Below are 249,739 nucleotides of genomic sequence, written 5' to 3'. Positions count from 1 at the left end.
TGGTTCCTCAGATGCCATTCCTGCTATGAAGAGCGATCTATGCAGAGTCAGAAAGTGGAGACTCCTGCAGGTGCTTCAAACAGGATTTGGTGTGGGGGATGAGAGGAGCAAAAGCAAGAAGGTAAGATGGCCCGAACACAATGCACGAGGCTGCTGTCACACTGGGCTGCGGGAACTGAGTGTTACCCAAAGCCGTGGTCGCTGGGCTGCTGTTGGGACCTCGCCTGGGTGGTGGGTGGGGCCAGGTGATGCACAGCCTTGCGGTGTGATGGAGGCTGCTGCAGCTCAGCCGTTCCGTTGGAGGACACAGCTGCACCTGCCAGCCTCTCTCGTAGCAGGTGAGCCCGAGCCTGAGTTCTAGCTGATGGAATGTGCATGGAAATGAGGGAGAGTCCTCCCAGGCTCTGTCCAGCTCCACTGCTGGGTGCTGTTGATGCCTAGGCTTCAGGGACGGTAAGTCCACCGGCTCTAAAGAACACAGGCCCCTGAGTTGCTGCATGGAGAAGAACCTGTCAGTCACAAACTCGTTTTGGCTTCTTAGTGAGCAAGAAATACATAGTTACAGCATTTATTCTGCATTTTGGAGCCTGTTATACCATATACTGTGCTGAAACTTTTAGGATGGTGCCTCCATAATTTAAAATCGGAAATATGTAGGACTGGCTTAGTGGTCAGGCAGACAGGATGTGGACATAGATGTCATAGAATGGACAGTTGCAGACTCATTATGCAGAGGCAAGATATTTGTTAAAATCATAACTTGAGGAGATTCCGAGATGGCGACGGATTAAGTGGAAGCTACACTGACACTCTCCCAGGACCAAACTGGAATTACAACTAAAATACAGAAAAACCATCCTGAATTATCAACTGAAGACGAGCTGGACAGCACCCTCATAACCAAGAAGAAAAAGTGGGGACCACATAGAGACTGGTAGGAAGTGCAGAGGCGCAAGACGGCTGGCTGGGCTCCCACAGGCAGCAGTTGAAGGTTCAGAGGGAGATATCAACTGTGGGGGGTTCCCACTGAGGACTCTGGGGCCTAAACCCCAGGCCGGGCTCCCCAGCCCAGAGCACCAGAACTGAGAAAGGTGCCCACATAACATCTGGCTGTGAAAAGCAGCAGGGTTTCTGTCTGCCAGGGAGAGACAGATGGAAGTGCAGGCACCCTCTTACAGAACCAATGCACAAAGTTTCATGTGCAGCCACTCACCTTGGGCTCCAGCAGAGGGAGAGCAGAGTGGACTGGAGCTGTGTGAGGAGAATTCAAGGGGACTGGGTGGGAGAATAGGTCTCAGAGGGTACTCATCTTGACCCTGGTGCTGAGTCATTCCCCCATACAGCAGAGGACATCTTTCTCAGGCAGAAATTTATAATCCAGGCAGCCTTTGCCTGGGGGGAAGCAATTGGCCCACCCACTGAAAACCTCTCTCTCCACTCGAGTTTATACCTTGCTATGGTCTACAGCCTGTGGCTCCTTAAGATACTATGAATAACTATCAGCCTCTGGGTGCTTTGAGTCTTTGCCTGATCTGCTTATGGACCCCGGGCTTGGAAAAGCAGACCTTGGTGCAAATCTTGGTCCTGTCCAAACATACCCAGAGGGAGCCACAAACTGTGGAGTGTAGAAAGCTTCATACAGGGTACTCAAGGCCAGTCACAAATAGCATCTGACATTGGCCTGCACCAGAGACCATCCAAAGACTAGGAGTCCTAGATCTACCTAATACATAGAAAGAAATCCAAACAGGCAGCCAAAATGGGGAGACAATAAAACAAGCCGCAAATAAAAGAACAAGAGAATTCTCTAGAAGAAGAACTAAATGAAATGGTGATAAAAAATCTATCAGATATAGAGTTCAGAATACTGATCACAAGGATGCTCAACAACATGAGAAAAGATATGGAACCTATGAAGGAAATTAAGAATGACATAGTAGAAATAAAAAAAACACATTGGAAGGAACAAACAGAAGATTAGGGGAAGCTGAGGATCAGATCAGTGAATTTGAAGACAGGGTAGCAAAAGATCAATCAGAGCACCAAAAAGAAAAAAAACAAAACAAAAAACAGGAGGACAGTCTAAGGGAGCTGTGGGAGAACATGAAACATAACAATATTCACATCATAGGAGTGCCAGAGGAGGTAGAAAGTAAGCAAGGGTTAGAGAACCTATTTGAAGAAATATGGCAGAAAATTTCCCTAACCTGGTGAAGGAAAAGTCACATAAGTTCAGGAGGCATAGAGAGTCCCAAGCAAGAAGAACCCAAAGAAGCCCACACCCAGACACATAATTAAAATGCCAAAAATTCAAGACAAAGAGAGGATCTTAAAAGCAGCAAGAGAAAAGCAATCTGTTACCTACAAAGGAGCTCCCATAAGGCTCATTTCTCATCAGAAACTCTACAGGCCAGAAGGGAATGGCATGAAGTATTCAAGGTAATGCAAAACAAGGATCTGAAACCAAGACTACTCTATTCAGCCTTGCTGGATATGATTCAAAATAGATGGCGAAATAAAGGGCTTCCCAGGCAAAAAAGAAAAGGCTGAAGGAGTTTATCACCACCAAACCAGCACTGCAGGGAATGTTAAAGGGACTGCTGTAATTAGAAGTAGAAATAGAGAGAAACATAGGCATAAAGAATTAAAATGGCAATAAATTAGTACCTATCGATAATAACCTTAATCCCGGCCGGGCGTGGCTCAGCGGTTGAGCAGCGACCTAGGATCCAGGCAGTCAGGGTTCGATTCCCGGTCAGGGCACATGCCCGGGTTGCGGGCTCCATCCCCGGTCAGGGGCGTGCAGGAGGCAGCCGATCAATGACTCTCTCATCATTGATGTTTCTATCTCTCTCTCTCCCTTCCTCTCTCTGAAATCAATAAAGATATATTTAAAATAATAATAATAATAATAACCTTAAATGTAAATGGATTAAATGCTCCAAAGGGCATAGGGTAGCTGGATGGAAAAGAAAACAAGACCCAAATATATGTCGTCTACAAAAGACTCACCTCAGAACAAAAGACTCAAACAGGCAGGGGGAAAAAAAAATTCTGGAGGACTTTAAAGGAGAGATAGCAATACAGTCACAATAGGGGACTTTAACACCCCACTGACTTTACTGGACAGATCTTCCAGACAAAAAATCAACATAGAAACAGTGACTAAATGACACACTAGATCAGAAGGATTTAACTGACATTTACAGAACATTCCACCTCAAAGCTGCAGAATATACATTCTCCTCAGGTGACATGGGACATTCTCAAAGACAGACCACATGTTAGGACAGAAAACAAGTCTCTACAAGGTCAAGAAGATTGAAATCACATCAAGCATCTTCTCGGACATTTAGGCCATGGAATACTATGCAGCTGTAAAATGAAGGACCCCTTACCCTTTGAGACAGCATGGAGGGACCTGGAGAGTATTATGCTAAGAGAAATAAGCCAGTCAGAGAAAGACGAGTACCATATGATCTCATCACATGTGGAATCTAATGAACAAGATAAACTGATGAACAAAATAGATCCTGAGACATAGAAGCATGGAACAGACTGAGGGATCTCAGAGGAAAGGTGGGGTGGGTGGGTAGATGGGGAAATGTTAACCTAAGGACTTACATGTATATGTGCATAACCCATGGACACAGACGACAGGGTGGTGCAGGCCTGGGGGAGGGGTACAGGGGGGAGGGGATCAATGGGGGGAAAAGGGGACACCTGTAATACTTTCAACAATAAAGATAAATTTTTAAAAATTGAGGTGGAGTCCAGCTGGGCGTGGCTCAGCGGTTGAGCATCTACCTAGGATCCAGGCTATTGCGGTTGGATTCCCAGTCAGGGCACATGCCCAGCTTGTGGGCTCGATCCCCAGTCAGGGGCATGCAGGAGGCAGCCAACAATGAAGACTCTCTCATCATTGATGTTTCTATCTCTCTCTCTCCCTCTCCCTTCCTCTCTCTGAAATCAATAAAGATATATTAAAAAAAAAAAAAAAAATTGAGGTGGAATTCACATAACGTAGAACATACCATTTTAAAGAATAGTCAGTGGTCTTTGGTGCCTCCACAGTGCAACCATCACTTTCTCTGGTTCCTAAACGTTTTCTTCATGCCCAAAGAAACCTGGCTCCCTCAGCAGCCAGTCCCCATACCCCTCCCAGCCCCAGACAGCGCTCGCCTACTTTTATTTCTATGGACGTACCTATTGCGGTCATGTCCTACACACAGCGTCACACAGTTTCCTATTGGGACAGGCTTCCTGCCTCAGCGTAGTGCTTCCCAGGTTTATTCACGTGTCAGTACTTCACAGTTTTTCCCATTCTTTTTACCCAGAATGTCCATGGGCATTTGGATGGTTCCACCCCTAGGCCACTGTGACTAGTGCCGCTGAGAAAAGGGGGCACACGTCTCTCTGGACATGGTGTCTGACACTCCGCCATACCTCTTGCAGGGGCCCCACCGAAAGGCACTTCTGCTGCCGCTTCCTGTGGCAACCAGCCTTTCAGTTCTTCTTCCAAGCCCTAGGACTCCGGTGGCCCATCTTCCTAGTGGGGTGGCCATCTCCCTTTATTCTTCAGGGGCCCCCCACGCAGGAATAGTGTCAGATCCTCATGCCCATCTCCTTCTGCCCAGCTGGGAAATGAAGTAGGCTCCAGCCCAGACCCCTCCCTCTCTGTGTGTCCGGCTCCCCTTTCAATGCCTCTGCATGTGGCCACCCACAGCTCACTGTGCCCCAATCCAGGACACCCAGCACAAGTGTCCTTGCCCATGTGCCCTTGTCTCAAATCAATCTTCCCTGTGATCCTCAACTTCTTTTAGGCTGGAGGTTGGGGATGGTCACTGCATGGGTGATGCAGGGCCTTGCTTCATTTCCTGGCCTCAGTCCAAACTGGAAGAGTGTGTTCTGGGCTGAATTGTATCCCCCCAAAATTCATATGTTGAAGCCCTAACCCCCATACCTCATAATGAGACTATATTTGGAGACAGTATCTTTAAAGAGGTAAGGTGAAATGAGGTCACATTGGTGGACCTAATCCAATCTGACTGGTGTCCTCATAAGAGGAAATTTGGACACACAAGAATACACTCCAGGGGTGCGCATGCACAGAGGGATGACCACGGGAGGACACAGCAAGAAGGCAGTTGTCTGCAAGCCAAGGAGAGAGGCCTCGGGAGAAACCAGCCCTGCCAGCACCCTGGTCTTAGACTTCTAGCCTCCAGAATCCCAAGAAAATAAATTTCTGTTGTTTAACCCCTTGAGTCTTGTTATGGAAGCCCTAGCAAAGGAATAGGAATATGTTTTAATGTCCTGAGAATATCTTAAATTTCTCCATTTCCCTGGGCATCTACCAGCCCCAGTCTGTTTGTGAAATCAAAATACTAATAAATGTCTCACCCACCTCAGTGGCTTGCTGTGAGGGTGCCACATGTTAGAAAGTAGGCACTATTCTGAAGGCACTATTATTATCACTCCACCCTGGCATGACCAACGGGGCCCCGTGTGCCCAGGACCTTCCCCATTTTAAACCTGATATTCCCATGTCACCCTCTGTGCCTGTGCTCTGTGCTCGCCCACAGCACTGACTTAGGGGCCCCCCAAGTGGGCTGATGGAAGGCAGGGGTCTTGTCCATTTATTCCTCTGTCACGAGGGCAGGTGCCCACAACGGTTTGGTGACATACAAGAGTAACACCTCCCCTATGAATCTCCATGACGGCTGAGAGGGATCACTGTTCTTGCTGACTGCTCTTGGCCGCCAGTGAGGACATGAGCATAAATCAGAAGCAATCGATGTGTTTTGCAGAGTCATGCTGTAAAACTGTAGCAACTGCTTCACCATCCGGGTAACAGGTACACACCTGAGGGACTCCCAGGAGTGCTATCTGTGCACTCACCAGTGGCCCTCCCCAGGTCTGAGGTGGGATGCTGAAGGGTGGGATGACTGAGGCTCCCAGGAATATCCCGGAGAGACCCTGGCTGGTTGCAGCTGGGCTAACAACGGGGCTTTTGCACCACTGAGCGCCAGGCCACGGAGAAGCAAGTGGAGAGCGTCTGCCGACGGGATTCTGGGGTATTTCAGCTGTTTATTGCTGTGTAATGAGCCATCTCAAAATACAGTGTCATGAAACAACAGCCATTTTATTCTGCTCATGGAGTCAGGGGGTCAGTGTCCAGACTGGGCGCAGCGGGGAGGGCTTGCCTCTACCCCGCCCCCAGTGTCCGGATGTTGCGAAGATTGTGTCTGTGAAGCTGTGGGAAAACAGCACTGTCATAGGTTGCCAGTGGGGGTGCAGGTGGCTCAGCAATATTTATCTAAGTGACAAGTGCCCATGCCCTTTGACTCAGCAACTTCTCTTCAGGGAATTCTCTCACAGTAATACGAGCACACGGCACAAGGAAGCTGTGCGGGCAGGCTTACTGAGGCACCCTTTGAAACGGTAAAAGACTAATTGGGAGACTGCTAATAAAATTAGGGCACATCTAGTCATGGAATGCCATGTACTGTTAAAGCAAATCTGAGCTGTGCTGACTGCGTCTCCAGGATACAATTAAGTGGAAAAAACAGGTCACAGAGCAGTGTGTATAGAATGTACCTTTTGGGTAAAAGAAAACAATGTAGGGTTTTTTTGTTTTGTTTTTAATATATGTATACACTTGCCTATGTGTGAATTATGTGTAGAGGAAACGTAAGATAAGGATCACTGCTAGTCTAGAAGGTGTTGAGGGCTAGGTCATGGGAAGACAGGGCAAGAGAAACTTATTTTCATTGCATATTATTTTGTAATTTGAATTTTATATCATGTGAACATATTACTCATTCAAAATTAAAATTGTTTTTAAAATGCTCAGTTTTGATGTTTTTAATCATAAGTGCAAAGCTTTATGTAGAAATATTACACCAAAGATATGGTTTTGGCAGATCTGCCTTTCCTGAGTGCCTACTGTGTGCTATGAAGCATAGGAATGACCATACTGTGTAGAGTACATAGTCATTTCTACTCCTCAAAAGAGCCTTGCAAGGTAGCTGGTGTGTGAATAGTGTCTGCTGCCTTCATCCCACACTTACCTTGCTAGGCTCTTCTCTGTGGTGCGGGCTGGAGGTCTGCAAGTTTCCCAGACCCCCGATCAGCTGACTGCCAGTGGGAGACACTGGCCGGGCTCAGAGGATGGGAAGGAGGGAGGAGCCCTCCAGTCCTGAGCTCCTGGTGGCATCTCAGGCCATTGTGGTGGCAGCAGCTGCTCAGGCAGCAGGAATCAGTTTTTGGAAAATACTATTTTTGCATTTGCTCCTCTAGTCTCAGGGACCAGAGGAGGTCCCTCCAATTATTGATCTGTGGGTGTCCTTACTGCCCTCTGGCTTCTCCTGCCCACCCAACACCTCTGTAGACAAAGGTCTGTATTAAATTCCTTCTGTTGAAATACCTAGGGTGGCTTTTATTTCCCCCCCCAAATAGACACTAATATAGGTAACATAACCCTCATTTTACAGTTGAGAAAATTGAACAGAGAGGAAATGACTTAAACAAAGGGCAAACCCAGTACCTCTCCTCCCCACTGTGCTCCAGCCACCCTGGTCCCATTCCCGGAAAACAGAAAGCTCATTGCCCTCCAGAGCCTCACACCTGTTCTCTCTGGGCAGAACACTATCTCCAGCTCTTCACGTCCACATTCTTTCTTTCATTCAGGTTCCATGCAAATGTTACCTCTTGAAAGAGACCTTCCGTAGCCATCCAAAATCTCCGAGTCACTAGTGCTGCTTGATTTCTTCTTAGTACTTACCATTCTCTGAAAATGTTTATTCACTCAGTTGTTTACCCCACTGCACTGGCGAGTCCACGAGACCAGGAGCACTGTTTGTCTTACTAACTGCTGTGTCTCTTGTGCCTAAGAGACTGCTGTGCACTCAACAGGTATTTGCTAGAAGAATGAATGAATGAAAAGGATAGTAAGAGAAGCAACAGACTGTTTCTGAGGACCAGCCAGGACAAGCCTTCCCAATGGCTGCCTCTGCCGGCAGTTCGGGGGTCTTGCCAGGAGTCTCCACTGCATGGGAGTTCAGCTTCCACCATTCAGATCGTGCCTTCTGCGGGTGCTGTCACTACATGCTGAGCGAACCTGCCCGTGAACCTTCCAGAAGAGGTGTGAGCACTAACAGTGACCAAGAGGCAACATTCTGGGGGGGAGGGGAGGTCTCAGCTCAAGTCAGGAGACTGGAAGCAGACAGCATGTTAGAGGTTAAGCACAAGAGCCCAGCAGGTGGCAGATCACCCTAGGTCCACAGTTGTTTGAGCACTTGCATCTCCTCTGTGTGCTAGACACTGGCCTGGGACCTGTCCTCATTAACAATGACAGTGGCATTTCCGGAGCTCTTCCTGAGAGGCATCATAGCATACTGTAATCTCTAGACCCAGACAGGTTGGGTTCAAATCCTGACTGGCTTCATGACCTTGGCAAGTCACTCAGGTCCTCTGGAACTTGGTTTCATTTGCAAAATGAGAATGTTGGCAATAACAGTATCACTTTCATAAGGTTGTTGTGAAGATCAAGTTAAATCACTTAGAATATTTAGAACAGGGCCTGGCACTGACAAGTTCCTATTGTTACCTTGTGTGCTGTTCTAAGTTCCTGGCATGTATCATCTTACGTAATACTCAGCAGTCCCCTGAAGAGAGGAGCTAGTATCAGCCTCATGTAACCAGGAGGCTGAGAAACAGGTTCTATACGAGCAGCCCCAGATCAGAGTGTGCGGCCGGGCTTCCCACCCAGCTGTTCCAGAATCCTTAGAACCCCCGGAATCACCACTGGTCCAGGAAAAAACAGACCTTCCCTGGCCAGTTTGGCTCTGTAGTTAGAGCGTGGGGCCCACGGACTAAAGGGTCCCGAGTTCAATCCCGGCCAAGGACATGTACCTCAGTTGCAGGGTCGATCCCCAGCCCCGCTCAGGGCACGTGAGGGAGGCAACCGATTGACGTGTCTCTCTCACAACGATGTCCCTCTCTCTCCCCCCCTGAAAAGCAATGGAAAAAATATCCTCGGGTGAGGATTTTTAAAATTATTATTATTTTTATATATCTTTATTGGTTTCAGAGAGAGGAAAGGAGAGGGAGAGAGACAGAAACATCAATGATGAGAGTCATTGATCGATCTGCTGCCTCCTGCACACCTCCGACTGGGGATCGAGCCCGCAACCCGGGCATGTGCCCTGACCGGAAATCGAACCCCGATCACCTGGATCCTAGGTTGATGCTCACCTGCTGAGCCACGACTGGCTGGGCTGGGTGAGGATGTAAAAAAATTTAAAGCAACAATACACCAGACCTATCTGTAGGTAGTGACATGGCTACATGGTAATTGTTCAGGTCTCTAGCACACCCTACAGGAAGACCAGGTATGTGCTTCTGAGACAGGCCCAAGGTCTAGAACAGTGAGAGTCAATCTTTTTCATCTTGTGGCACATAAAGTAACATTCTGCAGCACACCAAAAAATGTATTTTTTGCCAATCTGACAAAAAAATAGGTGTACTTTTTATTGACTCACAATAATAGTAATTACCTACCCTTTTTGCTCCAAAGTGATTTTTTTAAAAAAAATCAGGTGTCTATACTTGTATATAAGGATTTTGGTACCAAGAATTAACTAATCAGATGTAACCTTATTATGTGACATGATCAGTAAGATGCAGCTCTATTCTATGGCCTATACATTTATGGTTCAGGACAGGGTGTTCATACAGAGGGCTATTGTGTTGGCTGTTGTCATTTTTTTATTTGACAATCTAAGGGAAAAGAGGTCAATACCTAAGTAACCATGTATTGTATGCTTTATTTTTTAAATATGCCTTATTGATTTCAGAGAGAGGGAGAGGGAGAGAAATAGAATCATCAGTAATGAGAGAGAGCCACTGATCAGCTGCCTCCTGCATGCTCCCTGCTGGGGATTGCGCTTGAAACCCCGGCATGTGCCCTGACCAAGAATCACACCATAACCTCCTGGTTCATAGATCGATGCTCAACCGCTGAGCCATGCTGGCGGGGCTGCTTGTTTTAAAAATGCTTGTGGCACACCAGTGTGCTGCACACACGGATTGAAACTCACTAGTCTAGAAGCATAGTTGACTGGGAGAGAAAGGCATTTAGGCAAAGTACAGAACATCTGGAGACCTACAAACCCTCTGCATTTGCTAGCCTGGCAAGTTTCAGAAAGGTAAGAGGGGCAGTTGAAGCTGGAGAGGTAGGTAACCTCCAAACTATGGAGGTTCTAGGTTGTGCTAAGGAGCTTAAATTTTGTCTTGTAGGGACTGAGAAGATGTCAAGCATTTTAAACTACTGTAGACTCTGAGCCAGAAGGAGACCAGGGGTCCTCCGTGTGAGTTGCATCTACACCTGCGGCCCTCCTGCCCCGCTTGCCGAGTCCCCCAGACCTGGGTGCTTCTTCCAGTATCAGAATCTGGAGATTTAGACGTGAGTTGCTCAAATATTTGAAGCCAATTACTGTCTAGCAATAGTGACTGTGGAAAGCAGGAGAGGGACTAGAAGTTCAAAACCTGACAGGGATTCCCCCCAGAATTAGCCCACAGGTCTCTGGGAATCTAGGGGTCACCGAGGTCACTTCGTCCTCCCTGACTCCCCGCGCGGGCTCCCGCAGGGCAGGGCAGGGCAGGGCAGGAGGGGCTGCCCTCTGAAGAGGGGTTCTTGGGGTGCCGCTGGAATAAGCATTTCCAGGGGACCCGCGGGAGGATGGGACCCGGTGGGAAGCTGTCTCGATGGCGTTACCCCCCGCGGTTCCGAGTCCCATTTCCCTCGGTCCCGTCACAGGAGACGTGCGGGTGCGGCGCCAGCAGAGCCGCACAGCCAGCGCGGCTTCCCTCCCGCCTCCGCGGGGCGCGGGCCGCCCGGGGAGCTGCGCCGGAGACCCGGGGGAGCGGCCCGGGCGAGGGGAGGCCGCAGCGGGGGCCCGGGGCCCGGCCCGTCCGCCGGCCGTGCGCTCCAGGGGGCCTGAGCGCGAGCCCCTTCGGCCGGCGCCCGCAGCCCCGCCGTCCCCTCCGGGGGCGTGGAGCCCGGCACAGGCCCACCGGCCGCCTTCCCTTCGCTCCGCTCCGGCGAGTCAACGCCGACGACGACGTGGCGCCGCCCCGGCCCTGCCAGTCCGCCCGGCCCAGCGCCGTCCGCGCCGCGGGGCCCTCTCCTTCCCAGCACCGCCCCGCGTCGTTGTCCGGCCTTTGCTTCCAACAACCCGCGAGCCGGGACGCCCGCGCGGCAGGGGCCCCGCCGGTCCTGCGCCCGGATAACTGGGGGCCGGAGAGGGCGCAGCAGCGACCGCCTCCGAGAGGGCCGGGCGCCTCCCGCCGCGGCGACCTTAACGGTCAGAGGCGGCTGTGAAGGGCAGGCCGGCCGCCTCCGGAGGCGAGGCCGAGCCCGAGCCCGGGCGGGAGGCGGCGGCCGGGGCGGGAGCGCGGCGCCCGCGGCCGCCCGGACCTCGCGCGGCGCCCTGGGAGTTGTAGGCGCCTCTCGCCGCCCTCCCTCCGCTCCCAGCCGGAAGGCCCGAGCGTGCCCGCGGACGGGCGCCCGCCTCCCAGGCGGGGAACTTCGGGGAACTCTGGCTTCTGCAACGGCGCCGGGAACCCGGCTCTTCCCAGGACGGCCCCCAGTACACCGCCTCGGGGAGGGCCCCGTTTTCCAGGCGACCTCGGAGAGGCGGGCTGCCGGCCCGGTGCATTGTGGGCGTTGTAGTCCGGGGCCGGCTCGGCCCCGCCTCCCGCGCGGTCCCGGGCCGCGGGCCGGACTACACTTCCCGTCCGCCCGCTCGCCGCCCCGAGGCCGCCGGGCGCGAGGCGTCTGCGAGCGGACTGTCTGCAAGATGGCCGCGTGGGGAAGGAGGCGCCTGGGCCCGGGCAGCAGCGGCGGCGGCAGCGCCCGAGAGAGGTGAGACCCGGCGGCGTGCGCCCCCCCGGGCGTGGGGTTCGGAGCCGAGACTCAGTGAGGCCTCCCCTGGTTACAGCGCTCTCCCTGCCCCGGGTCCCGGGCGCCGCCTTCGCGCCCACCCTCCCTCCCGTCCCACCGCCGGGCACGCGGAGCTCCTGTCCGGGCCGACCCGGAGCCCGAGGGAGAGCCGGGCCGGAGCGGCCTCCGCGAAGGCTTCGGGTCTGGGCCGAGGCAGGGGCCGGGCCGCGCAGGCCCAAGGGAGCCGCCTGCTGCCGCGGGCCGAGCGGCGTGCGAGGCTCCGGTGGCGCCCGGCCGCGGCCCCTGACGTGGCGGGGAAGGGCCCCGGGAGGAGGGCGCCTCGGCGGGCGAGCGGCCGCGGGGGCCGCGCCGCGGGCGGGCGCCGGCCCCTCCCGTCGTGGCCGCGCCGCGTCCGCCGCTTCCGCGAGAGGGGACCCTGCCCCGCGCGGGCTCCGCGGCGCCTGCCGGGGACGTGCAAGTCCTTTCCAGTGACCTTTCCCGACGGGTGGTGTGTGGTAGGGAGCCAGGAGCTTGTTTCTTCCCAGGTGGGTCTCGGTCTGGAGAACTGGTTTCTAGAAGATGAGCCTGGAGTAGTGTCCGTGCTGAATCCACAGCTTCTGCTCCTGCGAAGCAGTTTCAGCCCGTAGAAGCCCCTAGGAGCTGTTCATCCGTAGGAAGACGTTTGGGAAAGGATGTGCATAGGCGGAGTCGCCGGATCCCTGTCCTGTCGGTGCCCTTACGGCGTGACTGGTGTAGTGGAGGTCAGCGCGAGAGGAACGTTTTTTGTTTGCTAGTTTTGTCTTTCTGGTGAAGATTGGTAAGAAGAAAAGTTCTCTCTGCTCCTCCCCCCTTTCTCTCAACTACTCTGTTCTGCGTTATTCTTTTTCTTTGACTGATTCCATCAGGTATTCATTTATTCATTGCTGTTGCCTGCAGATGGTTTTCCCAGCCTGAATTATTCCTGTCTCGTTGTTATAGACGGACCCCTTTAGCTTGCATTTTATTCTAGAGCTCAGCATTGTCCATTCTGCATTTCCTGGTTCTTGGAAAATAGTGAGTGGCAACCAGATACTTTTGTTTTCCCAACTCCCACCTGGCATTTCTTGGATCAGACCATAGAAAAAAATTAAAGAAGTGACTTCGATGATTTTCCAAGGGTCTTAAAAGCTAGGAAACATTTTCAAGATCTTTAATGCAAACATTAATTCTTTATTAATAGGAAATAACCTGTTCAGAAAACTTAAGAGTTATCAGAGAGAAAGGCAGTCCTCCTTACTGGATAAAAACAACTGTGAAAGGGCCATATCGGGATGCCCCAGACATTATACAGGGGCTGTTAAGCTTTTACTGATCTAAGAAATTAGATATTGGGGACTTTTTCTCCTTGGCTCAAACAATCATAAATTCAAAACTCAGTTTCTAAACTAGCAGCCCATAGACAGAATCCAGTCCTTGATTATAGACCCCCAGTTTTTAAGATAATTTAAATTAGTTGCCAGCACTTTCAAACTGAAAGATTTCACACACACAACACTACTTGAAAAGCTGAGTAGCGGCCGACTTTTTTGATCAGGTCAAGTGCTTTCTAGTTTATCGTTCCTCACCTGACAGCTTGACTCATTGCTGTTACCTGCCTAGTCTCCTTAGGTGTCAGGTTGCAACCTTTGGCCTGGAACTGAAAGCTCTGCTCACACACGCAGATGCTGTGTGTTAGCCAGTATGGGCATCTGGTTTTGTGGTTGGGGTGACACCATCTCTCCGGCAATATGGCACTGTTGAGGGGGTATCCTTCTGTTTGCACCATCTCTCTTCCTTCTTAGTGATGTGGTATGGTGGGGGTGGGAGTAGGGGGACACACAGGGACTCTAATTGCCTTTGCTGTGAGGCCCTAGCTGGGGGAGCTTGGTTTCTCTAAGAGCACCCCATGCTGAGCAGGGGATGGAAACATTATCCTCCCACACACCCCTTCCCCTGCCAGCTAGCTAACTTCTGGGCACACCTCCATTCCTGCTCTGTGGGTGGGAAGACTGGGTGGGGCAGGCTGGATTAATTGATTGGTAAGCACCAAAGAGTATGAGGTCGGAGTGTATTATTGGCTCTTATGACTGAAATATGGCTGTTTATGGCTGTCTTAACATGACTTTGTTCCGTGTCACATTTGTGTTGACGCAAATCTCAGGTCCACCTTGTAAGACCACTTCCCTGAGTTGCTGCACAAACCTGGTTGGAATCTGCTTTATGCTGAAACTGAAGGAAACATTTTCTGGTTTGGTGCATGGGCTGGAGCAGAGCAATGCTTTGGGCAAACTCTCCAGATTTTTCCAGTGGTTGAAAACTCCAAAGCATGCCTTGTATTTAAAGGCTCTGGTCCCAGATGGTCCACAGGAATTACTGTCGTCAGCTGGGTGTTAATGATGGTCGAGCTTAGAATACACAATGTGTGGATTTTTGCTTTACCTGTTTCTTGAGTCTAGAGTTGTGCTACTTCAGTAGCCATTAGTCACGTGGCAATTAAATTTAAATTAATTAAAATTAAGTAAAATGAAAAATTCAGCTCCTCAGTCACACTAGCCACATTTCAAGTGCTCAGTAGCCACATGTAGCTGTGACTACCATTGTGGATGGCAGAGACACATTCATCAGTGCAGGAAGTCCTATCAACAGGACAGTGCTGGTCTAGACTTAAGTACGAGAGGGGTGGAAATAGTAAATGAAAGCTGCTTGCATGCTGATTTTTCTCTCCACTCCATTAAATCTAGGAAATCAACAGTGTTTGTAATGAAGAGCATCAGACTCTGAGCTGTAACCTGAATTCTTGTCCAAAATTCAGCACACTGGCAGCAAGCACACGAAACAGATTGCCACTTGGCCTGTCGACGTCTTTGAGACACACTTGCCCATCTAGGAAGGCACAGTGCAGGTATCTGTGTGTTCTGCCACTTGGGTGCCAACCCGGATCAGCTCACAGACGGTCCCATCTGTCCCCTTGGGCTCCTTGTCGTCTTCATTCTCTCAGGGCCCCTGAGCATCCCTGAGTTCTTCATGATTGTTGGAATGTGAGTATAGCCATATGCTCTCAATTCCTATTTTTATCATCATGTGAAGGTCTGATCTGATTCTGATCATGATTTTGAGGTAGCAGCACTATTTAAAGGCCTGAGGTGTTTAGAGGGCCTGGTGTGCTGGACTCAATGCTCAGGTTTTAGGGTGAGGTTACTTTTTGTGGCCTGACTCCCCTGGCTTATGCAGCATCTTTAGGCAGCCAGTTCGGGGATCACTTGCACATCTTTCATGCTTTATTCCTTGGTACTTGATCTTTTGAAAGCTTTGCTTTAACCTGTGAATCCAACGGATGTGGTTCTAGACTGCCCTGCCGGTGGAGGGTTTAGTTCCCAGTCCAGTTGAATAGAAGGTCCATGAGCCATGTGGGCAGGTGGCACACATTCCCCTCATTCTGATCTGATCCTTTGCTTTTAGAGCTTAAGAACCTTAGAGGTTTGTGGTATTTTATTTCTCTTGAAAGACTCCCATTATGGCTCTAGTGTGTGGTGGGAAAGTTTATTTCCTCCTGGTCCAGATGAGCCATGCACACAGCATCTGCACCCCAGTGCAGATGCAACATGTGCAACCCTGAGGGCGGTGGGTCCTGCCTAGCTGACTACCAGAGGTTGAGTTGTGCACGGCTTGGCCACATGTTCTGATGCTAGAAGTTGGCATTTTAGGTTAGGATCTGCTGGGGTGCGTCCTCTTAGGCATAAATTTGTTTTCCTTGATTCAATCGAGCAATCTGGATTTTCAACTGCAGTGACTTGTGCCTCCGTGGTTTAGTCCTTTAGGCCGCATTCCATGTAGTTCAGGCCCAACTTTCTGAAGAAGAGGAATGATCTTTTGTCCAGGGAGGTGAGAAGAGGGCTGAGTTCAGCTTCTCTGCCTGGAGCGTGCATACATGTTTGTCTGTGTGTCTGTGGGTCTGTGTGTGTGTGTACATGCCCCTCAGTGAGTGAGGACAGTGGGAGGGGGTGGAAAATACTCCACAGAGTGAGCACACACAGGAACCTCCTAGCTGCCACTGTTCTGTCCCTGGCGCAGCAGCAACTTTATGGCCCACAGAGTTCTTGGGAAAGCAATGATCCCTTTGTCGTCCTAGCAGCCTTGACTCAGGGCTGTTCGTTAGGGCAGCCATTAGCCACCTGTGACTTTCAAGCATTCGAAATGTGGCTCATGTGTCTGAGGACCTGAGTGTTTTATTTTTACTTAATTTAAACAGCTGGGTGGTGCTTTGCAGCTGTCACTTTGGTTTGGACACCCAGCCCCCATCCCATCTTTGCTGAAGCCCTCTGGGAGAGCTAGGCCTTTGCCCCATTTGACACCAGTGAAGCTGGCTCAGAGTAACAAGGGGGTTTGCCCTTGGACACAGAGCCAGGGAGTGACTAAGAGGGAACTTGAATCCAGGCCTCTTGATTCCTGCACTTGACGTACCATGTTCTTGTTCCAAAGCCGAGAGCTGCTCAGTTGCCGGGGCACAGGAGGAGAGGGTCCTCTTGACATGGCAAATGAAAATGTCAGGCTCCCTGTGGAAGGAATTTCCTTGACCTATTTGGAACTGTCCTCAATATTTGGAGCTGCATGCCTGTCCCTTTTTGTCCTGTCTAGCCTTTAAGTCCGCAGCATAGAATTTTACTGCTTTCTTTGACTCTGGAGGAAGCAGTTTTTGGTTTAGCCAGAAGTGGGTTTTCCTAGACTTAGGGGGTAGAGGTAGAATCTAGCACCTCACATGCCATAGGTGATCGAGTGATCACATGCTTATTAGGTGGAAAGCAACATGACATATGGACCTAGTTTAATTTTTCAGCCACACATTCTCAATTACTGTAATTGTTTTTCTCCTGTCACTCATTTCAAACGTACTTCTGCTAATGCCTGTCAGGGTCAGGCAGTTCAGGGCTTCTGGGATGAACATGCACACTCTGCTTTCAGGGAGCTTGGAATCAAAGCCTTCAGTGTTTCAGATGGGAGCTCACACCTCAGTCCTCCCTGTGAGCCCAGGGCCCACTCCAGGAAATAGGCCTAAACCAGGTGCTTCCACTATAGTTCTGTTTGGTTCTGGTTCTAGCATGACCAGGAAAGGATGGTGGCTTGCAGGGCAGCTTGGCCAGTGCATGCTTGAGTGAAACAGGGAAGTGGAACTCTCCTCCTCACTGCAGGACCACAGGAGTGAGGACAGCCCGACACCTCAGCCAGTAGAAGCTGCCGCACTCAGACTTGCTGAGATGGGGCTCGCTTCCTGCAAGCGCAGGCTTCTCTGTGGGCACCCAGAAGCTGCAGGGGTTGAAGTGGGCTGCCTTCTGCTCCCCTTGGTTTTGGAGGGCCCCTTGGCTTTCTGATCCCTTCACCCCGAGGATGCAGGATGTTGAACAACATTTTTTCCCAGAAAAGGTTTATAATTAATGTTCCCATTATAAAAGAAACATATTTATATTTTTATATTTTTTAATACAGAATTCTAATTATGAAGAAAAATAAAATTTAAAAGTCACCTGCTAGGTCACTATTCAAACAAAACCATTGTTGACCATTTTTGTGTATAGCACCTTTGATACCCTTCCTCTATAGTTTGTCTTGGATTTTTTAAAATTGTGTTAAACACATCAGAAGTATATTTCTGACAAGTCATAAGCTTGCTACCATATGTATGACCCTTGAAAACATTGTGCTAAATGAAAGAAACTGGTTACAGAAGCAGTGCACAGTATGACTCCATGTATATGAAAGGTCAGAATAGGCAAACCCACAGTCAGGAAGTGGGTGGATGGTGCCAGGGGCTGGTGAGGGTTGGGGGAAATGAGGACTGATAGTGTTTCTTTTCAGGGTCATGAAATGTTCTAAAATGGATTGTGGTGTTCATTGCACAACTGGGTGAAAGTGCTGAAGCCATTGAATTGTACACTTTAAGTGGGCGAATTATATGGTGTGTGAATTCTATCTCAATAAAGCTTTTACTTTATTTTTAAAATATGTCTGTTGATTTCAGAGAGAGGAAGGGAGAGGGAGAGAAAGATAGAAACATCAATGATACTGATCGGCTGCCTCCTGCACGCCCCTGACTGGGAATCGAACCGTTATCTCCTGGATCCCAGGCAGATGCTCAACTGCTGAGCCACGCCCTGCCGGGCTAAAGCTGTTACTTTAAAAAGTACAAATCAAATCCACAATGAGATATCACCGCACACCCATCAGGATGGCTGCTATTAAAAACAGGACAGTGTGGGCAAGGGTGTACAGAACTGGAGCCCTCCTGCACTGTGGTGAGAGTGTGAAATGTGCGGCCCCTGTGGGAAACAGTGTGGCGGCTCCTTAAAAAAGGGAAAGTAGAATTACCATATGATCTAATAATTCCATTTCTAGGTATATGAAAGCAGAGACTCAAACGGGTATGTTTACAGCCATGTTCATAGCATCATTCCCAATAGCTGGAAGGTGGAAATAACCCAGAAGTGTCCATCGATGGATGAATGGATAAACAAAATGTGGTTTATACATACATTGGAATATTATTCACTCTTAAAAAGGAAGGAAAATCTGACACATGCCGTATAACAGATGAGCCTTGAAAACATTGTGCCAAGTGAAATACACTAGTCACGTAAGGACAAACACTGTATGATTCCACTTATATCGGGGACCTCGAGTTGTCATTCCATAAAGACGAAAAGTAGAATGGTTGGGTCCGTGGTGGTATGGGAGTTATTTGATGGGTACAGAGTTTCAGTTTTGCAAGATGAAAATGTTCTGGAGACTGGTTGCATGACAATATGAATGTACTTAACAATACTGAACTGTGCATTTAAAAATGGTTAAGATAGCCATTTGGCTCAGTGGCTGGCTCAGTGGTTAGAGCATTGGCCTGCAGGCTGAAGGGTGTCAGATTCGATCCCCAGTCAAGGGCACATACCTGGGTTGGCAGGTTCAATCTCCGGCCCCAGTTGGGGCTTGTGCAGGAGGCAACGTCTCTCTTCCCCCCACACTCCCCTCCCCACTCTAAAAAAATCAATGGAAAAAATATCTTCAGGTGAGGATTTTAAAAAAATGGTTAAGATAGTAATTTTGTTGTATGTATTTTACCATAGTTAAAAATTAATAAACCTGTGTACTCACCACTCAGCTTAAGATACAGAAAACTAGCATTATCCTGGCCCACGTGTCTCCCCCGGGCAGAGGCCACCTCGCTCCTGAATTGTCTGTCCTCTCCTTGCCTTCACAGTTTCCATGCATGAAAACATTCCTAAGTCCTAGCATATCCTTTAGTTCTCTGTGCTTTTGAATTGTGTGTGTGAAACATGTTCTGCATGTGCTCTGCACCTGCTTCCCCTCCCCCCTTACGTGAGGGACTCAGCTGTGAAGTGTGCAGCTGGCACCCATCATTTTCCCTGTCATGGAGGGTGTCACATGGATGTGTGCCAGTCATTTTTTTCCTTTTGCCAAACAGTGCTGCTCTGAACATTCCTGTGCAGCTCTGACTTTGGGGGAGGTGTCTCCAGGTTTTGGGATTCCGTGTTTGTGACTACTTCTGTAATCCCAGATTCCTTTGAGATCAGCTGTGCAATGGTTTGGGGGACCAAGAGGTGCCCAGATCCTAGGGGAAACAGGGTTTGTCCTGTGATCCTCCTAGTGGCCACCTTTTCATGGGGAAGCCAGTGTTTTTAGGGGAGTATTTCCTGAGTACTGCAAGAGTGGATTCAGAGGAGGGTCTCGGGTCTCAGGCTCCTGGTTGAAGGTAGAAGAGGAGAGGTTCAAGAGCCCCAGTCACAGTGCAATGTGTGCAGCAGCCACTAGCTTAGGTGGGGTGACGCTGCTGCACAGGCTGGTCAGAGCTCAGCGTGCAAAGTGATGTCGCACTGGCAGAGGGTGTCTGGGAGAAGAACTCTGTTCTGTAAGTACTAACAGTTCAAAAGTCATTTGGTAAAAAGGGACCCCTTTTTTCTCTGGAGCCACTTCATTCCCCTCCCAACGACATAATCCTCAGGTATTTGTACATCTGTCCAGAAGTGTTCTAGGTATGAAAGCACATGTGTACCTTTTTAAAAATACCCTAAAGGTAGCATACTATAAACACTGCTGTGTACTTGCCACATAACTTTATTTCTTAGAGACTTTTACATTACCAGTGCTTTCGCTCTCTCTTTTAAAAACACTCTTTTATTATGCTCTCTTCTGGTCATTTCACAACTGCAATAAAAAGCTAAAACAGTCTCTTAGGAAGCTCCTGGTTCAAAGGATTCCAATTAACTTTTTAAAAAGTCTGCTCTCGTGTACTAGGGTTCACGTTGGGGGTTGGTAGGTGATGCTCTGAAATAGTTCAAGGCAACCTTCTAATTGGGTTCTTTCCTTAGTTGTGTTACATTTGACCCAAAAACAAGCAAGTTGTGTTGGGAGGGGCACTGGGGTAGCTAGGCTGTTGTAGACATGGCTCTCTCCAGGGTGTCCTCTACCACCAGGTTTCTGAAGTACCAGTTAATGTCAGCCATGCAGAACTGAATTTGGTAGTCTGGGGAAGTTTTTAAAACCGTCATTTGCAGAGTTAGATGGTGTCCCAACTGCCCCAGCCCAGGTGAAAGGGGTAGGTGCTAACTGCTGGGTAGGTGGCCTCTGACAAGGGGGCATCCTACTTGTCCATCCAGGTTTGTTTCGAGCCTTGCTGTTTCCTTCCTTGTACATCATATGGAATCCTAGAAATCTCTTGGCTTCAGATTTCATTCCTTCCCAGTGGAAACAGAATCCCTTTCTGAACTGGGTGTAACAGCGTTGCTTTCCATGAGGAATTAGTGTCTTGGGCAGGTAGAAGGCACTGCCAGCTGGGCTGGCTGCCGAGACTGCCTTGTTTGAAGGTATGATTATGCTTCTGTCTTCACACTATAGAGAGCTGGTTTACGGTGATGGATAGGGGGTGGTGACCAGTCCACAGTAAGGCATGGGGGCTCCAGGAAGCTTGGGCAGGGTATGTGTACTAGGTGAGTGCACCTGTGTGTACACGTGCCCCTCCGAGCTATGGTGGTCATGACTGCCCATAGCTAAGATGCAGGGTGACCAGCTGCCTGTGTCTGCTTGCTGTCGCTCCTGTGCTGTTGGGGCTGACAGTGGGCACACCTGATGACAGCAGTGAGAGGGTGCTGGCCTCTCACACACTTCCAGGCTGGATGGGACCCGTGGACACACACATTAATCTGTGTTAACAAATGACTGGAGATGGCCTTGCCTACCACGCCTACCTGAGGAACCAGAGGGAGCCCACCCCAGGATGGGCTGGGAAAAGAGGGCCTGGGTGGATATGGATGCCAGCTGGGCTTACAGAGGCAAGGGCAGCAGGGGACTGGGGTTAGCATGCGGTGGGGTGAGGTGGGATCTGCCCACTGATGTGTTTCCAAGATGGAGCAGTCTGTTCAGGTGCTGTGGTTCCAACTGGCATTTTCTTGTTAGGTCTAACAGTATTTTTTCATAACAGGATTACAATCTGCTGGGCAGAGAAGGGCACTACATGAGTAAGGTAGATTTGGGGTTTGAAGGAACATCTGTAATCCCAACCTTGATCCCTCCGTTTGCTTTGAGTGTCCCAGGGGACTTTGTGGCCAGAAAGCTCGCCTCGGATGCCAGCAGCCAGGCATTGTCCCTGGCCTCACTGATAGCAGGACACACAGCTGATTGGGAGTGCTGCCTCTTCAGTTCACAGATCATGAATGAGTTGACCCCTCCTCTTCCCTTGTTCTTGTCTCTCCCTTCTGCCTCTTTTGGCTGATGAACTTGAGAACACAAAGGAAATCTCTGGGCCAGGGCTGCTCCGCCTGGGAGGCAGTCTCTTTTGGCCCCTGCACACATGGGGGCAGGCAGCCTATCGCCAGTGACCTTCATCTCATGTGATTTCCTCTTAGGTTTTCTTCTTTGCCACCTTTACATTTCTAAAGGGCTGTAGCCTGCCTGGGAGTAATAATTGAAAGCACCTCCCATTTACCTCTCTGAATTAAAATCAAATGGAAAAACTCCATAAAGACCTTCCAAGGGAAAACCCGACTTTTCCTTTTTCTGAAACTTCCATGGGTTCTTACAGACACGGCTCATTAACTCAACCTGGAAAGGCAGCCCTGACCCCCTGGCACACGCAGCAAGGTGCTTTGGCAAGGTCCCATGTTGAGGCGGCTTGTCTGACCCCCGGGGAACTCCCCCCCCCCCCCCCCCCCCCCCCCCGTGCACACAGTTTAATTAGGGCTTGTGATTTGATTTGGTGGCTTCCCTGAGCCTAGCTGAATTACACTTACCTTTTCAGGATAAAAAAGTTACCTCTGCCTGAGTCCCAGCCAGTGCTTTTTGTTAAAGTGGCTTCACCTGTGAGCGGAGGCCCCTCTCAGAGGATGCTCCTCCCACTGCACTTGTGGCACTACCAGCCCATCACCAATGACTTCTCATTTCTGATGTGACCACAGGAGAGCATTAGTCATTGATCCAACCAGAATGAAACCCTGCTGCTTAGAATTGCTTGTTTGCTAAAAGTAGCTTTTACAGTGCTGCATCCTGCCTGGGTGTATAACAACTGGTGGTATGTCTTTAGAGTGTCGCTCTTTGATCCCATGTCCTTTTTCCTTAACGTTTGCCCAACAGTCCAGTTTCCACCACACCTAACATGTAATAGCTTTCATCTTTGATGGAGGCTGAGACTACGTTATGCTGAACTCAGAGGTTCTGGGGGGTGATTTTTTATTATTTTGTTGTTGTTGTTAATCCTCACTGGATATTTTTTCCATTGAATTTTTTTTCTTTTTTGTTTTTAGAGAGAGAGTGGAATGGTAGAAGCATTGATGTGAGAGAGACACATCAATTGGTTGCCTCCCACACATGCCCCAACTGGGGCTGGGGATTAAACCTGCAACCCAGGCATATGCCCTGGACCAGGAATCAAACCCATGACCCTTTGGTGCTCTAACTGCTGAGCCACACTGGCCAAGGCATGGGGTGGGGGGTCTTTTAAAAGACCTCATTGGTCCCTTATGTCCATACTCACTGACCAACCTCCGGAGCCTAACTCCTCTGTAGCTTTACTCTGAATGGCCATGTGGTTTGTACACGCTGGACCCTCTGAACTGCTGGGCCTGTGAGCAATTAGGGCTGTTTCTTACTGAACAGTCGGAGCTTAGGTGGGTGGCCCATGTTCTCCCTAGTGTGGCCCAGCACATGGATCCAGAGCTCCAGTTGGAGGGGTATGGACTTGGGTGGGGGGGATCAGTGATCACCAAGAGCCAGATGGGGATCCCTGGGCCTCATCTACTTTGTGACAGTCTGACCAGCCTGGGGACCAGAGGTTGCTGAAGGAAAGGGGCTGCTTTTATTTTTTTAAGATTTTTAATTTTATTTTTGAGAGAGAGGAAGGGAGAGAGAGAAACATTGACCAGCTGCCTCCTGCACACCCTCCACTGGGGACTGAGCCCACAACCCACGCATGTGCCCTGACTAGGAACTGAACCAGCAACCTTTTTGGTGCACAGGACAACACCCAACCATCTGAGCCACACTGGCCAGGGCAGGGGGCTGCTTTTCACTGAGGCATGTGACAGGATGGCTCTGTACAGCGTGGTGGTAATGTGGATTAAGCAACTTGATCTGGCCTCAAGATCTGTCTAGCAGTGTCCCTGTCAGAGGTTGGGCTAAAGAAGGCTTCTAATCAGAACAAACAACACAAAACTAGGAGAAACAGTGTCTGTCTGTGCTGGACAGCACTATGGCGATTCAGAAAGATCTGGACAGGCTGACACATGAAATGACAAGGTGTGTACAGGTTTGTAATAAGGTTTGCCTGTCAGGGATGTGGGAAGATTCTGCTCTAGACGGGAAGTTTCCATTAGAGGCCTCAGACTGAGAATCTTGACACTGCCTGAAATCCCCCCTTGGCCTGTGGTCACTGCTGCTGTTTGGCTTCCATAAGGCTCTGCTTTGAGGATCCTCTCACCCATTCCTAGTCCCAGGGAAAAAGATCAACTCAGCCACTTGAAGTGGGTCTTTGTGAGTGAGAGAAGCATTTGCTGACAATAAACACAGTCCTGGGCTTACAGGGTCAGAATGGGCAGGCACTTCCACGCCCTCATGGGATCCCCATGTCCACTAAATGTCAGGGTCGTTACTGTTGCTGAGATGGTGTCTTTTCTTAATTAAATCAAAGGGCTCCTTTCTCTAAGCAGTGTGCTGGGGTGCTTGGGGTTGCTGGTCCGGGGAGGGCCTTGGGGGCTTTGTGCAGCTTGTCCTTCCCCAAGGCTAGAGGAGTTTGGTTCTCAGTCATCCAGGGCAAAAGCGACCCTCTTTCCCTTGTTTGAGCTGTGCACAGGGTAGGGTGTTTGTATTTGCCTCAGGGGTCTGTTGGTTCCATCAAAGAGTCCTCTTCCTGCGCTTGCCCTGATTAACCAAGAGCAGATCCCATCCTGCTGGCCTTGAGCTTCCTTGTGGGCGTGTTCATGTGATTTGGGGCTGGCAGCATTCTTGTTTCCTTGAACTGCTTGGCTAACTCACAGACCTGCCAGTCCAGTGCATTAGACTAACTGCCAGGCACAGTGCACGTTGTAGGGTGTCATCTGAGATCAGGGCATTCCTTTTCCTGCGTTCTTTTATAGTCCATTATTTTATTCCTTCAGAAAAACAGTTCTTTACTGAGGACCTTGAATATTGGGCTCTAAGAGAGAGAGAAACATAAGTGAGATGAGGTCCCCTCAAGAGCCCATCCTCTCTGCCCAGACTCCACCTCCGTGGCCTTCCCCTCAGTGTCTCAGCAAAGAAATATAGTCAGTGCTTCCAGCCTAACTCTTGTCTCTCTCACCCCCATTCTAAGGGTGAGCTTGTCGGCCACAGACTGTTACATCGTGCATGAGATCTACAACGGGGAGAACGCACAAGATCAGTTTGAGTATGAGCTGGAGCAGGCTCTGGAAGCCCAGTACAAGTACATCGTGATCGAGCCCACCCGCATTGGTGATGAGACCGCTCGCTGGATCACCGTGGGCAACTGTCTGCACAAGACCACCGTGCTGGCGGGCACTGCCTGCCTCTTCACCCCACTGGCACTGCCCTTAGATTACTCCCATTACATCTCCCTGCCCGCTGGCGTGTTGAGCCTGGCCTGCTGCACCCTCTATGGAATCTCCTGGCAGTTTGACCCTTGCTGCAAGTACCAAGTGGAGTACGATGCCTATAAACTGTCCCGCCTGCCCCTGCACACACTCACTTCCTCCACCCCCGTGGTGCTGGTCCGGAAGGACGACTTGCACAGAAAGAGACTGCACAACACGATAGCGCTTGCCGCCCTGGTGTACTGTGTAAAGAAGGTTTACGAGCTCTACGCCGTATGATCTCCGTCGAGTAGGGAGAGGAGCAGACAGCCCAGCCCATGGGAGACAACAGTGTTCATATCACACAGGAACATTTTTTTGCTCCATGAGTCAACGGAGCCCGGGAAGGTGTTTGGTTTAATAGTTGTTATTTTTAAAAAATAGCACAGATCACAAATGAACCAAGGGTTTTTTCAACTCGTCACACTAAGATGTGGGTTTCCGTAACCCACAGGGAGTCAAGCTGTGGAAGCTGACTGGGCAGTGGGATGGTGGTGGAAGCTGGGGGGTGACTGTGCTTGGGGTGGGTCCTGAAGTTATTGTTAACTGTACCTTCCAGAGCCAACCAGAAGCGATTGACCATTAAAATCATGAGAATTTCAGCTCCAGGTGTCTTTTCTTTCCATGACTGTGCTGCAGTTTGCCCCTGGACAGCACCAGAGGCTGCCCAGCACCTGGCTGCACCCGTGTCCCATGTGCAGCAGGAACAGGTAGGTCTTGAACGGGGCAGGCTCAGACCCCATCCAGAGCATCTCATGTCTCACCTTGGTCCTGTTTCCAAGGCCAGCACTGCTAACTGATGTTCAGGGACGTGGTAGGATAGGGTGATAAGGCCTAGAGGTTACTGGGTCTCTAGGTTCATATGGAGAACAGGGGCCTGTGACCTCTTGTCCAGAACCTGATTTAGGAGTGACACAGAAACTAGTGTCTGCACGTGTTTAAATCACTGAGGCTGCCCCTGTTGGTGTTCCCTGAGTCCAACCCATGGCCTAGGCGGAGGGAGAGGCCCTCCCGCCTCTGTAGCATCCTCCGCTGCCCGCCTGGTGCCCCTATAACACAGGCGCCGGGCGCTGTGCTCCTCCCTCACACCAAAAGGCCTATGATGCTTCATCTTCCATATTCCCTCTAAGGCTTTGCATAAATGGAAAATTATTTCCTCCACAAAGGAGCTGAGCCCGTCTGAACGGCAACTTTCCCGAGATCTGCTTAGCCATCCTTGAGGGGCTACACAGCACTTCCTTCTGAAGGCCCATCCTTCAGAGGCAACCTCTCTGGTTTTTACCTACTTTTAAAGGGTCCATCTGGAAGGTCATACCAGAGAGTAATGACAGGATGCATAAGAAGGCATTGAGGAGCTGACAGCCCTTTTTTTGTAGGGGGAAATCCAGAGCTTAAAAGATTTCACAAGGAACCCATGGTGGGCGAAGCAGTTGAGCTCTTGCTCCTGAGTATTGTCTGATTCAGATAAACTCATAAAAATTTTAAAAAAGGGACCCATGGCCCACCAAGCTTGAGAAACTCATTTAATCCTAAGGGCCCTAGAGATACTAATTACTCAGTTGAGTGCTAGGAGCCAAAATGGTGTTGGGTAAACACTACAGTTTGCGTGGTGGTCTGGCCATCTAAACAGTGGTGAGTTGGTAGTGATCCCAGACAGACAGGCCTTGTCTGGACTGTGCAATGCCCAGAACTCGGCTGACTGCTGGCTCTGGGGCCTGCAAGGTTGGAGTGATAGGTCCTCCTGTAACAGCCCAGATTTGGACAGGGAACCCCATCCCCTGCCTGCAAATCAGGTTTCATGGGGGAGGCTGCTAAAAGCAGACAAGCAGTGGCCATCTCAGGTCAGCTGAGCAGAAGCCCTCACCAGAAATAGAATCCAGGTGCACTGAACAGTGATTCTTGTTGGGTGGACTAGCCCTGATTCTGAAATGCCACTTAATCTGCCACTCAATCACATGTCCCATGCCAGAGGTGAGGACGTGGTGTGGGCTGTGGGCAGGGGCTGTGTCCAGAACTCTAGTTGAGTGGTGTCCCAATTGGCAAGGAGTCACAGAGCCACACCTCTGGTGTCTGGGTGCCCTACCTTTCTGTCACCTTCATAGACGTCGCTGGTGGGTGTAGTGCCACATGTGTAACATGCCACAATGCCCTTGAAGGGACATTAAACATCTGCCAACTGGGAAAGCAAGGCCAGGTTAGCTGGGACCCTCCTCTGCCAAGTCCATGTACGTGAGTTCTGTGTGTAGTTCCAGTGAATGAATCACGTAGTTGACCTAGTACCTGAGTCATGTTTTAACTGCCTGCCTCGCTCCAATTTCAGGGAAGAGCAAAGCCTTCATAAAGGCCAACTCATCAAGAAGTGTGGAGGAGCAGAGCTGGCAAACTTACTGTGTGTCTCCTTGTTACAGTCGACCAGCTCCCTGAAGAGTAGTGCTCACATCTGGTTCAGCAGCTCTCAGTCCCCGAGAAGGGAAGCTCTTCCCTCACTGCCTGCTGGGAAGCAGGTGGTGTGCCCAGGTGGCTGTGTGCTCAGTACACCTCACCACACGCATGAGCTGTGGTCGCTCAGTGGTGCACCAACGGGCAGTGCTGCTGTCTGGGAAACGGTGTTTCTCAGACTCTTGACTTTGGCCCAAAGCACAGGACGCTTGCTTCTGCCCTTGGACCAGTGAAACACCAGGAAAGTAGAGTGGAAAGTGCCTTTGAACTTTATCTGAAGGCAGAACTAAGTCAGAATTGTGCTTTTCAAACCTACCCAGCAGAACTCAAGGGTAAAAGGTGGGAGAGCAGCCTTCCAGGACAGAAGAGAAACTGAAAACTACTGCCCTGGTGGCAGATGCTCATATTCAGAAGCAGGTTTGAGACTAAGAGCCAGAGGCAGTCCTGGCCCAGTTCCCATCTTAGGGGGGCTTTTGTGGGGGTGACTTGCCCTCAGGACTCCAGCAGGCTCAACAAGCCCCACCTTTACCCAAACAGTGCTCTCCAGGGAGGCGCATGTAACTCCAGGGGCACCCAGGATGGCTTTAGGGGCAGCAGAGCATCGAGAACCCCGAGTCTCTGGCCCTCTCTAGTCTCTTCCCAGCCTCAAGCCACCGATAGCATCTGTGGTGCGAGCACATCTGTAACACCTGTGGTATTGCAGCCTCCTCAAGAGCAGGGCCTCGGACGGAGCCTTTGGCAGGCAGTGGATCTAGCTAGATTTTATTGGTTCTGTTTGTGTTCTACTACCTATTTATACGGTAGAACACCAAGTTTCTAAAGTATACCTTAGAAAGTGAGTTTTTAAAAAATGTTAAGTAAACATTCAGTGGTATTTCAATATGACTCAACTGTCATATCTAGGTTGAGACCCTTTCTGTCCCAAGCTCTGTTCCCAGCCCACACCTGAGTCAGGCCACTGCTCCAAAACCAACAGCCTCTGCGACACGTCGCTACAGGCCTGCAGACAAGCATGCACTTGCTACTCTTGCACCCCCTAGAGGCAGTGCCCCGTATCAGCCTCCACCGCTGGTCTTTTCTTTAATGGCGAGAAAAGGACAGCACCTGGGCCCTTTTGAAAGTACTAGCAAACAAGTGTCCAGGGAGAGAGGATCTCTCATTCCCACTTACAGAGACAGCTTGCTCATCACTGCCTTGCTGAGGAGCTGCTGTGCCACGGCCATTTTATTTTACCTCAGACTCCGGCCAGGCTTTAGCGTGGCTGCCACTGCTGTTTCAGGCCAGCTCTTCCCTGACATGAACACTAAGGAAGGAGCCCTCTCCTCCATGTTTGGAGGGAGGCAGATGGTCTCTGAGGTGTGAGAACCACGCATGACGCCTATATCCACATCTCAACCAGCCTCCTGGAATGTTGGGGCTGTGCTGGGAGCTGGGATAGGTCGGCAGGTCTAATCCACTCCTCACCCTCCTACTTTCAGGAAACTTGAGAGCCTTGAACGCCCAAACCACAGGCTGGCTTTGGCCATTTTCATGTGGGGAGTAGCTGTTTAAAATATAAGCTCCATAGGTCCACAATCAGGACGTAGTGTAAGATAACAGTATAATATGCTAGGAGATTTTTATTCCAAGTTGGGGAAGCCTATACAATGGACCCACAACTTCCACTGTCAGCTTCAATAATGGGAAAAGTTTCCTTCTAAACTTGAGGTATGAAGCTGACTTACTTAATGGGCCTCAACCATGTATTTTTAATAAGTCAGAAAAGTAGGCACAGGCATCCTTTCTGGCTAGTCTCCAACTGTCACAGCTAACAGATGGGCTGCTCCCACCAAGACTCCTCCCCACCTGACCGGTTTGTCTTACACCAGAGGATACATGGGACCATGTGGGATTTTCCTTTCCCCGCTGGCTGCTGTCTCCTTAGTAAACTCATTTCCTGCTTGGAGTTGTGCCTGGTCCTCCAGGGCTTTGGAGGGAGTCAGCAGGGAAACTGGGGAATTCCTTTTTGGTACTAAAGCCAGTGTCACTTGGGATGTCAGTGGTGGATCATGTGAGCTCATTTGCTGTGCTGAATGAGACAGTGTAGGGCCCTGGGAGTGCACGTGAATACCGACATCTTAAACTGCAGGCTCCTCCCTCTACTACTGGAAGTGGACTCTGCCAAAACAGTTAGGCACGTGGCTTTGGGTAAGTCAAATGCGAAAACAAGATCAAGGTGATGCCAGGATGTCTTCTGACTTCGAGATGGAAGCCCTTTCTGGGAGCTGGCGGAGGCCGGAATTCAGAGGAGGCAGGTTATTCTAGTCCTTGAGGACTATGGCTCCTACTGTCCATTCATTTATTTCATATTCTTAGCACTAAACCCAGCTCCACATTTACTCCCATGGGTCGCCCCTCGCAGCTGGGAAGACGCCTGTGTCCCTTTGCATTTCCCATTGTCTCCCAGCAGGGGCCCACCAGGGAGAAGTGCATCTCCACCTTTCCACCTGTGAGACAAATATCAGTAATACCCAGTTCTGCGGTGGCACTAGGAGTTCTTGGATTTCTGCTCTTTTCTGGCTCGGGAGGCCATGAGTCTGAAGAAGAGCCCAGGAGCCAGAGTTCGCAGATAAATGGCCAAGGAAGGCAACAGGTCGGCCAGGATCACCTCTTTCTTTTTCTTCCCCACAGCAGCCAGAACGTCTTGGGCCACTTCCACTGGCATTCGGCCCTGGGCTGTGGTCTTGTCCATAACTAAAATAAACAAAAGCAGCACATGAACTTGGGAGCAGAAGTTCCTCTCTCAAGTTGAGCTGACGTGGACTGTGGTCCAGTCAGCTTGCCAGATTTCCCATCATGCAGCTCCACCCAGCCTGCCAGGAGGCAGGTGGCACACCACCATCCCTAACTCTCCCATGCTTCAGTAAATGAGGACCCGCCTATGGCTCAGTTTGTGAGCTGGGGTAAAAAATGTGTGGGTGGGACATGGGAACAGGTAGGTGGGGCCCAGTAGGTGCTCAGGGCTGGTCTACAAGAACGGACAAAGGCCAACCACAGCTGAGAAGGAGCTCCCTCTCCTTAAGAATTTTTGCCTTTTGAAACAACCAGTGACTAAGAAGTTGAGCCATCACATTCAACTCAGGGGGCCTAGGGTGAGGCCTGCCGGACAGGGTGGAAGACTGTGACGCCATATGCACTACAAGCTCACTAAAGTGAAAGCCAAGAAGGGAGTCAGGAGAGACGTCACAGTCTGTGCCATGTGTTAACTGGATACGCAGCAGGAAGAAATCCTTGGTTTGTTTTGGGTGTTAGAGACAGCCGTGGGAGGGCAGGAGGTGCTAGGCTGGTTAACAGGAGCTGGTGTTCCTCCTTCCCCAGTAATCTGACAATTTTGCCAACAAAGCAGGGCTAGTTGGCAGGCACAGAGAAGGCACAGAGAGGCTACTACCTCAGACCACTAGAAACCAAGCTGTCTGAACTTCCCACGAGCATTTGTTCTCATTGTGTTTTTGTTAATACACAAGAATAGGAGGTTTCTGATTGTTATTTTTATTTTCAATAAAATAATAAAAAATCAATTTTCCATTGATTTTAGATGGAGTGGGAGGGAGAGAGGGAGGGTGGAGAGAGAGAGAGAGAGAATCATCAATGTGCGAGAGACACCATCAACTGGTTGCCTCCTGCATGTACCCCAACTGGAGTTGGGGATCAAGCCTGCAACCCAGGTACATGTCTTTGACCAGGAATTGAACCTATGACCCTTCAATGCACAAGCCAACGCTCTAACCATTGAGCACACTGGCCAGGGCTGATTGTTGCTTATTTTTAAATACCCAGAGGGAGTTTTTTAAAAAGATTATTCTAAATATAAATAATATAAATACGGATCTCTCCAGTCTGTGCCTCTGTCTGTTTTCTATTAACATGCCTCATGGGTGAAGGGACAGAGCAGCTGCCACCCTGGGCATGGGCAGTCTGGCTCAGTCTGGCTGGGGTAAGGTGCACGACCAGGAGGCCCCTGGTGAATTCCAGGGCATAGGCCCAAGATATCACATCCAAGGAGGCTGCACATGGACAGTACTCAAGTGGTAAGCAGGCCCTATTCAAGCTTGGAGAAGCAAAGTTGGTTTCCACAGCAATAGCCTCCATGGGTCAACCTACCTGAGGCAAAAACCAACCGGTCTCTGCTTGGCCTGAACCTGCATCCTGGGGCCAGGCAGCTGGGCCCACTAGCAGTGACTGCAGCTCAGCTCAGCTCTCTGGCTGAAGCCATAGGGCAACTCTGAGGGTGGCGCCCCCAGCCTCACCCTGGAGACTGGGCTCGTTGCTCTGAATGCACTGAAATCGGTTGCTTCTCAAGCACAGTGAGTAATAACCTCCGGGGTCAAGCAACCCATAGTTTGCTCGAGGTTTATCCCCTTTAGCTTCTCTTTAATTCACTGAGAATGGGTTCACTGGGAGTCTGGTGGCATTTCAGCCTGGAGACTTCCTTTCCAGCCCTCAAAGGCCTGTTCCGATAGCCGCAATGGGGTGGTTCATGGTAAGTGAAGATTATTCGGTAGCATATACAACAAACACCCATATATAAGTGTTTTCTTTCTTTTTTTTTCTTTTAAATCCTCACATGAGGATATTTTTTCCATTGCCCTTCAGAAAGGGTGGAAGGGAGTAAGAAAGAGAGAGAGAGATGTGGGAAACACCAATGTGAGAGAGACACATTGGTAGCCTCCCGCACGCACCCCGACCAGGGCCGGGAATAGAGCCTGCAATCGAAGTATGGCCCCTGGCCGAAATTGAACCCAGGACACTTTAGTCTGAGGGCCGATGATCTAACCACTGAGCAACCAGCCAGGGCAGTATTTTCATTTTAAAAATTATATTCAAATGAATGAGCAAACAATCATCAGATAAGAGCAGAGTATCTCACTGTGGCCAACCAATAGCTTTTTATAAAAGAGAAGATAAACCAGGCCTCACCTCCATATCTGGAGCCGTCAGCAGTCATGGCATTTAGGGAGAGGCTGGTATGGATGTAGCCAGGGCTGATTACGGTCACCTCGATCTCATACTGTTCCATCTCAGCACGCAGACAGTCAAAGAATGCCTGGGTTGCGTGTTTGGAGGCTGCGTCTGCAAAGGTTGGTGAGTGAGCTGGGGTGGGACGTGGCTGGTAAGACCACATCCAGAGGCAGCAAGTGAGCTGGGGTGGGACGTGGCTGGGGTAAGACCACATACTCATTCCACTCATCCTCTCTCTTTTAACTAGAAAACTAGTTTTATAATTAAAGATGATAAAATTACAGTATTAGAGCAATGTTCATCTCTATTTAGAGAAGTACATTGTAACCTTGTTTTTAGAGTTTGTATCCTGAGGTATTTCGGAAGAAAGGAGCAACATGTCTCCAACTTTCTTCAAATGGTTCAGGAAAGAAAAATTGTAAATTTCATATACATGTACATGTGCATATGCAGACACACCAATAGAACACGATAAAGCAAATGTTGTAAAATGTGAGCAGCTGGGGAATCTGCATGCAGGGACAATGGGAGCTCTTTACACTTGTCCCTGCAACTTTTCTTTAAATCAGAAATTATTCCACTTTAAAAGAAAAAAACTACAAAACAAACAAAACAACAACATCAGCATCTTAATACCTAACGGGTAAAATATTCAACTAGTATGGAAGCTATAGAGTAAAAAGTACACGACCTTCTGCCTCCCAGTTCCACTCTCCAGAGGGAACCGACACTAATGGTCTCTCAGGACCTATTTGTATATATCCTACATGCACATTTGTGACTTTACATATAAGTATTTTTTTTTTACAGAAATGAGCTCATACTGTTCATATTATTCCTGCAAGTACCTTTCTTCACCTGGTGACAACAGACTGGAAAGCCTCCGTGCCAGCCACGCAGCCCTCAGTGAGTCACCCGATGCGGGACTGGACCATCAGTGGGCCTTCAGAGGCAGTTTCGGGCTTTGTGACTGAAGCTGTGCCACTAGTGAGCATCTCTGCATGCATGGGTGTGTGCATGAAATCTGAGGCTGGCTCTCTTAAGTATTTTATTTGACAAACTTCCATGCAGTGGCTTTTCATCAGGAAGAGCTATGGAGCTGGCTCCACCTCCAAGAAACGAAGCCGCCTCTGCTCTTCAGGGATGACTCCACCCAGCAGGCAAGGTACCCGGAAGGCACAGCGACCCTACCATGACGCTCTTGGGAAACACACAGCACCTCCGCTGAAAATCAGTTTCCTCCCACTTAGACTTCTGTTTTAGCCTTAGGAAGGGGGACCATCAGCCAATGAAGCAGGAAGGGGAACCCAGGACGTGCCCCAGCAAGTGCCATGAGAAACAGGTGCCTGAACTGGCTGCAGGGCCTTCTGGGCAGCTTCTTGGTTTAGGCCAAGCTGCTGGGCTGGGTGAGCAGTCTGGGGGGGTGAGGGGTGGACAGAACCACTCCTGTCAGCCCTGATTCTGGGAGAGCTGCCCAGGCCCAAGGACTGAGCAGAGTGAATCATCCTGGGGGTCCCCAGAATAGAAGGCTGCACCCTGACAATGAGCCTCCCAGAGCTCTCGGGCTATAGGTCTTCAGCCAGGCTGTGCTGACCAGTCATCCTCATGGGTGTTGCAGTCTCAGCCCCTGCTGCCCACAAGGCACAGTGCTCAGCACACCGCCTGCATCATCTCACCCGGTCCTCACGCCAGCTGTGAGGGAGACAAAGCTGTTCTCCCATTTCCTAGATGAGGAGACGCTGCTCGTCAGGGTTCACTGACCTGCCCAGGAGGACACCACATCAGTCTGGTCATCATAAAGTGCCCAGACCAACCATGTGGGACCTGCTTTAGTCACAGGCCAAGTGGAGAACAAAACTCAGATAAAATCAAAGTTTGGAAATAATTTGGTGCCAAGAACATGGCATATCCTTTATTCTGACGTAGCTATTATTAATAGTTTACCTCACTGGCTTTATCATTTGTGACTTTACATATATATTTATTCCTGAACCATTTCAGCAGCCTTAGATGGCTGTCTTAGGCTATTGGGAGTTAAAAGAAAGTAACAACCACAGAGACAAATATGGATATAGTGCTTCACAACTTACAAAGCACTTTTCATCCCCACTTCCTCGCCCCTTATACACAGCTTTGTGAGGCAGGTAAGATGACTGTAAGTCTCATTTTATACGGAAGCAAATGAGGGGTCAAACAAGTTAAACAACTTGCCTGAGGACATACAACTAGAACCAAAAGGCAGAGCTGGGTGCGGAAGGACAGGGTAAGTTTCTGTTCTGTTTCCAGTTCAGACAGGTGGCTCCCCCGGCAGCAGCCGGACGTCTGCTCCTGCCCTGCAGGTGCTGAGGCAGCTCTGCTCTCCCCACTTCTCGCCAGCCAGCTGGGTGGGGCTCAGTCTGGCACTTGGAGGTGGTGAGAGCAGGCGAGTCGGTTATAAGTATTTACTTACAGAGGGTGGAGCAAAGAAAGCAGTTTGTGAAATTATCTTCGAAATCTTTTAACTCAAGCAAACTAGATTCTGTTTGCTTGCTGGTGCTACAGGATGGCAGATGAATGAATGAAATGATATCTCAAAATTTTGGCACAGCCAGTCGCATACATGGAGGTGAGAATATGAACTGGAAGTCCATTTCGCAGTTTTAATTATTTGGCCCTACCTATTTCCACTTCTGGGAATTCATCTTACTGAAACCCTCCCAGTGAGTGTCTAGAGATATAAATATTTTAAGGGTGTTCTAGGTAGTGGATCACTGTTAATGGTTAAAGACTGAAGGGAAAAATATCAAGTGTGCAGGAAAATGGCTGAATAAATTACGCCATATATCCATTCAATGAATTACTATATATCCACTTAACAGGATTAGGTAAATCCATATACACTAAACGGAGAAAGATGCGCTGTCAAGTGAAATACGCCACAAAACAGCATCACCACGAGGCTCCGTTTCGTATGTCTGACCCCATGCACGATGAGTCCGAGGCACATGCCGAAAGGGACAGAAGCGGCAGCGCCCGCGGGACACCGGGCTGGGCGACTGCAACGAGCCCAAGCTTGGGCTCACAGGCACACTCGGCGTGCCGTGCAGCGGTGCACAGACGAGCCCGCCTTCCTCGTGGCCATCCCGGGGGGGCACGTCTCCGCCGTGCAGATGACAGGGCAGGTGCGGGGACCACGCACAAGGTCAGAGGGGCGAGGAGCACAGATGGGATTTGAGCCCAGACAGTCCGCTCCGGAGAACCCCTCTGATGACGCTCCTTCACATTCTGTATTGAGTGTTTCTCTAATGTCTGAATTCTGGATAGAAAATTAAGTATTTCTATAATCAGGAAAGAAAACAAAAAGAAAACCACCTGGAGGAGGGAGAGGGAAGTACTCACATGCTGATCGGAAAGGAATGCTGATCTTGCCCTGGATGCTGCTGATGGCGACAATGTGTCCCTGTCGCCTTTGGATCATGGAGGGCAGGAGCGCTAAGGAGAGAGGTCAGAGACTTTAGAAGGGGACTTTCCTTCTGGTCACCGAACCTAATGCCAATGAAGTCACTTATTAGACTTCATTGGAACAAGGGAGGTGAACGGTGAAAGCCCCTCAGTGGGGAGGACCATGTTTTGTTGGGACTTTTAGGCCTCCTGCACCTAGCGGTCTTCCAGCGGCCAGCGGGGTGGGGGGTGGGGGGGGCGAGCATGGCAGACAGAGCCTGATAACCAACAGCCAGCTCAGTTCCTCTTCCCAGGGAGTGAAATCCGAGCCTGGATATATCTCCGCTAAGAGGAAATGGAGGCAATGCTGTACAAATGCACCTGTCACTGAGAACATCTTGATTTAAGGGGCTAAAAGCAGATAAAGAAAATGCAGATAAGAGTCCAGCAAAAGCAAGCACCCAAGCTGCAAACGACAGCATGTTTTCCAGGGCAGGTAGAGGAAGAGCACAGGCAACGTTTAACTAACAAGAAACCAAGTGGAGTGAAAAACCAACCAACATATCAGTGTTCTTTTTTCTTTAATCTAAAACGTTACCTTTTGTTAGAGCTACTGGACCGAAGTAGTTGGTCTCCATGACTCTCTTGTCCACATCTGGGGTGGTGTCCAGGATGGCGCCACGATAGCTGATCCCAGCATTGTTGATAAGCACGTCGACGTAGCCAAAGCACTGCAGGATCTCTGCTGCGGCTGCAACAATGGCCCCAGGGTCTGCGAGGTCGAAGGTCACCATGCAAGGCTTGTGTGTCTGCACCTGGTCAGATACGACAGAAACCACATGCACCTCAGAATGACAGGCCATGCGAGCCACGTGTCCCTGCTAACCAGAGCACTGGAGCAGCCCCTGGGCACGGCGTGGCACAGGCTACAGCACCTATCTTCGGAAGAGATGTGGCCCGGGGCATCCTGCCTATAGTGCTCACACCTGACCTGGGCAAATGTTCTCCTGAACGGAAAATTACTATTGGAGCCAGACAGCAAATTCCACAGGACAAGGATCACATGTGATAGAGGCTGTGGTGAGGTTACCACAGGAGCTGTACATTATAACTAATTAAACAGTGCCCTGCTGAGAGGTGCTATCCTTCTCAGGTTAAGTCACTTTATTTGTTCATGAAACATTTTCAATACGTCCCCTATGTGCCAGACACTGAGGACAGAGCAGAAAGCAAGACAGAAGTGGTTCCTGTCTTCCTAAAGCAGTCTAGGGGGGACGGCAGACGCACTGGAGAGGTACACATAGAAGTGTAAGAGGCCTTAGAGCTTCCCAAGTGAGTTTCACAAGACGTCAAGAATACGTGAAATCAAAGGAGATGGCAGAGTATAGGAAGTGCCAGGAACCCGACTCTACCTGGACAACTGGACTGACAGACTCTCTGAAGAGACTATGTAGGAACTCTGGAATCTACAGGAGAGTGCTGGTCATTTTCAGCCAGAATTGGGGCTGTTCATCCCCAACCCACCCAGCCCTGGGGCAGGCAGCTGGGAAAGGCTACCAACATTTCTGGTGCAGCTTGAGGGAGCCAACGTAGGCAATAAGACCTTGTCTTCCAAATACCTGGGTACTGTTCCGATGCTGGATTCCTGCTCTGATTGCCAAGGCACAGCATGGAGACAGGCGGCATTTTTTAACCACTATTGACTGAAGTGGCTTCCACTAGATTTAAAGAAGTCACCTTTCTTTCATATTAAAAAACATAAGTAGCCTGGCTGGTTAGAGTGTTGGCCTTCAGACTGAAGGGTCCCAGATTCAATTCCGGCCAAGGGCATGTACCTCAGTTGCAGTCTCAGTCCCAGCCCTGGTTGGAGCACGTGCAGGAGGCAACCAATCAATGCATCTCTGTCACATCAGTGTTTCTCTTTCTCTCTCTCTCTCCTCTCCCTTCCACTCTCTCTGAAAAACAATGGAAAAAATATCCTCAGGTGAGGATTAAAAAAAATATATATATATATAAATCCCCAGAAAATATACCTGAAGAAGCCCAGATGGCTACTTACTAGACAGAAAATTTACGATGACTGTGTTAAAAACCCTCAAAGCACTAAAGGAAAATATGGACAAAGGTAGGAAATTGATGTATAAACAAGATGAAAATATCAATAAACAGAAATTATTTTTAAAATCCTGGAACTCAAAAGTACAGTAACTGACTTGAGCTAGTAGAAGAGAGAATCAGTGAATTTCTAAACAGGAAAACTGAAATTATCAAGTCTGAGAACAAAAAGAATATAAGAATAAAAAAATCTGAACATAGCATAAGGGATATGTAGGACACCACCAAGTGGACCAACATATATGTTGTGGGAATCTGAGAAGGAAAAGAGAGAAAAGGGGGTAGCAAGAATTTTTTAAAAAGAAATTGCCGAAAAAAATTTAATGAAGGACATGAATCTGCACAGCCAAAAAGTTCAATAACAAGTAAGATAAACTCAGAGACTCACACTAAGACACATTACAATAAAACAAAGACAAAGAATTCTGAAAACAGCAAGACAGAAGCTACTCCTTACATAGAAAAGATCTTCTTAGCCCTGGCTGGTGTGGCTCAATTGGTTGGGCATCATCTCATGCACCCAAAGGTTCAGTTCCCAGTCAGGGCACATGCCCAGGTTGCAAGCTCGATCTCCAGTAGGGGGCGAGCAGGAAGTAGCAGATCAATGTTTCGCTCTCACATTGATGTTTCTCTCTCTTTCTTCCCCTTCTTCTCCCTCTAAAAATCAATGAAAAAGAAAACCAGGAAAAAAAAAAGATCTTCAAAAAGATTCTCCCCGACTTATTACAACCCTTGGAGGTCAGAAGACAGAGTATCAAAGTATTAAGAGAAAAAATATGTCAACCAAGATTCTATATTTGATACAACTATCTTTTAAAAATGAGAGAGGAATTAAGATCCATAGATTAAACAAATGCTGAAGGAGTCTGTTACCACTGGACCTGCCCTATAAGAAATACTAAAAGGAGCCCTCAGATTTGAAATGAAGGAAGCAAGAGAGTATCATTTAAAGCCATATGAAGAACGAAAGATCTCCAGTAAAGTAAATACCTGGACAATTTTAAAACCTATTATTATTTTAAAAAAAATATAAATAGAGAATCCAAGATGGTGGCAGATTGACACTTTCCCAGGACCAAACTGGAATTACAACTAAAATATAGAAAAAACATCCTGAATAATCATCTGAAGACTAGCTGGAGAGAATCCTCATAACCAAGGATATAAAGTGGGGACCGCAAAGAGCAGGGGTGGAGAACATCTGGCCCACGGGCTGTATATGGCCTGTGCAAAATCATTTGGTCTGGCCCTGCCAAGGCAACCACAGGAGTCAAAATTCAATAAATCTAGAAGCTTTTTTAATAGTTAATTTTTAAGCTGATAATTTTGTATGGCCTGTGAATGATGTTATAAATATCAAAATGGCCCTTGGCAGAAAAAAGGTTCCCCACCCCTGACATAGAGACTGGTAGGAAGTGTGGATGCAAGATGGCTGGCTGGGCTCCCACAGGCAACAGCTGAAGGTCCAGAGGGATGTATCAGCTGTGGGGGGTTCCCAGGCTGGGATCCCCAGCCCAGAGCACCAGAACTGAGAAAGGTGCCCACATAACATCTGGCTGTGAAAAGCAGCAGAGTTTCTGTCTGCCAGGGAGAGACAGCTGGAAATGCAGGCACCCTCCTAAAGGGCCAATGCACAAAGTTTTGTGTGCAGCCTCTCACCTTGTGCTCTGGTGGAGGGAGTGCAGAGTAGACTAGAGCTGTATGAGGAGAATCTACGGGGGCTGGCTCTGGGGATAGAGCTCGGAGGGTACCGTTCTGGGCTCTTGTGCTGAGTCATTCCCCCATACTGCAGAGGACATCTTTCTCAGGCAGATCTTTACAATCCAGGCAGCTTTTGCCTGGGGGTTGGGGGAGCATTTGCCTCACCAGCTGAAAACCTCTTGTCCCACCCTATGGAGTTTATACCTTGCTATGGTCTATAGCCTGAGGCTCCTTAAGAGACAGAGAATAACAATCAGCATGAAGGCAGAGGTGGTTCCTTGGGTGCTTTGAGTTTTTGCCTGATCTGCTTCTGGACCCTGGGCTTGGGAAAGCAAACCTTGGTGCACATCTTGGCCCTTTCCAAATGCACCCAGCTCCAGCATAGGGAGCCACTCATATGTGAAATCTAATGAACAAAATAAACCAATGAACAAAATAGATCCAGAGACATAGAAGCATGGACAGAATGACAAATCTCAGAGGGAAGGTGGGGGTGGGCGGGGAGAGATTAATCAAAGAACTTATATGCATATATGTATAACCCATGGGCACAGACAATAGTGTGGTGAAGGCCTGGAGGGAGGGTGGGTATAGGGTAGAGGGGATCAATGGGGAAAAAGAGGGAACATCTGTAATCCTTTCAACAATAAAGATAAATTAGGTAAATATACATATACTTTATATACAATACTTTATATTTTTATTATGTATATAATCTTTATATATAAAAGTGAGTATTATTGTAATTTTGGTTTGTAACTCTACCTTTTATTTTCTACAGAATTTAAAAAACAAATACATCTAAAAACGATTTTTAATCTATGTTATTGGATAAGCAATTAAATGTATCACATACATAGGAGAAGGGGGAGGACAGAACTGTATAGGAGTAGAGTTTTTATAGACTATTCAAGTTAAGCTGGCCATGGATCCAAGATGGTGGCAGAGTAGGTGAAAGCTACACTTACCTCCTCCGAGGGCCAAACTAGAATTACAAGTAAATTATAGAAAATCATCCTGAATAACCAACCAAAGACTACCTGAAGAGAAGTTTATAACCAAGGATTTGCAGAAGAAGCCACATCAAGACTGGTAGGAAGGGTGGAGACACAGAAAGGGCTGGCCAGGCTCCCATGGGCAGTGGCTGAGGTTCTGGAGGGATATCTCAGCTGGGGGATTCCCCCTGAGAAGTGTGGGCTCTCAACCCCAAGCTGGGCTCCCCAGCCCAGAGCACCAGAGCCAGGAAGAGGGACCCACATAACACCTGACTGTGAAAAGCAGCAGAGATTCTGTCCATCAGGGAGAAACAGAAGACTGCTAGAGACACAGGCACCCTCTAAAAGGGCCAATGTACAAAATTTTGTTTGTAGCCAGTCACCTTGAACTCTGGCAGAGGGAGGGAGGATTGGACTAAAGTCACATGAAGAGATCTGGGGTCTGTGGCCCTGGGGAGAGACCTGTGCTGAGTCCCTCTCCCATATCACAGTCACCATCTTCCTTGGGTGGAGCACTTTCCTCTGTGTGGCATCAGCCAGGGGGGAAGTAATAGCACCACACTGTGGACTCTCTCTTGCCCCATCATGTGGAGCTTATGCCCTACTGAGGAGTCAGCTGCCTTGCCGGGGGTGTAGAGGTCTAGGCAGATTCAGGGGTTATCAGTGATTAAGTTGTGTGGCTTTAGGGTGGGTGCCATTTCCTCAGTTTCCCAAGAAACTGACTGGCACTCCTCCTCATGGGAGATCCACTAGCCCCACCCTTGGGGCTCCCAGCAGCCCCACCCACCTGAGTCCCAGTGGCTCCACCCTGCTGAGGGCAGGGCAAAACCCAGGATGGACTGAGCTGTGTGGTTCTTGGATAAGAGCCACACTCTTCACCTTCCACAAAGCCTGACCTGCACCTCCACCTCACAGGAGACCCACTAGCCCTACCCTCCCGACTCCTGGAGGCTGGCTCTGTTGAGCTCAGGTCCATCCCAGCAGAACCTAGGAGAGACTGAATTGTGTGGTTCTAGTACAGGGGCCATTTTTCCCTCACATGCCCGAGTACTGCTCCCTTCACACGGACAAATCTTGGGCCCAATGAACTCTGCTGGCCTCACCCCAATGACTCTCTGAGATCCTACGCCACCACAAAGGTATGCAAGTACTCACCAGGAGGCAGCTAGAATTGGTATATCCAGGGACTTTTGATGAGTGGCCTCAGACCCAGCTCTGGCACCAAGATTGAACCTGTATCAGTTGGGTGAATACCACTTGCCCCTACCTGGAGACTCACTGAGATCCTACCTCATGCAACACAAGTACCACCAGAGGATCTTTCAGTAAACGAGCCTAACAAGCAGCCAGCAGGTAAAGACAGGCTGACACGGATCTCAGGATGCCTTGGGACTTTTGCTGACTTGCCCCCAGCCTGGTGCTGGTAATAGCTGGCCCAGGTGTGCACTTCCCCCGCACACCCAGGCCCAGCAGAGGAAGCCATGAACCGTGGATGGTTTTGTAGCTCCAAATAGGTTGCCCAGGGACAGTCACAGGCAGCGTCTGACATTGGCCTGCACCACAGTCCCTCCCAAGGTCCAGAAGCAACAAACCCAGTGGCCAGCTTCAGACAATATCAGAACAGGATCCAATAAGCTTCACAAGCAGCATATCCAAAGGGAGATCTGGGCAGGCACCAGACCCTGATGAGGCGAATTCTGTGTCATGTGTTCAGCACCTATACAGCAGTTTACATGCTGTGGTCGGGGTTGAGCCTCACAGTAGGCCAGCCTGAGGGTCGATCCCACACACAAATGAGCCAATAGCAATCAAGTCTCAATTACAACAGAAGGTTCCACATAACCCACACAAGAGACACTTCTGGAGCACCCAGATCAGGTGATCAAGGAGACTGTGCCACTGTATCCCACAGGATACCTACTATATAAGACCACCCTACCAAGACTGGGTGTCATAGCAGATCTACCTAATACATAGAAAGAAACACAAGGAAGCAGCCAAAATGGGGAGACAAAGAAGCAGGCTGCAAATGAAAGGAGAAATCTCCAGAAAAAGAGCTAAATGAAACAGAGGCAAGCAACTTATCAGATATAGAGTTCAGAAAAATGGTTATAAGAATGCTCAAGGAACTTAGTGAGAACAACAACAGCATGAAAAAGGACACAGAAACCATTAAAAAAAAAAGTCAGACATGAAGAATAAAATACCTGGAATGAAGAATACACTAGAAGGAATAAACAGTAGGTAGGATAAAGCAGAGGGTCAAATCAGCAATTTGGATACAAGGTAGAAAAAAGCAGAGCAGCAAAAAGAAAAAAGAATGAAAAAGAATGAGGACAGTTTAAGGAACCTTGGAACAACATGAAGCATAACTATGTCCACATCATAGGGGTACCAGAAGGAGGAGAGAGACCAAGGGCTCGAGAACCTATTTGAAGAAATAATGACTAAAACTTCCCTGACCTGGAGAAGGAACAAGATACACAAGTCCAATAAGCACAGAGAGTCCCAAACAAGATGAACTCAAAGAGGCCCACAACAAGACACATCATAATTAAAATTGCAATGATTAAAGACAAAGAGAGAATTGTAAAAGTAGCAAGAGAAAGCCAGTTCTCTACAAGATAGCTCAGATAAAACTGTCAGCTGACTTGCTAACAAAAAACATTTCAGGCCAGAAAAGATTGGCATGATATATTCAAGTGATGAAAAGCAAGGACCTACAACCAAAACTACCCAGCAAGGTTATCATTTAAAATTGAAGGAGAAATAAAGAGCTAAAGGAGTTTGTTACCACCAAACCAGTATTACAAGAAACGTTAACAGGCCTTCTTTTCAAAGAAAAACAACAACAAAAACAGAGGAACATAGTTAAAAAAAATAAAATGGCAATAAGTATGTACCAATCAATAATCACTTTAAATATAAATGGCTTAAATGCTCCAATCAAAAGATGCAGGGTAGATGAATGGATAAGAAAACAAGACCCATATATATGCTGTTTACAAGAGACCATCTCAGAATGAAAGACACACACAGACCAAAAGGGATGGAAAAAGATACTCCATGCAAATGGAAAGGAATAAAGAGCTGGGGCACAATACTTACATCTGACAAAACAGACTTTAAAACAAAGGACACTATATGATAATAAAGGGAGCAATCCAACAGAAGATATAACCCTTGTAAACATATATGCACTCAACATAGGAGCACCCAAATATGTAAAGCAAACCTTGATGGACATAAAAGGAGAGATCAACAGTAATACATAGTAGGGGATTTAAACACCCCATTGGCATGAAAGGCTAGATCTTCCAGACAGAAAATCAACAAGGAAATGGTGGCCGTAAATGACACACTAGATCAGATGGATTTAATTGATATCTTCAGAGCATTTTTCACTCCAAAGAAGCAGCATATACATTCTTTTCAAGTGCACATGGAACATTCTCTAGGACAGACCACCTGTTAGGGCATAAAATAAGTCTTGATAAATTTAAGAAGATTAAAATCATATCAAGCATCTTCTCTGACCTGAGTATATTTTTCCACTGCTTTTCAGAGAGAGTGGAAGGGAGAGAGAGAAAGAGAGAGAGAAACACATTGTTGTGAGAGACACTGATTGGTCGACTCCCACACATGCCCTGACCAGGCCAGGATGAGGCCTGCAACTGAGGTACACGCCCTTGGCTGGAATAGAACCCGGGACCCTTGCCAACCCAGGAGTGGCTCAGCGGTTGAGCGTCGGCCTACAATCCAGGAGATCATGGTTCGATTCCCGGTCAGGACACATACATGCCGGGTTGCGGGCTCGATCCCCAGTCAGGGGCGTGCAGGAGGCAGCCAACTGATGACTTTCATCACTGATGTTTCTATCTCTCTCTCTCCCTCTTCCTTCCTCTCTCTCAAATCAATAAAGATATATTTTTAAAAAAAGAAAAAAAGGAACCCAGGACCCTTCAGTACATGGGCTGATGCTCTAACCACTGAGCCAAACCAGCTAGGGCTGTAGCTCTATTCTTAATTTTTTGAGAAATCGCCAGACTGCTTTCCACAATGGCTGTACTAGTCTACATTTCCACCAGCAATGAGTGAGGGTTCCCTTCTCTCCACAACATCTCCAACACTTGTTATTACTTGTCTTGTTGATAATAGTCATTCTAACAGGTGTGAGGTGGTCTCTCATTGTAGTTTTGACTTGCATTTCCCTAACTGCTAGTGAGGTTGAACATCTTTTCATGTATCTATTGGCTGTTCATATGCCTTCTTGGGAGAGTTGTCTGTTCAGGTCCTCTGCCCATTTTTAATTGGGTTGTTTGTTTGGTGTTGAGTTTTATGAGTTCTTTATATATTTTGGAAATTAAGCCTTTGTTGGAGCTACTGTTTGCAAATACCACCTCCCATTCAGTGGCTGCCTCTTTGGTTTGTTGTCAGTTCCTTTTGCTGTGCAGAAGCTTTTTAGTTTGATTCAGTCCCATTCATTTATTTTTGCCTTTACTTCTCTTGCCTTTGGGGTCAAGTTCATAAAATGTTCTTTATGACCAAGGTCCATAAGTTTAGTACATATGTTTTCTTCTATGTAATTCATTGTTTCAGATCTTGTATTTAGGTGTTTGACCCATTTTGAATTAATTTTTGCACAGGAAAAACTGTAATCTAGTTTCATTCTTTTGCATGTGGTTTTCCAGCACCATTTACTGAAGAGGCTTTTTTTACTCCATTGGGTGTTTCTGGCTCCTTTGTCAAAAATTATCTGCCCAGCAATCCCTCTCCTGGGTATATACCCAAAAAACTCGAAAACATTTATTTGCAAAGATTTACGCACCCCTATGTTCATTGCAGCATTATTCACAGTGGCCAAGATACGGAGACAACCAAAGTGTCCTGTGATTGAAGACTGGATAAAGAAGCTGTGGGACAATCAACAAATCAACAAACGACATGTCTGGCGAGGGTGTGGAGAAAGGGGAACCCTGGTACACTGCTGGTGCGAATGCAGACTGGTGCAGCCACTGTGGAAAACAGTATGGAGGTTCCTCAAAAAATTAATGGAGCTGCCTTTTGACCCAGTGATTCCACTCCTAGGAATGTATCCTAAGGATCTTGAAACATTAATCAGAAAGAATATATGCACCCCTATGTTCATAGCAGCGCAGTTTACAATAGCTAAGATCTGGAAACAGCCCAAGTGCCCATCAGTAGACGAGTGGATAAAAAAGCTGTGGGACATTTACACCATGGAATACTATGCAGCTGTAAAGAAGGATCTCGTACCCTTTGGGACAGTATGCATGGACCTGGAGAGTATTATGCTGAGTGAAATAAGCCAGTCATAGAAAGACAAACATCACATGATCTCACTTATACGTGGAATCTAAAGAACTTAATAAACTGATGAACAGAATAGATTCAATAACATGGAGGCATGGATGAGACTGACGAATCTCAGAGGGATGGAGGAGGGCAGGTGGGTGGAGGGGGAGAGAGTAACCAAAGAACTTACATGCATATATGCACAACCAAAGGACACGGACAATGGTGTAGAGAGGGACTGGGGAGGGGGATGGAAGGGGGTGGAATGGGTCATTGGGGAGAAAAAGGGACATCTGTAATATTTTAAACAAAAAAGAAGCTGTGGGACATGTACACAGTGGATACTACTCAGCCATGAGGAAGGGTGAAGTACTGCCATTTGCAACCACATGGATGGATGTTGGGAACATTATGCTGAGTGAAATAAGCCAGTCAGAAAAAGCTAAGACCCATATGATTTCACTCATATGTGGGACATAAAACTGAAACTTGTGGACATAGACAGCAGTGTGGGGGCTGCCAGAGGGAAGTGGGTGGGGGTGAAGGGGCCTAATATACGGTGATGGCTAAAGATTTGACTTTGGGTGGTGGGCACACAGTGCAATATACAGATCTGTATCATAGAAATCTTGTATCACTTGAAACCTGTATGATCCTACCCAATGTCACCCCAATAAATTTAATAAAAAGAAATTGAAAATTAACATTTAAGTCTTTAATCCATTTTTATTCTGTGTATGGTGTAAGGTGGTCATTTCATTTTTTTGCATGTATCTGTCCAATTTTTCAAACATCAATTACTGAATGGACTATCTTTACCCCAGTATATGTTCTTGCCTGCTTTGTCAAATATTAATTTACCATACAGGCATGGGTTATTTCTGGGCTCTCTATTCTGTTCCATTGATCTATGTGTGTTTTTTTATGCCAGTACCATCTGGTTTTGAGTTCTATGACCTTATTATAGTATAGTTTGATATCAGGTAGTGCTATGTCTTTTCCAGTCTCTTTCAATAATGCTTCGTGATTTTCAGTATATAGGTTTTTCATGTTCTTTGTTAAGTTCATTCCTAGGTATTTTATTCGTTTGGTTGCAATTGCAAAAGGAATTGTTTTTTTCATTTCTTCTTCTGAAGTTTTGTTGTTAGTATACAGGAAGGCAGTGGATTTTTGTACATTGATTTTGTATCCTGCAACTTTACTGTATTTGTTTATTGTTTCTAATAGTTTTTTGGTGGCATCTTTAGGGTTTTCTATATACAGCATCATGTCATCTGCAAAGAGTGACACTTTTATTTACTTCACTTACTTTATTTCTTTCTCTTGCCCGACTGCTCTGGCTAGGCTTCCAGGACTATGTTGAATAAATGGTGAGAGTGGGCATCCTTGTCTTGTTCCTGATCTTAGAGGAAAAGCTTTCAGTTTTCATTATTAAGTATGATACTGGCTGAGGGTCTGTCAGATATGGCCTTTATTATGTTGAGGTACTGTCCTTCTATTCCTATTTTATTGTTTTATTCATAAATGAATGTCGTATCTTATCAAATGCTTTTTCTGCATCTATTGATATGATCATGATTTTTGTTCTTTCTTTTGTTAGTGTGGTGTAGCACATTGATCGATTTGCATATGTTAAACCACCCTTGTGCCCCTGGAATGAACCCCATATGATCGTGATGTGTTATTTTTCTAATGTACTGTTGTATTTGATTTGCTAATACTTTGTTTAGGGTTTTGGCATCTGGATTCATCAGAGATATAGGTCTCTTTTTTTGGTTTATATGTTAGACATGAAACTATAAAAATCCTAGAAGAAAACATAGGCAGTAAAATCTCAAGACACTTCTTGTAACAATATTTTTTCTGATATGTCTCCTCCAGCAAAGGAAACAAAAAAAATAAACAAATGGGACAACATCAAGCTCAAAACTTTTTGCACAGCAAAGGAAACCATCAACAAAATGAAAAGACAACCCAGTGAATTGGAGAACATATTTGCAAATGATACATCTGATAAGGGGTTAATATGCAAAATTTATAAAGAATTTATAAAATGCAACACCATAAGAACAATTAATAAATGAGCAAAGCACCTGAATAGATGCTTCTCCAAAGAGGACATACAAATGGCCAAGAGACATATGAAAAGATGCTCAATGTTACTAATCATCAGAAAAATGCAAATTGAAACCACAATGATATCACCTCACACCTGCCATGATGGCTGCCATCAATAAATCAACAAACAAGTGCTGGCAAGGTTGTGGAGAAAGGGGAGCCCTGGTACACTGCTGGTGGGAATGCAGACTGGTGCAGCCACTATGGAAAACGGTATGGAGTTTCCTCAAAAAATTAAAACTGGAACTACCTTATGACCCAGTGATTTCACTTCTAGGGGTATATCTGAAAAAGCCTAAAACACTAATCAGAAAAAATTTATGCACCCCTATGTTCACTGCAGCATTATTTACAATAACCAAAATTTGGAAGCAGTGCAACTGCCCATCAGTACATGAATGGGTAAAAAAGCTGTGGGTACAGAAAACTTCCCCTACCTGGGGAAAGAAATAGACTTACAAGTCCAGGAAGCACAGAAAGTCCCAAACAAGAGGAAACCAAAGAGGCCCACAGCAAGACACATCATAATTAAAATGCCAAAGGTTAAAGACAAAGAGAGAATCTTAAAAGCAGCAAGAGAAAAGCAGTTAGTTACCTACAAGGGAGCTCCCATAAGACTGTCAGCTGATTTCTCAACAGAAACTTTGCAGGCCAGAAGGGAGTGGCAAGAAATACTCAAAGTGATGAAAAACATGGAACTACAACCAAGATTACTCTACCCAGCAAAGCTATCATTTAGAATTAAAGGTCAGATAACAAGCTTCACACATAAGAAAAAGCTAAAGGAGTTCATCACCACCAGACCAGCACTACAGGAAAAGTTGAAGTGTCTTCTTTAAGAAGCTAATGAACAAAATAATCTGACAAACTAAACAGATTTATTGACACATGTAACAGACAATCATATTTCAGAGGAAAGGGAAGGAGGGTGGAGGGTGGGAAGAAATTAACCAAAGAAATTATATGCATATAAGCATAACCCATGGACACAGTCAATAACGGGGTGAAGGCCTGGGGAGGGGGTGGGAGCGAAGTGGACGGGGTCAGTTGTGGGGAAAAAATGGGACACCTGTAATACTCTCAACAATAAAGATAAATTTAAAAAAAAAAAGCTGTGGGACATTAACACACTGGAATATTACTTGGCTGTATAAAGGAAGGAAATCTTACCCGTTGTGACAGCATGGATGGATCTGGAGAGTATTATGCTAAGTGAAATAAGCCAGTCAGAGAAAGACACATACCATATGATCTCACTCATATGTGGAATCTAATCAATAAAATAAACTAACAAACAAAATAGAAACAGACTCATAGATAGAGGACAGACTGACAGCTGTCAGGGGGTAGGGAGGTTGGAGGCTGGGTGAAAAAGGTGAAGGCATTAAGCAAAAGCAAAAATAAAACAAAAACAAAAAAACTCATAGACACAGACAATGGCCTGGTGATTACCAGAGGGGAATGGGGCTGGGGGAGGGAGAAGAGGGGATACATGGTGATGGAAGGAAACTTGACTTGGGGTGGTGAACACACAATACAATATATAGATGATGATTACAGAATTTATGCTTGACCCCTAAATTTTATTAATCAATGTCACCCTAATAAATTCAATTTTTAAAAATCTGGAAAACTGAACAAAAAATTTAAAACAAAATAAAATAAAAATTATGAATATATTAAAAAAAGAGTATGCCCACCCTGTGTTATTTACAACCGCCAAAACAGGGAAATAACCCAAGTGCCCATCAATAGATGAGTGAATAAAAAAGCTGTGGCCCAGCCCTGGCTGGTGTGGCTCAGTTGGCTAGAGCACTGGCCCATACACTGCAAGGTCGCTGGTTCAATTCCTGGTCAGGGCACATACCTAGGTTGTGGGTTCCATCCCTGGTTGGGGCATGTATGGGAGGCAACAGATCGAGGTTTCTCTCTCACATCTGTGTTTCTTTCTCTCCCTTTTCTTCTCTCTAAAAATCAATGAAAATGTCCTCGGGTGAGGTTAGAAAAACAGAAACAGAAAAAAACAAAACTGTGGTACACGTTCACAACGAAATATTACTCGACCATAGAAAAAAAACAAAATCTTACCATTTGCAACACCATGGATGGACCTAGAGGGTATTATGCCAAGTGAAATGTCAGAGAAAAACATACCATATGATTTCACTTAGATATGGAATCTAAAGAACAAAACAAACAAAACTGAAACAGACTGAGACAGGCTGCCAGAGGAGAGTGGGGCTGGGGACTGGGAAAAAAAGGTGACGTGATTAAGAAGTACAGATTGGTAGTCCCATGACTATAGTCACATGTTGTAAAGTACAGCACAGGGAATACAGTCAATAATACTGTAATAACTATGTATGGCACCAGGTGGATACTGGAAATATCGGGCGAACATTTTGTAAAGTATACAATTATCTAACCACTATGCTGTACTCCCAAAACTAATACAAAATAATACTGAATATAAACTGTAATTGAAAAATAAAATTTAAGAGTCTGCAAAAAAAAAAAACTAAGTTGGCCATACCTCCTAGGATGGGTATAATTAAAAACAAACAAACAGAAAATAACAAGTATTGGCAGGATGTGGAGACATTTGGAACCCTGTGCATTGCTGGTAGGAATATAAAGTGGTACAGCTGCTGTGGAAAACAGTTTGGCAGCTACTCAAAAGGTTGAACATGAAACTACCATATGATCAAGAGATTCCACTCCTAGATGTACATCCAAAAAACTGAAGGCAGGGACTCAAACAGATACATGTGCACCAATGTTCACAGCAGTAGCATTCATAATAGCCAAAACATGGAAACAACCACAGTGTCCATCAACAAATGAATGAAATTTAAAAAAAAATTTTATTGATTGATTTTTCAGAGAGAGGAAGGGAGAGGGAGAGACAGAAACATCAATGATGAGAGAGAGTCACAGATCCTACTGGAGATCAAGCCTACAACCCAGGCATGTGCCCTAACAGGGAATCTCACTAGCAACCTTTAGGTGCACAGCAATGCCCAACAAACCGAGCCACACTGGCCAGGGCACAAGGAATGACATTTTGATACATGCTATTATAATACGGATGAACTTTGAAAACATTATGCTTCGTGAAGTAGCCAGGCACAAAAGGACAAATCTTGTATTATTCCATTCATATGAGGTATCTAGAATAGACAGATTCATAGAGACAGAAAGTAGAATAGAGGTTTCCAGGGGGTAAGAATGAATTACTGTTCAATGGGTCCCAATTTTGTAAGGGATGATAAAAGGATTAGGTATAGACAGTGGTGATAATTACATACATTGTGAGTGTATTTAATGCCACTGAGTTGTACACTTATAAATCAGTAAAATGATAAACACTGTGTTATGTCTATTTTTCCATAATTAAAATTATAAAAGTCATTACCAACCTGCCCTCCCCCCACCCAACAGAAAGGAGATGGGCAGGTATCAGCCAGGTAAAGGGACAGAGGGGAGCAGTGCTAGTAGGTGGTGGAGCTGGATTTGGACCCCAGGATAGCCCTTCCTCAGGCTATGAAGCCTCGCTTGTTGTGGAGACATGCTGCCTTCCTGGCAATGTGACCACGTGGATGTCCTGCATGTCCAGTAGCCCAGGAGAGGGACGCTACACAGGCAGAGGATGGACTGCACCCCTTCCCCACAGAAAACACACCCATGGGCTCACCTTGGTGGTCTGAGGAGCAGTGAGTTCTCTGGTGAGCTCCTCTAGCGCCTCCCTGTTCCGGCCACACAGCACCAGCTTAGCACCTGCCGCGCAGAAGACTTTGGCGCATTCTAAAGGTAGAAGAGAGAATCTTGGCTGAGAAAATTCAGTGCCTTTCTTCCCCAGTGCAGTTCAAACTTACCCAATGTTTCATAATATGTACTCTTCCTACCTGCAGTGAACACATATGTATGAGCCCCAGTTATGGGCCAGGCACAGAGCTAGGAATTCAGGTCCAATGATAAAGGAACTCGGTTGCTGCCTCAGAGAGCTCATGTGTTGACCCGGACTGGTTGACAGATTTGTTAGGTACCATGCTCAAACTTTCCACAATCATCTTTAGTTCTGAATAACCCTGTGAGTTACATCCCCATTCTCACAACTGACGAAGCTCAGCAGGACCGAGTGATCAGGCACGTCCCGAGGCCTATGCTCCAGAACAGCCCAGGCTGTTTCCCAGGTCACTTGAATGCAATAGGTACCTATCTCCTGGGGGTGCTTAAATGGTTCTATAGAAACACAGGGGACACCGGGCTCTATTGAGAAGGGCTGGGAGGCCTGAGGGGATCTTTTCTTGATGAGGCAGAGTGCAAAAGGCACCTGAGGGGTCGGACAGATGCAGCTGGAGAGTTCATCAGCCTCGCTAGGCTGGGAAATAATACAACTGGTGGGGAAAGAGTTGAAGCATGCTGAGTGCCTACAACAGCGAGAGGATATGAAGAGAGGCTGCATTTTATTTATTTATTTCATTTTTAATTTAATTTTTGTTTAAAATATTACAGATGAGCCCGGCCAGGCGTGGCTCAGCAGTTGAGCGTCAATCTGGGATCCAGGAGATTGGGGTTTGATTCCCGGTCAGGGCACATGCCCGGGTTGCGGGCTCGATCAATGACTCTCTCATCATTGATGTTTCTCTCTCTCTCTCTCTCTCCCCCTCTCCTTTCCTTTCTCTGAAATCAATAAAGATATATTTTAAAAAATGTTTAAAAAAATAAAAATAAAAATAAAAATATTACAGATGACCCTTTTTCTCCTCAATGCCCCGTTCCACCCTGTCCCACCCCCCTCCCCAGTCCCCCTTCCCACCATTGTCCGTGTCCTTGGGTTGTGCATATACACATATAAATTCTTTGGTTACTCTCTCCCCCTCCACCCACCCGCCCTCCTCCATCCCTCTCACATTCGTCAGTCTCATCTATGCTTAAAGGGCTCCCTCCGTGGGTGGGAAGGAAGGAGACTGGAAAAGACCAGGCCCCATTGAGCCCACTCCTACACTCCAGGGGACAGTGACAAGGACATCATTGAGGAGACTATGGCGAGAAGCAGTCCCGAATTATTTGGGCACCTCTACTAGTCAATATTCTTTTGGTGGCAAGGACCCCGGCTCATACTGTGGCAAAGCAAAGAGGGTTTATCCAGAGGTTTCTGGGACAGCTCCCATGCTAAGAGAAAAAGCTGAATGGCCGAGATTGGGAAGGACAGAAGTGGCAGCTGCCCAGGGCCTCCAGCAGCAGGAAGCAGGCTCCCTAGTGCCCGCACACCTTTCCTGCACCTCCACAGCCTGGCTTCTCCACAAGGCAGCTTTGTGCTCACATCGAAACACTCCCCTTCCAGACAGGGGGAGCCTTCGGCTTGTCTCCTCCAAGCCCCGGTGTCAAGGTTTCAGCGAGGGGCTGTGGTCGGCCATGGTGGGGGTAGCCCAATAGGACTAGCCTAGCAAGGGCCCCACAAAAACAGGGGCAGGGAGGGGAGCTAACCTATAGGGAAAGAGGAAGAGGAGGGTGGGGTCCTTGTTTCTTGCTTGCCCTGCCCCCAAACATGTCCTAACTAAATGTCCAGTGCCCTGAAAACTGACAGCTAATGGAAACCAGTGCTGCCCAGGGGTCGAGAGAACGGGCCAGACTTCCTGTGCTCAGCTCTGACTTCTGACCCTCACTGGTTCCGTGATCTTGGTTAAGTTATAACCTCTGTGTTTCTCCCCTTCCTCTTATGTAAGACACAGATAAAAACAGCCCTGGAAGTGAGTTAAAGCAGATACAGCAGTAGATACAAACACTCTTTAAAAGCACTACAGAGTATTGCTTTTGTATTTCTCAGTGGCCTTTTAAAAGCGCTAACAGCTGACGGTGAAAACTGAAATGCAAGGGTCTGAAGCACTGCCGCCTGTCCTCACCAGGCTCGGCTCCCTCAAAAGCCCGCAAGCAAGTCTGCCAGACCCCTCAGCCCCTAGCTGACCAGGGTCTGGGGCAGGGTCATCGAGGCCCAGGCGGTCGAGCGGAGTCTCAGTGCCTGCCCCCTGACTCCCGGGGGGACCGGCCTGCCTGGGAGGGGTTCAGGGAGGGGAGGGGTCAAGGCTGTCACTGCTCTATGAGGGAAGGTGGCGGCAGGCTCCAGGCAGGGTCACTGCTCTGACAGCCCTTCCAGAAAAGGGTCAAAATTCCGTAAAGCTAAAAGTCTTCAAAATCAGGGAGAAGGAATCCCAGGACCCTCCAGGAAGAGGAAGTGTTGGCACCTGGCTCGCCTGCGGGCACGGCCCATTCTTTCCCCTCGGCAGCGCCTCCCTGCACGATCCAGGCAGAGTTCTCTGGAACGTGCGGAGGTACTAAATCAATACATTTTCAAGTGTGCTGTTTTATCTTCTTTGAAGCTCTGGTTGGTCTGTTCACTGCCTCATCCCGACAAAGGGCACAAATCCAGACAGCGCTGCAGCGCCTGCTCTGCCTGTCCCTGGGGGTCTGCTCAGGGCCACAGCCCTGTCCTGCCTGCCCTGCTGTTCTCAACAGAGCAGCAGAGGCCTGGGGGGTGGGGGCACTCAAAGCCAGACGCCAGCATTCCTGAGGCTAGAACTGCTCATCTGGTCTAAATCATTCCCTGAGATTAGGAACTTCCAGTTCTTTGTTTTTTAAACATATTTTTATTGACTTCAGAGAGAGGAAGAGGGAGAGAGAAACATCAATGATGAGAGAGTCATTGATCGGCTGCCTCCTGCACACTCCCTGCTGGGGATCGACTCCGGGCATGTGCCCTGATCAGGAACTGAACCTCAATCTCCTGGATCATAGGTTGATGCTCAACCACTGAGCCATGCTGGCCAGGTAGGAACTTCCAGTTCTGTGGGCTTCCTCACCCCATCTTGTCCTGTCCTGACCCACACAATGGATATTTTACGAGGTGCCACTAAAGGGAACAGACATGCAGAACCAAAGGTGGGGAAGGCACACTGGTGTATAAAGTTTCTGGAAATGGTCACCTACGTTCTGCTTAAGCTTTGCTTCCTAGCAGAGCCAAAAAGGGAAGAAATTAAAGTTTGTGTTGGGAGAGACAGAAATGAAAATAACGGATTGGAAGGATTTCACCGTCATTTTTTGAAAAAGCTGATACAGGGAGGCAGGAGGGTCAAGGGAAAAAGGAAGAGTCTCAAGTACTATTTATCTAGGGCTGCCAGACGCCTGTCCTGGCTTCTGTAAATCAAAAAAACTGTTTGTGACTGTTCAGGGCTTAGGCTGGCTAAAGTGGGCATCCAGAACATTCCGTCCCTTTAGACAATGGTCCTGCTGTTTTACAAGGACAAGCTCATGCAACTTCAATACACAGAACAGGAGAATCACAGAAAGTTGTCCGAAGACTCATCTCGCAACTCAGACCCCGAGAGGCTAAGACAGTGGGCCAAGCCACCGAGGGCAACGCAGGGTCTCCCTCCTCCCAGGAGCTGAGGAGCACTCACCCTCGGAAGCCACCGAGAGGGGCTGTTGCACATGAGTTGGCTGGTTAACAATCTGTTCCTTTGTTGTTGTTGTTAATCCTCACCAAGGATATTTTTCCCACTGATTTTTAGAGAGAGTGGAAGCGAGGGAGGGGGAGAGGGAGAGAGAGACGGAGAGGGAGAGAGAGGGAGGGGGGCGGAAGCGGGGGAGGGAGGGGGACATCATGAGAGAGACGCATCATGAGAGAGACGCATCAATGAGAAAGACGCATCATGAGACGTATCATGAGAGAGACGCATCAATGAGAGAGACGCATCAATGAGAGAGACGCATCATGAGAGAGACGCATCAGGAGAGAGACGCATCATGAGAGAGACGCATCAATGAGAGAGATGCATCATGAGAGACGCATCATGAGAGACGCATCAATGAGACGCATCATGAGAGAGACGCATCAATGAGAGACGCATCATGAGAGACGCATCAATGAGAGAGACGCATCATGAGAGAGACACATCAATGAGACGCATCATGAGAGAGACGCATCATGAGAGAGACGCATCATGAGAGACGCACATGAGAGAGACGCATCAATGAGAGAGAGACGCATCAATGAGAGAGAGACGCATCATGAGAGAGACGCATCATGAGAGACGCATCATGAGAGAGACGCATCATGAGAGAGACGCATCATGAGATGCACATGAGAGAGACGCATCAATGAGAGAGAGACGCATCAATGAGAGAGAGACGCATCATGAGAGAGACGCATCATGAGAGACGCATCAATGAGAGAGACGCATCATGAGAGAGACGCATCATGAGAGACACATCAATGAGACGCATCGAGAGAGACGCATCATGAGAGAGACGCATCAGTGAGACGCATCATGAGAGAGATGCATCATGAGAGAGACGCATCATGAGAGAGACGCATCATGAGAGAGACGCATCAGTGAGACGCATCATGAGAGAGACGCATCATGAGACGCATCATGAGAGAGACGCATCATGAGAGACGCATCATGAGACGCATCAATGAGAGAGATGCATCAATGAGAGACGCACCACGAGAGAGACGCACCACAAGAGACGCATCACGAGAGAGACGCATCATGAGAGAGACGCATCACGAGAGACGCATCACGAGAGACGCATCACGAGAGACGCATCAATGAGAGACGCATCATGAGAGAGACGCATGAGAGACGCATCAATGAGAGACGCATCATGAGACGCATCATGAGAGACGCATCATGTGAGAGACGCATCATGAGAGACGCATCAATGAGAGAGACGCATCATGAGAGAGACTCATCATGAGAGAGACGCATCATGAGAGAGACGCATCATGAGAGACGCATCATGAAAGAGACGCATCAATGAGAGAGACGCATCATGGGAGACGCATCATGAGAGAGACGCATCATGAGAGACGCATCAATGAGAGAGACGCATCATGAGAGAGGCGCATCATGAGAGAGGCGCATCATGAGAGGCGCATCAATGAGAGAGACCATCATGAGAGACACATCATGAGAGAGACGCATCAATGAGAGAGACGCATCGAGAGACGCATCACGAGAGACGCATCATGAGAGAGACGCATCAATGAGAGAGACGCATCATGAGAGAGACGCATCATGAGACGCATCAATGAGAGAGACGCATCATGAGAGAGACGCATCATGAGAGACGCATCATGAGACGCATCATGAGAGAGACGCATCATGAGAGAGACGCATCATGAGAGACACATCAATGAGACGCATCGAGAGAGACGCATCACGAGAGAGACGCATCACGAGAGAGACGCACCACGAGAGAGACGCACCACGAGAGAGACGCATCACGAGAGAGACGCATCACGAGAGAGATGCATCAATGAGAGACGCATCACGAGAGAGACGCATCACGAGAGACGCATCACGAGAGAGACGCACCATGAGAGACGCACCACGAGACGCATCACGAGAGAGACGCATCACGAGAGAGATGCATCAATGAGAGACGCATCACGAGACGCATCATGAGAGAGACGCATCAATGAGAGAGACGCATCACGAGAGAGACGCATCACGAGAGAGACGCATCATGGGAGACGCATCATGAGAGAGACGCATCATGGGAGACGCATCATGAGAGAGACGCATCATGACAGAGACGCATCAATGAGAGACACACCACGAGAGAGACGCACCACGAGAGAGATGCACCACGAGAGAGATGCATCACGAGAGACGCATCACGAGAGACGCATCACGAGAGACACATCATGAGAGAGACGCATCATGAGAGAGACGCATCATGAGAGAGACGCATCATGAGAGAGACGCATCATGAGACACATCATGAGAGAGACATGAGAGACACATCAATGAGAGAGACGCAGCATGAGAGAGACGCATCATGAGAGACGCATCATGAGAGACACATCATGAGAGAGACACATCATGAGAGACACATCATGAGAGAGACACATTGACTGGCTGCCTCCCGCACATACCCTGACCAGGGTGGGGATCGCACCTGCAACCCAGGCACATGCCCTTGACTGGGAATTGAACCCGCAACCCTTTGGTGCGCAAGCCGATGCTCTAACCACTTTGTCACCAGCCAGGCTAATCTGTTCCTATTTTATTTGGCTGGAGGGGAAAGAGATATATGCAGTCCTGTCCCTAACATGTTAAATGGGGAAGAATATAAGCAGAGTGAGTTGGAATTCAGGAAGTGGATGACATTATATCTATCTATCTCTACATATAAATATTCACAGGGTGGGTTTTTTTAATTATATTTTCTACTCCCTTCACAATCCTGGTGTCCGGAAAAGGAAGCAGGGAGCGACGATGACGAGAACAGTGTCCGTCTCAACGTCCACCTCCAGTGTCTGCCTGTTGGAGCACCCACTGCCCCATACCTTTCCATCTCACCCACCCTCAAACACTCCTTAGGGATTCTCAGAAAAATGCTTCTCTCTGACATTAAGAGAAGCAGCTGCTGACTAACCTATATATAGTATCAAGTGAGGTCAGGGTCAGGGGACAACTGTGGCAAAGGGCCTGGAGGCAGCTGTCCCCGTGCAGGTCTGTGTACCTAATGACAGGTCAGGGTTCACCCAGAGGCTCCCCCGAACACCATAGTGAGCACAAAGGAATCCATCCACCAAAGCTCCCAGGCTCCCCCTAGCTGCCTGCACCACTCACCGTGCAGACAGACCCTGTCTGCTCCTTTGTGTTCCCACGACACCCCAAGTGCTCCCAGCCCCTGCACAGCACGTTGCTCCCAGCCTTGGCCTGCTGCAAGGCCCTTCCTGCTGGCCCCCCTTCTTGTTCCTTGGTCAAATCCCCCTCAGGTAAGACAAGACTGAGTTCTGAAGTCAGAGGTGTGGGTTTAAATCTTGGCTTCACACTTTCGGGCTAGAAGTCCTAGGGTAAGTCGTGCCTTCTCTGACTCTCAGCTGCCATAAGCATCCAATGCACAGCCAGTGCATATAAATAAACGTATCTTCCCTCTACCAGGCTGGCTGGGAGGCCCCGTTACTGACATAGCAATACTGAGGTAAGTCCCTGCCTCTCCATTAGACCGTGCGCCCCGTGAGGGATGGGCTGGGCCTTGTCTTCCATCTGTGTCCCAGCACCTGGCCTAGCGCCTGGCCCGTGGGAGATGCCCCATCCATGCTGGCTGCACTATCACCAACCAAAGATGCAGCAATGGTGGGTCCACCACAATTTGGGCGCCTTTCGGCCTTCATGGAACAGAGCTCAAGTGTGGATGACGTGCTGGTGTAGGAGGCTGCGCGTGTATGCAGGTGCTGAGGACAAAGCCAGAGGGTCCACGCCCCATGCCCAAGTTTGTCCTCTGTGCGCCTGCTGTAGGAAGGGCAACTCCCCTTCTTCCCTCTAACTGCCAGGGCTGTTCTAACAATTAGGTCAACGTAAGACAGGTTAATGGGGGAAACATTTTCACTTAGTGTGTAGAAGAGCCCCCCCATTCAACATGAAGCTCTAGGAAGTGACCAAAGCAGGCAGTGTTTGTATCTTTTAGACAAAAAGTGAACAGACAATACATTTGTGAAGAACTGACAAGACAAAGGGGTTCAAGCTTTGGGCAGTAAACTCGTGGAGAATTACCCACGTTTGTTGTATGGCCTTCTCAGCCTGGAACTCACCACCTCTGGTGAGAAGAATGCCTCCTACCTCCTGGTGCAGGGAGGGGACCTTTCTTAAAAAACCTTTCCAATTACAGCTGACATTTAACATTGCTGTGTACTGGTTTCAGGTGTACAGTGTAGTGATCAGACATCACACACTTTACAAAGTGGCCCCTGACAGGTCTGGCACCCACCGGGCACCACAGTTATTACCAGCCACTGATTGTCAGTGAAGTGCCTTCCACATGGGAGGTTTATCTGTGCTTTCGAGGGATCAAAGGAAGGCAGTAACTTTAATTCAAAATAATCAACATGCCAAAGTGGCATATTTGGGGGTGACATAACGCTCCCCTTCACTGCCAAAGTCAATATATATGTTTGTAAGGGAAATGAGGACAGCTCTACAAACTCATTTGTGGTGGGAGGTAGGGACCGTGACTCACTGGGACCTAGAAGCTCAAGGTGTTCACCGAATCAGACTGGAACTAACCTGGAGAAACTGGTTAGCTGAGGCATCACTTTCTCTGTTTCCAACCCTGCCAAAGCTATGTCCAGAGTACTGCTGGAGGCATGGCCCAGTCAAGAGAATGTGTGGAACCCTGGCAGGTATGGCTCCGTGGTTGGAGCGTTGGCCCGAGCACCAAAGGGTTGCGGGTTCAATTTCCAGTCAAGGGCACGTACCAGGGTTGCAGGTTCCATCCCTGGCCCGGGATGGGGCATGTGTAGAAGGCAACCAATTGGGGTCTCTCTCACAGTGATGTTTCTACCCCCCCCCCCCAAAAATCAATGGAAAAATATCCTTGGGTGAGAGTTAACAACAAAAAAGAGAAGACGTGGAAAAGATGACACCAAGGCCATAAACCATGGTGCTGGCTGGGCCCAGGAAAAGGCATGCTTTGGCCCTCACAGAGGTAGGTCGTTGTCCATATTTAAAAATTGGGAGCCTTCACATAAAAAGCCCTATATCAACATCCAGCGGGTGTGGAGTAAGGCCGCCCCCTTGGATGGACCTGCAGTCTCCACTTTGCTCGGTCTTCCTCACGAGCCTTTGCCTCCCAAAACTGATGCTGAAAGTCTCACTGCACTTAAGCTCTTGCTTTTACCAACTGGACTGAGGACAGCGACATACTCCGGTTCCCGTCACCAACCCGCTTCGCTTATTTGCACCTGTGCTGGTGGTCCCTGGGCAGCCGAGCTGCTCCTCAAGCTCAGGCCAACTTTCCTTCCCGAGAGCCCTGCATCCAGGACCCACCTCGCCCCAGCCCCGAGGTCGCGCCTGTAATGACCACCACAGCATTCTGGAGGCAGGCCTTCATCCGCATGTACTGCAGCAGCTTGAAGAGGCTGAAGATGCCCACGCAGCCAAACAGCAGGGGCGCGGCGGCCGTCGAGGTGACAAAGTCCATGACCCTCACTGTCAGCAGACTCTTCCTGGAAGAACCAAAACCAAATAAACTAGTTACAAAAATGGGAAAACTCAAGAAACATGCCAACGTTCTTCTCCTAGTCAGATACAGAGCCCAAGTGTCTCCTGCGAGGACCTCAGTTCTGAGTCCAGCCAGTCTTCCTATCCTGTGCATCATGGAACTTGCTTCTCTCTCTCTGCACTGACAGGAGCAGAGAGCAAAGCCACAGACCTCATGCTGTGCCTCAGAGGTGCACAGTGACCCAGGGCAGGCTGAGACAGTCACTTAGCTTGGGGCCCAGTTACCTGGTGAGTGTCACAGGAGCACTAGTGTATGAGTACTCACCTGATTCTCCTTCAGACACCTATTTTAGGAAACTTAAGTAACACCATTATCATTTTAAATTCCTGGGTATTTGTGAAACTAGAAAAAATTTTTTTTCAAAGGACAAAAAAAAAAAAATCAAACCAATCTTTATACTCCTCCCTGAGCAGATGATGCTCCTGAGTGGGGCATCCCTGGGTGGCACCTGCAACGGCCCCCAAGTGTGCTCTTGCCACAGGCCTCCTGGACACCCAAATGGAATTCAGCACAGGGAGCTGGCCTTGCCCAGAAGGGCCCTGGCTCAGGCTATGGAGCAGGTAGCCCTGCAGTGCACCAAGGCAGTTCTCCCTCAGCATCACCGACGAGCCAGTCGGACAGGTGACACCAGGAGGCCACATGAGCATTTGTGCAACAGTGTGCAGTCAATTCTTAGGAAACACACAGGTTTTTTCCACAACTGCCCCTAATTTCCTTCCTCCTGCCAGCCTCCCATCACTCACCTATGCCCCTGTGTCTAAAGCAACAGCCAAGAGGGGAGATGTGGGTGAAGGAGGAGCAATACCGCGTCAGTCACTCTGAAAGAAACGCCGTGAGGCTACTTGTCAGGTGGCCAGCGTCTCCCACAGCCCCGGCAGGACTGCGGTGTTATGAGCACAGTGACCCTCTTCAGCGAAGGAGAGGCTGAAAACCATGGGCAGAGTTCCTGTGAAGCAGCCAAAGCTCCCACGCACTCATCACATTAGGAGCGATTGTGAAACCTCGCCACCTACTACATGTCCTACCTCCTCAACTCCTCATCTCTAAAATACTCTGCTTCCTGTCCCAGGACAACACCAACTCTGCGCATGCCCTGGAGCCAGAGCCCACTCAGCGCCAGCACCCACTTCCTACCTCCCAAGTGGCTCTGATCCTTTAGGTTCAGGGTGGGCTATCCTGATCAAAACCAAGCTGTTCCAAGGCAACTGGATTCTGCTCCAATGTGAACTGTGAGGTCAGCTAGTCTAGTACTTAGATGAACTCTTCACCTGCCTTTCCAAACACACCTAAATTCTCACTCACCATAAAAAACTAATTGCAGTCTTGGATAAACACCTGTAAAACGACTCCCAATCAACCTCCACTTAATCTACTTCTGAAAGACCCCAGCCACTGTCTAAGTGAATACATTTCGCTCTCACCCTATTGTGCCAGGCCTACAGCTGGATGGTAGGGTAATTAAAGTAACCAATTTAAAGCATCCACCTGGGTACTGATGGCACCGCCCTGCCCAACAGGAAGCTCAGGCCTGTTCTGGCCATAATGCCGGCTGAATCCCAGGGTATATGCTAGGACCCAAGGATCCTTTGTCTGGCACCTGGAAGTACTTAAAACGTTGCTGCAAGTGTTTCCTGGGAGCAGGAGGAGTGACTGCTGGGGGCAGAAATGATTGCCAGTTTCATGGTGTAGCTTCACCAAAAAATTACAGCAATTGACATAAAACACAAGTAGGCCTCAAGGTAATTATAGCTCAGAGGTTTTAGGTAATAAACTTGGGAGGCAGGGCTTTCAACCCAGCAGGATAGTTGTTTGGGAAGAGCTTTTTCCCACTGCAATCCCAGGTCCTTATACCAGGCAGGTCAGAAAAGGAACCACCCTGCCTGGCCCAGAATCATGTGGGGACCAGTTGCTGCCTAGGATGACCAGGGGGATGGGGACACTGCTCACAAAAGGGCAGTGGGGCTCAGCCTCTGGGCTGGGAATCAGAGCTCCCCCTGGTCAGCAGGGTGGAAACAACCCTGCACACTGCTCCAAACACAGGCTAAGGACTCTGCCTGAGTGACACCTATAGCTGGGCTGAGCCTGAGCTGCACTGAAGGTTCTGTGTGTGTGTGTGTGTTGTGTGGGCAGCTCCAAGCACCAGTACTCAGCCTGTTGCCTCTCGAAATTCAGAGGTTTCAGAGACCGCCTAGAAAACACACACAGTACAGGGGTTACAAGGAGGAACCCTCGAGACAGCCTGCCTGGGTTCACATCCTGGTTCAGCCACTTGCCAGCCTGGGTGAGGGACTTCACAGCTCTGAGCTTCAGTATTCTCATCTGTAAATTAGGGTATGTGAGTACCCACCTCGCAGGTTTGTTGAATCGGATGAATTAGTCCATGGAAATGTGCGCATGGTCCCTGGTGCCAGTAAGTGCTCGGTAAATGTAGCTGCCATCAGCACCATCACAACCCAACTGACTAAAAGCTCCTGGCCCAGGAATGAGTTTCAGAGCAGTCAGATTTCCAAGGCTGTCTGAAAGAGTCCCTAGTTTATGAAAACTGGTTTCTTCTAAATAAAGGAAACTCATTAAACATATACTTTCCTGTGGTTTTAATTAAATTTTTATAACTTCATATCTATAGTTTAATTAAATTAACTGATAGAAAATAAAACCCAACTTTGTCAAGTCAGGATCCCATATCTCAAGGTTTGTTTCAGAAAATGTGGCTGCCATTGGTCACTGAGGCCACACCTCAGGAAGAGGGCAGGCGAGCTGATATCCCTCCACCGTCTTCCAGACCCCGGAAGGAGCAGGATGTGAACAAAGCCACCAGGCAGGGCTCCTACTGGAGGACAAGTAGAGCTTCTAACACACTGCACTTTCATGTTCCTGTCTAACACCCAAGCCGACAGCTCTGACATAAAAAAAAGAGAGAACTGCACAGCCTTGTACCCTTCCGGGATTCCCTGAGCACCTGACCAGACACTGCCTGCCAGCCATGATCTCCTGGCAAATATGGCACCATGTGAGTGGGACCCATCTCACCCACAGGCCAGCTTCTGTGAGGACAGCACACATCTGCACTCAGCCTGACAGTTGTCACAGCATCAGGATGCAAGCAAGTCAGAAATCAGCACTGGCTTTCCAGCTAACTCAAGACAATGCTGGTGGGAAAAGACACTCCAGAGCAAACCATTTACCTGAGAGAATCAGGTTCGATTTCAGGGTAACCTTCCTGACTGGGTTAAGCTGGTCACATCAGCAAATGCCAACTCTTCATGGGGGTTTTTCAAATTCTTACAAACCTCCCAACTTTTATTCCACTCTTCAGTGCATGCGGTCACACCGATGTGCCCCAGGGCCGCTGTGCCTCCCTGGGCTCTCAGAGACAGCTGTGCCAACTCTTTCCGTCTCACTCTTGGCAGTCAAGGCAGCCAAGAGAGCTAGACACAGAGATAGCTCGGCCCCATAGCCTTGCTGTGGTAACTGGGGCCTTCTCTAAGCAAAAGGGACAGCTCAAGAGTAGAAGAAAGGAATGTGTCTTGGCTGGCCACAACTCCAGACTAGGAAATCCATCTCTTATGTAAAGCAAGTTCAAAGAGGGCCTGTTTTCTCTGAAAATGGCATACAAGAAGGACTGAAATATGTTTATAAATTTTGCATTTTATACCAAAAGGCTTTTAACTGATAGTTTCAGATATAACTGGAAAGGTAAGATGGATGGCATTAAAAGGGAGTTAGGGGAAAAATCTTGCTCACAATTTCTAGCATTTAGAGATCAGCTTGTAGAAAGAATGGACAGAGTGGCCCAGTACCACTATGAGCCACATAGGAAGGCAGGACAGGAATATGGAAGGGGGGGTTATAAAAGAGAGAAGGTGGGGTCACCCCCCTCAAACAGAAATGACAAACAGGTCACACCTGGTCTGGGAGTACAAGGTGCACCTCAATAGTCAGCACTCGCGGGCACCCTCTGCACTGACGGGGAAGTCACCTGGAGCGGCCTGTCAGCTGGCACGAGGGAGCCAGAGAGTGCAGGCGTTCACACGCTGAGCCCATCTGCTGGGACTGCCACACGTCAAGGCTATGGAGCTATAGACTTAAGCTGAAAGAGTGTAAAGGCAGACAGTTCCTTCTCAGGAGAGTGTTACTTGGGGCTGGGCAGCCAGGAAGTTCGTGGCTTCAGAATTCAGCTGCTCTCTTACTTCCCACTGAGAGGTTCTTTAAAGGACTTTTAGAACCTCACACTAGAAATAAGACGATCATCAAGAAAGCAACTGATTAGAAATGTCACCTTTTATAACATTTGTTCCATTTCTCATACTTTAATGAAAATTCTACACTTCACAGATGGAATCTGTTCCTAATATTCCTTCTTCTCTCAAGCAATCATGAAAATCTTTAAAATTGTACTATTAATAAAAACAGACTGTTGGAATCTACTTAGAAACCACACAGAAATCAAACCACCAACAGACACATCTGAAATCAAAGAAGGGAATGTGAAAACTCTCCGAGGTTAAAAGCTAATAATAATTTCAGGTTTGTGAAAAGGCCTTGTCTTGAAGTAATTTTCCACATTACGCGCAAGAAAACCAGGCTAAAGGGCAGGGTGCTGAAATCCTGCGGCAAGAAGCAGCTTAGAATCACCAAGAGCAGTTAGGATCTGGTTGCCACATACCTACCCGTTCTTATATCCCATAACTGACACACAGCTCCAAACAGCTGATCTATTAAAGGTGACATAAGCTATGGGTCATGCTTATGACCCATATCTGAAAATGCATCTGAAAACAGGTGTCTATTTTCAGAAAGTAAAAGCAGAGTAAAGCTGCTCTTTTTTGGTATGAAGCAAGTGAGCAGTAGCTGCTCAGGCTGTCTTCGACTGAAAAGAAAGACAAATATCCTACCTCAGGTGGCAGCTACTGTGAAAGAAGTGGGTCTTGGCACCAGAGTCTTCTCTGATCTTTTGACCTGGGGCAGAGTGACTTAGACTAGAGGCCAGAGGACACCTTCAGGTCAGCTAGCCCTCCCTAGAGTGTTGGAACAAGCCACAGATGTGGTTGTATTTTGGGATGCCAGCCTCAGAGCCCCCAGTTTAAAGGATTCCAGGCTGGCATTAGTAAAAATAATACCAAAAGGAAGGCTGGAGAATATTTCAGACCAGGCTCTGAACGTCCAGTCCTAGGAAGAGAAACCCGCTGAAGCAAGCCCTGCTCCCCAGTCAGGGCTGAGCACTCATGGCACAGCAGTCCCAGCCAAGGAGAACAGAGGCACCAAGCCCAGCTCCAGACCCTGCAGTGCAGGCTGCCTGCAAGGGAACAAGGCGCCAGCGCTAACTGTTCACTACGAGCCAAACTCTTAGTTCAGTTTTTAAAAACAGCATTTATAATGAAACTGTCTCTTCAAAAAAAAACACAGCACTTCTGCTGGCTACCTAGACATCTTGACTCAAAAAACAATGTTGATTTCTAATGTGCTTCACAAAATGAATTTAGTATTACTGGAAGATGCCGGAGTGATCTCACCCCTTTTCCTAGAAAACACACAAACCAGACAAGGCATCACCATGGGGGAGAAGAAGCACCGCAGGGGCCCTGGGTGCTGGGGTCAGGTCCTGTCATGCACTTGCTGTTTGATACAGGCAAATTTACTCTCTCTGCACCTAAGTGCCCTAATTTCAAAAGGAAGAGCACTACTTCAGTGAGAAGACGTAGGAAAGCACTGCGAAAATGCTAATATCCCGAACAAACATGCGCTCACTCCCAGATGACTGAGGACAGGCAATTCCCACAGAGGGTTTCAGGGCTGAGCTGAGCAATGGCAGCCACGCTGGCAGCTTTAAGGACTATCCATGTTTAAATATGTTTGATAAAAAGACAAAACAGATTACTTTATATCCACACCTCACACGCTGTGGACCATTCCAGGTCTGGATGCCACCTGCTCATCCACGCAACTACCCACCCGGTGCTGTCTAGTCCCAGACGCGCTGGGACTGGGCATGAGGCAATGAGCCAAGCAGACATGGCTTCTGATCTCATAGAACTCACAGCCTAGATGGGAAAACTGATAGCAAAGAAACAAAATTTAAGTGATTATCACTGTGACAATGAAAGAAATAATCACTGTAAAACCACAAAGAGGTGGCCTATCTAAAGGACAGGCCTGGCTTAAAGCTTTAATTCAAAGTCAAAACAATTCAAACCACTGTGCTAGCCTCACAAGACACAACCAGGGACAGCTGCTAGTTTGTGACTCTTAAACTTTAGATTATTACCTTAAAAAATTATGTATAGCCCGGCCGGGTGTGGCTCAGCGGTTGAGCGTCGGCCTAGGATCCAGGCGATCGGGGTTTGATTCCCGGTTGGGGCACATGCCCGGGTTGCGGGCTCGCTCCCCAGTTGGGGGAGTGCAGAAGGTAGCCAATCAATGACTCTCATTATTGATGTTTCTATCTCTCTCTCCCTCTCCTTTCCTCTCTCTGAAATCAATAAAGATGTATTTAAAAAAAAAAAAAATTATGCATAACAGCAGCAAGACAGAAAAGGCACCAATGTAAATATGAAATCAGGAATCCAGTATTTAAAGAAGTGCTAGAGCTCACACCAGAGTATCTAAAAGGAGCTGTACCAGCACCAGTTTCAGAAACTTAAGAATAAAACACAGAGCCCAGCTGGGCGTGGCTCAGTGGTTGAGTGTTGACCTAGGATCCAGGCAATCGGGGTTTGATTCCCGGTCAGGGCACATGCCCTGGTTGTGGGCTCGATCAATGACTCTCTCATCATTGATGTTTCTTTCTTTCTCCCTCTCCTTTCCTCTCTCTGAAATCAATAAAGATATATTAAAAAAAAAAAAAAGAATAAAACACAGAAACTCACAATACTTATATTCTAGATTGGGCACAATTACCCACTATATCTGCTGCGGGTGGAAATCGTGTTCTTCCACGGGATCAAGAGGAAAGCATTCCACGGACCCACATATGAGAGACGGTGACATGGTAAGATTTATTCAGGTAGAAGGCTGCCCCTGAGTTTCCAGCGTCCCATCTCCATCTGTCCCGCCATGGAAAAAAATCCAGTCTTGTCTTCATCAAGGCCAGTGTCCAGAGTCTCTGTCATATTAAAGCTTAGTCCTTTGGAGCCCGTGTGGTCTGCCATGGGCCCCAGGTGACTGCTAGACCCACATGGTTGGTACAGAAAGGGAGAGAACACACCAACCAATGGGGCGAGCACGTGCTACGGAGCATGAGAGAGACAGGCTTTGTTTGCTGGGATTACATTATGTCAGGCTTGGGAAGGGCAAGGCGCTTTTTCAAAATAACTGATCAACTTTCCAAGCTTTCGCAGGCTTGCACTGGTCTGCCTTCTAACCAATCTATTCGTTCCCCAGGTTTAACAGACAGGCCTCTGGGGCTGCCATCTTGGCTCCTGCTGCACATGTGCTACCTTCTTTATTGTCCCGTCCCTTGCCCCAGCGATCGGCAGGGAACAGACTGGTGGTTACCTGGGGAGTGTGTGAAGGCATAGCTCCCGGGTTCAGCAGGCTTATGCTCCCCAGGTGATTATGCTTAATAATGTCTGATTCCCTTTGCTCCTCTCCTCCATTAATATCTAGCTACCTATGCTAACACATCTGCTATAGTATAGGTTCATCTGACAAATATTTACTAAGCACCTACTTTATGTCAATTGTCCCAGGCTCTGAGGTGCAGTGAATAAGAAACAGGCCACTTTCCTCATGGAGATGACATACCAATGGGAGAAACAAACAATAAAAGTGATAAACAAATACACTGTACATTAGAAGGATTCTAGAAAGATGGTGGAGTAGGAAGCACTAGAAATCCGTTTCCACCTAGAAAACAGCGGCACGGACAGAATCTGTGTGGTATAATATTTTGAAACTCTGAGACTAGTGAAGGCTTGAAAATTTCAGGAGGAGGCTTGCAGGGTAAATGCGGGGTATTTCAATCCATTTCAGCTCTGCGAACAGTAGCAGCTTCACATGGCCCACCCAGTGACAGGCAGCTGAATAGCAGGCCCGGGAGCAGCTTGTACACAGCTGACGGGAATGCATGTGGGCAAAAAGGACTCCGTCCTCCAAATAGTGGGGATCTGTGCTCCAATTGCTGATCCCTACTTCTTATCACAGAGCTGCAGACAAAGAAGCTGCCAGCCACTGTTATGCCTTCCCAATTGTTGCAAGTCCCTCCTCGTCGTCCTGAATTGGCTTCCCAGGTATTTAAGTAGGAGGACATTCAAAAGCAACTAAATGTTTGGAGAAAACTGAAAGTGACCATGCATGCCTGGCCGGGCGTGGCTCAGCGGTTAAGTGTCGACCTAGGATCCAGGCGATCAGGGTCCGATTCCCGGTCAGGGCACATGCCCGGGTTGCGGGCTGCAGCCGATCAATGACTCTCTCATCATTGATGTTTCTAGCTCTCTCTCTCCCTCTCCTTTCCTCTCTCTGAAATCAATAAAGATATATTTAAAAAAAAAAAAAAGTGACCATGCATACCCATGGAAGGGCACAGGCTGAGAAAAGACCTGAGAAGATCAAGCTGATCCTTGGCACAGAGACAGCCTACAAAAACAAACAAACAAAAACAACAAAAAAACATAAATAAAAACAAAACAAAAACCCAGTAAATAGTAGGGAAGGGAAAAATATGATTTTCAGTTACCACATTGTTAGATTCCAATGTATGGTTTTCAACAAAATAATAAAAAGGTATACAAAGAAACAGGAAAGTATGAAGTATGGCCCAAAGAAAAAAATCAACCAACAGGAATTATCCTTGAAAAAGATCTGGAAGTAGATCTACACCCAAAAAAAGATAAAAACTGTCTTAAGATGCTCAAAATACTAAAGGAAGGTGTATAGAAAGTAAAGAAACTAATGTATGAAAAAATGGAAATACAAATAATGAGACAGAAAACCTAAAACGGAAATACTGGAGCTGAAAAGTAAAATAACTGCACTAAAAAATACATTAGAGGGATTCAAGGCAGGACAAAAAATCAGCGAACTGAAATACAAGATAATGGAAATTACTGACTCAAAGGAACAGAACTACAAAGACTGAAGAAAAGCGAACAGAGTATAAGGGACCTGTGGGGCACACAAGGCAAACCAACATAGGCCTTGCAGGAGTATCCAAAGGAAAAGGGGCAGAGGGATATTTGAAGAAATGATGACTGAAAACTTCCCAACTGTGGTGAGTCATAAAATAAACAGCCAAGAAACTCAACAACTCCAGATATAATGAATTCAAAGAGACCCACACCAAGACATTTATAATCAAACTTTCGAAAGGCAAAGACAAAGAAAGAATCTTGAAAGTTAGGAGAGAAAAGTGAGTGGTCACAAACAAGAGATCCTCATTAAGACTATTGTTGACCCTGAGAACCAGGGCTCCTGACTGGGCTCAAATTTAAAAACACAGCCTAGCGCCCACTGCTCAACAGAGGCCTCTCACATAAGCCATGCTTCACGGAGAAGCCCGCACTGAGCTGCCTGCCTGAAGTGTTCTGCCACCTGATCCAGCCCCTATAAAGGAGCTCCTGGAATGGTATTTCAACCAATGGGACTAAGGCTTTCCCTGTCTAGCCGGAGCTGAGCTGCTATATTTAAATTAGCATCTTTGAAAACTTTTACTTTATTTTTACAATTACATTAACGTTCAATATTATTTTATATTACTTTCAGGTGTACAGGATAGTAGTTAGACACTGATTTAATTTATGAACTGATCCCCCTGATAAATCTAGTACCAACCTGGCATCACAGTTATTACAATATTATTTACTATATATACCCTATGCTGTACTTGACATCCCTGTGACTATTTTGTAAATATCAACTGTACTTTGTATCTCTTCACCCTTTTTACCCAGCCCCCAACATTCCCTCCCATCTGGCAACCATGAGTTTGTTTTCTGTATCTATGAGTCTGTTTCTGTTTTGCTTGTTTTACAGTATTCATGTGTTTTTAAAGATTTTTTTTATTGAGTCTTGCAGAGAGAGGGAGAGAGGGAGAGAGAAACATTGGTGTGAGAGGGAAACATCCATCAGCTGCCTCCTGCATGCCCCCTACCGAGGATCAAGCCCACAACCCAGGCATGTGCCCTGACCAGGAACTGAACTGGTGATTTTTAGGTGCATGGGACAACACCCAACCAACTGAGCCACACTGGCCAGGGCTTGTTTATAATATATATATATTAATTATATCTTTATTGATTTCAGGGAGAGGAAAGGTGAGGGAGAGTGAGAAACATCAATGATGTAAGTCATTGATTGGCTGCCTCTTGCAAGCCCCCCACTGGGGATCGAGCCTGCAATCTGGGCATGTGCCCTGAACAGGAATCAAACCACGATCTCCTGGATCATAGGTTGATGCTCAACTGCTGAACCACGCCAGCCGGGCTCAAGTAGTCTTTAGATTTCACATATAAGTGAAATCATGTCATTTGTCTTTCCCTATCTGGCTTACTTTAGTTAACATAATACCTTCTAAGTCCATCCATGTTGTTGCAAATGAAAAAAGATTTTTTTTGTTTTTATGGCCAAGTAATATTCCATTGAACATATGTACCACATCTTCTATATCCAGTCATCCATTGATGGGCACTTAGGTTCTTCCATATCTTGGCTATTGTAACTAATGCTGCAATGAACAGGGATGCATGTATCTTTTCAAATTAGTGTTCTGGGTTTCTTTGGATAAATACTCAGAGTGGAACTGCTGAGTCATAAGGTAGTTCTATTTTTATTTTTTTAAGGAGACTTCATACTGTTTCCCATAGTGGCTGCACCAATTTATAAACCCACCAACAATGCACATCCTCATCAACAGTTGCTGTTTGTCGATTTATTGATGATAGCCATTCTGACAGGTGAGATGGTATTTCATTGTGGTTTCAATTTTTATCTCTATGACACTGAGCACATTTTCATATGTCTATTGGCCACCTGTATGTTTTATTTGGAGAAATGTCTATATAGGTTCTCTGCCATTTAACTGGATGCTTTGCTTTTTTGGTGTTGTGTTGTATGACTTCTTTATAAATTCTGTATATTAACCCCTTATTGGATATATCATTAGGAAATATATTCTCCCAATCAGTAGGTTATCTTTTCATTTTGTTGATGGTTTCCTTCACTGTGCAAAACCTTTTCAGTTTGATGTAGTCCCATTTGTTTATGGTTTTCTTTTCTATCTCTTGCCTGAGGAGACATATCAACATAAATATTACTAAGAGTAATGTCAGAGAGTTTACTGTCTATGTTTTCTTCTTGAAGTTTTATGGTTTTGGGTCTTACATATAAGTTTTAAACCGATTTTGAGTTTATTTTGTGTATGGTGTAAGAAGGGGGTCTAGTTCCTTTTTCTTTTTTTGCATGTATATGCTCAGTTTTCCCAGCATCATTTATTGAAGACTGTTTTTACCCCTATCAACCAATGGTCTTTGGCACCAATTCAATGCCAATAGGAATTGCCAATTTGGTCAGTTGTGAAGAAGGAAACTTTACTCAGTGCAAACAGCTCCCTTGTGATGCAGCACAGCTGTGAGAACAGCATAGCTATGAAACTGCTCAATGGTGTTACAGTTCAATTATGAAGCAGCAGGGCTGTGAAACAGCAGGGCTGAGGTGGTTTGGGACCAGATGGGCCTGGGGCCAGGCCCTTCTGCAGCTGCACAGCTCTGCTCTGCCCTGGTCTGGCCTCTGATTGGTTCATTCTCATGCAAAAGACTGCGAATCTTCACAGCTTGGTCCAAAAGGCACTGTCCTGATTGGTCAGAATGGAGCTGTTCTAATTGGTCGGTGAAGATGCTGATAAGGACCCAGCTGCACAGCTGATTATACAGGAAAAGCCTCAGTCCTATTGGTTGAAATACAATTCCAGGAACTCCTTTATAAGGGCTGAATCAGATGGCAGGAACACAGTGTAGGCAGGCAGTTCAGTGCAGGCTTCTCCTTCATTCAAGTGCAGTTTGCATGAGTCACTTGTATAGAAATGGTTGCTAGGCTGCTGTTTTGAGTCCAGTTGTCCACTAGGAGCCCCTCTTAGTAAGAATCTTGTTTCTCAGGGTCCACACCTCATTGTACATTCCTGCAACCTTTATTATAGATTAATTGACCATGTGGCCATGGATTTATTGCTGGATCCTCTATTCTGTTCCTGTGACCTATGGGTGTTTTTATGCCAGTATGATGCTGGGTTGATTAATACAGACTTATAGTATAGTTTAGGTGTAACGTTAGATTGAGATTTCTCGTTTCTTGAGGTCAGCCTGTAATGCTATGAATTTCCCTCTTAAAACTGCTTTTACTCTGATAGATTTTTGGGTGGTTGTGTTTTCATTTTCATTTGTCTCAAAGTATTTTTGATTGCTTCTGTAATCTTGTTGTTAACCCATTTATTGTTTAGTGGCATGTAATTTAGCCTCCACATATTTGTGTGATTTTCACTTTTCTTCTTGTAATTGATTTCTAGTTTCATGCCATTGTGGTAGAAGAAAATGCTTAATATGGTTTAAATCTTAAGTTTATTGAGACTTTTTGTGTGGTCTAACATGTGGTCTATCCTGGAAAATATTCCATTTGAACTTGAAAGGAATGTATAATCTGCTGCTTTGAGGTAAATGTTCCAAAAATATCAATTAACTCCATCTGGTCTATTATGTCATTTAAGGCCCTTGTTTCCTTGTTGATTTTCTGTCTGGATGATCTATTCATTGATGTGAATAGGGTGTTAAAGCCCCCTACAATTCATATATTACTGTCCATCAATATTTGCTTTATGAATTTAGGTGCTCTGACACTGGGTACATAAATTTTACAAGGGTCATATCCTCTTGTTGAAGCGATCCCTTTATCATAATGCACTGTCCTTTGTCTCATTATAGCCTTGTTTTAAAGTCTATTTTGTCTGATATAAATATTGCTACCTCAGCATTTTTGTTTCCATTTGTATGAAATATGTTTTTCCACCCCTTTATTTTCAGTCTGTATGTGTCCTTTGATTTGAAGTGGGTCTCTTGTAGATACCATATATATGGGCCTTGTTTTCTTATCTATTAGCCACTCTATGTCTTTTGATTGAAGCATTTAAGGCATATACATTTAAAGTGATTATTATTTTTCTTAATTTATCTTTATTGTTGAAAGTATTACAGATGTTCCCTTTTTCCCCCACTGACCCCCTCCACCTTGCACCCCCAACTCCCATGCCTTCACCATAAAGTGATTATTGATAGATAGGTAATTATTGTAATTTTGTTATTCTGGTTTCTTTTTCCCCCTCTTTTCTTCTTAAATGTCTCTTTAACATTCCTTGTAATACTGGTGATGAATTCCTGTAGCTTTTTATCTGGGAAGCTCCTTATATCTCTTTTTATTTTAAATGATAACCTTGCTGAGTAATCTTGGTTGTAGGTCACTTGAGTATTACCTGCCAATCTCTCTGGACTGGAAAGTTTCTGTTGAGAAATCAGCTGAGAGTCTTGCGGGAGCTCCCTTGTAGATAACTGTTTTTCTCTTGCTGCTTTTAAGATTCTCTCTGTCTTTAACTGTTGCCATTTTAAGTATATTATAAGTCTTGGTGTGAGTCTCTTTGGGTTCATCTTATTTGAGACTCTTTGCACTTCCTGGACTTGTATGTCTATTTCCCTCTCCAGGTTAGGAAAGTTTTCAGTCATTATTTCATCAAATATGTTTTCAATTACTTGCTGTCTCTATTCTTCTTCTGTTATTCCTATGATACAAAGGTACACTTGATGTCCCACAGGTCCCTTAAACTGTCCTCGTTTTGGGGGGGGGGGAATTCTTTTTTTCTTTTTGCTGTTCTGATTGGGTGTTTTCTGCTACCTTGTCTTCCAAATCACTGATTTGATCCTCTGCTTCATCTAATTTGTTGATTTCTTCTAGTGTATCCTTCATTTTTGTTATTGTATTCTAAATTTCTGACGGTTCTTTTGTACAGTTCCTATATATTTGTTTACTAGCTCTATGTTGATGTTCTCCCTGAGTTGATGTATTCTTCCTCTAAGTTCGTTGAGCATCCTTATAACCATTGTTGTGAACTCTGTATCTGGTAGATTGCTTGCCTCCATTTCATTTAGTTCATTTAGTTCTTTTTGTCAACTTTTCTCCTGTTCTTTCATTTGGGACATGTTTCTTTGTCTCCTCATTTTGGATGACTTTCTGTGTTTGTTTCTGTGAGGTAGATCTACTATGTCTGTGACCTTATGTAGTATATGTCCTGTGCAGCTCAGTGGCTCAGACTCCCTGGTCACCTGAGACAGGTGCTGCAGGAGTGTCCCTTGTGTGGACTGTGTGTGCCTCTGTAGTAGGTGAGGTTTGATTGCTGTTTGCTCATCAATGGGTTGGGCTGAACCTCAGGCTGACTGGCTTTGAGGACTGGACACAACCACAATGTGGGCTAACCCCACAGAGCAAAATTCGCCCCAGCAGGACTCTGATGCCTGCTGAGAGCACCCTTTGGGTACGCCATTTGTGGAGTTCATTGGGTGGTGCTCTGTTGTGGTCTTAGGCCAGCCACCGGGTCTGTTGGCTCTGGGGCCTCTTGGTTGGGGCTCTGGTGCAGGCTGAGGTCTGCCGCTGCATGTGCCTGGCCCAGGCCACCTGGTAGAAAATATAAAACAATCAGTGGCTGGAAGCTGTCTGTGCTGTCTGGAGGTGCATGGGAGAGGCCAGACTGAGACCCCAGGCTGGTTGCCACCCACGCAGGACCTGGGGCCACTCAGCAAATGGCACAGGGCACACTGAAGACAACTGCTGTCTCCTTGGGGCCTGCAGACCTTGGGGAGTTTTTAAGAAATCTTGTAGTGCAGGCCAAAGGTGCTCGTGAGGTAAAGCTGCTGAAACAGCCAAGGGAAGTACGCAAGTTGGGTGGAGTGGGGTATCAGGGAGTCGAGTCACCAGAGTGACCACCTAGTTAATGCAGATTCAGAATTGGGGCCAGCTTGCTCCTCCAAATTGTGTTAGGGGAGGGCTTAACACAGGGACAATGGCAGCCCTCACCCTGAAGACACATAATTCAGTTTCTCTTCATATGAGTCTGGTGCATTTTGAGCAGCTGTCCCTTAGCTGGAGCTCAGGATGAGGGCCTGTGAGCAAGAGTCTGTTCATGGGCCTTTTAAGAAAACTCCTGAGAGCGCTGACTGGTGTAGCTCAGTGGTTAGTGTTGGCCCGCACAAAAAAAGGGTCACAGGTTCAATTCCCAGTCAAGGACATGTACCTGGGTTTCAGGTTCGATCCCCAGCACCAAAAGGGCGCATGTCGGAGGCAACCAATCAATGTGTCCCTCTCACATCGATGTTTCTCTCCCCCCCTTCCACTCTCTCTAAAAAAAAAAAAAAAAAAAATCAATGGAAAAAATATCCTCCAATAAGGATTAACAAACAAACAAAAACCCCTCAAAAACAAAAACAAAAAAGGATGAAGATGGATCTTCACTTATCACCATATATCAAAATTAACTCAAACTTGATCAAGGACCTAAATGTAAGATCTAAAACTACAAACACTCTCAGAATAAAACACAGGGCAAAAGCTCACACTGGATTTGGCCATGATTTCTTAGCTATGATTCCAAAGGCACAGGAAACAAAAGAAAAAATAGATGAAATGGACTTCATGAAAATTTAAAAATTAAGTGCATTAAAAGATACTGTCCACAGGGTAAAAAGGCAACACACATAATGGGAGAAAATATTTGCAGACCATATATCTGATAAGCGATTAATATCCAGAACATATAAAGAACTACTAAAACTCAACAACAAAAAAGCAACCTGGTTTCAAAATGGGCAAAAACTTGAATAGGCATTTCTCAAAAGATGACATACAAATGGCAGTAAGTATATGAAAAGATGATCAACATCATTTAGTCACCAGTGAAATGCAAATGAAAACTACGATATACTGCTTCACACCCATTAAGATGTCTATTATCAAAAAGCAGCAATTAATAAGTATTAGGGAGGATGTGGAATAATTGGAACTCTTGTGCGTTGTTGGTGGGAATGTAAAATGGTACAGCTACTGTGGGAAACAGTACATGGGCTCATCCAAAATTTTAAAATAGATTTACCATATAATCCATCCAGCAATTCCACTGCTAGGTATATACTCAAAATCATTGAAAGCAGGGTCTCAAAGAGATCTCTGTACATCCATGTTCATACCAGTGTTATTCACATTAGCTAAAATTTGGAAGTAACCCAAATGTCCATCAACCAAAGAATGGATAAACAAAATCCGACATGTACATACAATGAAATATTATTTGGCCTTAGTAAGGAAGGAAGTTCTGCAATATACTAAAAAATGGATGAACACTGAAGACATGCTAAGAGAAATAAGCAAGTCACAAAAGGACAAATACTGTAGGAAACCACTTCTATGAGGTCTGAAGAGACAGAAAGTAGAATAGGGTTGTCAGGGACTGGGGGGTAAGGAGAACGAGGAGTGATTTTTAATGAGTATAGAATTTAAGTTTTAAAAGATGAAAAGTTCTGGAGACAGGCAGTGATGATGGTGGCACATTAGGAATGTATTTAATACCACTAAACTGTACACTTAAAAATGGTTAAAATAGTAAATTTTATGTTATGCACATTTTATCAGAATGAAAAATAGGAAAAAATTAAGTATGTCATTCACGGACGATTAAATATTAAATGCTCTCTAATATCAAGTAGGCTTATGGTTGAAAACAGATAATTTGGAATTCTAAAAAATTGTTTGGTGTCCTCATGAATTTGTATTATTAACCGACTTCTATTTACTGTCTCTCTTTTAGACAATCTGCCTTAATTTGTTTGGGATGATGGGTAACCCTGAATTCCAAGCTACATTTTAGACCTGAAAAACATTATTTTGAAATTTAACTAGAAATGGCCTTTACTCTGAAACAGTTTTCATAATGCTCCTACTTAAACCATGTAGTGCACTGACTTTAGTGCCAGAAAATATGCAGGAAGGAATTTCACATACTGGAAGGACTAAAGGAAAAAGGTAGTATAATAATCTGAGAGGGTTTTTCCATTACCAATCTCTAAGCTGTCATTTAAAAATAGCCTAGTTAGCGCCCTATCACTTTATTTTCCCAGCATCCTAGCAAATACCTCCCCGAGGACACGGCTACACCTTGTCAGGACAGGCCCACAGTAAGTACTTGATCGATCTGTTTCACCCAATGTTAGCAGATTTCCAACTTTCCCCCATGCATAATTTTCCACCTACTTCTCCCTCAAAGCTTTTTCAATTAAAAAAGATTTGCCAAATTTCAGTCTATATTAAAACACAGAATTCCTTAAATTTAAAATGTCTTTTATACATTCACAGTATTTATTGTGAGTGTAACAGCATAAGGGCTATATTTTAAACTGCATTTATACTAGAAAGCCAATATGCACTGTTATACAACACAGCTTTTTCTCCCAATCATATAAGCATTAAATAAGCTTCGCCACAGAATGAGGTGAAAGCAAACAATTTTAAAATCAAATTTATAAGTCAGGAAATGAAAGACTTAAGTTTCCTTCTAGTATGGCAAAAAGCTAATAGTTGTTGACATTGGGTAATGAGTAAATAAGGGCTCGCTGTATTATTTTACTTTTGTGCATTTTTGAGCATTTCTATAATTTCTCTTTCATGCTCTACTTTGCCAAAATAAAATTGGAAAAGTGAACAATGAGCTATACTAGAAGTACCAACCTTGTAAAATAAAATTAGCTGATAAATACTCAAAGCAGAACACCAAGAGAAACAAACTTACCAATGTCAAGTTATGGTGGCATCTACATGGAGCAACATGTTCGGTGGGTCTTGATCTGGACCCTTCATGAGACCTAAGACCAGGTGACTGACTGCAGAGCAAGTGACCAGATTTTCTTAGGCCTCGAATCCTGATATATCTCATGAACGTGCTGATTCAGAGCCACATTACTCTTATAGTCCAATCACTACTTGCACTAGAAGCACCTGTTAAAATGTAAACCAAGGGCCTTACCCAGCACAGACCTTTGAAACTGATAATATCACAAAGGGCGAGACCTGGAAATCTGGACTCTTACTACACTACACTCCTTCTTTGATAACTTTAACGGGTACTAAAGATCAAAACCCCTGAAGATCTCTACAGTAATCTACCAAGAGAGATGAGCCACCCTGGGGAGGACAAAACTATCTGCAAACCTCTTTCCACAGATTAAGTAAGCACATCCATCAAGAGTTCAGTGGAAGCTCCTAGCAAGGCCTTCCATCCCCACGACTATTCCAGTGTCCAACCTACCACCCCCATCTGCTGGAAATGACTGGGACCAATCTCATCATGCCCTTTATCCCTCTCAGTCATCACAGGAAGTCCAGATTTCCTGAGCTATGCCCTGGATCCCAAATCATTCAGTGCACTCCATTTTCTGACTCCATCTCCCACCCCTCCCCATATTCTGAAACCCTCTGGTCCTCAGTCTGTCATCAGCAAAATCCCCTGCATCTTTAATCTCTACTTTGAATGGCTCCTTCACCTTCTTCCAACAATGTCTGGTTCCTGAGGAAATGGATTTTGCTGTGGACCATTGCCAGTGGTAGCCGTTTGCTCTCCCACAACTCTCATATACTGGCTCGAAGGTGCAGTGGGGTCACCTTTTCTCCTTACTATTCTCCCCTCCCTCCTCTCATCCATCTCTTAAACCACCCAGCTGTGACTCCTGTCAGACTGTCACCTATGGCACCTCCATATAATAATACGCTTTCCTCTTTGTCCTTACTGATTTTCTGCCTGCTAGATCTCCATTTCTGATAGAGGTGTTGAAGTCTCCAGTCATGCCAGTATATAAATCATCTATTTCTCCTTGTATTTCTATCAGTTTTTGCTTCATGCACCTTGGCACTCTGTTGTTAGGTGCACACAGATTAAGAAATGCTGTGCTGGAGATTCTAAGACGGCAGCACATTGAGTGGAAGCTACACTAACACTCTCCAAGGACCAAATTGGAATTACAATTAAAATACAGAAAAATCATCCTTATTAATCAACTGAAAACTAGCTGAAGAGCACCCTCATAACCAAAGACCTAACGTGGAGACCGCACAGAGACTGGTAGGAACTGCGGAGGTGAGAGAAGGCTGGCTGGACTCCCACAGGCAGCAGCTAAAGGTCCAGAGGGATATATCAGCTGTGGGGGGTTCCCACTGAGAACTCTGGGGTCTAAACCCCAAGCTGGGCTCCCCAGCCCAGAGCACCAGAACTGAGAAAGGTGCCCACATAACATTTGGCTGTAAAAACAGACACCCTCTTAAAGGGGCAATGAACAAAGTTTTCTGTGCAGCCACTCACCTTGGGCTCCAGTGGAGGGAGGGCAGAGTGGACTGGTGCTGTGTGAGGAGAATCTAGGGCTGTGGGCTCTGGGATAACAGTTCAGAGGGTGGCCATCTAGATTCCTGTGCTGAGTCATTCCCCCATGTGGCAGAGGACATCTTTCCCAGGTAGACCTTTACCATCCAAGCAGCCTTTGCTTGGGTGAAGCAACTGCCCCACCCTGTTGAAAAACATCTCGAGCCACTCTGCCTACAGCCTGATGCTCTAAAGGTGGATCTCTGGGTGCTTTGAACCTTTGCCTAAATTGCTTGGGGTAGCAGGTTTAGAAAAGGAGGCTTTGGTGTGCATCTTTGCCCTTTCCAAATGCACCCAGCCCCAGCAGAGGGAGCCACAAGCTGTTGATACCTCCAAGCAGGGTACTAAGGCAAGTCGCAAACAGCATCTGACATTGGCCTGCACCAGAGACCATCCAAAGACTAGGAGTCCTAGCAGAACTACCCAATACACAGTAGCAAACCCAAAAAGACAGCCAAAATGGGAAGAAGAAAAAACAAGCCCCAAATGAAAGAACAAGAGAAGTCTCCAGAAAAAGAGATAAATGAAATAGAGATAAGCAATCTATCAGATATAGAGTTCAGAATACTAATTGTAAGGATGCTCAACAGTATGAGAAAAGTAATAGAAATTAGAAATAAAGAATACACTGGGCCTGGCCAACATAGCTCAGTAAGTGAGCATCAACCCATGATCCAGGAGTTCACAGTTTCATTTCCAGTCAGGGCACATGCCCAGGTTGTGTGATCAATCCCCATGCAGGAGGCAGCTGATCAATGACTCTCTCATCATTGATGTTTCTATCTCTCTCCCTCTCCTTCTCTCTGAAATAGACATTTAAAAAAAAAAGAAAAGAATACATTGGAAAGGATAAACATCAAATTAGAGGAAGCTGAGGACTGGATCAGCAAATTAGAAGACACAGTAGAAAAAAATCACTCAATGAGAGATCCAAAAAGAAAAAATATTTAAAAAAGGACAGTCTAAGGCAGCTGTGGGAACATTCTCAATCATTATCACTCCAAATATTGCTTCTGTGTGTTTTTCCTTCTGCTAGTCTCATTACACATATGTTACATACATTGTAGTAGTTCCACAGTTCTTGGATATTCTGTTCTGTCTTTCTGCGTTTTGGTTTTGGAAGTTTCTATTGTCATATGCTCAAGCTCAGAGATTCCTTCCTCAGCCATACCCAGCTGACTAATGAGCCCATCAAAGGCATTTTTTTTCTTTTCTCATACAGTGCTTTTAAAAAAATCTCTATAATTTCTTTTTTATTCTTTCCTAGAGTTTCCATCTCTGCTTATATTACCCATCTGTTCCTGCATGTTACCTACTTTTTCCTTCAAGTCTTTAGCATATTAATCATATTTTTGAAAAATTCCTGGTCTGATAATCCCAACCTCCCTGTCATATGTGACTCTGGTTTTGACGCTTGTTCAGTCTTTCCAAACTGATGCCTTTCAGTATGCCTTGTAATGTTTCGTTGAAAGGCAGACATGATGTACTAGTTTAAAAGAACTGCAGTCAGTAGCCCTTTAGTTATGCAGGGGCAAGGGAAGCATTGTATGGCTCTAGGATTAGGTCTTAGTCTTTTGGTGAGACTATGCCCTGGACTGTGAACTTTAGTGCTTCTCAGTGTGTGTGTGTTTTGTTTGTTCCTCCTCCCCTTAAGTGAGACAGGATGGCTGAAAGGAGGTGGAGTTAGGTATGTCCCTGTCCCTACGTAGGTCAGGCTCTGGTAAAATAGTTTCTCCTGAGGGGAGGCCTTGTTGAGAACGGCATGCTCTGACATATTTCAAAACCATCACTTCCCCACTCCCCCTACTGGAAGCACAAGGGGATTTTTCTCGAACATTCACTATGAGGGCCTCCTAGGGCTCCTGGAGGTAAAACTCACAACAGTGTGGGGCCCCCTTTTGATTGGGTTCCTCTGAAGTTTTTAACTCTCAGACTGGCCACATTCAGCCTCCAGCAGTTTGTCACTTAGCAGTTGGTCAATTGCAGTTGAGGTTTTCCTACCCCAGACTTCTGCTCCAGTAAGTTGTGATTCTATGTATCTGCCTGTCTCTCCAATTTGGGGGGCAGCAGTTTTCCTTTTGACCTCAACTGATGGATCTACAAAGAGTTGGTTGATTTTCCAGTTTGTTCAGCTTTTCACTTTTTGTTAGGATGAAAGGGAAACTTTTAAATTCCTTACATACTGAATAGGAAACTGGAAGTTTCCTTACTTATACGGTAAAAGGGACTTTGCAGATGTGATTAAATTAAGGATCCTGAGATGGGGCACGTATACTCCCTTACCCAGGTGTGCCCAATATAATCACAAGAGTTCTCATAATAAAGAGACAGGAGATTGAGTCATAGAGTAGATGTGACAACAGCAGTAGAGGCTGGACTATGAGGAGGAGTCCCTGAGCCAATGAATGCTGGTGGCCTGCAGAAGCTGGAAAAGGCAACAGTTTCTCCTCTAGAGCCTCCAGAAGGAATACAGCCCTCCTAACACCTTGATTTCAGGACGTCTGACATCCAGAACCGTAAGATAATAAATTTGTGGGGTTTTAAACTATTATGTTTGTGGTAACTTATTACAGCAGCAATAGGAAACTAATACAATGTTTTTCATCATATTTAGAGATTTCAAGACATTATTTCAAATATTTTTTTTCTGCCTCATTCTCTCTCTACTCTTCTGAGATTCCCAAATGTTAGTATACTTGATGTTGTCCCAGAGATTTCTGAGGCTGTTAATTTGTCTCCAACCTTTGTCCTGTTCTACAGATTAAATAATTTCTAGTGATATTTTTCATGTTTAGTGATCCTTTCTTCTGCCATCTCAAACCTGCTAATGAGTTCCTCTAAGAATTTAAATCCCACTGCCATTTTGTTTGACTACCTCCACCTCTGGTATTTACTCTGGGATGCTCCCCAGATTCCCAAGCCTGGTTTGGACCCTGAAGACTCTGTGCTCTGCTAATTCCCTTAGTGTCTTCTAACAAAGCAATCTCTCCCTTGGGTTTACTTGTCAGTCTCCCTCTCACTGCTTTCTATGTGATATATTGTCAAGAAACATTTGTAGAATAAATGAATGATTCTAGTTACAGAGCATACAGGGAAAGGTGGCTGGTTTTGATTAGAGAGACTGGGGAAAACCTCACAAAGGGTGTAGCAATTAAGCTGGAACAGCACTGCTTGGAATCTGTAAAGCTGCTTAATGCTGCCAGGATGAGGCCCACACTGAACTTCAAGATTGGGTCTCAGGTTCTCTCCTACTCTCTGCTGGAGTCATTGGCTAACTCACCAGCCCTCTGAGATTCTTACCATTATCTCTTTATCTCACTTCCTGTTGTTTGCAAATATTCTCTCTGCAGGCAAACTCACCCACCCATCCTTCCCCCAAAGCCTCAGACACTGGGAACACCTTGACCACTCTACATCTGCACTTTTGACTTGTGGCCAGTATGACACACAGGACCTGAAGCTAAAGGTCAAACAAAGATCCCTACGGAGCTCTTCTTTTGTGCTTGGCTTTTCAGTTCTCAAACTCCCTGCCTTCTCCTGAACCAACACTAGGAGATAAGGCAACAGGGATTGATGCCCACTTCCCAGCCACATAACTGAAAGATGCACCTCTGGCTTTGGGGTTTTGTTTCATTTTCATTTTGTCAGTGACTTTACTCTTGTTGGAACACAAAATACTTCAATTTGTCCAGTTTATTCTTTCTCCTTCGAAGTCATTCCAACTCCATACCACTGCATCTCAGCACTCAAATTGCAATATTTGTCATTTTCAAAACAGTTCATGTTCCTTTACTGCATAACCCCATGCTTCTTATTACCAGAAAATTCAGCATATGATTTTCCACTTGCAGGTTATAATGGGGTTTAACATGTTAACTCTTTTGAGTTCAAAACTAAGTATGAACAGGGTAAATAAACCACGGACTCAGACTGGTGGAGATATGAATGCCAATCACATCCACAGCCCCATCGTTTGTCCACAGCACTTGTGTGGACAGACCCTGACTCTGCAGCACAGCTTGGTTAGAATTGAGAAAAACTCACTAGGTCAAAAGCTCATTTCTAGTAACAATTACAAGTGTGGTATCAGAAATCTGAATTCAGATCCCAGCTTGCCTCTCAATAGCTTTGTTGAATTTGAGAAATTAATCTAGCCCTGGCAGGGTAGCTCAGTTGATTAGAGTGCCATCCCGATCGATACACCAAGGTTGTAGGTTTGTTTCCAGTCAGGGCACCTACTAGAATCAACCAATGAATGCATAAATAAGTGGAACAACAAATCAATGTTTCTCTCTCAAATCAACTTTAAAAAAAGAAGTTAATCTGACCTCTCTATGCTATAGTTTCCTGATCTGTAAAATACAGGTAAGTTCATGTTTATAAAGCATTTAGCATAATTTTGGCAATAGTAAATGCTCATTCAGTTTTGTATTAATCCTTTGTAAGTACCTCAAAGTAGAAATTTTCTCTTTTCCCAATACATATAGTTCCCAGCCCCTATTAGACATTTCAATGAAAGTATTTTGAATGAGTGGATGGGTAAACTGGATTTACAAAGGGAGAGAATGGAAGAAAATTCTAGAAATACTGATGATAACCAAAGGAGTTGCCCAGGGAAATGGCAGAGGAGATAATAAAAAAAGACAGGGGAAATGAAGGCATAAAAAAATTTTAATTTCAGTAATTGTACTTTCAACTCGTCTCTACTTGGTTCTCTTTTATACGCTCTTTATTACCTATGTCTAGACTCAATGTCGTATTTTCCTTTAATTATTTAAATGCGGTTTCCTTTAGTTCCCTGAACATACTTGTAAGAGCTGTTTTGAAGTCTTTACCTGCGAAGTCCACCATCTGGCCAACCTGAAGACCCCTTCTACTGACTGCTTTCCCCAATCATCCGGATGAATCACTTTCCTGTTTCTTCATGTTTTATAAAATTTTTTGCTGAAAACTGGCCATTTTAGATATACTAGAGCAACTCCAGATTCTGATTTTTCCTTCTGTAGACTGGTATAGTAGCTGGGTGTGTTTTTTTTAAACTTCTTTAATATACTTTATCAAAAACTGTGTAAAAATTCCTTACAAAAATAACCAGAAATACAACTGTGAGGACATTTGTTAGAAATAACTATGTCTACTAAACTTGAAGTCCAAAAAATAAAATAAAATAATAAAAAAATAAACTTGAAGTCCAGAGTTTTGATAACTAGCATTTTTTTTATTGTTGACTCTATTACAGATGTCCCCCACTTCCCCCTCCCTTTACTCCCTTCAACCCAACCCCCCTCACCTTCACATTATTGTCTGTGTCCATGGGCTATGCATATATGCACGTATGTTCTTTGGCTAATCTCTTCCAGTCCCCTCACCCCCTCCCTTCTGAGATCTGTTAGTCTGTTGCATGTATCCATGCCTCTGATCCTATTTTGTTAATTACATTACACATATAAGTGAGATCATATGGTATCTGTCTTTCTCTAACTGGCTTATTTCACTTAGCATAATAATCTGGGTTTTTTAATTTATTTAATAACTTGCCTGTAGTAAATCTATGGATTTTTTTTCTCATCCACAATGTGTGTCCATTGATGTCTCAGCTCAGTTCCTTTTTTCCCTTATTTTAATTTTTATGTTTGAATTTCAACTTGGGGTAGACTCTGTATCTTCGTATCTTAGAGGTCAACCAACTATGTTTCCCAGAGTTTGTGCCCAAACACCTCAAAAAAGTATAGCTTCATCCAGCCGGAGTGGCTCAGTGGTTGAGCATTGACCTAGGAACCCAGAGGTCATGGTTCGATTCCCGGTCAGGGCACATGCATGGGTTGCAGGCTGGATCCCCAGTGGGGGGCATGCAGGAGGCAGCTGATCGATGATGTTTCTTTCATCAACGTTCCTATCTCTCTATCCCTCTTCCTCTCTCGAAAAAAAATCAATAAAAAGTATAGTTTCCACCTTTTGCAGATGGATCTGTGGGTGGCATGAAAAGCACAAAGTTCAGGCAATTTTCAAGTCTTCCTCAGTTTTTACTTCCCATCAGGCCCTCTCACATCTCTTCTATATGCGCACCCAGTCATCTAGGGATTTGTGGATAGCTTGGCCCTCTCTGGTCAAGTATGCTCATGTATGTAGTCTTCCAGTCATCCTAGATGTGTGGAAGTTTATGAAGCCTGTCTACGGCTGTCTCACAGAACCTCTGGGAAATTTCTAGCTAGTCCACTGGTCCACTGCTTGTCCAGTTAGGGCCACAAACTCAAACTAGCAAAGCTGCTAGCCTTTACCACTCACTAGCCACCAGTATTGCTACCCTTACTGACAAAGCTAACTGGGCATGGTGCTGTTTTCTCTCTGTTCCAAATAGTTGGCTCCCTCTTCATGGCCTACCCTGTGTTGGTATAACTAGTGCATTTACTGTTCAGTGTGGCTCAGTTAGTTGAGCACCAACCTATGCACCAGGAGGCACAGGTTCGTTTCCTTGTCAGGGCACATGCCAGGGTTGTGTGTTTGATCCTCAGCAGGGGTTGTGCAGGAGGCAGCTAATCAATGACTCTCATGCTTGAAACTTCTATCTTTCTCTCCCTCTCTCTGAAATCAATAAAAAACATGTTTTTAAAATCTACATTTAAAAAAAATTTAAAGCTACTGCATTGACTGATGAGCTGGGGTTATGGGATTGAAGCTGCCCCAGACAAGAATGCTACAGATTCTTGCTGGTCTTACCTAATGTTCAGTAGTTTTTCACGAATAAATGTTTCCCAATTTGTTGTACGTACCTGGTCAATTTCCAGACCTCTGATATGGTTGTTTTGACAATTTTGTCCTGTCTTATAGCTGTTTTTTGAGATTTTCCAGCATTCTCATTTTGCCATACCAGAAGTCTTCTCCCCTGTCTCAAGGACTTTTTAATAGAACTTTTTCTACTGCTGGAAACTGAAACTCTGAGAATAACACACACTTAATCAAAGAGAAATGTGACTCTCAAACATGCCTATCTGAATGTCTTACTTATCAAATACTGCATATCATTTAGGGTCTTTCAAGAGATGCCCTGTAAGATCTTATCTGTGCCAAGTTAAATTTAAAAATGCTGAGAGGAAAAAAGCCATTATCCTTCATTTAAAGTTGGGGGAGGAGATAGTTATTGCAAAAGTTTCTTCTTGTATAAATTCACATTTCCTCACTGGATCCAGCTCCCTTAGCCTGGTGTCAGTTGCTACAGTTGTCCAACCACACCTTCCTTCGGATAATTGTTTCTTAATAATTCAGTGGTTTTTTTTCCCCACTAACTCTCTTTAAATTTAAGTCTGTCTTGTTTTTTCACTAAGATCAAGTTGCCAGCTACCACTTTTCTATTAAAATATAAATGAGAGGTAAGAATAATAATTTCAACTGTTTATTGATACAGTAAACTGTCTTTGGAAACCGGCAGACCTTGGTTTGAATACCAATAATCAGACTGAGTGTCTTTGGTTAAGTTACTTGATATTTCAACCAGTTTCCTCACCTGCAAAATATATCTAATATCTGCCTTACACAGTTGCAATAAGAATTAGATAAGTATATGTATGTTAAGACACCCTCTATATGACCCAGATAAATGACAGCACTTATCACAATTGCTGGGTTATCTGTCTAGAAAGATGGCAGGCAATGTCAGAAAGAATAAAGAGAAAGAACAAAGAAAAGGAATACATCTTCTTCCTTGCTGTGCCTACCACTAATGGATGGCCAAATTAATTCATTTAAATTTCCTTATCTCTCCTTATCCATCAATGAACAATGGAGTCACCTTCTGTTTTTTATTCCCCTTTTCATTAACTGAGATGCTTCTACACAGTGCAATATTCTACAACAAGATGGAGGGGGAAGCCCAGAATTGTTTGGTACCTCCTGCCAGAAGTTCTAGAAAACTTTGTTGCACTTGATCCATCAACATGTGGTTTCTCTCTGGTGGCCTACAAAAAGGTGCTTGATTCACCTCTATGTTTCCTGTGCTGGGCACAATAAATGCTGTTGAACAAATGATGAACAAATGAATAGCATATAAGAAATAAGCAAACTAAACACCTTTGACACCTTGGCTCCCTCATAGTAGGCCTATTTCCTAGCTTTTAGGAACTGGGACTTCAGGGCCCCATTGCTACTCCAAAGAGTCAGCGGCCAGCAAAGACTACAACTCTTTTGTGCAAGCTGCTGGATTGGACCCTTGGAAGGTACACCACAGGTATGTAAGAACCACTATTTTACTGTAATAATTTTTAAATCTCCAGGTTAAGATAAGAGAAAAAGCCCACCCCCTGTAAAGACCTGGCAAATGACAGGAAAAGAGAGAATGTGCTACTTCCAGGTGCATTTTATACATTACAGAATGCCACGAGATCTAACGTCACAGCAGAAAGAACTTTATATACAAACTGCAAACCAGAAGTACATTTTTATTTCTAATACAATTAACCTTCTGTCTGTTTTATAAGTCTTTCTAACATACATGACAATGAACTAAAACAGTATTATTAGATTCCAAAACAAACTAAAAAAGATAATTTTTAGCCTGTTACCATATATGGCTATTGTGGAAAGAAAAATATTAATAACAATATCTTTTTTAGTGTTTGCAATGTGCCACAACACTGGGCTATAAACTTCATGCCCATGATCTTGTTTCATCCTCATAGCAATCCTATGAGGTAGGTATGGTAGTTATTTCCATTTGCTAAATGAGAAAAGCACCTGACGTCACATAGCTAGCAAATGGCAAAACAGAGATTTGAACCAGATATTCAGACTCTAAAGCCTGCATTCTTAACTCTTAAGTGCATCAAATAGGGGGTCATGTAAAAAAAATTAATCCTTAGTTGAAGCCTTGGAGGAAGGATTCTAATACTGTCTAGGAGTTGAATAGATCCCTAACCTCAGTTCTGATCATCCAAACAGAATAAAGGCTTTTATGAGATAACTGAATATAAATAAGCTAATTGCTTAACAGGAACTTAGTACAATTTCCCTGAGTTAGTTTACCTATGTTAAGCCAACCTGGATTATAATACCACATTCATAGAGAATTTTGAAGTAATAGTTTACTAATTTCCAATTTAACAACTGCTAAGTCCTATTCACATAAACCTGGAAAAATTTACACTTCCCTTCAAAACCTAGTGTTCCTAATACAAACATGTCCTTACCTAATAAAATAAGAGCTAACTATAGCAAGTAAGCTCAAACTATTGTAAGCAGTGTTCAATTAATTCAGCTGCCATCAGCATACCTCTCCCTTCACAAGCATTTTAGTGGTCGAGCCTCAGGCCATCTTGAAGTTAGGAAGATGCAGAAGGGAGAATCGAAAGGAATTTAATTTGTTGAACTTCTTACATTGGTGGGTGGCGAGAAGCTTCCAAGCTAAATTTACATGCCAGTCAATCTCAATTTTCACCCCCATGCTACAGATTAATGGAGAGTTCATTTTCCCATTAAAATCATAACATTACCAACCAAAGAAAGGTCTTGTATGTGTATAACTGGGTGAGTGTGAGAAATGACATCATTAACATGAAAGAGGTCAAGTCCTCAAAGGGTTAACAACCACAGACAGGAATTTGGCTGGAATCCAGCGGGATCTGGAACACAAGTAACCTTCTTTAAATCAACACATAAGAAATTATGGGCTGGATTTGACCACTGGAGGGCATCCTAACCATGCTCAACTAGGAGGAACTCAGTTAAAAATGATCTCCAGAATAATCCCCATGCTGTGCATTCTACAGTTCAACACTTTACTGCACTGAAAGTAAACTTTAAAAAGTGAATTTTCCCGTTTGCCAAAGGGAAAGAGATTTTTCTTTCCTCCCTCCCTTTTCTTAAAGCATTTCTTTGAAAAACCTATTATTTTTAATTCCTTCCTCGGTTACTTTGGTATGTATGCAAATCTTTTAAAAGGCTAAATAAACTAGCTCTAGTCACAGGTAATACCCAGAAACTTTTTTCTGAAGGGCCTAGAAGCCATCTCTTTTAAATGGAAACATAAAGGAAGACAGCACCCCAACTCCACCCTGGGAGATTACATAACTATCTGCTTAGAAATTAGAGATTTTCTATTTTTCCTTCAGATAAAGGTAACTCACTGGCACAGATGGCCACCGCAATTACTAGGTGAATTTAGGGTGAACTAACTATAAAAGCACATAGAGCAGATGGTGCCATCAGGTCTTCAGACAAGTGGACGATTACCGTTACTCGAGATTGTGTAATGTACTGTAAATGATGGGATTTTTGCCTTTGTAACTTTACTAGCATATTAGCTGTGATGCATCCCATTCTGGGTTAATGTTTATTCAATAACAGAACTATTTTCTTTCCTTCTACATTTGTATAAACATTTTCTAGGTTGGCAGGAGGTTTTAAACTTTCCCCACATAACCATGAAGAACAGGCTACACTTTCTGCTGCCACTTTTTTCCCCCTCTATAACAGGAAAAAATATTCCTCCCTGACAAAAGCTTTTTAGAGATTTAGCTCATTCTTGTTGTCTGAGTGTTAGATCCTTCTTTATCATTGCTTCTGTGACACTTTTACTTGGATTATATCAAAGACATTTTATTCAAAACTGAATTCATGCTCTTCCTCCAGAATTTCTCAGATGCACAAGCGAGAAAAGGAAGAATTAGCCCCGACACCTCGCTCTCCCTTCTCATCCCAGAGTGAACCTCTTACCAAGCTCCAGTGATCATACCTCCTAAATAGCCCTCACATTTATCAACTTCCGCCTCTACTAAGGAACCACAGTGATCTTTATTTAATACACACAGATCTGCTGGTGCTACTCCTATGACTGAAATTCAATGGTTTCTCACCATTCTTAAGATAAGCCCCAAATCGTTGGCATGCATGAGACCTGCATGGTCTGACTCTGGCTTACCTCTCCAACTTCATCTCCCAGACTTTCTCCCTCTGTCTTCTAGCCCCAACTGGGAGCTTAAGTTCCATAAGGATAGAGACCATGCCTATAATGCTGATGCTATATTCCTAGAACTGTGACTAGCACATAGTAGATGATAAATAAATGTTGAAGAGTAATGTTATAAAACAATTGTAGCATCTGACATGGAAGGCAAATGAAACACTAAATTAATTATGCATGGTGGAAGGAAAGAGTGTCTTTATACATGTTTGTATCCTAGGTGACTAACATAGGGCTCGGACCATAGTGGGGCTAAAAAATGTTTGTTAAATCATTTTGCAAACCAGAGACAAATATGATGAAATACAATATTGGCATTCTATGTCTATTAGCTTTGCAGTGCAAATTATCAATGCCAGTTAAGTCTCACATTTAGGTATTTATCCCTCCTCTAATTCCCAGTTCTTATCCTGTGGACAACCAGAGAGTCCAACCACATGTTTGAAGGAGGCTGAACTCCAAGACAGAGCTGGTAAATAGATGTGGTCTGTGGAGTTGATTATTTGCTCTGAGAAGCAAATAAACCAAGACTGGAGAGCAGCATTGTTCTCAGGACAAGATCTCTGCCTCTATTTTGTATCTGACTTTGTGACATTCTCCACCCTTTGGCCACACAGGTCTTTCAATAACACAAGTACAAGTCCCCCCTATTCCTAAGGCTTCACCCTTGTCCCTTCTTCTCCCTTGCAGCTCTCCACCCTTTTTTTTTTTTTTTAATTTTTTTTATATCTTTATTGATTTCAGAGAGAGGAAGGGAGAGGGAGAGAGAGAGACAGAAACATCAATGATGAGAGTGTCATTGATCGAGCCCACAACCCAGGCATGTGCCCTGACCGGGAATTGAACCCTGATTGCCTGGATCCTAGGTCGACGCTCAACCTCTGAGCCATGCCCAGCGGGGCTCCACCCTTTTCTTTGCCCAATTTAACTCCAACTCAGTCCCTGAGGTCTCAGTTAAATGTTTTTAACTCAGAAAAGCCTTTCCTGTATCTCCCCACTCCCTCCCCCTGCCAAACGACCCTATTATATATTCTCATAGCACCCTCTACCATCCTCCATAGCATGTGCCACAGTAATTAATATTTAGTTTGTGATTCTCTATTTACTGTCTATCTCCCTTGTTATAAGTATAAGCAACTTGAGGTCAGGGTCTGTGTCTGTTTGGCCATCACTGTATCCCCAACACACTGCTACAAAGTAGGTGTTCAATAAACATCTGTTAAGTGAACGAATGAATGAAATACATAGATAAGCACTAGCTTTTGGAGTGACATGGAATTGGCTCTGCCCTTACTAGCTCTGTGCTTTTAGATAAATTGCTTATTATTTCTGAGCCCCTTTCTTCCTCTATAAATAAAATAATTGTTTCTATTTTACCAGGTTACTGTGAGAACTGAATAATCCAATTAAATGGTTCATAGTGTCTGGCACATAAACACTCAATGAATAGAAACTATTATTCTGAAAGAATGGAGACAGAAAGGAGTGTATGGTAGGAAAGGTATATTTCATGCTTTTGACTAGTGCACTGAACAAATCTGAATAAAACAAATATTTTAAGTACGCAATAGGAATGCACTATCTAAAAGAACCCTGAAACAGATTTGTTTATAAAGCTAAGAATATTTTTAGGTGTTAAGTGACCATGCATTTATATGGCTTGCACAGTCTTGTGTACAGTGTCACGTTCTTTTAAAGCAAAGCACATCAGGAATCCATTAGTACTTCAGGGTTCCAAACCCGGCTTCAAAACCTACAGCTGTGCTGACCATAGCCCAGGACATGCCAATAAAACAACAGGCTTTTGCCTTTAAGACAATTGCCCTTTGCCAGGTGGGGCTCAGCCGCTGAGCACTGACCTAGGATCCAGGAGGTGGAGGCTCAACTCAACTCCCAGTCAGGGCACATGCCCAGGTTACTGGCTCAATCCCCAGTCCAGGGCGTGCAAGAGGCAGCCGATCAGTGACTCTCATCATTGATGTTTCTCTCTCTCTCCCTGAAATCAATAAAGACATATTAAAATAAAATAAAAAAGACAACTGCCCTTCTCTCCCAGTAGGAAACTCCAGGCCTTAATGAGAAAATCTCCCTTCACTCTGCTGTTCTCTAGCACCCCAGTCCCCTCCTGTCCTCTTCCTGGCGCATTCTACATACCCAGTCCCCCCCTTAACTTTGTTTTTGTCCTTACATTTTCCAACGTTGGACACACTGGTCAACTTCGCCACGCCTCAATTCTTCACCTGTAAAAATGGGACGAAAACAGTACTCCTTCTCTGCTAAATGACAGAGCATATGTCATATATCAGCGCACAGTAACTATCATTCTAGTGTTTCTACCAGATCCCTAATCAATCTACAACCCAGAAAAGGATTACAACAAAGGCCCTTCCAATAGCACAAATGTGTTTTTTCCAGAGTTTTTTCCAGAGTCTGTGTTTTCTACAATAAAAGAACCCCTGCCTCGGGCTGGTGTGGCTCAGTTGGTTGATTGTTGCCCAGTGCACCGAAGGGTTACTGGTACGATTCCCAGGGAGGGTACATGCCAGGTTGCAGGTTCAATCCTCAGCCGGGGTGCACACAGACTGCAAACAATCGATGTTTCCTTCTCTCCCTCTCCCTCCCTCTCTAAAAGTCAATAAAAACGTATTTTAAAAGACCCTCAACCTGCCCCATTAACCAAGGTACTGGATTAAAATATATGATCCCAAAGAAATTCCAAATGTTGCAAAGGAAAATAATTTAACAAGTTAGTTGTTCATCTGTTTCCTAAAAAAGATTAAGTCAGCAAAACACAATTTATGTATGTCCATTTTTAAAAAATCCTCACCTAAGCATAGCTTTTCATTGATTTTAGAAAGAGAGGGAGGAGAGGGGGGAAGAGGGGGGTAGAGGGAGGTGAGGAACACGGATCCTTGCTTCCCGCACACCCACGCCCCCACTGGGATGACCCCGCAGCCCCGGTGTGTCCTGATGGGAATCAGCCCCCGGACCTCCCGCGCTGGGGAGGGCGCTCCAGCCGCCGCGCCACGGGCCAGGGCGACGCCCGAGCGCGCGCAGGCTCCTTTAAAGCGAGCCGCGCCAAGACTACCTAAGTTACAGTTCAGTCCGCCGGTCGTCTGGAAGCCTGGCCGCGTTTCCAGGCGCCAGCGGAGTGCCTCCCACGCGCCACCTAATGAGTGCCGGACCACCTTACGAGCGGGCGTATTATTTCCAAAGTTACGGCTGAGGACACAGTCGCGCAGCCAGAAAGCGTGGGAGCGAGCACGGCTCTAGGAAGGCGCCAGGCGCCCACTCCCCGGGGCTGCGGTCGGCACGCACCCTGCCGCCAAGCCGGCTCTCCGGGGCTCGCCCCACGCCCCCGGCGCCGCGCCCACGCCGCCTGCCCACGCCGCGGGCGCCCCTCCCTCGGCAGGAAGAGCGCCCCGAGCCGGGAGCGCGCGCTCCTCGCGGCGAGGCGGGCCCGCCGGCCCAACGCCCGCCTTCCCGGCCGCACGGTCCCAGACGAAGGCGCGGCGAGGCCCAGGCTCCCGGGGAGGGTCCGCGGGGTCCGCGCCCCTCCTCCCCGTGACGGGGACGCGCGAGGCGGGGACGCCCAACCGCCCTCCGCTCTGGGGCCCCACGGCCCTGCCGCCAGTTCCTGCCTACGCAGCCCCTACCTGGCGGCCGCAGAGACCGTAGGTCAATCAACGCTTCCTCCGCCGCGGAAGTGTGTGAACGCCCTTCACCCAGCTCCATCCAATTACAGCCTTCGGGCTGCGCAAGCGCAATGGACCTCCTGCGTTCCAGGCGCAGGTGGGAGCCGCAGAACGCTAGCGTCCGGAAGGGCGTCCTCCAATCTAAGGGTCTTCTCTCTGTCTTCCGGAGGGAGCTGGGGAAGGTTTTCGTTTGGGTTCCGCGAATTTGGGGAGAGTAGGAGGCAAATTTGGAGGATGTATGCTACACTTATCAAGACTTATTAGAAAGCCATAGTAATTGAAACTTTATGATATTGGCGCAAAGATAAACCAAAAGATCGTTGGTGTTGCCCGGCGGGGCGTGGCTCAGCGGTTGAGCACTGGGGTTTGATTTCCGGTCAGGGCACATGCCTGGGTTGCAGGCTCCATCAATGACTCTCATCATTGATGTTTCTATCTCTTTCTCTCCCTCACCTTTCCTCTCTCTGAAATCAATAAAGATATATTTTTAAAAAATAATAATAATTATTAAAAAAAAAAGAGATCGTTGGTGTAAAAAATAATTCAAGGAGCAAATATGAAAATCTGATTGGTTTTATTTAGTGACTTATGAATGGGGCTGCATTGCAACAAGCAAATAGGAACTCCAAAACACTACAGAAAGGAAACGTATTTTGTTTTATTTTAAATTTTTTTTTTTAATTTTTCAATTACAGTTGATATAAATTATTATATTCATTTCAGCTGCACACCTCAGTGATTTAGACATTACATAACTCACTAAGTGATCATCCAATAAATCTCCCACCATCTGACACCATACATAGTTGCTAGAATATTACTGACCACATTCCCTATGCTATACAACACCATGACTATTTTGTAACTACCAATTTGTACTTCTTAACCCCTTCACCTTTTTCACCCATCCCCCCAACTTCATCTGGCAACTGTCAAAATGTTCTCTGTATCGATCAGTCTGTTTCTATTCTGCTCGTTCTTTTATTTTCTTTTTTAGATTCAATTGTTGGTAGATGTGTACTTATTGCCATTTTATTATTCAAATTTTTGGTGGTTAATCTTCACCTGAGAATATTTTTTCCATTGATTTTTTTGAAAAATATGTTTTTATTGATTTCAGAAAGAAAAAAGGAGAGGGAGATAGAGAGAGAGAGAAACATCAATGATGAGAGTCATTGATCGGCTGCATCCATCTGAAACCCACGCATGTGCCCTGACTGGGAATGGAACGGAGGTCTCCATGTTCATGGATTGACACTCAACCATTGAGCCACGCTGGCCAGGCTCCATTGATATTTTTTTTAATTATTATTTTTTTAATATATCTTTATTGTTTTCAGAGAGAGGAAAGGAGAGGGAGAGAGAGAGATAGAAACATCAATGATGAGAGAGTCATTGATCAGCTGCCTCCTGCACACCCCCGAGGGGGATCAAGCCCGCAATCCAGGCATGTGCCCTGACCAGGAATCAAACCCCGATTGCCTGGATCCCAGGTTGACGCTCATCCGCTGAGCCACGCCTGGCCGGGCTCCACTAATTTTTTAGAGAGAGTGGGAGGGAGATAGAGGGAAATTCATGTAAGAGATACATATCAATTGGCTGCCTCGCACACCTGCCTCAATCACGGCTGGGGATCGAACATGCAACCCAGGTACATGCCCTTGACCAGGAATCAAACCTACAACCCTTCGGTCTGCAGGTGGACTCTCTAACCATTGATCGACGCCAGCCAGGGCTATTATTCATATGTTTATCTTTTTTTTCATTTTCTTCTAAAAGAAGAGCCCTTAATTAGCATTTATTATAATGTTGGTTTGGTGATGATAAACTCCCTTATTTTTTTCTTGTCTGGAAAGCTTTTTAACTGTCCTATTCTAAACGATAGCTTTGTTGGGCAGAGCAATCTTGGCTGTAGGTCTTTGCTTTTCATCACTTTGAATATTTCTTGCCAATACCTTCTGGCCTGCAAAGTTTCAGTTAAGAAATCAGCTGACAGTCTTATGGGAACTCCCTTGCAGGTAACTAACGGCTTTTCTATTGCTGCTATTAAGGTTCTCTTATTTTGCCCTAACAGGTTTGGCTCAGTGGTTAGAGTAGAAGCCTGCGGAATAAAGGGTCCCTGGTTTGATTCCAGCCAAGGTCACATACCTCTGTTGCAGGCTTGATCCCCAGCTCAGGGCACGTGCTGGAGGCAACCAATCAATGTGTCTCTCTCACTCACATCAATGTCTCTCTCTCTCTCTCTCTCTCTCCCTTCTACTCTCTCTGAAAAGCAATGGAAAAAATATCCTTGGGTGAAGATTTAAAAAATCAATAAACCAAAAAAACCCAAAAGATTCTCTTCTTTTTTTAAAATGTTTTTATTGATTTTTAGAGAGAGGAAGGGAGAGGGAGAAAAAGGTAGAAACATCCATGAGAGACATCGACAGGCTGTCTCCTGCATGCCCCTTGCTGGGGATGAGCCTTCAACCCGGGCATGTGCCCTGACCAGGAATTGAACTGTGATCTTCTGGTTTGTGGGTCAATGCTCAGCGAACTGAGCCACACCGGCTGGGCAAGATTCTCTTCTTGTGTTTAACTTTTGCATTTTAATTATGATGTATCCTGCTGTGGGCCTCTTTGGGTTCATCTTGTTTGGGACTCTCTGTGCTTCCTGGACTTATATGTCTATTTCCTTCACCAAGTTAGGAAAATTTTCCGTCATTTTTTCAAGTAGGTTTTCAATTCCTTGCTCTCTCTCTTCTCCTTCTGGTTTCCCTGTGATGTGAATGTTGGTACGCTTGAAGTTGTCCCAGAGGCTCCTTATACTATCATTTTTAATTTTTTCTTACTGCTGTTCTGATTCGATATTTACTTTCTTATCATCCAAATCACTGATTTGATTCTTGGCTTCATCTACTCTACTGTTGAATCCCTGTAAATTATTCATTTTAGTTAGTGTATCCTTCATTTCTGACTGGTTCTTTTTTATGCTGTTGAAGTTCTCACTAAGTTCCTTGAGCATCCTTATAACCTGTGTTTTGAACTCTGCGTCTGGTAGGTTGTCTCCATTTTGTTTAGTTCTTTTTTTTGTTTTGTTCTGTTCTTTCATTTGGGACATGTTTCTTTGTCTTCTCATTTTGGCAGCCTCCCCATGTTTGTTTCTATGTATTAAGTAGAGCTACTATGTCTCCCAGCTTTGGTAGAGTGACCTAATATAGTAGGTGTTCTGTAGGGTCCAGTGGTACAGCCTCCCAAATCACCCAAACTGGGCTTACGAGGTGCGCAGTGCGCTCCCAGGGTGGGCTGTGTACACTCTCCTCTTGTAGCTGAGCCCTGATTGCTGTTGGCATGTCAATGGAAGAGATGTACCCCAAGGGTGACCAGCTGCAAAGACTGGCTGCAACCACTGACCATCATGGAGGATTAGTTGTGCAGGGCTCGCCCCCAGAGCAGGACTTACTTCAGCATGGCTCTGGTGCCTGCTGAGTCCACCCCTTGAGTGTGTCTGCTTGTGGAAGTGGTTGGGTGGTGGTGCTTCCACATAGTCCGAAGCTGTCCACTAGGTGCACTGGCTCTGGGGCCTCCCAGGAGGTGCAGTCCAAGGTCAGCCACTGCCTGTGTTCTTCCTAGGGCCCCCCCAGAATGAGCTACAAAGCTATCTGCTGATGGCTGCTACTTGTCCTGGGCTTGTAGGTGCCCAGGCAAGGCCAAGCTGTGAACCAAGGGGGGATGCTGCTAGTGCTGTGTCTGGGGCCACTTAGTGAGAGATATGGGGCATGCAGAGGCCAGATGCTGCCAACTCTGGGGCAGGGGGTGGGGAATCTCAGTAAAAGAACAAGGGCCTCTGCTAGCACTTCTATCTGACAGGAAACTGTCCCCCAAGCTCTCATCCTGATGCCAGACAATTCAGCTTATCAATGTAAGCAATGTTCAAACCTATAGAGAATTTTTATGAGTTTATTTGAGCCAAAGTGACAACAATTGCCAGGAAGCAAAACCTGAGTGGATTGAGGAAATGCTCTAGAAAATGGGAATTTTGCACCTTATTTTATACATTACAACCAAAAGAGGAGGTGTAAGAGGGTTACATGAAATCCAATGGTGATAGATTAGGGAGATGGGAGAAAGCAAAGTGGGGAAACCTCTGGGATTGGATGAAAAGTAAAGTGATGGACACACACTTTTTAAAAAAAATATGTTTTTACTGATTTCAGAGAGAGGAAGGGCAAGGGAGAGGGAGAGAGAAATATTAATGATGAGAGAGTCATTGATTGACTGCCTCCTGCACACCCCCTACTGGGGATCGAGCTTTCAACCCAGGCATGTGTCCTAACTGGAAATCAAACCGAGATCTGGATCTTAGGTCGGTGCTCAGCTGCTGAGCCACACCACTGGGCAACACATTCTTCTTTTACATAGGTGGGTGCAGGATAGTTAACAGTCAACAATTAACATGATAAAACTCATGAGAGGATTTGTGGCCCCCTCCCTGTGGTTGTGCCCAGAAGGGCCCAAGAAAGGGGACGTTACCTTGACTTTCCAAAGGTATGTTATCATAGGTGCAAGAAGACGATAGACAGGCTCAATTAAGGTAAAGGTTGACTTTTGTCAGGGAAGATCCTAGCCTAGGACAAGGCTACCCACCCTAAACTGCTTTTGGTTAGAAAGTTTTCATTTCAGACCATCCTATGTGGTTACTTTAGGCCTCTGAGTTTGTAAGCCCACAACTGAGGCTTCCCCAGAGCTTGTCAGGTTTAGTATGTGGCCCCTTTCATCCACAAGTTATTCCTGGTGTCTTCTGTGCCTTTTGAGCAGCTGCCTCAGGGCTGGAGCTCAGAGGGAGTAAGTCCAAGTGAGTCCGTGCACAGGCCCTTTAAGAGGAGCTGCTTGGGCCCAGCTGGCATGGCTCAGTGGTTGACTTACTATCCAGGAGATCTCCATTTGATTCCTGGTCAGGGCACATGCCTGGGTTGTGGGCTCAATCCCCAGTTGGGGGCCTGCAGGAGGCAGCCAGTCAGTGACTCTCATCACTGATGTTTCTCTCTCTCTCCCTGTCCCTCTCTCTTTGAAATCAATAAAAACATGTTAAAAAAAAAAAAGAGGAACTTCATCTCCCTCAGCCTCAATTCCTAATGATTTTTGTTTTTTGTTTTTTTATAATCTTCATCTGAGGATATATTTTTCCCCATTGATTTTTTTTAAAATATGTTTTTATTGACTTTTAGAGGGCGGAAGGGAAAGGGATGGTGAGATAGAAAAACATCAATGCGAGGGGATCATCACCATTTGGCTGCCTCCTGAACACCCTCCACTGGGGACCAAGCCCACAACCAGGCATGTGCCCTGACCGAGACTCAAACCATGTGACCTCTTGATTCCTGGGTGGATGCTCAACTGCTGAGCCACACCAGCTTGGCTCCCATTGATTTTTATTTTTTATTGTTTTTTTAATTTTTTAAAAAAATATATCTTTATTGATTTCAGAGAGAGGAAAGGAGAGGGAGAGAGAGAGAGATAGAAACATCAATGATGGGAGAGTCATTGATTGAGCCCACAACCTGGGCATGTGCCCTGACCGGGAATCAAACCCCGATAGCCTGGATCGTAGGTCGACACTCAACCACTGAGCCACGCCTGGCCGGGCTTCCATTGGTTTTTAGAGAGAGTGGTAGTAGTGAGGGAGTGGGGAAGAGAGAGAGAAACATCAATGTGAGAAAGACACGCCGATTGGTTGCCTCCCACATGAGCCCCAACTGGGGCCGGCAGTTGAACCTGCAACGCAGGTACATGCCCTTGACTGGAAATGGAACCTGCGACCCTTCTGCACACTGACAAAGGTTATTCCCATTGGTTTTTACAGCCAGAAGTTATGGGGACTTCTCTTCCTGGCACTGGAACTGTTGTAGGCAGCAGGGGAACAGCACCAGGTGTTAGACCAGTGGGGTCAGACCAGACTGGGTTCAACAACCTCGGTATTTGAGCTCTGACTAGGAAAGAATTCAGAGCCAAGACTCAAACTATAAGAAAACATTTATTTATAAAATCACAGAGGTAGAAACAGTAATTCCTGTAAGAAGTGGGCTGAGGAAACAAGTTATAGAGGCAAAGGAAGGGCCCTTGAAGCTTGGGAGTGAGGGAAGTAATGGTAACACACCTGGTGGGGAGAAAGGTGAGGGGAAAGGGAATGGAAAGGCGAGGGAGTGCTTCCAGGAAGGGGAGCACACAGAATCCTCAGTCCAAAGGGTTTTAAGGGTGGAGATTTTAGGGGAGGTCCCAGGGCAAGATCTCAATAGAATATGCATCAGCTTTCCAGGTGTGTCCTTTCAGGGTGTGGTCTCCACTGATTGATTGGTTGGTGCCAGGGCAGGAGGTCATGTTCAGTGCAGCTAGTCCTGAGTTCAGTTGCTTGACTGGTTTTCCTGCTTTTCTGGGCTTAGAGCTAAAATACAACTCAGGCCTAGATGTTATCTCTAGGGAGGAAAGTTCAGGGGGTCCAAACCCATGACCAGTGATAGGCTAGGGGAGGAAGGTTACCCTGGGGGCAAGGTCCCACCCTACAGTTGTCCTTTGCTAGGCACCTGGGGCTTTTCTTCCAGGTGACCTTCTGTACCTAGCCCATCATCTTTGCTCTGCTCCTGTCTAACTGCCTACAACAGAACCCTAGGCTGGGGGTCTGAGGGCCTGGTGTGGGGCTGGGACCCCTTGCTCTTCAGGGTGAAGCATGTAACCCTCATTTTTAATCTGTCAACCCTGTTCTATATCCCTGAACACACAGTTACAAGCTAGTGCCAGGAAATAGCCAACCATAACGGTTGAACAATGCTTGTTTCAGCTTCTGTATATTGCTTTGCTAGGTTCCCACCCATCTCCATGCCAAGCAGGCTGCAGTTTTGCCTTTATAGTCTCCCTGTGAAGGCTGTTTGGGCTGTGAGTCTGTTTAGGGCATGAGCCCCTCGTAGCAGCCAGCTAATAAATTCCAAATCGTCGATTTGGTGTCTGTGTGAATTAATCTCGTGAAAACTGGGTAGAACAAGGGGGGACCTCTGCAATCAAGTTATCCCTCCCAGTTTTTATTGCCACAGCTGGGTGTGAGACCAACCTGTTAGGAGTCGCTGCCCCTCCTCACTCAAGGAGGACACTTTTCCCATTGTTTTTCAGAGACAGCCAAAGGGGCGGGGGGAGCAGAAAGGCGAGAGAGGGAGAGACACATACATGGATGTGTGTGAGAGAGAGAGCGCGAGGAAGGGAGAAAGAGAGGGAAACATGGATGTGAGAGAGACACATCGATTAGCTGCCTCCCACACAAGCCCTGATGGACTGGGGACGGAATCTGCAAACCAGGTACATGCCCTTGGCAGAAACAGAACCTGGGCACTCTAACCACTGAACCAAACCAGCCAGGGCCTGGGAGGCTTTAAGCCCCAGTTGTAGGACATCCATTCAGCCCAACTTCAGGCAGTTCTGAATGGTGGTTGTTCTGTAGTTGTAATTTTGATGGGGTTGTGGGAGGAGGTGCTAACCGTGTTTACCTATGCCACCATCTTGACCAGAAGTCCAAAAGTGAAAGCTTTTAAAAGGCAAGAGGCCCAGCCTACATGGTCAGCGGTTGAGCGTCAACCTAGGATCCAGGAGATCGGGGTTCGATTCCCGGTCAGGGCACATGCCCGGGTTGCAGGATTGATCCCCAGTTGGGGGCCTGCAGGAGGCAGCCGATTGTTGTTACTCTCTCACTGATGTTTCTCTTTCTCCCTCTCCCTTCCCCTCTCTCTAAAAAATCAATAAAAACATATTTTTTAAAAAGGCAAGATAAGGTAGTAATAAACAAAGAAACAAATAGAGTCTTTCAGCTTTAGGTAACCTATCTATGGCTCAGGAAAGGGGCTTATGAGGCAGACAATCTCATATTTTTGGGGGGGATGGAAAGGATTACTTCATTGGTATTAACCAGAAAGTGCCACACTGGTTAGTTAAGACTACATTCTGGGGGACGGTTGCAAATGCAATCGGTTAGGTATTAAATGTTGGTTTGCTTAGTACAAGTGACTCCATTTTGGGTTTGTTATTTCCTTTTAACGATAGAAGAGAGAGTTCAAAAACAGACCCACAGGTGTGTGTTCACCGCCCCCTCGGAGCCACTGTAATGGAAAGTTCTCTTTTTCTTTCTTTTTTTCCCCTTTTTAAAAAACATATCTTTATTGATTTCAGAGAGAGGAAAAAAGGCGGGGGGAGAGAGAGATAGAAACATCAATGATGAGAGAGTCATTGATCGGCTGCCTAGCCCGCAACCCCGCATTTGCCCTGACCGGGAATCATACCCCGATCTCCTGGATCCTAGGTCAATGCTCAACCACTGAGCCACGGCCGGCCGGGCAGGACAGTTCTTTTTTATAAGTAGTGCCAGATGAACCCTGGGCGGCTGGTCAGTTGGTTGGAACATTGTCCAGGACACCAAAGGGTTGCAGGTTCAATTCTCAGTAGGGGCATGTGCAGGAGGTAGCTGACTGATGTTTCTCTCTCCCTCTCTTTCTGTCTTTCTCTCTGAGACAGGCTAGTAAGCCAGGACAAGCGGAATAGGGAAACTAAGACAGATAAACAGCAGTTTGTAGCCACCTAGTAAATCCTATCTTCCTAAAACAGGGACACTTAAGAGTAAATGGTTTACACTTCTCCTCCCAACCAGAGGGTAGATAGCTTAAATCGCCCTACCCAAGGAGACAGATAGGAGAAATCCAATGAGTGCCATTTCCCAACCCTACCCAAGGACAGACAAATTAAGAGAATAAATCTCATTTCGGTGCATCACCCTAAAGTTGAATATTTTTTTGAGATCCTCCCCCAAATGCCCAGCCCTTAAAAACCCTCAAAGCAAAGGACCCAGCATACACTCTCCCTCCCAGGAGCAACCCCCGGTTTTTTGCCTCCTCCCCATCTCCTCCTATCCCCACAGGCATGCATCTCCTAAACTCTAGGGGACCCCCACAAGGCCTGCAACCAGGGCGGCAGTAGCCAGGGGCAGTCTTCCCAGGCAAACTCCCTGAACCTGTCCCCAAGGTCCTCTTTTCTGACTTCTTAGTGAGCCAAAGCTGCCCAGCCTAGGCTCATTTCCTCCAGCCCTTCCTTGTTTCATTGTCCCAGCTTTAACCTTTAAAAGACGGTATTTAAATTCCCGTAGTGGGGTCTCCCAGCCGGAGCATTTTTGGGCATTTAAATTCAGCTCTGCAGGCATTTACTTTTTTGCCTCTATCTTATCTATTTTTTGAGGTTTTTTTAAAAATTATTATTTTTTATTTTTTTAAATTTATTTATCTTTATTGTTGAGAGTATTACAGGTATACCATTTCCCCCCACAATTGATCCCCTCCACTTCCCTCCCACCCCCTTCCCAGGCCTTCACCCTGTTATTAACTGTGTCCATGGGTTATGCTTATATGTATATAACTTCTTTGGTTAATCTCTTCCCACCCTCCACCCCCTTTCCCTCTTTCCCCTGAAATATGTTCGTCTGCTACCTGTGTCAGTGTCTCTGTATCTATTTAGTTCATCAGATTCTTTTGTTCATTAACTTCTTCTTAAAGAAGACCCTTCAACTTTTCCTGTAGTGCTGGTCTGGTGGTGATGAACTTCTTTAGCTTTTCCTTGTCTGAGAAGCTCTTTATTTGACCTTTAATTCTAAAGGATAGCTTTGCTGGGTAGAGCAATCTTGTTTGTAGTTCCATGTTCTTCATCACTTTGAATATTTCTTGCCACTCCCTTCTGGCCTGCAAAGTTTCTGTTGAGAAATCAGCTGACAGTCATATGGGTGCTCCCTTGTAGGTAACTAACTGCTTTTCTCTTGCTGCTTTTAAGATTCTCTCCTTGTCTTTAACCTTTGGCATTTTAATTATGATGTGTCTTGCTGTGGGCCTCTTTGGGTCCCTCTTCTTTGGGACTCTCTGTGCTTCCTGAACTTGTAAGTCAATTTCTTTCCCCAGGTAGGGGAAGTTTTCTGTAATTATTTTTTCAAATAGGTTTTCAATTCCTTGGTCTCTTTCTGCCTCTTCGGGCACCCCAATAATATGAATGTTGGGCCTCTTGAAGTTGTCCCAGAGGCTCCTTATACTATTTTCATATTTCTGGATTCTTTTTTCTTTCTGCTCTTCTGGTTGGGTGTTTTTTGTTTCCTCATGTTCCAAATTGCTGATTTGATTCTCAGCGTCCTCTACTCTGCTGTTGATTCCCTGTAAATTATTCTTCATTTCAGTTCCTGTAGCCTTCATTTCAAATTGGTACTTTATAATGTTATTGATTTTCTCAGTTATTTCCCTAACAGTCTGCTTAAACATCCTTATAACCAAAATTCTGAACTCTTTATCTGTTAGCTTGCTTGGATCTATTTCATTTAGTTCCTTTTCTGGAGATTTCTTCTGTTCTTTCCTTTGTGACATCTTTCTTTGCCTCCACATTTTGGCTACTTTCAGGTGTTTGTTTCTATGTAGTAGGTAGAGCTGCTATGTCTCCTGGAATTGGTACAGTGGCTTTGTGTAGTAGGTGTCCTCTAGGGACCAGTGGCTCAGCCTCCCCAGTCACCTGAGCTGGGCCTTCTAGGTGCTCCCCTGTGTGGGCTGTGTGCACTGTCCTGTTGTAGTTGAGCCTTGGTTGCTATTGGCGTCCCTGGGAGGAACTGACCCCCAGGCCAATCGGCTGTGAGGACCCGCTGCAACTACAGCCAGAGAGCTGCTGTGCTGGAGACACCCCTATGGAGCAGGATTTACTTCAGTGGAGCTTTGGTGTTCACCAAGTGCGCCCCTTGAGTGTCACTTGTGGATGTGGTAGGGTTGTAATCCAGCGTGGTGGAGTCTGACCACCAGGTGCACTGTCTCTGGGGCCTCCCTGGAGGTGCAAAGTCAGCCTCTGCCAGTACCTTGCCCAGGACCACCCAGCATGAGCTACACAGCAAATCGTAGCTGGCTGTTACTTGTGCTGGGCTTGGAGGTGTCCAGGAGAGGCCAAGCTATGAGCCAATGCAGCTGCCGCTAGTGCCAGGCCTGGGGCCACTTATCAAGCTGTATGGGGCCTGCTGCTGCTTGTTTGAGAGATTTTTAGGAAAGTCCTAAGCATGAGGCTCGAGAGGCCACTTGCACAGAAAAGCCCCTGGAAATGTCCCGGATGAGCTGCAGGTGGGGAGGGGCGGGGCCTCCGGGAATCACGGGGCGGGGCCAAAGGTGCGAGTCAGACGCTGGCAACTCAAACATGGCGCCTGCCTGCGGGCTGTGTGGGGAGGACTCGCCAAAGGAGCCACGGCCTCTGCCAGCCCTTCTGCCTGGGAGGAAGCCGCCCCCCACATCTCGCCCGGATCTCAGGCAGGTTAGTTCCTCCCCGAGTGCCCCAGGTCCTTTCAGGCTGCTGCCCGGCGCTGGGGTCAGAGGGAGCGTCCGAGTGAGTCCGTGCCTGGCCCTTTAGAGGAGCTGCTGGGGCTCCCGCAGCCTCCGCGACCCTCAGGGACAGTCCCCGCTGGGTTCACAGCCCGAGGTGTGGGGACGTCTCTTCCCGGCCTGGAGCCCTGGGCTGGGGGCCTGCTGTGGGGCTGGGACCCTCCCTCCTCCCTCCTCCCTCCTCCGGGAAACCTCCGCCGCAGAGATTCCCTTTGGGGTTTCAACCGCGGCACCGGGGGTGGGCCCGCGGCCGCGTCTCTGTGATTCAGCCCCGATCCGCCCCCGTCTGCGCCCCTCCTACCAGTCTCCGTGCTTCTTCAGCTCCCTGGTTGTGGGGCTTCTGTTCAACCAGATTTCAGGGGCTCTGAGGGATGGTGGTTCTGTATTTTAGTTGTAATTTTGATGTGGTTGCGGGAGGCGGCGGGTGCAGCTGTTACCTACTCCACCATCTTGTTGTTCCTCTATTTTTTGTTATTTATGAAAAGTAAAAACATTTATAAAGAAAATGTATTGTTTATTATTAAAGTTATCTTTTAACATGTTACTGATGTTAAAAAATATAAAAATTACATTTACAATTTAAATTACATTTTGCTGGGAACTAAAGTTCCCTTTCGTCCGATAAAGATTAATAAACATCCTGTGATGAAAAGGGGGTAAATGCCAACCTGACAAGTTCAGGGAAGGCCTGCATGGTAGCCGTGCAAACTCAGAGACCTACAAGAATCACAAAGGATGGTCTGAAATTAAAACTTTTAACTAAAAGCAGTTTATGGCAGGTAGTCATGTCCTAGGCTAGAATCTTCCCTGACAAAAGTCAATCTTTACTTCAATTGAGCCTGTCTACTGTCTTTTACATGTATCATAACATACTTTGGAATGTCCGGGTAACTTCCCTTTTTCTGGACCACTCAGGGAACAACCAATGTACCACAGCAGAAATTACAAACCCTCTCATTGTTATTTTTATTATGTTATTTGTTGGCTATGAACCTGCACCCACCTATGTAAAAGATGTGTGTGTCTATCATTATTTTTTTTATCCAATCCCAGAGGTTTCCCCCCTCTCCTGACTTTGCTTTCTCCCGCCTCACTAATCACCAATGGATTTCATGTGACCCTCTGGCACCTCCTCTTTTGATCGTAATGTATAAAATAAGGTGCAAAACTGCTATTCTCTGGAGCATTGTCTCAATCCATTGAGATTTTCCTTCCCAACAATGGTTGACAGTTTGGCTCAAATAAACTAAAAAATTCTTCACAGGTTTGAATGTTTCTTATATTTAGACGGTCCTCTAAAATTTACCTGGACTTGTGTTGTGAAATTTTTCCTGTACAATGTCAAGAATCCACACGCTGTCTGTTGGCCCTGGGCAGACCTGCTCAGGGCCAGATCCCCTTTTCTGGTAACATCTCTCTCCTTTCTTCTCTCTCTGAAAACATGTCCTTGGGTAAGGAGTTTAAAAACATTTTTAAAAAATAAGTAGTACTAGATCAATAGAATGTCAATAGAGAGAAGGGGGCATGAACCTTGACCCCTACCTTAAACAACAACAAAAAAATCAAATCAATTTAAGATGCATTGTAGACATAAATGTGAAAGGTACAGGTCTAGAAAATAACCACAGGATATTGTGACCTTGAGATAGGAATATTCTTATGAGGTCTCAAAAAGTACCAAAGGAGAAGGCTGATAAATTGATAAATTGGGTGTCATTACATTTAAGACATATAAAGACACCATTAGGAGAGTAACAGGCAAACGACAGTGTGGAGAATATACATATAAATGACTTTTACTTATAATATATAAGTAATTATTGGAAACAATTCTTTTTTCTTTAATATATCTTTATTGATTTCAGAGAGAGGAAGGAAGAGGGAGAGAAAGAAAAATCAATGATGAGAGAGTCATTGATGGACCGCCTCCTGCACGCCCCCTGCTCGGGATTGAGCCTGCAACCCAGGCATGTGCCCTGACCAGGAATCAAACCTTGATCTCCTGAATCCTAGGTCAATGCTCAACCGCTGAGCTGTGCAGGCTGGGCTGGAAACAATTCTTTTAAAAGCAACTTGCACTAGTAGAAGAAGTGTTATCTATAGAAAAGAGGTATCCTTTTCCCCACTGAGTACTTGGGGAGGGGTCCTTACAATATCTCAAGAAAAAAAAAATTCTGAGACTTGCACGGGAGGATGAGTGATTTTTATTTGCATGGAATTATGTCTCTGTGTTTCTAAAGTCCCATTTCCTTAATCCAGTCCTGAAAGATGTGCAGCTGGGGATTGAGTAGAGCTAGAATCAAAGCCAGCATCCAAAGTTTCTGTTCCGCGGTGGAGCTGGGTCCAGTTTAGCATTAGGCTTAATGCATTCCATTGGTTCATTCTGTCAGGTTCACATGGCGTGAGGGACTGCTAGGACAACAACAAGCATAACAACATCAGCATCATATGGGTACCAGAAGTAGAAGACATTTCAGGCCAGAATGGGTTGCCAACAAACTATTCAAAGTGATGACAAGCAAGGAACTGCAACCAAGATTACTCTATCCCAGCAAAGTTGGCATTTAAAATTGAAGGACAAATAGCTTCCCAGACAGGAAAGAGCTAATGAGTTCATTACAAGAAATGGTAAATGACCTTCTTTACGAAGAAGAAAGAAGAAAAAAGAGACATTATTATAAAAAAAATGGCAATAAGTATGAACTTGTCAATCACTAATCACATTTAAATGTAAATGCATTAAAAGCTCCAATCAAAAGACATAGGGTAGCCCAGCCGGTGTGGCTCAGTGGTTGACTATTGACCTAGGATCTAGGAGATCTCAATTCAATTCCCAGTCAGGGCACATGCCTGGGTTGCAGGCTTGGTCCACAGCAGGGGGTGTGCAGGAGGCAGCTGATCAATGATTCTCTTATCATTGATGTTTCCCTCTCTCTCTCTTCCTCCCTCTGAAATCAATAAAGACATATTTTTTAAAAAGACATACGGTAGCTGAATGGATTAGAAAACAAGACCCATATATATGCTGTCTACAAGACACCTACTTCAGAACAAAAGATACACACAGAATGAAAGTAAAGAGATGGGAAAAGATATTTGATGCAATGCAAGAAAATGAAAAACCCTGGGGTAGTAATGCTTCTATTAGACACCCTAGGCCGTATTTTTTTTTTAATGTTTTAATTTATCTTTATTGTTGAAAGTATTACAAATGTCTCCCTTTTTCCCCCATTGGTCCCCTCCACCCTGTACCCTCTCCCTCTGCTAGGACTCCCAGTCTTTTGGATGGTGTCTGGTGCAGGTCAATGTCAGATGCTATTTGTGACTGGCCTTGAGTACCCTGTTTGGCGCTCTCAGCAGCTTGTGGCTCCCTCTGCTGGGGTTGGGTGTCTCTGGAAAGAACCAAGAAGCACACCAAGGTCTGCTTTTCCAAGCTCGGGTCCAGAAGCAGATTAGGCAAAGACTCAAAGTACCCAGAGTCTGATTGTCATTCAGTCTGTTAACGAGCCTTAGGCTGTAGTAACTCCATAGGGTGGGTAGAGAGGTTTTCCAACAGGGTGAGGAAATTGCTTCCCCATCCCCGCCCCAGGCAAAAGCTGTTTAGAAGATAAATGTCTGCCTGTGAAAGATGTCCTCTGCAGTATGGTGGAATGACTGGGCACAGTAATCCAGATGGCTGCCCTCTGAGCCCTATCCCCAGAGCCAGGCCCCCTGGATTCTCCTCACACAGCTCCAGTCCACTCTGCCTTCCCTCTGCTGGAGCCCAAGGTGATTGGTTGCACGTGAAACTTTGTGCACTGGCTCTTTAAGAGGGGGCCTGAATTTCCATCTGTATCTCCTTGGCAGACAGAAACACTACACCAAATGAATTTAATTGATATATTCAGAGCACTTTACCCCTAAGCAGCAGGATATACCTTCTTTCAAGTGCACATGAAACATTTTCTAGGATAGACCACTAGTTAGGCCTCAAGACAATATCAATAAATTTAAGAAGACTGAAATCATATAAAGCACCTTCCCTGACCATAAAGCTATGAAACTAGAAAATAATCAACCAGGCTGGGCGTGGCTCAGCAGTTGAGCATCAACCTAGGATCCAGGAGATCACCGGTTCGATTCCCGGTCAGGGGACATGCATGGGTTGCAGGCTCGATCCCAGGTAGGGGGCATGCAGGAGGCAGCCGATCAATGACTCTCTCTCATCACTGTGTTTCTATCTCTCTCTCCCTCTCCCTTCCTCTCTCTGAAATCAATAAAGATATTTTTTTAAAAAAGAAAATAATCAAAAGAAAAAATTTAAAAACACAAAGACATGATGGCCAAATATCATATTATTAAACACTTAATGGGTTAAGAGTGAAATCAAGGAAGAAATCAACAGATACCTTGAAACAAATGAAAATGAAAATACAACAATCCAAATAGAAATCTTGGAACACAGCTAAAGCAGCCTTAAAACAGAAATTCATAGCATTTCCTGTAGGTCTACCTCAGGAAACAAGAAAAATCTCAAATAAAAATCTAACTTTACAATTAAAGGAACTTGAAAAATAACAGCAAACAAAGCCCAAAGTGAGTAGAATGAAGAAAATACTAGAGTGGAAATAAATGAAAACGAGCCTAAAACAACAAAATAAAAGATCAATGACACTTAAAAGCAACAAGATAAAAATTATAATTATATACAGGGACACAACCATCTGATTAATGGCTAACTTCTTATCATAAAGAATGGTGTGGGTCCTGGCCAGTTTGGCTCAGTGGATAGAGCCTCAGCCATGGACTGAAGGGTCCCAGGTTTGATTCCTGACAAGGGCACATACCTCAGTTGCAGGCTTGATCCCCAGCCCTGGTTGGGGTGCTTGCTGGAGGCAGCCAATTGATGTATCTCTCTAACATCGATGTTTCTCTCTCTCCCCCCACCCTTCCACTCTCTCTGAAAAGCAAAGGAAAAAATATTCTCTGGTGAGGATTAAAAAATAATAATATATAAAGAATGGTGTTGGGACTTCCAGTTTCCTATTCAGTATGTAAGGAACTTAGGAGTTTCCCTTTCATCCTAACAAAAAGTGAAAAGCTGAACAAACTGGAAAATCAACCAACTCTTTGTAGATCCATCAGTTGAGGTCAAAAGGAAAACTGCTGCCCCCCAAATTGGAGAGACAGGCAGATACATAGAATCACAACTTACTGGAGCAGAAGTCTGGGGTAGGAAAACCTCAACTGCAATTGACCAACTGCTAAGTGACAAACTGCTGGAGGCTGAATGTGGCCAGTCTGAGAGTTAAAAACTTCAGAGGAACCCAATCAAAAGGGGGCCCCACACTGTTGTGAGTTTTACCTCCAGGAGCCCTAGGAGGCCCTCATAGTGAATGTTCGAGAAAAATCCCCTTGTGCTTCCAGTAGGGGGAGTGGGGAAGTGATGGTTTTGAAATATGTCAGAGCATCCCGTTCTCAACAAGGCCTCCCCTCAGGAGAAACTATTTTACCAGAGCCTGACCTACGTAGGGACAGGGACATACCTAACTCCACCTCCTTTCAGCCATCCTGTCTCACTTAAGGGGAGGAGGAACAAACAAACACACACACACTGAGAAGCACTAAAGTTCACAGTCCAGGGCATAGTCTCACCAAAAGACTAAGACCTAATCCTAGAGCCATACAATGCTTCCCTTGCCCCTGCATAACTAAAGGGCTACTGACTGCAGTTCTTTTAAACTAGTACATCATGTCTGCCTTTCAACGAAACATTACAAGGCATACTGAAAGGCATCAGTTTGGAAAGACTGAACAAGCGTCAAAACCAGAGTCACATATGACAGGGAGGTTGGGATTATCAGACCAGGAATTTTTCAAAAATATGATTAATATGCTAAAGACTTGAAGGAAAAAGTAGGTAACATGCAGGAACAGATGGGTAATATAAGCAGAGATGGAAACTAGGAAAGAATAAAAAAGAAATTATAGAGATTTTTTTAAAAGCACTGTATGAGAAAAGAAAAAAAATGCCTTTGATGGGCTCATTAGTCAGCTGGGTATGGCTGAGGAAGGAATCTCTGAGCTTGAGCATATGACAATAGAAACTTCCAAAACCAAAACGCAGAAAGACAGAACAGAATATCCAAGAACTGTGGAACTACTACAATGTATGTAACGTATGTGTAATGAGACTAGCAGAAGGAAAAACACACAGAAGCAATATTTGGAGTGATAATGATTGAGAATGTTTCCAATTAATTTGACCAACAAAATCACAGACCCAGGAATCTCAGAGAACACCAAGTAAGGTAATGGAACAGGCCCCCCCCCCCAAAAAAAAAAATCCCACACATTATCCCTAGGAATACCATAGTTAAACTTCAGAAAATCAGAGAGAAAAAAAATCTTGATGCCAAAAGAAGAAAACACCTCACCTAAAGGTAAGAACTACATCTAACTTAACAGAAGGGTAAAATATTGAGTTTTGAAAGGGGAAAACAAGCCTTCCAACCTAGAATTCTGTACCCTGCAGAATTATCTTTCAAAAGTGAAGAAGCAATAATGACCTCTGAGACCAAAACTGAAGGAATTTGTTGCCAGTAGACCTGCCTTGAAAGAAATGTTAAAGTTCTTCAGAGAGAAAAATGATACAATTTAGAAACTCAAATCTATATAAAGAAAGGGAGCACATTGGTGAAGGAACAAGTGAAAGTAAAATAAAAACTTATGTTTTTCTTATTAATTGACCTAACACATAACAGTTTGATCAAGGGCCACCTGATCTGTTCTTCCAAGTTCCACTGGGCTCCTTTCCATGGGGAGAAGGGAGTGTAGCTAGAAGCCGGGAACTTCAGGTGTAGCTCTTTTGGCGTCTCTGACAGCATGGCAATAAAACTAGCAGGAGGCGTGCAGCTTGCTTCCTCTTGATGGCCAGTGCCACCCCCAATGAAAGACTTCCCTGATCTGTTTTTATAAGTCTTGCTGGCCCTGTTCTTCTGGGCTCAGTTCCATAGGGGGAGGTGGCTCTGCTCAGAACTAGGAAATTTGGAGTGCACCTTCCTTCCTTCCTTCCTTCCTTCCTTCCTTCCTTCCTTCCTTCCTTCCTTCCTTCCTTCCTTTCCTCCCTCCCTCCCTCCCTCCCTCCCTCCCTCCCTCCCTCCCTCCCTTCCTTCTTCCTTCCTTTCTTTTTAAAATATATATCTTTATTGATTTCAGAGAGAGGAATGGAGAGGGAGAGAGAGAAATAGAAACATCAATGATGAGAGAGTGGTCATTAATCGACTGCCTCCTGCACACCCGTGACTGGGGATTGAGCCCGCAACCCGGGCATGTGCCCTGACTGGCAATCGAACCTTGATCTCCCGGATCCTAGGTACTCAACTGGATCCTGATACTCAACTACTGAGCCACACCCAGCTGGGCCAAAAATAATCTTACAAGCAGCAATAGGAAAGCAATTAACTACCAACAAACTCCCATAAGGCTGTCAGCTGATTTCTCAATAGAAACAACTCAGGCCAGAAGAGACTGGCATGAAGTATTCAGAGTGATGAAACCAAAGGTCCTACAACCAAGACTACTCAATCCAGTAAAGCTATCATTTAGAATAGAAAACAAAATAAGGAGCTTCCCGGATAATAAGCAAAAAAACAAAAAACCAAAACCAAAAAACATAGAGGAGTTTCCTACCACCAAGCCAGTATTACAAAAAATGTTGAAAGACCTCCTTCAAGAAGAAGACGGTTACAATGTAGGACAAGATGAAGTAGAAGGAGGAGGAGAAGCAGAAGGAGGAGGAGGAGCAGGAGGAGGAGCAGGAAGAGGAGGTGGAGGAGCAGGAGGATGAGGAGGAGGAGGAGAAAAAGAAGAAAAAATACACACATGTAAATATATATATGTATACAGAAAGAGAGAAAGGAACATAGGTGTAAAGAATAAACTAGCAATAAATAAGTACCTATTAATAATAATCTTAAAATTAACAGGATAAATGCACTAATCAATACACATAAGGTACCTGAATGGACACGAAAACATGACCCATATATACACTGTCTACAAGAGACCCACATCAGAACAAAAGATACACACAGACTGAAAGTGAAGGGATGGAAAAAATATTCTATGCCAATGGAAACAAAAAAGCTGGGATAGCAATACTTATATCAGACAAAATAGACTTCAAAACAAAGGCCATAAAAGAGACAAAGAAGGTCACTATATAATGCTAAAGGGATCAATCCAACAAGCAGATATAACACTTGTAAACATAGATGCACCTATCATAGGAGCACCTAAATGTATAAAGAAATATTGGTGAACATTAAGGGAGAGATTGAAAGCAAACAATCATACTATGTGATTTTAACACTGCACTGACATCAATGGATAGATCTTCCACACAAAAAATCAACAAGGAAACAGCGACCTTAAACGACACACTGAATCAGATGAATTTAATTGAATTTACAAAACATTTCATCCCAAAGCAGCAGAATACACATTCTTCTTAAGTGCACATGGAACATTCTTAAAGATAAACATTTTAGGATACAAAATAAGTCTTAATAAATTCAAGAACACTGAAATCATATCAAGCATCTTCTCTGACCATAGTGCTGTGAAACTAGAAATCAACTACAGCCAAAAAGTAAAAAAAATTCAAACACACGGAGGCTAAATAGCATGTTATTAAGCAATAAATCGTTAACAATGAGATCAAAGAAGTAATCAAAAGTTACCTTGAAACAAATGAAAATGAACACACAACAACCCCAAATCTATGGGACACAAAGCAAATAAACAATCTAACCATACAAATAAAAGAATTAGATAAAGAACAAGAAAAGCCCAGAGATTAAGTAGAAGGAAGGATATAATAAATATCAGAGAGAACATAAACAACATAGAAACTAAAAACAAAAACAAAAAAACAAAAACCAAAAAAACAACAACAAAAAAAAAACAATACAAAAGAGCAATGAAACCAAGAACTGGTTGTTTGAAAAGATAAACAAGATTGATGAACCTTTAACCAGAAAAGTTAAAAGAAGAGGACCCAAATACAAAAACTCAGAAATGAAAGAGGAGAAATAACTGACACCACATAAATAAAAAGGATAGTAAGAAAATACTATGAACAACTATATGCCAACAAATTGGACAACCTGGCCGAAATGGATAAATTTCTAGAAACATACAATCTTCCAAAACTGAATCTTGAAGAATCACAAAACCTGAATAGGCCAATTACAATTAATGAAATAGAAGCAGTAATAAAAAAAACTCCCAGAAAACAAAAGTCTTCGGCCAGCTTCCAGGTAAATCCTTCTCAAACTATTCCAAAAAATTCAATAGAAGGGAAGACTTCCAAGCTCTTTTTACGAAGCCAGCATTATCCTATTTCCAAAATCAGATAAAAATGCTACAAAGAAAGAAAATTATAGGCCAAGATCCCTGATGAACATAGATGCTAAAATCCCCAACAAAATATTAGCAAATTGGATCCAGCTACATATTAAAAAGATCATGCACCATGATCAAGTGGGATTTATTCCAGGACGCAAGGTTGGTACAATATTCACAAATCAATAAATGTGCTACATCACTTAAACAAATTGAAAGATAAAAATCACATGATCTTATCAATAGACACAGAAAAAGCATTCAATAAAATCCAGCACCCGTTTCTGATAAAAACTCTCAGCAAAATGGAAATAGAGGGAACATACCTGAACATAATAAAGGCAATATAAGATAAACCTACAGCCAACATCATACACATGGGCAAAAACTAAAAGCACTTCCCCTATGAACAGGAACAAGACAGAGGTGTCCACTTTCACCAACCATATACACCACAGTACTGGAAGTCCTAGCCACAGCAGTCAGACAAGAAGAAGATATAATAGGCATCTAAATTGGAAAGGAGGAAGTAAAACTGTCATTTTTTGCAGTTGACATGATATTGTATATAGAAAACCCTAAAAAACTGTGAGATCTGATAAATGAATTTGGCAATGTAGCAGCATACAAAATTAATATTCAGAAATTGGTGCCATTCTTTTTTTTTTTTTCTTTAATATGTCTTTACTGATTTCAGAGAGAGGAAGGGAGAGGGAGAGAGAGATAGAAACATCAATGATGAGAGAGTCACTGATGGGCTGCCTCCTGCAAGCCCCCTGCTGGGGATGGAGCCCAAAACCCGGGCATGTGCCCTGACCAGGAATTGAACCGCTGTCTCCTAGATCATTGGTTGATGCTCAACCACTGAGCTGCACTGGCCAGGCATCATGCCATTCTTATACACCAATAATGAACTATCAGAAAGAGAAATTAAGAAAATCCCATTCATTATTGCAATAAAAAATGTAAGATTCCTAGGAATAAATTTAACCACAGAAGTAGAAGAGCTGTACTTGGAAAATTATAGGATATTGAAGAAAGAAATTGAGGAAGTATATACTATGTTCATGGACTGGAAGAATTAACATCATTAAAATGTCCATACTACCCAAAGCATTCTATAGATTCAATGCAATTCCTGTTAAAATATTAATGGCATATTTCACAGATCTAGAACAAATATTCCAAAAATTTATATGGAACCAAAAAAGACCCTGAATAGGCTCAACAATCTTCTGAAAGAAGAACAAAGTTGGAGGAATCACACTACCTGATACAAGGCCACTGTAATCAAAACAGCATGGTGCTGGCATTTGAACTGGCATATAGATCCATGGAACAGGACAGAAAGCCCATAAATAAACCCATGTCTTAGTGGTCAATTAATATTTGACAAAGGAGGCAAGAGCATACAATAAAGACAGTCTCTTCAATAAATGGTGCTGGGAAAATTGGACAGGTACACAGAATAAAAGGAAACTGGACCACCAACTTTCACTGTACACAAGAATAAACTAAAAATGGATAAAATACTTAAATGTAAGTCACAAAACCATAAAAATCCCAGAAGAAAACATAGGCTGTAAAATCTCAGATATCTCTTGTAGCAATATTTTTGCTGATATATCTTCTTGGGTAAGGGAAACAATGGAAAAAATAAACAAATGGGACTACATCAATCTAAAATATTTTTGCACAACAAAGGAAACCATCAACAAATGAAAAGTGAACCCACTGAGTGAGAGAATATATTTGACAATGATACATCTGATAAGGGGTTAATATTAAAAATATATAAAGAACTTAAACAACTCAACACCAGGAAGACAAACAACCCAATTAAAATATGGGCAAAGGTGACCTGGCCAGTGTTGTTCAGTTGGTAGGAGTGTCATCTGGTGCACCCAAAGGTGGCAGGTTCAATTTCTGGTCAGGGTACATACTAGGGTTGAGGGTTTAATCCCCAGTCTGGGCGCATATGAGAGGCAACCGATCCACGTTTCCCTCTTTCTCTATCTCTCTCTCTCTGCCCCCCTCCCTCCCACTCTCTCTGAAAATCAATGGAAAAAAATATCCTTGTGTGAGGATTAACCAAAAACAAACAAACAAACAAACAAACACAATGAAATATCACCTCACACCTGTAAGAATGGCTATCATCAATAAATCAACAAACGACAAGTGCAAGCAAGGATGTGGAGAAAGGGAACCCTAGTATACTGTTGGTGGGAATGCAGATTGTGCAGCCATTGCAGAAAACAGTATGGAGTGTCCTCAAGAAATTAAAAATGTTCCCTGACTGGCGTGGTTCAGTTAGTTGGGTGTGGTCCAGTGCACCAAAGGGTTGCCAGTTCGATTCCTGGTCAGGCCACCAATAGGAAAAAATAAAAAATTAAAAATGGAGCTGCTTTTTGACCCAGTGATTCCACTTCTGGGAATATATCCTAAGAAGCCTGAAACACTAATTCAAAAGAATATATTCACCCCTATGTTCATAGCAGTATTATTTACAATAGCCAAGATCTGGAAACAGCCCAAGTGCCTATCAGTAGATGAGTGGATTAAAAAATCTGTGGGACATTTACACCATGGAAAGCTACTTGGCTGTAAAAAAAAAGGAAATCTTACTTTTTGCAACAGTGTGGATGGACCTGTACATTATAATGATAAGTGAAATAAGCCAGTCAGAGAAAGGCAAATACCATATAATATCAGTTATATGTGGAATGTAATGAAGAGGAAAATAAATTGATGAACAAAACTGAAACAGATGCATGGATGCGTGGAACAGGCTGACAGCTGTCAGGGGGGAGGGGGCTGGGGTACTGGATGAAAGAAGTTGAAGGGATTAAGCAACCCCCTATATATATACACATACATACACATGTGTGTGTATACATATACACACACAGACACAGACAAGTGTGATGATGATAGCCAGAGGGAAAGGGGGTGGGGAGTAGGTGGGGGTGGGCAAATGGGGGAAAGTAGGGGCAGAAGGAGACTTTGTTCGGGGTGATGGTCGCAGGATGCACTGTGCAGATGATGTTTTATTGAGTTGTACACTTGAAACCTGCGTAGTTTTGTGACCCAGTGTCACCCCAATAATTTCAATAAAAACGTAAGAGATAAGTAAACAGGCTGAGAAAATTAAGGAATCTGCCCAAGGTTCCACAGATAGGAAGTGGTGAAGCCAGGACTCTAATTTAGCACTCTATCTTGTTTTCCGGATAGATGAATAAATAGAACTTTTGGGCTTCTGTTTTCTAGATGTTGTGGAACAGTGTGAATTTATGAACTTGAGCAAGTCCCCTTTCCATGGGCTTTAGTTTCTTTTTTTCTTTTTTTAAAAATATATCTTTATTGATTTCAGAGAGAGGAAAGGAGAGGGGGAGAGAGAGCTAGAAACATCAATGATGAGAGAGTCATTGAACAGCTGCAGCCCAAAACCCGGGCGTGTGCCCTGACTGGGAATCGAACCCCGATCGCCTGGATCCTAGGTCGACGCTCAACCGCTGAGCCACGCCCAGCCGGGGGGGCTTTAGTTTCTTTATGTTCCCTTGTATCGTGACATTTCATCATTTCTTTTTAAGTTTTGGTGATTTGCAAGTAAAAAATAATAGGATTTTCATCCTAAAAAATTCAAACATTGTACATTAACTTTATCCTTTAACAGAAGGTAACTATGATTGATGGGTTTGTTTCTTGAAGCCCTTAATATACATCTACATATAGTATTATTTTTCACAAATGTGAGCATATTGTATTTTTCTGCAATTTGTTTTATTAACTTATAGCCTTTCCATATTAGTACTTATAGATCTTTCATTTTTTTAAAACCACCGAATAGTATTTCTTAGAATGGCAATTCCATTGTTTATTCAATCATCCTTCTACTAATAGCCATTTAAGGTGTTTTCAACTCCCCTGGCAAAAAATGCTGTACTAGAAAGTTTTGTCCATGCCTCTTTTGGAAATTGCTTCTGAAGGATACATTCTGTTTTAATTTACCTATGTGTAAGGCTATTATGATTACAGAGCTTTCTAAATCATTACTTATAATTCAAGTAGAGTACATTGGAATTCTTCCATTGTTAAATGACATATTGATAAATATATTATGATATTAGGGGCCTGAATTCTAAGTACACATTCTTGAAACCAAATCATATGTGTAAGCCCAGTAATATTGGAATATTCCTTACATATAATATAGAGGTGAATCACATTAATTTGCAATTCCTAACTTATTAACTATTTGTGATTCACTTTTTAGTAAACTGATACTCTTTTTCGGTAACATATCCATAGGGTGCCTTACTTAATCAGTGTTTTATGCTGAGAATGATCTTAACAGTTTGTTTGGGTTAATTAATTCAACAGGTAATTTTGAGAACCTGCATGTGGTCAGTACCACCCTGGGCACTGGGGGATACGGAGGCAAATAAAACACAAAAATTATTACCCTCGGGGAGTTTTTATGCTACATTGGGAATAAATAATAAAAAGTAAACAATCAAATTTTGAGAAAAATGAAGCAGGTTAGCGGGGTGGAGAACTTGAGGGGCGGGCGTGGCTCTCCGCAGGGCGCGGGCTGCCCGGCCTCCGACGGCACGAGCGGCGGGAGGCGGGAGCGCGCCGCACGCAGGGCCCGAGGCCCGCGGGCCGGCGCGCTTCGCCCTCTGTTCTAACCACAAATGCTTCATTCCGGTCCTCAGTCCACCAAACCCTGCAGCTTGAACTGCAATGACATTATCATCTTTATTTTTTAAAACCTGTGATACCTTTGGACTGGCCTGAACGGACGGCCGTTCTCTCCGCCCAGCGGGCCCACCGCGCAGCGGGCGCGGGCTCCACCTCGCCTCCCAGCCTCCCCGCGCCTTCCGGGCCTTTACTCCCCAAGGCATTGTTCGCCTCGGTCTGTAAAGATCTTTCCACAGCCCGCCCGGGTTCAGTCAGGAACGTACTGAGGGGGCCGGGCCCGTCCCGTCCCGTCCCGTTGTGTCTCGTCCCGTCGTGTCCCGTCCCGTCCCGTCGTGTCCTGTCCCGTCCCGTCCCGTCGTGTCCTGTCCCGTCCCGTCCCGTCGTGTCCTGTCCTGTCCCGTCCCGTCCCGTCCCGTTGTGTCTCGTCCCGTCGTGTCCCGTCCCGTCCCGTCGTGTCCTGTCCCGTCCCGTCCCGTCGTGTCCTGTCCTGTCCCGTCCCGTCCCGTCCGGTTGTGTCTCGTCCCGTCGTGTCCCGTCCCGTCCCGTCGTGTCCTGTCCTGTCCCGTCCCGTCGTGTCCTGTCCTGTCCCGTCCCGTCGCACAGGCGGCCGCCTGCCCTGAAGCACAGCCGGTGTGCACTGGGTGGGCCGGAAGTAAGATTTTGAAGAATTCGTCTAAAAACTGTAAAACATTTTATTTAATAAACCTGCAATGTTGCTTACCCGCTGAAATGACATACTGGCTATAGTGGAATAAAGTTTATTATTGAGTTTCACTTGTTTTCATTTTTCAAAACGTGGCTACCAGAAAACGTAAAGCTAGACGCGCCGCCCGCGCCCTACTTGTCCGGGTGGCGCGGGGCCGCCCGGCGCGTTCCCCGCGGGGCGCAGCCGTCGTCCAGGCCGCGCCGGCGCCGGGCCGAGGCCGAGGGGAGCCTGCGGGCGCCGGGCCCAGGGCTTCCGGGGCCGCGGCGGGGCGGGGCCGCGGGGAACCGCCCGCCCGCCGCCCGCCGCCCGCAGCCCCGGGAGGCCCCGCACTTCCCACCGCCAGCGGCCAGGGGGCGGCCGCGGGCCGGACGGACGGCCAATGGCGGGAGCGGGGGCGGGGCCTGCGGGCGCCCCCCCGCGCCGCCCGCGGAGGAGCCGGCAGCCCGGAGGCGCGGGCCCGGGCGCGGGAGGAGGGGCCGCGGCGGGCGGGGCCTGGGCGGCTGGAGCCTGCGCGCTGGGGAGCCCGGCGCCTCCGCGAGCAGGGCGCCCGCCGCGCCGCCCCCGCGCAGCCCCGTCTTTGTCCGCCGACCCCGCGCCCGCCCCCCGCCGGCCGGGGCCGCGCCCAGCCGCCCCTGCGCCGCGCTGGCGTCGTCCTCGTCCCCTTCGCCGCCCCCCGCGCGCGGCCGGGCCTTGCCCCCCGCGGGGGCCCGGCCCGAGCCCGAGAGCGAGGCCATGGACGCGGAGCTGGTGGTCACGCCGCCGGGCTGCACGCACCTGGGCGGCTTCAAGGTGGACAACTGGAAGCAGAACCTGCGGGCCATTTACCAGTGCTTCGTGTGGAGCGGCACGGCCGAGGCCCGCCGGCGCAAGGTGAGGCCGCGGGGCCCAGCGGCGCGGGCGGGAGCGGGGCTGGCCGGCCGGCCTCCCGGGCTCTTCCCGGGCCGCGCCCCTCCTCGCTCGTCCCCCCCGCCCCGCCGCGGGTCTCCCTCGCGTGGAGCCCGGGCGCGGGGGGCGCGGCAGGGCCTCGGAGGGCGCCTGGGTGCGGGGCGGACGGGGCGGGCCCGGGAAGGGGCGTCTTCTCTCCCACGTCGGCCGCGGACGCCTGGCCCCAGGGAGGCGGGTCTCCGACGTTCCAGAGCGGGCCCCTGCGAGGAATCCTCCAGGCGTGGGAGGGTTCGGGCTCGGGCTCGGGCGCCCTGAGGGAAAACAAGACAAAAGACGACCGCGCGACGGAGAGCGCCGGGCCCGCGCGTCGGCCGCCGCCTGGGTGCGCGGCGCCCCCGAGGGTGGGGTCCTGCCGCGCGCGGCCCAGGCCGCGAGCCCGGGTCTGCGGCTACCGGCGGAGGAAGGGGCCTGTTTTTTAACTATTCCAGGTTTGGGAGCGATTGGAGGTGGGGGGCGGGGTGGGCGTTTAGAAACGCGGCGAGACCTGCGGCCTTCAGGCCGCGTCGCCGTCGGCGCGAGCACGGAGCTGGGAGGAGCGCTTGGGCGATGGAGGAGAGGGCTTCCCGGAAAAGGTCAGTCTGACGGGAAGGTGGAAACCGGACCTTCCACGAGGACGTAGCAAGAAACCGATCACCTCCACTAGACACTGAGGAAATAATAATTAGTGGTGTGTTATGTTCAGATACACGTCCCTTCTAAGTGATTAGGGTGTTAATCATTAGGAAATCAGAAAATAACGGTACTCTTTTATCCGAATAAGTTTTCGTTTTTACAATGAAATTGGTTGCCTCCTGCACGCACCCTGACTGGTGCTGGGATCAAACCTGTAACCCAGGTACGCACCCTTGACTGCGAATGAAAACCAAGACCCTTCGATTGCTGGGCCAGTGCTCTAACCGCTGAGACACATGGGCCGGGACATGTTTTTATTGGTTATTAGAGAGAGAGGACATGTGTGTGCGGAGAGAGAGAGAAACATCAATATCCTTCCTTCTGGATGGAATCCACAACCTAGTATGTGCCATGATCCGGAATTGAACCTGCAACCTTTGGGTGTGTATGGGAGGATGCCTCCAATCAGCTGAGCCACCTAACTAGGGCTGGAATTGTTTTTTTAAAAGTGTTAGTTGCTTAGTTTGAAGAAACAACTTGGTGGTGATAAATATTTCAAAAATTAAGATTTGTCAGTGCTGCAGTACTTTCTGGTAGTATACCAGCTGTGAACCATAGTGTCCATCAGTTTTCTGAATTTTAGGGGGATTTTTTCCTTGCATCTGTTTGGGTCCAGTGTGACCAGGTTTCTAGCACTCTAGTGGTCCAGTCAGAAAGAGTTGGTTTCAGAAACCCTGATGATTAACAGTGTTATAGTTTGACAGTTTGCATAAAATTCTCAGCAGATCTATAAGTTTAGTACATTTAAAATATATATATATCATTATTGATTTCAGAGAGAGGAAAGCAAAGGGAGAGAGAGAAATAGAAACATCAATGATGAATTGAGTCATTGATGAGAGAGTCATTGGTCGGCTGCCTCCTGCACTACCCCAACTCGAAACCCGGGCACATGCCCTGACCGGGAATCGAACCTGGATCACCTGGATCCTAGGTCAGTGCTCAACCACTGAGCCACGCCTGACCGGGCCATTTTTCTTTTAAATGATATGGTTTCCTATAAAAAAATGACAATTTATGTTATAATCTTTGTAAATAAATAAAGGTTCCTTGTGAATTTGACACTCGGCTACAATGTAACTACAGAAATGAACCCCTGGATGAACAGGAGTTAAAACGTGTCTAGGTAGAGGTGGATTATGGTTTTTGCGTGTGTGTGTGTGTGTGTGTGTGTGTGTGTGTTAAAAATATGTTTTTATTGATTTCATTTTATTTATTTTTAAAATATATCTTTAATGATTTCAGAGAGAGGAAAGGAGAGGGAGAGAGAGAGAGAGAGAAACATCAATGATGAGAGAGTCATTGATTGGCTGTCTCCTGCAGGCTCCCGACTGGGGATGGAGCCCGCAACCCCGGCATGTGCTCTCACCCGGAATCGAACCCGATAGCTAGGTTGATGCTCAACAGCTAAGCCACGCCCGGCTGGGCTCATTTTATTTTTTAAATTTATCTCTATTGAAAGTATTACAGATGTCCCCTTCTCCCCCCCATTGATCCCCTCCACCTGGCATCAACCCCACCACCAGGCCTTTCCCATAGCAATGTCTGTGCCGATAGGTTATGCATATAAGCATATAAGTTCTTTGATTAATCTCTTCCCACCCACTCCCCCACCCGTGCCTTCCCTCCATTGAGATCCCTCAGTCTGTACTGTGCTTCTATGTCTCTGGATCTATTTTGTGTTCATCAGTTTATTTTGCTCGTTATATTCCACATATGAATGAGATCATGTGGTACTTGTGTTTCTCTGACTGGCTTATTTAACTTAGCTTAATACTCTCCAGTTCCCTCCATGCTGTCCCAAAGGGTAGGAGATCCTTTTTTACAGCTGCATAATATTCCTTGGTGTAAATGTCCCACAGCTTTTTTATCCACTCATCTACTGATGGGCACTTGGGCTGTTTCCAGATCTTAGCTGTTCTAAATTGTGCTGCTATGAACAGGGGTGCTTAACTTCTTTCTGATTGGTGTTTAGGGTTCCTTAGGATATATTCCTAGAAGTGGAATCACTGGGTCAAATGGCAGTTCAGTTTTTAATTTTTTGAGGAAACTCCATACTGCTTTCCATAGTGGCTGCACCAGTCTGCATTCCCACCAACAGTGTACTAGGGTGCTCTTTTCTCCACACCCTCACTAGCACTTGTTGTTTGTTGATGGAGCCATTCTGACAGGTGTGAGGTGATACCTCATTGTAGTTTTAATTTGCATCGCTCTGATGATTAGTGAAGTTGAGCATGTTTTCTATGTCTCTTTCCCATCTGTGTGTCCTCCTTGGAGAAGTCTGTTTAGGTCCATTGCCCATTTTTTAATTGGATGGTTTGTCTTTTGTTAAGTTGTATAAGTTCCTTATATGTTTTGGATATTAACCCTTTATCAGATGTGTCATTGGTAAATATGTTCTCCCATACAGTGGGCTCCCTTTTTCGTATTGTTGATGGTTTATTTTGCTGAGCAGACGCTTTTTATTTTGATGCAGTCCCGTTTTGTTTATTTTCTCATTTGTTTCTCTTGCCCTTTGAGATATATTGGCAAACATATCGCTAAGAGAGATACCTGAGATTTTGCTGCTTATGTTTTCTTCTAGGATTTTTATGGTTTCACATCTTACATTTAAGTCTTTTATCCATTTTGAGTTTATTTTTGTGTATGGTGTAAGTTGGTGGTCTAGTTTCATTTTTTTGCATGTACCTGTCCAATTTTCCCAGCACCATTTATTGAAGAGACTGTCTTTACTCCATTGTATATTCTTGCCTCCTTTGTCAAATATTGAGAGTAATGGCTTGGGTCAATTTCTGGGTTCTCTGTCCTGTTCCACTGATCTATATGCCTATTCTTGTGCCAGTACCAGGTTGTTTTGATTACAGTGCATTTGTAGTATCACTTGATATCTGGTATTGTGATCCCTTCAACATTTTTCTTCCTTCTCAAGATTGCTGCAGCTATTTGGGGGCTTTTTTGATTCCATATAAATGTTTGAAGTATTTGTTCTAGATCTGTGAAATATGCTTTTGGTATTGTAATAGGGATTGCATTGAATCTATAGATTACTTTGGGTAGTATGGACATTTTAATGATGTTAATTCTTCCAATCCATGAATACGGTATATTCTTCCACTTGTTTATATCTTCCTCTTATCTCTTTTTGCAATGTTCTGTAGTTTTCCCAGTACAAGTATCTTAATTTTTTTGTTGCAGTGTAAATGGGGTGGTTTTTTTAACTTCACTTTCTGAGAACATTATTGGTGTATAAACACGCCATCGATTTCTGGGTGTTAATTTTGTATCCAGCTATCTTTCCGAATTCAGTTATTTAATCTAGTAGTTCTTTGGTGGAGTCTTTAGGATTTTCTATGTACAATATCATGTCATCTGCAAGGAATGAGTTTTACTTCCTCCTTTCCAATTTGTGTGCCTTTTATATTTTCTTCTTGTCTGATTGCTGTGGCTAGGACTTCCAGTACTGTGGTGTATATGATTGGTGGAAGTGGACACCCCTGCCTTGTTCCTGTTCATAGGGGAAGTGCTTTTAGTTTTTGCCCATTGAGTATGATGTTGGCTGTAGGTTTGTCCTATATGGCCTTTATTACGTTGAGGTATGATACCTCTATTCCCACTTTGTTGAGAGTTTTTATCAAAAATGGATGCTGGATTTTCTCAAATGCTTTTTCTGCATCTATTGATATGATCATGTGATTTTTGTCTTACAATTTGTTTATGTGGTGTATCACATGTATTAACTTGTGAATATTTTACCAGCCTTGCATTCCTGGAATAAGTCCCACTTGGTCATAGTGTATGGTCTTTTTTAATATATTGCTGGATCTGATTTGGTAATATTTTGTTGAGGATTTTAGCATCTTTGTTCATCTGCAGTATTGGCCTGTAATTCTCTTTTTTTGTAGTGTCTTTATCTGGTTTTGGAATTGGCTAATGCTGGCCTTGTAAAAAGAGCTTGGAAGTGTTCCTTTCTCTTGTTTTTTTCTGGGAATAGTTTGAATAGGATAGGTGTTAATTCTTCTTTGAATGTTTGGTAAAACTCCCCTGTGAAGCCATCTGGACCATGACTTTTCTGTGCTGGGAGGTTTTTTTATTACTGCATCAGCTTCATCAGTAGTTATTGGCCTATTCAGGTTTTCTGACTCTTCCTGATTGAGTTTGGAAGGTTGTATTTTTCTAGGAATTTGTCCATTTCATCCAGGTTGTCTAACTTGGTGGTATCTAGTTGTTTGTAGTATTTTCTTACAATCCTTTGTTTTTCTATTGGGTCACTTGTTACTTCAGCTCTTTTGCTTCTGATTCTGTTTATTTAGGTCCTCTCTCTCTGTTTCTTGATGAGTCTGGCTAAAGGTTCATCAATCTTGTTTATCTTTTCAAAGAACCAGCTCTTGGTTTCATTGATCTTTTGTATTTTTTTTTTTTAGTCTCTATGTCATTTACTTTTGCTCTGATCGTTATTATTTCCTTTCTTCTACTTAATCTGTGGTTTTCTTTTCTCTTTCTAAGTCTTTAAGTTGTAGGGTTAGAGAGTCTATTAGAAGTTTTTCTTTTTTTTGAGGTAGACCTGTAGTGCAGTGAACTTCCCTCTCACGACTTTCATTGTGCCCCATAGATTTGGGGTTGTGTGTTCATTTTCATTTGTTTCCAGGAAGTTTTTGATTACTTCCTTGATGGCATTGGTAACTCATTCATTGTTTAAAAACATGCTATTTAGTCTCCATGTCTTTGAATGGATTTTAGTGTTTTTACTGTAGTTGATTTCTAATTTCATGCCATTGTGGTCTAAGAAGATGCTTGGTATGATATCAGTCTTTTTGAACTTGTAAAGAGTTGTTTTGTGCCCTAACATGTGGTCTATCTTTGAGAATGTCCCATGTACAATTGAGAAGAATGTATATTTTGTAGCTTTGGGGTAGAATGTTCTGTAAATGTCAATTAAATGCATCTGATCTAGTGTGCCATTTAGGGTCACTGTGTTCTTGTTGATTTTTTGTCTGGAAGACCCAGCCAGTGAAGTCTTTGAGGTGTTCAAGTCCTCTACTATGACTGTGTTGCTGTCGATGTCTCAAAGTCTTCCAGAAGTTTTTTTGTAAATTTAGGTGTTCCTATATTGGGTTCATATATGTTTATCAGGGTTATATCCTTTTGTTGGATGATTCTGTTAGAATTACCTGGTGACCTTTCTTGTTTCTCATTATGGTCTTCATTTTGAAGTCTATTTTGTCAGATATGGGGATTGCTAACCCAGCTTTTTTTTTCATTTCTATTTGCATGGAACTTTTTTTCCCCATCACTTAACTCTCGTCCTGTGTATTTTGTTCTGATGTGGGTTTCCTGTAGACAGCATATATTTGGTTCATGTTTTCTTATCCACTTAGGCAACCTATGTCTTTCTATTGGAGCGGTTACTCCATTTTCATTTGAAGTTATTGATACATACTTATCTATTGCCATTTTAAATCTTTACTCCTATGTTTCTCTTTTTCTCCTTTTCTACTTCTAATTACAGCAGTCCCTTTAAGATTTCATGCAATGCTGGTTTGGTGGTGATAAACTCCTTTAGCCTTTTTTTGTTTGGGAAGCTCTTTATTTCACTATCTGTCTTGAATGATAGCCGTACTGGATAGAGTAGTCTTGTTTTCAAATCCTTGTTTTGCATTACCTTGAATACTTCATGCCATTCCCTTCTGGCCTGTAGAGTTTCTGATGAGAAGTCAGCTGACAGCCTTATGGGAGCTCCTTTGTAGGTGACAGATTGCTTTTTCTCTTGCTGCCTTTAAGATCCTCTCTTTGTCTTTAACCTCTGGCATTTTAATTATGATGTGTCTTGGTGAGGGCCTCTTTGGGTTCCTCTTGTTTGGGACCTTCTGTGCCTCCTGGACTTGTAAGTCTATTTCTTTCCCCAGGTAGGGGAAGTTTTCTGTCATTTTTTCAAATGGGTTTTCAATTTCTTGCTCTCTTTCTTCTCCTTCTGGCATCCCAATAATACGAACGTGGGCCTCTTGAAGTTGTCCCGGAGGCTCCTTATACTATCTTCATATTTCTGGATTCCTTTTTCTTTCTGCTCTTCTGGTTGGGTGTTTTTGTTTCCTCATGTTCCAAATTGCTGATTTGATTCTCAGCGTCCTCTACTCTACTGTTGATTCCCTGTAAATAATTCTTCATTTCAGCTCATGTAGCCTTCATTTCAAATTGGTACTTTATTATGTTATCGATTTTCTCAGTTTTCGTAATAATATGTTTGACCATCCTTATAAACAAAATTCTGAACTCTGTATCTGTTAGCTTGTTTGGATCTATTTTATTTAGTTCCTCCTCTAGAGATTTCTTCTGTTCTTTCCTTTGTGACATGTTTCTCTGCCTCCACATTTTGGCTGCTTCCAGGTGTTTGTTTCTATGTATTAGGTAGAGTTGCTATGTCTTCTGGGACTTGTAGAGTGGCTTTGTGTAGTAAGGTGTCCTGTAGGGTTCAATGGCTCAGCCTCCGCAGTCACCTGAGCTGGGCCTTCTAGGTGCTCCTCTGTGTGGGCTGTGTGCACTGTCCTGTTGTAGTTGGGCCTTGGTTGCTATTGGTGTGACTGGGAGGAATTGACCCCCAGGCCAATCGGCTGTGAGGACCAGCTGCAACTACAGCCAAAGAGCTGCTGTGCTGGAGACACCCCTATGGAGCAGGATTTACTTCAGTGGAGCTTTGATGTTCACCAGGTGCACCCCTTGAGTGTGGTAGGGTTATAATCCAGCGTGGTCGAGTCTGACCACCAGGTGCACTGTCTCTGGCGCCTCCCAGAAGGTGCAAAGTCAGCCTCTGCCAGTACCTTGCCCAGGGCCACCCAGCATGAGCTACACAGCAAACCGTAGTTGGCTGCTACTTGTGCTGGGGTTGGTGGTGCCCAGGAGAGGCCAAGCTCTGAACCAATGCAGGCTGCTGCTAGTGCCAGGCCCGGAGCTACTTATCAAGATGTATGGGGCATGCTGCTGCTTGTTTGGGAGATTTTAGTAAAGTTCTAAGCATGAGGCTTGAGAGGCCACTTGCATAGAAAAGCCACTGGAAATGGCTTGGATGAGCTTGCAGGTAGGGAGGCATGGGGCCTTTGGGAATCACCAGGGTGTGGGAAAGGTGTGAGTCAGATGCTGAAGATTCCAATATGGCACCTGCCTGTTTACTCGGTGGGGGGGGCGGGCGAGGGCTCACCAAAAGAGCAATGGTCTCTGACAGATCTTCTGTCTGGGAGAAAGCTGCCCCTCCACCTCGCACCCCAATTTCAGGCATGTTAGTTCCTCCCCAGATGTCCCAGGTTCCTTTTAAGCTGCTGTCTGGCACTGGAGCTCAGGGAGCGCGTCTGAGTGAGTCTATGCATGGGCCCTTTAAGCGGAGCTGCCTGGACTCCCGCAGCCTCTGTGACCCTCAGCAACACTCCCCACTGGTTTTTATAGCCCAGAGCTGTTGTGACCTTTCTTCCCGGTCCTGGAGTCCTGGGTTGGCAGGCCTGATATGGGGCTGGCACCCCTGACTCCTCCGGGAAGCCTCCATAGCCAAGATATCCCTCCTGGGTTTAAACTGTGGCACCGGGTGTCTGCCCACAACCTTGTCTTTGCAATTCAGCCCGGATCCGCCTGTCGTTGCTCCTTTAGTTCCCTCTTTGCAGGGCTTCTGTTCAGCTAGATTTCAGGAGGTTCTGAGTGATGGTTGTTTTGTATTTTAGTTGTAATTTTGATGTGGTTGTGGGAGGTGGCGGGTACAGCTATTATCCTACACCACCACCTGGTTTCCTCTGTGGATTCTTTTTGCTTGGGACTGTCTGTGCCTCCTGAACTTGTGTGACTTTTTCCTTTATTAGGTTGGGGAAGTTTTTTGCCATTATTTCTTCAAACAAATTCTCTAGCCCTTGCTTATTCTCTTCCCCTTCTGGCACTCCTATGATTTGAATATTGTTACGTTCCAGGTCTCACAGCTCCCTCAGTCTGTCCTGTTTTTTATTGGTTTTTCTTTTTTTTTTGATCACTGATTGATTTTTTTCTACCCTGTCTTCGAATTCCCTGATCTGAACCTCAGCTTCCTCTAATCTGCTGAAAATTCCTTCGAATGTATTACTTATTTCTGCTATGTTATTCTTCATTTTTGGCTGGTCATTTTTCATAGTTTCCATATCTTTTCTCATGCTGTTGAGCATCCTTACAATCAGTATTCTGAACTCTATATCTGATAGATTGTGTATCTCCATTTTATTTAGCTCTTTACCTGGAACATTCTCTTGTTCTTCATTTGGGGCTTGTTTTTTTGTCTCTCCATTTTGGCTTCCTGTTTGGGTTTGTTTTTACGTATTAGATAGATCTGCTAGGATTCTTAGTCTCTTTAGAGGGCCTGTGGTGCAGCCCAGTGTCAGATGCTGTTTGTGACTGGCCTTGAGTACAATGTTTGGAGCTATCAACAACTCACGCCCTGAAATCCCCTGTTTGGGCTAGTGCATTTGGACAAGACCAAGATGCACACTCAGGTTATGGTTTTGTATCCAGATTTTGATTCATCTTTTGGTAGGCAGAGAGTGAGAAGAATATAGTCAGATTTGATAACTTTCTGCCTTCTTTAGGCTTGAGTTGCACTATGGGATGTGAAAGTGTTTCCATGATTTAGGACTCAGTGCTATCACAGTGACCTGTCTGCATTTTTGGTGTGTGTTAAATATAACAAGTGTTTCGCCACTTAAGGTAAAGTTTGTGTGTGAAGATAGACACTAGGAGTAAATACGTAAGGGATTTTCAGTTCTGTTTGTTAGTATGACTTAACATGGTCTATATTATGTTTTGAACGTATAGGCATTTGGAATACAGGTAATGTGTTTTTTAAGTTGTCATTTTTTTGAACCATTCTGTGACTAAAATTTTACAGCAACTTGTCAAAACACAGCCTTTTTTCACCCTCACCCAAGGCTATTTTTCCATTGCTTTCCAGAGAGAGAGGGAAACATCAATACGAGGTAAAGACATCGACTGGTTGCCTCTCGCATGCTCCCTGACCAGGGCCAGGGATTGATCCTGCCACTGAGGTTTGTGTCCTTGGCTAGAATCAAAGCCAGGACCCTTCAGTCCACAGGCTCTTGCCCCTGGTTTTTGTCTTGAGGAATTGAAATCATAATTGTTAAAAGGCCATTTAAACAGTAGTTGTCACATAGATGTCCAATGAAAATCTCTACACATAGGATAATTTTAGCCTAAACACACATGATGGAATACATAGATAATTCTAGTTGCTCAGATGTTGGTAAGTTTTACTAAGGAAGCTTAAAATTGATGAATCCATGTTCTTTTAAAAAATAATTACAGAAATGATAATATTATTCTTGTCAGTGTGTAATAATAAAGTACCTTAAAGACTTATAGAAGGTGAGTCTTTCATGGCCCCAGAAAAACCACTATTAAGATCTGTTTGCTGCCTGGCTCTTATAGATTTTTTTAGAATTGCAAGTATGTGTGTACATAAAGAACAAAGTTACATGTTTTTGTTTTTATTGTTGTAAGTGTACGTGCTGTGTATATTGTTTCCTTTTCTCAGTGGTTGCCTGTGCTTATAGATCTCACTTATTATTTTCTTTTTGTTAACCCTCACCCGAGCATATGTTTTATGGATTTTTAGAGAGAATGGAATGGAGGGAGGGAGGGGGAGAGAGAGAGAGAAAAGCATTGATGTGAGAGAGACACATCGATTGGTTGCTTCCTGCACATGTCCCTGCCAGGGTCAGGATCGAACCCGAAAACCAGGTACATACCCTTGACTGGGAATCAGTCCTGTGACCCTTCAGTGCCCAGGCCGACACTCTAAGCACTGAGTGAATCTGACCAGGGCTCACTTACTCTTTTCAACTGTGCAGTTAACAGTCCATTGAATGGTAACAGCATTGTGTACTTTTCCTTCCATTCTGTTTTATGGATAGGTGTATATATGTTATATATACATGTATATGTATACACACACACACACAAAGATATATATGCTTTCAACGTGGAGAATTGAAGAATTTTAAGAATTTGTAAAACTTAATCGTAGAATCATATAGAGAAGGAATAGTCGTCTTAGGCAATTAACTGTGTGTGTTTTGGTTTGCCATGGGGTTGAAATGTGATTGTCTACTTGACATCAAACCTGAGATGCATTTAAGAAGTGCAGTTTTATGTATAGGAAAGAATGGTCAGCAGGGAAGGTAGCTAAAATGAGAGAAATAAAAAGTTCAATGTAAAAGATGAAAGTTTAAGGTAGTATAGTGTCATAGAGTATGTGTAATGCCGTAACTTCCATTTTGTACCTTTTCAAAGTGTCAGTATAGATTATCAGTTTATGGACACTTGCTTAAGAAGAGAGTAGCTTTTGTGGTCAGTGTTTAGAGGAGTGGTGTCAGGCCTTGGGCTGGGTTTTGGAAAGGGAGATTGTTTCAGTTGAAAAATGGTCTTGTATTATTTATCTTTAGTCAGTGGTACTTTGCCATGTGTTTTAGAAAATAATTTACTCTAGATTCCACTCCTAGGAATGTATCCTAAGAATCCTGAAACATTAATCAGAAAGAATATACGCACCCCTATGTTCACAGAAGCACAATTTACAATAGCTAAGATCTGGAAACAGCCCAAGTGCCCATCAGTAGATGAGTGGATAAAAAAGCTGTGGGACATTCACACCATGGAATACTATGCAGCTGTAAAGAAGAAGAATCTCATATGGATGGACCTGGGGAATATTATGCTGAGTGAAATAAGCCAGGCAGAGAAAGACAAACATCACATGATCTCCCTTATATGTGGAATCTAAAGAACTTAATAAACTGATGAACAGAATAATGTCAGTGACATGGAAGCATGGATGAGACTGACGAATGTCAGAGGGATGGAGGAGGGCGGGTGGGTGGAGGGGGAGAGAGTAACCAAAGAATTTATATGTGTATATGCACAACTCAAGGACACGGACAATGGTGGGAAGAGGGACTGGGGAGGGGAGTGGGACGGGGTGGAACGGGTCATTGGGGAGAAAAAGGGACATTTGTAATATTTTAAACAAAAATAAAATCTAAAAATAATAATAATAATTTACTCTAGGGTACTGTGCTGATCATTTCTTTGCCAATGCTGTTTCAGTTCTGGAGTCTTAGATTCATCTCTCGAAATATGAATGAATCTCTTATGCTTCATCTTTTGAGTAGAAATCATCCTAGGGCAATAACAGTACCTGGACTGACTTGCAGGACACAGGATCTGGCAAGTGCTAAGCCGAGAAGCATGAAATGTACACATTTCTTGGCTCCACAAGTGACCGAATGAGTCTTTATTGGCAACCAGTTGGGTACTTTGATGGTTGTGAGAGAGTGGCTGAGAGCTCTCTCTTGGCTCTCCTCCTCTTGCTGTTTTTTCAGTTTATTTTCTTGAATGTATCCCTTTTTTAAAGTAAACTTTTTTCGTTTTCAAACTTTTTTGCTTTGAGGCATGAGCTTTTCGCTTTATTTATTTATTTACTTACTGGATCTTTCAAATCATTACAACAAAATATTATATCATTCATACTAAGTGGGGTACAGGCCATTCCAAGTAAAAGATCTAAAATAGAAAAAGGCTTTTTCTTTTTTTTAAATTAAAGTTTTTATTTTGGGTTAATTGTAGATGAACATGCTGTTGTAAAAAACAATACACAGAGCCCTGTACCCGTTACCCAGTTTTCCCTGATGGCAACATTCTGTGAGTCTGGTATAATGTCACAACCAGGATCTCCACACTGATGGAGCCCATCTTAATACCGTCTGCCCTTACTCACATTTCCTGTTTTACTTGCATTTTTTGTGTGTGTGCATTTAGTTGTATGCAAATTAATAAGTCTTAGACTTACAGAAAAGTTACAAAAATAACAACGTTCCCATATGTCTCACACACACTTTCTGTGATTCACATCTTACTTGACTATGGTACATTCGTCACAACTAATGACTGAGCTTGATAACATCATTATTAACTAAACTTCACACTTTATTCAAATCTTACTAGTTTTCTCCTAATTGTTTTTCCCCAGACCCCATGCAGGACCCACATTACATTTAGTCATCATGTCTCAGGCTTCTCCAGAGGGGGGCAGTTTCTCAGACCTTTCTTATTTCTGATGACTTCAGCACTTTCGAGGAGTATTGCCCAGCTGTATTGTAGAATGTTCCTCGATTTGGCTTTGTTTGATGTTTTTCTTACGGTTATAGGTTTGGGAGGAAGACCACAGAGGTGAGGTGCCCTCTTGGGTCTGTGAAGGGTGGTATGGTTGACAGGACTTGCCGATGCTGATGGTAAGCTTGCCGCAGGCCGCCAGGCTGCTGCACTGAGGTACAGTGGCTCTTTGCTCCTTCCCATCCTGTCTGGAGGGAAGTGACTGCAGGGCACATAGAACATTAGTGGCTGTGCTCCCTCCCTGAGGGCAGAGTATGTCTACAGAAATTATTTGGAATGTTTCTATATGGAAGGTTTGTCCTTTCTCATCCATGCATGTATTCAGTCTTTTATATTGGTATGCCCTTGTGGGTATTTTATACTAAAGGTTATAATCTAATACTGTGTTACTTATTTTTTTGCTAAATTGTTCTGCCTTTAACTACTGGGAGCTCTTCCAGTTGGCTTCTGTGTCCCTTTGACATACCTTGTCGTTTGTTTTTTTGTTGTTGAGTACTTTCTTCCTTTCTGGTATTGCGAGGTGTTCAAGGCTTCTCTTGTATATTTTTCTGCTCAGACCTTAGAATCTGCTCCAAGGAGCTCTGGTTCTTTCTATTGAAGATGGAGTTAGAAAATGCTATCTGGGCACTGGCTGGTTAATACTGGAGTTTTTTGGCTTCTTGGCCTTCAGAGACAGCTGGGAAAGAGATATGTGTATACTAACTCATGTGTACACATGTCTGTACAGTACGTCTTCACTTAATGCCAATAGGTCCTCGGGAACTGCAACATGAAGTGAAACAGCATTTATTGAAACCAATTTTACCATAGGTGAATTATAAATAAAAGGTGAATTTTTATGGCATATGGTCACAAAAACATCACCAGACTTCTAAATAAAGACCCCAAAACAGTTCTACTATTAAACGTTGTAATAAATGTGAGCTATATATATATTTAGAAAGGTTAATAATAAGTAAGATAATTATTTTCCAACCATGGGTTCTGACGTGTAGCCAGAGCCTATGTCAGCAGTTTAGGATGCACGGGGAGACAGGAGGCCCTTCTGTTGCAGGGGTACTCACACCCACACCCACAGTCGCTCTTCCTGGGAAAACGGAGACACCCAGTTCACCCACAGGTACAGCTTTGGGATGTGGAAGGAAACCAGAATTTCCAGAGGAGGCCCGTGCAGACTCCACAGACAGCGTCAGAGTCAGTGGCTTCTAGGAGGTCCCCACTTAACATTCATTCTTAGGAAGCACCAAATACTTCAGGACTTGTGTATGGCTGGAGTGTGGCAGGTCATTGGTGTATATGGACAACAGATTTCTGACATACATCACTGGTATGCTTGAGTCCACATGTCAGGGGAGCCCCGGTCATGAAATCTGATTCACTGCCTTAATATGAGTGTTGAGCATATGCTTTACTTAATGAAAAAGATTGAGTTGTATGATGACTCTGTGGGTAGGTATTTATATGTAAGGCTTTCTTTCCCTGACCTGATAGTCAGGTCCTGCCTTTAAAATAGTGATGGAAATAAAAAAGAATAGGAAAAAGTTTTAACAATAAAGTGATGAAAAGAAAGGGCACCTCTTTTTTAAAATTTTTAAAAAAAATTTGTCTTTATTGATTTCAGAGAGGGGAGGGAGAGAGAAACATCAATGATGAGAGTTGATCAGCTGCCTCCTGCGCGCCCTCTGCTGGGGATCTAAGCTGCCACCCAGGTGTGTGCCCTGAGCGGGAGTCAGACCGTGACCTGGATTCCAGGTCGATGCTCAACTGCTGAGCCACACTGGTTGGGCTAAAGGGCACCTCTTAATTCTTTCCTCTCTCTACTAAAATCTATAGTTTTGTGAACAGTAAATATATTCTAACTAAAAATCTCCAGGATTTTGTTCCTAACATTTTTATAACTAAAGGAATGAAATTTTCCATGGTACTTATAAATGTCATTTGCTATACAACAAATAGAACAGTATCTGTAATTTTTAAATTCCCTGTGTTACTGAAAGCAATGATATCGGTCATTGGAAGAGTAAAGAGATAATACAGCCTGGCCGGGCGTGGCTCAGCGGTTGAGCATCGACCTAGGATCCAGGCGATTGGGGTTCAATTCCCGGTCAGGGCACATGCCCTGGTTGCGGGCTCGATCCCCAGTTGGGGGTGTGCAGGAGGCAGCTGATCAGTGACTCTCCCATCACTGATGTTTCTCTCTCTCCCTCTTCCTTTCTCTCTCTGAAATCAATAAAGACATATTTAAAAAAAAAAAATAATACAACTACTATTTCTACCACCATAGCATCTTAGAAGTTCTTCAAGCTTCAGCCTCTCTGGCCCTGCAGTGGCTCTCACCTGGGAGGAGGGTGCTCCGTGCTCTAGTGGGTGGAGACCATGGATGCTGCTAAATGGAAGTGCACAGCGACCCCCCCCCCCCATGCAGACAGAATTTTCAGGCCTACAGTGTCCATTGTGCTACTGTTGAGAAGTCCTGCAGAGGGCTAGACCCATGGTGTTTGCAGAGTAACCTCTTCAGATGATTCTAGAAAGACAGCGTCAGAATGACCTGTGGCATATTAAGCCCTCAGGCGCTGGGGAGGATGTGTGCCTCTCACCAGCTCCAGCTGGGAGTGCACTCTGAGAAGCTGACATGGAGCGGCTGTGACATGGTCCCTGGTGTGCACAGCTCTCGGTTTGTCTGGCTTGTCATGTGACCAGTGTCTTAGCTCAGGGCTGTCTCATCTTTGTGGAGTGGACCTCCACACACCCTCCCCACCCAGCTCCTTCCACTAATCCTACCGCTTCAGAGGCCACAGAGCAGCTTCTCGGGACAGTTTCTTACAGTTGAAGTTTTATGTGAGTAAAGGTTGCAGACGGTCCCCAGGTGCTGCCCTCCACGTAGGCAAGTGCTCAGCTGTCACCTCGGGGCTGGGCACTTGCCTTGGTCTCCTACGCGCAGAGCGAAGCTGAGAAGGGGCACCTTCTGGCTGCGTGGGAAGGTGGGCTCCTGGGGCCGGCAGGTCCTGGTCCGAGTTCTGCTGTGTCCTTCTTGCTGTATTGTCACAAGCATGTACACTAAGTTTCTTCACATGTTAGAGGGGCTTAAAACCTTTCTCATGTGTGTTGTGCAGATGGGATGGGGATTAGCTGTCTCTTGCCCAGCGAGCGCTCAGTAGGCAGCAGGTGATGTTTGCATTGCCAGCTGTTATTTTCAGAGGCCCTTTCAGTTTTAACCTTCCCTTCCCCATGCACCATTTTATGCCTGCCTTCATCGCTTCCTGACCCCCAGTTAAGACAGAAGTAAATTATATACTGTATGTTGTATCATCTCATCGGTTGGATATGTAGTCTGACCATCTCGGGTTATTTATAGTTAAAATAAATGTGGTTGTCATACTGTGATAGAAAATCGACCTTGGATGATGCGGGTGTGAGAATTGTTGAGCGCTGTGCTCATGGTTGCTGTGATTAAAGTTTTAGGTTTCTGTGGTCTAGTTCTTAGCAAAAAGTGGTTCCTTTTTCTTGTTGCCTTATACTGCTTTGATTCGTGTGCCTCTGTTTATTGCTTCTAAGTTTGCTGTGGTTGGGGAACCTGGATTATCAAGGTTAAAATGCTCCCTAGGTTCAGGGCAGATAGGCTGTGAGTTGCTAGCCTGGAACGGCTGGGAGCTGGGGCTGGGGCACCTGTTGGGGTGGTGAGGACAGAAGGCAGACTTTGCTTCTAAAATCACTTGTGGCAAACATCCAAGGAGCTCACCAGTTTTGGTGATTGAGATTGTGGGCCGTTTTCTTACATGGAGCTAGTGTTGAGCTAAATCAGGGGTGCAGAACTTCTGTCCCACGGACCTACACGACCAGCAGAATCATTTGGCCTGGCCCTGCCAAGGCAACCGCAGGCAGCACTCGAAATGCAGTAAATCTAGGAGCTTTTTTCATAGCTCATTTTTAAGTTGATAGTTTTGTAGGGCCCACGAATGAGGTTATAAATATCCAAAGGGCCCCTGGCAGAGAAAAGGTTCCCCACCCCTGAGCTAAATGCATGTATCTGGGGGCAGGTGAAAGGATTAACAGAATGATCTTTTAGTATAAATGAGACTTCGGGGAAACTCCCTGCTTCTCTTCAGCTATTCCCTGTGGGTGGTCCACTTTGCTCATGTTTTCCTGAGAAGAACTCCTGCCACGTGCTGGTTTTCATTCTCTTCTCTACCTTTCAGGCGAAGTCCTGCGTCTGTCACGTGTGTGGTGTCCACCTGAGCAGGCTGCACTCTTGCCTCCACTGTGTCTTCTTTGGCTGTTTCACAAAGAAGCATATTCACGAACATGCGAAGTCGAAACGGCATAACCTGGGTAAGGTGCCCTCTGACCTGTCGCACTGGCATTGGGACAGCCACTGCCCTGGCTCTCTGTGTTTTGCATTTAGGTTTGCCGTCCCACCCTCCTTAAGTCCTCTACTTCTGTCTAAAATAATTTGTGACCTCCGTGTGAAATTCCTCAGGAAGTGAGAGATAAACTGAACTCAAATGGATCATTGTACCCAGCTTGCCTGTGGCATTTAAGTTGGTGTTAAGATTTTATGTGATCTCAAGTGATAAATTATGGTGGCTAACTTCTTATATTTATCTAACCTCCTTTGAAAAGTGCTTTTTCTTTAATGGAGTATTAGAGCCTCATCTTTCTCTATGAAAAACATGGTTAGGAATTCGATTAGGCAAAAATTTACAAAGAAAGATCTTAAGTGCAGTATTAGGTTACTGATGTCAGCATGGAGTTGGGTGTACATAGGTGATAGTTTTGCTTTCAGGAATGAATTTCGTTGTTTTTAAAAAATATATCTTTATTGATTTCAGAGAGAGGAAGGGAGGGAGAGAGATAGAAACATCAATGATGAGAGTCATTGATCAGCTGCCTCCTGCACGCCCCCCACTGGGGATTGAGCCCGCAACCCGGGCATGTGCCCTGACCGGGAATCGAGCCACGATCACCTGGATCATAGGTCAACACTCAACTGCTGAGCCATGCTGGCCAGGCTAGATTTTGTTGTTTTGAGCCATACAAGGTCATGAACATACTAACAGCACTGGCATCAGGATGCGATTACTTTTCTTGGACTTAAAGATGGAAATGCGCACAGCAGGAAGGTCACATAAACTGCAAGGGTGGAGAACCTTTTCTCTGCCAGGGGCCATTTGGATATTTATAACATCATTTGTGGGCCATACAAAATTATCAACTTAAAAATGAGCTATGAAAAAAAGCTCCTAGATTGATTGAATTTTGGTCCCACTTGTGGTTGCCCTGGCAGGGCCAGACCAATGTCAGGACGTTCCCCACCTATGACATAAAGCAAGGTTCTGCTCATGGTTTTCTTTTCTTAGCATGGTCATTAAATGTTTGCCTCCTTCAGAATAGTGTTTTCTGTTAAATTTGTGTGATTGTCAGGGTATCCTTAATAAGAAAGACACTTTCAAAAGGTACAAGCCAGAGAACCTGTTCTAGAAATTGGTTGTGTATTCCTGGCTGGAAATGGTTCCTCGATCACAAAGCCGTGCACTGCTTGTGTCCACAGGGCTCCTGCAAGCAGTGCTCACAGCAGAGGCAGGGCTGAGACCAACACAGGCATATGCCTGGTTTTTCTTCTTTTTTTTTTTTTTTCCGAGAAGCAAGATAATGTAAGGCAAAAGAGATCTCTATCTTACGTGATGTGTTCATGAGTCAGCTGTTTCATTACAGACACAGGGAAGCTGTCACCTCAATATCACGCTATGTGCAGTAGCTACAATTATAATGGAAACAGTAGAGCACAGAGGAGTAAATCCATGTCTAAATGGTCAATTAAGCCCTGGCCAGGTGGCTCCGTTGGAGCATCCTTCCATACACCAAAAGGTTGTGGGTTTGATCCCTGGTCAAGGTGCATATGGGAGGCAACCAGTCGATGTTTCTCTTTCACATCGGTGTTTTTTTCTCTTTCTCTCCCTTCCTCTCTCTCAAATTAATAAAAACATTCTCTGGTGAGCGTTAAAAAATAAGTAAATAGTCAATCTATGACAAAGGAGGCAGGAACATACAGTGGGGTAAAGACAGTCTATTCAGTAAACAGTGTTGGGAAAATTGGACAGATATATGCAAAAAAATAAAATTAGATCACCAACTTACACCATATACGAGAATAAACTCAAAATCCATTAATGACTTAAACGTCAGACTTGAAATTATAAAACTCCTAGAAGAAAATATCAGCAGTAAAATCTCAGACATTTCTTTTAGCAGTATTTTTTCTGATCTATTTCCTGAGGAAGAAAAACTAAACAAATGGGACAATATCAAACTAAAAAGCTTCTGCACAGCAAAGGAAACCAACTAAATGAAAAGAGAGCCCACTGTGTGGGAGAACATACTCACCATTGATACATCTGGTACGGGGTTAATTTCCAAAATATACAAAGAACTCATACAACTCAACACCAGGAACAGTCCAGTTAAAAAGTGGGCGAAGGATCTGAATAGACACTTCTCCAAAGAGGACATACAGATGGCCAAGAGATGAAAAAATGCTCAAGGTCACCAGTCATCAGAGATGCAAATTAAAACCACAATGAGGTATCTCCTCACACCTACCAGAATGTCTACCATCTACAAGTCAACAAAGGACAAGTGCTGGCGAGGGTGTGGAGAAAGGGGAACCCTCATGCACTGCTGTGGAAAGCAGTGTGGAATTTCCTCAAAGCAAAAGAATATATGCACCCCTATGCTCATTGCAGGATTATTTACAACAGCCAGGATACGGAAGTAACCCAAGTGTCCATCAGATAAAAATGTTGTGGTACATATATAAGATGCAACATTACTTGGCCATAAAAAAGAATGAAATCTTACTATTTTTGACAACATGGATGGACCTAGAGGGTATTATGCTAAGCGAAATAATCAGACAGAAAAGACAAATACCATATGATTTCACGTATATGTGGAATCTAAGAACAAAATAAACAAAATAGAAAGGGACTCATAGATAATAACAGACTGTTGGTTGAAGAGGTGGAAGGAGTTGGGGGCTGGGTGAAAAGATGAAGGGTTAAGTACTAATTGGTAGTTATAAAATAGTCACAGGGATGTAATGTACAGGACAGGGATTATAGTCATTGGTATTTTAATAACTATGTATGGTGCCAGGTGGGTACTTGAAATGTCACGGAGAACACTTTGGCCCTTGTCGGTGTGGCTTAGTTGTACCAAAAAGTCACTGGTTTGGTTCCCGGTCATGGCCGCACATACCAAGATAGCTGGTTTGATCCCGGTGGGATGCGTACCAGAGGCAGCTGATGTTTGTCTCTCTCCCTCTCCCTTCTTCTCTAAAATCAGTAAAAACATTAAATAAAGAGGGGGACACTTTGAAAATATGTGATTGTTTAACCACTATGCTGTACACCTGAAGCTAAGATAAAATAATGTTGAATACAAACTGTAATTGAAAAATAAAATTTAAAAACCTCACTTTGGTGTTAATCCAGTCAACCTGATTGATAAACTCTGCCTGTACTTTTGCAAGAAAAAAGTTTGATAAAGTTTGCTTTAAGAAACAAATCATGAGAAAGATCTACTCTTTGCTGAGCCCATGATATTGAAGGGTTCATGTGTATGTGTTAACAAAGCTAGAAATTAGTTTTGTGTGTCCAGGTGGTGAAGAGGGAAGGGAGCTAGAGAAGGGATGTGGGGATGGCGGCCCTGCCCTATCTTTCGGTATGTCTTGGCCTTTCCTGACTTACTAAGAACAAACTTTGTCCTTCCCCCTGTCCCCACCCTTTACACTCAGAGCAACTTCTTAGGCTGTTACACTCTGGTTGTCATTTTTTGGAGGGTGTTTGCAGAATGCCCAAGGGTAATTTAATGGAGCAACTGAATGTCGGAGGAGCAAAGAACCCTGACTTCCTTGGGCGAAGTTCTGCCTCCAGGGTACACGCGGCAGTACAGTACAGTGCGACCTGAAGTGCATTACTAGAGAAATTTCTCGCTGGGCATCCAGTTTTTAATGGGAGTAGATGAGAGGCCTGAGGTGAGTCTTGCCTGAATATTGGGGGTGAAGCAGTTGAATCAAGTGTAAGTAGCAGCAGGGTTGTTGAAGGCCTGTGGAAGGACAGGCAAGTGTGGCCTGGGATGAAAAGTTCTACTTCCTTAGTGCATCTTGCCCTGTAAAACTGTCTTGATGTCATAAAATACACACATCAGGAAAAAGAACTTTATATCAGTCAAATTTTCTACAGGGCGGGACAAAGGTTGGTTTACAGCTATGAGAGCATGAAACACAAGAGTTTATTCTTGCATTACTTATTAATTACTGTATTATTTCCATAAGAAGAGCTGTAAACCTACCTTTGCCCACCCTGCACCCATCTGTACTGGTAGGTGTGCTAAACTGTGCTAGAGCCAGGTCACTGAGGCAAACTCAGAGCTGTTTGATTTCACATTTCTTAGTTTTAGGTTGAGTCACAGGGGTACTTGGATTTTGCCTGCGTGAGCCACAAATGGTGTAAGAGTGATGCCTTGAACCTGTCCTGTCCACCTTAGAAGAGTGATTTTAGTTGCCCAGAAGAGTATGAGTGAGTACCCACGTGTGAAGCGGGGTGCAGGGTGTCAGCTCACTTGAGTTGATGTTTTCCCTCCATTCTCAAGGTCATTCTGTGACCAGAGGGGAAAAGACCAGCCATGCATGGTGCCTGTGTCAGCTGATGGTGTGGAATTGCTGAGGAAGCTGATGTATAAAGACAAAACCATAGGAGAGTGCCTGCGACCCAGGGCCAGCTCCACACTGACCTGCTCGCTCTCACCCAGGCTGGGGACTGGCTGGCACCCTCAGCTCCTTGCCTTGGGGCAGTCAAGGCTGTGTCCTCGGAATCTTCATTTTGACTACAAAACAGTTTTCCAAATTAACTACCTTGATTATATGTGTTGCTTTGTGTTTTTAAATTTTATGTTGAAGTGACATTTGCATAAACTATAATTAAACATTTTAAAGTGCACAGTTCAGTGGCGTTTAGTCACTGACAATGCCAGGCAGCCACCACATCTGCTTTTAGAACTGTCACTTCAGCCCCCCCCCATCAGTTTCCAATTCTTCCCTACCCCAGGCCTGGCAGCCATTAATCTGTTTTTTGTCTCTATAAAAATACGGAATATTTTATATAAAAGGAATCATCTAGTATGTGACCTTTTTTGTAACTTCTTTCTCTGAGCGTGTCTTCAGGGTGCTCCATGCTGTAGGCTGTGTCAGTGTTTCCTCCCCTCGTGGGCTGTGGTGGAGACGACAGGACGTTTTCTTAGTCATCCATCGGTAGGCGTTTGGGTTGTCTCTACTTTTTGGTTCTTATAAATAATGCCATTGTAAACATTCACGTATAAGTTTCTGTGTGAACCTATGTTTTCCTCTTGGATATATACCTGGGAGTGAAATGGCATATTCTGGATAATAAGCCCTTATCAGATACATGACCTGCAGGCACTTTATCCCGTTCTGTAGGTTGTCTTGTCCCTTTCTTAGTAGTGTCTTTGATGCACAGAGTTTTACTTTGAATGAAGTCCAGTTCCTCTCTTTTGGTGCTCATGGTATTAAACATACAATCCGTGAAGATTGACTCCTGTGTGTTCTTAGGCCTCTATGCTTTTAGCTCTTACGTTTAGGCCGCTGGTCCATTTTGAGTGAATGCTTGTCTCTGGTGTCAGGTAAGGGTCGAGCGTCATATTTTGCATGTGGAGATGTAGTTCTAGTTGTCCCAGCACCATTTGTTGGAAATCATTGGCTTCACACACTGATGAACAGTTGCTGTGGAAAAGTTCCTTGAGGAAGGACTCACCTGGGAGGACTTTCACACGCACCTTTCCCAGGCAGGTGGGCTTGCTGTTGGCTGTATGCTTGGCATATTTTTCATCAGATGCCTTTGCTTTTCTGAAATTTTTGTCCTCATTGCTAAGCTTGTCTCAGACTAGATTTCTCTTGGACATCCCCATGCTAAGACTGTGCACTGACAAAAGGCACCGGCGGAGCTCTCAGAACAGCTGTGATGTGGACTTGCAGAGTGTGTTAGAGTCTTGTCAGTGTTTTGGGTGGGTTGAAGGGCAGGCATGGGGTTCTTCGGTGGCTAGTTTGTGCTTTAAGAGACCTGTTTTAGAGGACTTTGCAGATCTACCACAGTATCTCTGATCTGAGTCATGGTAGCTGAAGACATGAAATGTGATCAAAGCTGTGAGTTATTACGATGTTGCTGTCGACCAGGATGGGTACTGTAGTTCTAGGGATTACTTTAATCATCGTACAGAACTATGAGGTGTTAGTGCTTTTAATGTCAACATAGTGCCAAAGGGGAAACTGAGGCTCAGGGGAAGTGAATACATAACTACCAAGTGGCAGAGTTGGGATAATACCAGTTATTCTGAATCTGCTGTTTCCTCCATGCTACGTTGCCTCTCAAACCTCTGATATGCTTGTTGACTCCAAGCCAAGAAAATTCTTTTAAATTGTTGAATGAGACAGTACCTTCTATTGCTCAAAGGACTTTATCTTATTTATCTTTATAATGAAGTAATTTGAAGTCAGGCGGCACCCTATTTTATAGGTACTGAGAAGGTACGCAGGACCCACTCGTAAGTGGGCAACAGGCAGCTCTGGCCAAGAAGTCAAGGTTGTCTGGTCAGAGGATGATTTACTGCTATTCTTAAAGAGTAGGCAGATAATTACTGCATTCTTTTTGTAACAGTACTAGGAATTCTAGATGCAGTAAAACATGGTTACTGTATGTCAGGCCCAGAATTCTGATTTAAAACAAGGGAAAACGCAATGAGAGTTTCCTTTGTTTTAAATATTACTCTTTCAGATACTTAACTATTGGGCTCTTTATGAAATATGAGTGTGGCACCTCGTTCTCACTTGGGTGCCTCACCCTTTGACAGGAGCTTCCATAGAAAAGTGGCATACCTCATCTGCTTGGGATAAACTGTCCGAAGGGGGAGGAAACCCTTTCGTAATAGCAGGGCTCTGTGACTTGAGAGGTGGGAAATGCTATAGACAGCCCTGTGTCTATAAAACTTGTTTGTCTAATTTGTGTTCTTAAGCATTGCCTTTTCGTTTTTAATTATCTTTGTCTCTCTTTCTTCCTTTGTTTTTTCAGCCATAGATCTTATGTATGGAGGTATCTACTGCTTTTTGTGTCAGGACTACATATATGACAAAGACATGGAAATCATTGCCAAAGAGGAACAGCGGAGAGCTTGGAAGATGCAAGGTTTGGTCTTGCCTAGATTCATGTTCCTCGCGTGTCCTAGCCCAGCGTACCCTCTCCTCCGTCAAGGGTGAAACTTACCAAAGAAAGATCAGTTATCTAGGGAGAGTCAGTGTAGGGAAACGGGAAGGTAAGCTGGCAGTTGGATTTTTACTGTTTAGTGGAAAGACAGCGCCCAGCCTGCCTGCCCCCCGCCACACGCACGCACGCACGCACGCATGTGCACCTGCACCTGCACCTGCTCGCTTCCTCCCAGGCACAGGCACAGAGTGGAGCCAGGCTAGGCTGCAGGACAAGCAGTGAGAGGCTGGCTGTCAGCTGCAGGTGCCCATCACTTCCCACAGCTTCCCAGAGCTGTCCTTTGCCCCAGGTCCCCCAGCGGCATGTGGCTGCTGTGAGGGGCTCTGCTGGGGTTGAGAAGAAACGTGCACCAACACCTACGTTCTCCGTCTTAGGCATATTCATAGGGACAGCTGTAGTAAGGCCACGTTGCCATCAGGTCCCTGGTGAGCAGTTTACCTCAGCTCTCCAGTGTTCCAGGAAGCAGCCTCGCCTCAGGACTATTAAAAGATGTATGTCCCTGGTTTCTCCCAGGAGGGAAGACTGTTTCTGATTAAATTATTATAGGATCTCTCTTAACACTCTTTAACTATTTGGGTTATGTTTAATCTGTGTTAACAGAATTAAAATTGCCAGATGGAAAATGTAATAATCTACCACTTACACACCACCCACCTGGTTTAGGGTTTTCCTCTGGGCAGTGCCTCACAGTCAGAGCCATGGTGGCTTCTTGTCTGCCAGTGCTTCCTCCACCGTGCTGCCTCTGTCGGGATGTGGCCAGGGGTGCAACAGATGCATGCAGCCATTTTCTGTGTTGCTCTTTTGTTTACTTTTGGCTTCCCTGATGTTCCCCCTTTATTAGTTTTCGTTTCCAGCATGTGCTTCTGCTGCGATGGCAGGCGGGGTATGGTGTCCTGTGTGGTTGCTGAGCCCAGCGGCCCCAGCAGTGTTCACAGAGAGCACACACGACCCAGCATGTTTCACAGATGTGGCCTCACTTGTTCTGCTTTAGGAACCCCATTTTTTTGAGAAAGGAAGAATAGAAACAGGAGTGATCAGAATTACTTGTTTCACAGATCTTTTCTGGAGGACGACTTTCTATTCTTTTCTCCTCAGAACCGTAGTAGCATTGCTCTGAGAACGAGCATATTGTTTCTTTGTGCTGAACACTTGACCTCAGGGCCCAGAAATGCAGGTTCCGGATGGAGTAAGAGAGCTCTTCTAACACCTTCCTGCAGCCCCATCGGTCCGCGAGAGGCTGTCCTTGTGACATGTATTGGCTTGTGCAGGAGTTTTAGGTAGCATAGAGCAGGTGCTTCCAGTGAGGACTTAGGTGTGCAGTAGGGTGAAATGCAACACTTATTAGCATTTATTGCATTGTCTTTGGTTTAAATCTTTTATGGGTACATCTCAACGATGTATTCCTCAAAAAATATATATATGTGTATATTTTAAATATGTCTTTGTTGATTTCAGAGAGAGGAAAGCAGAGGGAGAGAGATAGATAGAAACATCAATGATGAGAGAGTCATTGATCGGCCATGGCCCACAACCCGGGCATGTGCCCTGACCGGGAATTGAACCCTGATTGCTTGGATCCTAGGTTGACGCTGAACCGCTGAGCCACGCCCGGCCGGGCATATATGTATATTTTTAAACTTGTCTTTATTGTTGAAAGTATTGCAAATATCCCTCTTTTCCCCCCATTGATCCCCTCCACCCTGTATCCACCCCCCAGGCCTTCCCCACACTGTTGTCTTGTCCATGGGTTATGCACATATGCATGTAAGTTCTTTGTTTATCTCTCCCCACCCACCACCCACGCCCGCCTTCCCTCTGAGACCCCCTCAGTCTGTTCTATGCTTCTATGTCTCTGGATCTGTTTTGTTTATTAAATTCCACATATGAGTGAGATCATGTACAACTGAATCAGGAAGAATCAGGAAACCTGAATAGGCCAATAACACCTGATGAGATCAAAGCAGCAATTAAAAAAAACCCACCAAACAAAAGCCGTGGTCTGGACAGCTTCACAGGGGAGCTTTCTAATTCTTTAAGTCGTAGGGTTAGATAGTTTACTAAAAATTGTTCTTGTTTTTTGAGGTAGGGCTGTAATGCTATGAACTTCCCTCTTAGAACTGCTTTCGCTAAGTCCCATAGATTTTGGGTTGTGTGTTCATTTTCATTTCTTTCCAGGAAGTTTTTTATTTCTTTCTTGATCTTATTGGTAATTCATTCATTGTTTAATAACATACTATATAACCTCCATGTGTTTGAATGTTTTTGAGTGTTTTTACTGTAGTTGATTTTTAATCTCGTGCCATTGTGATCTGAGATGCTTGAGATAATTTCAATCTTCTCGAACTTCTAGAGACCTGTTTTGTGTTCTAACATGCGGTGTATCTTTGAGAATGACCCATGTGCACTTGAGAGGAATGTGTATTCTGCAGCTTTGGGGTGAAATGTTCTGTAAATATCAATTAGTTTTTGTATGGAAGATTTATCCAGTGAAGTCAGTGGGGTGTTAAAGTCCACAACTATGACCGTATTGCTGTTGATCTCTCCCTTAAAGCCCTTAAGATTATTATTGATAGGTCCTTATTTATTACCATTTTAATTCTTTATGCCTATGTTGTCTCTATATTTCTTATTATTATTACAGCAGTCCCTGCAATGCTGGTTTGGTGTTGATAAACTCCTTTAGCCTTTTTTTGTTTGGGAAACCCTTTATTTCACCATCTATCTTGAGTGATAGCCTTGCTGGAGAGAGTAGTCTTGGTTTCAGATCTTTGTTTTGCATTTCCTTGAATACTTCATGCCATTCCCTTCTGGCCTGTAGAGTTTCTGATGAGAAGTCAGCTGACAGCCTATGAGAGCTCCTTAGTAGGTAACAGACTGCTTTTCTCTTGCTGCCTTTAAGATCCTCTCTTTGTCTTGAATTTTTGGCATTTTAATTATGATGTGTCTGGGTGTGGGCTTCTTTGGATTCTTCTTGCTTGGGACTCTCTGTGCCTCCTGAACTTGTGTGACTTTTTTCTTCATCAGGTTAGGGAAGATTTCTGCCATTGTTTCTTCAAACAGGTTCTCTACCCCTTGCTCACTTTTGACCTCTTCTGGCACTCATATGATGCTAATATTGTTACATTTATATTGTCCCACAGCTCCCTTAGACTGTCCTCCTGTTTTTTAATTGCTTTTTCTTTTTGATTCTCTGATTGATTTTTTTTCCTACCCTATCTTCGAATTCATTGATCTGATCCTCAGCTTCCTGTAATATGCTGTTTATTCCTTCCAATGTATTCTTTATTTCTCTGTCATTCTTAATTTCCTTCTTAGTTTCCATATCTTTTCTCATGCTGTTGAGCATCCTTACAATCAGTATTCTGAACTCTACATCTGATAGATTGCTTATCTCCATTTCATTTAGCTCTTTTTCTGGAGACGTCTTTTTTTCTTTAATCTAGGGCTTGTTTTTTTATCTCCTCCTTTTGGCTGCCTATTTGGGTTTGTTTCTATGTATTAGGTAGGCCTGCGAGGACTCTTAGTCTTTTTGGATGGTCTATGGTGCAGGCCATTGTCAGACGCTGTTTGTGAGTGGCCTTGAGTACCCTGTTTTGAGCTATGAACAATCCATGGCTTGAGGTCCCCTCTGTTGGGGCTGGGTGCATTTGGACAGGACCAAGATGCACACAGAGTCTGCTTTTCCAAGGCCCAGGTCCAGAAGCAGATCAGGCAAAGACTCAAATAACTTTGAGGTCTTCCTCTGCCTGTAGGTGATTAATTAGATTCTTGTAATGAGCCTCAGGCTACAGAAACTCCACAGGGTGCGTCGGCTGATTGTTATCAGTCTCTTAATGAACCTCAGGCCGTAGAAACCACTCTGGGCAGTGCAAGGGTGTTCCAGCAGGGTGAGGCAGTTGCTTCCCCCTCAGGCAAAAGCAGCTTGGAAGGTAAATGTCTGCCTGAGAAAGATATCCTCTGCAGTATGGGAGAATGACTCGGCTCAGGAATCTAGAGGGGTGCCCTCTGAGCTCTATCTCCAGAGCCCACAACCCTAGATTATCCTCACACAGCTTCAGTCCATTCTGCTCTCCCTTTGCTGGAGCCCAAGGTGAGTGGCTGCACATGAAACTTTGTGCATTGGTTCTGTAAGAGGGTGCCTGCATTTCCAGCCGTCTTTCCCTGGCAGACAGAAGCCCAGCTGCTTTTCACAGCCAGATGTTATATGGGCACCTGTCTCAGTTCTGGTGCTCTGGGCTGGGAAGCCCAGCTTGGTGTTTAGGCCCCAAAGTTCTCAGTGGGAACCCCCCACGGTTGAGATCTCCCTCCGGACCTTTAGCTGCTGCCTTTGGGAGCCCAGCCAGCCCTCTCGCGCCTCCGCACTTCCTGCCAGTCTCTATGTGGTCTCCCCTTTTCCTCTTTGGTTACAAGGGTGCTCTCCAGCTTATCTTCAGTTGCAGTCGATTATTCAGGATGGTCTTTCTGTATTTTAGTTGTAATTCCAGTTTGATCCTGGGAGAGTGTAAGTGTAGCTTCCGCTCAGTACACCGCCATCCAAAATGTATTTTAATAACTGCATTTTTCTGTCACTTTTGCTCACGCACCAGAGAATCCTTCATCTCCATGGCTGAGTACTTCCCCTTGGTGCTGACTCTACAGTTTACTCAAGGGATAGGCTCTGAAAGAACAGCCATTTGGTGTCAGTGGCTGGTTTGCTTTAATTGGAGGCCTTGCTTTCCTTCCTCCAGGGAATTGCTAAATCACAGCAGCCTCTAAATATACCCGTACCCCGGCCAGGCGTGGCGCAGCGGTTGAGCATCGACCTGGGATCCAGGCGATCAGGGTTCGATTCCCGGTCAGGGCACATGCCCAGGTTGTGGGCTCAGTCTCCAGTCGGGGGCGTGCAGGAGGCAGCCGATCAATGACTCTCTCATCATTGATGTTTCTCTCTCTCTCTCCTTTCCTCTCTCTGAAATCAATAAAGATATATTTAAAAATATATATATATATATACCCGTAGTGTTCTGTCTAGCCTGCTGCAGCATAATAGGGTTTTAGAAAGATCTTGTAGTGTGGATGTCCCCTCTTTGAATACAGCCTGATAAACTACATCACACGTCACCACTGTTTGTATTTATAAACACATTTGATTCAAATTTAACTAAAAGCACTGGGAACTGTTTTCCTCTGCTTAGGTGTTGGAGAGAAGTTTTCAACTTGGGAACCAAGCAAACGGGAGCTGGAACTGCTAAAACACAACCCGAAAAGGCGAAAGATCACCTCTAACTGCACCATAGGTAGGTGGGTGGCAGTGCTTGGAGCGGTGGTCACTCACTCCTACTTAGGCTTACTCCTGAGGGTTTAAAGTGAATAGGTGTAAAAATGTGGTCTCATCACACAGTACTCCAAGCCCTGACATTCATTCACCCATCTTCTCAGCAGCCACTTCTTGAGCACTGTTCTCTGCTAGCACCTATGGTAGGCTTGGGGTGCGGTGCTGGGTGGAGATGGTCCCTACCCCTTAGAATCCACTTGTATAAAAAGGCTCACGTTTAGTCTCACCAGGATGAAGCTGTGCACAGCAGTCTTCACGGAGTGTGTCGTCGGAGTATCCTCTGGGTTTCCTAACAGCTGAAGAAATACACTTTAGAAAGTTTTTTAAAAACTATTTTTGTTTGTTGTTGGAGAGGCTCCATTCTGATCAGTACTGTTGCCTGTTGTTAAAGAATATCTTTGGGTAATTTTACCAAGACATACAATGGCTGAAGTGGGGGCTAAGGGTTAGGGAGTGATGGTGATGAACATTCCTCAGTATAGTTTATATAAAAATTAGAAAAATATTGCCCTGGCCGGTGTGGTAAGTGGTTAGAGCATTAGCCTGCACACTGAAGGGTCTCAGGTTTCGATTCCTGGTCAAGGGCACATTACCGGGGTTGCAGGCTCCATCCCCATGCCTGGTCCGAGGGTGCATGCAGAAGGCAACCAATCAGTGTGTGTGTCTCACATCGATGTTTCTCTTTCTCTGTGTCCCCCTCCCTCCCTCTCTAAAAATCAATGGAAAAATATCCTTGGGTGAGGAGTAACCAAAAAAAAAAGTAAAAGAAAAATATTAACATTCCTCCTTGAAGGATGAGTAAAGGAAAGTGGGCGTAAATGTGAAGGAGCCGCTGTGGTAGCCTTGGGCTCAGTACCTCCAGGCCAGTGCTCAGGTCACTGCACTCCTGTCTGCCCCCTCCCAGGTCTGCGCGGCCTCATCAACCTGGGGAACACCTGCTTCATGAACTGCATCGTCCAGGCCCTCACCCACACCCCGCTGCTGCGCGACTTCTTCCTCTCCGACAGGCACCGCTGTGAAATGCAGAGCCCCAGCTCCTGTCTGGTGTGTGAGATGTCCTCCCTTTTTCAGGAGGTGAGCACTGTTGACTTGTGCAGTGTAACATTTTGGTAACTACGTTGTTTTTTCTTTCTCTCTAAAAAAAATAAAGTCAGATCGACTTACAGTATAATAAAGGAAGGCACATTTCCAAAACCTTCTGTAGTGAGAGAATATTGACTGGGTGTTGAATGTGGAAGGCTCACAGTTTCCCAAAGGGAATCATTAGATAGGAGATTATTAGCCTCTTTTCTTGAGCCCTTAGAGGGGCCTAGGAGAAGGGCTGGCATTATCTGTGGGGACTGTCAGAGCTCACCGTTCTCTGTTGTCTGCCATCCGGACTCTTAGCAAGGCATGTGGACATGTGCACCCCACTTCCCTGCTCTGTTCTCAGGGTGGGATCTTCTCTCCTGTCATTGGGCCTTCTGAGTGGGCTGCACCTGGCTTGTCCTCAACACCTGGCTCTGCTCCCAGGTTGGATTGTGGGCCACATTCATGTCTGTCCCTAACCAGCATGGACGGCATGACAGAGCTCAGGCATCCTTCGGTTGCCTCAGTTCAGCGACCTCAGGAAAGTCTCTCAGAGCTGAAGCAGCTCAGCCACCCCAGCTACAAAGTGGGCTGCTGCTGCTTCGCAGGTTTCTGGGAATCCCTAGGTGTGCCGCACAGGAGCCAGCAGGCAGCGGGTCTGTTTGTGGGTAGCCTTTGATGGCAGTGTAGCCATGCCCATCCACCTACATCTTGGATGCTGGCTGCTTTTGCATTGCATTAGAGCACGTGGGCACCAGTGGAGCTATTGCTGCAGATACCACCTGGCCTGCATAGCCAGAGTCAGTTACTAGCTGGCCCTTTTCAGAAGACATTTCCCAGCCTCTGGTCTAGTCTGACCCATTTCCTTTATACTCACAGCATGCCTGTAATTACTGGGATCACAGCAGTGAGCAAACGGAATGAAATCGTTGGGCTCAAATAGGACAAAGACAGGTGCAGTTGAGAAACCAGCCGGTGGGTGTGTCACTTTCCTGTGTGGATTTCAGCCATTTTTACTGGGCACTTTGGGTAATAAATCCAAATAGGCTTGGGTTTATTAAGATATATTTTACAAGCAGCAGAATTCACCTTTTAGTGTGTAGATCTATTTATTTTGACAAACACGCATCGTAATTCACCGTCCAGGCTTATTGTAGAAAACACTATCCAGACTCAGAAAGCCCCAAGTCCGCAGTTGAGGCAGCTGTGCAGTGTTTCTATTGTGTTCAGAGTGTAGCGTTTGTTCCTGACAAGCGGTTTTGTTTCCCTTCTCTCTCCGAGCAGTTTTACTCTGGGCACCGATCCCCTCACATCCCGTACAAGTTGCTGCACCTGGTGTGGACGCACGCCCGGCACCTGGCAGGATATGAGCAGCAGGATGCTCATGAGTTCCTCATTGCGGCCCTGGACGTGCTGCACCGGCACTGCAAAGGTGGGGCTGGTGCCTTCTTCGGAGGGGAGGGGAGGGCCCCTGCAAATACGGTGCAGCTGACCTGTTCACATTTCATTTGTGTCTAATTCTGTTTTTCTCCCAATAAGAAACTCTGCAGCTATCCTGAAGAGGTTTCTACAGTTAGTCTCACAGTGGCAGGTGCACCCTCCTGGCGCCTTTTCTCTCACATTCGTGTCCTTTAAGAGCAGAGCCCTGTTTCCAGGTCACTTAGTTAAACAGCCTTTATGTTACTGCTGCCCATCTCTTGGGTCGCTGGGCTGCTCTCAGACACACCGTGGAGTCTGAGGTTTTCACTCAGAGACAAGCCAGACTTGAAATTAGACGGCTTATTGTGATCATCAAGGCTTTGGGATCTAACTTTTTTTACTTAAATTTTTTCCTCCTAAAAACATGCATAGTATCATTTTAATGCTTGCTGTAGGAATCAAAAGCTGCTTAATAGCTTAGGTGAGGCTTGGCTTCCTAGTATAAAGTGTAACATGCTGTACCAACAGAAAAGGGCCATGTGAGGAGCCATCATTAGTTACTATTTCAAGCGCTTGAGAAGAACTAAGAGACCTCTGTTTGAAAATGCATTGCTATTAAAATGTACACGTGACAAAAAGGGTGAAACCATGTGCTCTATTTCTGACATAATTCCTTTTGAAATGTCACTTAGAAACAGGGTCATCTGAACTCAGAATTCAGCAACGCTGCTAGTTCACAGCACGGGGGGTGGGGAGGGTGTTCTGGGGGTTGGGACAGTCCAGGGCAGGGCAGGGCAGGGCAGCAGGCCCACCACGCACTTGGTTAAGTGTTCTTTTTTTACTTGGTTGGGACCTTCAGGTATATTTCAGCTTATTTTTCTTTGCATCTTTACATATTTTTCTGTATCCTAACATTTTGTTCCATGAATTTGAGATCCTTCTGGGTGGCGTTTTCTCCCTAATCTCTCTAGGCAGCTGCTGTCAGAAGGCTGTAGCCACTCTTTATTCCTCTGTGGTAACTAACTTTTCTGATACGTAATATATACATACAGATGGACACACATGTTCTATCCCCATTGTCTAGCTGAATGAAAGTTACATAGAATGTGTATAGGGCGTATGTTAATGTATACTCTATTTTACCATGTAAGTTTTATATTTATACATCTACACATAAATTATATACAGGGCGGGCAAAAGTAGGTTTACAGTTTGTATGGAAAATAATACAATAATAAATAGTACAGAAAGATACTGTTGCCCAGCTGGTGTCGTCTCGTGCACCGAGAGGTCACTGGTTTGATGCCCAGTCAGGGCACATGCCCAGGTTTTGGGTTCGATCCCCAGTAGGGGGCGTGCAGGAGGCAGCCCATTGATGTTTCTCTCTCATTGATATTTCTGTCTCTCCCTCTGCCTTTCCCTCTCTAAAGAAAAATCCATTAAAATTTTTTTTAAAAACCACTATTTAAAAAAAAGAATAAAGTGTTGCATACACACAGCTGTAACCTCCTGTTGCCCCACTCTGTGCAGTTGACCCTTGGGCAACCGGAGGCACCAGTCATCTGCACAGTTGGAATTCTCAGTGTAACTTACGTCAGCCCTCAGTGTCCTCAGATTTCCAACCTCAGCTGACCTTGGACAGCGTGGGTTTGAATTGTGCGGGTTAATTGAAAAGACCTGCATGTAAGTGGACCTGCACAGTTCAAACCATGCTGTTCCGGGGTCACCTGCAAACATGACTTGTATTGAACTGGAGAGGATGGGGGTTGTACTTACCTAGATGGAACTGACTAGAAGCCAGCCAGCTCCTCCTGAAGTTCCACAGCCGGGCGGCTGGTGAGAAAACAGACTAAGCGGAGTCCTGCAGGGACATGCTGTGGAGAGAGGACATGTCTAGTCCAGGGAGTAGCGGCTTCCCTGGGAGTATTTGCCCTGCAGTGGGTCAGGCCACCTCACTAGGAAACATTTAGTCATTCTATAAATGGAAAAGGAAATCAATAACTTTCCTCGGGTACTGGGCATTTGATATATTTTGGTGCCAAGATAGAAGCTAAGGGTATCTTCTTAGGGAGCAGAGGAGAAGGAAATGGAAAACCTGTCTTGCATGTTGAGTGTCTTCACATGCCCTTGGAGAGTGTCAGCACCTCTAGCTTCATAGGGCCCCTGTGCTTGAAGGGCCTCGCCCTTGGAAACTTGCTGACTTTGGGGGGCCGAGGGGGCACAGATGTGGATCACAGAGCTCTGGTCTTCCCCTAGGTGATGAGAACGGGAAGAAGGCCAGCAACCCCAACCACTGCAACTGCATCATAGATCAGATCTTCACGGGGGGGCTGCAGTCGGACGTCACCTGCCAAGTCTGCCAGTAAGTGAGGCTTTGTGCAGGGGACTGTGTGCCCTGGGTGCCTCCTAGGCCCTACTCACCAGGCCACACTGTGGGGCCCCAGGTCCTTCCAGGGAGAGAGACTTCACTGGATGTTGCTCATCAACATGGCACTTTTTCAGTCTGCACACTGTTGTGTTCCAAGAAGTTTTTAAAGTTTCAGACTCTTGAGCGTGATGTTCAGGCAGTGCCCCGTCAGGCCTTCCTGGCAATGTTCCAGGAGGTTCTGGAACAACCAGGCAAGAAACAGGACAAGTTTTATTTAGACAGCCCTTGACGTGTGGGGACAAAATAACCCCAGTAGGAAAGGCACGAGAAATTCGCAGGTCTCCTGTCCTGAGTGTGACGGTCAGCAGGGCCGTGTCCGCCCTGGGGCTGCGAGGCTTCGTGTTGGGTTGTCTGTCGCTGTCGACACCCGGCAGGCTACGCTGTGAAGCTGTCCTCCCCATCGCTGCTTTCCTTCGGGCCCCTGATGCTAGGTGCCAACTAAAGAGCCCACTTTAGAGGCTGGGCTGCAACGGCAGATACTTGATGTACGTGCTCCAGAGTGAGTCACTGAAGTATTTCATGGTTTCCTTTCCCATTTTCTCCAAAGTAGTGTCCCTAAATTCTTCATAGGTTTTGGTTCTGTGCTTAGAGCTCAAGGCTTCTATTTTCAGGAGAAGAGTGCATTGGGGGTGAGGTTAGAAGAACCCACTCTTTCCTCCACCCTCAGTACACTCCTATGGTTTTTATTTCACTTCAGCTTTATTCATTTATTCATTCATTTATTGTTAATCTTCACCAAGAATACTTTTCCGGTTGGTTTTTGGAGAGCGTGAGGGGGGAACATCGATGTGAGGAGGACGCATTGATTGGTTGCCTCCCACTTGTGCCTGTACCAGAGCCGGGGATCAAATCTGCAGCGGCAGTGTGTGCCCTTCAGCTCGTGGGCTGATGTTCCAGCCATTAGCACACCAATCAGGGCTCACTTCAACTTGTTTTTAAAAGCCTGGTCACAGATCCAGTAAAATTTAAAAACCTATAATGGATTAGCACTTGCAGTTGTGTAGGATAGACCAGATGCTGGAAAAGAGTCCGTGTGGCCTGTAAGAGGTACACATGCAGTTCTGTTTCGTAGCATGCATCGTCACAGGCCACGCTCTGAGCAGCTTGGACTCACGGCTTTAAATAACTGCCTCGCTGGCCTGTGCTGTTGAACTCTACCAGCAGGAGATTGTCTCAGATTTACATCCTGTTTAAATTTCTGTAGTCAGTTTCCCAATCTGAATTTTCAGTTTGTGTATTTTAAAGTAAATCTCTGGGAGGGAATTGAAATGCTGCCATTCAGCCTGGGTGGCTGTGCACTCTCTCTGTGAAGTGTGCTTGGAGGTCTCCCCAGGCTCAGCAGTTCTGTTCCCAGAGGCTGCTGAGACGATAGGTCCATTGATTCAGAACCTCTGCACATGGGGCCCAGAAAAACCCTGACATGATAGTGCTGATCTTCTGGGTGTAGAAGCTATGGCTTTAGGAGCAGACTTTGTCTTAAGTGGTTTGCATGGTGTTTCTCCCTAGGGCTTTGGGAGCCCAAGACACACTGGGTGTGAGCACATGTTTTTGACCTGAGATGGATAAAAGGGTGGAGCTGTGAGAATGTTGGGGTACACTCTATGAGGTGGTACCTCTGAAGATATGTGTGGATATCAGTTCTCACATGGGTTTCTGTCTCCTCTTGCTTCTAGTGGAGTCTCCACCACAATAGACCCCTTCTGGGACATCAGTTTAGATCTGCCTGGCTCTTCCACCCCATTCTGGCCCCTGAGCCCAGGGAGTGAGGGCAGTGTGGTGAACGGGGAAAGCCACATGTCTGGAACCACAACACTTACGGATTGCTTGAGAAGGTAAGAAACCTCCAGCACTTTTGCAGAAAAAGAAAGTTCTTTCCTTGCAGGAAGCTATCTCTCTTGCCATGAGGCTCTTCAGTAGTAAAACCCAAATAAACCTAGGGCTGCCCAAGGTCCCAGTAGTGTGTGTTTTACACTTCCAGTGTGGAACATGGGAAAAGAATCCAGCATGCCCACCGTTGGTCCCAATGACTCCTACTAGGTTGTCACATTTTTGCAAGGTGACTAGATGTTCTATCCACCTAGCTTTGCATTGTGGGATGTCTGTATTACAACTACGGGTCCACCCCACCCCCAGTGTAAATGAACAGAGAGCAGAAGTTACAGCTCCCTCACCTTCTGTGGCTGATAACTACCAGAGTCTGCATGAGGGCCGGCCCTCCCGCGGGTGATGGGAGAGCTGTGATGTTCTGTCTGCATCTGCACTGTATTTATGTCCATTTGCTGCATCATCAATTTAGACAAGTGATGAGATTTAGGGTGCAGTTGCTATAAAATGTATTTAAGTAGCTGTTACGTACAAATGTGTTAAGGCCAGAAATCCTTCCTAAACTTTATTTTAATAGGGCTTAGTGTTTTAAAGCCTTTATTTTCCTCTACTTCCATTAACTCAAGGTCCCTGCGGACAGGTCCTCGCTGGGTGGAAGTGCCCCTTGAGTTGAGGGGTGGGGCTTGGTTTTGACCTTACCACCATAGTCAGCATACGCAGAGGTACATGTTTAGAGTTTTAAAGTTAACTTTGTTACACTGATAGATTCAGATATAAGTGAAGTACCAGAATTTAAATTTGGGAAACAAACATATAAATCTTTTGATTTTTCAAGAGAGTATTTATAATGAAATTAAATTTTATGGTAAATTTCAATAGTATGGACACTGCCCACAAAGCAGGCAAGGAGGGCAACTGCACTTAGCAGACGGAAGCATGTGGAAGCTGCCGGTCAGCCCCACGTTTGAGGAAAGGTCGGCTTTCTTTGTCTCTAGTTTTTATTAACAGTGAAGGGTCCCTTTTCAAATTGTATTGAGAGTAAATCACAGAGCTGGTGGAAGAACTTGAAGTACCTGTGGTTTTTAGCTCTAGACATTCAGGTTTTTGGGCATTTCATGACTATGAGAACTGGAGGATGGCTGAGTGGCTGTCACCATTGGCAGCACCTGCACGAATGCTCAGATGTGCTCCTTGAACCCCTCCTTCATGGAGGAGGGCGCATCTGGACTGCAGTGTTTGTGTAGTAACCGACCGGGGCTCCTCAAAGCCCTTCCTAGGGTTTCCGTGGGCTTGGTGGTGCACCATTTGCTCTTTGTTGCCTTATAGCTGTCTCAGCTCTTACATTTGTGTGTTTTCTCAGCTGGGACAGAAGTGCAGCCCCCTCAGGGGAGGGGACTGCCTCGGGCTCTCTTAGTGTCTCCCAGAGCACTAAGGTGCTGGTGGACATCTGGTACATGCGGTGAATGAGAGTTTACTTGCTTTTACTCAGTCATAGTTCTTGCAAGGTTGCAAGTGGCAGGCAGTGACTCTGGTGAACTTAAGCAGGTAAGGACATGGGGTTGTTCACAGAATCCATGGAAGGCTAAGAGAACCCAGCTCAGCAAACAAGTGTCACCTTGGGAGGCTTGGGACCAGCATCTATAAATAGCCCACTGCTGCCTGCCTGCCCTGGTGCAGGGAAGGTGCCACTCATGGAAACAGGTCTTCCCACAGTGCTTCATTAGAACAGTAGCCCAGGTTCAGAGTCCCCAAGAGAATCACTCATCTGATGCCCTCATTGCTGGGGTGGGAAGAGCAAATACTGGCTTTTGTGGTCAGCTTCAGTAGTAGAGGGCAGGCCCTGCTTCCACCCAGGTTTGCAGATTCTCCGAATGGGGGAGGGGAGGTGTGGATAGATACTTAAGGAGGTATGTAAATTGGGCTCTGTTTTCCATCCATAATTTCTTAATTTGTAACTACGTTAGGTTGAAGCCAAATTCTCTTCATTCTGACGTTGTGAGGCTTGTTCGGTGTGTTCTTTTGGTTCTGAAGCAGGTTTGGTGGGAGGAAGTGAGCATAGTTTGGCTGAGATGACAAGAATCTGGGGGCAAATGTATTTGTCGGCACTGCACATGGAAACAAAACTAACAGATTATCAGAAACTTCTAGAAAAATGAAGTTAAAAAACATCAAAGGATGACTTGACTACTGAGCATTTTGCAGTGGGTGGTGTAAATTTTTTAAAATGTATATTATCACAACAAGTCGTGTGCTGCTTGATCGGTTGCTTAATTGATAATAGTTAGCAAAGCACATATAATTGGCATGAAGTATGTGAATCAACATTCGAGGGTAGTTGGGATAGGAACCCCCCAGTGTGACTTTGCCAGCCCCGGAACAGTCAGGAAGCCTGTCCTGTCCTAAAAGGAGTTCCTGAAGCAGGCCTCCGGGTTGTTTCATTGGTTCCCTGTAGGGGGAAGGCCCTTGGGACTCCCGGAGGGCAGTGCAGTGTTCCTTGCAGCCAGGTGCAGGGCTTGGGAAGCTTGTTGCCTCAGGCACTTGCTTTCTACCCTTTGTCTTCTCTTAGAGCAGGGGTGGGCTACACCTGTGAAATCATTTGGCCTGGCGTTGCCAAGGCAACTGCAGGCGGGACCCCAAATTCAATAAATCTAGCTTTTTTCATAGCTAATTTAAGTTGATAATTTTGTACAGCCCTCTAATGATATAAATATCCAAATAGCCCTTGGCAGAAAAAGGGTTCCCCACTCCTGTCTTGGAGCTTTGAATGCTTGCGGGACAGTAGTCCTCTGCCTAATTTTGGCTGCAGTTGGTATTGGACTTCCGCTTTCTAAAGTCATGTTTGACTCTGCCGTCGGAGTTCTTGTCCTCTTGTCGCTGCAGCTGACCATGGAAGCTGGCAGAGAGGTGGTCCAGGTCCCTGGCTGGTCCTGAGGAGTGTGATTTGGATAGGGCAGAACTGTGTTTTGAGTTGGAAAATTGGATGATGGAATAATGTTGTGGCAACTCTGGTGTATCTCCAAAGTCCTCACTGTTCACATGCACACTTTCTTCTCTCCTGCCATCGACTTGCCAGTCATCGTTCAGTCTTCACTGATTGGTTTGTTGTAGGTGACAGGAACAGCACTGGGTGTTCGGCCTGTGGGGTCACACCAGATCTGGGTTCAGCAACCTTGGAACTTGGGTTCTGGCTAGGAAAGAATTCAGAGCCAAGACCCAAACTACAAGAGAACATTTATTTGGTAAAATTACAGAGGTGGAAGAAGTAATTCCTAGAAGAAATGGACTGAGGAAACAAAGTTTTAGAGGCAAAGGAAGGGCCCTTGGTGCTTGGGAGTGAGAAAGCTAATGCTAATGTGCCTGGGGGGGAGTGGCTGCAGTGGAAAGAAGGGAATGGCAGAGACACAGGCGTGAGCTTCTCCCAGGTAGGAGAGTGCTGAGTCCTCAGTCCTAATGGTTTTAAGTGTGAAGATCTTAGGGGGGCCGGTCCCCGGGAAAGATCTTATTATAATATTCAGCAGCTTTTCATGTATGTCCTTTCAGGGTTGTGGTCTCCAGTGATTGATTCATTGTTGCCCGGTTGGGGGCTGTCATTCAATGCAGCTGGTCCTGAGATCAGCTGTGGCTGGTTTTGCTACTTTTCTGGGCCTGGAGCTTAAACACAAACTGAGGCCTAGATGTTATCTCTAGGGAGGAAAGGTCAGGGTGTCCAAACCCATGACCAGCATATGCTAGGGGAGGAAAGGCCACCCTGGGGGTGAGGTCCCACCCTACAGTTGTCCTTATTAGGCACCCAGGGCTTTGCACCTGGGGCTTTCCATCCAGGTGACCTTCTGTACCTTGCCCTCTATTGTTCTTGCTCTGCTCTTGTCTGTCTAACTGCCTATCACTGTGTTTTTTAAAACTGTTTTAAAGTTTGTTCAGTCAGGATTCAGACTAGGTCCACATACTGCATTTGGTTTATTGGTCTCCTGAGTCACTTGCAAGTTTTCTTTCCCTGCCTTTTCTTTGTTGAAAAGACAAGATCATTTGTTAATAGAATTTCCCAACTCTGGACCTTCCTGACTGGGTGTGCAGACGAGTCCTGCAGGTTGTGGTGAGCATGGGGGGGTGCCTGGCCCCATCCCTGTCCTCCACAAGACCTCATTATCCCCTCGCCCTCTCCTGCTCCCTGGGCACCTCGCAGATGGCATTTCGGCTTTGCCGGGCATTGTCCAGCCTTTGCTGAAGTGGCAGCATTCCCAAAGGATAAATAAGGATGTCCAGCTCCAGTTGTCAAAAGGTGGAATTTTCTGTTTGTTTTTCAGCTTTAAATTTTAAAATTTTGGCATAAACTATATTGAAACATCTATTTTATGGTTTTTATCTTTAGTAGATACCACAAATGCTTGCTAACTTATCCAGTCCAACCTGTCTATCTCATGATCTATCTTCACTACGAAGATCAAATTTCCCAAATGTCTCATTTTAAAAAATTAAACCTTTTATTTTGAGATAATTGTAGCTTCCCATATAGTTGTAAGAAATACTCCCTAGTGATTGCATGTATCCTTCACCCCACTCCTCCCAGAACAGTGTCACAGCCAGGATACTGACACCCTGCAGACCGGATGCAGGGAGGGCACTCCCACCACCCAGGAACCCTCGTAGCCATCCTCCTGCCCTCTGACCACCACTGTCTCCCGGACCCCTGGCAACTATGAATCTGTTCTCTGTTTCTATAAATTCCACATTTCAAGAAAGTTATATAACTGGAATCATACAACATGTAACCTTTGGGATTTAATTTATTTCTTTATTGAATTTATTGGGGCAACGTTGGTTAATAAAATTATATAGGTTTCAACATAACAAACCATCTGTATTATATTGTGTTGTGTGCTCACCACCCAGAGTCAAGTCTCCTTCCATCACCATTTACCCCTTTACCCTCCTCTGCCTCCCCTACCCCCTTCCCTCTGCTCATCACTATGCTCTTATTTTTGTCTATGAGGTGTGTTTTGTGGTTTTTTTTTAGATGAATCCTTTTACCTTTTCACCCAACCTCCAACACCCCTCCCTTCAGACAGCTGTCAGTCTTTTCTCTGTATCTATGAGTCTTTTTCTATTTTGTTTGTTTATTTTGTTCATTCGATTCCACATATGAGTGAAATCATGTGATATTTGTCTTTTTCTGCCTGGCTTACTTCACTTAGCATAATAATACTCTCCAGTTCCCTCTACGCTGCCTCAAAGGGTAAGTGTTCCTCTTTTTTTATAGCTGCATAATATTCCACGGTGTAAATGTCCCATAGCTTTTTTATCCACTGATCTACTGATGGGCTGCTTCCAAATCTTAACCACTGTAAATAAGACTGCAATGAACATAGGGGTGCATATGTTCTTTCAAATTAGTGTTTTGGGATTCTTAGGATATATTCCCAGAAGTGGGATCACTGGGTCATAAGGCAGTTCTATGTTTAATTCTTTGAAGGTGACTTCATACTGTTTTCCATAGTGGCTTCACCCGTCTGCATTCCCTCCAACAGGGTGCCCTTTTCTCTGCATCCTCGCCAGCACTTGTTGTTTGTTGATGTAATGATTGACGGTTGTTTGTTGATGTAATGATCTGACAGGTGTGAGGTGATACCTCGTTGTAATTTTAATTTGTATTTCTCTGAAGATTAGTGATATTGAGCATCTTTTCATATATCTATTGGCCATCTGTATATTCTTTTTAGAGATGTGTCTATTCAGGTCTTCTGCCCATTTTAAAATTGTTTTTATGGTGTTGAGCTTTATAAGTTTTTTATAAATTTTGGATATTAACCTCTTATCAGATGTATCATTGGTGATTATGTTCTCCCATTCAGTGGGTTGTCTTTTAATTTTGTCGATACTTTTCTTGGCTGTGCAAAGACTTTTTATTTTGTTGTAGTCTCATTTGTTTCTTTTTTCTTATGTTTCCTTGCTTGAGGAGATATATCAGAAAGAATATTACCATGAGAAAGGTCCGAGATTTTACTGCCTATGGTTTCTTCTAGGGTTTTGATGGTTTCAAGCCTTACATTTAAATCTTTTTTTTTTTCTTTTTTTTAAAATATATCTTTTATTGATTTCAGAGAGAGGAAAGGAGAGGGAGAGAGAGAGATAGAAACATCAATGATGAGAGAGTCATTGATCGGCTGCAGCCCGCAACCCGGGCATGCGCCCTGACCGGGAATCGAACCCTGATTGCCTGGATCCAGGGTCGATGCTTAACCACTGAGCCACGCCCGGCCGGGCTACATTTAAATCTTTAATCCATTTTGAGTTTATTCTTGTGTATGATGTAAGAAGGTGGTCTAGTTTTATTTTTTTGCATGTATCAAATTTTTCCAACATTTATTAAATAGATGGTCTTTACCCTATTGTATATTGTGGCCTCCTTTGTCAAATATTAATTGACCATAAAGCCATGGATTTATTCTTGGGATCTCTGTTCTGCTCCATTGATCTGTATGTCTATTCTTATGCCAGTACCATGCTGTTTTGATTACAGTGGCTTTGTATTATAGTCTGATACAGGTAGTGTGAGTCCTCCAATTTTGTTGTTCTTAAGATTTCTGAGGCTCTTTGGTTCCATACAAAGTTTTGGAATATTTGTAATAGTTCTATGAAATAGACTATTAGTGTCTTCATAGAAATTTCCTTGACTCTATACATTGCTTTGGGTAGTATGAACATTTTAACATTAATTTTTCCAATCCATGAACATGGTATATGCTTCCACTTACTTGTATCTTCTTCAGTTGTTTTCTTCAGTGTCTTACAAGTTTCTGAGTACAGGTCTTGCACATATTTGGTTAAATTTATTCCTAGGTAGGTAGGTGTGTGTGTGTATTTGAAGCAATTGTAAATGAGATTGTTTTCTTAGATAGTTCATTAGTGGTGTATAAAACTGCAACTGATTTCTGGATATTTTGTGTCCTGCAACTTTACTGAACTCATTTATCAGTTCTAACAGTTTTTTGTGTAATCTTTAGGTTTCTCTAGTATCATGTCACCTGCAAATAATGACAGTTTTACTTCTTCCTTTCCAATTTGGATGCCTTTTATTCCCCCTCCCCAATATGTTTTTACTGATTTTAGAGGGAGAGAGAGGAAGGGAGAAATACCAGTTTGCTGCCTCCTGCACGCCTCTTATTGGGATTGAGCCTACAGCCCAGGCAAGTGCCCTGACTGGGGAATCGAACCAGTGACCTCTCGGTGCATGGGATGATGCTCAACCAACTGAGCCACACTGGCCAGGGCTGTTTCTTCTTCTTGTAATCTGTTTAGAGTTTTTCATTCTTTGATTTTAATTTTTTTTTTTTTAAATATATCTTTATTGATTTCAGAGAGAGGAAGGGAGAGGGAGAGAGAGAGATAGAAACATCAGTGATGAGAGAGTCATTGATCGGCTGCAGCCCACAACCCGGGCATGTGCCCTGACCGGGAATCGAACCCTGATTGCCTGGATCCTAGGTCGATGCTTAACCACTGAGGCACGCTCAGCCGGGCTCTTCTTTGATTTAGTTCTGGAAGATTTGCATGTTTCTAGGAATTTATCCATCTCCTCAAGGTTGTCCAATTTGTTGGCATATAGTTGTTTTATAATATTTTATTATAATCCTTTGTATTTCCTTGGTGTCAGTTGTAACTTCACTTTCATTTCTGGGCCCTCTTGTCTTTTTTTATTGATGAGTCTATTTAAAGGTTTGTCAATCTATCTTTTCAAAGAACCAGCTCTTGGTTTTATTGAATTTTTGGCGGGGGGGGGGGTTAGCACTCATTTATTTTTGCTCTGATCTTTATTATTTCCTTTCTTATACTCACTTTGGGCTTTGTTTTTTGTTCTTTTTCTAGTTCTTTTAAGTGTAAAGTTAGATTGTGTATTTGAGACTTTTCTTGTTTTATTGAGGTAGGCCTGCAATGCTCTGAATTTTCCTCTTAGGACTGCTTTTGCTGTGTCCCACAGATTTGAGGTTGTTGTGTTCTCATTTTCATTTGTTTCAAGGTATCTTTTGATTTCTTCCTTGATCTCTGTATTAACCCATTTATTGTTTACTAACATGTTATTTAGTTGCCATGTCTCTGTGTGTTTTTCAGATTTCTCTTGTGATTGATTTCTGGTTTCATACCATTATAGTTGGAGAAAATGCTTCATATGATTTCAGTTTTCTTAAATTTATTGAGATTGTTTTGAGTTTGTTTTTTTTTTTTAATTTTTTTTAACATATCTTTATTGATTTCAGAGAGAGGAAAGGAGAGGGAGAGAGAGAGAGAGAAACATCAATGATGAGAGAGTCACTGATTGGCTGCCTAGCCCGTAACCCGGGCATGTGCCCTGACTGGGAATCGAACCCCGATCTCCTGGATCCTAGGTCAATGCTCAACCGCTGAGCCACGCCCAGCCGGGCTGTTTTGAGTCTTAACATGTGGTCTATCCTAGAAAGTGTTCCATGTCCACTTGAAAAGAATGCGTATTCTGCTGCTTTGGGGCGAAATGCTCTGAAGATATCAATTAAATTCATCTGGTCTAGTGTGTCATTTAAGGCCACCGTTTCCTTGGTGATTTTTTTGTCTGGAAAATGTATCCATTGATGTGAATGGGTTGTTAAAATCCCCTTCTATGACTGTATTACTGTCAGTTTTCCTTTATGTCCTAGATTTGCTTTACATAGTTGGGTGCTCCTTTGTTGGACACACATATGTTTACAAGGGTTATGTCCTCTTGTCAGATCGATCCCTTTATCACTATGTAGTGTCCTTCTTTGTGTCTTATTATCGCCCTTTTTTTTTTTTTTAATATATCTTTATTGATTTCATAGAGAGGAAAGGAAAAGGAGAGAGAGAGAGAAACATCAATGATGAGAGAGTCGTTGATTGGCTGCCTCCTGCACGCCCTCGACTGGGGATCGGGCCTGCAACCCGTGCATGTGCCCTGACCGGGAATCGAACCCTGATCACCTGGATCCTGGGTCGACGCTCAACTGCTGAGCCATGCCTGGCTGGGCTTCTTGTTTTTTTTTAATCTTCACCTGAGGATATTTTTTCCATTGCTTTTCAGAGAGAGTGGAAGGAAGAGAGAGAGAGAGAAACATTGATGTGAGAGAGACACATCAGTGGGTTGCCTCCCACACACTCCCAACCAGGGCTTAAGCCTGCAACCGAGGTACATGCCGTTGGCCAGAATCAAACACAGGACCCTTCAGTCTGTGGGCCGGCCAGGGCTGTTGCCCTTGTTTTAAAGTGTATTTTGTCTCAGAAGTATTGCACCAGCTTTTTTTTTCATTTCCTTTTCCATGAATTACTGTTCTCCGTCTCTTTCCTGTTAGTCTGCGTGTCTTGTGTACTGAGGCGGGTCTCTCGTAGACAGTATAAATATGGGTCTTGTTTTCTTACCCATTCAGCTATAGGGTGTTTTTTGAAGTGATAAAGAGAGAAGGGGATGGATGTATGAATGTATGTATTTTTAGTAGGGAATGAATCCATTGAAAGTGATAAAATAACTTTTCTCTATTTTACCCCTTCCATATTTTCTTCCTTAAAAATACATTTTTAAAACCCCTTGTAGATTTACCAGACCAGAGCACTTAGGAAGCAGTGCCAAGATCAAATGTAGTGGTTGCCATAGCTACCAGGAGTCCACGAAACAGCTCACCATGAAGAAACTGCCTATTGTAGCCTGCTTTCATCTCAAAGTAAGTTTTCCAAAAAAACTTGATAGCAGACTCCACTTTTAGACCCTAGTACAACGTGGAGCCTGCTGGTCTGGTGTGCAGAGCGCTTTTGGTGTTTGCAGTGGCTCCTTAGGAGAGCTATGGAGGGGCAGTAAGTTGTACTCTTTCCCTACCTTCTGTTGCCAGGAGAAGCCTGTGTGTGAACAAGAAGTAATTAATGCGTAATGAAAATGGGGCGTGAGTTGCTCCACTGGGGTTGGGGGTTGTTAAGGTTTTACCACTACTACCTAAATTCTTCCTTCCTCACCTCAAGCTTTCTGTTTTTATTTTACTTAAAAGCAAACTCCCTTAGCATTATGATCTAGTCCAGGATTTGGCGAGCGCCTTCTATAAAGGTCAAATAGTAAATATTCTAGGGTTTGTAGCCATGTGATCTCTGCTTTATGTTCTTTGTTTTATTTTATGACCCTTTAAAAACGTTAAAAAACAAAACAAGAAACTATTTGTAGCTTCCTTGCTGGGTTTGGTGGCCCCTGATGTAGCCATGGGACTGTCTCTTGTCTTGTGAAAAGAACAGTGTGTCTGTTTGGCTCCCAGAGGTTACTTTCCTTGCACTTGGTTGGGTTTATTGTAAGATTCCTTTTTTTGTACACTGAGTACACAGAGAAGCACCATTGGCATAACTCCGTTACCACACCATTCCTCTTCCCCTCTCCCCATTCCTTCAGCGATTTGAGCACTCGGCCAAACTGAGGCGGAAGATCACCACATATGTGTCCTTTCCCCTGGAGCTGGACATGACCCCGTTCATGGCTTCCAGGTAGGACGGCTTCTCCTGCTCTGTTGCCAGCGGGCGGCTCTGTTAGGCTGGTGGTGGGCACGGGCTCCACAACGAGACAGTTACAGGCGCTGATGTAACCGTAAGTGCTCAACCGAATCGTTGTTCTGATCTTAACCCAAGACACATTTTACTTTTTAAATGTTTACTTACAGATTTTATTATTGTTTGTTTTCATTCCTCACCCAAGGGTATTTTTTCCATTGCTTCCCAGACAGGGGGAGACAGAGAGGGACAGACAGACATCGATTGGTTGCCTCCCACCCCCCGGCCAAGGTCTGTGCAGCTGGAATTGAACCCCGACCCTCCAGTCCATGGCCCAGTGCTAACCACTGAGCAAGCCGGCTGGGGCTTTACTGATTTTAGAGGGAGGACGGGGGAGAGGCAGGAACATTGGTTGGTTGGTGCACTTACTTATGTCTTTGGTTGATTCTTCAACGTGCCCTGACCAGGGACCAAACCCATAACGTTGGCGAATTGGGACGACATTCTACCCAAACGAGCTACCCAGCCAAGGCCCCAAGACACATTTTAGTTTAATGAGTTATTTTTTCTAAGATGTGTTGTTGATTTGAGTTTTCCCAAGTAATCCTTTGTCAAGGTGGGATCACAGTTAGAAGGCAGCATCTTAGCTGAAGGAATGGATTTTGGAATACAGATAAACAGTTGATTTTGCAGTTGTAGATTCCATTTTTCTTGTTTTCAAATCTTGATATTATAGACTACTTAAAATTTACCCTCCAGAAAATGCAACACTTACTAATATATCAGCTACATGTTGGTTTCCTGGGGCCACTGTAAAAAATTACAAACTTGGTGGCTGAAAGGAGGTTGGCAGTTCTGTGGTTCCCTGGAAGGGCCCAGGGAAGATTTCATTCCTTGCCAGGAGGTGTTCCAACCAGGTAGACCCAGGCAGGTCCACACCTCAGGGCAGGTGTGCTCTCCGCATTCATTTCGCCAGCCTGGGTCTCTGTAGAAGAATTAGAAAGTGTATATAAAACTGACCCAGCCTGGTGTGGCTCAGTGGTTGAGCATTGACCTATGAACCAAGAGGTCAGGGTTTGATTCCTGGTCAGGGCACATGCCTGGATTTGGGCTCAACCCCCAATAGGGGGCGTGCAGGAGGCAGCCGATCAATGACTCTTTCATCATTGATGTTTCTCTCTCTCTCCTTCTCCCTTCCTCTCTCTGAAATCAATAAAAACATTTTTATAAAGGATCCAGCACAGTGTCTAGTATTATCAACTAAAGTCTCTTTAGTTCAGTTATTTTCAACCCGTGTGCCTCAAGCATTTTTAAAACACGCAGTATCTGACTAGTCAGAGCACTAACCTGGTTTCCCTTAGGTTGTCGAATAAAAAAGTGACAACAGCAGTAGCCCTGCAGTGTGAGTGAATCAAAATTATACCTATTTTTTTGTTAGATCGGCAGAATGTGTGTGCGTGCGTGTGCACATGCAGGCTTATGTGCCATGAGATAATAAAGGCTGAAAAGTACTGTTTTAGTTAATCAGTTTAAATGGTGCTGAGTTTTGCTGTTGTTTGTTGCAGCAAAGAGAGCAGGATGAATGGACAGTACCAGCAGCCATCAGATAGTCTCAGTAATGACAACAAGTAAGTGGTGCCCTGGGTGGGCCTTGGATGTCTCAGGCGGGGCTGGAGCCTGGTCCTTGGGCAGAGCTTGTGGCGTTTCCCAGGGAGACGCTGCATTTATGAGCAGTGACAGCCAAGCTCCTTTCCTGGGGCACTAGCCTTCTTCCTGCCGTGTTGTCCGTTGATCTGTTATGAAAATACTTCAGCCTCTATCAGAAGAGGGCTCTTCACACCTTGATCATACAGCTCCCTCCTGCCATAGAGCCTGACCCCTTTTCTCCTGGCCATTGCGGGCCCAGAGGGCAAGCTCAGTGTCTGAACTCTGAGCCCCGTGTTCTCCTCCTTCACCGGCATTGCAGCGAGGCCTCTGCTCTTTTCTCTGCCGTCCTTTCACCACAGTGTGGCAGGAGAATGAGAGGAGAGTGGTTACAGTATCACCTAGCACCAGTTACTCTCACCACTTGCACTGGGCATAGCTCCACTGAAGACGCTTGAGCCGAGGGGGGCCACGCAGGCACCTCTGCGCACCCGCCAGCTCTGATTCCTTGGCTGTTGCTCCTTGGGGTTGGTGAGCTACCCCTCCCTGTGCAGGCTTCCAGTTGTCGGTACTGAAGGACATCTAATGATGGTGAAGTCGAGGTAACTGCCGTGCCTCTCCTCTCCTTTCCTCACAATCCAGGTACTCCTTATTTGCAGTCGTCAACCACCAGGGGACCCTGGAGAGCGGTCACTACACCAGCTTCATCCGGCAGCACAAGGACCAGTGGTTCAAGTGTGACGACGCCATCATCACGAAGGCCAGCATCGAGGACGTGCTGGACAGCGAGGGGTACGTCGGGGGCATGTCTCTGCGTGTACACCTGAACCCAAGCACGGCTGTTTTTAGTGCCATTCAAGGATGCTCACTTTTGGTGCTTGTTCTGGACGAATGCCAGCCTCGCTGGGTTGCTGGCCACTGGGTAGGGGGCGATATCCCTGAGCATTAATGCTCTGATCAGTTGCGGCAGGAGCTCGGGCACGTTTTTCACAGCTCTCCCCCCGTTTCGTTCCTCCTGGCACATCCTTGTCCACCTTCAGCTTCGCTCAGGCCTTGGCCTCGAGACCATCATTAGACCCCTAGCCCCAGGGGTGAGCTCCTGTGACTGCGAGGTGCGTCCGTATTTTTCCAAGCTGTGGGGAAGCCCCCTGGGAGAGTCTGCATGGAAGAATTTGTGTTGGAGAGGCAGCCTTGTTGCAGTGAGGAGGCCAGAGCGAGGGGTGTAGGCTGCACCCACTGCAGGAGTTTCACCACAGGTAGCACTGACACAGGCCCTGGCGTCAGGGACAGGAGAGGCCAGGTTTGGGGCTGTGGGGGCAGGACTGACAGGGCACATGGCTGCCTGCTGGATGGGCGGGCGGGCAGATGGACTTAGGGGGCTTGGGCATTAGGTGGGGGCACTGTCACTACCTAGCCAAGGACCTACCTCCTTGCGGACTAAGAACCAAAAAACCATCCAACCAAGAAATCAGACTGCTGATTGTGCTGAGGCCCCAGGGCAGGTCCGGCTGGGGAGGGTCGGTCTTGCCTAGACCTCTTGTGAACTAGAACTAAGCTACTTCTGTCTTTGCTCTTCAGATACCTGCTGTTCTACCACAAACAGTTCCTGGAGTATGAGTAGCCTTATCATCCGCTGGTCAGAAAAGAGAAGGCCATGAATTGCAAGCCCCACAAAATGACTCCAGCCACCCAGCATCACGACACCGCCATCCACCCCAAATCCCCTGTGACACAAGCATCGAACCCTCTGCCTCCACAGCCTGGGCTCAGGGTTGTGGGGATCGAGTGGACAGCACTGTGGGAGAGGTTCCAGGAACTGCACAGCACAAGAAACTAAAGGGAGGGGCAGAGTGGGTGTGTCACTAGTGTATGTCCTGCTCCTCAGACTGTGTGGGTGACTGGGGTGGTGTCCCCGCAGCACCAAGCAGTCTCACCCTGGTGCTTCAGTTCTACCACGTGACGGCACAGAGTTTTAAAAGGCGCCAGCCTATTTTAAAATCATGGCTCAGTGAAGCAGTAGAAAAGACAAAGGTATCGTGCAGGTCAGGACTCTGCAAGTGTCAGTGTGAGTTTTAGTGTGAAGTCTGTGTAGTGGCAAACTCAGATTCTGCCAGCAGAGCCTGCGGAGTGGAAGACACTGCCTGGGATTGTCAGTACACCTGTGCGGGTGACATGGCAGACGCATGTGGAGGCGCCAGCCTGGGCTCGCCCCTCCCTCCGTGTTCCAGGAACAACATTTTCTTATCTCCTCCCCCACCCCTGCCACCCCCCGCCGCCTTCCAGGGTGGTGAATTTCGTAAGTGTAATCTTAGTAATGTGAATGAGTCAAGTTTACCCTGAAATTTAGATAGTTTTTTCGTTCCTGAGAGGGAAGCTTGCTTTGGGTGCTGTTTGTTGCTGCGCCCGCCCCATCCTTCGGAAGCACCTGTGTCCTGGGTGAAGCTGCAGGTGCGAGTCAGCTGCAGGTACAGCGGCCCCATCCGGGGACTCTGGAGCAAATGAAGCGTTTTTCAGTGGAGTCATTGTTTTCCTTCACGTTTTCTCGGCTGCCTGTCCTGTTGGCTGTCCCTGTCACTGATGTGTCTGGTGGCGGGTGTGTTGAGAGGAAGCTGGAGTGGTCTCCAGTGGAGACGGACGGCATTGCATCGCTGAGGGCCTCTGCTTTCCCTTCAGTGTAGTTTAAATTGTGGAAGAAGTGACTTTGTGATTGACCTGTGGAAAGAGCTGGTAGAGGAATGCCTTGTCCTTGTGAGGTATGTTGCATGCATCTATCTGTCCAAATCCCAACTTAGATATTTTGGTCCATTTCTGAGATACTGGACCCGGAGATGTAGGAGAGGAAGAGTTCCCGCAGTGTCGTTTGTGAAGCAAGCTGTCTTGTCGTGCGAGCCGTCTGCATCTGGGCCGTGGTGTGCTCACTCTCCGAGAAGAGGACAGTCCTCTATTTCAGGGCAGCAAACCTTTCATAAAGAGCCGGCTGGTAAACATCTTAGGCTTTGTGAGCCTCTTGCCACAGGTAATATGTAAACAAATGAGCCTAGCTTTGTTCCAGTAAAACTTTATGGACACAAGTTTGAATTTCATGTAATTTTTACATCATAAAAATTTTTTCACTGTTTAAAATGTGTTAACTATTCTTAGCTGACAGTCATACAGAAGCAGGCAGTGGACCAGATCTAGCTCATTAGCTGGTTAAGTTAGGGGACTAGTCACTTCAGTTGAGTAAAGTGCTAGAATATGCAAAGCAGCAATCCTGCAGAATCATCATATATGGCAAAATTCCTAGTGAGAGGTTTTCTTTTTCTTTATTTTATCTTTTCCATTACCTTTCATCCCCCTGTGCCCTCCTCCAGCTCTACTCACTCACGCTCCCCCGCAGTCCCCACACTGTTGTCCATGAGTTTTGTTCTCTCTGTTTCTCAATCCCTCCACCCCCCCCACAGCAGCCAGCCTGCTTTCTGTCCATGAGTCTGTCTCTATGCTTGTTTGTTGATTAGATTCCACATATGAGTGAGATCCTGTGGTACGTGTCTTTCTCTGACTGGCTTATTTCACTTCGCATGATGTTCTCCAGGTCCCTCCCTGCTGCCGCAAAGGATGAGAGTTCCTTCCTTTTAATGACTGCGTTGTATTCCGTGGTGTGCATGGCCACAGCTGTTTTACCTGCTCACCAACTAAAGGGCACTTGGGCTGCTTCCAGATCTTGGCTACTGGAAACGATGCTGCAGTGAGCGTAGGGGCCTGGTTTTTGAGCCATTTGCTCAGCCAGTTCTCAGTTATGTTTCTGCGTTTATGGAACACGGTTTTTAAAGCATGTTTTAAAAATAGCAAGTGTTTTCAGAGAAGTATAGATGGGTGCAGATTTTTAGAAACGGCCACGTGTTCAAGGTGTGTGTGTGTGTGTGTGTGTGTGTGTGTGAGAGTGTGAGAGAGAGACTGCTAGGAAGTTTCTTTTGGGGAGCGGTGTGGTGGTTTAATAATGCGCAAATCTAATGGAAAGGAGAGCTGGCTGAGGTTGGCGTGAGGGCTTCTGAGCTGTGAAGGCTTCCTGCGTTTACAGTCTGTGTCATCGCTTCATTGGAGTGTTATAAATGCAGAGTGGGGACGAAGCAGCTGTGTTGACCTTGGAGTTTCTGGAAGATTACCTGTGGTTTGGGCGCCTGTGCTGCTCCCCTGCACCTCTTCCTGTCTTTGTTGGTATTCAGAGGCTCAGCTGCTCTGAGAACTCAAGGACTTGGGAAAGACAGTGAGGACATCATTTTAAACTTTCATATTCGCATTAAGAGAGTTCTCTTTCTTCACTTTGGCATTGGTGTTCTAAGCGCTTGCCTCTCTGCTGCTGAGAAATCTGCTGCCACTGGGAGGACAACTGGGGGAAGGGGCTGCTGCCCTGGTGCTTGCCCCCCGCCGAGATCCTGTGGTCGACCTGCTTATTTGAATTTACCTTGTTAGGAACAAAATATTACATGATGGTTCTGGAAATTTTCTTTTTTAAAAGCTCCCAATCTAGCTTTTTTTTTTTTTTTTTTTTCTTTTTAATATATCTTTATTGATTTCAGACAGAGGAAAGGAGAGGGAGAGAGAGATAGAAACATCAATGAGTCATTGATCAAGCCCACAACCCGGGCATGTGCCCTGACCGGGAATCGAACCCTGATCGCCTGGATCCTATGTTGACACTCAACCGCTGAGCCACGCCCGGCCGGGCCCAATCTAGCTATTAAATTCAGGAAAATGGTCGTTTCCTAACAACTACCCTTGTGTAGCTGTTCCTGTTGTTACTGAGTGTATTTGACCACTAAGGAATCATTAGGTGACCCCCCTCACTCCCATCAGTGTGTTTAAAATAACCTGAATTTCGGAAATATTGGCTGCCACTCCCTTGCTCCACATTGAAACAGGGCCTTTCCCTCTTCAGATGTGTGGAGTGAGTTCCGAGCTGTGTAGAGTGTGGGATAGTGCTCGCAGGGCCAGAGCCGAGTGAGCAGCCTGGGGATTGAGTGGCCAGACCTTCCTCCAGCCCTTGTCACCCTCTCCTGTCAGGTGCTAGAATGTCCTAGGACTCTCCTTGCAGCAGCCCCTGCACCCAGCATACCCAAGCTTCTGTGGTTTGGCTTAGAGTGTATGCTTTCATTGTGTAAAATTGCTGGGGTTGGGTATTTTTTTTGGGGGGGCGGGGGTTGGTTGTTTTTGATCATTGAAGTGACTGTTATAATCAAAACAGAAATTGTAAGAAAAAGATTCCTATGATCGTGTTGTGATGTAACTGCCAGGATGATGACATGCTTTTACCTATTGTTCTGAGGAGCTGTGGCTCTTCCCTCCCCAATGGCTTGTAGTCTTTCCTATGTCATAATAAAGCTACGTTTTATTCTGAAAATTGGCTGGCTCTCCCCTTCCTCACACCAGCAGCCAAAGAGAGGGGCAGAGGAGGGGAGTGCCCAGGGTGTGGACAACCACCAGGGCAGGCAGGCCTGCCAGTGTAGGACCTGCTGAGGTCAGTGGCCAGAGCTGCAGCCTTGGTTTGCGCCGACCACAAGACTGCTCTGGATGTCGGAAAGTCTGCGCAGCGTGCGTTTCCCCGTTGTCTATGTGTGGCCCGCTGTTGCTTCAACCCTCTCCTCTTGTGGGCAGGAGGGTGACGTATCCTGGATTCAGGACCACCACCAGCCTTCCGACTGATCTGCATAAAAGTCACCTGAGGCCTTAAAATATGGACTCCTTGCCAGAGTGTGATGACTACACCAGGATGTGGTGTAGGAATATACATTTACAGGCAGCTCCCCAAGTGGTCAGAAAGGAGCATGTGTAAGTGGAGAAGCAGAGGAGACCGGCGCAGTTGGTGCCGCCCTTGGTTCTGCAGCTGTCCCCGGGCTGTCGTGGACCTGTGAGTCCTTCACCTCGCCCACTGCCCACACTGTCCCTGCCTGAGAGACCCGAACCTTTGTTTCCAAAGTCTCCTTTTTCGAATGCCTTACTTGCAAGTTCTTTTAGTTCCCTTACACAGAAATACCAAGAGGTGCTAGAGAATCTCTTGGGGTTCAGCCTTAGGCCTCCTGTCCCCATTGTGCAGCAGTCTCTTCAAGTTAAATAGAACCAGGGTTGTCTCCCCCAGGGGAGCTCCACTTTCGGGGGCCAAGACCTTCAAACCAGCAGAGCCCAAGTCTTCCAGGACAGGAATAAGAAAAATTTGTGATTAGATTATTAACATAATGCTGAAAAGTGCCAGTCCCGCTCCCACCCCTTGGACCAGTATGTTTTGGCTGTGGGGGAGTCAGCACCATATAATGGTCTCTGGTTAAAAGCATACAAGTCATCCCAGAAGAGAAAAGCCTCAGAGCCATAATGCTCACCACAGCGGGCTTCCGTGAGCTCGGCTGCTTCTCTGTGGTGGGCAGTGTACTCACAGCAGCGCATAGACTGAGCCCAGGGCTGCGTTTCCTTTGCTGTGAATTGGTTTCCCTGATCAGAAGCAGTGCTGCATGGAATGTTGAAACGAGATGGAGGTGCTGACAAGCAGGGTAGGCAAATTCATATCTAGAATATTCTAGTGAAGAGAAATTGCTGCCTCCTCCATTGACCCTGTTCCAGCCTCCACCTCTGGATGGCCACTCACTTCATGCCAGGCAAGCGTGGTGTCTGGGGAAGGAAGCTCCTGCGTGCACAGGCATGCTGCTTTGTGCCCCGGGGCATGAAGAGCATCCTCTGAATTCTCATGGGTGCGATTGGCTGGATACCCTCACAGTCTGCCCCTTTTGGGTGATCTGTCCCCATCCAGGTCTTGTCACTCATCTTTAAATCCTATCCCAAGTCCTTGACCATCCATCCAAGCTATTAGCAATATCCCATAAATCCGTGTAGATCAGTACTTTCGGTCCTATCTTTCGAGACAAAGCTGGTAACCAGGTGTCCAGCCCCAGGTTCTGCTTACGGGGTTTCCTTCACTGTCCTGCGGGGTTCTCCTCAGTCATCTGGTCAGAGGAATACTAAGGAGGCCATGCAGCGGGGGGCTGTTGACAGAGTGAGCCACCTGCTCGTGCAGTTACACTAACTTCTGGACATGCCCAGACTCGGTCTCTTACATGCTATTTCCACCCAACCTCAAGGCTAAGCAAGTTGGACAACGCCCAGATTCTCTTATGGGCTGCTCAGGCTGCGTGGCCAACTGCTGTCCTATGGTTAGGTGTTCAGTCTCTGCTAAGTCCAAGAACAGCAAAGAAGCTGTTTCTAAAAGGAATAAATGTCGCAGAAGAGGGTACAGGTCTGCTCTGGCCTGAAGCCCTGGAGGTCTGCTGTTCCCTCCAGCCCTTGCTAGAGTCTCCGTAAGGCCTCCTTGTTTGCCCTGGGTCCTCTGAGTACCAGTGGGTCTCTCGGAACCGTGAGGTTCGAGTGGTGGTGCAGCGTGGACAGCCTGAACTGGGTGTCTTGGGTCTCGCTGACACGGAGCCGCGCTCTGCCTGGGCAGGTGGGTCGAATGAACACACTGCGTGGGCGCCCCGAACCCCAGCAGGTCCTGCGGAGCGTTGTCTCTGCGTCGTCGCAGGTGGTGCAGGTGTAGCAGCTTCCACTTTGAGAGGATATCTTGATATGCTTCGAACCACTGAACCCCCCAGAAACTTCATTCAGTTTGGGAACCCCTGAGTTTTGGGGAGTTTATTTCTCACGCTTTAGTTCACTTATTAAAGCATCTATAGAATATGCTACTTCTTGCTTATCAGCTCCAGTCAGCAAAATGTCATTATTGTGAGCCAGAGTAATATTTTATGAAATATCAAGATGGTCAATATTTCTCTAGATTTTATTACAGCAGAGTTAATTAATTTAGCTCTAAGGCTAAAGGCTATGCCATGACGGTAAACTGTTGGCCCTGCCAGGGAAAGCAAAGTGCTTTGGGGGTCCTTACAGGTGGGCAGAGAGAGCAAGGCGGTAGCCAGGGCACTGGGTGCACGCTTAGAGCCGGGGCAAGGCGGTTGGCTCCGTGAAGACAGCATCTGTGACGGAAGCTGCAGGAGCAGCTTCGGCCCAGCGCACCGACCAGGGTTACGGTACAGGCACAGCTTCGCCTCACGTGCTTCACTGATGTTGCCTTTTTTTTTTTTTTTTTTTACAAATTGCAGGCAAGAGCCTCCACTAGCAAAAAAGATTTCAACTGACTTTATTGCGACATTTGCTTTACAGCAGTGGTCTGGAACAGCCTGCAATGTCTCCTCAGTATGTCAGTGTCTACAGACATTTTCTAAGGTCCATCAGGCTTGTGCTTGGACCAAACAAGCGAGTTAACTGGGAATGTGATGGGTATTATCACTGCTGCTTTTAAGTCTGACGGGGGCATTGATCTTTGAAATCCCGCCCCTCCAGGAATGTAGGGCTGCTTCTAGCTTTTCAGGGAGGTGATGTTCCAGAGACTTGCACACATTCTTCCAACCATAGTAGCCTCATCCAGTGGGTAGGGATCCCCACAATGCGAATGTGGGGATCCTGCCAGTTGTAGAGTATGCCACTGCTCACTCGGGCTGGAGAAATACCACAGAATAGATCCAATATGCTTCAATTTTTAAAACTAAGTTACATGTGTAATTTCTGGGCAGAACCTTGGAGAGCGGTGTGTGCGTGTCTCTTCCCTCTGCCATAACTGGCACTGCTCAGGGAGGGCAGCTCCATCCCCCCCAAATACAGGACAGCGTGGAAGAGAGCCTACAGGGACTCTGGGCAGACTCGTTAGGTGAGCAATAAATAAAGTTTTGTAAAAAACTATTGTCTTGGGCTGCATCAATAAAAGAATGATACCTAAAAAGGGAAAGGGGGAGGAGCCAGAACTAATCTCTACAGCACTTAACATAGGCCTGGTCCACAATATTAATTGAATAAGTGACTGTCCTACTTAGCCTGTGACTCCATAACCAAAGAGCATCCCAGTGAACTACAGTGGCACAGAGGGGCTGGCCCCGTCCCTAGGGCACTTGCAGGAGGGAAATGGCATTGCTATGGTGGCCACAGTCAGAAATGTGGGCAGTGCTTTGGCGATGTGAGAGCAGTTGGGAGCCTTGCTGAGGAAGTGACATTTAGCAGGTGGTTCAAAGCAGATGCCCTGGGGTAGCTGGGGTTCTGGTAAAGGCTGAAGGCTATTGTGGCTGGAGCGCAGGAGAGGAGATGGAAGACTGTACTTAGGGACACTGAGAGCACCGGCACAAGATCGCAAGCAGACTAAGCTCAGCTACATCAGGAATGATGGAGGAGCAGACACTACATCTCAGGTTATTTTGGAATCATTTCCTACAGTTAAGGCTCATGGAAGAATAGAGCTTGGTTCTAGGTGCCTCTGAGAAGTAGAAGCAATTGGAAGAAGTTTCAAGGTGGTAGAATCTCAAACTGAAAGAGCATTCTCCCAGGAGAGCCATCTCAACGTGAGAGGAGCCCATCTAGTCAGTGACGGGCAAGAGGACTGAGGATCCAGGATCTGAGCCTCTGGTGAGGAGCTGAATGAGATGGTAGTTGGGTTTCTTAGAAAACTGAGACCTAGACCAGCATGCAGGTGGTTTTCTGGGAAATGGGAGTGAGTGGGGAGCAAGACTGAGTGTAGGAGAAGTTGGGGTGCAGTGTGGTCCTAGCAAAGGCCTTGACCAACCCTGCAGAAGGCTCTGGTGGCACCGGGCTGGCCCTAGTTAGGCCATGTGGCTCTGTTGTAGATGCAGCTGGTCCTCGGGGAGCGTGAGCATGAGTGAGGTGGCCCTGCTGACAGAGGGTGGTTCCTAGAGAAGGACTTGTCTGTGAGCAGCCCTCCTCCAGAGCAGCATTGAGTGCTTCAGGCCTGGGGGGCCCAAGGGCGCACATCTCTGACTCTGCAGCAGGCAGGATGCCAGTTCAATCCACAGCAAACCTGCGGCACCAGCCTGGACCACCTGCACAGGCAGGACACTGGTTCCTTCTAGTTTTCCTGGGTCCCCAGCTCTGCTCACATGACTTGCCAATAAGAGAGGCATGCTTTACAGGGGAAGAGGTTTGTCCACCTGGAATCTTACAGTTTCAGTGTTGGAGCTTATTTAAGTTGGAGAGTATTCATGTAACAGGAGGACTAATGCCGACTTTAGAGCTCTGCGTGACCCTCATTCGGCCTTGGTCATTGGACCTGGGTGGGTCGGGAAAGCTCTTTCTAGGAGACAAGGTGAGTGTTCTGGTTGGGGCTCCATGCTTACTGATGGTGGTCTTGGGGCTGCCGATTCCCCTCTGCGGCCCCCTGGCCCCTCGTCTAAGAGGGAAGAGGAGGGGTTAACATGCATGGTCTAGAAAGCCCTTCCCAGCCCTGACATTGATGAATCTAAAGGTTTTTCCTCTGCTTCTCCTTCTGATATTGGTGATACCAATCAGCCATAAATGGTTTTAAGTGCTAGTAGCCTGGAGAGAAAGAGGAAATGTAAATCAATTGCATTTTGTAGAATGTTAAAACTAGAAAAGATAGAAATGATCTGATCAAACCCCTGAGCTCATTCATTCGTGAGCTACTTGGTGTCGTATCCTGCAGGCACTGTTCTGGATGCTGGTCAGCGCTCTGTAGAGAGGCAAGGAGCGAGCGTGTGGCAGCTGTGACGGGCTTCTCACACGGGGTGGTCCGAGGAGGCTCTCCGCTCAGGCCACCTGTGAGCAGAGACCCGACTGAGGTAAGAGGCCAGCATGAGCTGTCAGAGGTGGAACATTCCAGGTGTAAGAAACCACGCCTGCCCCGAAGAAAGCTGGGGCTCAGAGGGAGCTGGGTGAGCTCACCCCCATCTGCGTAGAGTCCGGCCTGCACTGTGACTTACCACTGATTCTAAACCAGTTCCAAAGCTTGCCAGGGACAGTGTGCGGCCTCCGGACCTCTGACTTACATCACAGCCTGGCTGTCACGGGAGCCGATGGGGAAATGCCCCCTGTCCTCTGCACACAGCGCGTCTGCTCTCCATGCCCGCGGGCTCCTGTGGGCTCTGCCCTTGCAGAGGCTTTTCACTGGGTGATAAGATGGAAGTTCCAGCGTCTCTGATAACTTAAACTGTAATTTTTTAAAAAAATATATCTTTATTGATTTCAGAGAGAGGAAGGGCGAGGGACAGAGAGAGCTAGAAACATCAATGATGAGAGAGTCATTGATCGGCTGCCTCCTTCATGCTCCGTGCTGGGGATCGAGCCCGAAACCGGACCGGGTGCCCGGACCGGGAACCCCACCGGAATCTCCTGAATCCTAGGTCGATGCTCAGCCACTGAGCCGCGCCTGGCTGGGCTGTACATTTTTTTTTAATATAATTTTCACCTGAAGACACTTTTCCCATTGCTTTTTTTTTTTTTTTTTTTTTAATACGTTCGAAATTTTAAGGTCAGTTTATTAAGTTCCTTGATGAAAGCTTTCAGAAGAATATTCTGAAGATTATTTTTTCTTAGAAAAAAGAAAGGAAGAGCAGCCCCCTCCAGGCTGGGGCAGCCGCGCCCCGCAGCTGGGCGCCCGCCGGCCGGTGGAGGCGCCCTCGGCAGCGTGGCCGCGGGTCCCGCTCACGCTCCAGCGCGCAGCAGACGCTCGCCCTCCCCGCATTGTCCCCGGCACCTCCAAGAGCTGGAGAGCGGATGGGTCACGGTTATGATGTGTTTCAGAGCCGTTTCCCACAGAATTTAGTTTTTCCTGCTTGTTCTTTCATCTGTTTCTTTTTCATTCCCAAGAGTTCTGCATCAAATCTGGCTTTCCAGCGTAAGAAACCCTCAACTGGGAACTGAGGCTTGAGAGCGCCCCCTGCTGGGGGCCCGGAGCCGCGGTTCGGGAGTGCCGGGAAATGGTTGCTTTGGGGCTTCTGGGGCTGCCTTTTCTTTTTGTTTCTTTTCTTCTTTTTGGGTTTTTATTTGATCCACTATTTCATTTAATTTTTCGTGCACAGCTGTCACTGAAGATCATCACCATACCAAGGTTTTCTTCTGTCTATAATGCTAATAATTTGTGTCTAAAATGCTTGAGACACCATTATCTTCTAGATTTCCTGTGAGAATGGTTCATAAGGGGCCTCCCCTGGGGGTTTCTCACTGTATGTAAACTTGAGGGTCGTCTGGACAGTTCCGTCATTTTCTCCAGCCTCAGATGTCACGGTGATGGCGAAGCTGGGAGGACCTCTGCCCAGCAATGCTCAGCAGGACCTCGTCAGTGCAGCACCACTGAAGGCGACGGTCTCGTCAGGAGAGTCTGTTTATATTTTGGAAGACGTGCTGTTAGAAGGACTGGATCAGTGTGGGGCAGGCCAGCGAACGACTCAAACCCCTCTTCGCTCATCCCCTGACCGCCCCACCGCACAGCTGTACTGCAGGTGAGAGAACGTGAGCAGGACGGAGCTGTGCAGGGGCAGCCGAGAGACATCTGCCTGTAAAGGGGTCGGGGTAGAGGGACTCCAGAGCCCCCAGCTCGCTCCGCTGCTCCTCGCTGAAATCTGTCACCGCGGCTCTCGTTGCTGCCCACGGGTCGCCCAGACGCCAGGCAGCCGGGACCACGGCCGCGCCGGTGAGCACAGGCGCAGAGTCCCCGGCTGGGAGGCCCGGAGCCCGAAGCCAAGCCGGCCTGCTGAGCAATAGCCCTGCGCTGGCCTCCGCCCTCCATAGCTTTTTAGAGAGCACGAGAAAGACAGACAATGAGAGAAACATTGATGTGAGAGAGAGACATCGATGGGTTGCCTCCTGCATGCACCCCAACAGGCCGGGATCGAACCTGCAACTGAGGTACATGACCTTGGACCCTGCGGTGCACAGGCCAACGCTCCATCCACTGAGCCATACCAGCCAGGACCAAACTGTAATTGTAACCTTCCTGCGACATAGGCTAGCTACTAAGAGACGAATGTGGGTCAGGCTGCTCGGGTGTGAATCCTGGTGCTGGGTGTCTTTGGGTTAGCTACTGAAACTCGGAGCCTCAGTTTCCTTAGCTATAAATGGGGACACTAATAGTGCTCCCTCTGTGTAATAGAATTATTTTACAGAAAAATTAAGTTAATATATGTAAAGTTCTCAGAAAAATCCTATGCATGTAGACAGAGATGAAGCAGAGGTGGACTCTGGGAGGGCCTATGCTATGGGCTGAACTGTGTCCCCCCAAATCCACTTGTTGGAGTCCTAACTCCAGAACCTCAGAATGTGGCCTTATTTGGAGACAGTCTTTACAGAGGTGATCAGGTTAAAATGAGGTAATTAGGGTGGGCATAATCTAATATGACTGGTGTCCTTATAAAAAGAAATACGTCGGACACAGACCCACTGGGAGCAGACACAGGTGAGGGGGGGAGGCCTGGAACAGGTCCTTCCCTCAGGTTCCTCGGAGGGAGCCAGCCCTGTCGGCACCTTGATTTCAGGTATTCACCTCAGTTACTGTGAGACAGAAGGATGCTGCTGTCTGACTCCCTGGTGTGGCGTGTGGTGCGTGGCTGTGGCAGCCCGGGGAGCGAGGACAGCCCATCAGCCACGGGGTGAGCCCACACAGCACCGTCTTCCTGTCTGCACCTCCACTGTGTGCTGTGTGGGCCTTTGGTGCATGTGGTGGGCAAGGTAATTTTGGGTGGCACAGGATGAATTCTTTCATTTTATTATTATTTTTTTTAAATATATTTTTATTAATTTCAGAGAGAGAAAGAGAGAGAGAGGAAAACATCAATGATGAGAGTCATTGATCGACTGCCTCCTGCACGCCCCCTGCTGGGGATCGAGCCCGAAACCCGGGCATGTGCCCCGACTGGGAAACGAACCGAGATCTCCTGGATTCTAGGTCGATGCTCAGCCGCTGAGCCATGCTGGCCAGGTGGGATGAATAATTTTAATTTACATAATCAGGTATTTATCTTACTGAGAAAATGCTTTTAAGAAGAGTTGTGCATTTTAAAGTTTCAATGCTATTAAAATACAGGCTTCAGTGCTAATAAAAATACAAATATAAAATATAGGTAACATCTAAAACTGTGAATTGCTTAATGTTATCAGTCAGAGTTCATGAAATTTAGCATGAGATTGAAGCAGGTCTAGAAGAAAAGATTCAGGGAAGGAAAAACATTAAGCAACTAATAGCGCAGTTGATGGCTAGATATGGCCCAAGGTGGGTGCAAATGAGACTCCTGAGCTCAGCCTGCCTGCCCCTTCCTGCCCCCACATGCATAGCGTGCTTCCTGTCCTTCCTGAGGAGGCAGGTAGGGAATGGTTTTGGAAACAAATGTGAGCCCAACCTAGTTCTCCTAGTGTCGGCCAGAGGCACACACTCCTTGCCGGAGCCTGGTGGACAGTCAATGTGCAGGTCCTGGGAAACCAGAGGGCTGCGACTGGGTCGTGGTGGGCTCGAGCCAAGGGAGGCAGCTTGAGAGGTGGGGCTGCTCAGAATCACCACAGGGGAAGACGAGACCCAAATGAGTGACACAAAGGAGCCGGCAGCCCTGGGAGGTTTTATTTCTACGGAAGGCTCTTGGAGACTGGGCCCAGCAAACACAGACACTTTATTGCAGATGTGTTTAGAGGGTGGTGACCTACAGTGGAGCCCTGGGATAGGGCAGTGAAGGTGCACTACCCTGGCACCTCTCCCCCCTGCTCTTCTCTCCCCCAGCTCTCTCTTCCCTGTGCCCTCCCTCTCTCTTTCCCCATCTCTCCCTCACCTACTCTCTCTCTACCTCCATCCATACCCCTTCCCCTCCCACCCGGCACCCCCTCTGCCTCTCACTCCCTACCCCCACCAGTTTTACCCAGCCGGGCCCCCCTCTTGGGTGGGTGAGCACACAGCCTGCAGGCTGCTGTCTGGGGACCCCCCGCAGGGCCCTCTGGCCATGGTAGGGCCCAGGTGCCCACACCTCCCAGCATGCATGGGGCCGGGGGACCCAGGGGCACCCACGCTCTCCTGGGTGGGTGGCCTGCACTTGGGGAAGCAGAAGCTGCAGGTCTCCACCGGATCCTGTGGCCCGGCGTCCATCCTGTGACCTGTGTGGGAAGAGAAGAGGGCATTGGCCTTGGCCCCAACCCCTCCTCCTCTGACCTGCCTTCAGGGGATAGCCCTCTGGATTGTGGAGAGAAGGAAACGCCTTCCACAGAAGGTGACGGCCCTGTACCCGCAGTGCCCCCTTCTGCTGAGGGAGCCTGTGCAGGGGCAGGCTTTCCTACCTTGCTGACACTGCCCACTCCCCAAACTCCCAGGAAGACCTCCTCCTGCTGGTTTCCCTGCATCCTGGGAAACCCTCCAGCCTGATGGCCCTCACCCACCCTGACCTTCCTTGATGCCGTCTCTTCTTGCCTGGTCTTGGAGCCGGGTTTCAACAGCACAGCGAAAAGACTGCAGGGATTTGCCTCCGACCTCTCCCAGGAGATCTGGCCAAACGCTCTCCATTTAGAGGCAGGGGCAGTGCCAGCAACAGGGCAGAGGGGTGGCTGGCAACTTGTCCCACATGCAGTGGGAGGATGAAAACCCCTTTCATGCTCACCCTTGGAAGATGTGGCCTGGGTCTGACATAGGCCTGGGGTGTCTTGGCAAGAGGACTGGTCTCCCCTCCTCTTGAGGCAGCAGACCACGGCCAGCAGGAGGCAGCAGATGATGGTGCCAAGGCAGAGCCCCAGCGTGCTGTAGACCAGGGCCCGCTGATCTGCACTCAGCTTCAGCCCTGGGGGCGCTGCAAGAGAGCGGGGGTCCTGTGAGTTCAGGAGGGTCACTGCCCAGGACCCTTCTCTGAAGTGTCCCCTTTTTAGACCAGAAGCCCCTTGCCCTAGTCTGTCTTTCCCCTCAGTAGGGCCCAGCGGGCCATGTGGCCACCCCATACCCTCTTGGAGGGCAGAACCCCAGCTGCTCCCACCTTGGGGCTCCTCTGGCTCCTGAAGTAGCTGGTTCCCTTCCTCACCCCGAGGCCTGGCTGGCATGCTGTCCGCACCCTGGAGGACACCAACCCTCTACCCTGCGTTGGTAGCAGCTTCTTCCAGGCCCTCAGAGCAGGACACCTCTCTAGCTGGCCCCTGTACTGTCTGCTTGCCGTGACTGTGTAGAATAGGACAGAGCCAGAGGTGGGCGGATGAATGACTGGACAGACGAATGGACAATAGTCTAGGGAAGCTGTCTCTGTCTGTGCTGATCGGGGCCTCTCTCAAGGAGAAGCCTTCTTGGGGAGCACACACTTAGAGGGTGAGCTGGGTGCAGTTGCTAATGAGTCTGGGGCAGCAAGTATAAGCCAGGAGGACCTTGGGAAATGGGCCCCGGTCACGCTACCTCTCAGGGCCTTGAGCCTCTGGTTTGGATGCCAGAGGAGTACTCAGCCCAGGGCCAAAGCCCCCCCTTGAAATTTCTCCCGATTCCGAGCTTCTCCCGGGACCTGGTCAGCGTGATGAGTGTGTAAGACACTCATCTGTGGGCCATGCTAAGCCTGTGTGCAGGCACCTCCCTGCAGCCTCTCTCCCCATCTTCCTGTTCCTGGGAAGGAGGACTGATTACCCCTGTTAAAAAACTGAGATATAATTCTTATGGGTCAGTTCACCATTTAAAAGTGTACATTGCAGTGGCTTTTAGTGCATTCATGAGGTTGTGACCTGATTTGAGGACATTTCCATGCCCCGGGTACCCACCAGCAGTCACTACCCCCTCCCCAGACCCTGGCAGTGACGCTCTATTCTCGGCCCTGTGGATTTGCCTATTCGGACGCTTCACCTGAAAGGTATCAGACCATAGGTGACCTTGTGTCTGGCTCCCTTCACTTTGCATGCTTTCAGGGCTCTTCCAGGCAGTACGGTCAGGACTTTATTCCTTTCTATGGCTGGCTAATGCTTCATTTTACGGCCGTGCCACGTTTTGTTTGTCCATTCATTCACCAACGGGCACTTGGGCTGTTTCTCCTATTTGCTGTTATGACTATGCTGCTGTGGACATTTGTGTGCAGGTTTGCATGTGGAGGTGTCTTCACCTTCCTTGGGTGTACACCTAGGCATGGGATTGCTGAGCCATAAGTTAACACCATGTTTAACTTTTTGAGGAACTGCCAGACTGTTTTCCACAGCAGCTGCCCCATTTCATACTCTGTTTTGCACGTGACAAAACCAAGCTCAAAGCTGCACTGTTTCCAATCACAGAGCTGCAACGGGGAGCAGGTCTGAAGGGCTCAGGGCCAGTGCTCCGGCTGGCCACACAGAGGCAGCGCAGGGAGCACTGGCCTTTCTCCTTATGCAAGCTCCTCAGAATCAGGAATTTTATAAAGTGACAGAGTCGGCAGGTGTTACCTTGATGCCTACAGAGGGAGCTCTAGGTGGGCTGATGTCACCACCCCCAGGCCTGTAGTGCCCAGAGCTCAGAGAGGCCATGGGGGAGGGGAAGCAAAGGCCCCCCGTGGGGCCTGCTGCACGCTGGTGCACAGGTCTGGAGAATGAGGCACTGAGAGGTGAGAGGATCCAGGGGACGTTCACAGGGCTTAGGGCAGGGCAAGGTGACACCCACATTTCCCAACTCCCAGGGCTCTTCATCCCTTTACCTCCTACTTGCTTCTGCAATAAAATGAAAACATTGTTCTGGCTGGATCAACAGTGGAAAGGCCAGCAGCCTTCACATCCGAGAGAGAATGCCCATCTACCAGATTGCTGCAAAGCACAAATGAGCTGCCACGGCAATTCGAAGAGAAAGACTACATTAAACACTGGAAAATTTCAAATGTTTCAGCATGAATCTAACACTGAGACCAATTCTTAGACTATGGCAGTGGGTGCTCAGAGATGGCCCCCAAAGAGCCACCTTCCCATATCCTGCCCTTCAGATCCAGGCTGGGCTGGGCCTCACGGTAACCAGTCAAATGCAGGGAGGTGACCCTGTGCCAGTCTTTGCTATGCCCTCGAAGGCCTGGGCAGGAGAACTAATTCAGAGATGCAAAATGGCTCCCATAGCAAAGGCATCTGGGAAAAGTTGGACTCTGTTTAACCCTCTGTGACTTTAACTCTGTGGCCTCAGGCTTGGCTGACTGCCCAGAAAGCTGGATGCTACCCAGTGATTGACCTCAGGCTCAGGAAGGAGGCTCATGAATGTACAAAGTGTGACAACTGCCTGACGTTATCTATTAATTAGGAATGCACTGTTCTTTCTGGTGTCTCCACGACTGGAGAGGTGTAGATTCTTCCTGGCCGGCCACTACTGATAGCAGCTGCTTTGCCTGTGATGGAAGTTTCGTCTAGTACAACTCCAATGAATTTGAATAAGGCCACATGTCAGTTCTTCAGAATCGATCATGAATTTAGACTTTTGGGACTTCCCCAGACACCTGGAAGCCTCTGCTCTTGCTCTTCTGAGAGCCCTGAGCCACCACATGAAAAATTCAGCTGGAAAGTCATGTGGAGACCTATGGAGAGTGGCAGGCCCCGAGGTGAGAGGGAGAAGGCATCTCAGTGTCTGAGCTGAGCTATTAGGTGATGCCACCAGCACAGTCTGCTTGTGACTGTGGAGATGCAGCAATACCAGCAGGCCTGCCTGGCTGAGCCTGACCACCATAGAGCCATGCATGATAATACAATGGTTGCTGTTTGTAGGTCACTAAGTTTTGGGTAGCTTTTGGATGCCACAGTAGACAAGCAGACAGAGAGTCTGCTCCTGAGGGAGTGCAGGACGTACATACCCCATTCCTTTCAGCCCTCTGCCCAGACCAGTGATTCAAGGTTTCCTGTGGGAAGTGAAACTAGTTCCTGCCTGGGGGACCACCCCTAAGTCACACTTTTCAAAGCCCCTGGAGTAGGAGAAAAACAAATTAAAACTACAAAAGATGTCACTTTCCAGTATTTCACAAAGAGGCACCTCAATCTTTGTTGGGGCTCGGGGCCTCTTCTGCCAGCCATTTGGAACCATCTACCAACTTTGAAAATGCACCTTCCTGATTCCTGCAGGCTCACGCCCCTCACTTCCAGGCACATGTCTGCTCGGACACAGGCTCTCAGGACAGCTTTGTAACAGCAAAAGCCGGATGGCCTGGTTGAGCATCAGTAGGAGAGGGCTACAGGGACTGTGGCACCCACAGCTGGGACCACACCAGTCACTCAAACAAATGATCCATTCTTACATCCTAAGAAGGACCCACCCCCTAGAGATATGGAGTGAGAACAGAGAGGTGGGCATTCCAACCCACCGTGGGGGGAGACACAAGAGCTGTATGCCCCAGACGATAATGTGTGCGAGAGGGCAAACAAAACACTGGGGGTCACTACCTGGGGCGAGGAGCAAGCTCGTGAAGTCAGGGCAGAGACTTTTCCCCTAAACAGGTTTTAAAATACCTTCTTTTTTAAATAATCTGCTTGCACCAGCTATTCAAAACCGAAAACCAGCTCTAAGCTGTTCACACTTCTAAAGACTCAGGTTGAAGGCTGACCAGAGGATGGGGAAGACAAGTCCACCATCTCGCAGGGCCTCTAGTGGGAAAGCTGACTGCACCCTTCCTCTGCACCTTCCTTCCTCTGCAACTTCCTTCCTTCTGCACCTTCCTTCTGCACCTTCCTTCCTCTGCACCTTCCTTCTGCACCTTCCTTCCTCTGCACCTTCCTTCTGCACCTTCCTTCCTCTGCACCTTCCTTCCTCTGCACCTTCTTTCCTCTGCACCTTCCTTCTGTATCTTCCTTCCTTCTGCACCTTCCTTCCTTCTGCACCGCCTGCACATGCTCAGCCACTGGTCTGGCAGTAGTTGTGCCAAGACTCTCCTGGGGGCAGGGAATAGTCGACTTTCTGTGACAAGTTTTTGTCTGAAAAGTGATGCATTCTCTGTCCTTGCCTGAAAATCAAGTCCTGGGGCAAGAGCCCCTAGAGGTGCAGTTCCAGGATGTCACCAGCAGGGGCATCACACACATCTTCTGGCTGCTTGGGAGCCAGGCTGCCCCCAATGCAGTTTATTTCCAAGCTGTTTCTTGTTTTGTTTTTAGTTTCTTTCTGATCTCCAAACCCATCTCTCACCTAAAAATAGAATTGCCCAGACTGCTGCTGCCCCCAGCTCAGGCCTGGGCTGGCCAGCTGGGTAGCATTATAACTTGTTGCTTAGGGGCAGAGCAGAGAGATTTCCTAGGACTCAGCTGGCTGTGAACCCGGGCAGGGAGGCCGGATTTTAAGTCTGGGCCCTGCCCCGATAGGGGAAGGGCATCTGGTAGGGGAAGGGAATATAAAGATTTGCCTTCTTCTCCAAAGCCACGAGACCCAGACTCTATCTGTGGGCCCAGGAGTCCCACGCTATGGACTCTGGCTGGTGGTATGAGCAGGGCCCTCACCTGCCTGCCCCACCTCCAGCCCCACCTCCAGCCCCACCTCCCTGGGTGACCTAGGAAGTGCCCAACTGTCCCCCAGGACACTCACAAGGCCTGGGTCACTGGGTTTTGGGTACTTGGGACCCCGCCTGGCATTTCCAGGGTGGTGGCCTCTGTGGTGGGAAGAGCAGAACGTGGCCCTTTCTGTGGACAGGCTGCTCTAAGGCGCCACAAACTGCACAACTGGAAGGTGTCAGCAGGGCCTGCTCCCTCTCACGCTCCGGGGAAGGGTCCTTCCTGGCCTCTTCCAGCTCCTGGTGGCTCTGGGAGCTCCCTGGCCCACAGTCACATTACTCCAGCCCCTGCTCTGTTCATCACTGGGTTCTCCTGTGTGTCCCTTGGTCTTCTTACCCTTTCTTCTCTTCTAAGGACACTTTTGATTGAATTTAGGGCCCACCCTAATCCAGGATGGGCTCATCTCCAGAATCTTAACTTAATTACACTTGCAAAGGCTTTTTTCCCCCAAATAGGTTGTATTTGCCAGTTACAAGGGGACATATCTTTGGGATGGGAGGTTGAGCACCATTCAACCACTACCTGGGGTGAGGAGGAGGGAACCCAGGAGCTCTGAGTTGGGTCACCCCCATGGAGGGTGATGCCAGCCTGGGGCAGCCAGTACTGCCCCGTGGACTAGAGCCTAAGGAGCATCTCTCCTGGAGAACTTGGATTTCCTTGACCTAGAAAATGGCAGCTGTGGCTACAGGGATGGAAAAGGTTACCCAAGAACCCAGGATGTGTGAGGAGAGAGGACTGAGGTGGAAATCCATGTGGGGGAGTCTGCATCTATGGGTCAGTAGAGGGCCCACGGAGATGCTGGGAAGGAGCAGAGCCTGAAAGGCTATGTGTCCATGAAGACAGGCAGGAGGAAAGTTTCTGAAGAAGTCATCACTCCACAAAGAAGGGTGCAAGTGTCCACCAGCTCTGGCCACAGGAGGCCAGGGGACCCTATAAAGGGCCATTCCCAGGCCTCCCGAGGCGGAGGTGGCCTCTGACCAGAGGAAATGGGCAGGAGCTGCGGGTTCTCCTACCACATGAGCAGGGATTCCCCTCTCACCATCCTTGAAACCAGCAAGCCAGGCCTCCTCTCTCCTTCCGCATTTAGCCTCATCATCTCTCAGTCCCTTAACGAACTTGGGTCCACTTTAACCTATTTCCACCAGATGAGAATGTGGGGCAGGGCCCTTCAGGCCCCACGGGAAATTTGCAGGCTCTCAGGGAGACAGCAAGATAAAACACTGGGGTCAGAAGCCAGAGAAGAGAGGGTGAGTGAGTGGAGATGAAGAAAAGGAGGTGACTCTGGGGAAAGTGGGCTGTGAAGGAAGGAGGGGCGAGGGCAGGAGCTGGAGCGGGACTTGGGGCCCAGGGCATTCCTTTTGTTAACTAGAGAGACTCTGCTCAGCTCTTGGAACAGAATGGCCGGTGGGCATGATCCAAGGCCAGGGAAAAGGCTGAACCAGGAGTAGCTACTGATAGTCTTCCTTTTCTATCCTGCTGCAGCTGTGAGTGTCACTTTCAGGGGCTTCACTCTCAGGAGACTTGGCACCAGAAAGAATGGATCTTGGGAACCCCACGCCTCAATTGGGTGGTGGGTGGAGTAGGGGATGGAACATTCTGGAGACAGTCATGGCAGGCTGGTCTCTCTCCCTCTCATTCTCCCTCCCCCTCCCCTCTCTCTCTCTCTCTCTCTCTCTCTCTCACACACACACACACATACACACACACACACACACACACACATACACACGGAGGAGATTGGGAAAGGGAAGGTCCACATTTGGAGGCCCCCTTTAGTGAGGTTCACATTCATTGCAAGAACCCCTACCTTCCTCAAGTGTAACATTCGACCACATATCCTCAGCATGTGTAGAACAGGGCAGGGGCTGGAGTAATGTGACTGTGGGCCAAGGAGCTCCCAGAGCCACCAGGAGCTGGAAGAGGCCAGGAAGGACCCTTCCCCGGAGCGTGAGAGGGAGCAGGCCCTGCTGACACCTTCCAGTTGTGCAGTTTGTGGCGCCTTAGAGCAGCCTGTCCACAGAAAGGGCCACGTTCTGCTCTTCCCACCACAGAGGCCACCACCCTGGAAATGCCAGGCGGGGTCCCAAGTACCCAAAACCCAGTGACCCAGGCCTTGTGAGTGTCCTGGGGGACAGTTGGGCACTTCCTAGGTCACCCAGGGAGGTGGGGCTGGAGTCCGGGTGCAGGCAGGTGAGGGCCCTGCTCATACCACCAGCCAGAGTCCATAGCGTGGGACTCCTGGGCCCACAGATAGAGTCTGGGTCTCGTGGGTTTGGAGAAGGAGGCAAATCTTTATATTCACTGGTGGCCAACTGCAGTCTAGCCTTTGCTTTCACGTAAGCAGAGGCCACAAAGCCCAGCCACATGAGCAGCAGCCACAGGTCTTTCCTATCTTCCTGCATGATGCCAGGCAGCCTCTGCTCACTGAGGCCACTGTTGTCGCCCTGCCCCGCGCCACGTGCCATCCTGTTACTTACTGCGGTGACAGGGATGCTCACGGATTCATTCTGATGTCACAATATGTGCAATATTGTGGTAACCTTTATTTAATATTTAATTTGGTTTAATATTTTGAGATACTATTTTGACAGCATCTCAATATCGCTGTTTCTTTGTAACCCTATGTGTTGTGTTTAATGCACTTTAGGACATTAGTCCAGAAGGGGTTCATGGGCCCACTGGCAGGTGTCAGGGGCCTGGGTGACCCTGCTGCGTGCGACTCCTCCAGAGCCGACCCAACATGAGGGTCCTTCCACCCACTAACCCCAGGCCATGTACTGCCCCTGCCTCCATCCCAGGTCTTTGTCATCTGTGACTTTCGTTATTGCCAGGTCCCTGCTCCCATGGCCGCTATCTGTTCCTTGGGGTCCGGGGGTCTCGCTACAGCCCAATTCAGGCCCCTTGCCCCATGGCTGTTCCCCACCTCCAGAAGCATGTCAGTCTCCCCAGTCTGGCAGATAAGGCCCTCTGGCATCTGGCATCTGATCCCTCCCAGGACCCTTTCCAGCCACCCCTGGGAGCTTGCAGTTCGTGTCTCAGTTCTCCGCTCCTGCCCACGAGGGTGCCCGCCTCCCCTGCCTGTCCACCTGCCTGTCCATCACACTCCTGCTCTGGGTGCAGCCAAGCAGCCCCTCCTTGCGCAGTCTCCTGACGGAGAGGGAGAGACTCCCTCCATGGCGCTCCTGATGCCTGGCAGGGACTCATCTCCTGGGCCTAGAGTCATCCACTTGTCTGTCTTTTTGGAGTAAACAGTCAGACTCCATATTTTGATGTTTGAGGGTTCCTTGTCTGCCCCACATCTGGGCAGGCTGGAAACAAAGCCTGGGCGCTCTCTCCTTTGGTGCCAATGGGAGGTTCCAACGGTGCAGTCCCTCCCACACATGGGAACACTCACTTGCCCGACCCCCCGCTGCAACAAAATCCTGGCCTGGGAGCCTGCCTTGCTCTCTTAAGCTGTTTTCAGACAAGCTTGGAGCCTGCCCTCTCTGCCCACTGAAAGCCTTATCATGTGTCACAGGCCTTTCTACACCCTCTTGGCCAGTGTGTGGCATCATCCGTCTCAGTATCCAAGATACTCCAGAATTTGGGTGGCAGTCCCTCCTGTTTTTGCAGAGGGACCATCACACTCCCCCAGCCTGGGACTCCCTGATGCAAGGTTTAGTCTCATTCTCCTTGGATCCCCACGGCTCGGTTCCTTTACCTCTCCCAGCATTTGCACGTACCATTACCTCTGCCTGGAACACCCTTCCTCCACCTGACCTCTTAAAACACATGTTTTCTTTTTAAATGAGCAGTTAGTTATGTTGGGTGGGCTCTTGCTGATCTTGACTGACTGATCTCTTATAATCACAACTCTATGAAGTCACGTTATCGCAGTCTCACAGAACCAAGGCTCAGACAGGTTCAGTAACTTGCTCTAGATCACATAGTTACTGAGGGATGGAAACTGGGTCTGCTCCAAAACCTGGATCATCTCCCCAGTCTGCCTTAATGGCCCCTCCTCAGGTAAGCCTTCCTGGGGTGCCATGGGGGCCAGGAAGGCAAGCTGGGTTATGTTGCCACCACACACCAAAATTAATTTATCACTTGCATGAGTCTTGTTTATTTTCTGTCTGTCCCATCAGACTGTGACTTCCGTGGGGTCAAGGACAGGATCTGCCTTGCTTACGCTGCCTCCCCTTTGCACATCAAACCCTCCATAGTTATGAATCAAATGAAGGAATGACAGTCCGAGAGGATGCATGAGAGACCTGAAGTAAAGTTCAGCTGGGGCCTGGAAGGGGCAAAGAGCGACTGGAGGATGACAGGATTTGGGGAGCCCACAGTGGGACAGGGTCTAGATCAGCTCCACCAGTGTGTGCAGCTGGACTCGGCCTTGTCACATAGTATCCTGCAGTCCCTGCTCTCAAACGGGTCCAGGACTAATCCCTCCCCTGGGCATGTGGCCTTGGTACTTCCATTTCACAATCTACACCAATTCTTGCTCCTGCCCTGCCAGCACACACAGGAATCAGAGAAGAGAGCAGAATGGGCCTAAACCTCAAACCTCTGGAGAGACACAGAGCAGGGGCAGGGAACAGCAAGACAGTGAGCCACTGAGGCCCTGGGAGGGCTCATGGTATCCCATAGCCATGCCATGGTAGGAGTGGAACAGCTAATGTAGGTCAGTCATGGCCAGGCTGACCTGTCTCCCCAACATGTCCTTACACAAACTCCATCTACTCATCCTGGGGGATCCATCCCTGGAGCCAAAATGAGGCTCTCAGCTTCCACCCAGTGCCCTCCAAAGATGGGGCTTGGCTGGTGGTCACAAACAGGAATGGCTAAGTGTGTTCCATGGGCAGCAGGTGACTTCAGGGAGTGACAATCTCATGGGCACTGCTCTGGGATTTTGCTCTGAGTGAGGAATCTTTGGAACCTATATAGACTGAACCTGAATCCCAGCTCAGCCATGTGTTTACTATGCTACTCTCAGCAAATATCTCCAAATTTTGAGACTCAATTTCTCTATCTGTAAAATGGGTTGGTTTGATCCAAATGGCAATCTATTGCACCAGAGGTGAGAAAGGTTCCAGTTTTGGCTGGAAGAATCAAATAGGTCACCAATTGCAGGGCAGGCATACAGGTCACCAGACACTGGAGGAGTGGGTGTGGCCTTCCTGGTTCAGTTCCTCACCCACTCTGAATCCATGCCTTCTGCATATGAATCTGCAGGTCCTCTCACAAGAAAAAGGCTGTGCTGGACTAAAACCCGCAACAAACTCACCATGGCTAGAAATTATTTGCTCCCCCACCTCCCAGGAGGTGGCACGTTTGCCTCTTCTTGAATCTGGCTAGCTTTGCAACTCGAGTATTAGAATGCAGAAGCAATGATGCAAGACACATTCCCAGCCAAGGTGTCAAGAGGCCTTACTTTTCTACCTCTTGCACCCCTGACATCAGGACATGCCTTACCAGCTCGTTGATCCCAAGAGGAGGAGAGACATATGGAACAGAGCCGCCTCTAGCTGAGTCAGCTGAATACAGCTGACCCCAGCCAAACCCCAGGTCATGAGGAATAACAAGCCACTGAGTCGTGGTGCTGTTTGTTACGTGGCACCAGCTCATTAACAAGAGAACAGAAAAGAGTAAGAGGCAACAGTCTAACCAAGTAGCGCTTGGAGCTGGGCAACTTCCACTCTCAGGGCACACAAGGCCAGCCCTTTGCTATCTTGGGACTAGGGCCTGGCCTCATGGAAATGATGTTATTATGAGGAAAGTCACAGCAAAGGAAAGCAGACAATTGGCACCCTGGGAGCTTCAGGCCTGTCGCTTCTCCACTAATCAGCCAAGAGTAGTGTAAACACCGTGTTTATGGATCCACATGGCAGCCCCCTCCCATCCTCTCTGACACCACAGAGTAGGGTAGGTGAACCACGAGGTGTTTTCTGGGAGAATAATTAGATCATTTTCAATGCTTGGCAATTGGTAGATGCCCACTTCAGGGAACACATCTCATCATGTCCAAAGTGACCAAACCCAAAAGTAAGCTTTTTTGTAATACTTTTTCTCCTCCTTCTTAGGAAGTCTCCATTGCCCGTGAATGGAATTAGAGATCTGCTCACAAGGTTAGCTCTGCTGGTTACTTGCTGCCCTGTATTTTAAGAACTCAGCCAGACTCAGTCAGGCTCTCGACAACTTCTGATCAACATGGCAAAGTAGGAAAACGTCCTTGCCTCCTCTCATGACCACATCAAAATTACAACTAAATTATAGAAAACCATCATGGAGAACCACCTGAAGACTAGCTGAACAAAAGTCCTACGACTAAGGATATAAAGAACAAGCCACAGTGAGACTGATAGGAGGAGTGGAGCCATGGAACAGGCAGATCCCACACCCACCGTGTGGTAACTAAGAACCAGGAGGGATATCTTGGCTGCAGAGGAGCAAGGGGTCTCAGCCTCACACCTGGCTCCCTTGCCTGAGGCACCAGAGGAGTCTCCATAACATCTGCTCTGAAAACCAGCAGAATTATGTACAAGTGAAATGGAAGGCTTCTGAGGTTCCAAGGTCCCTCTTGATGGGCTCTTGCACAGACTTGCTTGCTCACAAACTCACTTGCTCTGGGTTCCAGTGCAAAGGCAGCATCTTAAAAAGTGCCAGGGCATCCAGGGAGAAATGGAATTGCCTAGCTTCAGGGCCAGGGCTGGAGGAGCAGGGATTGGAGCAGCTCTCTATGGTGATAGAAGTGCTGGCAGGTGCCTGCTCTTTTGTTGAGCCCTCTCCCCACCCCATCAGAAGGCACAGGCAGGCACCAAATCTTTGCTCTCCATTAACATGACTAACATGATTTGCACCACTCTGGTGATTCCCTTAGACCCTGTCCCACCTAACTTGTGCATTTGGCCTGAGTGTCTTCCAGTGATTTTTCTACACAAGTGGCCTGCCTCAGCTGATGCTAAAGACTTTCTTAAAAACTTTCAAAGGTACACAAACCTCAAACATGCAGCAGCTGGCCTCAGTGTGCCCTGTACCTCTTGCTAAGTGGTCCTAAAGCTAGCACAAGCAGCAACCAGTCTCAACTTGGAATGTAACTCCTATCTGGCGGCCCCAAGCCTGGCATAAAGGGTGGCCAATCTTGGTCTGGAACGTAGCTTCAATTAAGTGGTCACAATCCTGGCACAAGTGGCAGCTGGCCTCAGCTCACACTGTTGTGCCCACCAGAGGGTGCTAGCCTCAGTTCACAGAGTAGCTTCTCTCAGGTTCCTCCAAGCCCAGCACAAGTGGCAACCAACCACAGACCACTTTGTAGCTCCCACTAGGCAGCCACAAGCCAGGCACAATAGGCAGCTGACTTTGGTCTGCACAGGAACCCCTTCTAAGAGGCTCCAGAATCAATATACTCAATGGCCGGCTTCAGACCTCACCAGAGCCCCACCTAACCAGCTCCACAAATGATACACCTGAAGGGTGGACTCGTCTGGCACCAGAGCTCTCTGTAGAAAATCCCACTACATGGGGTCAGCCTCCATACAACAGTTCATCTGTTGTAGTCATGGCCAGCCACAGTTCATTAACTGAGGGTCAGTTCTACCCAATGACTTGCTAGTAGCAATAAAGGCTCAACTAAGATAGTAGCACCCACAAAATCCATAGTAGGAACACCCCTGGAGCCCCAGGTTTAGGTCACTAGGGAGACTGTGCCACTGGGAAACACAGGACACCTACTACATAAGATCACCCTGGCAAGACTGGGAGATGTAGCAGATCTACCTAATAGGTAGAAACAAACACAAGGAGGCAACCAAAATGAGGAGATAAAGACACATGACCCAAATGAAAGAACAGGAGAAATCTCCAGAAAAAAACCTAAACAAAATGGAGTCAAGCAATGTACTAGATACAGAGGTCAAAACACTGGTTATAAAGATGCTTAATGAACTTAGGGAAAGAATAGATGTACTCAGTGAAAACTTCAACAAAGAAATAATAAATTAAAAAGCATATAGAAACCATAAAAAGGAACCAGTCAGAAGTGAAGATATCAATAACTGGAATGAAGAATACATTAGATGGAATTAACAGCAAATTAGATGATGTAGAGGATCAAGTCAGTGATTTGGAAGACAAGGTAGCAGAAAACACCCAAATAGAACAGCAAAAAAGACAAAAGAATGAAAAAACGAGGACAGTTTAAGGGACCTGTGGGACAACATCAGGTGTACCAACATTTGCATCTTAGGGATACCAGAAGGAAAAGCGAGAGACTAATAATTGAAAACCTACTTCAATAAATAATGACTGAAAATCCCTATCCTGACAAAGGAAATAGACACACAAGTCCAGGGAGCACAGAGAGTCCCAAACAAGAAGACTCCAAAGAGGCCCACAGCAAGGCACATGATAATTAAAATGCCAAAAGTTAAAGACAGAGAGAATCTTAAAAAGAGGAAGAGAAAAGCAGTTAGTTACCTACAAGGGAGCTTCCCTAAGACTGTCAGCTGATTTTTCAACAGAAACTCCACAGGCCAGAAGGGATTAGCATAAAACATCACAGTAGTGAAAAGCAAGGGCCTACAACCAAGATTACTCTACCCAGCAAAGCCATCATTTAAGATAGAAGGAGAGATAAAGAGCTTCCCAGACAAGGAAAAGATAAAGGAGCTCATCACCCCCAAACCAGTGTTGTAAAGAATGTTGAAGGGTCTTCTAGAAGAAGAAGGAGGAGGAGGAAAAGGAGGTGGAGGGGGAGAGGAAGGGGAAGGAGAAATATAAACAATAAAATGGCAATAAATACATACTTATTAATAATTACTTTAGCCCTGGCTGGTGTTGCTAAGTGGTTAGAGCACTGAAAGGGTCTTGGGTTGGAGTCCATGTTAAGGGCATGAACTTGGGTTGCCAGTTCATTCCTTGCTCCTGCTCGGGGTTTGTGTGGGAGGCAACTAGTTGATGTGGCTCTCTCACGTCAATATTTCTCTCTTTCTCTCTCTCCCACCCTCCCTCCTTTCCACTATCTCTGAAAAAGCAATGGAAAAATATCCTCAGATGAAGATTAACAACAGCAAAATAATAATTATTATTTTAAATGTAAACAGTTAAATGCTCCAATCAGAAGACATGGGGTGGCCCTGGTCGGTGCAGCTCAGTTGATTGGGCATCACTTAGTGCACCGAAAGGCTACTGGTCCAATTCCTGGTCAGGGCACATGCCTGGATTGAAAGCTCGATCCCTGGCTGAGGGCATGCAGGAGGCGAACCGATCAATTTTTCTCTCTCACATCGATGTTTCTCTCTCCCTCTTTCTTCTTCTCTCTCTAAACTTCAACTAAAAATAAAGAAAACAAAACATATCCTTGAATGAGGATTTTAAAAAACGACATAGGGTGGATGAATGGATAAGAAAACCAGACCCATACATATGCTACCTTCAAGAGACCCATTTCAGATCAAAACACACACACAAACTGAAAGTAAAGGTATGGAAAAAGATATTTCATGCAGATGGAAATGAAAAAAAGGTGGGGTAGCAATACCTGTATCAGACAAACTAGGCTTTAAAACAAGGGCTATAGTAAGAAACAAGAAGGATATTACAAAATGAGAAAGATATCAATCCAACAAGAGGATATAACCCTTGTAAACGTTTATTCATCCAACATAGGGGCACCGAAAAATATAAAGCAAATATTAATGGACATAAAGGGAGAGATTCACAGTAATACAATCATAGTAGGGGACTTTAACATCCCATTGACATTAATGGATAGATCATCCAGACAGAAAATAAAAAAGGAAACAGTGGTCTTAAATACACATTAGACCAGATGTTACTAGGACATTTCACCCCATAGCAGCAGTGTACATAGAACATTTTCTGGAATAGACTACCTATTAGGCCACAAAACAAGTCTCAATAAATTTAAGAAGACTGAAGTTCTAACAAGTATCTTTGCCATCATAATGGTATAAAACTAGAAATAAATGACAAGAACAAAACTGAAAAATACACAAGCACATGGAAACTAAATAAAATGCTACTACACAATGAATGGGTTAATAACAAGATCAAGAAAGTAATCAAAAGATACCTCAAGACAAATGAAAATGAAAACTCAATGACCCTAAATCCACGGGAGACAGCCAAAGCAGTTCTAAGAAGGAAAATCATAGCAATACAGGGCTACCTTAAGAAACAAACAAACAAAAAAACCTTCAAACTATCTAGCCTTACATCTAAAGTAACTAGAAAAAAAAAAAAGAACAAACGAAGCCCAAATTGAGCAAAAGGAAGAAAATAATAAAAATCATAAGGGACTTTAAACAACACAGAGTCTTTAGGAATGAAAGAGAAGTGATAACTGACACCACTGAAATACAAAGGATTACTATGATCAATTATGTGCCAACAAATTGGACAACTTGGAGGAAATGGATAAATTCTTAGACATATATAATCTTCCAAGTCTGAATCAGGAAGAAACAGAAAATTTAGATAGACCTGTATCTACCAACGAAGTCGAATCAGTAATCCAAAATCTCCCAACAAACAGAAGCCCTGGACTAGATGGCTTCACAGGTTAATTCTACCATTCAGAGAAGAATTAATACCTATTCATCTAAACTTCCAAAAAAGTGAAGAGGAGGGAAGGCTCTCAAACCCATTTTACAAGACCAGCATTACCCTGATATCAAAACCAGACAGACACTACAAAAAAAGAAAACTTTAGGCCAATATCCCTGATGAACATAGATGCAAAAATCCTCACAAAATATTAGCAAACCATATTCAGCAATACATTAAAAAGATCATACACCATGATCTGGTGGGATTTATTCCTAGGATGCAAGTTTAGTTCAATATCTGCAAATCAATGTGATACACCAAAAAAAATGAAGGCTAAAAATTATATAATCATATCAAGAGACCCAACATTTGACAAAATGGATTATTTGACAAAATACAACATTTATTTATGATAGAAAACTGTCAGCCAAATGGGAATAGAGGGAACATACCTCAACATAATAAAAGCCACATATGACAAACCCACAGCTATCATCACATTCAAGGCTGAAAAGCTGAAGCTTTTTCTTTAACATAAGAACAAGGGTGCCCGACTGGGCATGGCTCAGTGGTTGAGCATCGACCTAGGATCCAGGTGATTGGGGTTCGATTCCAGGTCAGGGCACATGCCCGGGTGGTGGGCTCAATCCCCAGTTGGGGACGTGCAGGAAGCAGCCGATCAATGACTCTCTCATCATTGATGTTTCACTCTCTCTCCCTCGCTCTCTTTTCCTCTCTCTGAAATCAATAAAGATATATTAAAAAAAAAAAAGAATAAAGGTGTCCACTTTATCCAGTCTTGTTTAATATAGTATCGGAATTTCTAGCCACAGCAATCAAACAAGAAAAAGAAATATAAGGCATCCAAACTGGAAAGGAAGAAGTAAAACTGTCATTATTTGCATATGACATAATACTGTATATAGAGAACCCTAAAGATCTCCCTTTAAAAAACTACTAGAACTGATAAATGAGTTCAGTAAAGTAGCAGGATAGAAAATTAATATCCAGTTATCAGTTGCATTTTTATACAACAAAAACCAACTATCAGAAAGAGAAATTAAAAAAATAATCCAAGCCCTAACCAGTTTTGCTCAGTGGTTAGAGTGTTAGCCTTCAGATGGAAGGTTCCTGGGTTCAGTTCCAGCCAAGGGCATGGACCTGGTCCTGGTCTGGGTGCGTGTGGGCAGCAACCAATCTATAAGTCTCTCTCACATCCATGTCTCTCTCTCTCTCTCTTTCTCCCCCCCCCCTTCCACTATCTCTGAAAAGCAATGGGGGAAAAAATATCCTCAGGTTAGGATTAAAAAAACAGAAAGAAAAAAACAATCCCATTTACAATTGCATTGGAAAGAATAAAATACTTAGAAATAAATTTACTCAATATGGTAAAAGACCTGTACTCAGAAAACTATCAGACATTGAAGAAATAAACTGAAGAAGATACAAACAAGTGGAAGCATATACCTTGTTAATGGATGGAAAGAATTAACACCATTAAAATGCCCACACTACCCAAAGCAATCTATAGATTCAGTGCAATCCCTATCAAAATACCAATGATATTTTTCAAAGAACTGGAACAAATAATCTAAAATTTATATGGGACCACAAAAGACCCTGAATACCCACAGCAATATTGAGAAAGAAGAACTAAGTTTGAGGTATCACACTACCTAATATCAAACTATACAAGGCCATTGTAATCAAAACAGCATGGTACTACCATAAAAATAGACACATAGACACACAGATTAATGGACCAGAATAGAGAGTCCAGATATAAACCTATACCTATATTGTCAATTAATCTATGACAAAGGAAACAAGAATATATAATGGGGTAAAGGTAGCCTCTTCAATAAGTTATTTTGAGAAAACTGAAGAGATACACTCAAAAGAATGAAATTGAAATACTTTCTTATACCACTTACAAAAATAAACTCAAAATGGATTAAAGATTTAAATGTAAGACCCTAAATCATAAAACTCCTAGAAGAAAACAGTCAGTACACTCTTTGACATTGCTCTTAGTAATATTTTTTTGGATATGTCTTTTTGAGTAAGGGAAACAAAGCAAAAATAAACAAATGGGGCTGCATCAAACTAAAAAGTTTTGCACAGTGAATGAAACCATCAACAAAATGAAAAAATAATCTACTAAATGGAGGAAGATATTCACCAGCAATACATCTGATAAGGAGTTAATATCCAAAATTTATAAGAAACTCATACAACCTAACACACACACACACACGAAATTTGATTTTTAAAAATTGGCGGAGGACCTGAATAGACATTTCTCTTAAGAGAACATACAGACTACCAATAGACATATGAAATGCTCAACATCACTAATAATCAGGGAAATGCAAATTAAAATCACTGTGAGATGTGATTTCATACCTCTCAGGATAGCTACCATCAATAAGTCAACAAACAAGTGCTAGCAAGGATGTGGAGAAAAGGGAACCCTCACACATTGTTGGTGGGATGGCAAACTGGTGCAGCCACTATGGAAAACAACATGAAGTTCACTTAAAAAATTAAAAATAGAACTACATATGACTCAGCAATTCCACTTCTGGTATTTCTCTGAATCTATAGATTGCTTTGGGTGGAAATCTAAAACGCCAATTCAAAAACATATATGCACCCCTCTGTTCAATGCAGCATTATTTACAACAGCCAAGAGATGGAAGCAACCTAGGTTTACATCAATGGATGAGTGGATAAAGATGATGTAATACCTATATAAAATGGAATATTACAAAGCCATTAAAAAAAAGAGTGAAATCTTGACATTTGCAACAACATGGATGGACCTAGATGGTATTATGCTAAGTAAAATAAGTCAGACGAAGACAAATACTGTATGGTTTCACTTATCTGTGGAATCTAAAAAACAAAATATGAATCAACAAAACAGAAACAAACTAAGATACAGAGATACAGAGAACATATTGATGGTTGTCAGACAGGAGGCAGGTGGGGAAGTCCTGGGTGAAAAAGGTGAAGGGATTAAGAAGTACGAATCTCCAGTAATAAAAACACTCATGGGGATGAAAAATACAAGATGGGGAATATAGTCAGCAATATTGTAATAACTATGTATGGTGCCATGTGGTTAGTAGACTTATTGGGGGGATCACTTCATAAGTTATTAAGCATTTAATCACTACATTCTATACCTGAAACTCATATAATATTGTATGCCAACTGTAATTGAATTTTTTTTTAATTTAGAAAAAGGCTCTCAGTGATCAGGTCTTTTCTTCTCCTGCTTCCTTTTTGCCTGCAGACTTCTGGGTATTTTTCATATTTTCTCTTTTTTATCCTGTGATGACCTCCATTCATTTGCCTGGGCTCTTGACTTCCCACTTTGAAGACCCTCCTTATTTAGTCCTGGTGCCTGGCCTCACTCAGAAACCATGCAGGTGGCTTACCTGGACCTGCTTCCAAGCCTTTGTGCTCTGATCCATGGTATCTTGTTTCAGCCTTCCTGGTCTTCTGTCTCCTGAGCTCTGGTTGGAGGGTCACTTGGCTCCTGAAATTGTTCTCACAGAAATATGTGCATTGCTTGGGGTGCTGCCCACAGATGGAGGCACAGCTGATGCAGTCCCTCAGGAGCTGGTCATAGTATTGTCCTTGCTCTTTGCGGCAACTGAAGGACTCTAGGAGACAGAAATGAGTAATGTTAGTAGGTGACAGAGGCCTGTAGGAACTGTAGGTCTGGCCTCAAAGGGTATCAAAGATGAAAAAAATTGCAATCTGCTTGGCCAGGCATGGCTTAGCAGTTGAGCATAAACCTAGGGTCCAGGAGGTCATGGTTTGATTCCTGGTCAGGGCACATGCCCAGGTTATGGGCTCGATCCCCAGTTGAATGCATGCAGGAAGCAGCTGATCAATGACAACTCTCTCATCACTGATATTTCTATCTCTCTCTCTCTCCCTCTCCCTTCCTCTCTGAAATCAATAAAGGTATATTTTTAAAAAAATAGCAATCTAATTTCCCAAAAGCATTTCCTTGGTAATCTGAGTCCTTTTCCAATATGCAAATGTACGGCTATACATTGTCCTCTAAATACTGTTTTAGCCAAATCACACAAATTCTGATATGTAGTACTTTTTAATATCTAGTTCTAAATGTTTTTACTTTTCATTGTTATTTCTTCTTTGCCCTATAGATTATTTAGAAGTGCATTTTTAATTTCTATGCATATAAGAATTTTTCATTTATCTTTTAAAATTGATATGTAGGTGACTACATTGTCACTAAAGTTCTTTACTTGCATTTTTCAAGCCTCATAAAGAAGAAACATATTTCATGTCAACATAGGATTGGAGAGGGAAACCAGCATCTGCCTTGGCAAGTTGGGAGAGGAGGCTGGAAAGAAGGTGGGAAAGCTCAAAAAAATTAATGTTTCTTCTGTCTTAATAAACGAGAATTATAGGAGTATAAACAGGTATCAGTGCCCAGGAGCAGAAGCCAAGCAAAATAAGCCTAATCACACTGCATTCAGAGAGCAAGTCTGAGCACCTAGCAAATCTCCACTTTCACAGGCAGCTTTCCATTGTCTTTAAAATAAGATTTTATTTATATAAAAATGCGACTCACACAGGAGATTCTCAGGGCACATTTCAGAGGCCTTGCAAGGCAGTGGCTAACAGCACAGACTTCAAGGCCAAGTGGTTCTACTACTTGCAGGCTGTGGGGTCTTAATCAATAAGGGCCTCAGTCTCCTCATTTCTAAGAGAGGAGTAACAACAATGTTGACTTCTTAAGGTTATTATGAGGATTTGAATTTCCCAGCACAATACCAGACATACACATAAATGCTCAGCTAGTGGAAGGTTTGTGTAGAATATTCATTTGTGCCTCTTTGCAACACAAACACACCAACATTTATGCCCCTGACAAAGCAAAGAAAAAGGCCATGATGATGGTGAAATTGGGATCTCAAGGGAGTCTTAGATGGCCCCGATAGTACCAGTGGCCTCCTCATCCTGGCACTGCCGTGGCCCCTGAGCCTCACGGGACCACTGACACTACCACTCCCAATGGAGTTAACCTGATGGCAGTGGTATTCCTGGGGTTTCTTGTGACCTCCTCCCCTTCTCAGAGACCCCAGAGTGGCTGTTGCAGGTGGTGTCTGAGCTCCTCGAACCACCAACCCTCACTACCTGGCCTCACGAACCTTTTCCTCTAGGGCTGATCTCCCCTATTGTGCTTTCCCATGGCCATGCGTTTGCCCACACTCTACCTCTCCCAGGAGTGCCATTCCCCTCATCTGACTTTCACATCTACAAATTATTAACAATCCGTTTCAGACGGCACTTCCTCCCAGAACAATTCCTGCTCCCCAACCTTCATCAGCTGGAGCTGGTTTCCCCCAACTGTGGCATTTTATGGTACTTTATACACTAAAATGTAGTCTTTTCTCCCATTAGATGATAACCTTCTGTTACTGGGTCATGTGAAGTTCCTATTTTAAAGGGGCTGGAGGATTCTGTGAGTACTTGCAGAACGACAAATGAGTGTTCTACTTGATTAATGGATAGTGGCTCACAGTCGTGGTTTTGGAGTCAGAGAGTTCTGATTCAAATCCTAACTATTCCACTATTGTGCTGTGGGATCTTAGTAACTGTGCAAGTCACTAAGCCTGTCTGAGCTCCACTCAACAAGTATTTATGAAGCATTTACTATGTGTCAGGCACTGTGCTAAGTTCAAGTAAGGAAAGGAGCTCACAGTCTGGTGGTTGAAACAGACAGGAAACAAATACACAGTAAAAGACATAATACAAATTGTGAGAAGCTCCATTAAGGAAAAGAACAAGTTATGAGAAAGAACAGCAAGCAAAATGTATTTTTCAAGACAACCAGAGAAAATCGAATACGGCCTCAGTAAAGGCAACATTAAGGGATTATTGCTGGGGTGAGAAGATATTGAGAGTATATTTTAAAGGCCCTATATGTTAGGGATTCATGATCTAGTATTTACAGGTAAGTGATATGAGTTTTTGGGTTTACTTTAAAATACAGAAGCAAAAAATTGGTTGGGGAATAAAAAGCAGAATTGTTAAAGCTGATGATGGGGAAACGGGGTTTGTTATGTTATGCTCTCTGTGCTTCAGGATTCCTATAACGAAAACTTCCAGAAGAAAAGAAGAACAGAGGACAAGGGAGCCTGATTCCACTGGGCAGTCAGAGAAGGCCTCTGACATTTGGGCTGAGACCTTAGGTTGGGCTGGAGGAGCCAAGGAGCGAGAGCGAGGAAGTGCTTTCCACACAGAAGGCACAGCATGTGCTAAGGCCCGAGGCAGGACAGGACCCAGCATGCTCAAGAAACTGCACACGAAGAGGAAAGGGTGGCCAGAACAACAGGATGGAAGGGTAAAGGGACACCACATTGAATATCCCCTTCTACCAACCCTTCCTCAGGCACCCAAATGCAGTGGGACCAGAGGGACCGTTGGGAGGTAAGGAAGGGGTGACCCAGCCATCCCCTTGGCTCAGGACCCAGAACTCACTGCAGAAAGCTGTACAGGGACGTGGAATGTGATGGCTGCAGATGGATCTGCAGGAGAGGCAGACATTCAGCAGGGGATCCCAGTATTGCTCTTCAGGGCACTGCTCCATGGTCACCCCATCTGCAGGTCCTGTGGAGCTGAGAGGCAGGGAGCATGAGGGCAGCTGGCACCCCACTGGAGGCTGGAACCCAGACCCTGTCTCAGTCAGCAGAAGGGGAACAGACAAAACTGGCTTCAGCCCCAGTGCACTTGCTGGGGGACCATGGGAAGACCCCTGGCCTCCCTGAGCCTGAGTCTTCTGATCTGTGAAAATGCCTGTCTGAGGCCTCCTTACTTGATTCAGCTGTGCTCTGCTTGACGCTGTTCTGTCTTCTTTAATTTGTTTTTTAAGAGAGAGGAAGGGGGAGGGAGAGAGATGGAGAAAAAGAAAAAAGGAAACATCGATGTGAGAGGAACATCAATTGATTGCCTCCCACATGTGCCCCAACCAGGTATTGAACCTACAACCTAGGTATGTGTCCTGACTGGGAATTGAACCCACAGCTTTTCAGTGCATGGGATGACACCCAACCAACTGAGCCACACCAGCCAAGGCCAGGGCATCTGCCCTCTTTAATGTGCCATGCCTCTTTCTACCACAGGATCTTTTAAAATTTTGTCTTGTTAATCCTCACTGGAGGATATTTTTCCATTAATTTTTAGAGAGAGTGGAAGGGAGGGGTGAGGGGAGAGAGAGACATCGATGTGAGAGAGACTTATATAGGTTGGTTGCCTCTGGCACGTGCCCCAACTGGGGCTGGGGATTGAACCTGCAACCCAGGTCATTTCCTTGATTGGGAATCGACCCCGAGACCCTTCGGTGCCCTGGCCCACGCTCTAACCACTGAACACACTGGCCAGGGCTGTCACAGGATCTTTACACGTGCTGTTCCATTTATATAAAATGTCCTCTGCCCTCCTCCTCAGCTGGTTATTTCCTCCTCACCCTTTAGATCTGTTTCCACTTCATTTCCTCAGAGAAGCCTTTCTGGTGCCTACCAGAGGAGACACCCCTTCTGCACACTGATGGGCCCTTGGTTGTCACTGCACCTTCAGGAGTGCAATTATTTGATATTGTCTTCCCCATTAACTGTGAGCATCATGCAGGCAGGGGCTCTAATTTTTTGCTCACTGCTGGGTGGTGAGAACCTAGACAGTGCCTAGGACACAGTAGGTTCTCATTAAATGAATAAATAAAAAGAAAAGCAGACCTAGTTAGTCCTAGTACACAGCAAGCACTGAATAAATCAAAATTTCCCTCCATTTTTCTTTTTTACTGAGTTATGAGACACATGCAATGTCATGTGTAACATACACAAATGTTAAGTGTACAGCTTTATATATTCTTCCTTGTGTACACAGTGGCCTCTTTTTCTGTGGGGGATACATTCCAGGACCCCCAGTGGATGCCTGAAACTTCAGAGAATACCAAACCTTATGTATACTGTTTTACAGTAAGAGATTAACAACAACAACTAGTAGTGAAATAGAACAACTATCACAATATACTGTAATAAAAGTTATGTCAATGTTGTCTCTCAAAATATTTATTCTACTGTATTCACCTTTTCTTTTTAAAACATATATTTTTATTGAGAGAGAGGAAGGGAGAGGAAGAGAGAGACAGAAACATCAATGGTGAGAGAGTCATTGATTGGCTGCCTCCTGCTCGCCCCCTGCTGAGGATGGAGCCAGCAACTGGGCATGTGCCCTGACCGGAAATCAGACCCGAGACCTCTTGGTACATGGGTTGATGCTCAACCACTGAGCCACTCTTGGCCAGGCTGTATTCACCTTTTCATTAAAGAAAGCACTTTATGGCTTCTCTGTGGCAGATCTGAATGGCCAGCATCACAACCTTTGTGCTTTGTGGCCATTGTTAAATAAAATACAGGTGACTTGAACACAAGCACTGCAATACTGCAACAGTTGCTCTGATAACCGAGGAGGTGACAGTTACACTGATAACCAAAGTGACTAATGGGTGGGGAGCCTGTACAGCATGGAGACAAGGGATGACTCATGTCCCAGCAGGATGGAGTGGGAGGGACAGTGTGAGATTTCATCAAGCTACTCAGAATGGTGCACAGTTAAAAACTTATGAATGGCTTATTTCTGGAATTTTCCATTTAACATTTTTGGACCATGGCTTGCTGGGGGTGGCTGAAACTGCAAAAAACAAAACTGCAGATAAGGGAGGCTCTGTATATCTGTGTCACTACCACCCACATCAAGGTATAGACTATTCTGACTTTTATCACAATAGGTTGTTAATATTATCCTTTCCTGAACTTTTATGTCTGGTTACATTGGCTCCACGAGGGATCAGACACTCTTCCCTGCTGAGGGTCTGTCGGCAGTGTTTCATATGGTGAGTTTTCCATTGCATGAATGTGTCACCTCTTCCATAATATCCTGTCTGATTTCATGACATTTGCCTCCCAACAGCTTCTCTTTTTATTTTTAAAATATGTTTTTTATTGATTTCAGAGAGAGGAAGGAGAGGGAGAGATAGAAACATCAATGATGAGAGAGTCATTGGTCGGCTGCTTCTGCATGCCCCTGACTGGGGATCAAGCCCGCAACCCAGGCCTGTGCCCTGACCGGGAATCAAACAGCAATCTCCTGTTTCATAGATAGATGCTCAGCCGCTGAGCAATGCCGGCTGGGCCAGCTTTCCCTTTTAAACATCCTGCAAGGCATTTGTTTATTATTATTTTTTAAAGAAAGTAAGCTGAGAAAATACCAGTGGCTCCTTATTTAACACATCAACTTAAACAAGTGGGTTTATCTTCCTTCCCTCTTGAAACCTTCCTAAGAGAAACCAGAAAAAAATATTTGTCTTCAAAGATGAGAGAATGGATGAAGTTACTACAACAGGGGACAGATACCAGCAACATATTGGAAGCTGGAAAGCAGATGGGCCAGGGTGAGTGATGTAAGGTTAAGAACTCTCTACTCTGATGCCCATGGGGGGGAAGGACATTGATTTGAGCTATGGAACCCCAGGAAGTTTTTTGAACTGGAGGCACCAAGTATCTCTGACAGCGGGGAATGGGAGGGCAAAGCAAAGAAAACAGTATTGGTTAGATATTTATATAAAGAGGGCTTGCCCTCAGCCAGACTCTCATTCCCTGGCATGTAATGACCCCTTGCCCATCCAGGCAGAAGATCAGGGGCCTCAGACACAACTGAGGGTAGCAATAAGGTCACTACCCCCCAATCAATACTTAAAGAGTGTTGTGGTCAGGTTTTTAAAATGCCTTCTTTCCTATCCTACAACTGGCAGGAAATCAGCAGACTCTGCCCTGGGAAAACTGGCTCAAAGGAAAAGATCTGGAGGCACCAACTGGGAAATTCTCTCAAGAAAGTGACCAAGTTGCTGCATGATCACCCCAGAGTAAAGCTTCTTCATTAACAACCCTATCCGTTCACCCAGAACTTCCAATAAGCTATTACTGCCTCTGAATTATGAACTAACAGCCAAAGGCCACCTGATATTGAAGTACCACCTCTGCATGGAAGAGAATTCAAGCAAAACAATTAGAAGAAGTATGTGGGAATCAATACAAACAATGCAGGGAACAGAAGAAAAAGGAAAGAAATAAACAGCAACAACCGATATCCTCCAAAAGATAGAGAATTTTACATTCATGAAGAAGAATGGTGTACTACTTTAAAAGAAGAATATGCATAGAACAAATAAGAATTACTAGAAATTTAAAAATATGATGCCTATGCCCGGCTAGCATGGCTCAGCGGTTGAGCATCAACATATGATCCAGGAGATCGAGGTTCAATTCCTTATCAGGGCACATGCCCAGGATGCAGGCCCAATCCCTGGTAGGGGGCGTGCAGAAGGCAGCCAATTAATGACTCTTTCTCATCATTGATGTTTCTATCTCTCTCTCTCCCTCTCCCTTCCTCTCTCTGAAGTCAATAAAGACATTTTAAAAAATATATGATGCTCAGAATAAACATCAGTAGAAGGGTTGTAAGATGTAATTGAAGAGATTTCCCCAAAAATAGGGAAAGAAAAGATTTTAAAAATTATGGAATCATTTCAAGAGGTCCAAAGGTTGACTAATGGGAATTCTGAGTAAACAGATTTAAAGGACTTTAGCTTCCATGCCCAGCAGGCGTGGCTCAATGTTTGAGCCGTGACCCATGAATCTGATGGTCACGATTCAATTCCCAATGAGGGCACATGTCTAGGTTGCAGGCTCCATCCTCAGTAGGAGGCATGCAGGAGGCAGCCAAATGATGATTCTCTCTCATCATTGATGTTTCTATCTCTCTCTCCCTCTTCCTTCCTCTCTCTCTGAAATAAATTTAAAAAAAATAAAAAGAACATTAGCTTCCAGATTCAAAGAGCCAATCAGGTGTCTGGCACAATAAATTCTCACAAACCAAGACCAATCATCATGAAATTTGAGAGCACCAGAGATTAAGATCAGATTCTAAAATCTCTTGAGAACAAGCAGTTACCCACAGAGTTTTGAGAATTTTGAGGAAGTAAGTGGACATTTAAGGATATTTTTTTCAGGTCACTGACAAAACTTCAGTGGCTGCACAAAAGAAATACATACTTTGCAAAAATAGTTTGGAAAAGTCACAAATGGACTCCAGTCCTCAACAAGAAACATCCAGAAATCCCTGAGGAGTGGGAGAACTAGATTTCCAGAGTTACCACAACATAATACTCAAAATGTCTAGTTCCGAACAAACTTAGAAAGTATACAAAGAAACAGGAAAACATGGCACACTCACAGAAAGAAAAAAAAAGAATTTGACAGAAATCATCCCTGAGGAAACCTAGACATTGGAAATTAAATCAAGTGTCTTTAATATGTTCAATAAACTAAAGGAAACCATGGACAAAGAATTAAAGGAAATCAGAAAAATATGTGTGAACAAAATGAGAATATGAATTTAGAGATAAAAGTTGCATAAAAGTAACCCAAACTTGTAAGCAACCAAGATTTCATCCAGTAGGTGAATGGATAAATAAACTTTGGTATATCCAAACAATGTAATTTATTCATCATTAAAGAAGGAACGGGGGTGGAGGGTGGGAAGAGATTAACCAAATAAGTTATATGCATAACCCATGGACACAGTTAATAACGGGGTGAAGGCTTAGGGAGGAGGTGGGAACAAAGTGGATGAGGTCAATTGGGGGGAAAAATGGGACACCTGTAATACTCTCAACAATAAAAATAAATTTAAAAAAAAAAGGAAATGAGTTATCAAGTCATGAAGACATGGAGGAGCCTTAAATGCATATAACTAATGGGAATAAGTCAGGCTGAAAAAGCTACTGTATGATTCCAGATATGTGACATTCTGGAAAAGGCTAAACTATGGAAACAGTAGAAAAATCAGTAGTGGTCAAGGGTTGAGGGGAGGGAGAGATAAAGGCAAAGCACAGGGGATTTTATAAGGCAGTGAAACTATTCTTTATGATAATATCATGGTGGGTACATGCCATTATACATTTGTCAAATCCCACAGAACGGACAACGTAAAGAGTGAACCCAAGTGTAAACTATGGACTATGGGTGATAATGATGTAGGTTCATCAATTGTAACAAATGTACCATAAGGTGCATGATGCTGATAGTGTGGGAGGCTGTGCATGTGTGGAGTAGTGGGTATACAGGAATTTTTGCACTTTTCATTCATTTTTTTCTGTGAACCCCAAACTACTCTTTTATAAAGTTTATTAAAAATGGAAACAAACAGGAATTCTGGAACTGAAAAGTCCAACAACTGAAATGAAAAAACTCACTGGAGGGGTTCAACAGCAGTTTTGAGCAGGCAGAAAAAAGGATCAGTGAGCCTGAAAATAAAACAATGTAAATTACTTAATCTGAGAATCAGAAATAAAAAAGAATGAGGAAAAATGAACAGAACTTGAGGAACTTGTGGGACCGCATCAAACATACCACCATATGCTTATAGGAGAGTTCCAGAAAGAGAACAGAGAGAAAAGGGGTAAAAAAATTAAAAAAATAATGGCTGAAAACTTCCTAAACCTTAGGCAAGTCCCAAATACACATGTTTGAAGAATCTCAATGAACTCCAAGCAGATTCAACTCAAAGAGAGCCACAGGAAGGCACATCATAATAAAATTGTCAAAACTTAAAGAGCAAAAAAAAATGTGAAAGCAGCAATTTGTATGTACAGGGGAGTCTTAATAAAATTAACAGCTGATTTGAAATCACTGAAGCCAAAAAGAAATGGGATATTTACAGTTCTAAAAGAAAACAAAAAAACACACATGTCAACCAAGAATTGTGTATCCAGCAAAACTAGTTTTCAAAAATGGAGAAAAAATTAAGACATTTCCAGATAATCAAAAGCTGAGGAAGTTCATTACCTTGGACCTGCCCTACAAGAAATGCTAAAGGGATTCCTTCATGCTGAAATGAAAGTACACTAGACAGTAACCTGAAGCCATAAAAAAAATAAGGAACACTGGTAAAGGTAGCTACATAGATAAATATAAAAGCTACAAGTATTGTACTTTTTGTGTAGTTTGTACTTCCTCTTTTTTCCTATATGACTTAATGGGTCAGTGCATAAAACAATGATTATAAACCTATGCTACTGGACATAAAATGTATAAAGAATCAATCTGTGACAATAACAATATAATTGGAAGGGACAAAAATACAAGAACAGAGTGTTTGTAAACCACTCAAACTAAGTTAGTATTTTTCAAACAAGGTTGTCATAAATTTAAGATGTTGCTCAGCCAGCGTGGCTCAGCTGTTGAGCATCAACCTATGAACCAGGAGATTGTGGTTCGATTCCCTATGAGGGCACATGCCCGGGTTGTGGGCTCCATCCCCAGTAGGGGGTGTGCAGGAGGCAGCCGATCAATGACTCTCTCATCATTGATGTTTCTCCCTCTCTCTTCCTCTCTCTCTCTCCCTTCCTCTCTCTGAAATCAATAGAAAAAATATTTTAAAAAGATGTTAGTTGTAACCCCCAATGTAATCAATAAAAAGATACCTTGAAAAATACAGAAAAGGGAAAAAAAAAAAAAGGAAATCAAAATGGTGAATTACAAATAATCAACTAAATACAAGAAAGGGCAATAATGGGTGATGTCAGAAGCATGGTTGTGTGAGAGTTCCCCTGGTCTCTCCTCTTGAAGTTACAAGTTGAATATTTGTAATTCAACAATGGATTCCCTTCTCAACACACAAACATGTCTGAGAGATCCACACATTGAAACATCTGAAGGCAGGTAAATCAGAGTGAATAGGGGAGGAGGGAAGGGAGAAGAGCAGAGACAGGTGCCATGAATACAGCCAGGAGCTCACAGCAGGTTTCGGGAGAAAGAGTCAGGTTGCAGTGTGCACTCTCTGAAGCCCTGTCGAGCAGAAAGGTAGAGGAGGCATCCCTGCCTGAGTGGTCAGCATATCCTGCAGCTGAACCCAGTGACCAGGGCAGAAATGGAGCACAGAGGTGTGGTTGTGGTTGTCTAGTGGTTGCCATTGCCAGGCAGATAAACAAAGCCACAGAGCCAGGCCACCTCCTCTCATCCTCCTAGAGCTAGCAGCAGGTCCTAGAAGAAGCTGTAACAGTGTGTTGGGTTAGAGAGCACACTGTCTGAAGCCCTGAGAACTAGAGAGACAGAAGCATTCCTCCCTGAGTGGCAGGCACACACTGTGGCTAATCCCAGTGACAAGAGTGGAGATACAAAGGTAAGGCAATGAAGGTCTGGCAGTCACCATTACTGGGAGGAGAGAAAAGCCCCAAATCCACAAGCCAGCCTCTCCCAGGTCACCCCACCCCATCCATCGTGGCTGACCCCGGGGGGGGGGGGCATCTGGGACACCTCCAGCAGGGCAGCACTGCTGGCAGCATCCAGTTGCAGGGGACAATGCTGGGATTTCATGGGCTCTGAACCATGTCACCCACCCTGAGATGAAGGTGTCTTGATCCATAGAAGATGCTCACTTTCTCAGGGAATACAGGGCATTTTCCATGGCCCTGCAGAGATCCAAGAAGCCAGAGCAGTGGAAGAGAAACTGAAAAACCTGTACTTCAGTGTCACCTACTGGAAAACAATAGAAAGACCTCTTGTTATCAAACTACTAAATAGAGACATACCACTCTCTCTCTCTTTTTTTTTTTTTAAAGCGGATTTTATTCCTATAAATGCTTAGGCAGAGAAAGAATCCATCAAATACCATAGAGACCAAGGTGACAAGGCCTTTTAATTTTCAGAAAGAAAATTTAAAATCTCCAGAAAATAATTTAAAGACATATAAATATGTGATTTAAATGACAGAGAATTCAAGATTGCAGTTCTGAAAAAACTCAACAAGATACAAGAAAACATGGATAGGCAGTTTAATGAACTCAGAAACAAAATCAATGAACAAAAATAGTATTTTACCAAAGAGACTGAAACCTTAAAAAAGAACCAAATAAAATTTCTGGAGCTGAAGAACTTGATAGAAGAAATAAAGAATGAACTAGCAAACTTAGGAAATAGAGCTGATCAGATGGAGGAAAGAATTAATGATGTCAAAGATAAAAAATTAGAAATGGCACAGATGAAAGAAGAGAGAGACTTGAGAGTAAACAAATAAAATGGAAGAACTACAAGAACTCTCTGACTCCACCAGAAGGAGCAATAGAAGGATAGTGGGTGTACCAGAAGGAGAAGGGAACAGAGAGCCTATGCACATGAGTAGTGGACAAGAATTTCCCGAGACTATGGAAAAAGCTGGATCCTCAAATTTAAGAAGCAAACAGAACACTTAATTATCTCAATTAAAAAAGGCTTTCTCCAAGGCACATTGTATTAGAACTGTCAAAAATGAATGACAGAGGAAGAATTCTCAAGGCAGCCAGAGAAAAGAAGACAGTAACCTGTAAAGGAAATCCCATTAGATTATCATTGGATATTTCAGTAGAAACCCTACAAGCTAGGAGAGAGTTGAATCAAAGATTTAAACTGTTGAAAGAGAGAAATGACCAGCCAAGAATAACATATCCAGCAAAATTATCCTTTAGATATGAAGGAGAAATAAAGACTTCTCCAGACACACAGAAGCTGAGAATATTTACCACCGCAACCTGCATATTACAGGAAATACTGAAGGGGGTTTTTCTACCTGAAACTAAAAGACAAAAGGATACAAAACTATAAGAAAGTTGGCTGACAGGCAGAAGCAAGAAACTGCAACCCTTATTAGAATAGGGTATTATACATTTAAATATAACATAGAGGTTAAAAGAGGTAAAAACATTTAAAAAACAAGAAGGCCTGGCTGGCGTGGCTCAGTTGGTTGGAGTGTCGTCCCATGCACCAGAAGGTCATGGGTTCGATTCTGGGTCAGGGGACAACCTAGGTTGCTGGTTTGATCCTCAGTCAGGGCACATATGGGAGGCAAGCAAATGACGTCTCTCTTGCATCAATGTTTCTCTCTCTCTCTCTCTCTCCCTTTCTCCTTCTCTAAAATCAGTTAAGAAAAAAGAGAGAAGTAGACAATAGAAATAAACTTACAGCATATATAGGGATAATTTGTGACAATAAAAACATAAAATGGGAGGAGATAAAGTTCTGAAATTGCAAAGAGGAATGGAGATAAGACACATTTAGAAAAAAAGAGCTATTGTATATATGAAACTTTCTTTTGCACAGGTCTGATGGTACACACACACACATACTCACACACATACACAAAACAGAACTCAGACACATAGCATAAAAAAAGAGGAAACGGGAAAAAAATCATAGAATACCGCTAAACTAAAACAACAGGCAGAAACACAGGGGAAAAGAAACAATGGAGACACAGAACTATCAGAAAACAAAAGATAAAATGGCTATAGGAAGTTCTCATATATCAATAGTCACCTTAAGTGTAAAGGGACTGAACCTAGCAATTAAAAGTCACAGAGTAGCAGATCGGATAAAAAAAATAAAACCCAGCCATATGCTGCCTTCAGGAGAAACTTCTCAGCTGAAAGGACAAATATAGATTAAAAGAGAAATGGTGGAAAATGGTTCTCCAAGCAAATGCCATCCAGAGAAAAGTGAGTATAGCCATACTTATATCTGACAAAATAGATTTTGATATAAAAAGATGAGAAAAAGGTGGACATTTTATAATGATAAAGAGGATAATGCACCAAGAAGACATGACATTTATCAATATATATGCATCCACTAGAATAAAGGCAACCAACTGAATGGGAAAAGATATCTGTGAACATCTTCCATAAAAGGTTGCTATACAAAATATATAAAGAGCTCATACAATTCAACAACAACAAAACAAACAATTCAATTAAAAAATGAGAAAAGTACCTAAACAGACCCTTCTTCCATGAAGACATACAAATGGCCAACAGGTACATGAAAACATGCTCAACTTCACTGGATATCAGGGAAATGCAAATCAAAACTACAATGAGATACTATCTCACACCTGTAAGAATTGCTCCTATCAGCAAGACAAGTAATAAGTGTTGGAGAGGTTGTGGAGAAAAAGAGAACCTCATTCTCTGCTGGTGGGAATGTGGACTGGTACAGCCACTGTGGACAACACTATGGAGGTTCCTCAAAAAATTAAGAATAGAATTATTGTACAACTCAGCAATCCCTCTTCTGGGTTTCTGCCAAAAAAATTTGAAAACACTTATTCAGAAAGATATATGTACCCTTACATTCACTGCAGCATTATTCACAGTGGCCGAGGCATGGAGACAACCAAAGTGTCCTGCGATAGAGGACAGGGCAAAGAAGATGTGGGACATGCTCACAGTGGAACACCACTCAGCCGTAAGGAAGGGTGAAACACGGCCACTGTGACAGCATGGATAAATCATGAGAATATCATGCTAACCAAAATAAGTCAGACTGAAAAAGTAAAAACCATAGGATTTTATTCATATGTGGGATATAAAACTGAAAGCAACAAACAAATAAACATGACAATCAAACAACAAAAACTCATAAACACAGACAACAGTGTGGTGGTCACCAGAGGGCAAAAAGGTGGGAGAGGTAGTAAAGGGTAAAGGGGTCAAATATATGGTGATGGAAGGAGATTTGACTTTGGGTGGTGAACACACAATGCAATATACAGATGATGTGTCATAGAATTGTACCCTTGAAATCTATATAATTTTATTAACCAATGTCACTTCTATAAATTTTGCTTTACACTACAGTCTTCAAGAATAATAATAAATAAAAAGCTAAAAAAGAAATGGCAGTAAGGGAGCAATCGAGGGGAAAAACCATATAAGACATACAGAAAACAGGTAAGTGACAAAAGTAAATTTTTTTTATCAGTAATTACATTATTGTAAAAGGACTAAACTTCCTGTTAAAAGGCAGAAATTGGCATATTGGGTTAAAAAATAAAATAGTATTCATCTACATGCTGTCTACAAGAGACTTACTTTAAATAAAAGAACACAGAGTTTGAAAATAAAACAATGGACAAATATATTTCATGGAAGTAATAACCAAAAGAGAGCTGAAGTGGCTACATTATTATTAAACAAAATAAGCTTTAAATCAAAAGAGGTTAGCTTGGCCAGTGTTGCTCAGTGGTTGAGCATTGACCCATGAACCAGGAGGTCATGGTTCGATTCCCAGTCAGGGCACATGCCCGGGTTTTGGGCTTGATCCCCAGTGTGGGGTGTGCAGGAGGCAGTTGATCAATGATTCTCTCTCATCATTGATGTTTCTCTCACTCTCTCTCTCTCTGAAATCAATAAAAACATATTTTTTTAAAAAAGAGGTTACAAGAGACAAATGACAATATACATTTATAGAAAGTTTGATATAGTGAGAAGATATAACAATTATAAACATATATGCACATGACAAAGCCCCAAAATATATAAAATAAAAATGACAGAATTGAAGGGAAAAATAAATTGTTCTACAATAATATTTTAATTATTGTATATTTTAATACCTCACTTTCAGTAGCAGGTAGAAGAACCAAACAAAAAGTCAATAAGAAAAGAGGGAACTTGAACAACATGATAAAGCAATTACATATAACAGACATATATAGAACACTACAATCAACAATAGCAGACTACACATTTTTCTTGAGTGTACACAGAATATTCTCCAGGATAGACAATATATTAGGTCACAAAACAAGTCTTAAGATGTTTTAAAAGATTGAAATCATTCAAAATACTTTTTTCTGATCAAAATGGAATGGAAGCAAAAATCAATAACAGAAGAAAACTGGAAATTTTACAAATATGAGTAAATTAAACAATACACTCCTAAACAACCAATAGATCGAAGAAGAAATCACAAGGGAAATTAGGAAATATCTTGAGATAAATAAAAACAAAAACACAATGTACCAAAAGTTATGGGACACAGTAAAAGTAATGCTAAAAGGGACATCTATAGCTGTAAATACATACACTAAAAAAGAAGAAATTCTCAAACCATAACCTAACTGTACACCATGAGGAACTAGACAAAGAGAGCAAATTAAACCCAAAGCTAGCATAAGGAAAATAATAATAAATATTAGAGCAGAGATAAATGAAACAGAAAATAAAAAACTTATCAAAGAGAAAATCAACAAAACCGAAAGTTTGTACTTTTAATAGTTTAATAAAATTGACAAACTTTGCCCTGGCCGGCTAAGTGGTTGGATTGTCAGCCCACACACCAAGGAGTCAAGGGTTCGCTACCTGGTCAAGGGTACATACCTGGATTGCAGGTCCAATCTCTCATCCCAGTCAGGGTGTATGCCAGAGGCAACTGGTCAATGTGTGTTCCCCCCCCCACACTCCCTCCCTTCCTTCTACTCTCTCTAAAAAAATAAAAATAAATCAATGAAAAAACATTTTCAGGTGAGGATTAATTTTAAAAAAACTGACAAACCCTTATGTAGATTGACTAAGAAAAAGAGAGGAGACAAGTTACTAAAATCATAAATGAAAGTTGAAACATTTTACAGATTATATAAAAGCACTATGAACAATTATACACCAACAAGTTAGATAATCTAGATAAATGGACAAATTCCTAGAAACATACAATCTACAAAAACTGACACATAAAGAATATCTGAATATGCCTATAACAAGTAAGGAGATTGAATCAGTAATTGAAAAAAAACTTCCTAACGAAAAAACCCAGGACCAGATGACCTCACTGGTGAATTCTGCCAAACATTTAAGGAAGAATTAACACTAATTCTTCTCAGATGTTTCCCAGAAAATTGAAGAGGAAGAAACACTTGTTAACTCATTCTATGAGGTCAGCATTATGCTGATACCTAATAAAGGCATCATAAGAAAAAATTTACAGACCAATATGCCTTATAAATATTTATGTTAAAACCCTCAACAAAATATTATCAAATTAAATCCAGCAGCATATTAAAAAGATTATACACCATAACCAAGTGGGATTTACTTCCAGAATGTAATGTGTAAAAAGAGCCATTGGAATTTTTTTAGGGATTGTATTGATTCTATAGATCACTTTGGGAAGGTCTGACATCTTAACAACAAAAATTAATCAGTGTAATACACCACATTAAAAGAATGAAGAAAAACTACATGATCATCTCAGTTGATGCAGAAAATGTATTTCACAAAATTCAACACTTTTTCATGATGAAAACTCTCAATAAAGTAGAAATAGAAGATAACTTCCTCAACATGATAAAAGCCATATATGAAAAACTCACAGTCAACATCATACTCAATGGAGAAAGAGTGAAAGATCAACAACAAAACAAGAAGACCTGCTTTTACTACTTAAATTCAGCACACTACTGAGAGTTCTAGCCAGAGCAATTAGGCAGGAGAAAGAAATAAACATATCCACATTGGAAAGGAGAAAATAAAATACTTGTTCACAGATAACATGATATATGTAAAAATCTCTAAAAATTGCTAATAAAATAATTTAGCAAAGTTGCAAGATTAAAAAAAATTAACAAACAAAAATCAGTTGCATTTATATATGCATTTGCAATGAACAATCCCAAAAGGAAATTAAGAAAATAATTCCACTTACAAAAACTTACAAAAGAATAAAATACCTTTGTATAACTTTACCCAAGGTGAAAAAAGTATACCCTGAAAACTACAAAATATTGCTGAAATTAAAGAAGACCTAAATAAAAGACACCCCATGTTCATGGACTGGAAGACTTAAGATGTCAGAACTACCCAAAGTGATCTCCAGAATCAACACAATCCCTAAAAAAATTCCAAAAGCTCTTTTTACACAGAAAAACCCATGCTGAAAATTCATATGAATTGCAAGGGACCACAAATAAGCCAAAACAATCTTGAAGAAGACAACAAATTTGGAGGATTCACACTTCTTGATTTCAAAACTTACAAACTGAAGTGAACAGTGTGATACTAGAATTAAGACAGACATACAGGCCAATGAAATAGAATAGAACCCAGAAATAAATTCTCATATATATAGTCAACTGACTTTCAGCAGGTTTGCCAAAACCTTTCAACAGGAAAAGGACAGTCTTTTCCATAAATGATGGTAGGAAAACTAGATATCCAGATGCAAAAGAATGAAGTTGGACCCTTACCTTACAACATATACAAAAATTACCTTAAAATACACAGAAGACCTAACTTAGGTGAAAACTATAAAACTTTTAGGAGAAAGCCAGGGAAAATCTTCATGCATTAAATTTGGCAATGACACTTCAGATGTGACACCTAGATAAATTGGACTTCATCAAAATTAAAAACTTGTGTGCATCAAAGGATACTATCAAGAGAGTGAAAAGACAACTCACAAAATGGGAACAAATATTTGCAAATCATATCTCTGATAAGGTATTAATATCCAGAATATATAAAGAAGTCTTAAAACTCAATGATAAAAAAACAAACAAAGCAAGTCAAAACTGTGCAAAACACCTGAATCAACATTTCTCCAAAGAAGGTATACAATGGCCTATAAATATACAAAAAACTCTCCACATCATTAGCCCTTAGGAAAATTTAAATCAAAACCACAATGAGACACCACTTCACACCTGTTAGGAAAACTATTAATCAAAAAAGGGGAAAATGACAAGTGTTGGAGAGGATGTGGAAAAATTGTAACCCTCATGGGAATGTAAAATGGTGCAGGCACAATAGAAAACAACTTGACAGTTCCTCAAAATGTGAAACACAGAACTACCATACAACCTAGCAATTCCACTCCTAGGTATACATCCAAAAACCTGAAAGCAGCAATTCCAACAGATACTTGTGCACCAATATTTATAACAATATTATCTACAAAAGTCAAAAAGTGCAAAACCCAAATGTTCAACAGATGAAAGGATAAATGTGTTATGTATATAAAAATATTATTCAGTTATTACATGAGTGAAGTACTGACAAATGCTGCAACACAAATGAACCTTGAAGACATCATGCTAAGTGAAATAAGCCAAACAAAGAAACAAATGCTCTATAATTCCACTTATATAAGGTAACTAGAATAATCAAATTCATAGTTAGAAAACAGATTAGAAGTTACCAGGAGCTAGGGGGAGAGGGATATTGGAAATTATTGTTTAACAGGTACAAGATTTCTGTTTGGGGAGATCCAAGATGGTGGCAGATTGAGTAGAAGCTACACTTACACTCACCCAGGACCAAACTAGAATTACAAGTAAAATACTGAAAAACCATCCTGAATAATCAACTGCAACTGAAGACCAGCTGGACATCACCCTTGTAACCAAGGAGGAAAAGTGGAGGTCACATAGAGACTGGTAGGAAGAGTGGAGGCATGAGAGGGCTGGCTGGGCTTCCACAGACAGCAGCTAAAGGTCCAGAGGGATATCTCAGCTGTGCAGGGTTCCCACTAAGAACTCTGGGGCCTAAACCCCAGGCTGGGCTTCCCAGCCCAGAGCACCAAAATTGAAACAGGTGCCCATATAACATCTGGCTGGGAAAAGCAGCAGGGTTTCTGTCTGCCAGGGAGAGATGGCTGGAAATGCAGGCACCCTCTTGCAGGACCAATGCACAAAGTTTCGTGTGCAGCCACTCATCTTGGGCTCTGGTGGAGGCAGAGTGGACTAGAGTTGTGTGAGGAGAATCTGGAGGGCTAGCTGAGGGAATAGAGCTCAGAGGGCAGCCATCTGGATCCCTGTGCTGAGTCATTCCCCCATACAGCAGAGGACATCTTTCTCAGGCAGACATTTACTTTACAAGTAGCTTTTGCCTGGGTGGAGGAGGGGGAGCAATTGCCCCACCGTGCTGGAAAACCTCTGGCCCCACCCTGTGGAGTTTCTACAGCCTGAGGTCCATTAAGAGACTAAATAACAGCCTCTGGGTGCTTTGAGTCTTTGACTGATTTGCTTCTGGACCCAAGGCTTAGAAAAGCAGACCTTGGTGCACATCTTGATTCTGTCCAAACACACCCAGCCCCCAGCATAGGGAACCACATGCTGTAGAGTGTGGAAAACTTCAAACAGGGTACTTAAGGCCAGTAACAAATAGCATGTGATATTGGCCTGAACTAGAGAGCATCCAAAAGACTGGTAGTACTAGCAGATCTACCTAATACATAGAAATAAACCCAAACTGGCAGTGAAAATGGGGAGACCAAAAAAAAAAAAAGCCCCAAATGAAAGAACAAAAGAATTCTCTAGAAGATCTAAATGAAGTGGAAATAAGCAAACTATCAGATATAGAGTTCAGAATACTGATCATAAAGATGCTCAACAGTGTGAAAAAGGATACAGAAACTATGAAGGAAATTAAGAATGACACAGTAGAAATAAAAAATACATTGGAAGGAATGAACAGCAGATTAGGGGAAGCTGAGGATTAGATCAGTGAATTAGAAGACAGGGTAGAAAAAAATCAATCAGAGAACCAAAAAGAAAAAACAATTAAAAAACAGGACAGTTTAAGGAAGCTGTGGGACAACATGAAACATAACAATATTCGCATTATAGGAGTGCCAGAAGAGGTCGAAAGTAAGCAAGGTTTAGAGAACCTGTTTGAAGAAATAATGGCAGAAAACTTCCTTAACCTGGTCAAGGAAAAAAGTCACACAAGTTCAGGAGGCACAGAGAGTCCCAAGCAAGAAGAACCCAAAGAGGTTCATGCCCAGATACATCATAATTAATATGCCAAAAATTTAAGACAAAGAGAGGATCTTAAAGGCAGCAAGAGAAAAGCAATCTGTTACCTACTAAGGATCTTCCATAAGGCTGTCAGATGATTTCTCATCAGAAACTCTACAGGCCAGAGGGGAATGGCATGAAGTATTCAAGGTAATGCAAAACAAGGATCTGAAACCAAGACTACTCTCTCCAGCAGAGCTATCATTCAAAATAGATGGTGAAATTAGCTTTCTGGCCAAAAAAAAAGTCTAAAGGAGTTTATCACCAATAAACCAGCATTGCAGGAAATGTTAAAGGGACTGCTGTAATTGGATTAAATGTCCCAATCAAAAGACACAGGGTGGCTGAATGGATAAGAAAACAAGACCCAAATATATGCTGTCTACAAGAGACCCACCTCAGAACAAAAGACTCACAGGCTGGAAAAAACAAACAAACTTCTGGAGGACTTTAAAGGAGAGATGGATAGCAATACAGTCATACTAGGTGACTTTAACCTAGTAGTGGGGTCACTGACTTCACTGGATAGATCTTCCAGACAAAAAATCAACATAGAAACAGTGACTCTAAATGACACACTAGATCAGATGGATTTAATTGACATTTACAGAACATTTCACCCCAAAACTGCAGAATATGCATTCTCCTCAAGTGCACATAGGACATTCTCAAAGATAGATCACATGTTAGGACATAAAACAAGTCTCCACAAGTTCAAAAAGATAGAAATCATATGAAGCATCTTCTAGGACATTTACACCATGGAATACTATGCAGCTGTGAAAAAAGGGATCCCTTACCCTATGAGACAGCATGGTGGGACCTCAAGAGGATTATGCTAAGCAAAATAGCCAGTCAGAGAAAGACAAGTGTCACGATCTTACTCATATGTGGAATGTAATGAACAAAATAAACTGATGAACAAAATAGACCCAGAGACATAGAAGCATGGAACAGACTGAGGGATCTCAGAGGGAAGGTGGGGTGGGTGGGGAGAGATTAACCTAAGAACTTACATGCATATATCCATAACCCATGGACACAGACAATAGTGTGGGGAAGGCCTGGGGGAGGAGTACAAGGGAGAGGGGATCGACGGGGGGAAAAGGGGACCTCTGACATACTTTCAACAATAAAGATAAATTTTTTAAAAAAAGAATTTCTGCTCGGGACGATGAAGTTTGGGTATAGACAGTGGTGCGGTGTTAGTACAATATGGAGAATCGACTTACTGCCATTGAATTGTACACGTAAAAATGATTAAATGACAAATTTTGTTATATATATTTTACCACACACAAAAAACAAAACAAGAAGGGAGAAGAAAGTGGAACAAGTATGAAAACTTATGATCGAAACTCATTTTTGGTCTAGAACAATACATGTTATCAGCCAAGTGTGGGGTCGATAAAGACATTATGAGTCCTGCCAGTGTGGCTCAGTAGTTGAGCATCAACCTGGGATCCAGGAGATCGAGGGCACATGCCTGAGTCGTGGTCTCGATCCCCAGCAGGGGGCGTGCAGGAGGCAGCCGATCAATGACTCTCATCACTGATGTTTCAACTCTCTCTCGCTCTCCCTTCCTCTCTCTGAAATCAATAAAGATATGTTAAAAAAAAAAAAGACATTATGAGACATCCACAAGATCTCAAAATGCTTATCTTCCACCCACACACCATTTCTTCGTCAGCTACTGGAGAATGTGTTCTATCAAATCTTGGACGTAAACCAAAACATGAGGAAGGAGAGAAAAACAGGGTCCATGTTGGCAAAGAGGTGAAAGTGGAAATCCTCAGAATGATTATAAGGGAAGTGTCCAGGGACAGCTCCTTGCAGGCCTAGTGGGAATCCCACTTCAGCTAAACTAAGAGAAAAGAGGAGGAGCACCTCCCGTGAAAACCTGGGAACAAGAGATACGTGAATCTGTTGACTAGTTGACAGGCTGGGCCTGTCACAGCGCTGGGAATCAGCTACTGACACGTGAAAGAAAGCTGAGGCGTTACCAGCTCCTGGGAAACTATAGTAACTGTGAACAAAACTTACACTGTCATAAATATGTGAACAATATTGATGAATAACTCAGAAACTTTAAATTATGTCTACTATAGAGTAGTTTTCTCACTGTGTGAGGGCAGACAAACCGTTGTCAATGAACAAAAGCAACAACAGGACTTCTAAGAGAGAGGAGGGAATGGGGCAGAACAAACTGCAGAAGGTTTCACATTTTGGGGCAAACTGATTAGCTGACAGCAAAGAAAGCAGTCTGTGAGTACCCTGGGTGGCGAGGGGGATTCAAGACACTTTCGTTTGTTTATGGATTCTCTGGAAAATCCTGAGGGCATTAGTGTGGGCAGATGTGCCAGGTTGTCTGGGTATAATGTCTGCTGGTCTTCCCACCTCCACCTGGGGTCACCTTGTCAACCATGGGGCCAGTGCCCTTCCCTGCATCAGAGTGGTTCACAGTCTATGGATCTAACTCAGCACTGCCTATGGGACACTGGGTGGGGGAGGTAGTGTGTAGACCGACGGTGATATACGAGTTAAGCAGGAAATCAATACAGAATGTCTGAAGTTGAAAAGTGAACATATTATACTCTGAGACTCTGAGGGTGAGTGCGGCACAGCCACCGGGCAGCAGTGGTTGGGAACCGCGGACTCTGTCCGGGGTCCAGCACTTCCTAGCTGTGTGGCTTGGGCAGAATTTCACCTCTTTGAAACAGTGTCCAAACCTGTGCAATGGGGCTGCTATTGCACACTTCATAAGGCCACGTGAGCATATACGCAGGGAACGCGCTCTGCCCAGCATGGCTGAGCACATAGTGAAGGACAGCCCCGGCGACTGCATTTGCTGCTAGTGCCCTCTGTGAAATACGACAGGCGGTGCTCACCAAGGCCCGGGCTGGGGTCAGGAAGAAATGAAAGGGCACGAGGGCCTGAGCCAACTCCACCTCTCTCCACAGTGGGGACAGGGGTATTGTCCCCTTGGGAAGGAGCAGATGGATGAGTGTTGGCCCCTCATTCTTGCTCTTGACAATTTTGCCAAGAAACTCTGTCAGTGTGACCTGAAAAGAAAGGCCAATAAAAGCTTCAAGACAGGAGGAATTTCTCATCCGATCTTTCCACAAACGCAAAATGAGAACAGGAGAATTGACAGTGACCACTTACGATCTTGCTTTTATTAATCATAAAGGGAGTGGAGAAGGGAGAGAAGGGAGAGGAGGAGCGGGAGGGAGGGAAAAAGGGAGAGAGAAAGGGGGCTTTTTATTTTTTAGTTATATGATTCCTCACTAGGGCTTTCTGAAATACTGAAAATAGCTCTGAGACCTACCCCTGCCAGCCCCCACCCCAACCCGAAATTAACTTTCCAAGATTCTCAGGGTGATGAGCGGTCCCCATGCTGGATCTAAAGTCAGAACTAAATTAGGTCCTGGGAGAACCAGTCAAGTAACTTTCTCAGTTTTCTACCCACTGTAATTTTTGCCTATTTGTCACAGCTCAGTGACACTGTGTGTGAGAGCAGGGGGCCTGTGGTGGGGAAAGCACCGCTGAGTCACAGCCTCGTAGCCCGGAGGGCCCCGCGGTGGGGACTGCGGGTGTTCCTCTCAGACACAGCTTCTCAAGGACACACAGGACAAGTGGGCACTGCCCAGGACATGACTGCCAGACGGTGCTTATTATTCTGATGTAAGTGGTATAAAATAAAATGATTATTTACAATCATTTATATTACATCAAACTCATACTCCAAACCTGGGAATTGGTCCTAGAACCTCAACTTGTGGCTCAAGCATGAAAATTTTCCAAAGGTACTTGTCCCCATAGCTGCGTGACCGCCTGGCCACTCCTCTGAGCCGTCTCACCAGGGCCTTTCCGAGCGATCACGTGGCCTGAGCACCCCCATCCTGGTGATGTTTCTCGTTTTGTCATTTGACATTTGAGGGGGTAGCTCCTTATATTGTCTCATTCTGAACTAGTGCTTCTGTATACCCGACACAGAGCAGGTCCTTGATATATGCCCACAAATGACCGAATACCTTACACATGGCTGTCCTTAGTGAAGACTCGTGGGACAAAGAGCAGCCATGGTTCTCGCACTGTAAGACTGGGATAATAATAAGGGCTGGGGTAATATACGAGTTTTATTCTGCTCCCTCCCCTGCTTGCATTTCCTTTATTCACACAGAACTAGGGAGAGGTGTCTTGGGGCGGGCGGGGTGGAGCAGAAATCCTGCTTCTGCTTTCAAAACTTAGGGGAAAGGATTCTTGATACAGGCCAGAAACCAGCACAGAAAATAATTTCTCCTAGATTAAAAAAGAAACAGCCCAAAGATTAAAACATAAAAAAAAAAGAATAAAATTATTTTTGAAAGAAAAAAACAGCATAAAGATGCCTGGTCTAGCCCGGCTGGGCGTGGCTCAGCGGTTGAGCCTCAACCTAGGATCCAGGTGATCAGGGTTCGATTCCTGGTCAGGGCACATGCCCGGGGTGTGGGCTCGATCAATGGCTCTCTCATCATTGATGTTTCTATCTCTCTCTCTCCCTCTCCTTTCCTCTCTCTGAAATCAATAAAGATATATCAAAAACCAAAACAAAACCAAAAAAACTTAAAAAAAAAAAAGATGCCTGGTCTAGAGATGGGCAGTTTCAAACTACACTGATACTATCTTCTCCCTAGTAAGTTATTAAAAATACAGAAGCCTAATAGCACCTATCAGCAAGGTCACAAGGAACAGGGCACTCTCAGTTTTTATGGAAGGAGAGGAAATAGGAGTAACCCTCATGGAGGGCAATTCAGCAACATTTATCAAAATTATTGATGTAGTCACCCATTAATACAGTGATTTAACTCTGCAATTTATCCCAAAGAGCAAAATGTTAAATTTATTGCAGAAATATTTATAATAGCAGAAGATTGGAAATAACCCAAATGTCCATCGATAGGGAATTGGCTGAGAAAATTATAGAAGCTTATACACTGGACTATTTTGCAGCTATAAAAAAGGAATGGCCCTGGCCAGGTGGCTCAGTTGGTTGGAGCATTGTCCCATACACCAAAAGGTTTCAGGTTTAATCCCAGGTCAAAGCACATGCCTAGTTTATGGGTTCGATCCCTGGTCGGGGCGCCTACAGGAGATCGATGCCTCTCTCTCTCTCAAAATCAATAAAAACATATCATCAGGATTTTTAAAAAAAGGAATAAGAAAGCTCTTTATATATATTGCTATGGAAAGAATTTAAGATATAGTAAGTAGAAAAAAACAAAACACAGTACTGTTATAATAGCAAGGCTCATAAGCTCCCTCCCTCCCTCCCTCCCTCCCTCCCTCCCTCCCTCCCTCCCTCCCTCCCTCCTTCCTCCTCTCCTCCCTCCCTCCCTCCCTCCCTCCCTCCCTCCCTCCCTCCCTTCCTTCCTTCCTTCCTTCCTTCCTTCCTTCCTTCCTTCCTTCCTTCCTTCCTTCCTTCCTTCCTTCTTCTTTCTGCAAAAAGGGGGAAAGTTCTAACCTATAAATTTATAAATGTTGTTACATACATAAAGAAACACAGTAAAAAAACAAAAGAAACCAAAAACAGTGTTTTGAGTAAAATACTCAGGGATAAATTTAACAAAGGAATGCAAAACTTATACATTGAAAACTATAAAACATTGTTAAAAGAAATTAAAGAACTAGATAAATGGGGTGACATTATATGTTCATTATTCAAAGACTTAATATTGTTAAGATGGCAATAATTCCCAAATTGTTCTACAGATTTGATGCAATCCAATAAAAATCCCAGCTGGCTTTTCTGCAGACTTTGACAAGCTAATCCTAAATCATACAGAAATGCTAGTAACCCAGAAGAACCAAAACAATCTTGAAAAGAAAAAATAAAGTTTTCAAAGAGGACTCACACTTGCCAATGTCAAAACTAACTACGAAGCAACAATAAAACAAGACAGTGTGGCACTGTCATAACAGTAGACATAGATCAATAGGATGGAACTGAGAGTCCAAAAATAACACCTAACATTCATGGTCAATTGATTTTCAACAAGGGTACCAAGAAGATTCCGTGGGAGAAAGAACTATTTTTCAAAAAATAGCCCTGAGACACATGCAGAGAATGAATTTGGACCTCTATCTCAAACCATACACAAAAATTAACTCACGGTGGGTCATAGACCAAAATGTAAGGCCTGAAACTGGACAACTTTTAGAAGAAAACAAAGAAAACAAGAGTAAATTTCATGGGTTAGGCAATTACACCAAATGTACAAATGATTAAAGAGAAGATTGAGAGATTGGACTTCATTAAAATTTAAAATTTTTACGTTTCACAGAACACCAACAAGAAAATAATAAGACAATTCATAGACTTGAGGAAATGTTTGCAAAACATATATCTGATAAGGGATTTGTACTCAGAATATATTAAGAACTCTTATAACTGAGTAATCAAAGGACAAATTGTGAGATGGTAGAAGGCCTCAAGGTGGGCCGTTCTCACTACGTGCTGCTCTGGCTGGATGTTCAAGTGCAGCACCGTGCTTTGCAGACCAGCCGTGAACAGGAGGAGCTTGACAGCACCCAACCCAGTAAGTGTAGGGAAGTAAAATCAACGTGGTGTTGACCAAATAGTGTGTATAAGCAATGGCTATGCCTCCCTTCCCGCAGGCAGAGCTTTGTCTCCTTTACTTGCTGCAAGTAAATAAAACTATCTTGTGACAACCATGTCTCATTTTTGAATACAGCACCCCAAGTTGTGAACCCCTTGAGTTTGGTAACAAATTTGGTGGCACCAGATAGGATTCTTAAAAAGCTCCCTCTCGCCCTAGCCAGTTTTGCTCAGTGGTTAGAGCATCACCCCGCAGACTGAAGGGTCCCAGGTTCGATTCCAGCCAAGGGCAATACTTCAGTTGCAGGCTCCACCCTCAGCCCCGGTTGGGGTGCGTGCGGGAGGCAACCCATCGATGTGTCTCTCTCACATTGATGTTTCTCTCTCTGTCTCTCCCTTCCACTCTGAAAAGCAATGGAAAAAATATCCTCCAGTGAGGATTTAAAAATTAACTAATTAATGAAAAGCTCCCTCTCGGCCCACTGTGGATGCTCGGCGAAGCAGTGGGCAGTGGCAGCTCGCCCAGGGCAGCTCGCCCGCGTCCCCTGGAGGGATGGTGTGTGTGCTCCGTGCTGACACTAGAATGGCTGGCTGGCTGCCTCGACAGTGAGGCGCCTGACCCTGTTTCGTTCAGCACTTCAGGAGGGAGGCAGGTAGGTCCGTCCCTGTGGTCCCTGGAATTAGTGTTTCTGCTCCCGTTTTGGGTAGATGGTTGTGGGAGAGGTGGTTTTGATTCTGGTGTGCACTTGGTTTCTGGTTGGTGGGGCAGGGACTGTCTCTGGGAGGCAGGACTTGGGGTCCGACCTAGGTCTGAGCCGGGAAGGATGAGGAACGCCTGCGAGCAATCCAGGACGTCCTCAGTGACCATCTCTGGCCTGGTGTCTGTCCTGCAGGAGTTGGATTTGTTCTTTGGGTGGACGTTTGTGTTTGCCTTGTCGGTCTTATATGTAAATGGTGCCAGCTACGAGAAACTCAAATTCGATCCCTGAATGCAGCCCCTGGGGTGCATTCTTCAGAACTGGGTAAAAAGAGTTCTGTTTCCTTAAAGACCTTAGGTGCTTATATAAGTTAAGGACTATAACAAACGGGCGATGGTAGGAAGCTGCCTGTCCTGCCCAGGCGGCCCTGCCCCAGGCTGGGAGTCCCCTGCGGGTTTGGAGGCGCTGTTTTCTCAGTGCGGCTTCTTTGCCTCCTCGGGTTTCAGCGCTTACTAACCACACAGAAGCCTCTCCCTGTAACCCCTGCCCTGCTTCCCCCCGAGGAGGGCCCTTTCTGCAGCACCCACAGCCAGGGTGGGACCGATGGGAAATGGGAATGGCACCCCAGCCGTTCCCTGAACCACCACGAGGTTCCCAGCAGACAGGCCGCAGCACCTGCGCTGAGGACGCTCGGTGAGCGCAGGTTCCCAGCCGGTGAGCTGGGACGGCAGGACTGAGCGCACGGTCTGGCTGTGGGACCCGGGGCCAGTCAGTGGCTAGTGGGGTACAGAGATATGCCTGGGGCCTCACGGCAGAACGGCTGGTTTTGTCTGTGAGCCGTCTGAACAAGGCCCCCACTGCTTCCCTGCTCTGCAGGATGAGGGAAACACACGGCAGTCTCTTCAAAGGGCCGCACTGCCATAAACAGGTGTCCCATTAGCAGGCGAGACTTCAGGAATTTTACCGGAGGCCAAATATCCCAGGAGTATTGGAAACTAAGTAAAACTACGGTTCCCTGAATGGATTGGTGCCAGAAAAAGAGAGAAAAGTCTGCTCTGAGTTGAAAACGCAGTTGGAGTCAGCTGTACTGGACTTGCAAGGTGAAGCAGGTGGAGTCAGCCTCGTGTGTGTTCTGAGTAACAGGAGCCCAAGGGTGGGCTTCCTAGTGACACGGTGTGGGAGGAAGGTGGAAACAACACAGGAAAATGAACGGCTTCTAGTCTGATGGGAAAACCTGTCAAACATTCTAGAGTGGTCACGAGACAGGCCAGTAAGGAAGGCAAGTGGAACAGAGAAACGGAGGCAAGAAAATTAAGCAAGGCCAAACAGTTTGGGCAGTTTGCAGCCAGCTTGTGAATCGCAAGACCTTATCTTCCCCAACCAAGGACACTTGAGAGCAAAGGGTTAACACCTCTCCTCCCTAAGCAGAGAAGACATACAGTAAATCGCCCTGGAACTGCTGAGGCTGGGGGAGGAAGGAAGGGGGAGTTTTCTTTCACGCACTGAACAAAGAAGTCGGCCCTCTAAGGACTTGCCAAACGAGATGACCAGGTGTAGGCACAAACTCCCAAGAAAAGCCACAGAATGCAGAAGGAGACTTTGAAACCCAGTCTGCTACCCAAGACATCTGGCAGGGAACCTTGAAACCTATAGGGGGAAGGGTACAAAACCCCTTGAGCCCCACCAGGCAGGCGCTCAGACAAGCTGTGTGTGGTCCACTTGTGCCACATGCCAAGTGTATTTTTAATAAATTCGCTTGCTTTGCTACAATGCTATTGTCTGTCTGCTGTCGCTCGTTTGAAATCTTACGAGACTGACAAGAAGCAAGGAGGGGGCAGCCTCTTGCTCCAACTCAGGGACAGTCCCATACATCCTCCTGGTGTCCTGTAAGTGTCCTGTGTGCATGCACATGTAAACGTATACAGTCAGGGAATCTGGTACCTGCAGTGACTAAAGAGTAGGCTTGAGCAAGGCCAAAAATTCATTAATATTGGAACTCCTATTTCTAGCTGTCCTTGGAAGACCCAAAAAGTAATTTACCAGTTCCCTGTCCATTTATATCAAAGAGCATACGTCTGCAGGATGGTTTTGAGGTCACTGACTCCGGGCAAGTGCACAGGCAGGCAGGCCCTTGTGTCAGAGCCCAGTCAAGTCCAGAAGACTCCATTAGCTCCGCTTCTCTCCTCCAAAGCTGGGGGTGGCTGGGCGGGGCAGGATGAGGTGAGCCAGCTTGCCCTCTGGATCCACAGGCAGGACGAGGTGCTTCTAAGCTGTGTCCCCTCCTTGGAGAGTGGCCTCTGCTCCGACTCTGCACAGGCCCCTATGGTTTTGGGAGTCTGCTGACTGGCAGCGGAATGGGCTGCCGGGCACTCGGCCTGCTGTGGAGCAGGAGGTGCAGCTGGCCAGGGCTTTGTCACAGCAGAGGCAGCCATGGAAGTTTAGCAGCAGACGCTGCGCTGCTGAGGCGCGAGCTGGAGGGAGACCGGTGCAGGGAGGCCACACCACCTAGAACCCTCCTTCTGGCAGATTGGGCCTGAGCTGTGGCACGTGGGCCACTGTTAAACCAGGCATCCTGGGCCACCCTCTGGCTCCCAGAGCCCACCCGTCTGGGACGAGGGGCCAGCCTTGGGGAGGCCTCTTCAGCCCATCTTCTCTAGGAGTCCGGAAGCCACAGGGCAGAGAGGAGCCAGGAGCTCTGCAAGTGTGGGCATCTGGGGCCAGAGTGAAGAGGTGAGGCCGGGGGCCTCCGTGAGCAGCCCTCATGGCATCGCTGACTCTCCTTACTTTCCCCTCCTGTTTCATTACAACCTGTGCCTGTAGCTGTTTGTTTCCTGTCTTCGCTTTCAGCCTTCAGCTCCTAATGTTTCCAATCTGGGGAAGGGGGTGGAGGAGCCAGTCTGTGAAAGACAGAACCTGTGGGTTATGTAGACCTCAGGCGATCTGCTCATCACAGGGCTGGTCCCAGTGCCAGAGCTTGGGAGTGAGTGGTGCTTCCCCCCCGTATCCTGATTTTCAGAAGGGCTGTAGTCTCTGAGCTGCAGCTGTGTGGCTGGCTAACTGGGGAATGGTGTCTAACAGGACGTCTGCTCACAGAGGGCCTGTGCTGTGTGGGCTGAGCAGCCTGGCCTCACGCGTCTGGCCTCACCCTCCTCCTATGTGAGTGTGTGTGTGTACACACACACACACACACACACACACACACACACACACACACACAGAGAGCTGGTATGCCCGGGTGCCTCCTGCCATCACAGGGGCTTTTCTGGGGCGCGCTGTCCCGAGAGCAGATGCAAAGGGCCGAGTGGGGCCTGTCTCGCCTGCTGTCCTCCCTCCCAGGCCAAGGTGCCATAGGAGGTGCGCTCTTCACTGGGCCACATGGCAGGCATCATGTGCTTGAGGAACGGGGGACCCGGCTGGATGCTGTGTAGAGCTGTCACAGCTGGTACCCCGCCCTGGCTGCTGTGTCCCGCTCACTGGGCTCCCGTCTGCACGGTCACTCCCTGCCCAGACCTACCTGTCCTCCTAAGCCCTGGACAGACCAGCAGCCCGACGTGCGGTTCCTGAGTGAAAACCATGCTCCGTGTCCAGATCATACGCGGAGAGGTTCAAACGTGACAGCACCTTCCCCGTCTCGCGCTTGTCGGCACCTTTGTCCCCAGGGGGGCTGTCGCTCCGGCCGCCTTGCTCGTTAGATCCCCCCAGAGGGAGAGCTTGTGAGTGGCGGTCTCGGTCTCCTTGGCTTTGCCCTGCTCTGCCTCCCCTCTTGCGGGCGTGCCTCCTGCGGGAGCGGCGCTCTCTTCACGCTCCTGTCTCAGGGGTCCCAGAACCCAAGGGGCCCCGTGACTTTCATGAACCAGGCGGCCGGGGAATTCCACTCCTCTAACTCAGACCCACGCCATCCAAGTTCAGCAGGGAGCAGTTACAGAAGTAGACCCTGGACCCTATGCCCTCGAGTGAGGGCTGGAAAACCTGGGGGGGGGGGTGTCAGATAGGGCAAAGGCCTCAAGGTGGGCCGTTCTCACTACGTGCTGCTCTGGCTGGATGTTCAAGTGCAGCACCGTGCTTTGCAGACCAGCCGTGAACAGGAGGAGCTTGACAGCACCCAACCCATAAGCACTGCCAACTGCAAAGGAGAAATCAACGTGGTGTTGACCAAATAGTGTGTATAAGCAAAGGCTAAGCCTCCCTTCCCTCACAGGGAGCTTTGGATGTGAACCCCGCCTCCTTTACTTGCTGCAAGTAAATAAAACTACCTAATGGCAACCATGTCTCCGTTTTTGACTAGAGCACCCCAAGTGGCAAACCCCTTGAGTTCAGTAACAAAATAACCCAATTTAAAAAATGGGTTGGACATAGTGCGAGTAGGGAGCACTGAAGAAACATCATAGAGTGGGGTAAGGGGGGTGTAGAAAAGGGGAGCCCCCCAAAGCCTGTGCTGGGCTCCGAGGCTTGGAGGTTGCAAAGCTCCATCCCCTTGGGAGTGCGGACTGGCATCCAAAAGTGGGATCTCACACCCAGAGCAGAGGAGAAGGGAAGGAGTGCCCCACGTGGAGAGCAGAGGGACCCAAGGGAGCGGTGAATTCACGAGGAGGGGACGGCGCCTTCCTAGGAAACAAAGCTTCTGGTGGCAGACGCGGCAGGTGTCTAATGCTCAGGGTGCTGACCATAGGAAAGGCTGTTCCAAAGTGTGTGGCACCTGAGTAGTAAGGGACCAGAGGACTGTGCTGAGCAGCCGCACATGGGGGCCCTTTGCCGCCCTGTGGGGCACTGTGTTGAGCCCCAGAAAGCACTCAATCTGTGTGGCATGGGGGAGGGGAGGAGCCCTCCCACCCTGAGCTCCTGGTGCGGAGAGTCTGGGAGCTGTGACCGGCCCTGAGGGCGCCATGGTGGCGCGTGAAGCAGCCCCAGCTTTGCTGAGACCAGCGGTGCGTGGAGCTGCGGGGAGCTGACTTTGGGTCCCCTCCTGCTGGCTGCCTTGGTGCGCGGGCAGTGGGACCCTGCAGGGCGGACTCTCTGCCTGTGTGTTGCTTTGTGCGTTTTTGAGTCTGATGGCCACCTTCCTCGCGTACACTGGGGGACAGACCAGCAGAGGCTGGGATTGGGGCTGCAGAGTGGACCGTCTGAGGGGCGGGGGTCGAGCGATCAACCAACTAGAGCTGGGAAGGGAGGGCGGAGCCCGCCGGCCTCTCCTGCAGCCGGGAGCACCGCCCCCAACAGGAAAGGGGCGGGTCCCGCTCACTGAGCCCCAGACACCCCGCAGGGCACAGTCCTGAGGGGGATGGGAGAGCAGCTCACAGGACAACTGAACAAGAATAAGACTCTCAGGGATTGTTGTTTGGGAGCTGGAAGAAAAGTTGAAAATCCCTGCTGGGGGCAGGGCAGGCAAAGGGCTCACCAGAATGTTCTTAATCGAGCCCACTGGGCCCAGGCTGCTGAAACGGCCCAGACAAAAGGCAACAGGCTGAAATCAATCTGAAGCTGCAGCAGGACAGAGCCTGGGGAACTAGAATCAGAGGACAGGGTAGGGACTGAGGAGCTGGCAGTGGAGCAGAGACTAACTCCCTCAGAGTGAGTGCCTGACAGCGACACCTCTAAGGGGAGTGACACCCTGGGCTACACTTGCCACCCTGCACCCTAAAGACTCTACAGGAGACTCTGGAGCAAGACCAGGCAACTACAAGGTTGCAAAATAGCTGACAAGAGGAGGTGGCCCACGGAGAGCCTCAGATCAACCATCTACCTAAGGGCACCAGAGCCAAACCTAGATGCTCCTCACATTGGCTGATACACAAGTACCTCCCAGGAGAACGGAAATCAGCCCACAAAACAGTGACCCCCGGACAACATAAGCTGCCCAGAAGAAACCCACCTGATTGACTTTTTTTTTCTCTCTTTTTCCCTTAGGAAGAAGAGAAAGGGGGAAAAAATCATTTGTTTTTTCTTCTTTTTAAATTTTATAATAATTAAAAAAAATTTTTTAAATTTTAGTTAATTTTTATTTTATTTTATTTTTTTAAAGAATTTTGTTTTGCTTAGCTTGTTTTTTATTTTGTTTCTCTGTTTTGTTTTGTTTCTTTGCTTTGTTTTATCCTTGCTTCTATCAAGACTTTCTTGATATTCCTGCTTAATTCCTGGGACTTTATCATTATAACCAACAAGTTCACTGCTTTCCTCTATAGTTTCCCCCAGATCTCTTATTGGACTCCCTCCCTGCCAGGGCTTTATCTCTCTCTCTCTTCTAGCTCCATTGGCATATTTTTTTTTCTTTTCTTCTTCTTCTTTTCCTTCTTTCTCTTGTTTTCCTTCCTGCTGTTTTCCTGTATTTTTTGTTAGATTGTTAGTTTCTCTTATTCTCTTTAATATATTTTTAGTTTTTAATTTTCAACTATTATCCTATTCCTATTCTCTCCCTTAATTTTTTCCTGACTCTTCTTTCAGAATCTTTTCTCTGCCTCTATTATCTCCCAGTAGCTTCTTTATTTTTTACATTTTAGTTTATTTTTATTATTTTCTAAGTTTTAGTCACTATTAATAACAATATACTTCTCTTTCTCTCTAAGTTTTACTTTTCTTTCTTTTTTAAAAAAATATCTTTACTGATTTCAGAGAGAGGAAAGGAGAGGGAGAGAGAGAGACAGAAACATCAATGATGAGAGTCATTGATTGGCTGCCTCCTGCACGCCCGCAACTGGGGATCAAGCCCATAACCCAGGCATGTGCCCTGACTGGGAATTGAACTCCGATCGCTTGGATCCTAGGTGGATGCTCAACTGCTGAGCCACACCCGGCCAGGCCTCTCTTTCTTTTTTTTTTAAGCCTTTTTTCCCCTCTAGAATTTGTGTTCTCCCTTTACTCTCCCAGTTCTGTTTTCACTTGGGTTGTTTTCACTTTGACTGTCAAGATATTTTGTAAGATACCCCTTGTTTCCTGGAAGTTTAGTTGGGTATTGTTCTGCCTTGCCAGCACCTGTACAACAGCTTACATGATGAGGTTGGGGCTGAGACAGTTAGCCAACCTGAGAGGAGAGTACTCCCAAGGACTGGTCAACAACACTCGAGACCCAACCACAACAGGAGAGCCCAAAGAACCCACAAAAGAAACACCCACAAAAGGGACACACCTAGAGTAAAGAGCTCAGAAGTATAAGGAAAACCCATCTCTGGGCTCCACTAGTCTCACAATACAAAATCCCACCCCACAAGACTGGGAGACAGCAAATATACCTAATATATAGATACAAACACTAAGACCTACCAAAATGGGGAGACAAAGAAACAACCCCCAAATTAATGAAAAAGAAAAATCACCAGAAAAAGACTTTGATGAGATGGTGTTAAGCAAGTTATCAGAAACAGAGTTCAGAGTATTGATGATGAAGATGTTCAAGGAATGTAAGAAGACACTAGATGATAAGATCGAGGACCTTAGTGAAAACATGAAAAAAGAGATACATAATATAAATAAAAATCAGAGATAAAAAATGCTGTATCTGATATCCAGAATGCACTGGAAAGAATTAAAAACAGGCTCAATGAAGCAGAGGACAGAATAAGTGACTTAGAAGACAAGGTAGGAAAAAATCACTCAATCAGAGCAGCAGAAAGGAAAAACACTTAAAAGGCATTAAGACAGTCTAAGGGAACTTTGGGACAACATGAAGCGAAACAACATTCACATTATAGGAGTGCCAGAGGGGGAGGAAAGAGAGCAAGGGATAGAGAACTTGGTGGAGAAAATAATGACAGAAAACTTCCCTATGCTGGGAAGGGAGAGAGCCACACAAGTTTAGGAAGCACAGAGGTTTCCAAACAAGAGGGACCCAAAGAGGCCCACTCCAACACACATCATAATTAAAATGGCAAATGTCAAGGACAAAGAGAAAATATTAAGGCCTGCAAGAGAGAGACAAGCAGTGACCTACAGGGGAACCCCCATAAGGCTGACAGCAGATTTCTCAACAGAAACTCTTCAGGCCAGAAGGGAGTGGAATGAAGTTCTCAAAGTAATGAAAAGCAAGAACATGCAACCAAGATTGCTTTATCCAGCAAGGCTATCATTTAAAATTGAAGGAGAAATAAAGAGCTTCTCAGACAAAAAAAAGGCTAAAGGAGTTTAGTACCACCAAACTATCATTGCAAGAAATGCTAAAAGGACTGCTTTAAGAAAAAGAAGGAATAGTGAGAGAATGGTACACCAGCAGAAAGGGGGAAAATGGCATTAAATAAGTTGATATCAATAGTAACCTTAAATGTAAACGGAATAAACAGTCCAATCAAGAGACATAGAGTTGCTGAATGGATAAGAAAACAGGACCCAAATATATGCTGTCTACAAGAGACCCACATGAGAGCAAAAGATTCACACAGGCTAAAAATGAAGAGATGGAGTAAAATATTCCATGCAAATGGAAAGGAAAGCTGGAGTAGCAATTCTTATTTCTGACAAAATAGACTTCAAAATAAAGACCATAACAAGAGACAAAGATGGTCACTACATATCACTAAAGGGATCAATCCAACAGGAGGAAATAACCCTTATAAACATTTATGCACCCAATATAGGAGCACCAAAATATATAAAAAATTTCTTGGGGGACTTTAAGGGGGAGATTGATAGCAACACAATCATAGTGGGGGACTTTAACACCCCACTGTCAGCACTGGGCAGATCATCAAAACAAAAAATCAACACGGAAACACAGACCTTAAACGACTCACTAGACCTAATGGATTTAATTGACATTTATAGAACATTTCATCCTAAAGCTACAGAATATACATTCTTCTCAAGTGCACATGGAACATTCTCAAAAATAAACCACATGTTAGGGCACAGGTAAAGTCTCTACAAATTCAAGGAGATTGAAATCATATCAAGCATCTTCTTGGATCACAATGCCATGAAACTAAAAATCAACTGCTATAAAAAACCTCAAAAATATTCAAACACATGGAGGCTAAATAGCATGCTATTAAACAATGAATGGGTTACCAATGAGATCAAGGAAGAAATCAAACACTTCATGGAAAAAAACAAAAATTACCAGACAACAACGCAAAGTCTATGGGACACAGCGAAAGCAATCCTGAGAGGAAAATTCATAGCATTACAAGCCTATCTCAAGAAACAAGAAAAAGATCTAATGAATCATCTAACACAAGAACTAAAAGAACCGGAACGAGAACAGCAAGAAAAGCCTGAGGAAGTAGAAGGAAAGAAATAATAAAGAGCACAGCAGAAATTCATGACATAGAGACTAAAAAAAAAATACAAAAGATCAATGAAACCAAGAGCTGGTTCTTTGAAAAGGTAAATAAGATTGATGCACCTTTAGCCAGACTCATTAAGAAACAAAGAGAGAGGACCCAAATAAATGAAATCAGAAATGAAAGAGGCGATATAACAACTGACCCAACAGAAATACAAAGAATTGTAAGAAAATACTATGAGCAACTATATGCCAACAAATTGGACAACATGGGTGAAATGGACAAATTCCTAGAAGTATACAACCTTCTAAAGCTGAATCAAGAAGAGGCAGAAAACCTGAATAGGCCGATAACAACTAATAAAATTGAAGCAGTAATCAAAAAACTCTCAGCAAGCAAAGGTCCTGGACCAGATGGATTTACAGGCGAGTTTTACCAAACATTCAAAGAAGAATTAACACCTATTCTATTCAAACTTTTCCAGAAAATTCAAGAGGAGGGAAAACTCCCAAACTCTTTTTATGAGGCCAGCATCATCCTAATCCCAAAACCAGATAAAGATACTACAAAGAAAGAAAATTACAGGCAAATATCTCTGATGAGCATAGATGGTAAAATCCTCAACAAAATACTAGCAAACCAGGTCCAGCGATACATTAATAAGATCATACATTATGACCAAGTGGGATTTATTTTGGGGATGCAAGGCTGATACAACATCCGCAAATCAATAAATGTGATACATCACATAAACAAAATGAAGGACAAAAACCATATGATCATATCAATAGATACAGAAAAAGCATTTGACAAAATCCAACACCCATTTCTGATAAAAACTTTAAGCAAAGTGGGAATGGAGGGATTTCACCTCAACATAATAAAGGCCATATATGACAAACCTACAGCCAACATCATACTCAGTGGTGAAAAACTAAAACCATTTCCCTTAAAAACAGGAACAAGACAGGGATGTCCACTTTCACCCTCTTGTTCAACATAGTGCTGGAAGTCCTAGCCACAGCCATCAGACAGGAAGAAAACATAAAAGGCATCCAAATTGGAAAGGAGGAAGTAAAACTGTCATTATTTGTAGATGACATGATATTGTACATAGAAAACCCTAAAGACTCCATCAGAGTACTACTAGATTTGATAAACTAATTTGGCAAGGTAGCTGGATACAAAATCAACATCTGGAAATCAATGGTATTCTTACACACCAACAATGAACTTTCAGAGAGTGAAACTAAAAAAGCAATACCATTTACCATTGCAACTAAAAAAATAAGATACCTAGGAATAAACTTAGCCAAGGATGTAAAAGACCTGTACTCGGAAAACTACGTGACACTGAAAAAAGAAATAGAGGAAGATTTAAACAAGTGGAAGAATACACCATGCTCATGGATTGGAAGAATTAACATCATTAAAATGTCCATACTACCCAAAGCAATTTATAAATTCAATGCAATTCCTATTAAAATACCAAGAGCTTATTTCACAGAGCTACAACAAACACTTCAAAAATTTATATGGAACCAAAAAAGACCCCGAATAGCTGCAGCCATCTTGAGAAAAAAGAACGGAGTGGGAGGGATCACTTTACCAGACTTCAAACTGTATTACAAAGCCACTGTAATCAAAACAGCCTGGTATTGGTACAACAACAGGCATATAGATCAATGGAACAGAACAGAGACCCCAGAAATAGACCCACGCCCTTATGGTCAGTTAATATTTGACAAAGGAGGCGAGAGCATCCAATGGAGTAAAGACAGTCTCTTCAATAAGTGGTGCTGGGAAAATTGGACAGATACATGCAAAAAATGAAACTAGACCACCGACTTTCACCATACACAAAAATAAACTCAAAATGGATAAAAGACTTAAATGTAAGTCATGAAACCATAAAAATCCTGGAAAAAAACATAGGCAGTAAAGTTACAGACATCCCAAGTAGTGGAATTTTCACTGATACATCTTCTAGAGCAAGAGAAACAAACAAACAAAATAAACATATGGGACTACATCAAACTAAAAAACTTCTGCACAGCAAAAGAAAACAGTCTCAAAACACAAAGGAACCCCAGGGCCTGGGAAAACATATTTGCCAAGGATGTATCTGATAAGGGGCTAATTTCCAAAGTGTACAAAGAACTCATAGCACTCAGCAAGAGAAAGACAAACAACCCCATTAAAAAATGGGCAAAGGACCTGAATAGACATTTCTCCAAAGAGGACATGCTGATGGCTGAGAGACACGTGAGAAAATGCTCAACATCACTAATCATCAGAGATGCAAATTAAAACCACAATGAGGTGTCACTTCACACCTGTCAGAATGGCTCCATCAACAAATCAACAAACAACACGTGCTGGCGAGGGTGTGGGGAAATCGGAACCCAGTACACTGCTGGTGGGAATGCAGACTGGGGAAGCCACTATGGAAAACAGTGTGGAGGTTCCTCAAATAATTAAAAATGGAGCTGCCTTTTGACCCAGTGATCCCACTTTTGGGAATATATCCTAAGAATCCTGAGACACTAATCAGAAAGAATATATGCACCCCTATGTTCATAGCAGTGCAGTTTACAATAGCTAAGATCTGGAAACAGCCCAAGTGCCCATCAGGAGATGAGTGGATAAAAAGCAGTGGGACATTCACACCATGGAATACTACGCAGCTGTAAAGAAGATGGACCTAGCCCGGTCAGGCGTGGCTCAGCGGTTGAGCGTCAACCTAGGATCCAGGCAATCAGGGTTCCATTCCCGGTCAGGGCACATGCCCGGGTTGTGGGCTCGATCAATGACTCTCTCATCGTTGATGTTTCTATCTCTCTCTCCCTCTCCTTTCCTCTCTCTGAAATCAATAAAGATATATTTAAAAAAAAAAGAAGATGGACCTCGTTCCCTTTGGGACATTATGGATGGACCTGGGGAATATTATGCTGAGTGAAATAAGCCAGGCAGTGAAAGAAAAATGTCACATGATCTCACTTATATGTGGAATCTAAAGAACTTAATAAACTGATGAACAGAATAGATTCAATGACACAGAAGCATGGATCAGACTGACGAATGTCAGAGGGATGGAGGAGGGCGGGTGGGTGGAGGGGGAGAGAGTAACCAAAGAATTTATATGCATATATACACAACCCAAGGACAGAGACAATGCTGGGGAGAGGCCTGGGGAGGGGGAGGGGATGGGGTGGAATGGGTCATTGGGAGAAAAAGGGACATTTGTAATATTTTAAACAAAAAATAAAAATAAAAAAAAGCATTAAGCAGAACAAAAAAATGGGTTAAGGAGCTAAATTGACATTTTTTCCAAAAAGGCATGAATGGCTAATAAGCACATGAAAAGATGCTCAACATCATTTGTCATTAGGGAAATACAAATCAAGATCACATGGAAGTATCTACTAGAATGGTTGTAATGAAGAAGACAGACAATGACAAGTGTTGGCGAGGACTGAGAAAGTGGAAACTTCATGTATTAAGTGAGATTATAAAACAGTTCAGTCACTTTGGAAAACAGTTTGGCAATTTCTCAAAATTTAAACAGACTTACTATGTGACCCAAGAATTCCACTCCCAGGAGAAGTGAAAACCTGTATACCCAAATACTTGTACACACACGCTCACAGCAGCATTATTCAAGATAACGAAAGGTAGAAACAACCCACATGTCCTCAAGTGATGAGTGAATAAATAAAATGTGGTATATCCAGCCCTGGCCAGGTGACTCAGTCCTCTGGAGCATCATCCTGTATACCAAAAGTTGTGGGTTCGATTCCCGGTCAGGCCGTGTGCAAGAGGCAACCCATTGATGTTTCTCTCTCTCTGAAATCAATAAAAACATACCCTCAGGTGAGGATTTAGAAAAGATGTGATATAGCCATAAAATGAAATATTATTTGGCCACAAAAAGGAATGAAGTAAAGTTACACACTGCAGCATGGATAAAGCTCAAAACATTGTGCCAAGTAGAAGCAGCCAGTCACAAAACACCACATTTCATTTTTAAAAATATGTCTTTATTGATTTCAGAGAGGAAGGGAGAGGGAGAGAGAGACAGAAACGTCAATGATGAGGGTCATTGATTGGCTGCCTCCTCCATGCCCCCTGCTGGGGGCCCAGCCTGCAACCTGGGCATGTTCCCTGACCGGGAATTGAACCCCCTGGTTCATAGGTAGATGCTCAACCACCGAGGCACGAGGGCCGGGCATAACACCACATTTCATTTTTATAAAATGTCTAAAATAGGCAAATCTTTAGAGATAAAAGTGGATTCGTGGTAGCTTAGGGTGGGAGGACTGAGGAGTGACAGGGTTCTTTTCAGAGTGGTGAGGGAGGGTGTTCTCAAGTCAGGTTATGGTGATGGTCACACAACTCCACAAGTATTCTTAAAAAAACGGAATTGCACACTTCAAACAAGTGAACTTTATGGTATGTAAATTATGTATCAATAGAGCTGTTTATGTAGGGAAGTCAGGAACTGGGCGGATGGAGGACAAGGAGGGAAGGGAGACTCTATTATACTCCTTTTTATAGTTCCTGGCCTTCCAACATGTGACTATCTATTTAAACAGCAAATTTTAAAAACAAAAGAATCAAATAAACAAACAAAACCCCCCACTCTGCCTTTTCCCTCATTTTGGGGGGGGAGAGTTGCCACCCACCGCAATCCACGGTGAAGCGGTGGCTGGGTGGACCGTAGGTTAGACCAGGCGAGGGCAGCCTTAGAGAGCTTTCAGACCCTGTTCACTTTCTGGAAGCTGCCCAGCCACTGGTCTGATGAGCACATGTTGTAACAACTGGCCAGATGGCCAACACTCACTGACCAGAGCAATGGCACCTCTGTTCCCCCAACTCCACCTCCGCCTGGACCTACATAAAATCCCAGAACCATCATCCAGCCTCAGAGAGAGGTAGGAATCACCGGGGGTTGACACCTGCTAGGCAGAAGAAGCTTGAGGAAGGAGTTCCGCAGGCGAATAGGAAGAGGGGGAGCTCCTCCTGCAGGCCGAGGCTGCGGACCGGGCTTCACCCGGGGCTCTGCTGCGCTCTGACACCAGAGAGTAGCCAGGAGAGATGGTTCCTGGAACAGGAGTGCCTGTGCTTCCTCACGTGCTCGGCTTGTTAATTGGTACTATATCAAGAGCTCTATGGTCAAATTAATTTGAAAAGCACTGGGTTAAAGAAAGTGGAAGCATTTTGTTTTAACTGCAGCCCTTCAATAGGGGTTCTGGCAGGCCCAACCTTTTATGGTTTTGAGGGACATCGGGAGGGACAGAGGCGCTTCTTCATTTTACAGCTGAGGAAGTGGAGCCCAGAGAGATCAAGAGGATCATTCCAGGTCACAGAGTGAATTTATGAAGAGCAGGAGCTGGAACTTCCAACTCCCAGCCAGAGCTGAATCTGCTTCACTGGGTCAAAGTTTCCTGACTTGTGGTCCGAGGAGACCTCTGGAGCCTACTTGGTCCAACTCCCTGCCTAAGGCGTGGGAGGCAGAGGATCAGGGAGCAGCACGCAGACCCAGGCTGTGCCACCAGGGGCTTTGACACCCCCTCAGATTCAGCCTTTGGTCCCTTCAGCATGGTGATGGACTTGGAACTTCCCCCTGCTTTAGCAACCTTCAAAACCTGCCCTGGTGAAAATTCTACAGGATAAATGACCAGTTTCAAGAAATAAAGAGCAAGGAAACAAATAGTGAGGCAGAGTGGGAACTGTTCTGGATTCAAACATACAACAAAATGTATAATCTGGGTTGAGTTTGGATCCTAATTTGAACAAACCAACTGGAAAAGACATTGATAAGACAATCAGGAGAGTGGGCACCGGCTATCCAGTGACTAAGGAATCATTCTTTTCAGAGTAGTCATGGTATGAAGGACTGTTAGTTTTTTGGGTTTTGTTTTTTAAAGAGCTTTTGTTTTAAGAGATAAACCCTGAGGAAGCTACAAATTAAACAATATGGTGTTTGGAATTTGCTTGAAAATGATCCAGTAGGACTGGCAGGGAAAATGAGAGGCAGGGATGTTATAAAGTTGGCTGCACATTGGTAATTGTTCAAGCTGGGTGATGTTTGCGGGAGGGTGTGTTAAGCTCTCCTCTCTGCTTTTGCATAAGTGTCAACTTCAAAATAAAATATTTTTAAAATATCCTGATCAATCCGATTCTGAATCCTGGGGCCACCTTAGGGGGGGAGTGGGGGATACAGAGGGAGTTCCTGCCTGTGTTGCTGACCCTCCCACCTCACAGCTTTCCTGGAATGCAAGGCGCAGACCCCCAAGGCCTCCAGACTCAGGGCTCTGCACATGTGGAGGCTCAGGGAGGCCCCAGCGCTGCCTGAGCTTGCTCACCTGCTGTGGGCACCATGCCCACCAAACCCCACCAAACCCCTACGAGGTACCCTAGGTCAAGCCCTCCTCACACCCACTCACCTGCCTCCTCAGCTGTTCACACCGCTCCTCCAGGCTGCCCTGCTCCAGCTGCCTTGCCTGCTCTGACCCAGGCCACTCATTACTCAGGATGTTTATTATTAGCCTTAGATTTGATTAGTGCCTGACCTGCACTTCCTGGGTTTTCCCCCCAGCCTGTGCTTCATAAGCCCTGCCCTTACTTCTAGCTATCAGACACTCAAGAGGCTGACACTAGAGCTGGACAGCCTGGGTTTGAATCTTGGTTCTGCCACTTACCAGTGGGAAGCCTTGGTGGCAACTTACTTAACTGCTCTGTGCCTCTATTTTCTCTTCTGTAAAATGGGTATAATAACAGTGCCTGTCTCACAGGTTATGAGAATGAAATGACCGAACAGTTAAATTCTTAGAGCAAGTTCTTGGCACATAGTAAGTTCTCAATAAATGATACCGAGAATCAGTATGTAATGCTTATTACACTATTATAACTGTGTGTTTATGTTTCCCAGCTGCTCTGAAACCTCTGTGGAGGGGAGGGAGACAAATTCAGAGTCACAGGAAACCTGTGGTGTGTAGGAAGGAAGCTGTGAGGGTGGAAGGAACCGGGCAGCTGGAGAAAAGGAGGGCAGGCGTTCCGGGAAGCACTGAGCGGTGCAGGGAGGGAAGCGCGGGCCGACACGGATGATGGTGAGCAGAGGAGGGGAGGAAATACGCATGGTCAGTAAACCTAGAAAAGATCGATGAATTTTCATCAATGATCAGAAAAATACAACTTAAACAACAACGAAAAAAGACTTTTCGTTCTTCAGGTTGGCAGTTGTACAGCTTGAGGATACTGAGTGCCGGAGGTGGTCTACAGAAACATGAACGCACATCCTGCTGGAGGAGGTGAGCTGGTACTACCGTTTTGGGGGGCAGGCTGCCTGGGTCATAAAACATAGGACATACTCTCAACCCAGGACCCAGAAGTTATCCTCCATATGTCACAGGTGCACAAGAGTGTTCTCTGAAGCAGGTAATAGCAGCGTTGACTTGAATGACGTAAAGGCCCGCCCGACAGAGGATGGCTGATTAAACAGGACAGAGAACACAGCTAGGGATCCTAGGCAACAGCGACAAAGAGTGATAGATCTACGAGATTGTCGAGACTGGAAAGATTGTCAAGCAGATTGTTGAGTGGGGGGAAAAGTAGTTTATAGCATGATACTTACAGTAAGATGCCTTTTAGTAAAGAAAAACACAGACAAATCAGACTCACACACAGACTGTCCGTGACTGCACACCCGTGGACCTGAGGCCGGGGAACCCGGAGGGGCAGTGTGGACAGTGACTCCGCCAGCAGCGGGAACCAGGGCTGGGATGGCGGTCAGATGGGACCTTAGCCCGGTTTATAACGTTTTGATTTTTTACACCGAGAAGACAATCATGTA

General features: G+C 45.6%; 4 protein-coding genes across 11 annotated transcripts; 2 read left to right on the top strand and 2 right to left on the bottom strand.

Annotated features, from left to right (window-relative positions):
• The first annotated feature begins 11,803 nt into the window (after positions 1–11,803).
• TMEM11 (transmembrane protein 11) lies at positions 11,804–25,682 on the top strand. Of its 5 annotated transcripts, none has more exons than XM_081116163.1 (4): positions 11,833–11,926; positions 12,490–12,705; positions 14,704–15,000; positions 24,804–25,682. In XM_081116163.1, the coding sequence occupies exons 3-4, from the start codon at positions 14,987–14,989 to the stop codon at positions 25,318–25,320; spliced, it is 531 nt and encodes a 176-aa protein (XP_080972289.1). In that variant the 5' UTR covers positions 11,833–11,926; positions 12,490–12,705; positions 14,704–14,986; the 3' UTR covers positions 25,321–25,682. The 5 variants fall into 5 exon arrangements, with proteins under 5 accessions (XP_080972288.1, XP_080972289.1, XP_080972291.1 ...); XM_081116161.1 differs by having other exon boundaries at positions 11,853–11,926; positions 14,704–14,864; XM_081116164.1 differs by having other exon boundaries at positions 11,853–11,926; positions 12,490–12,761.
• DHRS7B (dehydrogenase/reductase 7B) lies at positions 22,199–95,401 on the bottom strand. Of its 4 annotated transcripts, XM_081116158.1 has the most exons (9): positions 95,290–95,339; positions 93,822–93,873; positions 61,025–61,203; positions 51,877–51,986; positions 36,536–36,752; positions 35,896–35,988; positions 32,476–32,628; positions 30,030–30,252; positions 22,199–24,647 (listed from the first exon to the last, which is right to left on the bottom strand). In XM_081116158.1, coding segments are annotated over exons 2-8 (960 nt in total). In that variant the 5' UTR covers positions 93,824–93,873; positions 95,290–95,339; the 3' UTR covers positions 22,199–24,647; positions 30,030–30,046. The 4 variants fall into 4 exon arrangements, with proteins under 4 accessions (XP_080972284.1, XP_080972286.1, XP_080972283.1 ...); XM_081116160.1 differs by lacking the exon at positions 93,822–93,873 and having other exon boundaries at positions 95,290–95,401; XM_081116157.1 differs by lacking the exon at positions 22,199–24,647 and having other exon boundaries at positions 29,815–30,252.
• Positions 95,402–122,154: 26,753 nt separating this feature from the next.
• On the top strand, positions 122,155–176,228 carry USP22 (ubiquitin specific peptidase 22). The gene is made up of 13 exons (XM_081116151.1): positions 122,155–122,388; positions 139,515–139,647; positions 146,457–146,570; positions 151,823–151,924; positions 152,867–153,036; positions 154,315–154,462; positions 156,706–156,811; positions 158,551–158,709; positions 168,276–168,402; positions 169,110–169,201; positions 170,770–170,832; positions 171,491–171,640; positions 172,427–176,228. The coding sequence occupies exons 1-13, from the start codon at positions 122,251–122,253 to the stop codon at positions 172,467–172,469; spliced, it is 1,545 nt and encodes a 514-aa protein (XP_080972277.1). The 5' UTR covers positions 122,155–122,250; the 3' UTR covers positions 172,470–176,228.
• A 9,021-nt stretch (positions 176,229–185,249) lies between these two features.
• Positions 185,250–248,398, bottom strand: TNFRSF13B (TNF receptor superfamily member 13B). Its single transcript, XM_081161955.1, has 5 exons — positions 248,334–248,398; positions 208,199–208,335; positions 205,114–205,341; positions 186,292–186,477; positions 185,250–185,794 (listed from the first exon to the last, which is right to left on the bottom strand). Exons 2-5 carry the CDS (start codon positions 208,305–208,307, stop codon positions 185,559–185,561), a joined length of 759 nt encoding a protein of 252 aa, XP_081018081.1. The 5' UTR covers positions 208,308–208,335; positions 248,334–248,398; the 3' UTR covers positions 185,250–185,558.
• Positions 248,399–249,739: the final 1,341 nt, after the last annotated feature.

This window comes from Miniopterus schreibersii (assembly GCF_964146895.1).
Source record: "Miniopterus schreibersii genome assembly, chromosome: 16".
In the NCBI taxonomy this organism is placed as follows: Eukaryota; Metazoa; Chordata; class Mammalia; order Chiroptera; family Miniopteridae; genus Miniopterus; species Miniopterus schreibersii.
The sequence above is the reverse complement of the archived record's forward strand: the minus strand, read 5'-3'. Positions and strand labels throughout refer to the sequence as shown.

Coding starts and splice junctions, on each gene's coding strand:
- TNFRSF13B (XM_081161955.1), bottom strand. CDS start 208,307: ATGGAGCAGTGCCCTGAAGAGCAATACTGGGATCCCCTGCTGAATGTC. Junction 186,478..205,113: donor AGGCTTGGAAGCAGGTCCAG/GTAAGCCACCTG, acceptor GCTCTCTTGCAG/CGCCCCCAGGGCTGAAGCTG. Junction 185,795..186,291: donor CCAGGCCACATCTTCCAAGG/GTGAGCATGAAA, acceptor CTTCCCACACAG/GTCACAGGATGGACGCCGGG.
- DHRS7B (XM_081116158.1), bottom strand. Junction 36,753..51,876: donor CTGCTCCTCAGACCACCAAG/GTGAGCCCATGG, acceptor GTATCTGACCAG/GTGCAGACACACAAGCCTTG. Junction 30,253..32,475: donor TGACGGCTCCAGATATGGAG/GTGAGGCCTGGT, acceptor TGTTTATTTTAG/TTATGGACAAGACCACAGCC.
- USP22 (XM_081116151.1), top strand. CDS start 122,251: ATGGACGCGGAGCTGGTGGTCACGCCGCCGGGCTGCACGCACCTGGGC. Junction 170,833..171,490: donor AGTCTCAGTAATGACAACAA/GTAAGTGGTGCC, acceptor CTCACAATCCAG/GTACTCCTTATTTGCAGTCG. Junction 171,641..172,426: donor GACGTGCTGGACAGCGAGGG/GTACGTCGGGGG, acceptor TTTGCTCTTCAG/ATACCTGCTGTTCTACCACA.
- TMEM11 (XM_081116161.1), top strand. CDS start 12,637: ATGTGCATAGGCGGAGTCGCCGGATCCCTGTCCTGTCGGTGCCCTTAC. Junction 12,706..14,703: donor GCGTGACTGGTGTAGTGGAG/GTCAGCGCGAGA, acceptor CATTAAATCTAG/GAAATCAACAGTGTTTGTAA. Junction 14,865..24,803: donor TCTAGGAAGGCACAGTGCAG/GTATCTGTGTGT, acceptor CCCCATTCTAAG/GGTGAGCTTGTCGGCCACAG.